A 288358-nucleotide genomic window follows, 5' to 3' on the forward strand; every position below is an offset into this window, starting at 1 on the left:
TCTAGATCCAGTCATCTCTCACCTGTTCACGAGCCGCCTCTCTGGCCTTCACACCTGCTCCTTATCAGCTAATCACCCTGCTGACCTGCTGACTGCCTGCTCAGCTGCACGTCATCATCTAATCAAGCTTCCTCTCTGTAAAGCACTCACTCTACAGACTCGTGTAGGAGCTTGCGTCATTAACTTGCATGTCTTTCTTAAAGTCATTATTTCACTCTCCTTTGAAAACGTGGTGAAACATATTTGTCTTTGTAGAGTCTGTGCTGGTAGTTTCCAATAAGATGAACGAGATCTAGGTAAAGGAAAAGTCTTCCCTCTAACTCAAACAGGCAGGACAAACGATAGGAAGAGGTATTCATTGCCAAGACTGCACTATATGTTCTCCACAGTCTTTCATACTGTTCAACGTGCTGGATGATGTGGTTAAAAAAGTTAAAAGTTTTAAAAGCCAAGCCATAACTTGCAATCAATTATATACTTTAGTGTGCAATCGAAGTTCTAAAGATTTTGCCAATGGAAGGACCCTGAATGAACAGAATCACAGATCCCAAGCCCTGAATCTCCACTTGTCCTGCCTATTTTTCTTTGTGGGGGGGGTAATATGACTGTTAAGGACTGTTAAGTTGCTCTGTGAGCGATGTCTGTACAGCACAAACTTTACATGGATTAAGAAGCTTATTTCTAAATTTTCAAACTTCATATTACTTTTGTCATTGGTGATTTTAATTACATTTTGTGATTAAATTGGTATTTTAGCCAGCTGGTGCCATCTATTTATTGATATTTAAGAGTTGTATGTATTCATGCTTACAAACCGAGCAAGAACCACAATTGCATCTAAAATCCATCCCAAATAATATAATCAGCTCAAGCAAAGCTCAAGTCATTGTCAATATTAAAATGTAAAGTTATAAAACTGATGCATAAACGTGTTTACATCATGTATTTGTATAGTTGTTGTCAACAGCAAGAGAATTACAGCAGACAGTGAAATAGATTTTGCCTACAGGTACAGAATTTGTACACTGGAAACTAATGTCCCATAACAGCTTAATGAAAATATTATCACTGCACACAATTAAGTGTCAAAACATGTCACAAGGCTGTCACAAACCTGCTATTTCAGCTAAAGTTAGCGCCGGTATAAACACAATGACAATGACAATATAATAACAAAAACCCCCACACACACAGTGAGATGATCGCTTTAGCCCTGCCGTGTTTTATTATCAAAGAATCTCAAGACAATAAACCAGAGATTCAGGCCTGGAGCCCAAGGGACTGAGTGTACGCGCGGTAGCGATAAGTGGCTTCGCATGTGCACTGGTCGGGGTGTACGTGCTTCCTTGCATGCATGATCACATTAGAGCACCAGATCCTCCTGTCAGGTTTTAATTAGCAGGCCTCACAGCTGCTGGCAGTTGGTCAGGCAGGAGAAAACATCAAGCGATAAGCAGGTTAGCGCTGAATGAAGCGCCGTTCAGGCCTGAGAGCCTGAGCCAACACAGACTCTGGTTCGTGCAACAGCTGCAGGCGAAGAAAAGCACACAAAGACAAGTCCTTTTATAACATCATATATCTTTCTGTTTTCCAACTCTCCCTCTGTAACAGCAAGCTGGTCAGTTTAGCTTATTTTAGTTGGCTATAGTTGGTCGCCACTGCCTTGCATCACTCTTTGTTAGTAGAAAGGAATTGTGAGTTATACACCCTTACAATATTTTGCTTGCCACAGCGTTAGCGAGTGTGAATGAATTAATTCAATTCAATTTATTTTTGTACAGCCCAAAATCACAAATTAGAAATTTGCCTCAGAGGGCTTAACAATATGTACACATTTGACATCCTCTTTTCCCGGGACCCTCACATCGGAACAGGAAAAACTCCCCAAAAAACCCCTTTAACAGGAGGAAAGAGGAAGAAACCTGTGGGAGAGCAATTAGCTGTCGTTACCCACTCAAGACAGTATTTTTGCTAAGTTACAGTTAAGCAACCAAAACGTCAGTGAAAGGCCCCGTTTTTTTGTTACGTTGCATTCCGTTTACACATTCGCAATTCATAAACTGTTACATACAAAACCTTTTTGAGGAAAATTCTGATTTGAGACGACACTTTCTTTCAACTTTTGCTTACTTAAATACAGATCCAACTGTAGGTCCCTAACTCATTTACTGGTAGATTGATTTAAACTACAATCAAAAAGTTCACACATAGAGTTCCTCCCTGTGCATTTCTTTGACCGATTTGCGTGGGCTAAATGTTTAATGCAGGAACAGATGGATGTGGGGTTTTGCGGGCACATTGACAAGCCTCTCTTAAGGCCTATATCTGTAGGAAATAGGAGTCGATAAATGGTAAATAAAATAATTAGCACTTCCAGGAAATGAACTTAAAAAGCTTTTCTCCCATCTGTTAGGTACACACGTTGGCTCTAAACGCGATCACTTAATTGTGTAGAATTAGCTATCTTTGTCATCAAACTACAGTGAAGTTCAGAACAAAATGTCCAGTGATGATGCCGTTAATGTGCAGTGTAATGACTGCTGCTAAATGTGTGTGTTGTCTGACTAGATGAGACGCACATGAGCTTCACCACTCAAAGTAGTCCATTTAACTCATGCAAAGGAGGGCATATTATACGCAGAATACATTTGTAACTCCAGCGGAATGTTTTTGGCTAAATTCTAGCTGCTGGCCCCCTCCCACAGTCCTCCTAAATACTCCTGTTCGTTTTAGATGAGGGAAAGGAATTCACACAAGCACAGCGGTCGCAGTGGATTTGTCACTTTCTTCTATACTCCTGTGTTTTCGCTGCATAATTCAAGCATACTGAGGCTGATATCGAGCAATATCAGATACACAGCAGTAGCATATATCAGACAGTAATGAGGATATATGTATTCATACCTTTTTTATATTTGCATGACTCTTTCTCAGGAGAAATTTAACTAGAAATGTCACTTCAATCTTTTTCTCAAAGGATAAATGAATCAGCAACGCAGGATGTTTTGAAAGACTAACCCATTTTGGGCCTGCATGGAAAAACTCCCGGAGTACCACTTTGAAGCGGCTGTGTAAAAGCGTTGGTGAATTATTAACCCGAGCACTTTTCTGCCTTTTTATTCTATTTGTGTGCCTTTTACTAAGCAGCAAAGCAGGCAGACAGAATTTACCGCCAGTAAATATTTAGGCATGTTTTCCATCTCCCTGTCTGTTAAAATTAGATTTGCAGAAGATTAGTTCTTAAGCAAGCTTATTTACTGTATGGTGTGTCATGGTCCCAAATGTGTTGCCCTTAAATAGGCATGGAGTTAGACTGCGAGTGTGAATACAGCTGCAGTAAACAGCGGAGGTCAATCGAAACAAATACGCACAGTTGAAGCCTAAACACAATCATTGTTGATGAAAACAAAATTAGAAGATTTTGAAAGTTTAACACTAAGATTGAAATGTCTGTAATAGCTGTTTTGCAAACATTCATTTTGAAAGCGTTTAATTCTTGATTTTAACATGTCTTGCCAGGACTCAGATATTGTCTTTCAGCTTTGCATTCTGGGATGTCTGGCACTGATGAAAAGATGAAAAGATCCTCAAAACAATGAAAACTGATCTTTGGAGTAACTGCCCGACCAGTCAGCTGCTACACGTGGGTTTTTTTGGTCAGATATCAAGTCGGGTAAAACAGAAGTTACAATAAAAAAGAGGTATCACCATAGAGCGTTTTTGATTTGAGTTGTGTTGTAATATGATATCAAACTGTCTTCTGGTGATCATTTGATATAAATTCTGATGTGGGAATCATATGTCATCTGCAGACATTACATAATCGCCACCGGAGATTGGAGAAGCCGCCCTATGAATCCCGATTATAGATGATTGTGTTTTCTTTATGGGACAGTCTGAGTTGTGTCAACATCATGAAAAACATGTTTTCACATCCTTGAAAAAAAAAAAAAAACTGTCTCCTGATCTCGACATAACAAGTGGGATAATTATCTTGTAATCACGAGAAGTATAACTTGAGGTGGAGATCAAAAAATCTTAAAATATAATTAACAACCTCTTATTTAGTCAAAAGTATGACAATTCAGCTCATTCATTAGAAATGGCATTTTCACAACCCTAAAATTACTTTTGATCAGCGTGTATTGCTAGTTCACTTCGAATACCTCACAGTGAACAATGAGCTTCCCTGATGATTGCCTATAAACCTGCTGTTTAGATTTGCATTTCGGTAAATCACATCGGAGAACATTAGCCATGTCCCGGGCATTGGTCGTTTACTCAAACTGTTGAACCAAAATGAAACAAGACTAACGACACGCGAAGTTCTTATCATCCATCAGATCATTTTATGTGAGACATAAATTGGACGACATCATTGAAGATATATATTTACATGCAGTATCTAGTTTTCTATCATCACAGTATACGTTTTGATAAAACATCTTTAGTATGCAAGGCCACCAAAATATTTCAATGAAAGTGATCACACTATTTAGTACACTGCACAAATTACAGTCAAAAACATCTGAACAAAACCATTTGACTTACAGGGGAACTCTTATAAATCGATCAAATGAGTCACAATTCAACAACAGAAAATCAGTATTGCAATGTTAAAATACACACTAGAAGTGGTTAAAGCCAACATTTGCACATTGCAGGGATCTTGTCAAAAGGTTGTTTGAAGGTGTTGGAGGTAGATGTAGATTGTTTTCTGTGGTGAAAGTTGCAGTGAAACTATTGGCAAACACTTTCACATTATCTGTATTAATATCATACATTGAATCAGTTACTATGTAGTCTTTGGGATTTGTACAAACACTTGACAGCTGATGGTGAAAGCAGAAATGACAAATGGTGGCGTCCTTGTCTCCTACAAAATCAATGCTCCCATACAATTAAGTCACAGTTTTTTTTGACAGTCACAGTTTTAAACAGTTTCAACCACATGTTTTACGTTGTAAATTGAAACAAAACCATCAACGTTACAAAAATATTAGGTTAGGTTTAATAAAAAATATTATGCTTTGGCTTAAAATAAGTATGAATTAGTAAAAAAGCAACAAAGTACTTGGTTAGGTTTAAGCAACAAAAGTGCTTGGAGGAAGCTCCTGTTGGAGCCTCTTTCCATCAAGGTGTAAATCATCTCCTGAGCGTCGTTGAAGCAAGTAGGGAAGGCGTTCCACCTGGTTTCATCTCTGGTTTAAATTTGCCTTAAGGACTTTATAGAATGAGAGGAAAGGCTGGGTTAAGATAAGATAAAACAAAAAGTGTTTCCGTTTCAGGAGCACAGAGTTGCACATGCACAAAGCACATGCCTTGAAAAAGACGGTAGAAGTTATTGTTCTCGGTAAAGCAGCAGTAAGGACACAAATAATACATTTCAAAAGTAAAAGTAATGATGTTTTGTGGAAGAAAACATCATAAAATTACCATTTAACCAGTGTCAAATCTGAAAAACATTGTCATATGGCAAATGACAAGCTTGGGTGGGAAGCAGAACAGAATGCCCTTTCATATCCATTTTATTTTCATTAAGAGTAAACCCAAATGACTGAACTGAGTCGTGCGACATATTTCCTGAGTGCCTGAGTGGTTGTTAATAGGCCTGTAGTCGTGTTGTCAGTGAGCATATTCATAGCTTCACAGTCGCACTCAGCTTCAAGTACTCGCTTCATTGAAGGAGACTGTGCAGTTGCATTAATAAGGTTTGCAATAGGGTTAGGGTTGATAAAGTTTGCAATAATGCCTTTGAAGTGTGTTTCAGGCTTTGAAACAATGTCGACGTGTTCTGAGTTTTACACCTTTTTACATTTGCCTTTTTAGGCATTTCAGTCGAGAGTCATTTCTGACTTCATAAGCCGTTACATTTTTAAGGATGCATGTTCCTCATACAGTGCCGATCACGCTCACTGATTGACATTTTATATCACCGGTGTGCTTTCATACGCTTGAGATGAAAACCAGGAGCATCTGCCTCAACGTGTTGCTGGTAGAGCTGCTTGGCTCTGCTCGCCAGCTTTGGAGGGTTCAGACTTCTTGTCGTCTTTCCAGGCGACCCAGAAGTCCATGTTCTCCTCGCTGAACGTTGACTTCAGGAAGTTGTTGAAGAACGTACGACCCGCAAACAAAGACAGAAAAAAATATGTTTCATTGTATTATCAAATGCACCTTTCAGACTCATGAGTGCACATATTGGCAATGCTGGTTAATGCTGTAATATATTGATGCTCCTTTTAACAGTATTAAGGCCCATAATGTGTCCCAGCCGATCAAAATGACCTAAATCTGGCATACTTGGTTGCTAGGCTTGTGAAGAATGATGCAGCAGAATCGTTCACCAGTCCAAGTTCTGCAACCAACTCTTGACAACAGCTAGCCAAAATGGCGCAATATTGACTATTGAAAGCCATATTATATTAAAAGAGTGAGTAAATTCTTAACAAACTCATTTTGAGACATTGGTACATTTACACAAGATAACTTAAAAATAAATTAAGCTGAATTGAAGGCAGCGTGTTCCTGGGCCAAACTTAGCGATGCATGAGAAGTGGGAGAAGAAAATAAGTACTTAAAAATTAGCAAAGCAACTTGAAGGCAGCGCAATTCCACAATTTTACAACAACATCCTTGCACTAATAATTACATCCTGTCTTTTTAAGATACACAAGACAAGAAGTGTTCTCCAAATCACAGAACACATAGACCTCAGGCCTTTTGTAGAAGTCACTTTTTTTTTTTAATTGATCAACTTCTTTTAGCACTATTGCTTCAAAATCACACATGACTAAGAGATCAAATGGAGGAGACCACTGAGGCTATAGTGAGAGCTGACGGATGAAGGAGGACATGATACTGTTGGAGGGATGAGGTCATGGAACGGAGCAGGTCAGGACTCAGCTGCTTCCCGAAAGGCCATTGCTCCCCTCTTGTGTCCACGCACACACACACACACACACACACACACACACACACACACACACACACACACACACACACACACACACCTACACACACACACACACACACAGTGTAATTCTCAGTGGACTTATGCACACACACAGACACATACACGCTACACTGGTCAGCATGCCCTGAGGTGCCATTGAGTAGTGTCTTGAGACACGTAGCAGAAAACCAGGGCCCAATCCCAGTGTCCCCCCTAAGGCCTTAAACCTTGAACCCTCACGGATTTACTGACGTCACCTGGTAAATGGTTGAAATGGTGTGAATACGAATGGCACAGCAATTTGCTTCAACATATCACGTTACCATGACAACGTCCAAAAATAGTACGTGCAATTGTGGGTATTTATTTAAACTTTTGACTTTCTGGCTCTTTCCTCACGAGATGAGGTCATTTCGAATAATCTATTTACTCGTTTTTGTCAAAACAGCTTCAATAAATCTGTGTACCGGTAATCTCTGCTTCCATTTCTCTGATGTCATGTGTTTTTATGTTCCATCTTCAATACTTCATGTTTCTGAGTAAACATTATTTGCCAGGCTAAAGAACACATGTGCCGTCCTTTTTGTTTACATCTCCATGCTCCACTGGTAACCCTGTGTTTAACGTCACATTGCTATGAATTGTGGGTAATTCCCTTGGGCAAAAGTCTGCCAAAAGGTGAAGTTACAGAAAGTGTTCATAGAGGGCTCAAAATGTCTGCGAGAGAGCCCTCAAACACTTGATGATTTGACGGTGGGACAGAACTAAACCCTCTGAGTGTGGAGATTGGGATTGGGCACAGAGAATGAGAATCCATCGGAGACCGCATGTGTGTGCGTGTGTGCATATTTGTGTTTTAATTTGCGTGTTTGTGTGTCCCAGCCAAGTCTCTCTAACTTTCCTTCAACATCATGATCTACACTGGTCACAAACCAACACACATGAAAGATTAGGCATAACTTTTGAGAAAACAAATACTGGCCACCATGAGAATGATCATATGTTAAGTTTTAATTGTTTTTTTTCAGCACACAGGTTTTGCTGGATAACTAATGAGTCGAGCACCTTCCTGGCGGTTGTCGTCAGTATTATTAGTATCTGACAATCTTTCGGCCTGGCTTTGGATTCAAACACAATCTCATTCGGACTTGTTCCTAGTTCAGGTTAAACAAGTTTAGTTGTGAAACAATATTGTAATACTCACTTTGACTGCTCATCATGTGGCTGAAAGACTTCCTCCACTTCTTCACCTCAGCTGGACACAGACAAAGAGGGTTCTGTAAATAAGGCTGGACACACTTTCTGAGTGGGGAGTTTTAAAGGGAAACTGTGAAGCATGCATGCAACTATTTCTATGTAAACAACACAGGAAATTTCACAAATTGTGTTCAGGATATGTGTCATCTGGATTTTATATTTTGTATCCAAAGTACAATGTGTTCCCACTGGGAATTTTGTAGAAAACCATTTATATTGTTTGTACTCTGTAAGTAAGGTCTAATAAGGTAATTGTTGCAAAAGGTAGAGAAACAACCCTGCTGGCTTCCTGTCATCCCACCAAAACAAATACAAAACCCAACAAGACAGCTTTGTAAAGAGGCCATGCTTTCGTTCTAAATGAGCTCATCAGATCCCCAACTGCACTAATTCACTGATTAATAACTAAACTAATCACACGAGCATGCGTCACCTGACATTTACACAAGAAAACCTACCATACGATAATATCCCCTCTACAGGCTTTACAGCATGTATTTGTGTTGTGAATGGAAGGATACTGATGCTGAGCAACGACAGGGAAACTACATATTGATTACCTATAAATGTCTCTCAATGGGTTGCATGTTGCCGCAAAGGAAAGGTCGGTGTCGTGTTCATCATAAGCAATAATTATCAATTGATAACTGAAGAGATCCAGATCGAATTGCAATTCATGAATTTGTTTCAATGGAACATGTACTTTCCTCAGGAGACATGAATGCAGTTTAGTTTAATCATAATCCTCGTGAGAGAGTTTAAAATATCCTCCTGAACTCCTGGAAGAGCAGCTTGATGTGGCATCCAAAGAAAACAAACAAATACTTTAAACATCCACAAAATAAACAAGAGAGAAGCAGTCTTTCAATTGTTTCTGACCTGCTGCTTGAGGATCATGCTTCTGGATTAAGAATATCAAAAAAACCCGTTTATGTTTGATGTCTTTGGCACTGTGGAGGAGATGAGAGGATAGTGAGTAAAATGCATTTCATTGAACAGTGGTTTGTAATTAATTTACTAGTTTAAAATATGTGTTTTAATGTAAATAAACCGGTGAGGCTCCTAAAGGGTCAGCATATGCACAGTTTCAGGTATTTAAAAGCATTTGATCTTTTATTTTATTTGAGCAGAAACACGATATATATTCTATCCACCTGTTGCCCAAACTAAATTGGTCTTACCTTTGCAAGCATGTTGTAGGACGTGTTGCAAGTCCTCAACACATGGTGGGACGTTACAGATCCAAAGTCAGTGCTGCAGCTGTGAATGCCGACGGCACCACCAGGGAGGCAACAGTGTGATTGCGAGCAGTGAAGTTTTCAGTATTACTGGTGTATCCACCCCCTGCTGTTGTTCTTTTGCGCTAGAGTGCTCACTGACACGAAACTGACCAATCAGACAGAGCGAGAACTGAGAGGAAGGCGAAGTTTTTACAACAAATGGGATTGTATGTAACCAAAACACATACAAACACATGTGTTTCAGCTTAGTCAAACTGAACACAATTTAAATCCAGGCATGAATAATGTTGGTACGAGTCTGTAATTGTTAATACATTCAAGGAGGGATTTGTGGAAAAGTTTTCCATTTAGTTTTTATTGGTGGACCCATTTTCCCTCAACATACATCAGTGAGAGTTCATAAACCAACCTGCTCAAAACCCTCTGTGTTCCAATGTCATACTAAGGTCCAAGATATCCTCTCTTGTTGAAAATATCTTACCATTTCCGACCAGGTTTAACAATCAACTTGGTCAAAGAGAGATGAAGACAGCAATAAGCATGAAGACAGCAATTAATGAATAGGATCTGGCACAGCCGTTGAAAAATAAGACCTATTGTATCTGCTGCTGAGCCACAGTCAGAGGTAATCCAAAAGTCGAGCAACACAGATCAACAAAGTCCAGTCGTCTGGAAGTCTCTGGCATCTCCTCATACTTAATCTACATCACAATGTGATCAAGTGACCTGTTTTGGACTTTGACTGCTTGAAAAGGGATTGCGGTCCTTCCATGAATGCAAAACCCAGCTCAACAGCACATTGATGTGAAAGTGGTCTTCAAGGGAGGCCTGACTGTGGTTATTACGGTAATTGTTGGTTGTAGATATTAACAGCATACATCACCTTTCAAAAAAAAGTTGTTTATTAAAGAGGGCATTAACACAGAAAGGTCTGTGTTCAGGAGTCAGACTTTTATTTCAAAGTTTTGTGTGCTTTCACCCTGTAACTGCAATTCACTTCTAACCTGACATGGTTTTTAACTACTATATTTTGGGTTAAAGGTGCCATGTGGAGTTTCAAAAAGTTGTGTTTACATTCAGCGTTACACAACAAAACTCATTGTGTGAATCCTTGAGGTCTATCAAAGGTGTCGAGTGCATTTCTTTCCTCAGAACACATTTGGAAAGTTGATTTTTAAAGTATTTTAATTCAAGCGTTGTTTCCATCCACGTTTTCTAGCGTGCGTTGTTTTTCCTCCCGACCTTTGCAGCATATTTTGGCATGTCACCAATGCAGACCCCACATAGACTGCAAAGAAAATGCTGCAGGGCCCAGATCAAGGCAAGAGCCTCCTTCTCAACAACAAAGTAATTTAACTGATGCCGTGGTTGAATTTCTTAGAAAAAAAACTGACTGCTCATCTTCCTGCATCAACACGGCTCCCGCTCCTACATGGCTAGCATCCACCTGCAACACAAAAGGATGGGGAGCAGCCAGCACTGGTGCTGAACACGAAAGAGACTTAACATTAACAAAAGCCTCCTGGCACTCTGTTGACGACACAAATTGAGCCTTTGCCTTCAGCAAGTCAGTAAGCGGTGCCACAACAGAAGAAAAGTTCTTACAGAAGCAACGGTAATACCCTACCATCCCAAGGAATCGCAGGAGCTCTTTTTTAGTGGCAGGCCTTGGAAACTGCTCAACTGCCAAGACTTTGGCATGCACAGGAGCCACATGCCCCTGTCTGACCACCCGACCAAGGTAAGTCACCGTTGCACCTGAAAAACAGAGTATATGATCAAACACAAGTTTTGAGAGTATAGTATCAATACAACTTAGAAATCGACACAACTATAAAAAAATACTTTTGGATGGACAAAAACAACCTTTTTATTTGTGTTTTTCATGTTTGTAGTGTCACTAGAGGCCTTCTGGCAACGATTACAGCCGAATGCAAAATCAATGCATCGGAAAATAGACTTCAATAAATACTGATATGAATCATCATATGAATCATAATTGTAACATTCCCTGACGAACAATGTTCAGATCTGAAAATCCTCATGTGGGTCGTTTTGGAAAGGCATCTTGATTTATTGTTTAGGTTCTGGACTTTTTGTACAAAGTTAAGATGCTCCTGCAAGTCGAAAGTGCTATAAAACAGTATCGCCACAAATCACATTGCTACCCCAGATGTACTGTAGGCCTACTGGTCCACAGTTTGCACCTGTAGCAGCTTTATGCACAGCAAAACCTTCAGGAGAATAAACTAAAGACCATCTCGTACGTATGCAACTCTATCGCAGACACAAAATCTGTCGACGGACATATAAGCACCTGGCAAAGTACCGTACCTTCCGGACTATATAATATATCTCCGTACATATTTTCATGCTTCATACAGACATACTTACAGACTAAGGTCTCTCAAGGCTACCAAACGGAAGAAGTAAAACGAAGCAGCGTGTCTTCTCATTAGAATCTAAACGCAACGAGGCAACAACGGTTGTTGTAGCTCTGAATAGCATTTACGGCTAACTGGCTTGGCCGCTTAATAGGGCTGATGACGCCGCTGGTCACGGCGCTCGCTGATCGCTCCAATAACAGCTGATTCCTCCACAGACTTTTACAGTGCAGTAAAAGTCTGTGGAGGAATCAGCTGTTATTGGAGCGATTATGGAGCGACGTGTGTGTGTGTGTGTGTGTGTGTGTGTGTATATATACATATATATATTTACTTTTTTCTCTTGGATATATATATCTATATATTATCGCTAAAATGTTTATACCTACATCCGTTCTACTTTTTTTGCTGCCCTTTTTATTCTTTATACATATATTTTCTTGTTATTGTAAATTTGTGTTTGTACATTGAGAGCGGAGTGGAAACCGGAGACAAATTCCATGTATGAGTAAGCACACATGGCCAATAAAGCTGATTCTGATTCTGATTAGCGAGTGCCGTGACCAGCGGCGTCATCAGCAGCGTCAGTTGCTGCTAGCGCAACAGCTGCTTGCTGTTGCGCTAGCAGCAATGCTTGGAATTAGTTATCCATGTTGAAATTAATTACTGGTCGCCCTGCCTGTTTGTTTTTTTCCGGGTACGGGTCACGTGATAGTGAGTGTGACGAATCGGGGACGGAGACGTCATGGCTGGTAATGACCAATCCAGTAGCGAGCACGGGTGTGGGCTCGTGTTTTCTAACACACATCCGTATCCGACTTTGGCGAAAAATCCATACATTAGCCGCATCATTGTTGTGAAGTCAAACTAAAGAAATAATTAATGAACTCATGTTGGAAACCGGAAAGGAACCTTTCGGCAGTCCGAGTTGCCGCACGGACTATAAATGAGGTGGCACACAACATCAATAAGGAAGGAAGGAAGTGAAGCGAAGCCGCAAACTGAAGCAATGCTTAGCGCAAAAACATCCAACCCCGTGCAAACAGACCTACAAACGCCAGAGAGGCAGCCGGTAAGACACCAAGCCCATCAGGAGACCCAGCGGACAATTGAAAGTAAATGTTTGTGCAGGCGATAGCCGCTAGTGTTAGCCACGGGGCCGAACCGGCAGTGCGGTCGTTAACCCTATGAATGCCAGTGTGTGTCATGTTTGGGTCTCATTCATAATTTAATGATGTCATGATTGTTTAGTGAGCTTATATGTAGCAGAGAAATTAGTTAAAATGATTATGATATTATATTATTGTGGTGGCATTATTTAAATTAAGTAAATGTAAAATATTTAAAATCTGAAGTTAACTTAATGAAATCCCTAAATGCATTAATAATAACAGTTGGGGAATTTATGTCGCACTTTGTTTAATTTAAGAGGGAAAAGGAAATAATTGTTAAAAATGTATATTTTCCAGAACATTGTAAAAACAACCCTTTTCTTGTTTATTGGTTCAAAAGGTTTTTCACCTACCTGCTTGTTTGCAAACTACTTGCTTACTTGCAAAGTACCGACTTACCTGAAACCTTGAAATCACAAAATAAAAGAAGATAAGAGGAAAAGAAAAGTGTGGTTATTGAGTGAAGTCCAGCAACTCTGGGTAGATGTCCAACTCCTTCAAGTGGAGATTGCACAAAGAAGGGGAGAACTTGACAGTGAAAAACCGCCAGTACCATAAAGCTGGCCAGGAAAAAGTACAGGAGCTTAAAGCTGGAACAGCAGGAGCAAAAAACCTGGAATCCTGGAAAGGAAAAAGAGTGGAGGATAAAGCACCATAAGCAACAGTAAAGGCGCCATTGGAAACACCACTTGTCAAATTCACAATTAAAGGACCTTAAAAATAAAAGTAAACATGGCTAATCAAGAAGCTGGAAAATCAGTTGAACAATTGAAACTTGAAAGAACTACAGCCAAAAGAGTGTTTTCCCGTCTGGTCAACAGTATAACCCGGTCACATACGGACATGTCTGAAGAAGAGCTCAGAGACAGTTTCAACAAACTCAAGGCACTAGGAGAGAACGTCATGGAGGCAAATGATGAGCTGGAAGCTGGCTTTATTGCAGATCTCGAAGCAGAGCTGGAAACGGATGAAGTCATGTTAACGGAGCAGGCAAAAGCCGACCTGGAAAAAACTACAAATGAGTGCCAAGAGAAGCTGAAGGAGGTCAAGAGGTTGCTCCAGAAGACGCTTTGGGTCAATTTTGGAAGTAGGGAAATGTCTATAGCACTACAAGCAGCAGAGGCAGCATGCGAACGCGTCGCTGCTGTGCAACCAAACATTAACCAGGAAGCGTATCAATTCATGCTGGACCAACTGAAAGGGTTGGTAGGAACAGCAAAGGACATGCATGGCCGATGGAAGCAGTGGGCCCCACCAGAGGCTCAGGGGGAGCTTCAGAGGCATGTGAGAGAGCTCGAACTTCACGTCCCCTTGATGGTCTCCAGAAAGGCTGACTTCATACAAGCAACCATAAAGGAGGATACTGATAGACAAGCCCAGGTGAGAGCTACATCTAATTATCGGATACCAACCATCAAGCTAAAGCCAACAGCCCTCCCCAAGTTTGGTGGCATCAAACGTGATTTTCACAGGTGGAAGAAGGACTGGGAAGCGCTGCAGAGTCAGGGAGAGCCAACAGGCTCAAAAGAAGTGAAAAAGGTCCAGCTACTAGACAGCCTGGAGGATAAGATCACACGAGAACTTCGGCTCACGGCTTACAACACATCTGATGACATCTTCCGTGTGCTAGAGAACCGCTACGGCAACCAAACATCCATTGCCATAGAAATAGTGGAGGAGATACAGAAGATGCCAGCTGTCAAAAGTCACCAGCCACGGAAAATCGTCGACTTAATTAAAACTGTGGAAAAAGCACTTCAAGATTTGAGTGACCTTGGAGACACAGGTGCTATAAAAAATCCCCTTGTGACTAAGTCCATTGAAAGTAAACTCCCGGAGACACTCAAGAAGGAATGGCTTGTGTATGCAGCTGACAGGAGGAATGATGTGACTTCAAGAGGTCGGTTCGACGGTCTCTTGGCATTCCTCAAAGACCAGGAGAGCATATATGAACAGCTTGAGCAACTGATGGAGGAAGAGCCAAACAAGAGAGAAACCAAGGTGGAGCCAAGATATGCCAGAACCAAGTCAACCAAATCAAGCAACGACCAGGAAGGGTGTGTGGTCTGCAGTGATGTAAAACACAAGTGGAAGATCTATTTTTGCAGACAGTTCCGAGCGCTGAAACTAGCAGAGAAGAGAGCTGCAGTAAAAAGGTTGGGAGCATGTAAAAGATGTTTGGAGGTTCATGGCGATGGCTCACAGTGCAAACCTGGATTCCTGTGCAGAAACCAGGACTGCAAGGATGCAGATACTCCTGAGCATCACTTCTATCTGTGCCCCAACGCTGAGGCAAAGAAAAGCAGCGATGGTCAGAAGAGAAGCAGCGATGGTCAGAAGAGGAGCAGGTTCGGTCCGGAAGGGGATAAAGGCAGGAGGAAGTACACAGAGGAGCAGGAGGGCTTCTTCGGGAAACTCTCACCTGAATTGGCAAACCAATGCCGAAATGTGTTTTCCAATACTGCATCCAGGGCTTTCAATACTGTCAAAGACCAACCAAGCCTTTTAGGGGAAAGCGGACTTCAAGAGCTGCCAGTACTGATGATGCTTGTCGAGGTCACAGCAAACGCTGGGCAGAAAATTGGAACATTAATCGATTTGGCTTCTGACACCAATTACATAACCCACAAGACTGCAAGCAGGCTAAACCTCAGAAATGAAGAAGTCGCACTTGTCGTCCATGGAGTTGGGGGCATGGAGGTTCGTGTAGAGACGAAACGATACCTCCTCAGGATCAGAGTGAAGACACCAAAAGGCACTCTCAGAGCCCACCAATTGGTGTGTTATGGACTGGACAGCATTGCAGAGATACACAAACATGTGGAACCAAAGGAGCTCCAGAGATTCTTCCCAGATACACCGCTGGATGAACTCCGGAGACCTAAAGAAATAAGTCTGCTCATTAGCCACAAAGAAGGTCAACTAGCGCCACAGAGGATCAGAGCTGTTGGAGACCTTGTGCTGTGGGACGGTCCACTGGGGAAAACAGTGGGAGGAACGCATCCTGAACTCTTTGAAGAACTCACCGTGTCAGCTCACATGTCGAAGACACACTTTGCGAGGTCGATGAGAGCAGCGGCTGCAAGATATGAGGAACAACTCACCAGCATGGTCCCAGAGGGTCCGCTGGCAAATAATCAAGGCACCATCCAGCTCTGTGAATCAAGCACTTCAGCCATCAACCAGGACTTTTTAAAGTGGTGGAGATGGGACAGCATCGGCGCAGGATGTGAGCCAAAGTGTGGAGGCTGCCGCTGTGGGAACTGTCAGCCGGGTGGCAAGGAAATGACTCTTGCCGAGGAGCGAGAACTCCAAGTGGTGAAAGAGGGTCTCACCTACGTCACAGGAGACGCCCACAGCAAAGAACCACACTGGCATACCAGATATCCATGGGTAGGGAACCCAGACTCCCTGCCGAACAATAAAAGGACTGTGGAGGCCACATTCCTCAGGACGGAAAAGCAACTGGCCAAAGAACCTGAATGGAAAGTTGCCTATACTGCTCAAGTCCATGACATGATAGATCGGAAAGCTGCAACCAAGTTATCCAGAGACACAGTGATCAACTGGCATGGGCCAGTATGGTATGTGAGTCACCTCATTGCTCCAAACCCCCACTCTGTCACAACCCCTGTGAGACTTGTTTGGAACAGTAGTCAAAAGTTCAGAGGTGTGAGCCTGAACGACCTACTGATGAAAGGCCCGGATGTCCTCAACCAGATTCGTGCAGTGCTCCTGAGATTCAGGGGTGGAGTGCATGCTGCTCTGGGGGACATAAAGAAGATGTATAACTCAGTCTGGCTGGAAGAAGAGGAGATGCACCTGCATAGATTCCTTTGGCGTGATTCAGAGGACGAAGAGCTGGGGGAATATGCAATCACCAGGGTAAACATCGGTGACAAGCCAGCAGGATGCATCGCACAGCTTGCAATGCGTGAAACTGCCAACCTCCCACCTTTCACTCACCTCAAAGAGGAACGGCAGGTTATTCAAGAAGACAGCTACGTTGATGACATTCTCACGTCCCACAATGACTTAGACCAGCTGAAAACCATCACGGCGAATGTGCAACAGATTCTGAAAGCTGGCGGGTTCGAGCTCAAACCTTGGGTTTATTCTGAGCAAAGTGGGAGGAAAGAGTGCAGTGACAAGCTGGAAAAGGCTGCGGAAAAGACCATGGTCTTACCAAACCAGATGCGAGAGGAGGATAATAAAGCACTCGGCCTTGGCTACATGGTAGAAGAGGACAAACTCCATGTCATGGTGGGAATAAACTTCTCAAAGAGAAAGAAAAAGATGAGACTCAGCCAAAACCTTCTGCAGGAGCAGATAAGAGCCCAAACACCCAACCCCCTGACTCGGCGAGCACTGCTGAGCCAAGTGTCAGGGCTGTATGATCCAGTCGGCCTGGTAACTCCCATCAAGCAGAAGGGAGCTATCCTGGTACGTAGGGCATTCCAGGAAGCAAAGGGTGGAAGTGCACCTGTAAAGGACTCATGGGATACTGCGCTCTCAGATGCACTCAGGGAGGACGCAATAAAGCTCTTTGAGGAGTACGGCCAACTTGCCAAAGTCAAGTTCACCAGAGCACTGACTCCCCCAAGCTTTACTGATGGTCCCCTGGCGATCACATTCTCTGACGGTAGCGAGCATACTTATGGAGCAGTGATGTACCTCCGATGGAGTTCAGACCAGGGCCCGGTCATCCGGCTGGTGGAGTCCAAAGCAAAACTTACTCCTTTGGATCAAGGAGGGGATGCTGTCAAAGCAGAAATGTGTGGAGCAGTGTTTGCCTCACGGCTGAAAAAGTACTTTGAACTGCACAGCCGAATCCAGATTCAGAGGTGGTACCATTTTGTTGATAGCCAGACCATCCTTGGTGCAATACAACGGGAAAGCTATGGCTATCAAACATTCTTCGCAAATAGGATCGGGGAGATTCAAAGCAACACAAGGGTCCAGGATTGGTGGTGGATTCCTGGCCCACAAGACATTGCCGACATTATAACAAGGGGAGCCAGCCATCAAGATCTCGATGAGGACTCAGAGTGGCAAAAAGGTCCAAAGTTTCTAAGCTTGCCAGTGGAGGAGTGGCCAATCACATCAGCCAAAGAACTCGCAGCCACTGCCAGGGAGAACGTCACAAAACTTCAAAAAAAGGCATATGCTGCTGCACTGACCAGAGCTCAGGCTAAGAAGCAGCAAGTGGAACACAAACTGAAACAGGAGGCACAAACAGAGCAACGGAGGCTACCTGCAGGGTCTGCAATCCAAACGCTGGTGGATGTCAGGAGATACAGCACTCTGAGCCGTCTGGTAAAGACAGTTGCATGGATCTGGAGAGCAGCTAAACAGTTTGGCAAAGGAAGCCAAGCTGTGGAGAGTCCAAAGTGGGAGGCAATCTCCTCCACAGGAGTCATCTCTGTAAGGGAACGAGAGGATGCCCTGAGAGACATTTTTCTTGCAGCGCAAGAAAACACAACCTTCCCTGGCACTACGTTAGACAGGCTTGTGGTCCACAAAGACAAAGACACTGGGCTACTGGTCTGTGGAGGCCGAATACAAAGCTTCAAGGAAGCTCAAGTTAGCATCCCCCTCTTACCCTATGACGCCTGGGTGTCCAAGCTGATAGCTCGAGAGGCCCACAATGAAGGTCATGAGGGAGTAGCTGGAACCCTCCTAAAAATGAGGAGGAAGGCATGGGTCATTAAAGGGAGGAGGATCGCACAAAAAGTTGTTGATGGTTGCATGGTCTGCAGGAGAGGAAAAGCAAAGACGTGTCAACAAGTAATGGCTGACTTGCCGCCAGAAAGGACTGAACCTGCTGCGCCATTTGAGTTCACATCAGTTGACCTCTTTGGCCCTTACCAAGTTAAAGATGACGTCAAGAAAAGAGTGACACTTAAGGTCTGGGGAGTTGTCTTTTGCTGCATGGCAAGCAGAGCCATTCACACCGAGCTGGCAAACACCCTGTCAACTGAAAGCTTCCTAATGGCTTATCAAAGGTTCACGGCAATCAGAGGTCATCCAAGAAAGATGTGGTCGGACCCAGGCACCAATTTTATTGGAGCAAAACCAGTCCTGGAGGAGCTCTACAGGGTTTTGGACCTAGACAAAGCAAACCTTGAAGAGACCGCAGCAAGGAATGGAACTGAGTGGCAGTGGAAAATCCATCCAGCCGATTCTCCACACAGGAATGGTGCTGCAGAAGCTGCTGTGCGAATTGTAAAGAGGGCATTCCAGAATCTTGGGAATGAGGCTTCACTAAGCTACAGTGAGTTCCAGACAACTCTTTACATCGCAGCCAACCTAGCAAATGAGCGTCCAATTGACGCAAGAGTACAGAGCAAAGAGGACTGCATTCAGTATGTCACACCCAACACTCTCCTACTGGGCCGGGCCTCTCAAAGTGGGGACTTGAAAACCTTTGACTTTCACAACTACCCGTACAAAAGACTGAGAGCTATGCAGTCGGAGGTGACCAAGTTCGGGAGGAGCTGGAGCCAACTCGCTGGTCCAAACTTATTTGTCCGAAGCAAATGGCATACTGAACAAAGAAATGTTGCCATTGGAGATGTTGTGTGGCTGTGTGACCAGAATGCGCTACGAGGGCAGTTCAAGCTTGGCAGAGTCATCGGCACGACCCCAGATGATAAAGGCGTTGTAAGGGACGTCAATGTAAGAGTTTTCCCGAGCTACTGTGTCCCTGTCACGAGAGCTCTGAAAGGCAAGTCAATTCCCAAAATCAGGAGGGAAAAGATCCAAGCCACCGTCCTTCACAGGGACGTCAGGCGGCTCGTTGTCCTATTACCTGCAGAGGAACAGGCAGAAAGTCAAACGCAGCAGGGAAAGGAGAACCAAGTTTGCCTTTGAAGCTTTGAAGCTGTCGATCTTCACACCGTTTCCAGGCGAAGATCGAGTGGGAGGTGTGAAGTCAAACTAAAGAAATAATTAATGAACTCATGTTGGAAACCGGAAAGGAACCTTTCGGCAGTCCGAGTTGCCGCACGGACTATAAATGAGGTGGCACACAACATCAATAAGGAAGGAAGGAAGTGAAGCGAAGCCGCAAACTGAAGCAATGCTTAGCGCAAAAACATCCAACCCCGTGCAAACAGACCTACAAACGCCAGAGAGGCAGCCGGTAAGACACCAAGCCCATCAGGAGACCCAGCGGACAATTGAAAGTAAATGTTTGTGCAGGCGATAGCCGCTAGTGTTAGCCACGGGGCCGAACCGGCAGTGCGGTCGTTAACCCTATGAATGCCAGTGTGTGTCATGTTTGGGTCTCATTCATAATTTAATGATGTCATGATTGTTTAGTGAGCTTATATGTAGCAGAGAAATTAGTTAAAATGATTATGATATTATATTATTGTGGTGGCATTATTTAAATTAAGTAAATGTAAAATATTTAAAATCTGAAGTTAACTTAATGAAATCCCTAAATGCATTAATAATAACAGTTGGGGAATTTATGTCGCACTTTGTTTAATTTAAGAGGGAAAAGGAAATAATTGTTAAAAATGTATATTTTCCAGAACATTGTAAAAACAACCCTTTTCTTGTTTATTGGTTCAAAAGGTTTTTCACCTACCTGCTTGTTTGCAAACTACTTGCTTACTTGCAAAGTACCGACTTACCTGAAACCTTGAAATCACAAAATAAAAGAAGATAAGAGGAAAAGAAAAGTGTGGTTATTGAGTGAAGTCCAGCAACTCTGGGTAGATGTCCAACTCCTTCAAGTGGAGATTGCACAAAGAAGGGGAGAACTTGACAATTGTAAAAGCCACAGTCTCAAAGCGTGTGAAAAAAAGTAGCGGCTTATATGCCGGAATTTACGGTACTCAAAACCACCTAGTTCCCGATACAGTAGGTGTCTCCAGGACCACATTTTGCCATGATGACACACACAATACCCCCCTACAAAACCAGCATCGCTGTCACAGCTGCTAATTAAATATAACATTGACAATTCAATGTAATATTTAATTGAAACCTCAGATCATCCTCCCTTGTCACTTATTTACAAAGTAAGCGTTGTGGGACTGTGAGGCCTCTCAGAGAAAACGAGCTGTCCAGATTGCTTTAATCTGCTCATTCATCTTGACTTGCGAGGATAAACTGATTCAACATCTATCTGCAGCCTCACTCCCTGGTAATAAATAAATGAGATTAAGCTGCAGCCAAGTAGATGTAAATTCAAAGTCTGGTGGAAAACCTTCTGTTAAATGCATGCATGAAAAGAAGCATCGCCTCCCTCTTTACTTCTTTCTGTCTCCCTGGGCCTCTATTACACATGACCTCATATCTGAATCCCAGAACAGTTTTTCCTTTTATCTGATGACTGAAAAAAAGCTTGAATTCTTTTCTGTAAGTGATTTAAGAGCAGCCGAAGCACACACGTACCTTTCTGCTTTGTAGCCAACATATGTAGGCAATCAAAACATGGAGCGCTGCCAAAGGTCTCCAGATAAGGAAGAATCAATTCAGTGTGGCCAATTTAAAAAAAGAAAAGACTACAATCAGAGTGGAGGTCATAATGGTGGTTTGGCAAATGGTCTGAATGACGTGCTGGCTCCCTATCGTCTGCTGAGAAGCATTTCTTGCAGATCACAGGACAAATGACTCACAGGGCCAATATGTGTGACGCACCAGACAAAAAGAAAAACAATTTCATTTCAGTTGGACTTTCACAGCATGACAGGGATATTTGATTCCGGTCAACGAGGGGTTGATGACGAATTTTGTCTCGCAATCTCCTGTTGATAAGCGGTGCTCGCCCAGACACCAGCATCTGATGAGAGCACCTGAGGCCAGGCTCTGTGTGCTCCTGGTACACTCACATCGCACCTGGGGAGTCAGCCCTATCTCTCAACAGGTCTTTTCCACCCCCCCAAAAGCACAAAAGCATTTCATAGTGCGCTGCAGCAGCTAGACACGGATATGCAGGCGTTGGGTAACACCTGTTAATGGATTAGTCGTTCACTAATTAGTCGTTCACTAATTGGAGGATCGGTAGTTAGATCCCAGGTCCTCCAGTCTGCATGTAGAAGGGGTCCTTGGGCACACTAACATCTGGCTTTTGTCTTCACTGGGAAAGGTTACAATCGGTATTCATTCCTCAATTCATCTATTGGCAATTGGAAAAGGAGTCTACAGCCTATTTTTGTGGGTTCATCCCGTAAAAAACAAAAACTGTGTAATGTAATCTTACAGCATATCATGACATGTTCACATGTGTGAACTAAAACAAAGTGACCCGATAAATCGTCAAACGGAAGAGACAATATAGGTCAGTTGCTCCCAAAATGACCCATATCTTTGCTCCAAAGTGGCATTTTGTGACCTTCTACCCCTATAGGTATGTTATGGTCAGGTTAAAGTCACGACACTTTTTTGTTTTTGTTTTGAAGATTGTAAACTCTATTATACTCTCATTACGTATGTGTAATTGAAAGTCAGCAATTTCACATTGTCATTTGACCCAGTGTTGGTGTAAAATAATTCATTTTTCGTTATCGTTTTCATTGTACTGACACTTCAGAATACACTTATTGTCACGGGAGTTCACAGATAGGACCCAAACGCAAGACCACAGGAGACAGAAGTGAATGTTAAACAGGTTTTATTTATAGACAGGTGGGTGCAGGTGTGGAGCCCGTGGTCCGACACCCGAGTGGCAGATCGACAGTGTGATGTCCCGTGGCTCGACACTGGAGAGTTGACAGATCGATGGTGTGAGTCCCGTGGCTCGACACTGGAGGGCTGGTGAGTTGACGGCGTGAAGTCCCGTGGCTCGATACTGGAGTCGACAGAGTGTAATCCGTAGACCACAACGAGAGCAGAGCGGCGGAGCGCATCCACAAACACAAGGAGGGCAGAGCCGTGGAGTGTAATCCACAGGGTTTCAGCGGGTTGAAGACGGTACGACCTGACACTCCCAGACTGCAGGACCAGAGTTTATATAGTGGCAGGCTACTCATTAAGGGGCCCTGAGTCTGGTGTGTCAGGCTGCAGGAGGTGATCAGCTTGAGTGTCCTCAGCCGTGCACGATTAAGGGTGCGGCCCTGGGAGGTGTCTGAAGGCAGAGGACAAACAGAGCACATGGCACACCACAACAGACAGGGGAATCCTGGATCCTGACACTTATTCTGTAGAATATGTAATGAAAATGAGCCTCCAATGTTAATGGTGCTTATGTAGATTTAGACTAGGGGTTTTCAGCATGCTATTTTTCCAAAGGGTCAAAAGGAGCCAAGGCAGCATCAGAGCGGTGGATATGGTCCCTCATAAACCATATCATGTGACGGGGAATAGGCTTCATAAAGTGGCTGACTCTCAATCAATTATCCCCCTCACCCCCACTCATCTCACAGCTCCTTAAAGGAGGGAGAGCAGAGCCCTCCACAAGCCGCCTCCATCATTCCCATCAATGAAGGGATGATTGCATATGACCATATGACCTTTCATATGGTCAAGAGCTTCATCTGTCATCATGAGAGACACTCAACGTGACGCTTGAATCTGTCAGGCAGGATGGGGAACTTAAAGGAGGGCAGCTAGCAGACCTGGTGTGAAATCGCTGGCTTGTTTGCTGTGCTCGTTTTCCACTTCACATGTGGGTCTGGTTTAATGCAGTGAGCAGCACTCAAAATATCCTGATTAATCCTTTAGGAGACGACACTCGGGGTATGGAGAGGACATGAACTTAATCTGAATCGAAATTATTCCCAGATCCATTCGCCTTAGTCCTCCCCTGTATGACTCACTGGTTTGGTGCCACAGAGCAGGATGCACTTCAACATCCCCCCTCTGCCTCAGGATGACACCTTTACCATGACAACATTGTCAGTACATCTTCACATCCCACACCTTTGTCCTCTTTTGGATGAGCAACAGGGAAATGTTTAAGGAAAAAAATAGGCTGTAATGGTCAGAGGAAGCATTTACCGAAACATATTCAGAGGAAATGTCCTTACTTTGTGTTAAATAAGTACCTAAAACTCTCACTCCAACTGCATCATATACCCTGACTTAGTAGATAAATGTATATTTGTACAATCTAATCTGCAATGTATACATGAGGGGAGCACAATTTAAGAAACACAGTATGCCCCTCTCAGATAACTTATCAACAAAAACTAAATCATGAAAATATTATGAGCTTTAGCAAGGCAAAATGTACTTGTGTAATAAACAATGACAAGATTAAGAGTCCCAACCACACAGAAGCACTGAGGATAAATCTGCAAAGTTATAGGATTCATCCTCTTGTTACCTTGAATAATTGAAAAACATGTTGTGTCAATCCATCCAACAGTTGCTGAGAACCAAAACAGTGGAGCAACCAAGTGATCAACATTTTTATTGCATTTTTAACTCTGCGTATACTCTGTGTGTGCACTAAATCTGGATTTCTCCAACAGTTCAGCTCAGCTCCTGAATTCCTCTGACTTTCTTCTTCTGTCTTTTCTTTTTTCTGTTTCTTCAGCCACCATGCAGTTACGTGGAGGTGATGGAACAAAAGGAGAGGATGTGTCGCGTTTTTGATTTCTTGTTTTAGCAGCTTTAGTTGTTCACACGCTACGCCAAGCATGTTGCTAACTCTAGCCTTGTCCGCCACCGTCTTATTACCCTCTCCTCTATGCATTGCCACCATATGTTTTGCTGCTAATATTGAAAATATGAATTACCAAAATAAGAGCTTGTCAGCCAACAGCCATTGTAGCCGTCTGCAGTACTGTACCATCAGTGGATGTTTGACTAATGAAGTTTAAATGTCTTTAGGTCAAGTTGTTTCCATCAGACTGTCTGGCACTGCATGCTAACAGTTTCTCTTTCAGTATGTCCTTTGCTCCATTCCTTGTTGATTAGGAGCAGCAAATGTAGACGTTTTCATGAAATGGCAACAGTTGTAAAATGTTTTTTTTAAGGCAGCAGAGATTCACTCATCTCATGCAGCCTCCTCCACCCAAACCTCTCCACATAAAGACCTGGACAACAGGTCTTTGTATGGTAACTTTGAGGAGTCTGGCATGACAGTATAAACACCGTCTGGCTCCAATAATAAAAGGCTGCTCACTCTGGGATTCCCGTAAAGTCTGCTTTCATTATGCGCCCTCAGCTGTGACAATCAGCATATCGAACACAAACAAAGAAGTCGACTTTTCCAGCGTCAGCTTAAATGACCCGTAGCAAAAAACGGAGGGAGTTTAAGTGCTCTGCAGAGTGTTTTGTCTCCTTGTCTAGTAGTCCCGAACACCTGGCTTAATAGGAGCCACTCTGACCCTGTGACTAACGATGTGACACTGATGGATACATGCACACAAGGCCACACTTTTCCTTTTTTGACTTGGTGCTAAATTTAAAATGTATGTCAACCCTAGTAAGGTCAATCTGCGGTTGTTTTACAGCTGTTTACAGCTCTGTCATCTTTAAAAAAGACAAACCAGATGATCAATAACATATTACTGCAACCTTCTTGTTAATGCAGAAATAGGTTGATTATTAAGAAAAAAACATCAGTAGAATTTAAAATAATGTTGAACTTGCTTCCCTGTTTTGTGATGTTTCTCATGTCCACTTAACCTGGTTTGCAAATCCTCTGCCTTCTTATTGACCACAGACGGGCCTGCACTTGACACCTACAATCTGTTTTTCAATGAGTTTAACAAAGCCTCACTTCAGCACCAAAATGACTCCTGAACACATGTACCCGGAATAGTGCTTTTCCACTTTTCATCAGCAATTGAAATGTCAAGATTACCACTCGAGGAAGCCAATTTAAAACGAGAACAATTCTTCCAGTCTCCCACATCAACCCTTGACTCTACTTTTTCCATGTGGAAAGATGTAGGCCAACAATATTTGAAAGACCACAACTCATTTCCTAGCTTTGATGATCTACATCAAAAAACAGAAACCAGAAAGTTTTTTTTCAGGTGCATCATTTTATACAGAAAATATTTCCCTCATTTCCTTCTCTTCCACCTCAACATGCTTGAGAAAATGTTTTAAACTTGGACCTCCATCAAAAGGGGCTAATCATAAGCTTAGAAAATCAAATCACATTGGGAGAAGGAACTATAGATAGAGGTGATTGTTGAGAAGGAGCTTTGAAATGGGTCAATTCCACCTCATCTTGTGCTAGCCTAGCACTCTTTCAAATATAAGGCTTTACATACTGAATTCACTTCAGCAAATCTAGTTGAGCTTTACCCAGGCTTAGATCCGCTCATGTTTTCGTCATGCTCTGCTCTTCAAAATGATTGGTCTTCGGCTTTCAACATTTCAGATGTAAATGTATGCAAATACCGTCTTTGTAGCACCAAATAATTTGCTCTTATCCTTTGAAGCTAAACAAAGTGATGTCATTGCATTCGCAACTCTTCTGGCGGTGGTCATTTATTTATTTGTTTATTTATTTATTCATTTCTGTTTCATGTCTGATGCTCTTGCCGATGAGTCCCCGTCGATGTAAATTAGTAAACTTGCTATGAACAGATGAGACAAAGATTTTTTTTATTTTCCGACACTTTTGTTTTTCTTGAAATCGTGAAACATGGAGGTACTTTTTGAATCCTGTATTTGTACCTATATCTCACAGTAATACAAATACTGGTCCCAGAACTACTGTTCTGTTGTTGATTTTTTTGTATCACACATGAAGATACTCCCACAAAAACAAGATGTGTAGGTGGTTTAAAAAACTGCCATGATGATAAAGTCATGATCGTATTAGTATTTTTGCTACATTTATTTGATTGCACAAATCAAGCTCTGCTCGTTAGAATCTCCAGTCAGCTTGACCTTACGGTTGATTATTACAGATTGACCACAGGCCCCTCCAGAGACGATCTTTAAGTCTGCTGGAGTAACTGTAAATGTTTCCGGGTGCCATCATTTTGCCGTTGTGCTGGAGAAGGGTCTGTATCATAACAAATGTCAGGGTGCCTTATGGCAGGACATAAAGGGGAACCTGTGCTTATTGGAATAATGTGCTCTTGGTAATGGTTTTCCTCCCCAATGGGATTTCTGCTCCCTGGATTGTGATTTGTGCTGTCACATGCTGGCCAGAATTATAATCCTGCAAGAATATTGTCTGAGGAAGGCAGTGTTGCTGAAAATGTAAAAGATTAAAGATGGACCTTATTTTAATCTCCACCAGCAGGGTAGTGCAATTGGTCAACTCTGTTCCGGTGGTACGTGGCTATCTCACTATCTCAATCATTCAAGAAATCCAGATGATAGTGTCAAACACGGTCTATATTCTATGTTCATTCAGTATATTAGGATCGTCAATATATGCTCCAGAAAATAGCCTTTTGAACAGTTATGTCAGCATAACTTTATAAAAGTTACTCTTCCAGTGTCAAAATGTATTCAGAATCATGCACGCACCAAAAACCAATTTGGTGCAATTTAGGACGGACAAACTGTCTTATATGTTTTAAGACAACAAGAAAATGTTGTCAACCCCAATGAATCATTCAAGCACTCCCTGGTCAGTCAGACACATGTACTTCTCTCTCCACACAAAATGTATTTAAAATCAGACTGGCTGTGCAACAGTTACATCATTCAAAGGCAATTCAATACAGAATCACATGGCAGAAACCTGCAGCTGCACCGCTTCAGAGGTGAAAGACGTAAACAAATCAATCATCGGTTAAAAGCACTAATGCAACAACTAAAAGACGATACTCGACAACAAAGAAAGTCATGCATTTGAAATGTACTTCATCAAAAGCAAACGGGTAGTCGTGATACAACACATAAATGACATAAGGAGTGCGTTCTGGAAGGTTGAATACTAAACGCTAAAGGATACATATTTGGCCACTAGGGGGCCATAAACAAGCTGACAGATTATCGCCCTATTAAATTGTTCTGGCTAATGTGTCAAGAAATATTTGCTTTTTACACACACACAAGATGCAGAGCAACATTTCGCATTCATTTGAACCCATATTTTGTCCGTACTTTGCACAGCAGCTTCACAGCAGCATTCTTGCGATATCACAAGGTTACGCAAGAATTGCGGAATCACAAGATCTCACAAAAATCCATCTTGTCAGGCTTCAAGTAATGTGTTGAAGAGAGCTAATGGACTACATCTGCACGCATGGGTCAAACAAACGCAGGACTTTTAACCATGAGGCCGGTGATCGTGTCCCAAAGTGTTGTTGAGTTATTTAGAAGTTACTTTTGTTATGTTTCTAATGTGTTTTCCAGTACTTACGTTACATTCTTTACTTTTTATTTAGTTTAGGTACTCAGGTACTTATTTTAAGCCCAACTAAAATGTCTTTCCTAAACCTCTCTAAGTGGTTTTGATGCAAAGACCAAACTGCGGCCGTTTCAAGCTAACGATGTGGCGTGAAATGCCCAAAATGCGTTGTGGAAAGCCTACAATGCGTTACCATGACAAGTGGAATCTCCTAAAATGTTGTGCTATTTATACGCCTTCCCATGAAATCAGGCTGCTGCACGACATGGCTGATTTAATTAAGAAAGACAATTGAGAACACCCATAATAGATTTGTGTGCTTGCGGTTTTGACCTACTGAGTACTCAGTGGACTGTGCTGTATGTCCTTGAGGGAGGACTGGCCCACTAGCACAGTGAACGCTTTATCCCAGAGAGTCGGCAGCACAGAGCAGCAATGGGAACCAACAGCAACTGTAATCTTCTGTACAGCTCAGTTTATTCAAGATAAACCCACCTAAACCCTATACTATCCATATCTTCTGTCTCTAACATTAGAAATGGTGGACAGATGTCTATTCACGTCTTTTGGTCAACACTAAATAGCATTCAATAGCATAGCCAAATGATTATTTTATCACACATTACCATGCTTAACACCAGTTTAGTCACTGGTGAAATCAGCCTATAGCCGTAGGTTGAACTGACTACAAATGAATGAAGCATTACCTCAATATTTTATTCAGTGAGTCATATGAATGTAGTGTACTCTGAAATGTCATAATATAGAAAATGCTGGACAGGGTTGTTCTTCGACCGTGTCCATTATTGTCTTTTAAATGGGTGACCTCATCATGTGTCATAGCGTTCATATCAGTGGTAGTAGGCATTGAGCTGATGTCAGTTTACTAGTATTTTAAATGTAAAATTGTGTGGCAGATTTGTATTGTAATACTAGCTTGCTGTGATTTATTGTGTTACAAATATTTTAGGTATGTGGTACATGACATGTTTTTACATTTTTTACTAAAAATGACTTACGAGTACAGTAAAACATCTTAATCTGATTCACATCTTCCTCTTACATTCACCAGAATGTTTCCTCATTTCGATTTTTGGACAAGTCAACAGATTTATTTTAAAGCAATTATTGTGCAAAAACCAAACTGGGCAGTAGAGGAGTGAAAGAAACAAAGAGGTTAATGGACTGATGTTGAACAGTGTGTGGATCCTTTTTACCTCTTTAATAGAAAACAGCAACCCATTGCAACATGCTCAATAAATATTAGAGGTGAGACTGAAAACAATATAGATCTGTGGTTTTTACGTACTCCCACAAGAACGAGAGCTGAAAGTTGGATGTTTCTCAGCAACGACTCTCCGACAAGAGCCCCCCTTGTTCCTCTTCTTCCCCCTGACTCATTATTTTTCTCCGGCACTGGTTGCAGCTGTCTAAGGTGAATCACTGCTGATAACTCAACTGATCGGGGGGTATCAGTGACCCGTCTCTCTTCTGAAGGCGTGAGGTCATGATGTTATCATACTAAGTACCTCTATGTGTGAGTTGTTGGTCAGATATTGCATTATGCTGTAGCACCACCTTGTGTCTTATGTAAGGGAGTGTACGCTCAAAGTAAATCCCTGAGAACTGACACAGTATTTCTCGGAACTGATTGGAAAACCTGGCTAATTTTCAACTTTGTTTTTATCCACTTGTTTTGTGTAAACTCAGCTTATTACGTTGAGTTTTAACATCCTCATGTTAGTAAGAATGCTTAGCATGTTGTGTTGACAGCATGCTAATGCTAAAAAAGGAATGTAGCAAAGGCCAACATTTGATTTTTACTTCAAAGTATGGAAAAAGCTTGAAAAATGCTGGATCCCACACTGACCATAATGCCTCGCAGTAGCATATTTGTTTAGCTCCTCCCTGACTGGTAAACACTGAATTGGACTTCAGTGAGATACTCAAGTGATGTCACTTGAGTTACTTTATCATACTTGACTTTAGTTCCAATAGGAGTTGAATGCACTAATTCCCACAGAAGAAAGTACACAACTGCCTTGAGTGGCTAGAACTCCCTGTGATTATGATATTTACATCTGCCTCTTCAACATCCTGATGTTAACTTCGCAGTGTGTTAGGACTTCTGCTATATAACATTATCCTCTAAGGCTGAAGGGAATTCAGTCACTACCTTTAGTGGTATTCTGTCAAGAAAGTCAAGTGGAGTTGTTTAACCTGTTGGATGCTTAATGAAAAATTAGGAAATCCCGAAACTCAGTCCTCTCGGGGAAAATGATTGTCTGTGGCATCAAACCTTCCAAAAATTGTCGAGATAAGTGTTAAGCAGCAACAGTTTTCAATATATAGACCTGATACAGAGAGCCAGGATTGACTGTCTCCACCAATCACTCTTGATATCAATAAGGTTTAATAACTAGAGAGAAAGGACCTTGTGCGAGTATAGGAGGCTGTTGTTTGTCAGCTGAGGACAATCTGCTTTCTGGAGATGCCTACTTTCATGATGACTATTCAAACAAACTTTGTTCATGTCCAAATTGAAGAAGTCCTGACGTGCAGAACAAAGATGCGGTGTGGCTGCTCTAGGTCTTATCAGAAGTTAGGAAATAAGAATGAGTCAACCAGAATAAAAATGATGCAAAGAGATTTTCACACAAGAGTCACACAGAGTTGCTTCTTTTATTTACAAGTATATCTTTTGGTGGCAGGTGTAGAATATTAGAATATAATTCTCAAGCAGATTTATTTTACTGTTAAATGTGAGCTTTAAAAGGTAAGAGAGCTGAGATCAAACCTAAAATGACCTTTGAAAGTGTAACAACAAAATGTGAAGCCTGAATTTTGCCTGCTGAATGTTCAGTGTCAACAATCCTCTTTCAGTTTAGAATTGATAATCCACAACATGTGTATTATGCAATGCATGTGACTTAAAATGCTGCGAAAGTGTTCCACAACAGTTAACTGGAGTAAAAGTATCATTAGGCCCACAAACTTAAAAATACTTTCAGAAAGAATATGACTATACTGGACTTACAATGTGTAGAAACAGTTTGACATTTTGGGACACAGGCTAAGAGTTATTTGCTTTCTTTTTTGATACTATTTTGTCTGTGAAATATGAAGCTACTGCCAGTTAGCTTAGCTTAGCAAAGACTGCAAACATGGGGAAACAGCTGGTCTGGCTCTGTCTAAAGGTAACAAAACTAATCTTTCAGCACCTCTGAAGCTGTGTTGTCACCATGGGGTTGACGGACATAGTGATTGTGCTAAGCTAAGCTAATTGTCTGATTGTGGTAGGACATTTTCAAAAAAATTAATTCAGAAACTGTAAATATATATGGATGTTTTTCCATCTGAATATTCAACTTTGACTTCCTTCTATTTAAAAAAAAAAGATTGTCACCGGACAAAAGTCCATGTTGTTGAAACTCCACAAAGCCCTGCCAGACACTTTCCCCAGAAATGACTCAACATGACTCTAACCTGAGTAGTAGTTGTGTGCATGCTTGTTTTTGTGTAATATGCTGATTTATCAGGTCCAGAACAAGATTTAGAAGGAACTCAAAATGTCCCGAACAAGAGAAAAGAAAACAAAGGTGTCACATTAGAAAACATCTGAAGCAGTTTTGCTGTAATGTTGCAGTGAACAGTTCATTCAACTGTTTACACCCTCATTGATTTTCTACTGTTTATCTTCTTCTTCAGAGCAGAGACAAAGTTTAGCCAAACTCAACAGTTTCTCAACTGCTGATGGGAAATAATGAGAACGATAATGTGTGTCTGTGTTCATACATGCGTGCAGAAACACAGGGTGCAGTACAGTGACGGTCTCCATTGACTGCGGATCAGGATCAGTCAAGAGGATGAGTAGGACTCTGCTGTGGCTGGTGGCTTCTGTGGCCTTGGCCTCCTTGACTTCTCTGGCTGATGGAGCTCCATTGTAAGTCGACCTGCCTTTCCTTTAAACACTGCCCCAGCGTTTGAATTCATTCACCCAAAACAGAGCTAAAATATGCAGTTTGTTCATCTGTTCATTTTCCTGATATTCACATTGGTTGAACTGTAATGGGAGCAAGAACGATACACAGTGACTGCAGAATATAATTATTACTCCGTATATTCCTCTCTCACCGCTGCTCTGCAGGAAGGTGATGTCTGCTCCCAACTTGTTGCGTGTAGATACAGCAGAAAATATCTTTGTGGAGTGTCAAGACTGCACTGGAGCAGACATCAATGTTGAAATCAGCGTGATGAACCATCCGACCAAAAACCAAAGGCTGGCAACTACATCTGTGACACTTAGTGCGGCAAATGACTTCCAGCAGCTTGGACAAATAACGGTAATTTAAATACCGTCACTGTATATGTCATTATGTTATTATATTGGCTTAATTTTCTAACATGGCCACACATAATCTATAAATGAATCCAGAAATGCACATGATGTCGACCACCCTACCCCTGCTACCGATGCACTACTGGTGTCTCTTCATACTGGTTTCAGATCCCAGCTGGAAACTTCAGGAAGGATGCCAGCATGAAGCAGTTTGTGTACCTGCAAGCTCAGTTTCCTCACCAACTGCTGGAGAAAGTGGTCTTAGTGTCCTTTCAGTCCGGGTACATCTTCATACAGACTGATAAGACCCTCTACACCCCCAACAGCAAAGGTGAGTTCAAATCAGTGCTCAAAACACACCTGCTTCTGTGAGAATATCTTTAAGTGTCATTGTTGAAGTGTCGTTCAAATTGAATGGTTGTATTAAATTACAGTGAAGTGAAAGAAGCCTTATTTTCAAAACGTTTTTAAGCTGTCACATGACCCAAAATAGATACACCGTTCAGCAAAATGAACCTCTTTCTCTCTCGGTCAGTTCATTACAGGATGTTTGCAGTGACGCCTCGTATGAAGCCAGTAGAGAGGGATGATGCAACCCAAACTGATGCTGATATTTCCATCGAGATTGTGGTATTGTGATTTATCGATGATAAGCACAGAATTGAAAGTGATATCATATAATAAGCCCTATCTGGGAGTACAAATAAATGTATATCTCCCTCTAGTGGTGGCTTTGCGCATTAAAGACAGCCTTTTTCCTTCAGTTGGAGACTGAAATAGCTGAAAAAAGTGTCAATATCATGCCGTCTATGGTCGATATAGACGTTGACGAGGATGGCGGATTGTAGACAAAAGACATACTTAAAATATTTCATGGATTTACTGAATTCATTTGAAACTTACCACGGCTCTCTGTTAATAGTTATTGAAAATTGTTCATTTTTAGACCCCTGAAGGCACCATTTTACCAGTTGATTCAGTCAATTTGAGATCAGGGATCCACTCTGGAGCTTTCCAACTTGCTGAAATTGTCAGGTTAGTAGTTTGTATTATTTTAATTACATTTTCCATTTTTATACATTTTGTTGTTAAGTGGTGTATTTACACTCTGGATACATATGGATAGCAGGTAAATTCATCTCAAAACATTAAAACGTCAAATCATTTAGGATTATGCAAAGTAGCCTATATTTTAACATGTTTATGTTGCGTTTTTTACAAATAATTTCCATGTTGCTAATTTAGTGTTTGGACAGCAACTAAATAGAAGTATGTAAGTCATACAGTGTATAAAGTGTGGAGACACACTGAATACTGAGACTTTTCATTTGAGCCAATTATGCCCAGCCGATGAATTAACGAACACTAGTTCAGCACAACTGGCTAGGAAAAGAGACATGAACTGGAGCAACGAGTTGTGTTGTGTAATGTAACTCAGTCTGCTAATGTTATAAGAGCCTGGCTGTGATAGTAATACATCTTCAACGTGTTGTTGGGAAGATTTTCACAGCTCATCTTCACTAAAGCAAGATCTAGATACTTCTGACCCAACCTGTATCTGTAGTATATAATTGAAAAATATGAATTTGACAAACCAACATTTTGGTCGATAAAATGTATTACATGACATAATTAAATGAGACAGCAGGCAAACAGCTAAGATAAACTAGACCTGCTAAAAGGTCAACTGGCAGAGTAGCAGCAGCTGCCATCTTTGCTTTTGAGTAGAACATCTGGTGTTACTCTGGAAATCAGGGTGTAGTAAATTTGAATGTAATAAAGCAAGAGTTTGACATTTTGGGAAATAGCTCATGTGCTTTTAGGCAGAGGGTTACTGAGATGGGAAGATTGTTACCACTGTTAGACACGAGAGTGGTGATGATCTTATTTAATAACTCTCCAATGAAATGTTAAACTCTTCCTTTAAACTCAAGATCAATTTTTCTTTAAAGATCTAAATATTGATTGTTGATGGATAGAAATACATTTAATCCCTATAAACTAAAACTAATCAGCCTAAAAAAGCATAAATAAAAGTAATACACCCTTTCTATCTCGTGCACAGGCAACCTGAAACTTGCAGGTCTGTTGTATAGCCCTACATCTCAATTTGTGTAGGATGTAAATATGTATATATAACTTCACGCAATCTGAAGTCTGTTCCTGTGTTACTTTCAGTCTCTAAATTATCAATTTAATTGTGTGTGCGTGTGTAGTCCAGGACTGTGGAAGGTGGTGACAAAGTTCAACAGCAACCCACAGCAGAGCTATTCTACAGAGTTCGAGGTCAAAGAATACGGCGAGTCCTTCATTACCTGCACAAATCTACAACATTCACACATTTTCTTGACCTGATTGGACACAAAATAAAATGTTTTCCATTTTGCAGTGCTGCCCAGTTTTGAGGTTAAACTGGCACCTATGAGTTCCTTCTTCTACGTGGACAGTGAAGAGCTCACCGTCGACATCAAAGCTGTGTATGTGAAGGTTTTTGTTTTGTGGCTTGAGATATCAGGTTTGATTGGTAGATTGATTGTCCAGAGTGTTGGCTGTTGTCCAGAGGTTGTGTTTTGGGGCTTTAGCTTCTTTTTTTTTTTGTCTGATTTGTGTTTGTTTGTTTTAGATTTCTCTGTTTTGCTTCATTGTGGGCTTTAACATGTCCCTGTCTTGTGAGTTCAGGGGTCTGTTTGGTCAAAAGGTGGATGGGACCGCCTATGTGGTATTTGGGGTTATGCAACACGGTCAAAAGAAAAGCTTCCCAAGTTCTCTTCAGAAAGTACAGGTGAGCACATTCTTACACTTTAGCTGTATTTTATTTATGTTTTGCAAGACTCTAAAACATGAAAAATGTCTATAATTTTCTTTCATTCATACATCTTCAGTTATTTTCGCGAAATTGTTACATTTCTATTTATATGTACAATTGCTACATCTTCATATATTATTTATTTAGGATGTTCAGACATAAACTGGCTTTTCACTGACTTTACCACTGTAGCTACTGTATTTGAATATGCATTTTTAAATGATGTCACATTAGGTTGAGAGAGGTAATGGAGTGGTCACACTGAAGAAAGAGCACATCACAATGACTTTCCCAAACATTGCTGAACTGGTGGGGACTTCCATATTTGTGGCCGTCAGTGTGATGACAGAGAGCGGTAAGAAAGAGAGACTGTGTGTGTGTGTGTGTGTGTGTGTGTGTGTGTGTGTGTGTGTGTGTGTGTGTGTGTGTGTGTGTGTGTGTGTGTGTGTGTGTGTGTGTGTGTGTGTGTGTGTGTGTGTGTGTGCGTGCGTGCGTGTGTGTGTGCCTTTTCAGTGTGTTTGATCAAAGTAACCAACTACCACCAGTATTAGAGTCTGAAAATCTCCAAACAATGAGAGAATAGAAAATAAAGATATCAAGATAACATTTTTGTATCCGTTAATCAAGATGAAAATCAGGAGATGTCAAATAAATAAAATCGAATACTCTTGTAATCAGTTTTTGTGTGAATGTGTTTGGTTTCTGTGGTATCTGTATCAACACACAGGTAGTGAAATGGTGGAGGCAGAGTTGAGAAGCATCCAGATTGTCCAATCACCTTACACCATCCACTTCAAGAAAACACCCAAATATTTCAAACCAGGAATGCCCTTCAATGTTGCGGTAAAGTACTTATTTACATTTACATGAATTGACAGCACATGTATGGCTTATGGCTTGGCACTTCGGGGCAACATGCACATTGTTTTTCTCTGACAGAGATGGTGATTTAATAATAATAATAATAATAATACATTTTATTTGTATAGCGCTTTAGAAGGCACTCAAATACACTTAACATGGTAGAAACAGAAACAGTAAAAGCAATTATAATAAGAACAAAAATGAGGGAGATGGGGGAGAATCGGGAGAGTGACCGGTCAGTTAGTGGGGGATTTACAGATACAGGGTTGGACATGGTGGTGCTGGAAGTGGCCAATTGGTTATAGATGGTATCAATTTTTGCTTTGTAGAATGACAGGAAGGAGTAGCATTGCTCTGCTGTGGCGGAGTGGGAGGGATTGTAGGTTTGAGGAGTTTGTTTATTGTGGAGAAGAGGACCTTGGGGTTGGCGGAACCAGAGTGGATGATGCCAGAGTAGTAGGTGGAGCGAGCAGAGTTGAGAGCCAGTTTGTATTGCTGTATGTGTTCCTTGTAAGCTCGGGTGTGAGGCCGGTTTTGTTGGAGGCCGGTTTTGTTGGAGAGTCGCTCTCGTCTGCGTTTCCGGGATTTCGTGAAGCGGAGTTCAGTGGTGAACCAGGGAGCAGTTCTGGTTCCATTTTATCAAATGGCTATATTTCTACTGAAATAAAAAACATTACGGACAACATTACAACACTGAAATACAGTCACTCTGAGAAAACACAGATGGCAGTATATCTTATTGTGCAAGTCGCATGCTGCGTCATGCTCTCTTCATAACTGTTATTGATTAGATCATTGTTTTGTCGTGGACTTTCATTATGATGTTAAAGCAGATTTTGACAAACAGAAAAAAGTCTATCAACCCATTGGGTCACCATGACCTAGAACTACAAACTAATCTAATAACATGAGTTTAACCTTTAAAATGATGTGTTTCAATGAGACATTTAGTCGATTTCTGATGTTCAGCTGTTTGTGTTTCTGATGGCAGGTTGAAGTTGTAAATCCTGACAGCAGTCCGGCTCGAGGCTTGAGTGTGGTGGTGAATCCAGGCCAAATGCAGGGCGTGACCGCAGCCAATGGCATCGCAAAGCTTTCCATCAATACAGCGGCAAGGAACCCAAGCTTTACAATCACTGTAAGTCTCTGAAATCTTTTACCACTTTTGAATTTCCGCTTTGAGTTGGCAAACTTGAAGAGGTGAAATCAAGCTGAGCAGCTCCCTGTTATTGTTCATCTGTTTGCACATTTACTGTACAGTATGTGAATGGTGAACTTCCTGTTGTCAGTGTAATGTCTGCTTGTCATTCTATTTAGCAGCCATGATAAGTTGAGATAGGAAAGACTTGGGACTCTTCAAGTATTCTTTATTGAACTGTGTGTATATGCTTCCCTGTGTGTGTGTGTGTGTGTGTGTGTGTGTGTGTGCGTGTGTGTGTGTGTGTGTGTGTGTGTGTGTGTGTGTGTGTGTGTCTTTATTTGCAGGCAATGACCAACGATCCTGCTATTAGCCCTGAAAGACAAGCATCAGCCTCCATGGTAGCTTTCCCATATACAACACCGAGCAATAACTATATCAACATAGGTGAGGGACATCCTGACATAACATCAGATGGTACAAAAAAAAAGGAGATAGCAGTGGAAAGTGTGCACCATGCACTACATCTTTTTGGGTGTTTTATCACATGTCACATTTGCAGGTGCGGATACCGCGGAGCTGAAATTAGGAGACAACCTGAAAATCGACCTCATGCTCAACCGGCAGGAAAGCCATGACACTGACATCACATACCTGGTGAGAGATGTGTTACACCTGTTCATGTGTGCATATATATTACTGTTTTGGTTGCGTCCCTCTTCGTGTGTAAAATATATATATATATACTCATGGCTGATAAGTGCTGATGTTCAAATCTGCGTGCCTAGATCTTGAGCAAAGGTCAGCTGGTGAACAATGGCCGTTACAGGACAAGAGGTCAAGTTGTGATTTCCCTGATAGTTCCTGTTACCAAAGAAATGCTGCCATCGTTCCGCATCATAGCCTACTACCATACCAACGGCAATGAAGTGGTATCAGACTCTGTTTGGGTGGATGTCAAGGACTCCTGCATGGGCTCGGTGAGACACGCAACACCGATGCAGAAGAGTTTAAGTGGGCAAAGAAAACACCCACACACAAGCTGAGGAAGTTATTTGTAAATTTCTCAGACATATTTTTTTAATGTATGAAACTGCTTAAGCAAATACAGAACTGCATGTCTCATTCACTGAGCTCCCCTTCACATTCAGCTGAGGCTTGAATCGTTAACAGCCACACCTTCCTATGAGCCCCGCAAGATGTTAGCTCTGAAGGTCACAGGAGATCCAGAAGCCACAGTGGGACTGTTGGCAGTTGACGAAGGCGTCTACGTCCAAAACAACAAGCACCTTCTCACCCAGAAAAAGGCAATTTCTTTATGTCATATTTATCTCTTAAAATATTTGAAAGGGGTTTCATTTTTTTTTTTAAAAGCGATGTATAAACGACAATTACACACATGTTAAATTTCACGTTTGTTTGCTTTTGGGTTCAGATAATATCCGGTGTGAATTTGTCCTGCAGCTAATTTACCTTGCATGAGTTCATGTGTACATATCAGATCCGTCATGTGAGTTTATAGATGTGTTTGTTTAACTTGCATACTGTAACCATACGTCGTGTGTGTGTGGGTGTGTGTGTGTGGGTGTGTGTGTGTGACTTCCGACCTGCTCAGGTGTGGGACATTGTAGAGAAGTACGACACAGGCTGCACACCAGGTGGAGGGAGAGACGGTATGCGTGTGTTTTACGATGCTGGGCTGATGTTTCAGTCCAACACGGGTTCTGAGACACCCTACAGAACAGGTGACACTACTTTACTCTCTCCTTCCCTGAACATTGGATCAATGAAATATCTCTGATTAGGAGAAGTGGGCACTGTAATGTCAGGAGAGGTCACTAGAGCAGGCTGGGGTGGGGTGGTGCAAGGGGAAAACAAAACAAACAAACAAAAAGCATCCAAGCGGAGATAATAGTTCACACATAGACCTTTACTCATCGCTCGTGTTTTTTAGGAGTCAGCATCTAGTGGACAGTAAAAACAGCATCTTAAATCAAATTGCAATATATTTCTTGCTAACCTTTTTCAGTATTTTGACATGTACGGTATTTCAGAGACACTGTTTCGTTGCTGTCTAGTTTTTTAATTCTTCAGGGCTGTAAGCAACACAAACAAAGAGCCACACATGGCACATGAAGCCAAAACTATCTGCCAAATACTACCTGACGTAAGTGAGATAATATGATTTTGGTTGGACAGACGCTTTGAGGCATTTCCATTTGAACTATTGTGACTGCCGCATTAGGTGATCATGGTCCCGCCCTTATTTTAGGGGTCTTAGAATATTGCCTTTACCATTTTATTATAATAAAGCATTTATACTTTTTAACATTTCAACAAATGGATGTGCAATTGTAGATCAAATTTTCTCACGGCCTCACCCTGTCCACGTTGCCAACCAGATTAATGACCTCACTTTGATTTAAAGAGTTTCACATCAATTATACCAAGCACAAATCAGGTTTACTTCCCACCTTTTAAAGTTAAAAACGTGTCTGTTTTTCCAGAATTGAAATGTCCGGACCCCAGTAGGAGGAAACGAGCCACTACTATCATGGACGTCACAACCAGCTTAAGTAAGAACCACGGCTCTAAACTACGGTACCCAATAAACACACCATCAGACATCTTCAGTCACTCAGCTCTCACGATGTTTGTCGTTGGACAGCTTGTCCCATTGACTTTCACTGTTCTTGGTAGACAGATAAAAGTGAGGTGAAACTGTTTTTACTTCATACTTTCTTCTCATCGATCTAATCTATGCTCCTACTTTTTCATACTGAAGGGAGAAGGAGCTGTCTTTTCTTGTCACTTTTCCCCCTCCCTGTCCCATTCAATTTTGGTAACATTTGTATTGACACTTTAGGTGAGGTGGATGACAACAGTTACATGGACAGCAATGAAATAATTTCTCGCATGCAATTCCCTGAGAGTTGGCTGTGGTTAAACATCAAACTGCCCGCTTGTCCTCGACAAACACCGAACTGGTGAGTCAACTGAAATATGCACAGACAAAATATACTGATAACTTCACACTGACACCACTGGAATTTAAAGCTACCCTTCACCTCTCAAAGTGTTAACCGTTTCCTATGTTTCAGTGACACCACATCATCGACGATAAATCGGTTTTTGCAAGACTCTATCACAACCTGGCAGTTCACTGCCATTAGTCTGTCACAAACTCACGGTGAGGATTCAGTGACTAAAACCTGTAAACCTCTCCCATCCTTTACACCGCTCTCTCTCTCTCTCCCTTTTTTCTCATTCATCTGTATTTATCCCTCTCATCTTAAAGGAATCTGTGTTGGCGAACCCTTAGAGGTAATTGCCCGGAAGAAATTCTTCATTGATCTTAAGCTGCCGTACTCTGCTGTTCGTGGAGAGCAGCTGGAAGTTAAGGCAATCCTCCACAACTACAACCCCGATTTTGCCACCGTAAGTCTGTGTTCCTCTGCTCTGGTGTTTCGTGCCAGAGCCAATGAGATCAAGATATTATTTCTCTTAGCGATTTCAAACAAAAGTGCAAAAACAACAGTAAATATTGGACTGACATACGAGTGGCACTCAAAGAAATAGAACGAATGAACTCGTCTTTGATGAATGGTGGTTGGTCCCCAGAACTGGGACAGTGTGCTTTTCCATTCTCAAGTTCAAATTGATCCCAAAGGAAACAATATAAAGCATTACATTTCTTCAAATTAGGGATGCATCATTGGTTGGTGACCTAAAATAAAACAGATTACTATGATCTCTATTATCCGCTCAATTGGGGTCTTCATCTTTGACAGTGACACAAACTTCATTCTCTTTCTCCATCGTCCTGTTTTCAAGGTGCGTGTGGATCTGATTGAGGAGGAGGATGTGTGCAGTGCAGCCTCTAAACGTGGAAAGTATCGTCAGGAGGTCGTAATTGGGGCCCAAACTACACGCTCTGTGCCATTCGTTGTTATTCCCATGAAAACAGGACAATACCGCATTGAGGTCAAAGCAGCTGTTAAAGATTCATCGCTCCAAGATGGAATCATCAAGATGCTGCGGGTGGTGGTAAGGCAAACATCGATCTTCCGTGTTAAAGTCAGCATAGGGAAACACACATCAGTTGCTTAACCTTGATGCATATGTGTACTGTATCAGCCTTTTCAAAATGAGAAGATTTTAACAGGCAAGCCATGTATTTTGTTACACACTAGCAGACTACTAAAATATCGTTGTGAGTTGTAATGTTTGTCCTAACTGTTGTTTTTCCAGCCTGAAGGTGTACTGGTTAAATCTTCTCAGATTATATATCTAGACCCCTCTAATCAAGGTGTAGGTGAGTTTACCCATACATAGCTATATTATATCGTCATTTGGTAATATTGTGTTTTTATCACTTGCGAATTGATCCCACTGTTTGTCCCTTCAGATGGTAAACAAGAAGTAACTCTCAACAGTGGAATTCCTAACAAAGATTTGGTTCGAGACACACCTACTAGCATACTTATCTCTGTGACAGGTGAGATGTTATGTCATATTTGGGCGCGTTATGATAGTGCTCGTAAAATGAACTGTTATAAATTGGCATTGTTCTAATGACTACCTCACTGGTTATGGGGGACCTTTGCATGTTTCTTTGTGTTGATTTGTAATGTTTAGTTATTTTCTGTTTGTGTATGTGACTGCAGGGAGAGAACAGGTTTATGCTCAGGTGGAGAACCCCGTTAGAGGAAACTCTATGGGTGGTCTGATCTACCAACCCTCAGGCCCTGGAGAAGCGAACATGATCCACATGACTCTACCTGTCATTGCAGCAACTTATTTGGACAAAACCAACCAGTGGGAAAGTGTGGGCTTAGAGAAACGTAACGAAGCCCTCCAACACATCAAGACTGGTATTGACACAGATACCAAGAATCTTATTGATGCCCCTCTGTGTAGGATTTTTAAGTTTCTGATGTTGCAGAAGTGGTATGAAAAATAAAAACAGTATGGCAGACAGCAATGCATGTTACCACTGCCCCAAGCAGAGACACAAAGTATTAGTGGTCTGAATGCAATGCATAGACTATATAAGTTGAACTACAAACAAAAACGTATGCCAGCAGAATCATTTAAAACAGTGATTCTCAACTGGTGGGTCGCGACCCAGTTTTGGACCCGTTTTCAGTGGGTCGCGGGCCTTTGCCTGGAAATAAAACAAAAAAAAATCCTGTGCTTTTATTTTGATGGGGATTTTTTATGCAGTGGAGTGCCATCTATTCACACTCCTTAACATGTGTGGGACGGGGACTGACGGGAACAATTTTTCTGCACAAGAGAGCTCCCTACTACTACGACTGCAGAGGACAGTTTCAGCTCGGGTTCAAACTGCACCATATCTTTTCATTAAATACATTTGAGAAGTTGAAAATGTTCCTTGATTTGGGTCGCGGCTTATCAATAAGGGGTGATGGTGGGTCCCACAGCCAGACCAGTTGAGAACCACTGCTTTAAAAGATGCAATTATAACAGGAGAAAAATGTAACGGGGCTCCTCAGACTGGTTGTGTGTCCTTGTTTGTGTCCAGGCTACCAGAACGAGCTTGCTTATCGTAAAGATGATGGGTCTTTTGCTATGTGGCCCACCCACCAAAGCAGCACCTGGTGAGGCTTTCAAATATCCAAGAACCCGTACAAATGTTTCCACTTCCTCCTTTAACCTAAATTCTGACTATGTGGCGATGGTGTATTTCCTGTGCAAATGAAGGAAACTAAACGTCTCCTCTCCTCTCTCAGGCTGACAGCCTATGTTGCCAAGGTGTTTGCCATGGCCAACAGTCTGGTGGCAGTGCAAAGCAAAGACATCTGTGACGCTATTAAGTATCTGATTGTCAACACGCAGCAACCTGACGGCTTTTTTAGAGAAGTTGGAAAGCTGTTCCTCGTAGAGATGATTGTGCGTGAACTGATTTCATTGTCGTCAATAACAAAATAACAAGATGGAAACAATTTGATGTCACTGGCTAAAGCCTCATATAAATCAATATGTTTGCGTCCGTACGTGTGTAGGGTGATGTTTGCGGCGCAGATTCAGATGCCTCCATGACGGCCTTCTGTGTCATTGCCATGCAGGAGTCACGAACACTGTGTGCTGCCACTGTTAATGTGAGTACCTCATCTCCATACGATGTTTTTTCTTTTCCCTCCACTGCTTTTATTTCAGAATTTTTTGATTCTACAGTAGTGATGGACAAACAACGCTTTCTGATGATGAAGCAACTCGTCATTTGCAAAGTCTTAGTTGCTGTCGTGACTCCTAATAGAGCTTTCCGTTCTTGCACATGCAGTTTACAGTAAGGACAGGGCAAGTTTACTATTCAAAATTCTTGGGCTCTTCATTTCACACAGAGGTTGACAAATTCAGTTTGCATTTCTAGCCACTGGCAGATTTGGTCAACAGTAAATGAATACCAAATTAAGCTAACATTAGCTCTGTGAGTTGGTTGAAGAGGGTATTGTAGTGCAATGTAGAGCTCGTTAGTCCTTGCATTATAAGTATGGTCAGGAAAAATGTCCAATCAGACTTGTTTCATTCTAATATACATACATACGTGTATGTATACATGTTTATATAAATTCTAATAACTTGGCTGCTTCGCTATATTTGTAACGTAAAGCTGTCTTCGGTAATGTTTGCTTGCATTGCTGGAGTTCCTCAACAACGATAAACGGCTGCACAAAACACCTTCAGTCGGGAAATACTACGTGTTATTTATTTCTTAGGCAATGAGAGTAATGTTTCTGGAGCTAGTGTTACAAAAAACAGTTTGAATACTGCTTCAGTAGGTGGAACGACCTGTTGAGTCTAGTTTCAGTTGCGAAACCAAAATAGCAATTGCTGGAAGGGGTTTATCGAATGGTCAATTGTGCTAAAATTACTCTTTCGAAGCATGTGACACATTCAAAATGGCGACATTTGCTGCCAACCCTTGGTTTGGCATTTCCATGGAGCATGAAATCCACACTCAAATAGTAACTGTAACTGTGGGCGCCTCAGACACAGGAGAGCGAGGTGGGACATTCCGGACTCGGCTAATGTCCCAGGATCAAATGTTACAACATTCCTGAACAGAATGGGATATTTTAAATGGATGGATGACTGTCATCCAACTGTTTTCCCCTCACTCTCCTTTCTCCTTCCTTTTCTTTCCCGTCCAGAGTCTACAAGGCAGTATAGACAAAGCAGTGGTCTCTCTGGAAAGCCGTCTGCCCAGCCTCACCAACCCATATGCTGTGGCCATGACGTCATATGCCCTGGCAAATGAAGACAAACTGAACCAGGAGATCCTCTTCAAGTTTGTTTCCCCAGGTGTCGTCACACAGCATGATTCTTAAACTGAGTTTCAGAAACAGATTCTATGTTGTTGTGTTTGGATATTACACGTGTACTATTCATTTCTACAATAGGTTTATCAGAGCCCGACCAACACAATGATAAATTGGGCAATATTATTGGGTAACTTTTGCTTTGTGCAAAACTATGATATGAGATATGTTTTTAAGTGATTTAGAAACTGTTTCCCATTTACATATTGTTCAGCTATATAGTGTCCTGCTCATTACATATTTTTGGAACAATTTTTGAACGACACATTTGTCTGTGTAAAAACCAAATATCAGATTTTTAAATTTTACGCAATATCAATAATCTGTATTTTTCTTAATAATCTGTTCTCAGTTGGGCTCTTATGTAGAAAGATAGAAAGATTAGTTGCTTTTTCTTTTTTTTTAATTGAGGACATTTTACTTTCTTCTTTTTAATTTTATTTCTATAACATGAAATATGTTAAGACGAGTGATTGGGGAATTATCAGTGTTCAAGGTATTGTAATAACAAGCTATTTGTGTGCATCTTCCTCAGACTTCTCTCACTGGCCGACACCTAGGGGACATGTTTACACTCTGGAGGCCACAGCTTATGCTCTTCTTGCTCTGGTCAAGGCCAAGGTGAGCACGTCCCACTTGTTTGGGTTTTACCAGGATGTCATGCTACAAAAAACATACAACTCAGTCATCCTCCATGTTGCCTCACTAAAAGGGTGGAGGGTTTGGAAACAAAAGTCAATGAAATGTGTGTCTCATTAATGCCAATGCCTTGAAATATTGGTTTCAAGTAGCTGCTGTTTGGTTGTGCCATAATAGGAAAAACTGATTTAGAAGCTCTATAGTAGACTTGGAAACTTTAGAAACTGGGAGGTTACAATCTAAAATACAACTGTACCAGAATCGGCACATCTCTCTGTTTTTAAATTAATAATTTTTTTTAATCAATATGCAACCACAGACCACAGGAAATGTCAACCATTTACTTTCCTTATGTTAATAAAGGCCTTTGAAGAAGCCAGGCCTGTTGTGAGATGGTTCAACAAGCAGCAGAAGGTGGGCGGAGGCTATGGATCGACCCAGGTAACACTGAGCTCTCTCTGCATCTTGATACCTCCATCCTACTTTATTGTTTATTTTTGTCTTGTTTTCTCACTCTTTTTCTCTCTAGGCTACCATAATAGTGTACCAGGCAATAGCAGAGTACTGGGCCAATGCTAAAAAAACAGAGTATGATCTGAATGTGAAGATCATGTTGTCGGGCAGGTCAAGGCCTTACATGTACAAGTTCAACAGGGACAACCACTACCTCACCAGAACAGCTCGAGTGAGAAGACACACAAACAAACTCTCTGTGACTCATTAATATCACCACCCCTGTTGTTTCCTGTAGGTTTATTCTGCTGATCTTTGACCGTGTGTCTGTGTTTGTGTGCATATTTAAATTCACACAGAGCAATGACATGAACCAGAATGTGACAGTGACTGCCACCGGCTCAGGAGACGCAACGTTGACAGTGAGCACAATATGTTTTCACATTCTGAGTTTTATCATCTGTTGATTGTTGATTTGTCGTTTTTGAATCTCAGACGAGACCAAATACATTTTTAACCTTGTGTGGACTTTGTTTTTAAGACACATTTTGCACATGCACTTTTATCGATGTGACAGATGGTGTCGCTGTATTACACTCTGCCAAAAGAAAAGGAGAGTGACTGTGAGAAGTTTAACATGTCTGTGCAGCTCCTCCCAGGTAATGTGGTGCGCTCCCTCTCCTTCTGTTTATCTGTTGTCACTATCAGTTTCTTTCTGCCAAGTTCCTTAACCTTATGAGAAACGAATAAACAAAATACTCAATTACTTTTGCTCCTGCAGAGAGCATGGATGAGGATGAGAAGATATACAAGCTGAGAATACAGGTTTTGTGAGTACAATAAAGATGTCTCACTGACCAGTGTTACAGTAACATGACTATATAAAGATCATTTTCTAACATAATTAACATTCTTTCTCTCCATCTCCTTTATGCCATCATTTGTCTATTCTTTGTGTAGGTATAAGGACAAGGACAGCAATGCATCCATGTCAATCTTGGATATTGGCTTGCTAACTGGCTTCACTGTTAACACAAATGACTTGGACCTAGTAAGAACTGACAGATACATGTATACCCACCTACAGTTCAGTCAAGTTGTGTTTATTAGGAGAAACAAGTAGTTTTATAAGGTTTAGAAAGTTGTCTGACTGTGTGTGTGTGTGTGTGTGTGTGTGTGTGTGTGTTTGTTTGTGTGTGTGTGTGTGTGTAGTTGTCCAAAGGACATGCTCGCACTATTGCGAAATATGAGATGCACACAGTCCTGTCAGAAAGAGGCTCACTCATCATCTACCTGGACAAGGTAAGACATCCCTGTTTCCTGCCTTTACAGTTTTTCTCTCTGCCTTGTTCTTTGTGTGTTATCGCCACCTTACCTTTGTCCACAGGTTTCTCACACACGACCCGAGGAGATCACCTTTAGGGTCCATCAGAAGCTGAAAGTGGGCGTCCTTCAACCGGCTCCTGTGTCTGTTTACGAATACTATGACCGTGAGTCTCAAAGTCACTTCGAAACACATGATGCTTCCATGTACTTTACTGTCAATAGACGTCAGAGTAGACAACACTGTGGATGAGCAGTCGATATTATATTTTCAAAGTATTTAATGTGAATGTTCTGATGTACTGCAGCTACCACAAACTCCTTTTCAAATATCTTTCTTCACCAGAAACACGTTGTGTGAAATTCTACCATCCAGAGAGGAAAGCTGGAAAGTTAATGCGTCTCTGTATAAATGATGAATGCACATGTGCTGAAGGTAAACAGGATGATGTCAAACTACTCTCTCTCTGTCTCAAACACACACACACACACACACACACACACTCATACAGCATGTTGAATGTTAGGCGGTGCGCATTGGCTCCCATGTTGAGCCCGGTGGGTGCGACTGGACTGAGCTGCATTCTCAATCATTCGACTTGGGTTTTTCATCGGATGATGCTAAAATTACAAAATTGTTTTATTTGCTGATATAGACGAAAGATAGCTGACAGAATCAAGAGAGAAAACATTTTTGACGAAAAATTGATTCAAATTGAATGACTTTTCGTCGACGAAAACATTTTGAGTTGTCGAAAACTATGAAGGATGAAAATGCCAAAAACAAATAAGCATTTTTATCTGAAGACTAAGAAAAATGCTGCATTCACATGCAATCAGGCAGACAGTAGACAACAAACCAGATATTATTTTAGTGGATGAGAGCAGGACAGTAAAATCAGGTAAGACCGGCAGAGAATACCGTCAACGGTAACGGCATTTGCGACAGAATTTACAATCGGATGTTGTGTAGCTCCCTCATGGAAGGACAAAGTTGTTTCCAATAGAAAATTAAGAGAAAGCTGCATTTCATAGTTACATGCATTACAAGGATAATTACATAAAATACTAGGCATGAAATACTTTTGTTAAATATATTTTATTCCATCACCACAGCAGCATATTCCGTATGACTGTTGGTTTGTGTGTCTAGTGCCGTCCTGAAGGCGTCCGTCTGCTTCTACGGTCTGCCTCATTCTATGTGAATGCTGAATAAGACTAAATATAAAATAGCTTCCAAAATGAACACTGGTTTACAGTAAATCACCAGATTGTAACATAATGATCAACGTTTTGCCAAGACAACAAGCACCTGTAGGATCAGAGCATCAGTCTAGCTAAATAATTACTTAAATTGTGATTTAGGTACAGCTTCACTCACCCATCAACTCTCCCTCTCACGTCCACGTTTATTCATTTTATAGGGTCATCAGTCGTGTTTTTACTTTGTGCATTTCCAGAGAACTGCAGTATGCAGAAGAAGAACAAAGTCAGCAATGATCAGCGCATGGCTACGGTCTGTGAGGCTGAATTGAACAAAAAAATGGATTTTGGTAAGTGAGCGTGACTGCGTTTATAAAGCACTTTCATACAAAAAAATGTTTGTTGGTGTGAGTAAGAGACTAGTATCAGTAACTCCGCTAACAATCTGCAACTTGTCTGTCCTAAGTGTACAAAGTGGGACTGGAAGAGTTTAGAGACGCTTTGTCCACTGATATTTACAAAGTGCGGGTACTGCAAGTCATCAAAGAAGGTGGGTATTTATAATTTTGGGACATGTGCATATTTGCTTTCTGTCAGAGAGTTGGATGAAAAGACTGGTACCACTCACATGTTTGTAGCAGCTGGCCAAATTAGCTTGCATCGTCAGGTAACAAGCAGACACTCCAGGAAGTTACTGGTTGGTATAGCCAAGAAATATTACAGTACAGTCTGGCTGTATCTAGCGGTAAGGTTGCAGATTGCAACTGTTAGAAAAATTCACTCGAGACTGGTGTAAAAATCATGAATCATTGGACATTTATTCTTTGCTAAGAAGGAGACAGGGTTGATTCACATACAGAATGTACATCAAGACCGCTCGAAGATCTGTCTCCGAGTCTCTGGTATTTATACTCAGTAAACAACATGCAGTGGGCTGGCACAAGGTAACACACACACATTTCGCGTTTCACACAGGCGTCTACGTATCTGGACACTTTTCTAGTACAAAGGTCACTTTCTATCGCAAATGAGCCCTGCGTAAGTATTGACGCTTTCTACATGTTTGTTATCATTCTTATTCAGGACAAACAGCTGAAGTGTTCTTTCGGCAATCAACTGCTTCTTAATAGACTAAACATTTGCTGAAGACCTAGTGTCAGTGAAAGTTCGCACTAGGACACAGGCCTTAAACACTACAGAGGAGATGAGCTTCTGTTAAATGTACAATATTCTTTAATCATTTAAACGCATACTAATTCGTCATTTCGATTTTTACCAACCGAAACTTTTCCCGTGTGTCAAGCGTGCAGGAGAAATACCGTGGCCGGCCTGAATGGCTCCATCTGGAGTGTTTGGTTTGTCCGTTCTGGGCTACTGTAGAAACATGGCAGTGCAACATAGTGGACGCAATGAAGAGGGCCTGCTCTCTATGTCGATATACTGTAAACGGTTCATTCGGAGGTAACAACAACACGATTCTTAGTTTCAGGTGATTATACTTTGAAGACAATATTCGAATTATTGCCAATAGATCGCTTTAACGGCTTCACACTGGCCCTTTTAATTAAAAAGGTAAATGGTCATTTTAACAATTCATTTTTTTGTATTGATTAAACAGAGTATATTAGGGGTGCTAGTAGGTGGCTTTTGTTAGATTTGTACAGAGCCAGGCTAACTGTTTCCAGTTTTTATGCTAAGCTAAGTTAGCCTGCTGTCGTCTGCACATTTGCTGTACAGTCATGAGAGTGGTATCAACAGAGGTATCAATCTAACTCTCTTCAAGAAATCCAATCAGCGCATGTCCAACTATTTCGTGAATATGTGACAATACATCACTAATGTGTTGTACTGCACCTTTAGCTCTGTGTTTAATAATCCTTACCTTTTCTATGTTCTCTTATATTTTGATTACAGGAAGCAAGGATGTGCGTCCTCTGAATGAACTGCGCACATTGCTCGGTTATCCGCACTGCAGGGAGCCGTTGGATCTGAGAACAGGCAAAAACTACCTTATCATGGGCACATCCAAAGATATTCACAGGGATGACCAAGACCAATCGTAAGCTTGTTCTTTGTGTGGTGTGTGTATTTAAACGTTTTTATTGCTTTCTATTACTAAATCAAGTTAGCCTTTCTTGTTTATGTGTTTCTGTTGCTATCGACAGAGTAAATTAACATGAAGAAGGAGGGAGGAGGCTTCTTCATGTTATGTTCCAGCGTATTGCAGATAGCTGTTCAGATTAAGAACCAATGCATTTTTCCCTTTGCTCTGCTCAGGTATCAGTATATGCTCGGAGAGAGAACCTGGATTGAGTATTGGCCCACAGATGCAGAGTGTCAAACTGACAAACACAGACCTACCTGTTTGGGCATGGAGAATATGGTCCAGCAGTACCGAGTCTTTGGATGTTGGGAATAAACTGAACTTAATACAATGTTCTTTTCAGATTGTTTTTATTTTGGATTTTCATCCTTAATATGTCAAACTTTCCCTGGTATGGGATATAAGGGCCTACAATATTGCACTGTATTGATTAAAAGTGAATGGTCTCAATAATTCTGTGTCTTCTTTACAGATGAAAGTGATTACTGTTATGTTGGTTATGGTAAATGCATGGTAAAAAAAACTTAAAGTAGAAGTTTAATAAAGTTTGATTTTGTTGAGCGAGCTTAGTGGGGTGATACATAGAAAGTTAAACAATACAGAATGAAAAGAACAGCTCATATAGATCAATTATTGACAACTGCAGCAGTAATAAACTGTCATTTTCACATACAATGGATATGACTATATTAATCACTGAACAGATGTATTTCTACTGAGACACAAGAAATATCCAACTGTTCAATTTCCCAAGAAGAAAACCTTCCCTTTCGTCTTCTGGTGCATAATTACATTATCTATTTGCATTTGCTGATCTAGTCACAGCCCTATTTGCTGTTTTTTAATTATGTGGTGATGGTTTTCTAGTGACCAAAAATGTTTGTTTTGAATACAACATTGTGGAAAATACACTTATCTGCTTTAATATATAAAGTTAGATTGATACTCGTCTCACATACTAAGTACCGTACTTCCCGGACTATAGAGAGCACCGGTATATAGGCCGCACCAGCTGATTTTAAAAGAAAAAAGAATGTGTACATAGATAAGCCGCACTGGTCTATAAGCCGCAGGTGTCCCTGTTAAACAGCAAGATGCTTTGAACAGTACTAAAGTTATCTTCTATGAACATCATAACATGTCGCTAGCTTCTAAGCTAATTTTAACATTACGGACAATGGGGAAATGCTAACCGCGATTAGCATTAGCGAATATATAATATATCTTTGTACATCTTTTCATGTATACATACTTGCATTACAGACTAAGGTCTCTTCAAAGGTCTCCTCTTCTCTGAGGCCTTCCTCATTACTCCCTCTGGTCCTTTTATCAGGACATTCTGGTCCTCTGAGATTATGTCCCTGCTCCTTTTTGTGGAGGAGTTACAGAAGGATGTTGAGGGAGTCGACTTCAGAGTTGTCCTCTATGAGAATCTTCTGACAACTTCAGGACTCAGACAAATAGCTCCATCTTGCTGGATGCCCTCACTGCTACAAATAAAAAAATCTAGTCACCAGATGCGACTGTTTCCAGATGGGTTTGTCAGTCTTGCTTCATACAGGGCTGAAATCCTAATCGGAGTCGCCGTCATCTTCTCTTTCCGGAGGATCCGAGGCCAGAAGTTGATGGAATGGGCTCTTTGGAACAACTCTCCTCGTCGTCCTCCTCCCTGCTCCTCTTTCGGGCTGGAAGTTGAGGGAGTCGGCTCTTCAGGACTGTCTTCTTCCTCGATGCCTCCTTGATGCTGAGGAAGGTCCTGATGTTGAGGAGGGTGATGATGATGAAGAGGGTGCTGACGCTGAGGAGGTTCCTGCTGGGGTCCTCTGAACGGTCGTGGGAAGAAGTTGTGCACCAACCGGATGAAGTCTGGAGGAGGATGTCCATCCCATCCCGGCCAAAGCTCTGGTGGTGGAACGTCTACCAGGCCAGGACGTCTGAAGACTTCACCGTTGTCTTCAAACTCAAACTCCTCCTCTTCTTCATCCAACCAATGACGATCTTCGTCTTCTTCCTCAGACCGCAGGCTCCCGTAACCAGAATCCTCTCCGTTGGTCCAGTCAGAAGACTCATGGCCACTCCAGTCATCACTATAATCTGTCCCTTCAGCCTCATCATCGTCGTCCTTGGTTCTTTCCAGCAAAGTGCTGTTGCACATAGCTACACATATACTAGTGAAGCATGGCATACAACATCTTGGCTGGATCACTGTATATGTACAGCTGATGCTCATGACTGTCTCGAGGATGTTGCAATCTTGTATGAGCTGGCTACAACAGATCACATGTCTCTATGATATTAAATGTTGGGAGTCTACCTGAGTTGACCAGTTATGATAACCATGAACAAGTTTTAAAGTAGATGGGTCGAAGATGATTTCTTGCATTACAAATCACTAACTGATAACAGACTCCGTAATATTGTGATATTCAATATCCTGTTAAATGTTCTGCACTTCAATTTTAAAATAAAAGTCCCATCTTCTGCCACCCTGACATTGGAGAACATTCAAATTGCTGGACAGAAGATTTAAAATGATCTCAATTGCTTTAAACTATAGGTCTTTGTAAAATTTGGTTTATTTGAAAGATTTCAATGGTAAAAAATTGATAGTGTTCTTAGTCTGTTCAAATAATACATATTATTTGAATGAACTGAAAATATATTCAAACTCAATAGCTTTTATTGAATGAAATGATATGATGTCTTGAATTGATAAAAAAATATTTTAAAAGGAAATAATGGAATTGGACACTAAAATATGATTGTCATTGACCCCTCCCCACACATGAATGTTTAAAATTGTATCATTATGTCGTGTGAGAAATGTGTATTCAGTGAAACTTTATATTTGATGCATGTTTAATGTATTTCCAGTTTGAGAATAATTGAAAAGCTTCAGCGTGTCGATTTGGGGCATGAACACCAACCCAGCTGTTCGTAAATACAACTTTATTGTGAAGGTTATGACCGGAAGCTCTCTCTCCGGCGCATGCAGCGCTGTCTGGACAGGATATGCGAGACTACCGTACATTCAATCTGGTTCTCCAGCTTTAAACCGCCTCCTTCTGTCTGTGTGGCCAACGGGTGAGAAACACCTACTTTATACATGTGTTTGGCTCCGAGTATCGGTACTTTTCTGCACTAGGCGGAAGAAGAGTAAAAACTGTTACGGTTAGCATAGCTAACATCAACTTTGGTTGATAACGTTAGCATTTCTGGATTTGCTTAGATCAACAACACAGTCCTGTAAATACTGCTCGCCTCCAATGAGAAGCAGGAGGAAGCAACCGTAGACTGACGGGTGAAGCAGCAAACAAGTTGGCCTTTGGATACCCGAAAAGTGAGGTAAGATTAAGTTAGCTATAGTAAGTTAGTGATTTGTTTTTTGAGTCTGTCTTGACCGCACGCTGCAACACACCAACCTGTAGACGCTGTCAGGGAGTTTTCAGTGCCACATTAACTTATCATTACGACTTTGCCTAATATTTACATGACCTGACTCACATGCAAACACTCATATTGTTTTTTTTTTATTGTGCTTTCGCTCTATTAAGTTTTTTTTTTGTGTGTGTGCATTGCTGTCTCTAGATGAACTGTCAGGGTGAGGCTGAGCACACAGCTCCATTGAGGGTGCTGGTGACAGGAGGATCCGGCTTGGTAGGCCGGGCCATACAGCATGTGGTCAAAGAGGGGGGCGCCAAGGAGGGGGAAGAATGGATATTCCTCTCCTCCAAAGATGCCAACCTCATGTGAGAGAACTCTTCCTCTAGCTACTACCATTATGCAAACACACACGTTTTGATGCTAATTGTGGCCTCTGTCCAGGAACATGGAGGAGACGAGAGCTGCGTTTGAGAAACATCGGCCAACCCACGTCATTCACCTGGCTGCTATGGTTGGGGGGCTTTTCAAGAACATGAAATACAACCTGGACTTTTGGGTATGAGGAAGTCGCGCTTCTGCTATCACTGCTGATAAGCTAGCGCAGGTGTTTGTTCGACATGGGTTGAAAGTGGAATTTGTCGTGTTATAAACTGCTATTCATGTACTTGATTTCAGATATTGTTTTTTGTTAAAACTGATGTGTCTGTCCCCTCCAGAGAAACAATATCTACATCAACGATAACGTGCTGCAGGCCGCACATGAAGTTGGCGTGGTCAAGGTTGTTTCCTGTCTGTCCACCTGCATCTTCCCCGATAAGACCACATACCCTATTGATGAGACCATGGTAAAAGACCCGTAGGTGTTCTCTTCGCTGGCGTCTGTAAATTTGTAAATGAAAAATAACTTGACTTTGTTTTCTTTGCACAAGATCCACAACGGTCCACCTCACGAATCGAACTTTGGCTATGCCTATGCAAAGAGAATGATTGATGTTCATAACAGGTGGGAACTGATGGGTTTGTGCTGTAACGTGTTTAGTAAATGCTGCATGAATAAGACTTGTCTGTAAAACTCTGTGTGTGTGTGTGTGGGTGGGTGTGTGTGTTTCACAGGGCGTATTTCCAGCAGGATGGGCGTTGCTATACAGCTGTGATTCCCACTAATGTCTTTGGTCCCCATGACAACTTCAGCATTGAAGATGGCCATGTGCTGCCAGGCCTCATCCACAAAGCGTACATCGCTCAAAGTAAGTCACATTCTCTCATATAATCAAATATTTCCCGATTGATAAAACACCTGAAAAACAACAACACCAAATACCTTGGTAGGGGCAACTGTGGCTGAGTGGCAGAGCATCGGCAGTCCAATCTCAGGCTCCCTTTAGTCCATGTCGACGTGTCCTTGGGCAAGACACTTGACCCCAAATTTCTCCCGCAGGCCATTCCGACGGTGTATGAATGATTAGAAGTTTAATTTAAGAAATTATCCAACCGAAAAAGCCAGCCCAGTGTTGCTTTTCCAATGAAAGTAGCTCGCAGCAAAAGTCTCTAAATGTAGTGAGAATGTTGCTAAGTCTGCAACACTGACAGCCACTCCCTCAAAATGATCATAATGAACGTTTACAAGCAACGTAGCTGTTGTTAGTTCTCACAGCTGTTCAGCTAGTAGCTTGTGGAAGACTCCTATGGTGCACGGGGACGGTGCAATCAGGTACAGTCGGGTAGCGCGTCCAATCATTTTAATCAGGGAAAAATAAAATGATTGGACAGGTTTATTATTGTCTTGCAACAGCCACATGTTTTAGATTTTCTGTTTTATTCAGAGCATTTGATTTATTGATTGCTGTCTGAATGTAAAAATAATTTGAATAAAGCAAATGTTTCAAAAATACATTACCTTTCATACACTGAATTATTTAGTTTTAGAAAGCTTATTAAGTTGCGTTGTTACCAGTTAGTTGAAAATCAATATTTAATATAAGATTAGTAACGGCACCGATGCCAATCCTGCACATTGGATGAGCAGGGTCCATATAAATGGTGCACTTGTTTTTGTGCATGATTAGAGGAGGGGAAGCCCCTGGTGGTCTGGGGCTCCGGCACTCCCAGAAGACAGTTCATCTACTCTTTGGACCTGGCTCGTCTCTTCCTCTGGGTCTTGAGAGAGTATCCAGAGGTCGATCCAATCATTCTCTCTGGTGAGTCCTCATACACGCCATGTCCACAGTGAAAGCTGAATTAAGTTCATAGTGCTGATGTCCATGTCGTGTCCACTGGTTCCAGTTGGAGAGGAGGATGAAGTGTCCATAAAGGAAGCAGCAGAAGCAGTTGTGCAAGCACTGGACTTTAAAGGAGGAGTGGTGGTATCCTTTTGATCATGCTAACTGATTTTTAGAGGTGTTTAACTTGGACCAGGTGGTTTACCATATATAGTCCACGTTCCAGACTTGCGGCGGTTCCAAGTTTTATTCAGAAGGTTATTTGAATAACTCAGTGGATCAGACTCCTGGCAAACAGAAAAGGTTCCATGTTTTTGGTGTGATGATCCCCGGTGTGAAAGAATGTGCTGGTGGTTTTTGATTGTTGTTGCACATCGAGTACAAAGTGCGAAGACTTACTATTTTTCTTTTTGCAGCGTTAAAATATCATGCATTTTGTAGTTAAGACTTGTGTATAATTGTTACTATAGTCCTTTATAATCAAAGCGGCTGTTTGAAACATTTCTATATCAGTTCCATGTACTTAACCTTTGACCTCTAGTTTGATACCAGTAAAGCAGACGGCCAGTTCAAAAAGACAGCCAGCAATGCAAAGTTGCACCGCTACCAGCCGGACTTCACCTTCACACCCTTCAAACAAGGTGAGACTGACTGTAAAGCACTTGGACATTACAGGAAGTATGTCTTGATTACATCTGCTGTCTTCACTGATTCTTTCTTTACAGCTTTAAAGGAAACCTGCAATTGGTTTGTTGCCAACTATGAATCAGCCCGGAAGTGAAAGCTATTGCAAACAAGTTGGTCTAAAGTCCGTGGACCGCTCTGCTGGAATAGAAGCGGTGGTTCATCTGCAAAGATAGTTACTGAATTAAGTCAGTTTGTGTCACTCAATGATTGATGCGATATCTCACTGAAACACCATCTTGTTTCTCTTTTGGGTATTATGAAGCACTGTGTAGGTCTTTCAATATTGTGTTCATTTGAATTGTTAACTAATTTAATTTTGTAATCCAGGTACTAGCAAAATTCTATATTTGCCACAATTGTTTATTATCAATCCTTTTCTGCAATTCAATCACTGAAGTACCATAGGAGTTTACATGATCCAGCTTTGATTTACTATTTTTACTCCGTATATTGCCACTGATCAAAATAAATGTTTCATACCAGCGTCTTGCCTGAATCTTTGAGGGCTGCGATATAATTTTTTAGGTTTTCATATTTTACAGGAAGACAAAATGTAAAACAGTGAATTCAGCTTTTGAGACTTTTGCTGTTTGAATAGACTTACAGACGGATTCATAAGCAAAGAAATAATTTATTAACTTAAAAATGAACAGCAGGCACAACTTACAATGACATCACAATAACAGTTGATTATAGTTTCTGCAGAGAAGACCCTCAACGTACACGTAGAGACTGTTTAAAAAAACATGGCAATAAAAATCGATTTAAAACTTCTGTAGTCTTAAAAAGTGTCACGCTCATTTGACAACATAGGACATGTGGACTCCTTCGTGGACTCTGCAGTACTCCTGTCCCAGCACGGCTCTCTTCTTACAGGCCTTCCCTGTTTTTGTGACCCCATTGCACAGCTGACGGCCAGATATAGAGCTGCGGCAGGGAAAATAGAGAAAGGAAAGTCGTGATCACTTAATAACAATGGTTAATTTAAAAAAGCTGCATCAAAAACATTTTTAATAACATGACGAAAGCTTTTAGGTGTGATCAGAACGTAACCTGTGGCTGAGCAGTGACGGGGTCGGACTCGCACTTCGTGAGTTTGTGAAATCACGAGAGCTGTTCACTGCATCAAAAATACCTCCAAGGTTTCTTGGGGGAGTATCAGCAACCAGAGCCTATAAAATAAAATCAAAGAGTGTGAGGGCTCCTTTTAAATAATTCATGAGGTACTGTAAATAGATCTTTGGTGTGACAATTGCTTACTGCTGAAAGAAATGGCAGCGGTCCAAGCCTGGGTGTGGAGTGGTTGGGTGTGCCAATAATCGGCATAACCCTGGACTCTGGCATTGGCTTCCTGTGAGGAGTCACTGCAGACATGCCAAAGTTACCTGTTCACAAAGACATGAGTGACTGAATCAACTGGGGTGTCACCTTTCAGCAATACTTTTCACAGAATACTTCACCCCCAAAATTAACATTTGCATATCAGTTACTCACCCCGCGTTACCTTGAATTTTGAGAGGAAAACTGTTTTTCTCACATTACTCATTATTTGTAAAATATTTCACTTTTAGGTACAGTACACATGTCAAACCTGATATGAAGCTGTCTTGATTCAAAAGGTCATCTTGCTCCATGAAGCAATAATTCTTATCTCTGAAAAAAAAGGAGAGAATACTTCAAATAAAACCAAGTACAAAAGACAAATAGCAGTACAGCACTTATCATTAAAAAAAACTAATTTAATTTGTGCAGTAATGCGGGACAATAGTAAGAATAAAACAATGGCAAGGTGTCGGAGCCACAATTGGTTGATAATGAATGTTTTTTAAAGCAAAAATGCCATAAACAAGTATTTTCTGCTTTTCATCAGTGTAAATTAAATATCTTTTGGACCATTCGGCTGACAAAAGACATTTTGAAGAAGTCACCGTGGGTTCTGGACACCAAACAAAGCATTTGACAAAATAGGTTTAATTCATGAGCTCTTTTGCAGCATAGACTGTTTATAATGAACTCTGCAGACTCACTTCTGCGGTGTAGAGGACAGTGGATACGAGACTGGCTGCTTCAGGGGCTCAACAATGTCATATTGGGCCAATGGCAGCGGGGAGGCGGGCTTTCCTCTGATCTGGAGGCATGCCCACAACTGACTCACAAACCAGTGACCTGCACATATGGAACAAACAAAACAACATTGGGACAGATACGTAACGAAGTTGAAGACTTTGTATTTGCCTTGTAAGCATCTTTAAGTTTGTACCCAGAGAGAGAATGAGCAGCAGCAGGCTGAGGCCGGTAAGATCCAGCGCCGGCTGCTGGTTGACCTCGGCCACTGCATTGAGAGGCACGGTGAGCAGCAGCACGGCTCGAGAGAAACTTGGACAATGCAGGAACGTCAGCAGGACTGCACACAGGACAAAGTAGCCTGTGTGTGAGACACACGTCCACATGGCTGCCAGGCTCAAACCTGAAATCACAACAAGCACAAGGGACATTTAATAAGAAATAAAATCGTCACCAAATTTAAGTAGTTTTAGGACATCTCAAACAAACGTGGTCACTGCACTGTGGGTGTGACGTCTCACCTGCCCAGCCAAGGTAGCCCTGGATCATGCGGAGCCGCTCCTCAATGCGGCTCTGCATGTTATCCAGGAAGTGCAGCGTGGCTCCGAGGGTGCTGTTCATGCGCTCCAGTTTGTTCATCAGGTCAGTGTAGTACTGAGAGGTCTGGTCCTGGTACTGCAGAAACTCAGACAGACTGTGGTCTGATCAGCCACAGGCACAGGGGAAAGAAATGCATATTCAAGACGACACTTATTTCAACAGCAAGTTTTAATTGTGTGACGAATTTAGATTTGATTACCAATTTTTTGGTGGATGTCCTGAGCTTGGTGTCTGACATCTGCGAGGTCTTTAACAATGGCCTTGTGGCTGTCCTGCACCTCCGAGCCTTGGATCTGCAGGTGTTCACTCACATTCTCTAAGAGCGGCGAGGAAGGTAGGCAGAAGGGAATAAATATCCATTTAATACTACAGGATGTGACATTAGAAGATATTCTGTTTGAAGGGGGAGAATAAACCTTTCAAAAACCCATTCTGAACATGAAACTGTCATAGAGTCTCCTTGTAAATAAATGAGGATGTTTAGCAGCTTGAGACATCAAATCAATCTCTTATTTCTGATTGTAGAACATGTAAACAAGAGGACGAAGTATTTAGTGACCACGTAGACATTTTCTTAGACACATTAGCTGTTCGAGGCTAATGTGATGCTAATACAACATTGTATGGAGTGCAAAATAACTGGTAATTGATGCATTTCATTAGTTTTACTCAGGCACGTGTGGGCTCTATATGTTTCGTAGATTACTAAGTTGTACTGTAGGGACCTAATGTTGCTCTTTAACTGGTAATACTTAGTTTCTTCCTGGCATGGGAGACACAATAATGAATATGACAGCAAATAACAACAGCTCCAGTTTTCTATTGTTATTGTACGAGCAGTTCAATCATTCATTACGTTTGAAAATAATTACATTTGTATCCATCAAATCAATAATAATTTTAAAAAGGTGTGCTCTTCATGTGCTTTCAAATAGTAAGAGTGCAACCACAGCAATGTAAAGCACATATGCAGGTGCACATTTTGGTATGTCGACACTTCATACAGTCAGAACTGTGCTTGTCAAAAGTAACTGTGCTGAATATACCTAATGCTAAAGATTTCTCAGTGTGAAATACATGCGAGCGCTCACCCACTCTCTTTGTGATGCCCTGAATGAGCTGGGCCACCAGTTCCTGTCCAGAGGCGATCAGGGCTTTTTCCTGGCCCAGGCGCTCCAGGTTGTCCCTCAGTGAATTCTCCATTTGCCCCTGGCCCTCGAACAGTTTCCCCTGTTGGGCCTGCAGAGCACTGTGGCCGTCCAACAGCTTGTCCAAGGAGGCGGCAGTCAGTTCCTTCAGCTCCAGCTGGCCCTCCTGTTAGAAAACAGGATTTGTTTTTTTTTAAGCATAATCAAACTGGCATCCTATGCACATAAAGATGACAAAGCAAAACTAATAATAAATGGAAATCTACCTTCAGTTCCGTCATTGCATCCAGTTGGCTAGTGGCCGTGGAGATGAGAGCGTTCACAGTTTGCTCCGCTCTGCGCCGGAAGAGCTGCTGCCGCGTGGCGTAACAAACGGAGCGCGCCCTGTTGCTCACTATGTGGTAAGCATTCCATGTGTCCGAGTCCATGTCTGCTGTACACTCTCTTATGGTCTGAAACATCACAATGAGATAGCGCCACAAAGACCCACGGCACATTGTTTTGATTTTAAAATACAAGAATTAACTTTATTTCTTACCATTTGCTCCGTACATGGGTAGGTCCGGCGCCCCTCAGTCGCGGCCTGGCAGTTAAACAGTACGACCCCAAGCTTCGACAGCTGCTCCTCCGGGAGGCTTTCACAGCTCGCCTTCAGCTGGGCAACCACCTACAACGAGCGCAGCGCTTTATTACAATGTCAAGGTAAAAAAAAAAAAAAACAGTGGAGGTGTACTAAAGTGACAGAGCTGTGAGCACTGCCACCATTGGATGAAGACGTCCAAACACCTTTACAGCAGTGTTTCTCAAATTTTCTGGACTGCAATTTCATTTTTTAGTCCCAAAACATCTTGTGAGGGCTCTCAGGTTGTCAGGGTGATTGGGAGTTTTTAGCTAAAATTGTGATGAGAATTTTCCACTATTTTTGGACTTTTTGATCAAGGAATTCATTGTTAGATTCACCACTGAATAAAAACAACAGGTTAGTTGCATAAGTGACTAAGTGGGTTCTCAGCGAAAGACTGAGAACTGTAAATTCCTCGTTTACCCTGTAATGACAGCTGTCTAATGGGCTGAGCGCCATCAGCTTTGACTCAGCCAAAAACCTCTCATCTGCAGTGGGCATCTCAAACCAGGCATCCTTTGCAAGAAGTGTTTGGACTTCTGCTGCTGGTGTAGGAGGCAGTGCTGCTGGTGTAGGAGGCGGTGCTGCTGGTGCCTCCATTCCTCTCAGCCACTCAAACAACCCGTTGACTGCAGGACAGGCCAGCGTGCAGATCAGCAGGAAGTACAGGCGGTGGATCAGGAGATGGCCCATGTCTGGAGCATAACACAATAAGAACCCATCATCAATTCATCCCTTAAATATTTTAATAGCAAGAGATTTACAACATTAAAACCGAACAAAAGAAAAATCATTCACGTGTAGTCCTGGATTCATTTATAGCTTGGTTCAGATGTCTTTTATAATGTCCAATTTCCCCCCATTTTCTTAAAGGTGAGCTTGTAGTCTCAAGATATCCATCAGTTTTTTCATTACGGAAATGTATTCAATAATTAGTGCATCTGTTCATGGGCTACGGGAGCTATTTCACCTAATTCCTCATATTAGCTTTTTAACTATTCATATTTAGTTAACAAAATATTGCATGCTTCTTATTACTCTCTCTTGAGAGAAATTAGAGATGAAGTGCCTGCCAAACAACTCAGTGGAACTTTTTAGGATTTGTTGAATTTTGTTCTTGAATTTGTTCTACTTAACTCTTTAGGCTATGTACGATGGATTTCTCAATAAGGTTATTTACTAACTTTTCAGAAAAGTCTCTACAACATATAAAACACCCGACATGAAGTAGGGTGTTTCCTACTGATAAAGGCAGGGCAAGGCAAGGCAGGCCGGTGCAGAGGACTCGGAGCTGGAGTGATGTGATCCACTATCTTGTCTCTGTAAAAAGTCCGTCAGAACGCTGCAGCTCGAGTCCTCACTAAGACCAGGAGGGTGGATCACATCACTCCAGGTCTGAGGTCTTTGCACTGGCTTCCTTTCTAACAAAGAATTGACTTTAAAATCCTGCTGTTGGTTTACAAAGCACTGAATGGTTTAGGGCCAAAATACATCTCTGATCTGTTGCTACCTTATGAACCATCCCGACCCCTCAGGTCGTCTGGGACCGGTCTACTTTCTGTTCCCAGAGTCAGAACTAAACATGGAGAAGCAGCGTTCACTTTTTCTGCTCCACATATCTGGAACAAAGTCCCAGAAAGCTGCAGGTCTGCTGAGACCCTCAGCTCATTGAAATCAAGATTGAAGAAGTTTGTTTGCTGCTGCCTTTAATTGAACCACATTCAATTCATATATTAATCAATTTCCTGCATTTCACTACTGTATTTTATTTCTTACAGTGTTTTTTTAATAACTGTTTTTATTGTTTCAATGAATGTTCTTAAATCTCCTTTTATTTTGCCTTGTGTTTTGATGCTGTTAAGTGAAGCACTTTAAATTACCTTGTTGTTGAAATGTGCTATACAAATAAACTTGCTTTGCATCGTGCAAGTGCCTGATTTACTTGTATCACTATCTGACATCTAATTAAGATAACTTTATTAAATTCAGACTTAACTTCTGGGAGAGGTTGTAATGTCTTTAAAATGTCCATATTTTAAGAAGATCGCCAGATGGCGACAACAACAGGGCCAATATGTTTGAAAGATTATTTGACAATGTATATGCAGCATTGCTATTATATACGTTAAATGGATGCACGGGGTATTTTGAGTCCATGCACAGTGAGTATAACTGCATGCATGCTGACAATAATCAAGACTTTCATTCAGAAGTCTGAATGAAGACCACACCGAGGCTTTGCCCGGGCATGTCTGCCCTGCTGCACTGGCGCTCCAATACCACCTGCTATGTGGAACACTACAACATAATTTACGCATGAAGAAAATACAAAGTTACATTACTAATGATGAATAGACAATTTTAAATCAACATTTCCGTCTGTTTTAACCACCTCGGGGAGCCCATCACGATGCCTTCTTCTGATAAGGTAACCCATTAAAAACACGAGTAAAATAATTATAAATAAACTACCTTGCTTTTCTATGCACGCTGGATTAAATGCGCATTTTAAACATTGCTAAATCATGTACCTGTTCTGAAATTGTGCAGGTCCTTGTGGCTGCTGTCTCCCTCTCACAGCTGTTCAAAATGACATCTGATTGTTTTGTGGTCCAATACTTCACCGCCCCATGAATGTATAAGGACAGGGACACAGCCAATGGGATTAGTCGCATTGTTTTGGGGTGGGCGGACATGGGGTGTGTTAGATTTACACCACGGTTGAAACGGAGTGTTCGTGTGCGGATTAATGTGTGTGTTGTTTGGTTGAAAACGTACAAAGCACCGCCCACCTGGTGCAGCAGCACAGGCGTATAAAACCAACCCACCGATAGTTCACTTTATACAACTGGTTGGTTTGCTGGATGCGCCGGGTGTTTACAACCTGAGAGACAGTTACATTAAACTACAATTAGATTTTTGCTAAACGTTGGACGTCAGCCATTCTGAAAAAAACATCAGGTGAATAAATACCCTACCGACAATGTTAGCCGGTGTTATTCACAACACCGCCTGACATCGTGTGTATGTCACTCCGTGATATTTTATAGTTGTCCAGTCAACAAGTAACACGTGCATTGTATTTCTCATCTAATCTGTGCTGGATTATTTTGTTGCTAGCAAAATGCAGCATCAGGGCTGGTTTTCTGCTGTCGTGGTTTTTTTAAACACAGGACTTTAACATGTTATCGACTCGCCTTTTACGCTAAATACTGCTAACATTGATGCTAGCAGCAGCACCGCTCTGCCCCTGTCACGACATGCTAGCACCTCATTAGCATCCCCGCTGTGTGGATATTTTACTACTGTTGGGCTAACGTTTGATAGCCGTCGAGCTAGCCGGGGCTACGTTGCCACAACAATGGACGACTCTGGCATCAAGAAGCAGAACTGGGACGTGAAGGAGACTGAGTTATTCCTGGAGATCCTCAAGGAGCTGGACATGAAGAAATGCTTGGATGGGAGGAAAGTGAGGAATAACAAGCTGTTCAAGGTGGCACACCGGAGAATGACCGCGGCCGGTTACCACAGATCCGTGGACCAATTGAAGTTTCGCTGGAAACTTCTCAAAAGTGCGTATTACAAGTGTAAAAGAGAGCCCGACTCTCCGGCACCGACCAAAATACAGGGCTGGTGGCGTTATGAAAAGACGATGATAGCCATCATGGAGTCCAGACACCCCTTGGTCGGAGCCGGAGTTAACTCTGACAGGAACGATGAAGTGACGGAGGACTCGGACGGAGACGCGTCGATGCTGCACTGGCCGCAGCCCTGCCCGGACAATTCCACCCGGAACCTGGGTTTAATTGTAGGGGTGATGCCGTGGATGCGACGTCGTTTTGTCATTAGATCATAACCGTGATTTCATTTCTTCCATGTGTTGTCTAGAGATGCATGCATTCATTACCCAACCGTGAACATGTCTCTGGGTTGTTCTGATACACAGGCATGTACTCGGTACGCCTATTTAAAACTAACGCAGTCAAATAGAAGAGTCCTGCATGAAATCCTACATGGAGGACTGTTATACCGTGTTAGACAGGTGTGGATTCAACTTCATGGTCTTTATGTGTCTGAGGGGATGTTGATTGTATTTTGCTACAGTGAGAGATGTTACTAATAGTCTGTCTACTCTATTTATATCAATAGGAGTAGAATAAATTATCTATAACACAGTTTTTGATCCATTATTTAAACAGGTGATTATTTAAACAGGTGATCTAATGAAAACAAATGCAAATAGTTTAGATATATAATTTACATTGGTTCTACATTAAAGTAAACCTTCACAGGTGCCACTCAAAATGCTTGAATATATAGATTAGAGAAGATAGAATTAAATTCCTACAACCTCCAAAATGATGGTTTTCTTAGAAGTGGAAAATGGTGAGAGATGCCCATCACAAGTTCTCAGAGTGGCCTCAACAAACAGTCAAACACCCCCAAAGATATGCAATTCACAGTCATAAAAAAACTGAGGAAAATAGCAACTCTTCACATTTGACGAGTGAGCACACATGCTTGGGATGTCGCCGTAACGAAATGATCCGACTGTCAAAATAGTTCATGATACATATTTTCTGTCGGTTAACATGAGCCGTTCTCTGCATACTGTAGCTGTGTTTTAAATAATGTGAGTACTTCCGGCTTTTAGCAGCAACATGCTTTCTGAAATCATCAGGTTACAAGAGCGAGAGACAAATCTGATTTACCGGTACAAGTAAACTTGCCGCCTTCTCTGCTGCAGTAACCGGCTTTCTCATCCCTGTAAGATCTGATCTGGATTAAAGATGCAGTTGCATGACAAAAAGACCCAGGACATGTTATGTAGCTGTTGGGGGGGGAAATCTAATGACTGACCAAATGTCAACCAAGATTTTATGTTTCCTGATTTCTCCTCTGGCCTTATGATGGGACACAAGAGTCACAAAAGGTTATATGGCACACTGTTACTGTTAACAAGCTAGACTGTGCACACTGTTAACAGTTTGTCTCAGTAGTCTGTCAAATTATCCCTTAAACATGTCAATATATTTAATAAACATATAACTGATTTTAAAGAAAATATACCCGTTTAAGGCATTGCTTTTAGTTAAGAAGATATTTTTATCATAGATGATGGATTTACTTTATCGCTGCACATTTGTTCTTCACTACAAATTCATCTGCTGATGTCTCATTGTTTTGTCAATAACCTATCGGACAAATGTCATAACTTCCATCTTGCCGTGGTAATGTCTTCAAAATGCTTGTTTGATTTGACAAACAGTCCAAAACCCAAAGATGGCTGTCGACGAATTGACTAATATTTGCAGATTCAATTTTCTTATTGTATAGTGTGTGTGTGTGTGTGTGTGTGTGTGATACCATTCTCACTGTCATGATGTTCTAGGTCATCCTGTGATTTGCATACCCATAGTTTTTTGGTAATAGTGAAATGATGATGCTGTTAATGTTTCCACTCAAATCTGATCTCTCCTTTTCTTCAGATCAAAATGGACCCTGAGGTGGACTCACAGCCGAACATTGGTTTCATTGGTGCAGGGAACATGGCCTTCGGCATCGCAAAGGGCATCTTGTCTGGTGAGTCGATGGAGAGAGAGGAAGTCGTTGAAACGGAGCAGAGAGGTTCTAAATAAAGCAGATAACGGTCTCTTGTGTGTTCCCATTGTAGGAGATGTTCCTCCTGTAAACCTCAAAGTGAGCGCACCATCCTCCAGGAACCTGGGCCGCTTTCAGGTACTTTTTCCCTGCTTTACTTCTGTCAGTGTCGGTAGGATGGGTTGGTTTGCAGGACGGTGAGCAGTCGTAGTTAGGATCATGGTGACTGTTTGTAAGATCAGGTTACTCGTTAATGGATGTTCGACCTGCAAACCAATTTATTGTTCTGCTGATCTTCTTCTGTTCTGCTGCTCAGTCCTGCGGGTGTCAAGTTTTTATTTATATATTTATTTTTAATGTGCATATAATACAGTAATTCCAGGGTACAAATGAATACCTCCTGTGCAGGAATTAGCAATTCATGTTCTCAAATTAGAAACGTGTGTGCACAAGTTAAAAGAACGTAATATTCTGTCATCAAATAGATTTACATTTACAGGGTGTCAAGTTTAAGCAACATTACGCTTAGGTGGCAAAACAAAAGTGTGTCCAGATAGGTCTGTCTTAAAACATACCTTTTATTAAGTTGATACAAATTAGGAGTGAATCGAACAATTATGCTTATCATTGATTTATCTGCTTGTTTATTTTGTGAAAGATTACTGTTATAATTTATGTCATGACATGGTGATGTTTACAAATGGCCAAAAACCAAAGATGTTCAGTTCACTATCATCACAACCCATCTCAATTCCCAAGAGTACAATGTGACATTTTACATTAGCTTGTCCATAATCAAAATATATATATAAGATTGATAATGAAAACAGAGAGAAGCAGCAAGTCTTAACTGTGGCGACGCGAGAACCAGATAATGTTTTTGCTCGTAAAATGAAACTCTGTTATCGAAATAGCTTCCAATTGATTTTCTGTCAACTTAACGTTTATTTGACTAAACATGTAGGCTCTCACACAAATGCTATTTGGATGAACTAACTTTCGTGTTTTGCACTGCGTCACACAGCGGCATAGCTGCCACGCTCCAGTCATAGCTGACCAGTATCGCTGAAACAAGCATAACTGTATGTGAAAGAAAATAAAAATGTTAAGTGGTCAAGCACTGTAATGTATATTATGAATAAATATTTAATAGAAAGATTCAATTCAGTTTATTCTTCCTGACCCGTGGACATGGATTGACTTTGTGTACGTGTGTCTACATGCTGGTGGACATGTGGGTCAGTAACATCCCTTCCATTGGCTTTCAGGAGCTCGGGATTGCCGTCACTCACTCCAACATAGAGTTGGTCTGTGGGTCAGACGTGGTTTTTGTAGCAGTCAAACCTCACCTGGTTCCACCCGTTCTCAATGAGATTTCCCTCCACCTCACTCACCGACACATTATTGTGTCTGTAGCGGCAGGAGTAACACTGGCAACGTTGGAGGAGGTGAGAGCCCGCGTGTAATGGTTTTTCAAACAAAAATGGGGGTTTTCATGGTGGTCTCGAGATGAGTTATTTATATATATATTTCTTTTCTCTCTTTCAATTCCAAGCTCCTGCCGAAGAATTCAGCTGTCATCAGGCTTATGCCAAATCTCCCGTGTTTGGTTCAGGAAGGAGCTATCCTGTTTTCTCGGGGATCCCATGCAAGGCCAGAGGACGGAGCTCTGCTTCACTCTTTGGTGCACCGCTGTGGTTTGGTGGAGGAGGGACCCGAGGCCTGGATCGACATCCACACCGGACTCAGCGGGAGCGGAGTCGCTTTTGTGAGTGCCCCAGGATTGTATGGTTTGTTTAGAAGGAAGTATTTGTAATTGCTTGATGACTTTTATTTTTTTATTTTTTTAATAAGACTACCTCATAGCAAAGAAGTTAATGTTGATTGATGATTAGGTTCAAGCCTGTCATTTAATTAAGTTAAAATGAAAGAAAACAGTGAAACCTGTAATTCGTCTAACCTTTTCTTAAAACATGCTGTACTGTTTTAGATTTCTGTTTTCCTACCTTCATTCTTCAAACTGTTTTGAACTCATTTCACTACAACATGAAAGTCAACTTGTAGATAATACATAACCACAATGAATCTCAGGTCTGCTTTTATTGTCAATGTACATCAAAGGTCCGTTTCCGACACAATGCAACCACTGTACTCTGAGACCCATGACTTCCAATCACTTGTGCCGCGCCACCACAGCTTTTTGCTACATTGGATGCTGCACGCTGTGATGTGCGGTGAGCACAGCTCAAACCCTGTTGTGTCTTGAGCAGCTCTCTTCCACCAGGGAATTACACTTATGTAACGCTGTATTGTTGTCCAGGTGGAAACCGCTTAAACACGCTGTACAGTGCCAGAAATAAGCTTATATGATATTGAGTAAATGGTTTACTCTGCAGTAATGCACGTCATCAACACTTGCGTGTGTGTTTTATTTGATTGTGATGCGTGGGATCCCTCTATGCAGGTGTATCTGTTTGCTGAAGCGCTGGCAGAAGGAGCTGTTAAAATGGGAATGCCGAGTGCTCTGGCACACAGCATCGCATCCCAAACTGTTCTGGTCAGTTCTACCGTGCTTTTGTTTCACTCTAGCATCTTTAATATTTTTTTTAAGAATACTATGTTTCATGTGTGCCAGAGCACAGTATTTTGAATACACCAGGATTAAATCTAGTCTCTGTTCCATCTGTCTGCAGGGTGCTGGGAGATTGTTACGCGAGTCTGGGAAGCATCCAGCGCAGCTCCGCGCTGAGGTCTGCACCCCGGGTGGAACGACCATCTACGGGCTTCACACGCTGGAACAGGGCGGTGTGAGAGCAGCCACCATGAGCGCTGTGCAATCTGCCACCGAGAGAGCCAGGGAGCTCGGCCAAACGTCGGCAGCAGGATCCAGGAAATGACAGCTGCTGTTTGCCTTTTTCACAACTACTCAATGGACTTAATTCAAGCCTTAAAACACGCTGACTTTTTTGGTTCAAGGTCCCCATGAACACAGAGACCAAGCAGGACTGGTCACGTTTTCCTTCACTTTCCCCACTTTATTCTCCTTCTTTTCATGTCTTTGAGCAGAGGGATTTATTGTGAACAAAAAGGAAATGTTGGCTCAATCTTTGACACTGACAAGTAAATTATTTGAACATGACCTTGTGGGTTTCTTTTGAGAGAATTGGCTACTTTCACATGTGCATCAATAATCCAATATCTAATGCTGGTAAGGTGGGACCAGAACTAGATTTCTGCTGTGGATGATATGGTAATCACAATTAGATGAACTGTACCACATTTATTGACAGCCATGTTGTCCTGTGAGTTTGAATACAGATGCTGTCCCAGGCGTAGTTCACATCTAGTTGCTTGCTTTGTGTATAACACAGTGTTGAGATAAATAGGCATGATGCATGATTCCAACTGTGTTCAATGGGTTTCCATAAAGCGTCCTGTGAATCAGCTCCCATCGTGTGGTGCCTTAGTCTGAGTTAAGTTGAGGTCTTGCAATCGGAAAGCGGCGGACCTGTGCGATGAATGTATCTGGAACCCGTTTGATGGTGGATTAAGTCATTTTTCAAGCAAAAAGAACACGCGCTTGCGGTCTCGTGCTTCTCAATGGTTTTGCTTTTCTGCTATTCTCAGTTTTATATCATGAATTTGATATTTTGGGGTTTGGCATTGTTTGTTGTAGAAAAGCAATTTCCCCCTCTTATACACAGTCTGTGATTTCACTTTGGGCTTCAAGAAACTTTAACTGACCAAACAATTAAAATGATTTATCCAGAAAATGATTGGCATATTACCTGATGAGAATAACCCTGCATCTCACCACAAATACCGTTGCAGTTGTTGTGGAGCTTTTATTTATATATCATGATCATCATCGACCATCGTGAACTTCCGCAGATAGAAATCTGAAAACCACGTGACTTATAATGAAATCTCTAAAACTGCTGCTAAATCTGCTATAACTTCACTGGCTTTTACAGTATTCTATAGAGAACAGTCACACTCTACTTTCTGTTTCAAGAGAATAAATGATGGGCTGAAAGCAGTGTACTGTACTGCAATACTGTACTTAACTTAAGTACAATTTGAATGTACTTTTTTTTTCTCCGATTTTAAGGTTTGATGTAGCTTTAAACTTCTACCCTATGTTTTAGAAGCCAGTGTTGTACTTTTTGACCGCTACATTTATTTGACCACATTAGTTAGTAGTTACTTTGCTTATTCAGATTATCACTACAAAATGCAACTAATAAGTTATGATAAATTATTATTTATTAACATTTAAGTGATATACACAATAATGCATCACTATTTGTAATGATATAATATAAATTACTGAACACTTGTGTATTTTAACTTTAAAAAAAATAGTTAAAAGTACTTCTTCCACCGCTGACTTCAAGTCTTTCTTGCCACTGCACTACCAGGTTTAAGATTTGGTAAATGAGTACACACATGACAAGGCTGGTCATACTAGGACAAAGGTTGAAAATACACAAATTGGTCCTTTAAACTAAATTTAGATTTTATTTCTGTCTTAATTATGTAAAATGCTCCACTGTAGTAGCAGTAATAATAGTTAATATTATTCTGATCATTGAGTGTCAATGCATGGGCTGTAACATCCCATACAGGAAACATTAATGATTCATAACTCCCCCATGCTCTAAGATCACACAGTCATTGCTGCTCCTTGCTTCCTCCTCCTCCTCGTTCTCACTCACTGGCTGCAGAAACACGCGTTTTATCCGCCGGCCTGGTCCCACACCGACAAGACAAAAACACAGCCGTAAGTAACGTTAACGCTGGCTGACAGTCGGTGATTCAGTCTGGGGATTAATGTTGCGACTCATTTACGAGACATTTTGGGAAATTAATGAATATTCGGCGGTGTCCAGTCAGCAAGGGACTCTGCGTGTGTTAGCCGAAGGCTAGCAAGCGGCTAGCTGAACGGGACAGCTCGCGCGTGCTAACGCCGACCAGAACGGCTGGCACGCCAGCTGGACGCCTGCTTCAGTGGCCGCTGTCATAAACTGACATTTCACACGAACGTTTTAATGAATAAGGAGTGCGTTAGTGTCGCATTTTAAAGCGTTGCTTTGGTGTCCTCTTAAAGCTAGCCGCCTATTGACAGTGTTGCATCGTAGCTAGGACCTCGCACGAGATGAGAGGTGGCTAGCTGACGTTCCTGTTGAGGTTAGCAGGGCGCACCTCTGGGTGATGCTAGCTCTGTTCAGGCTTCTGACAGCTTCTCTAACTGTTAAGCATCTTGCAAGACAGGTTTTTCTTGATGAGTTAAATCTATAGTGAAAGTGTGTTGTTCTCAGGTGTACAGTCTTTTAAGCAGGACCTGTTTTCTAATTGAATCGAAGCTGTTTTGATCAGTTTTTGGGCCACCCTTCCTGGCCATCTGACCCTGCAATTGACCTCATTGTAAAGCAGGTAAACGCATGCATCAATTGTTTAAAACACTGGAGTAAAGTAAGTGCTATTTGAGAGCTTCAGCGGTTATTTGAGTTGACTTCCCCACAATGATTATAATATGTGGTTATGCACTGATGTGAACATTTAAAGGGTAAAGCTCAGGCTTGAAATATTTTACTGTAGTTATTATCATCGATGTCTTCATTCACCCTATGTCAACGTATTGTCTGTGTATTCAAAGCCTGATCTGTGTCCTGGAGCTGCATTGCAGTCAATAAACTATTTAAAACACGTCGCTGAGCGACACCGTTGCACCGGGGGACATGCTCCTTCATTTAGGTTAACACTCGTTTATTTTGAGTAATTCCCACATTCACCGTCCTGCTGCTAGATAGAGCACCAAATGCTGCTTTAAAAAGCTCCACCGTTCAAGGGACATATGCTAAAAACTATATTGATCAGCTATTATAGGAAGTTAAATATGAAGACGAGAGTGTATATTTGTTCTGCCTTTTATTAAAGATCTCAGTAGAATCAAATGTCAAAGTAGGAGAAAGCTGGCTTCAGGGAGGGTAAAGCTTTTGGGAGGCATCCAAATTGTTGCTTGAAGTTATTGCTTAATATTAGAGTCTTGGATTTACACGAGTGCGTATTTTCCATATTCATCGTCATCCAGGACTGAAGGGGCAGTAGCCCTTCAATATTGTTAAGAAGGCCGAGTTTCATGTTGAGGTATTTATTTAAAGAACTCTTTTAACACGTAGCTTCTTTCCCCTCATCTTGCATTCAGAATTTGACAAGTGAGTATTGCTGAAACCGTTGACCTGGTTTGAGTTTTGTTTCATCCATAGTTGAACCTTTTTTGTTTTTGAAGTTCCGTAGTTTTGCAAGGTGGTGATTGTTCAATTTCTGTTTCAATTGCTTGCGGTTAACTGGATGAAAAGAACGCGTTGAGCATTTGACGCTGAATACTAGTTTACGCTCAACACCTTTATCCAGGGAGGTGAGTTGAGAGCTTGGATAATATGTTCTATTAAACATTAAAGGAATACTATATATATATATATATATATATATATATATATATATATATATATATATATATATATATGGTGATTTGAAGGGTGACGTATTCCTTTAAGCAGGAAATGCCTTTACAAAATATTGCCAAAATCCATTCCAGTGGTGTGTTAGTGTTCATCAGTATTACACATGTTGAATCATTAAGGGAATGCATTTCCTGTTTTGTAACATTGTAAAAAAAAACTGCATTGGCTTGCACAATGTGTGATTTGAACCTCAGTACCTACGGAATGAATTAGTTGGTTTGCATGGACATGTTGTGTGTCTGTCACAGATCCATCAGTGGAGTGGGATTTATGTCATCTCTTTTAATTCAATGACTCGTTAATATTTTTTTCCCTTGAGACTTATGACGCACTTTTTTGCATGCTCCCATGTCACTGTGTCAAGATTTGTCAAGTGTCTCCAAATGAAGTGTTGGTTAGACATGAGACCTATGTTAGTTTAATGATGCTGCATTATCTGCATTACTACACAGGGACATCCATTGAATATGCATTTGGTAAATGCCCTTGTAGGATGAGAATAATAATGACGCATGGACGAGTGTTGCACTGCAGAAAGCTACCGTATCACTTAAAAAGCACAAAAGCTTAAAACAAAGATGATAAATTCAATTTCCCGTCTGGTGACATATAGCTTCATAGCTGTGCCTCCTTTTTTCATATGTATTGTAGTAGCAATTAATGTCACAAATGTACTTGAACGCGATCGCCCCAAGTCATGTCTTAATAAGCAATGTTGGGGTTTTACAGTGATTTGTTGACAAAAGTAAATTACTTCCGGAAATGATCGCGTGGCAGGAAAAACTACAACTCAGACAAGCGTTTTGTATTTTTGGCGACAGTTTGCCAACTTCACACCCACCTGGCATTTAGACTGAGTTTACACCATGCGAGAATAGCAGTCCCAGTTGGGGTAGAACCTATTTAGCATCTGCTGTGCATGACTTTGTGGATGATTCTGACTCTTGACAAATCACAAACGAGTAGCTTCCATTCACTAAATATTTTTATTTCATCTGCATGGGTTTCTTCCAGTTTCCTGCATGCTCCTTGCTTTTCTCTGGGATAGACTTGTAGACTCTATTTCGTACACCTCTATGAAGAAGAAAAAGGGTGATTGGCACTAATTCATCTGTAGCGCTGGAGTCTATCAAATCAATCCCGTCGTGTATTCCTGCGTCTCTCTAACTAATCCAAAAGTCTGTACTTTGTGATTCTCTTTATTTCCCCCGCAACGGATCAAAGATGATGTCTAAGAAGACCCCCCAGTGCTCTGCACTGGATCAGTCGGAGGTCGATCAGCCTCCCAGTCATTGTCAGGTGGACCGACCTGCAAACGCAGCGCCGGGGTGCAGGAACAAGGCTGAATGCGGTCAAAGGAATGGAGAGGCCGCACCTTCGTCCCCAGAGAGCAGCAGCTTGAACGGAGACGGAAAGCGCGGCGGGAAAAGCCGCCGCCGCAAGAAACGTTCATCCAATCCCGGGAGTTGCCCCGATGGGAAGGTTGACGTAAAGACCAAGACTGAAGAGAAGCCAGACAAAAGGACCAGCCATCCACCGCCCGAACCCCCTGCTGAGCTGATTGGCCTGCAGTCCGAGCGTGCTAATGTTTGGCTCGAGCGCAGCATCTACGAGCGAGCCGAGAGCCTCTACCAGTGCTGGTTGGCGAGCTCTTCCAACGGGACCACCAAGTCGAACCGGTCACCTTCCGCCCCGGGTAAAAACTCTCAATCTACCGTGGCTCCATCTTCCTCAGGACCGGCGTGCCACCACGTCGTCCAGGCCGCGTGGGTGAACAAGACGAGCGACGACCAGGCAGAACAACACCGTGTCGAAGAATACGTCCAGCCGCCGATTCCGAACTCTCTTGACCTCCCACCCCCGTCTGACTGCTCCATTGCATCCAGAACTCCCGATGAAGGGTATCAGTCTCTAGCCCCGACGCCCGCAACACCCGTCATCCAACAAGCATCCGTCACGCCGACCATTCGTCAGTCGATCAACGGGCTGCCCCGCATCCCAGTGGAGCTGCTGAGAGACGTGTGGCTGGAGAAGCCGCTGTACGACCGCGCCGAAGCCGCCTTCTACCAGAATCTGTACGGTAACAATTCCTCCAAGCGGTCCGGCTGCACCTCCGCTTCCAGAAGTACCGACCACCCTCAAAGCCTTGTAGAGGAGGAGGAGGGGGAGGAAGACGAGGAACTGGCGGTGGAGGAAAAATGGGCGGTACCACAGGGTAAAGCGGACGTCTTCCATGCTCTGCTTCCTATTCAGGAGGAAGAGGAGCCGTCCGAGGTCCCAGAGAAGGACGAAATGTCGGGGGCGGGAGTCTGCTACTTCGTTCACCCAGACAGCGAGCGGGTGTGGCTGGACAAGTGGCGGTACGATGCTGCAGAGAGCCGCTTCCATGGTTGCAATGAGAGTGAAGCTCTGGTGGGGAATAAGGGTCGGAGGCCAGAAGCAGCATCAGCTGCCTCCACCGCCCCACTGAGGGACAAGTATGACCAAAGCGGGAGAATGGAGTCGCTCCAGATGTTTCTTTCTTATCTCTCATTTTTGTTTTGTTTATGTCATCATGGTTTTTACCTTTTTCTTTTGTGAATGTGTGAATGTTTTTTCTTTCGGCTTCTTGTTATTTCATTCATCCTTTTATTCCTTTTTGTCCGTTTGAAATCGTTCTGTATGTTGTTTGTATGAACCATTGTTGCCTTTTGCCAACTTAACTTCATCCAAAGTTTCTTTTGTACAGTTGTGTTGGGGTGGTTTGTTTGTGGGACGTGCAGATAAAAGACCACTTACAATAAGCCATAATTTAATACTTTACAGCTATTAAATCATTGAGAGTTTAGAGCTCACATCAGGTGATTTTAATTCTAATAATAATAATAATTAGTATTACTTGCTCTCTCCTCTGTAGCACCATGAGTTCTGTGGACTTTCTGGCCCAGGAGAAGATCTGGTTTGACAAACCTCGCTATGACGAGGCAGAGCGGCGCTTCTACGAGCGGCCGGACGGCTCCTCACAGCCATCGCAGGTACCCACGCTGTCTGAGAGGTTCATTGTTAGTGTTTGTTCTTTATTTCTACATCTTCCACCAGGACCAACAATATTCTCAATCAATCTAGAATGAATTATTGTGTATTGATTTCAATATATCTGGTCAAACTATGACTCTGCCCTAATCTGCAGACATTTTTCAAAACTATTACTTTAGTTTGGCTTGTTTTTGTTATTGTTGTACACCAAATTACATTAGCTGACATGTCTCTATGCACAGAAAGAGTTGTTTAATTTGCCAGATCAGCAGTTGTATTTTAGATTTGTATTGAACAATAACTGGCAGTGTACCAGATGGTACCAGTGTATCAATACGGCAATTGAGTATTGAAACCGTGACAATATTCAATATCGATATTTCGATACATGTGACCACATTTAAATAATGGAGCTGAAGACTCATTTCACATTTAGTTTTTATAAAGTAAAATATGAATCAAAGTTGACTTCTATTCATTTTCTTTAAGGACATCGGGGCTAACACCATTCTGCAAGACATCGCCCGAGCCAGAGAGAACATCCAGAAGTCTCTAGCAGGAGTGAGTACATGTGCTGCATCGGCCTCTTATCTCACATTCTCCACTTTCACCCAGACATGGTGCATGTAGCCTGAGCAGTCATGGTCCCACTTGACCTATAAAGAACATTACTTTAACATCTCCAGGGTAACAGGACACATGTAAAGATACGGTTTCCTTCATTTCACGAACAGTGACGACGATTTGATTTGTGTTCCTGTATTTATTTCTCTCTCATGGCCACGAGCCAGACAAGCTGCACCTCACCTTTACATGGAGACTGTATCTATATATTTGTGCTGTAAAAGGATTTAATCTGCCACTACTCAATGTTCACTGAACATTACCATCGGCGCAACCTGCCTAGAAAACCTGCAGTTGCATTAACATTCTTCCGCTTGTGTCACTATTCGATGAAACATGGAAAAAGATCAACTTGAATAAAAAGGCACACTCTTTTTTTTTTTGATTGCTCAGCAATAGTGTGCTTTGCTGATAAACATAAGCAAGTGAGTTGAGATGTTGGTGTTATCCTTCGTAACCTCTCAGCTCTACAGTGTTTCCTTGGTTGCTTTCTGTTTTACACTCATCACAGCACTTCACCTAAGTAGCCATTGTACTTTATTACCCTCCCCCCCTCCCCAGCTGAAGACTACACTGTGTAACAGAGGGTCTGGTCAACCTTCCCTGAGCCAAATGTCCCAGCCTGTAAGTGCCGCCACGCCTCGTGTGTCCCTGGAAGCCCCTCTGTTGCAAATCGCTTTGACATCCAAGCTCCAGTTTGAGTTTGTGAGACCTTCAGTCGGCTTTTAGATGATAGTTTTGTGTGGTACATGTGGCTGCATATCACGTCTATGTCAGCCTCCATCGACAGCTCCTGTGTTTCTGCTGAGATGGACACCTTGTGTTTTTTTGCGTGTTCGCATATGCGGCCTGCTTAATAGTCCTGGGTGTGATGAAAGGACTACCATTTCAGTTTGACCATCAGATGTCGCTCTCACAGAGCTGTGCTGATTCCTTTCTTTCTTTTGTGTCTTTACTGTGCAGAGCATCAGCAGTGCAGCTGATCAAGGAGAGATCATCTGTCGCATCAAGAGCTTGGAGCTGGAGAACCACAGCTTATACAAAGGTTGGTCAGTTGACGTTATAGGATTTTATATATATATACTTATAAATGAATGTTTCAGCGCCGGGTCTTTCATCGGCTATCTTGTTTTTCATCTTGAATATGTTATGATTTAAATGAAAAATACATCATGTTTGTAGAGTGTTATGTACATTTAAAAAAAAACAGGAAGGCGTACAAAATATAAACATTTTTGTATATGTTTTTTATTAATACATAACGCTGTACAACTTCTCTCCTGGTGTATTTTTTTCATGTAAGACTCCATATTGACTGTTTGTGTGCCGTTTCTTTAGTGGTGGATGACTTGAGGGCGGCACTTTCCAAACTGGATTGTCGAGTGTCCGTTCTGGAGAAAGCTCCTGCAGTTGCAACGCCTGCTACCGCTCCGTCAGCGCCCTACACCAATGTGAGTTCATACATCTTGTGCTTTCAGTTTTAGTTCACCTCCAGGATATCTCTGAGGAGCATGTGATCATGCTCACTCTGTTCAGGGCACCACTGTCCAGCAGAAGACCAGCGCCCCGGTTAAAGACGAGGAAGAGGACGACGATATCGACTTGTTTGGTAGCGATGAAGATGATGAAGAGGCAGAGCAACTCAAAGAGCAGAGGTTGAAAGAGTACGCAGAGAAGAAGGCCAAGAAGCCTGGCATCATCGCCAAGTCTTCCATCTTATTGGACGTCAAACCTGTAAGTCCGCTCACTCAACGGATTTATTCAGAATTCAATGTCTCCGACAGGAGCTTAGAGTTATAGATAAAAACCACGATAATATAGGCATACCTTTCAGAATCTGCTTTATTGGCCAAGAATGTGGAAACATACAGGGAACCTGATTCTGTTTTAAATTGCTCTCAATGCACTTTCACACAATCCCAAGAACATAAGACAACACAGATTGGTAAAAAAAAAAACAGATGCATGTATAAATGCATGTACAATGTCTCTAGACACTATCATTTTTCTTGAGGTTTGATACCGACTCTGTGCCCCCTTTTTACCTTGTTTCATCACCTCCCCTGCCTTTCTTCAGTGGGATGATGAAACTGACATGGTGAAGCTGGAGGAGTGTGTCCGCTCGGTGGTGGCTGACGGCCTGTTGTGGGGCATGTCCAAACTGGTTCCTGTGGGTTACGGCATCAAGAAGCTCCAGATCGCATGTGTGGTGGAGGACGACAAGGTGGGAACGGATATGTTGGAGGAAGAAATCACCAAGTTTGAAGACTATGTAAGTACTCGACAATTACAGTTATTCAAATTATTAAGTCACTCTGTCCATAATAACTTGGCAACTGCACATTAGTGAATCTGCTTTTCAGGCACTGTCAGGACATTGCTGCCATCTTGTAATGAAAATGAGGCTGGGTCAAAAGCTGAACGATTGTAGTTCACTCAAGTTTTTCCCCTTTTGCTCCGTTTCAGATCCAGAGTGTTGACGTTGCAGCTTTCAACAAGATCTGATTCCACTGCATCTCTTTCTGTCTTTCGTCATGCCTCGCTTCTCTGCTGATAACGGTTAATAACATTAATAAAAACAAACTCTTGCACTGAAGCTATCGTCTCATTGTTTAGTTTCTTGTCCCGAGTTTTAAAAGATCAATTCCCACAAATGACACAAACTTGCCTCTAGTGGGCACATACAGTTTAATATGTAAAGTTTTTTGTCAAAGCGTGCTTCCACCTCAATACACTGAACACTAAAAAAAGAAATCAACATCTTACAAAACAAGGACCAAGTAACTCTCGAACAGGGGTCGGCAACCTTTACTATCCAAAGAGCCATTTTGTTCTATTGTCCACCAAATATAATTCGTCTGGAGCCGCAAAAGCTATTTGATATCACAGCTTATAAAGTTGTATATATAGTTATATTATATATACAAAAACTATAGTTTGTTGTATTTTTGAAATTATGGAACAAGAATAAAGACAATTGACATGGTATTGCTATTTTACCTGTTAGAAGAATATCAAACTCTTATGAAGAGGAGAGTTTGCTGCAGCAGTTGAGAAATCATCTCCAGCGTGACACTTTTCAGAAAATGCTGTGCGTTTGTTCTGGAAGTGACATTCAACATTACATTTCTTGCACATATCCAGTGGTGTATAAAGTACTCAAAAGCCATACTTGAGTAAAAGTAAAGATACCTTACTGGAAAACTACTCAAGTAAAAGTAAAAAGTCACCTATTAGAATACTACTTGAGTAAAAGTCTTAAAGTATCTGATATTTATTGTACTTAAGTACAAAAGTATTTAAGTATCAAATGTAATTTTCTGATATTAAATGTACATCATAACCTGTTCATTGAAAGCAAAAGCACAAGTAAATGCTGTTAATAAAAAAGCATAGGGTCAGAATTTTGAGAATTATGAAGTTTATTCTTTTAAGTGCTGTGGCACCATGACCAAGGACATGGAGCTGTGTTGAACATAATTGGGTTGGCTGTGATCCATCCAGGAGCAACAATGTTCAACATAATATATTGTACATAAGTATACTTTTGCATCTTCTATGAACTTATCATCATAATTCTCCGAAAAGCAATATGACACTATGAAGGAGTTGTAACAGTGCGTTTATAAGTCTGCTCATTAGACTAGAGCAGCCCCCCCCCCTTAATAAAAAAAAGCAACAGAGCCCATTTACAGCCGCATAAAAATCAGACCAATGATAGAACAGTTTGCTCGCTCGTGGCGTTAGTTTACAATATTTAGTCCGCTGTTAAATGTTGCAGTGTGAACACAAACCGAACAAAGGGGAAACTGCAACATTGTATCATATTAATCCCTGAATCAGAACAAAGCAAATGAACTGAAGGTGTGAAAACGCCCTGAAACACTGCAACAAAGTTTCAATAACTTTCAGTTACACAAGGCGTCACTTTTAAAGAGCAATCAGGATGGCGAGCACACATGCACAGACTCAGATTATCACATTTAACTTACAATTAATGACCGACTAATGTAGCCAGGATGTCTTCGGACACTTCATCATATTTCCTCTTTTTTTTCCCAGTCTGATGCTCACCCTCGTTTCCTCTTTTTTCACCTTGACTCTGCGATGTGCTCCCGATTTGTCGGTGCTATCCCTTCCTCCTTTTTGGTGTCATCCGACTCCCGTTTGACTCCCGTTTGACTCCCGTTTGACTCCCTTTCGACTCCCTTTCGACTCCCGTTCGTAGAGGCCAATGATGGTAGCAGTCGCCCAATTGCAGATTCAGCTTGAGCAAAACCTTTGTCTATTGTGTTCAATCAGGCCCATAGGAGTTTACAAGGCAGGCGTCGTTTCTCACAACACTGACCTGATGCATCAAGTGGATATTTTTTGCTGAACATAATATTATGCATTGGCCTCTACATCCTCTAGTCTAATGAGCATACTTATAAACGCACTGTTACAACTCCTTCATAGTGTCATATTGCTTTTCGGAGAATTATGATGATAAGTTCATAGTAGATGCAAAAGTATAATATTGGAGTGATTTAGTCGCGCCAGCAGGAGAATGAACAAATAAGAGTCCGTCCATTCTTTGTTAAAAGCTCTGTTTTCGAGGTCCACCTTTCTCTTCTTTTTTTTAAACTTTTTTCAGCACTATGACTTTTTTTTTACATATTTAAACATACTTTTTGAAAATTCTATACTATGAATTTTGTTTACATTATAAAAGTCAATACCATGACTTTTATGACTTTTTTCGACATGCTATACTTTGACTTTTTTACGATATTTTTCGAAAGTCTATATTATGACTTTCTTACCATCTTTTTCGAAATACTCCATGACTTTTTCGACATACTATACTATGACTTTTTTGACATTGTTCCATCTTTTTTGACATGTTATACTATGATATTTTTCAGCATAAATTGTATGCCTTTTTTTACTTTTGTCGACATATACTATGACTTCTTTCGACATAGCATAAAAAAACCCGACCTCCCACAAACGTTCGGGCAAAGTTTGAAAACTACGAAACAATTCACTCGTGCAATATCAATGAAACTGTTAAATATCGATATTTCCTTTGTGCAATGATGTAGATTCAACGGTTAGTTATATTGTGCTTTTTAACAGTTTAATAATCTATCATAGGTCTAGCTTGTTTTGTTTTTTGCTGATAGTTCTTGTTATTGAGAATGAGAATTTGTTCATTGACAGTTTGCTATATTTACTGTTCATTTTTTTTACTTATACATGTTCGAAGTAAATACATACATATGAAAGGAAACTTAAGGATTGCCACTGTCTATTCATATTCATCAACATTAATCCCAATACTTTATGCAGAACTTTAGGCGGAATTATCTACTTTCCTTTCTTGAAGGAAGGTCCAGTATTTCCTATGCTGAAGGAGCTAATAAATGAAGCATTGAAGCACCTTTTCTTAGCATTTAGAGAATTCGAAGAGCTCTTATCGTGGCGGCCACTTAGATACTTCCAGGTCATTCCTAAGCAAAAAGGACTATTGGACCGCATCCTGGGTCATGCAGTCACTTTCTTGAAGATGTAATGATATCAGCTGCCCACGAGATGGAGCTGATTAGCTGAGTATGATTGACTATGGCTAGGTCGCAAATGTTTTCTTAGTATTATAGAGAAAGGTATGTGTGTAGGTTATAGTAAACAAAGATTTACAATCAAGGAACGTGCTGTATATTGTAATAAATAAAAGGACAGTATGTGGTGAGTACTGACAGTGAGAGCCACACACACACTGAACACCACTTTTTCCATACAATCCCAGGAAGAAAATGATCTAAATGACTCAGTTGTCAAGAGGAAAATGCTCACTATACTGCTGTGTGGTTGGCAATGTTTTGGGCCAACTAAAAAAGATGTGTGTGCGAGAGGCTGTGTGAGGCTGTGCTTGAGCGGAATGCTAACACTCAAGATGGCAACGTTTCGAGGGCATGTTAAACATCTTAGTTTAGCAGCTGAGCATTCTTACATTTGGACTAAACACATAGCACAGCTTAGACTATGGAAATGTCACTAGTTTTGCAGGCATTTAGTCATAAATCAAACAATGGACAATTTTGACCTGATAATGGTATTCATAATGATATTAATATTACTCCTGAGGGGAACGTGGATGTCTGTAAGAACATTTTCATTTTTCATCCAATGCAACAGATATCTGTCTGGACCCAAGCAGTGGACCGACCAACTGATATTGCCATCCGTAAAGTCACCGCACTAGCACACGTCACACAAAAAACAGCAAAAAAAACAGCAAAAAGTGCATATTGACATGTTTATGTAACAAACTCAAATTTGATACAGCTGCAACCACTTAGGCGAATGCATGCACACATGCACGCACGTGGAAAGCATGGATCTCCATGGAAAGCATGAGTAATGAAAAGGGGCGTGACTAACCCACACCAAGGAAAGAGGAAGTCTTCGCTGAGATCAGTGATGCCTTCCTCAAGTGTGTCCCACAAATACATTGGCAGGCCCCAGGTTAGCGTCGGGCCACTTGTGGAGCATCTGTGCAACCTCTAAGTGAGCCGTGTCACACTGCGCGTCAGTTTGTTTCAGTTGATTTGACGCCTGGTGTGATTCATAAAGCAGTTGACCTTTTCCAATGACGAGCAGAGAAGTCAAAACAACAGGTCAGCTCTGCGTTCTGCAGCATTTAACATCTGATTTCCTCCATGTGGTAAAACACAAAGTGCACTCCGTTCTCTTAAAGCTGCCCCAGCGGTGAGTGACTTAATTAGCTGACTGTGCTGCTTTTGTTGTTGTTTATTTTTGTGAGGCACTCAGGCACTTGTAACTCAGTTCCTCAGGGAACCCGGGCTAATGGAAATTAAAAAAGAAATTACATTTATTCCCCCCCCCGTGGAAATCTGATTCCGAAAAAAGACGTTCATTTGCTTTGGAAACATGTAAAATAATCATACTGAACTGACACGTTTCTGTTTGTCTTCCCCGAAGAAAAAACAAGCTTTAAGTAGTTTAAAACATTTAATGGCCTGTTAAAATAACAGTTTTTGCAGTAAAGCCCCTGTGGCCTGTTTCATTGCACAGAGAGATGTAATGTTGCCTCAGTTAACAGCCTGTCTGTCTGATTGTCTGTCTGTCTGCACATCCCACCACTCCCATCCTGTTTGGAGGGCTTTCTTTTGACAGCCTCCTCCCATAAAGGAGGCCCCGTCTGGGCTTTGAGAGGCTGCAATAGGCCCGTGTATGACAGATGGATGGATGAGGTAAGGACAGAGGAGGCTGTAAATTAGATGTACAGAGCATACCCTTTTTCCTGAAGACTGACACTGTGTCTTGGTCAGCCATGCATGAACAAAAAAACAAAAGTCAAAGTCAAGCAGGAACACTTGGGCTGTGAGAGACGGGAGCAATTACTGTCTGAGAGATAGAGGGAGGCAGACAGGACGAGAGGAGGAGGAAGACGGAGAAAAAAGAAACCAGAGGGACTCCTGACACTTCCACTGGATCTGAGCCAGAGGCAAACAAAAGGCAGCAACACACAAACATAACATGTAAGCATTAATAGGAAAACAAAACCATTAAAAAGATTATTGGTGGCCTCGATGCCATGCCTGCTGCGGGTTTAATTATAGTTTTTCTTCAGACTTCATGTACACTATAGCCTTAAAAGAAGATCGGGTGATTCTATGGAGGTGATGGAGGTTTTCTATAAAAAATAATAATAGACAAGGTAGATGCAGAGAACATTTCCATCTTCTAGTCTTATTTTCTGAATCCAGACATCAAATGTTCCATTTCTACATAGTCATTTGTTAAATTATTGTGTGTCTCGCTTGCATCAACAAATTACAAAAGATTACAAATACTGATTTAGAATGGTGCTTCTGCTTTACGATCTTAATAAACTCCTGCCAACCGATCAAAGGCAGGTATTTATTTTGTATTATTATGGCAGATACACTGCTTTGTGCTGTTTTGTCGCTTATTCCCCCGGTTTTGTTTATAGTTGGTACAAATTGAATTGCTTTCCCAGGCTTTGGTAGAACACGTGATTGTTGTTGTCAGCTATCAGCAGCAGCTTCAATGATTGGATTGTGCTTGTAGTGTGTGGATGAGGCTGGATTGAGGTGCTAGATTGGCTCTCGGGGTTGTCACACACACACACACACTAACACAGGGCCGCAATCTTTCCCCATGACGATCAATAAACCCGATAGGAACTTCAGGCAGCAAACTCTTGAGGGTCAAGAGTGCTGCCCGTATATATGAGAGTGAGAGAGAGAGAGAGAGAGCGAGAGAGAGAGAGAGCGAGAGAGCGAGAGAGCGAGAGAGCGAGAGAGCGAGAGAGAGAGAGAGAGGGAGACTGGGAGGGCGACAAACATGGATGTGTGTATGTGTGGTAGAAATATCATAGAATAGAAATATAACTGTTACGTAGCAAACAGAACTAGCTCACTGACACAACTAACACGAACGTCAGTTAGGTAGCTCGAAGGGAGTAAAATATGTAAAATGGTGGCCATATATGGCCTGACTGTTGATTAAACTTCATAATGATGCAAACTAAAGGATAATTACAAAATGTAAGGCTGAAAACATTAGTTTGCTTAATTGGATGGTTCCTTCTAAATCTAGGCAACATAAATGCTATAACTCTGAAACACACAGATTTATCCATGCATTCATGAATAAATAAAGGAACGTTTTGGCTTTGTTTACACACAGTAATAATTACAGTTACCCAACAACAGTCATAACTTAGACATGCTTGATGGGACAGTTCACCCCAAAAATACATATAATTCCTCTCACCTTTAGTGCTCTTTGTCAATCTAGACTGTTTTGGTGCGAGTTGCCTAATTTTGGAGATATCGACTGTATATATTCCAAAACTAGAAAACTCACCAAAACAATCTTAATTGATGAGCAGCACCGCAGGTCAGGGAGCAACCTGAAGTAAACTCACATCTGGTGAGCAGACTCCTTCGCTCTGTCTGGGTGGCAGACAGCATGTTGGAGGGGGGGGGGGGGGGGGGAGAGAGAGAGAGAGAGCTTGCTGTCTCATAACATAATACAAGTATTAAATATACATTGCGAGCTTGCTGTCTCATAACATAATACAAGTATTAAATATACATTGCATAGATAAACTCAGACAGAGCCTCACACTCAATATGGCGGCTATTTCTCACAGCCACAAAGAACATTTTCCCCCTGCTCTGAAAACAGCTCATCGAAGAGCTAATGTTGCTTTCAGATCACTCTCTGCTTGGTACTCGTATAAATATCACTATGACATCAACAACAACACGTCTTGGAGCATGAAGAAGAATGTACTTACGCCTTACAAAGTATCTTACAGAGCCAGTCCAAGTGTTTTCGGGGCCTTAAGTTCCACACTGGATCTTGTTTGGAGGACAAGGTGCAGGTCCTCTTTCAGGATTTGTTAAACCAGGTAAAAGGTGTTCAGCACGGCGTCATACTGGGACAAATGTACATCTAAAAAATGCATATGAAAAACTATGAAAAAAATAGGATATTAAAAATGTTAGAATACACACAGACTTCTTTACAGAACTCACAGATCAATATCGTTTATAAAGTCTGTGCTCATTGAACTCTACAGATTGTACACATGAAGTTCAGTTTACTCGTCATGATCAGTACTACTCGGCCAGAAAACATATCTTTTAGGTTTCTGAAGAGACTTTTCCAAAGTTTGAGTCAATAACCCCGATGACGTCATAGTGATGTCATCGGGGTTATGTTGGTTTTGACTTGAAAACAGAACTTTTGTGTTTTGTGGTACGAACTGGAGTTTGAAAGTCTTGAGCATTGACTTGTCAGGAAGGGTCTAATGAAAGATGCTGTTGAGGTGCATGATGGGAAATGAAGGATCCAGTGTCCCTGGAGCTTGACTCACGCTAGGGACTAAAAGTCAGGACATTTCGGCACCCGATGCTTTGATTTTGATCCTCCTTTTTGTATTTTATAAATCTGTCTCTCAACCTTGTGGACGTCATTACTAAATCTCTGGAGTATCCCTTTAAACCTCTTGTCTGCTGCAGAATCTTTGGCTAAATTTGGGTAAGTGTGACTTTCAGTTCTGGGGAACTTCTCACAAATAAGCCAAATTCTTTAAACAATGTTAGGCTGCACAAACTTCATCCAGCCTTCTAACTGTGCCCCAAACTTGGTGATTTAGTATGCAAAGAAGCCTAGATTCCTTTGTAAAGAATGAATAAATGCATCATGTTTGAATTATTTAACAGTGACAAGACCTGTGTGTCTTTGCTGATTGGCTGTTTACACCACTGATGTGGAAGTAGGGTAAATAAAACAGCCTCATCATGCAGTCGTCTACATTCTTGGATTCTTCCTCCATCTTATTCCTGACGGGCTTCGGCTCATCTCGACACACCAACAAACACGAGGCCGGCGACACGCAGATTTCCATGAATAAGGCCCAACGCAGATGAATTAAACATCAGAGCAGCTTCCACTCTTGAATCCCAGCCACCGCCGTCTCTCTGCGTTTGGTTCTCTAAAAACAGACGATCTATCAAACAGAGGCAGGACACACAAGGGCCCATCTGTACTGAAGACTCACACAGACTCCGATGGCAAAATAACTGTCAAGGACATCAGCTTCGTCAAAACAGGAAGTGTACTGGTGGGGCTGAGTGGGAGTCTGGCTGCTGTCGTCGCAGGAACGAGACGAAGGAAACGCATGAAAAACAGGATATGCCCGGAATAAATGGAGAGAGGCTTTTTCTACGCAGAGCAAAAATAAAAAAAGTGACATTCATCTTTAAAAAGACACACAAACACACACCACGAAACAAATCATGATTAGGTCTATTTTTTTTTTGTTTAAAATGATTACAGTCATTACAGGAGTTATTACATCCCCACTTTAAAAACAGATACATTAGGAAGATAAAACAAAAAACAAATATTCATTCACTTTGATTTCTGTAGCATATTTGCATCATGGATAAATAGTTAAAGATTTAATTTGCAGCACTTTTAGAGTATAGATCGATAGAAAGTCCCGGGTTTGCCTTCCGTCTGTGCCTTTGTGTGCAGTGCTTAACTTCCTTCATTCATCACAATCGCTGAAATGATGTCGACTGGCTTCACAAAGACAAACACACAAGATTCAACATAGAAAGCTGGACCGTTTTTTCTTTTTCTTTTATCAAATTAACCGAGGCAACTAAATAACACAGCTTGCCATAACTACATTCTATGACTGAATATCAAAATAAATCACTTTCCTTCATTTGTTAGAGCAAGACCCAATTTGCATATTCACAGAGATTGTAAAAAAAAAAAAAGAGCAATAGAATATTTCCATAAAATGTACACCACTGTTCCTTCATCAGAAAATACAATACAAATCGACTTTAGTGGTTCTTAAAATATGCACGAGAACTGAATAGAGCTGCTCCGATTGTCTCAAAAATGCATTTAGCTTCTTGTCTTTACACTTTGCTGAAAGGGAAGAAACAAAGCATTTCAGACAGTCCGACGCCCTCTGAGCAACCCTTCATCTCATCTTATTGCTTTTACCGTCGGACTAAATATACGCAGCTGTCGTCAGGCGGGAAGTATGCGCGTTTGGTTTTGGTCGGTTCGGTCAAAACCTCTCCGATACCTGGATCCTCCAGGTGTGTAGCAATCATCTGAATAACCACAGTAAAATATATATCGAAGATTCAAAAGAGATAAAAACACGCTTTAAGGCCATGAAAAGAGATTTCGTGTGATGGGGATCCACCGTGAACCGAACATTTCTTTTCAATGAGAGAATCCTGTATTTGTGTTTCTCACTGCTTTAAAGTGGACTCAGTTGAAACAAAGGTGATGTCATGTATTTCCATGCACCAATCAGGAATTAGCAATATTGCGAGCACCGTCAATCAAATGTGATCAAACCAGAGCGTTTGAGCATCAAACTCTCACTAAATAACACTTTTATTTTTTACTTTGATTGTTGTCATTAATTAATATTTAATGGTGTGAAATTATTTGAAACCAGGTGTTCAAGTAATTTTAATTTGTACTGAGACATCAAAAAGATTTTAAAAAACAATATGGGTGATTAGTTACGTTTTGGTGATTATCAGTATCAGATCATTTAGTTTAGGTCTCTACTTTTGGTTGCTTCACTGCATTTATTTGAATAAGATCATTAAACTCGTTCCCCCTGAAGGGACAGATCGCCCAAACCTCTAAATATTCCCACTGAGGTCTTATCCAGCAAAGTGAATTGTTTTGGAGATATCCACCGCTGAAACATCTGCCACCCCAACACAGTGGAGATATGACGTTTGAAAAATTCAACAGCAGCGTGCGTTTCCACAAACAGGCACTCTGTGCATTCCAACGTCCTGACTGCATCTAAATCAAATTAAACTCTTTTAAAGTTGAAGATAGAAACGCAGTAAAAGGTTTGAGGATTGCTCGACACAGCAGTTAAGGAAAATCTTTTTTTTTGTAATGTGGTTTGTCCTGTGGGTGCCAGCTGTTTTGCTTCTGCTTTAAAAGTAAATGGGGACATTTGCAGTATGTAAGAAAGAGACAGGAGACAGACAGAGAGACAAAGCTTCCTTTCTCTAGCAGTGCAGCTCCACATTCCTCTCATTCTGCCGGGCACGACCTGACCGCAGCTACAGCCGGCCCTGTGTCTGTCTCGGTGTCTTCTGGGAAATTTATTGCCCTTTTTTTGAAGTCAGGAAATCCCTGCAAGGACACAGCGGTCACTTATAGAGGCCACTTGAGGATATCTTTTAGAAAATCGGGTTATTTTTAGGGTCTGGATTCGGCATCTGCAAGCTTGCTTTCCATACGTGTCAGACGCTCAGATAATAGTGTAACTTTGATCGTGCTCAAACAACCATTGCAGCCTGATCCTTCGGTGACACAGTGATGAAGTTGCAGCATATGGACTGAATCAAAAGCAGGTTATTTCCCCGTTAGTGTCAGCTCACCTTTGAGCAGCTGAACACATCTGACTGAGTCAGGAGAGTCTAGAGATCTTAAACAAGATGTGAATTGCTATTAAATTGTTTAAAATGCTTCAACTTTTGGTTTTTAACTTTTTCCTTAGTAGAAGAAGTGAAAATAAAATCTTCTGTATGAATTATTGCTTATTTCTTTCCCCACACAGTAACAATAAGACAAAAACAAACACTTTCTGACTGAGCTGCTAATTCATGTCTTTGGTCTGTCACTTAATGATGTGCTTGAATAAAATACACCGCCTTCATCTCTCTCTGTTGACAGCTCATTATCTCCTCTGTCTTCTGCTCAAAAACAACGTTTCACCAGCCCGCCCTCCACATGCCGCCCGTCCGCTCATCCGTCCTTTCATCCCGACTCGCTGTCAGTTTTTTTTTCGGGGGTGTAATAAGAGTCTACTTTAAGTTCAGCCAGACAAAGGAAGACTGGAAGCCATTCTCATCTTGGACCAGCGATACACACATGTAAATAACCTCAGTCTGGTTGCTCGGTTTTGTTTAATATTTGCCGAATTAAAGATTTAAGATGAGAGAATTTTTAACGGTTGCAAACGTACACTACCTGGGGTCAACAGGTCAAGTTTCAATAGTGGTGATTATGATGTATTTTCGCAAAAGAAATACTCAGTTTCTTGCTGCCAGAGCTTTAAAGGGTCCCTTTAAGGGTCACAGTCCATGCCAAAGGCCTTGTGCAGCATGAGACAAGATCTAAAACTCCAAAAAGGGGTCAGAAGTGATGTAATATGAATGAAGCTACGGGTCAAAAGGCTTCCAGTCCTGACAAACTCTGCGGGATATTTTGTGATGACTGAACTGAAAGCGAACTCCCCCCAAAAAAACAGTCCATCTCTAACACGTCCGCATTCCTTCAGCCTCTCCCGCTCGTTTCCACACTGGAAACACGATTACACTGATGAAAATGATGCTCAGACTTAGTGTTCTAATGATATCAAATGCAAATTACATTTCTATATGACACATGTTAGTTGCGGTTTGTAATTGGTTTCATTGTAGCAGCTTTTGTATGGACTACAAAGTGACAATCATGAAACAAATATCCCTTTAAATGGCAACAAAGTGTCTGGAAATCAATGGCATGATAATATAATAATGCTGATAAATAATAGAACAACCCATACATCTTTTTTTTAAAGATAGTTCTAACGTTTAACTTTTTCAGGAAGAAGGAAGAATGAAGTTGTTTTTTTATGATCGCCAGTTATTCGTTAACGGGATTTTACATTTTCAGCCCATTTAAAGGGATATTTCATCACATTGATTACATTCATTATTGCATTATCTGGTATTATTGCATTGTTAAAGCAGACATGACACGTTATAAAACCTTGGAAGAGCTAAAACATGATAAATAAGACTATGATGATACAATTCTATTCCTTAATAGTCATGTGTTCTATGGTTGAAATGTAAATATTTGAATTCTCACTGCACCGTAAGGAACCCTTACCTCCAACACGTTTTCTCTCTGTTGCTACTCCTTCATTATCTGGTGCTGGTCAGCTCTGTGTTCCTATCATCAGGGAGAAGCTGGTAGTGTCTCTCAGCTATGTTGGAGGGCCACATTGTACACGACATTCAAACCCATGCACACATCTAAAAAGATGCAAAAAAGTCAAATTAAAAAAAGCAACACATCCGGCCCCTGCCCGGATTCCCGGAAGCCCGTGTTCCCCTTTCTTAAAGCATACCCTGGAGCAGGGAGAGTTAAGTATTTCAAAGTGGCAGGGAATGTTTGATCCACAGTACGTATCATCAGTCTGTTTGAGTCACCCCTTGAGCCGCTCACGTTGGAATTAAGAGCAAAACATTCAAACCTTTTGAGACATACTGGACTGGTATCTGACTCGGGTTGTGCTCGTTACTCAAACGACAGCAGGTCCGGGTGGGACTCTGAATCATCAGTGCTCCTTCCGGTGCCTTTACTGCAGGGGGCTCCGTTCCCCAGCGGGAAATCCTCGCCCACGCTGATGCGGCAGGAAGTTTTCCCCGAGCAGGGTGTGGAGGCCAGTCGGGAGTCCGGCCCGGATGCCTTCTGCCAGACGTCGCAGGGCTTAGCTCTGGGCTCCGGGGGGGGATCTTTGTTGATGAGGTCTGGCACAGAGTGCTGCAGCTGGGGCTGATGCTCCTCTTCGCCTCCCACAGTGCTCCCGTTTTCCACTACATCTTCTTCTTCACCTACCACTTCAACGACTTTGCCGTTGCTTCCTTTCGTCGCCCAACAATCAGCAACAACTTTCTTCTCTGCTGGGCCTGGAGGCAACGTGAGCTCCTCCGATCCCTCGTCCTCCTTCTCGCCCCGCTGCCGCTCCTCGCTGTTCTTCAGCTCCTCCTCGGCGATGAGGGGAGCCTTGTCGGGAGAAGAAAGGAAGGAGGATGACTCAGCAGGGTCCGGAGAGGAGACCACGGGGTCAGAGGAGATCATCATGTCCTGTGTGGTCTTCAGCGCCCGAGGGAGGCGCTTCTTCCCCGATGGGGGTGGAGGGTCCAGCCGGGGGAAGGAGTCAAAGGCGGAGATGTGACTGGAGGAGGAGAGGATAAATTGGGAGGTGGAGAGTGATGGGGAAAGGAGGAGAAAGCGAGAGACATAGAGGCAATTAGTTAAACGGAGGTCAGAAGTAAGTACTGTCCCACCAAAAGTTCTGGTACTGGTACACATGCTGCGTTTAAGTGTTATGAGGTCTTATTAACCTTGTTCTGTTTTCAAAAATGTACCACCATCTGTTTTCTACATTTGGACAGAGCACCTTGGAGAACTCCTGAACCCGACCAGCAACTCCTCCGTGGAGGAGGCAGAGTTTGAAGTCTCGGGGGGAAGACTCCAATTATCTGGGGTATCACACTGCTCAGCCTTCCTGGAAAAGTTCATTCGAGGATGCTGGAAAGGACGTTTCGACCGATTTTCAAAGAAATCGGACTTTTCAAAAACTCAGACCCAGGAGAGCTCTTTACCCTCGCAGGGCTGGTCGAGGCTTCATGGAGGTTTGCCTATCCTACATGTTTTTTAAAGATTTGGAGAAGGCAGGAGCCCTGTGTGGAGGGTACCAGGGTCGTTGCAACTAGCCATCATGTCCATGTACAACCAAAGTGAGAGCTATGTCGGTATACTTGGAACAAAGGCAAACACGTCCCCAGTGGGTGTTGGCCTCCGGCAGATTTAGATAAGCGGAAGATAATGGATGGATATATGATCGTTCATCGGAGCTGACGGGGATGCACTCAAAGACAATTGATTTCAATGAGCACTGCTGTGCAGTCTGAGAATGTGAAGAACACAGAAAGTCAGCTCTCAGCTCCATGTGTTTGAACAATAGGCTGGTGTGTGTGTGTGTGTGTGTGTGTGCGCGTGTGTGTGTGTGTGTGTGTGTGTGTAGTAGGGGGTCTATCTCCCTTTCTCAGGCCATTAGATACTAAAATCCGCGACAAAATGATGGTGTTACTGCAATAAATCAATGATTTCCGCAATTCTTACCTCAAATACTAAATGAGAAATACCACGGAAACTACGTCTTGGGCAGTCAAAATCTGGATATATTTTTAGTCCGTCACTATGGATGTATTTTCTCTAAAATGCTGCTTTGGGCTGGGTATGTTTACCTCAGTTCCCGGGTCACTGTCATCACTAAGATGGTATTTTCAATCATGCTGGATTGGTGCACGTTCTTATACGAACAACACAGACTTCACCGTCTGTTGTGCCGTTAACTGGGAGAAGTTACGGGGCAGTGGGATGGAGCATCAGCTGCTCGTCTTGTGCAACGTTAAAAACATCCGAAGAGGACTTTAAGTATAAGTTTAATAACACTTCATGGATTTTATTGTAAGGCATCTCAACTTCAACGTCTATGTAATTTGAACATCTGTATTAATCTTTGTATACTGCTTAGTCTTGAAACCTTTATCCTCTTTTCCAGTACGACGATTGATATCTAATGGGGGAGGATCTTTACGGGTACGTTTTGGCTTCTAACCTCTCTCATATTGATTTTTCCTGAATTCCATGCATCCAAATCTCTGATAATGTCATTAACCATCAGATACTGGAATCAATTCAAAGATAAGTGATAGATGAGGTCATGCGCCTTTCATTTTCAGTTGATTCAAAAAAAAAAGAAGAAAAAAAAAAAAAAGAGTCCACTGCATCGCTTGCATCCAGGTTTCAACAGTCAGTCCGTCATGAGCTAAACTATCTCTCAGCTCCACTCGTCCGAACCAGTAAAATAATCCTCACGCATCATCACCGGTAAATGAAACTTAATCTATTCACATTGCTGGAAATGACTTCTGCTTGATCGATCTTCAGGAGAGAGAAACGGATCAATGCTTTCTGGAACAAATCCCCAAATACAAACACACAGAAACAACCTGGAATGTATGTGTGCGCATGTAAGCAGGTCACGAATACACAATTCATAAAAAGGCATTTACGTTTTGACTGTACAAGAAGCTGAAAAGTTTCAGACATCTCACAGGAAATGTGTCATGATTAATTCAAACCACATTTCACAGGGAAAATCTTAAATCATTCATCTTTTCTGCAAGCTATAATATACAGTGATAGACACTTCTCTCAGCACAGGTAATTCTATATTTTTGCCCACAATAAGATAATGTCTACCAGTGGTTATATCATTCAATTGAACAAGTGAAAAGTTCTGTGAATTTTACATATTCACCCTAAAAATAAATACATACGCTACAAAAGTGCTACAAAATGATACATTTCATCAGTGAGGTCTCTGAGGCACAAGTTTGCAAATTCATTTAAGATGATCTTAGGTTCAGGTTTAGGGTTGAGATTAAGTTTAGAAGAGGATGAATTCTAACGGATCACGTACTTTCTTCACAACGCGCACATACAGAGGAGATGTGTGTGTGTGTACCTGTTTGCAGTGGTCTGGTTGAGTTGGTCCATACAGCTCCACACCGCATCAACGTTCTTGTTGACCTCAGTGACCCCGATGTCTCCGAGGTGACTGGGCTCCTTTCTTCTTAACAAGTCGTTGACCTCAATGAAAAATACAGAAAGACAGAAATCTACTTCACTGATGCAACACTAAATACATTCAAATTAACATTACAACCCAAATATCAAGAGGAGAAGAGGAGAACTGCTGCTTGTGCTGTGCTCACCTTTGCGCCGACAGCCTTGCCCAGATTAATGGCGTTTTTAAGCCTCTGTTGGCCACCAGAGGAAGGAGAGTCGACAGAGCCGGAGCTCAGGTTGTGATTGGCTGACGCTGGGGAGCGCCAGGCTGAGGGCTGGCCCGACCTAGAGGTCTGAGGACTCTGCTGCTGGGCAATGGAGTTCTCAAACATGCTTTGATCAACTGTGAAAAAAGGAGAGAAACCGGAGAAAGGAAGGATTACGTAAACACAGAACAGGACTTGACAGAAAATGTGCTTCTGCTTTTAACGGCACATGTTGAAAAGCTGCTGACGCTGAAGCATTGGACAACACAAATGGGATGTTTGCTTTGAGAATGAGATGCAAACAATCAGATCTTGAAGGAAAGTGAAAGGAATACTCCACTGAAAATACAGCCGCTGTCCTCCACAAATGAACCAATCTACAAACCTTTAAAGGCCCCATCAGCCTAAAGGGGAGTGAGTATTTGATATGTTTTAGTGGAGTATTCCTTTAAGTGACCGCGTCATGTCCCTCTGGCTCATCATCACATCATGTTTCATTTAATGAGAATGCATACAATGAATTTGGGGCCAGAGGCAGTGCAGTAATATTGCATGTCATAATCACAGAATAATATATACAACAAAACGTAAGGAATTTGCAATGACACATGCACATACATAGAAACACCACCAATGGAAATAAAGCGGAAGGTGACCAAAATGCAGGATCAGAAACAGTCAAACATAAAAGGGGAGCTCAGGTGAATCCACTTAAGATAGAAGATCTTACCTCTTGGAGAGAAAATGTTTCTCGGAAGGCATTAAATGAGACAGAAGTATCAGATTTCAGATCATTTCACCTCTAAAGTTGCAAATTATTGAGCTTAAAATGCAGCTGATCCATGTCTTCCTAGAAGAAGACAAGTCGTATCTGAAAGGTACATTTGTCTTGGCCAGATTAATGTAGAGGAAAATATGGCCCATTGTAATCAGATCAAACGAGGTTGAAGCAGCCGACCTTAACTTCACTTTGCACATACAAGCATTTCACTTGCTGTACCAATCAAGAGATCTACAAAAGCATATTAGCCAGAGGCCAGAGGAAATGATATGTTATGGATCAATGTGATACAGAGGGCATTTAGAGTAACTTCAAGGAGGGAGGGAGGGGGAGAGAGGGAGAGAGAGCTGTACATTTATTCTACAGGCCGCAACATGCAGGCACTTATTAATGGAAGTCATCAAATCGATTGCTACAACAGAGAGGTGCAAAGTGAAACAGCAGTTGATCTTGCAATGAATGTAATTATATCGTAGATTGTGTGTCTTTGTGTTGTTTTGCTATCTTATAATATAAAGAATATTGCGTTTGCATCCCCACTGTGTCACTGCAGCTTCTTCTTTTTTTCACACAGTACTGATGCATGTATGAAGACGGCCTCTGTGCTATTACTCTTCTGTGAAATTGCACTGCATTACAAAATGTAAAGGACTGCATTGGACGTGGGTAAGATGAGATATGATCCAGTTAGTCCATTTAGAAAAATACATCCAGGAGTTTGAAGCAAAAACCGCTAACTGACAGTAAGCAACCTAGATATCTTGGAGAGCCCCCATTTTGATGACTCCTTATTGAAATGACCCATTCTGGAAAAATCTGAAATAACCTCATAGAGTTAATGTGACTGACTTTTCTTTGAGGTGGCTAGCATGCTAGCTGTTAGCTCGCCAGCTACAGTAGTTTAACAACTAGCCTTGCAAGCACTCTTCACATCCCCACTTCTAGAATCACATATTTTGCTGCATCACTTTCTGGTCGCTGTGGTGTCTTCTTAATGTTTTGCCTTTTTGCTATATGTTATTATTTTATTAAACCCAATACTATGTGCTATGAAAATAAATACTGTATTTACATTTGGCTGCGAATTGATTCTCTTACCTGTCAGCTAGCACAGCTATTAGCTCGTATTAGCATTGCTAGCCACATGTCTCTGCAGTTTCTGTTGGTTAAAAGTTGGCGTCTCACATGCGTCATTATAATGCGCAAAATGGTTTGACACTTCTCTTCTGTTAGCAAGTTATGTTTTCAGTGATGAAACTTAAAATGTTCAATCGGCTGGTTTTAATTGGATTATTTCAGTTTTTGAGCTAACAGTTTAGCTAACGGAACTCATTGAGCGGACAGTAGACGTAAAAACCTTATTGTCCATTTGTTACTGTGACTCAAGAGGCACCTAATTTACACGTTAGGGCTTCATTCAAGGTGTACTGACTGTACACCGAGGTCATCGACTGATCTCAGGATCAATGGCTTCACATTGCACAGGCTATGAAACATCCTCATTCAGCACACAAGGCCACATGTTCCTCCACTTTAAATCCTAATGTAAAGGTAATGGATGGACATTGTAACGTAGGACATAGGAGAGGGTATTATGAAGGACACCTGAAGGGGAAGATGTGTATGTAACATGCCTAACAATGTGGTGTTGGAAACTCTTCTATAGTTCTAAACATTTACTGTTTGGCTGCTTTTTCTCTTAACAGGTCATCTGGCATCCCATGCTGCTGGAAAGATGAAATTAGCGATTTGGAAATGAGCCCAGGTGTCTCAGTCTGGCTCATTTACACACATCACTATTTATGACCACTTCTCTGCTGGATGGTCTCTTAGCCAGCTTTCAAGCTCTTTCCTCTCAAGGCGTCAGTATACTCGAAACGAATGCAGATATGGTGTTTTCTCAAAGTCTGTAGAGTAAAGTGCTGCGTGCAAATTGCAGAATACCCACAGTGACTGGAGGTCAGTTCGTCCCCACCAAAGTGAGTTGCAGTGAAGGAGGGGACGTTGGACAATGGACAACACCACTGATATTGAAGTTGCAGCGAATTACACAGGAGGAAGATGATGATACGGCAGTGGTACCACTGGCTTTTTGCCTTCATTTGATAATGATGGGAGAGATACAGGTGTGAGGTGGGTGCAACAACTCCTGCCTGCTTCTCCAAGCTGCAAGTGTGTCGACCATCATCTTCCTCTAGGTAATACACTGACTATGTATAAGTACCTCATACTACCTCACTTCAAAACAACCAAACTATCCCTTTCATCGTTGTCCTCCCAATTAGTGGAGATGGCCCTCTGTGCAGCAGCCCCATTGTGAGTTAGGATTGCGAAACAGGTGGCTTTTCTTGCCTACTGAAGCATTAAAGTGAAAATAATTGTTACATCTCCCGCACTGCCACTTAAGCAGAGGAAATTTTCCAATGAAGACTGTTCTAAATCAAGCAATGACGTGCGTAATTTAGCACGGTCTGTCACACATTCAGTTTTAAACGCAGCAATCACTGTGAATTAAATTAAGCATTCACCTGATGAAAGGTTTTTAAAACCACTAAAACAGCCCGGTGTCCAAGTTTCATTGTATATACCGAAGATACACACCGTCTGAGTGTGCAGTAAGTTTGAAAAACACTTAGAAAATACCAACATGCATATTGAAATCAGTCAATTAGACTTTTGACTGTGGAAGAGCAGATCGTACAACAAGAAAACAAGTGTTAATAATGTAAATAAATAACAATAAAAACATGTTAAATAAAAGCTCTTGCATAAGAACTGCCGGTATTCGTATACACTGGAGGGGTTTTCAGTGTCTGACACTGAGCCCTGTTTTTTAAATCTACAGGTTCACATTTTGGCAAATTGGCATCATTGAAAGTATGCCAAATTAGCTTTCAGTACTTCCTATATGACATGGATGACAGCTATCACTGGATTATTTTGAAACTGAATACAACTTATAAAAACCTGATGATTGTCAAGTTCAGGAGATAAAAGAAGCGCCATTTTGATATGATTCCTAAGTGGGTTCATTGATGTTCATCGACATTGGAAATAATGATATCCTCGAGATTTCAGCACTGACTTATAATTGAGAATTAGCATCTTAAGTACCTTAATTGGGGCCAAATCAGTGGACCAAACTACAATAACTGCCTTCCTGTTGTTTTTCAGAACACCAGCATGCACCTGTCCCTTTCATGGAACACAGTATCTTTGTACAATTCAAAAAACCCCGCACAGCTTTGAGACAGAAGTTTAGATTTCGGTGCCATGGGCATCATTTCCTGAACAAAAGAATCCTTTAATCAGAGTGAACGTAAAGGCCAAAGAGACGATCACTCCAGAGAACGTCTGCACCCTGTTTCCTTACTTCTGCAAGACTGTGGAACAGCAGATTACAGTATGCGTTTTAGTGTCTGTTATTTTGTGTGTTCGGTTATCTTTTAATTACAAACACGCCAGAAGTGTTTTGCAATAATTGTCATTCATCCTTCACTCCGCCTTTCTTCTGGAGCTTCTGTGGATTAACTGCATTCGCCAGAGTCGGCAAGGCTGTTTTTTAGTGTGTAATCCCTCCAAACTCTCACATTTCCTGTTCAATTCCAGTAATCTCATCCCATGTAATCAGTCACCCTGCAGAATAAGCAGTGCAGAGAAACATAAGCAGTGAAAAGAGTGATTTTAGGGGCACAAAACAAAATGGTTTACAAAGCTAAAGAAGAGGGCTCTCACTCCCACTCATGTACCAGCAGCGGTCGGGCACGCTGAATCAACTGAGATGATAACGCAACCTTCTGCAACACGAACTAGATTGCAAAATCTACCCCCAGAAGGAACATCGATATTAATCCGACAGCACAATTATAATTTGATCTGTTCTGTTACTGCGTTTGAACTTGTGTGCTCTAAAATATGAAGAAACAAAATTGGGTGTAAATGAGACTTTTTTTTGTTGTTTTCTCGATGTGCTTTTTCTTTGTCATGGACAAAACCGGGACTGGGTAAAGCAAGTCTTAAAAGGCATAGTTAAGGGGTCGTCTCTGCAAGAGGTGAACCAGCAGAGCAGCTGACCTTTACGAAGTAGAACAAAATGTATACCCTGCTCGAACACCAATGCCTCTCTGTCATCAACAGCTGCAGCTACAATGTGTATGTTTTTCACTCCAGGGTCATTTTCTCTCTGCTAATAAAGAATAATGAGGACTCGCACGGTAATTGGCCAAATAAGCTCCAAACGCCCTCTCTGTCTGTGACTTCGACTCGGCTCTGCCAGGCAGCCAACGCGAGGTTGTAATTAGCTTGGCTCGGCTTTGGCGTCGCCCATCAAAGTGTCAAACTCTTAGCTTTGTTCTTAGCCGAGGGTAACCCACTTCTGCCACTGAGACGGAGCTAACGCACACTGAGCCCTGCACGTCTACAAACACACTCAGACTTCTTCAGAAGTCAGAAATCTGTAATATCGTCGATGCAAAGGTCTGGAGCTCTTAAAACGGTGAGCAACCTTTGTCCTTTGAATTGAGATCGTTTTGTCAACTACAGTTTCCGAGGTGAATAATGAAGTGTTGAGTCAACATGGATGACGAGACCATGTATGTGTATATGGGGACACATGTGAAAGATAATTATTGTAATAATGGTGTTCTGGTTTGCAAAAGACGGCTGCATCAGAGACGCCAAAGGCAGAATATGTGAGAGACAAGTGCCGGGCAGAGAGGATGAGTGACCTTAAACACACTCACTCGAACACACAAAGATTTTGTTACCCAGGTTCATTATAACATGAATGATTAAAGTGGTTGGGCTCTGGTAGGGGGCTTCCTCAGACTGATGAGGGACCGTATGCAGGACCGGATTAATGGAAGAAGTTTCTGATTTAGTAGACTGAACTCTGACTGACACGCTGCCGGTCACATCATCACTTTGTGCCGGCTCTTAGTCATTTTCTACTTGGGAAGTGGGCCCCGTCTCGATTTCGCCTCCAATTTTATGGAGGATCAGATGTAACATTCATGACTTTCTGAACACAGGAAACTCTTAATATTGAAGATCAGTGTGAAAAAACGTTTTTCTAAGGATGGGTTACACCAACAATTTTTAAACCTGATTAAATCATAGTTTACCTCATTTAAATCATGTTGCAGCAAATTAGAAAACTATTTTAAAATGGAGAGATTTAATTTAGACCTCTCTTTAAACAAACATTAAGTCCTGATTTAAAATGATGCCTGCATTAGTGTGTGTTTTCCCTCCTATCTGCTTGGATAGTAGAAAAAGTAAAAATCTAACAAATCTAATAAATCTAACAAACATAGATCGAACACATCTTGAAATGAAGATGCCATCTGATGTATTTATCTCCTGCATGATTGTCAATGTGCAGTTGTTTCAGTTGTATTGTCTTCAGTTCTCTGTCTCCATCTTATCTACAGCATGCTTTCCAGACTAATTCCCCCCCCCCCCGGACATCATTACAGTTTTATCTAATCTTAGTCGCCAAATTCGCTTTTTCCTCCTGCACTTAGTGGCGCATCAGGAGGAACCGACAGCACAGGAGGAAACTACGAGCTCTGCAGATGACTCAGGCTCCATCTAGAAAGCTGACCTGTCTCTGCCTCTTGTGTCACAGCCGACCTGCCCTCCTCTATTTAAAACAGGCGCTACCTCAACGTAAACACGGCCGGGCAGCAAACGTCGAATTCCATCTGCAAAAACATCAGCCAGCATCTGTCTTGTCGTGACAGGCTGAGCCTCCGCAGTCTCACGGGGAGACAGAAGTTCCATTAACAAAACGGATTTGTCTCCTTCTCTTCTTCTATTTTTTCCTCCTCTACCTCAAGTAACCTTTCCACAAACTACACCTCTGTTGTTATTGGCAGGAGCAGTGTTTAGACTACATGGCACCAAAACTGTCAAAGCCTCCATGATAATACCAATGAAGCTCTGCTATAGAATTTAGACCATGCAACGAATGATCCCACATAATCTCCTCTGAATCCAATACTGATTACATTCTTGGAAATAGGATGAGGTGAGTCAACCTGCCCTGACTGTTCAGTAGAAGAGCAATTACTGCGGCAGCCTTTTGCCTTCAAATCATCTCGAGGGCACCTCAGATCGTCAGCCAGAGAGGCTGCAGGGTTTGACACACAGATCTCTGCCACGAAACAATTTTCTTTCTTCGGTACTGTGTGTATTTGGTGTTAAATGTGTTGCATTTTGGTCCAGGCACATTGCTTTTCTTAGCAGAACAGCATCAATCCAGCCTGCAGTGCGTCATCCTCTACTCACTGCGGCCTCATCAGACAGACCACAATGCATTGCAGCCACAGCACACGCCATGTACTAATGAAAGGGAGCGCACGTTGTTTTTTTCTCAGCTGGGAATGCCTGCTCTCTTATACTTATACACTCTCCACATGCCTGTGAAAACCCCACAACCACATGGCATGAGTTCACTCCACTTGCTGGAACACGTTCACACACATTCTGGGAAACTACTGACCAAACTAGAAGCAGTAAATAACGAAACCGTATCAGAAAATAATGAAATACATCAAACGTCATAACTGAGCTAAAACAACATGATCTAAAACTCCGGTTACGCTCAGCCAGGAAAACAGGGCAGAGCACAAGGAGACAGCAAACGACATGCTGCACGGTTGTAACCAGACATGTTCGGGTGCCTCGAGTCTCCTCCCTGTCGAAGTCATCGGATCAATAATTCATTCAGCCATTTGCCAAATCGCTGTCTGTCTGACCCCAAGGTTCCCTCGAGTGTGAGCGTCTGAGACTCACATGTTGCCATAAATGAGGCTGCAGGAAAACATTGCGTCTCTCTCCGCCTTTCTCTTTTCTGATTCTCTTTGTGTCTGCGTGGTTTTGTAGTAGTACAGTGATCCTTGTAAGGATGTTTGTAAAAAAAAAAAGAAAAAAAAAAAAAGAAGTGAAATCATGCTGCCAACACCGGGTTTTCCAGAGGGTGAATTCAGGATTTTAGGATTAGAATTTTATTAGGGTTTATTAGGGTTTTATCTTCGGGTTCTCCGGCTTCGTCCAACAGGTTCATTCTAAATTGCCCGAAGATGTGAATGTGAGCGTGAATGGTTGTCTGTCTCTATAAGTCAGCCCTGTGATTGTCCGGCTACCCGTCCAGGGTGTCAGCTGGGATTGACCCTGTGAAGGATTAGCGGTTACAGATAACGGATCGATGGAAACGTTCAATTCTTTACGTGTTCAACACTGTCAATCGGAGTTTGTTCCTAACGAGACAGAGTAAACACATGGAGCTTCAACGTGTCTCTTTAAGCACTTCAAGCACTCGGCAAGTTTAAATATTACTGACTAAGAGCTAAAAGTAATCAAAGGATCAAAGGCATCTCTAGTCTTTCTCCTTCAGTTGTTGTTCTCTTTCAGGTTGATGCTGACATTCACCTCCATTTAAAATGAAACGCTTGTATGTTGTCAACTTTCTTTTGTCAGCTCATTTATGCAGAAACACAAAGGAAGCTGCGTAAAAAGAGGAGAAACGGGACAAGACAGGCAGCAGACAGACAGACGTGGCTGAGACGGGATTCAAGACCACTTGGCTCTTTTAGACCTTCACATCTGGAGCTCCACATGTTCCAGATCACGTGCAATGCCGAGCCGCCCGCTCAGCACGGCCTCTAGCACTGCACCACGGGAACATCAAAGCAGAAATCTAGTCAGAGCACGAGGGCAGCTTTTCTCAAGTCCCCGCTGCCTCCAAATGTGCATGCATATTTGTGCGAATGTTGAGGCAAACGCAAGAAAAGCGCCTCCAAGAAAAAGGTCTTATCTAAGTCTGCAGTGGCAGCCAAAGGGTTAGAGATGTGAGCGGAAGGTCGCCAGTTCAAATCCGATGATCTGATAGTAGAATGCGGTCAGGGATTGTGACTGTAACGCTTTAGAGGGCAGCAACCAGTAAACAACAGCAGACTGTGTTTACGCTGGAGAGACACAAAGTGCACATGGGTTGAAACTAAGAATTACTTTCATAAAGGATTCATCTGTTAATTAAACTATTGTTGATATGAGTCTATGACATGTCAAAAAGCTTGAAAAATGCTTTAAACTACTTCATAATCCATCAAGTTGAGGGCCTCAAATGCTTATTTTGTTCAAAACCACAATATATTCAATCTACAATGACATATAACAGAAAACCCAGCAAATGTTTTGGCATTTTTGCTTGATAAATGACATAAACAATGATTTGATCATCAAAATTGTACATTTTCTCTCCATCTTAATTCATCAGCTAATTGTTTCAGCCCTAGAATTACGCTGAAAGCTGACAAATGCAAGTTGGGTAAGGGATGCTGTAGATGCTGAAGCACACACTAATATAAACGCTCTAAGATTGTTCTCTTCTCAGGGTGAATCTGGGCTGTTTGATGGACTCCTGTTTGACTCTGATCGTTAATGCCGAGGTGAGAGGATTAATAGCTCGGCTTTTTAAAGTCCTTTATTCCCTCCGCTCTCCTGGCGCAGACACGCTCATTAATTTCACCACTGCCACGGTGTGTTTGTGAGTGTTCGTTTATACGTGACCCACCACCTCCTCACGTCTCTGTCAGCACGACTTCGCATCAACAAAACAAGCTCAGGCTACTCCTCACCAGCACAAGGGCACACTTAGTTAATACGTCGCCCTGGATGTGTGGTACACGTCGGGTCAAACTCGGGGGGGTTGTTGGCTGCTCTCGGAGGCATAATGTCGTCGAAAACAGCACTATGTGGACACAGCCTCTCACTGGCAATACTTTTCCGAACACAGCTTGGTCACCAGGCGGTGGTGGGGGCATTGCAGCTGTTTTTAAGATTCATCTTCGCAGCCTTCGCTCTTTTAGCCCCAAACCTTTTGGATTCAGCTTCCCCAAACACATTTACTTTATGGACTGTCTTTATAGTCTGTTTTATAGATCTCCATCCCTGTTTTATGTTTAGGTTCGTTTTAGTTGAGTCTGTCCCTCACTGTTTTATAGTGCAATATATTTTTACTGTATTCATTTTTATATCAATAAGGCTTTATGTACTTACTTACTTCAGCCCTTTGTATCTGAAATTAAAAGATAAGTATGAGGTTTCATATATGTAGCGTGAGACGAAAACATTTTGCCATACCGGTTATATCATGGTAGCTAACCCGTTAAAATCTCTGTGGGAATGTTGGAAATCAATTAGCAGGACTGTTTTACAGCAATATTGGATTTTTGGATGTATGGTTATTGTATGCATTAACAATATATCTGTTGATTTTCCAGAACATGTATTATGTATTAATATGTGACGAACTAAAGTTTTGACTTGTACACGACGGAAGCTTTTTGGTGTTCAGCAGTGAAACACAACATCAGTTGGATTGAGGTCATGTGACTGACCCGATCAGTGAAGAAACAAACGCGTTCCGCCCTTAAAAACGTCATGGTTCCCGTGTTTGTGTTCAGCATGACGTTTTTGAAAAAGGCACCAAGTCGCAATCTGTTCACCCAAACTCCTTAAAGACTGAAACCCGACATAACCAAGTATGTGTAGGTGTGTCAGACAACAGCTGGCTGAGTCCACGCTTGCGCAAGCGTGTCCCTGCAGGTGACAGACTGAGCTTGTAAAGAAGTGTATTGATTTGCGACGCTCCCAAGCTGTCGCAGTTGTTAACCCCAGTTTCAACAACACACGCCCGAGACGGGGAAATCGATGCGAGTCACCAAAAGCCTGCTCTGCTTGCAGGGACCGGTTGGCATACGTGGCTCTCAGATGGCAACGACAAGCCCCATCAGACAATTACTTCATGCTGAGAGGAGGGAGGAGGCCGCAGTGTGTGACAGAGACAAACTGAGACACAGATAAAGACTGAGATCGGACCGGACTGGCAATTCAGCGGTTTCTTTTCTTGTTCCATGATTGAGTTCAATAACGCTCAAAACTAACAATGAAAGAGTGTGAAACATTGTAGGATTTACATCAGACACGTCTTCAAAGTCGTCCTATCCAGTAGAAATAGATACTTATCCTTCTTGCAGTGTTCACAGAAAACTACAGGAACGTGTTGTCGAAGCTACAGAGGCCATCTTGCTCGCTGCTACCCTGAAGCCAGAGGGTCTGTTATGGGTGCGAGAAGCCCATTATGGTGACTCTGAAGTAAGGTAGATGATCACAACTGACCTCACTCTCACATATGCATAACCATAAATACACACACACACACACACACACGCGCTACAATTCAACTGTATCCTATACATTCATTAGAGGCTGAATCAATAACGAGTTAAAGATGCAGGAATGAGTTCAAACATTCTAACTTTACTGAACCTGCCACACAAATAACTTTCAAAAGAAACCAATCTCCCCCTCTGCTTCTGAGTGTGATCTCGCAACAAACCACTGAATACGGGGTCTTCACACCGTTACAGACCTCCAGAATGATAAAAGGCACAGGGTTATTGTTCTTGTTTTAGTTGTTTTTTTGCAACCACACAGCATGAATCCGCTAATGGATGAATCAGCAACAAGAGACCCGTTTACAGTACGGCTGGCATTTTGGAGAGGCCTGAGGAAGAGCTGGGCTCTCGAGATGACAGGAGAATGAGGTCAAACACATGTGAGAGAAACATAGATGATATGAAAGGGAAGCATTCACACCAAAGGCTGCAATAGAGACGCGTGTCAAGAGCAGGCTGGGAACAGAAGAGAGGTTTAGCATTAAGAGATGCTAAGTTCACGGAAATACCACGAGGGTAGGAGGAAGAAACAGAAAACAGAGTTTGTACTCTTTGATTTATTTCTATACTTATGATCATGTCCAAAACAGGAACTGAAATATTAGGAAAATACAGTCAAGTCTTCACAGTTTCAAGGACCACTTCAGGGTTCGGACTAAACGCAGTTGCACCCACTGGTTCGAACCCAATGTTCGATGCAAAATGCACACAAATTGTGGACAAAAATGTAACATTGGACCAACGGGACAACAAGTCCAAGAAAACAAAAATAGTAAACTTTGATGTCGGGATGTGAGTTTCACCAATTTGGCAGCACATTTAAGGCAGGATTTTAAATGTTAGAATTGTTTTTTAGGGTGCCGATGGGTGATGGGTGATGACTCGGGAAATACAACGAAATAAATGTAAATTGACGAATTATGCTATTGCCATAATGTCATTACTTTGCCCCCAATCTCATGTCTCGTAAATGAATTTGGTTTTAATTGGTTAAAAACTTGTCCAACAACAAACTCAAAGGTTTTTATTCTGCATGAAATTACATTTTCGTTGTGCGAGAAGAAGTATGAACAAAAGCATCTGTTCAATGTCCACTGAAGAATGCCCAATCTAAAAGGCTGGCAAGTAACTCAAAAAAGTACTTTCAGGTATTATCGCTTGTATATTAACTGCGTGGTTCCGCATGAATGACGGAAATTATTGGTGACTTGATGTGGAAATCCCTTTAAGTTCAGTCTGAAGCATTTAAGTTTCAACAAAATCTAATTTGACAGGTCGCTAAAAATGCATCAAACGCCTCATTGAAATATTTGTTCTGTGTTTACTTTGTGTTTGGTTCTGTGTGTTCTGTGTGTCACATTTGCGGGACGAGGGCACAAGAAGGAGGCCTGAAGTAATTACAAATAGAAAAACGTACTGATAGACACGCCCTCGTCTCCAGGCTTCCAGGCAACCTCTCGCTGCATCAGTCAAACATGTGATTGGGCCTGGTAGTAAAGTCATTTCTTACCTGATAATTGAATGCGTTCTTTGATTAAAAGCGATTATTGACTCATGAGATGGGGGTCACCTTTTTGAAATCATTGTGTGAAGATGTCTTTAACTGGTGATTCATAGCAACACGTCTCAATGTGTTTGCTGTCAATTTCAAGGGCGGTTTCATTACGTTTCAAATTGATTGCACCGGTTGCTGAAATGTGATTGAAATGGTATTTTTAGAATTCTGTTGCTGGTTGGAGATGAAATATCTGTTTATTAATATTATTTGAGCAGTGAGCTCATTTGTTGATTTATTTTTGCCCTGATGGTGTCAAACGGAGGGGGTGGAGCGTCAGAGTTGTACGTGTTAAAGTCATCGTTATAATCGCCAGATTATAAAAAGACAGAATAGAAAACGAAACAAGAGAAGCAAAACGGTAGATGATGAGACAAGAGAAGAGGATGTTAAACAAAGAGAACATCCTTCATACTGCGTTTCCTGTCGTCCGGGTCAAATGTCAGAGGAACTGACAAACTCTTGACGGGTGGCGACAGAAAGAGAGAAAGCTCAGAGTGTAGTGGTTGTAAATATGGGTTGGGGGAGTTTATGAGTGTGGTTGAGATGATTTCTGGCAGATGATTCAATATAAAGGAAAAGAAAACACCCCAAGTGAAAAACGTAATGACGGGGCACCCTAGTGGACTGTAAGGCGTCGACCATGAACCACGACGTTGGTTGTCAATCTCCATCCGTCTCTCCCCTCATTCCCTGTAATAAAGGCCATGTGAAGAACGGACATACGCATATTGAAGCTATTTATGGAGCTTTTTGGAGGCATTTCCACTCCGTTTGACGGTGGCTGCTGGTTTATTCATGGGGCATCATTGTGCGTTGTGTAGTCTTGATAGAACCACTGACTCCGCCACGCTCGACAGAGACCGATTAAGTAAAGTTGAAACTAATTTCCAAAAAAAAACTTTCAGAGAAATAACATCTCTGATTGAATCTCCGTTATCCTTCAACACAAACGTGTTCGGAAAGCGAGCGACTTAACTGGGAGTCAGTTTACTGGACGCTCACACAATTGGATTGATCCTATCAGCACTAAAGCTCTTTGCCACAGATAGTGAGCCCGCTGGGAACTGGCCTGATTCCCCTTTAGATCTCTGCAGCATCTGCCGTTGCCAAATACCGGCCGGTGCTAACCCTGCACTGGTTCGACAGGAGTGCTCTGATAATCTGGGGCTACGGTACGCAGAAATAAAACGCTGTGGCTCTTCCTGGTGAAACAAAATGAACACTTTAATACTGCGTTGTGCTTGGAGGCCCATGCACGGAGCTGGGTTTGAACAAATGAGACCTGTCATCCGTGAGCTGCTGTTCTGGCACGGGGGGGGAAGAGTTTTTGTTTACGGGAGGAATAAAAGAAACAAACGGCATTCCTCGAGGTCCGACTAATCCTGGCTTTACATAAATGAAAAAGCTGAGGGGGGGGACAAGTGAAGAGAGTGCAAACATGCTCTGACTACCAAGTCAACAAACTGTGAGGAGACCAAAAGGAGTCAAGGACGGAGCAGTTCAACACTTCTGTGGGATTGGCAGAGAAAACAACGTTTGTACATACGGTACAGATACAGATTTTTTGTCGAAAAATAGTCTTTGAATCACAATAATTAGTATGAGCTCAAGAAAAAGGACTTCCCGCCCTCTCCAAACATAGAGACAGTCATAAAGTTCTTTCCTGGATTCAGCTGAAGTGTTCATCAGTCTCTCCGGTCCCCAAACCCTGTCGTCTTGTTCCTGCCGGCTCGGCCGACAGCTACGCTCCCGATCCTGACAAAGTGAGAGCTTGCCCCCTGAACTGACCTCCAACTTCTGGTCCAATTCCACGACAAAGACTAGGCGAACTCACAAATTCAATCCGTCGAATGAAAGGAGGAAAGACTCTGACGATAAACTCCCTGATTTTGTTACGGATCTCTCAAACTGCAAATTCAGCAGCAGAGAGCTGGGAGGAGACTTTGGGAGCGTACGGATTTCAGGTCTGTGTGCGTAATAAAGAGAGAAGGCGAAAAGGAAACAAGATCGTAAAGAATAGGTGTGCATGCACATAGATTAGCGATTAGATTCACACATGTATCACAGGTGTGACCGGTAGGGGATACTTACGTTGATACTGATATTCCTCAAGTGTGTTCCGACTGAATTATAATCTTACTTTTGACTGCAAAAATAAGCTATGTATTTGATAGCAGCAAACAGAGAGTAACTGCGACACTTACGGGCATAACTGACGACATGCACTGACCCTGAGTCAGCTCGTACAGATGTTAAGCCTCACCAGCGACCCCAGTTGTTGCTACTGCCCCGTACATTCACGAGGCTCCTCTCAGCTTCAGGTTTAGGACTTTTTGTCTCTTAACTCGACCTGGAGCCCTGATCCACGACCGCCTGACAGCCCCGACACTGAATACAACATAGTAATAATTGTAAATAAATCATTTGATGAATAAAATATATGTGTTTTTGTATGTGTAGCATGTCAAAACAGAAACAAAGGGGGGGAGGGCAGTGTTCTTATAGCAACTTATCCAGTGTAATAAGTGAACAAATAAATAAATGCCGCTAATAGCGTTTGGCTACTTAGTGGCAGCACTGAACGCATAGCGCCCCAGTCAGTGAGCAAGGGAGAAGATCTGCAGCCAACCCACTTCTATCAAACTAAACCAAGTAGCTGAGATTCTCCAACCCTAAAGACGCACGAGTGGCTCCTGTGTTCAGGATCTCTACGTTAGCCAACCACATTCAGTTTGACCAGATCAGCGCTACTCGAGTTCCCGCCTACATATGCTTTCATCTATTTTGAGTCTTTCCTTTCTCTTGTATGCAATCGCAACTATATTACACCAATATGTTGGCGTAAGCGTTGTATATATAACTGCCTGACAGAGGTTAGTTCGCTACGTGGTTATTCCTACAGGGTAGTTTGTGTGAATGGACAGAAACAGGCCGTTGATTCTTCCGGGGAGCAGGTTAGTGCGCTATACCGCTATTTCATCTCCCAGACAGTCAGGAGCTCCCTGTCTGTTGAGAACATTAAGCAGCCTCAGCGTCTCCTCGTCCCTCCCCCAGCCAAAGATCTCCATCCCCTCCTCCTCATCGTCCTCCCCATCGTCCTCATTGTCATCGCTGTCGTCCGTGTTCGACTCGTACTCCGAGGCGATGCCCGACTCGCGAAACCTCTCGGCAAAGTCCAGGCAGCCCAGAGATTTGAGGTCGTGGGACAACAACTTCACCTCAGACACCTCTTGGCCTTCGCTCTCGGGCCTGTCGGCCTTGTGCAGCGGGGGAGGCGAGGGGAGTTGAGGAGGCGGAGGCCCCGGGAGGAAACGGAAACAGTCCAGTTTGAGAAGACACTTGTCCCTACCTAGGGGGCTTCTCAGAGTCCCATTGGAAGACGAGAAGAAGGCGTTGCCGGTCCCGTCGGTGGAGCCCAGCGCGGGCAGGTTGAGGGCGGACACATCAGGTTTGGGTGTCGTGGGGTCGCAGATGACTGGAGGTACCGTAGACCGGAAGGTGATCTCCAACAGACTGTCCTGAGATCCCACTGCAGAGAGGAGATGAGATAGAAAAGTGATGAATGAGCAAAGGGAGGGCGAGCCAAGGAATAAAGGACGCATCATATTTCATACGACATTCAAAAGTTCCACTTTGCCTCGATTTACATTCATCTGCCGTCACCCCTCCTGCTGGATCATGACAGAAGAATAATGTACGCGATACAGATATCTGCGAATTGTGGTGGAAACCGGTCCCTAAAAACCCAAACAAAATCAAACACTCAGTTACCAATAAATCAGTTGTGTATTGGGTAAGCAAGAAAAAAAGAAAACATGTTTCAAAGCATTTCATCATCGTCAGGGCTGCTCACTGAAACACGTTTTGTTTCCTTCTTTATGGAAACAGAGAACAGACCTGCAGCTCAACAACTGAGAGAAGGACACATTAAAGGAATACTTCTAATACGAACCCTTAATAAGCATTAAAGATTAAAAGAAGTGTGTAGTTGGCTCCTTCATGTCAGTTTGGATTCACAGCAGTGATCTCAAAAAGCAGCAACAGCATCGACACAAATATCCACAGAAGCTTCTGGAACCGCCCCTTAGGTATAATCTGTTTCCTCTCTGTTGTGCGACGTAAATCTAAAGTCTGCGGCTCTGTTTTATCAGACACACACGGAGCGTGAAAGGCGATGTTCAGGTCGAACAGTGAGTGAGCGAGAAAAACTAATTAAAAGATGCAGTACAAAGCAAGTGGGGATTCAACGGAAAGCAGCCCTGTGTTATAACAGCTCAGGGGGCAGAGTTTGTCGGGTGCGTGTTGTTTTAAGTACCGGTGAGAAAATCAAATATGATCCAGGAAGTCATGCTGGAGTAACAGATTCATGTGTTTCATGGCTTATCAGATGCCGATAAGATAGCGGATTGCCTCTCGCAGGAAGGAAGGGAGGCCCGGGAACCAGAACCAGCACTGCGCGGAGCAGACTGTCGGACCCTGCTGTAATATCATTCGTGCCGTGTCTTTGGTGAAATTTGCATATAATGACCGTAATATTATATATTGTATTCATGTTTTCAATGGATCTCTTCCTGCTCACCTGTCTCTTTACTGTGCTGGATCAAAATGAGATCAGAACAGCTAAAAGAGATGGAAGGGATGAGATGTTGCAGCAAGCGTGCACTCGTCGCTATAAACTCCAGCATGCAGTATGTACTGTATGTGCGTAAGTCTCTTACTGGAGTTTGGTCCAGACATCTTGAGCTCGAGCTCCTGAATCTGTTTCACCAGCAGGGAGATGTGCTGCAGCAGGTCTTTGTTCTGCAGCAGCAGCTGGTGGACTCGGGCCTGGGCCTCCAGCCGCGCCGTGGCCTCCGCACTCAGCTGGTCCTTCAACAGGTGGACCTGCACAGGAGGAGGCGAGTCGAGATGGACCGATAAGAAGAGGAGGGAGGAAGGAGATAGGAACAGATGCTCAGTGCGGTGTACACAAAACATTTCCCCCAGGTCAATACTGACTGAATCAGCACTACAAACTCTTATCTGGATTCCACAGACGCACCACACACTGCTCCACTTGAAGGCTCAAACTGTGTTGACCCGTCAAATATAATTTGCTTTGTCAGTGAAATCAGGAGTGAGTGCTTCAAATATTTGAGCAAAGAAAACACCAACCAACGCACTGAAAAAGGCTTCTGTTGAGCTGATATTTTTCATCAAAAAGGTGCTGTATGGTGAGCAGCACGATGATATTTGGACACTTATAAGTCATCGTTCTGAGTCGCCACTTCCTGGTGTGTTGCATAATAAGAATTGTACATTTTGAGTCCGCTTTAAAAGGTTGTTAAATTCTTTGAACAAATTCTTCCCCAAAGCAGATTCAATCCTTTCTAAATATAAGGTGCTGAGTCATTCAGCCACATTCAGCCTCTCAGGCCGTGAGAAAGAAGAAGTAAAGAATCTGCTTCTAGATTAGAGGCGATGACTTCGGAGACAATAACAACCATTGTCTGACCAAAAGGGCTGAATTTTAGCACACATGAAAAAAAGCGATGCCTTGATGTTGCTGCTAAGAAGAAGAAGCATCTATCAGATATGGGAGAAACACACGGGGCTGAAGTTCGATAATCCATAGCTGGACACGTTCCATGTGAAGCAGCGAGTCGAAGCAGTTTAAAGATAGATAGATATGTACTTTATTCATCCCCAGGGGGACATTTGTAAAAGTAAAGTACGATCCTGACCAGCTGAGGAGCGACATCTAGACATAGAAACTCGTAAACTTCCTGGTTTGACCATGTGTGCACTTTGAAAAGTGCTGAATATTTATCTGTTTTGATAGTTAATGAATTATCAAGTATTCGGCAGGTCACTAGGAAGACGATATGTGTCTAATTATTCTCAAGTGTTAAGCATATTCATCACAACCATTCATTTGTTTCACAGCTCTTGTATTTTCAACTGTGAAGCTGTTTTTTAAAATGTGTTTACGAAGTGTCTTTTTGTCACACGCCCGTCTTTCATGCATCAATAAAATCAAGATTTAACTTTTAACAAGTGAAAAATTGTGGTGGGCATTTTTCATTATTTTCCGATAATTTATAGAAAGAATTTGCAGTCAATTAATCAAGAAAATAATCAGCTAACTAACTGATAATTAAAGTGATCTTTAGTTGTGGCTGTCTAGTGTTTAATCTCGGCCTATGTACACGGAGATAAAAGCAAACACACTCTCGACTGTCTCCGATGTAATGAAAAAGACACGATTGATATATTTGAGATCTTTGTTATTTCTGTGGCTTTATATCTTTGAACGTAGTCCAGCAGGACTTCAAAATGTCGCCGGTGTAACAGGCGAAGAGGCGCTGAAGGAGAGAATGTCAAAAATGTTTTCTTATTTCTCTAATGGCTTCTCGTCAGTAAACCATTTCTACTCTGTTGTGAACACATAAATAGCCTAATCAGAGTGCGTCAGCGGTGGCCCATAAAATATCTCGGAAGGCAGCTGGTGTGAACGGCCGACAAGAGCAGTATCGTATTTGCAGAGCGCCGTGAATCACCGGGCCCCGTGTGGAGGTAAAAGTAATTTAAACTTGTAATGACTCCCCGGTTTCTCATTTCAGCTTGATGTGGTAACCGGGGCAGCGTGGATAGCTTGGCTCTTGACGTCAGCGGGGACACACGTCAAGGGCAAAAAACTGCAAGACAAACTGGAATAGAGATTTGAAACGCTGCAGAAAATGCCCCAGAAAGTCCTTCAGTGTTTCATGAGCCGTCTGAAAACCTATTACAAACGCTGAGATGAGGTTGTGACTCCAGATGTTTTACTTTGTCTTTAACTAATAGACTGTGTTGTTGTTCCAGTTTGTATAGAGTAATGGAGCACGATGTTGTCTTGTTGAGCACATGCATTGCTGAGCCTGTTGGGTGATTCTGCGTTCAGCACCTGATTTTGTAGCATAATGATCTCTATGATATTGCTACTAACATTAATACACACACACACACACGGCAAGTTGTATTTAAAAAAATATATATTTTTAGCCACCCTTCTTTTCAATAACAGTAATAAGGCTTCCATTCATGGATTCTGTCACTTTCTTGATCTGTTGACGATCAACCACAGCCTCCCAGACACTGTTCAGAGACGTGGACTGTTTCCCTTCATCTTCAACCCGAAAAGTTCCAACTAGACTCGCTGGTGTTATTAAAGATGAGCTAGTTGGACCTTTGCGGGTTGAAGATGGACTCAAAATCAACTCCCGAACCTATGGCCAGTTTTTGGAAGACACTTTCTTTAAGCAGTGGTTCAGGAAAAAGTCAGCATCTTTCAAGAAGACCATGTTTTTTATGCAGGACAATGCTCCATCGCATGCTTCAAAGTACTCCACCACGTAGCTATAGCCAGTAAAGGCCTTAAAGATGAAAGAATAATGACATGGCCCCCTTCCTCACCTGACCTAAACCCTGTTGAGAACTCGTGGACCCTCACGGGAGATTTACGGTGAAGGAAAAGTCCTCCTCTCAGTGTCTGGGAGGCTGTGGTTGATCGTCAACAGATCAAGAAAGTGACAGAATGAATGGAAGGCTTATTACTGTTATTGAAAAGAAGGCTATTGGTCACTGATTTTTTTGTTGTTGTTGAAATGTCAGAAATGTTTATTTGTAAATTTTGAGTTGTTTGTTTATAAGTGAGATGGGAGAATTTTGGTTTTTCATTTAGTTGCATAATAATTGTGCACACAGATATTCTTCTAAGAAAACCCAAACCTCACTTTTACTTTCTTAAATATTCAGATTTGAGGTTGATTAACATGTTGGGTTGACTGAGAGCTCTGTAGTTGTTCAATAAGAAAATTAATCCTCAAAAATACAACTTGCCTAATAATTGTGCAGGCAGTGTATAGACAAAAAAGAAAATCACGTCTTCAAATGGACCCTTTTTGGTTGTGGCATGTATGCATTTCATTCTCACATGATTCTGATTTACATTCGATTATTAGTGTCTAAAATCCACAGCCTCTGTCCCGAGGCCTCCATCTCACATCCGCTCCTCAGACAGAAAAACAAGTCGACGCTCATCTACTTCCATTATCCTTGCACTCGCCAACACATAGCGGTGATTTCAGATTGTGCCGCGGCCAAGCTGCCTCTGCAGAACTCATTTGTAAAGACCGACGCCCTGATGCTGACTTTGCCGGTGTGATTTACAGCTGACAGGACCCCATCTTGAGCGAAGGAAGAGTGCAGCTTGACGTTGACAGTATGCTGCCCTGCTGACACCTCTAACGGAGCACCAGCCTCTCCCACACGGTTCACACTGAGGTCTTGGTGTCACATTTGTTCTGATGCTGTCCATGTTTGAACGTCTCTCACTGAGCTGCAATGGCTGGTGAACGGACTCTGAACGATCTCACGCATAAACAGTAGTGAACAAAGCAAGACAAGCAAAAAGAAAGGGGGAAGAAAAAACTTTTCTTTGACAAAGTCAGACCTCGGCTTTGTCCTGTGAATATCTGATCAAAAAGAGAACGACGTCTCGTTGGGATGCGGCCACACGAGGTTACATTTGGTTTCATGGTGCAGATACAGACCCAGTTTTTCTGAGGAAACAAGAGGCTGGTCCAAAAGATGAAATATAAAAAATGGAATGAAAAATTGATAAGATGAGAAATGATAAGCCGTAAATTATTAACTGTGTTTTCTCTCCGTTTCCTTTGGTCCGGTAGTACGCCTGTTCATCCGGCCATGTGCGTCTCCAGCTCATTGCCTTTTTATGGCTCCACCTGATCACTTCATTCATAAATGAATACAATATTTAATAAGCATTTTCATTAGGCTCGTCTTTCGGAGAAGCCTTGATCCTGAACTGACTCTAGTTTAACAGTTTGAGCCATAAATCAAATGACAACATACATAGTTTGTCCAGAATTACACAGAGACGTGTTGTCTGATCTGATGCTCGGACCACTTTGTGAAGGTTAGAGGAGCTTTGTTTTCATGTTTAACGACCATGGTTGTGGTTAAAACTAAATCAGTTTTATTTATACCCTATTATGTATTTTTGTTCGTATTAATTTGTCCTTGTTATATGTATTATTGTCTTGTTAAATGTACATTATATTATTCAGAATTGTTGCTCTTTGAAGGGCTTTAAAACTCTTACTTTGAAAATTGTTATTCTCCCTCATACACTAGAATTTTTTTGGGGACCACGAACAAAGTTAAACAAACGTCTGTGGTGGTCTGCAAAAGTAAAACAAAGAGTAGAAGAAATCGTCAGACCCAAAGAAAATTCTACATACTAAATTACACACTGCACAGGATAATCAAGGTGGCTCTGGGATACTGGACATGCTGCATGACCACCGTCCATTATGCGTCACAACATATATTTATTACCAAGACTATTTGTCCTGCACCACTAAGTTCATTGGTGTGTGGAAATGTGGCCCTGTGATGCTGCTGTAACTCTCGTTTCCACATTATCTGATTCCATGTCTATGGATGTGTGCGTCCGTGCTGCAACAGATTGGTATAAAGGCCAACACAATGAACACAAGGAAAGAATGAACACAGTAAACCTGCATGTCAGACACATTCCTTTTAAAACTTAAAAGAGAGTAGATCTAAAACTTCCTGCTGAAAGTAGAACCCAGACAAAGAGCCAATTAAAAAGGTGTTCCCCCTTGTGTTCCCCTGTGGTGGTCCCTTGGTAGTAAACCGACTGCTACCCAATGCTTCAAAATCGTGAAATTGATGGAGTTTCAAGCAAGTGAAGTGACTCCTTCAAGCTCTAATTAGGAAGCAGCATCTCTCTTCTTTTTAGTGCTTTCTTTGTTCAAAACAGAACAGAACAGCGCCCGAGGACAATTTTCATCGTCCCGACTCCTCCTCTCGCAACGGTTTGATATTCTCTCTTCCGAAAATGGAAAAACACGTCTCTGTTTAACTGACTTCAACATACAGTTGCATACAAAAGATATTTCGTACACAGTTCTTGCAGTTGGCTCCCTGTGATTCAACCAACATCCAGTGGATTCTCGCTCTCACTGTGTGTTTGCTGGTTAGGGTTTAGAATAAGTGCCACACAGACTAGACAGTCCTCTGCAGAACCACTGTGGCAAAGAGCATGTGGCACTACATACAGCGATACGACCTCGAGATTTAACTCCTCATCTAAAAATGCAGATGTCATGAAAACAAACGGATGATAAATGAAATGATAGTTTCCCGTCCAGACGAGATTGAAAATAATTGTCTCTCCCACTGGCAGTATAAAGGGATTAGCACCGTTGGTTGTGCGTCGTGGCTCCACGGTATTGGTTGGCGAGGATGTACTCTTCACGCAGGATTACCATCATCGCATTCCCTGCCCACGCCGGGCCTCTTTGATTTGGAAGTGTTTGAAACCCCTCCAATGCTTGTTGGTCTTTATTTATCATTTTTGGAGGGGGAAAAAAAACCGGAAAGATCATTTTGGTGGTGCAACGATAAGGAAAGCATTAGAAATGCACTTGCACTTCTGTGCATAAGACAGCGAGAGTGTGATTGATGAAGTGAGAGAGAACCAGAAAAGTCCAAGTGACAGTGTGGGAGGACGGAAGGTAGATGTCTTTGAGCGAAGATATAAGATGTGGAAGGAGAAATGAGAGACAGACCAATGAATAAAAAGAGAGGGAAGGAAGGTGGAGGTGGCAGGAGAAAATAACAGGTTCAAAATAACTGATGGAAAAGGAGACGGGAGGAAGCAGAGGTGTGGAACAAACAAAAGCAGGAGAAGGAAGTCAGGAACGAAAGGGAGGAAATGCAGTGAGGAAGGACTGAAGGAAAGATCAGTAGGAAAGCTGGATACAGACACAGGGATGGAGAGAGGGGGTTACATTTCATTCAGCAGTGACAGATCGGCCATGTGTTCCCTCATTTTCCTGACTTCATTAAACATCTCCACTTCCACTCTTCCACGAGTGAGCCGTGATTAGCGTCGGCCAGCTCGCTGATTTACCTCCATTTACTGTGACCTCTGCTCAGACTCTGCAGCAGGGTTCAAAATCAAGAACATTTTCCCAGTAAGTCTCCTGGTCGGGGCCACAGAGGCACACTGAATGAATGAATAATCCCCTCTTTGAAGTCATTTCTTCCATATTAAGCTGGGACGACAAAAAAACGCTGCCGTACTGCAACATTGCTTTGAAAGTCAGCTGCTTTCAAAGAAAGCTGAAGGGAAATAAGGCTGCAATTAAAGATTGCTGTCATCATCGATTAATCTGCTGATTCTACTCATGATTAATCTGTTATTCGTTTAGTCTGTAACACATCCGTAAACAGTGAAATATGCAAATCAGACGTTCCAATATTTGATTTGCCGATATGAAAAAAAAAGAAAAAAGATATTCAATGTGCAAATTGAATATAAAACAGATAAAAGATTCTCACATTAGGGAAGACGGAACCAATGAATGTTTATTGTGTTTGTTTGGAGATGATTGATCAATTCTTACAGTAGTTGCAGATTCATTTTCGATCAATCTTAATTGTTTCAGCTCAGAAGAAAAAAAACGAAAATCAATATGACGAGGAACGTAACAAATACAGACGCAGGAGTCGCTGAATGGTACGATGGGTTTAATTTAGAAGACCGGTGTTCTACATTATATATAGTATCTGCAGTACATTATATTATACTATATTTACTGCGTCATTTTGCCACTGAAAACAAAAACAACGCGACATAAGAGACATTTCAGAAATGACTATTGCTGAAAGGAGGCTGGGGGGGGGCAGGCGTTCTGACACTAAGTCGGACACTTTTTCGATCCTGTGAAATATTTACTTGAAGGGAGAAACGTGAAAACAGAACAACGGCATTTTATAGTCTGGTGTGAAACTGAGGCAACGACACCAGGGAAAGCTGTTTCTGTTTTGAGCGGAAAACAAAGTCTTCATCGTCACACAAAAAACTACAAATGTGCGCACACGCATTTCACCAGTGTGACAGCCAAGTAATGCCTCTCTTCCTCGATGTCTTCACCCACAATGTGCATTTGGCACTCTGAATCCAGAAAAGCTTTTCACAAATAAAATGTATAATTACTATTACAAATATTATTATTATTTGTGCAGAACTCATCTCTTTACTGTCTTCTGTTAGACCTTCAGCGGTGGAGTAAGCCCTCCTCCCTCTCGTTAGAAGGAAGTTTGGTTTGGTTTAGTAACAGTTTCTTTCTTGCTGCTAATAAACAGCTGGTCTTTAAGAACTGCCGGTTCAAGTCTGGACTCTAAACTTCTCAGATTATTTTCATTTGAATACATGTTAGAAGACAGAAGAGGTAGAACGAAAAAAGCAAAGATTCCTATAACGTCATTTATCTTTCGACCTATTACGTTCATCTTATGACCCCCAGGTTGGGAACCAGTGATTGGCTAAAAGATGTCAATTGTCTTATTTATTACTCAAATAGCCATTCTAAGAGCAACCATTACATACTGTAACTAGATGACAGACAAGGCAACAGCAGCACATGGTTTAAGTCCCACTAGACAATCAGCCTTAAATGAAGCAAACAGGGGAATGAAAGGAAACTGATGTAGATGCTGAGTGGTTACAGTTACAGCGCCTCAGTCAAATCAGGACACCTTGGGACACCTTGCTGAATGGCAAGAGAGTCATGGTCACGTATTGGGTGGCTCATACTCATTTGAAATATTCCACATGAGGTCAAATATTTCCTTTCACGTGCCAAATTTTTTAAAATCTTTTTCTTTCTTTTTTTTTTTAAGCGTCTACGCCAGAGTCTGTGCGAGCGGGAAGTGACCTCTGGCTCCATCGAGGTATAATTAATGGCATTCGTGTCTGGGCACAGACAATCCGAATGCGTCAGTCGTAGCAGCAGTCTGTCCGTTGTTCAGGTCGTGACAAGTGACCAGCTATGCTCGGTGTGAAAAGGCAGTTGAATGACGAGGACCCCCCCCCGTATCCGTCTCTGGGAGCTATACGAGACGGCAGCATTTAACCGTCTGAGACACTTCTGGGTCAGGACTCAGGAGTGTGTTTGTGCGAGTGTGCATGCGTGAGGAAGACGGTGTGTCGAGTTGTGAAAATGCAGTTTCAAGTCTCGAGGCCTTTTGCAAGCAGACTGACAAACTCCATGCACCGTATATGTGTGTGTGTGTTTTGATCCAGCACATAAGCCTGAAGCCATCGCTGTCACTACCGTAGTTACTTCTCCCACTGCAGCCACTCGAGCTGTGTGATTGATGTCTGACGCTGTGTGCACTCGACTCGAAGTTCTCTTTTAAAACCCAGATTGGACAGGCGTTGATCTCCACTCTCTCAATGATCCTGGAGTGTTTCCAACTGAGCACACGTTTCTCTTCCTCAGGCAGTGTGGTCAGCAAGGGCTGGTTTCCATATTTAATACAAGATTTCATTTCATTTTTTTTGCCAAGTTGCTTCCCAGCGTGAAACGATGGTTTGTAACAAAATTTGCATAGAATTTAGGATACTCCAAGTTAAAAACCGGACACACTAAAGCACCAAAAGATCTGAGTCCTTGGATGATGACTAAACTGTACTGTAATGTTTCGCCCTTTTCTTTTTGACGTACAACATAATGGCAAAAATTTAGCCTTTTGCTATTTTTATTTGCATATTTTGTGTTAACGTAATCCAAAGGTAACAGAAGTGAATCAATTACTACATGGTACATTGGATTAGGTTACTGACTATTTTTACAAGCTACTAAGTAATTGTATTGGAATACATTTTATTAAAATCAACCCTGTACCCTGTATAAGTGGGTATAGACAAAAGACGATTAGATTGAGCTCAATATAAACCCTGACCTTAAAATTGGCCGGCACAGTTTCTGCAAATGTGTGCCAGCATGTACTGTGTTCACGTTAACATCGGTTTGTGGAATTAGACTGCTAATAAATTGGGGTTAGTTGACACCCTGAGAAAGGCAAATGGGCCAATACATAGTGGTGAATTTTCCTTACTTATTGAAGACCTTTTGTTTCTAACCAATAAAATAAACTACAACTCACCCAGAAGAAGGCAGAGCCTAAAATGCCTGTATCTAAGTGGGTTGTTGCTCTATTCAATACAATGCAACAATCAAGTATAAGAGCGAGTGTGTTACTTATTTGTACCATTTCTCTGTTGCCTCAACTATTTGTTAAGTCTTTATTTACATCCTCCAAGCTTCATGATGAAATTACACCTCCGTCTCCCTAAAGTGCACATCATGAGATGCATTTTTTTATCTTTATATGTTAGATATACTGCATGTCCTCATCTTGTACTATCATTTGGATGCTGCTATGCAATACTAAAATGGAAAAGAACAAGTTTCGGTGAGAGTGATGAAGTGACTCCATAAAAACTTTTTTATGTACAAGTAGTAGGCAAAAACAGTAAGTGGGAGATGTACCTGTGCTACGGCCACTTGTGTCTGCTGTTGTTGCTGCTGGAGCTGCTGTTGGAGCAGCTGGATCTGGTGGTGGACAGACAGGGGGGCACCTGCTGGCAGCGTGCTTGATGCAGGGAGCAGCATCCTGGGGCTGGCCAACAGCAGAGAGACCTCCTCTGAAGCCTGAAACCAGGGAGAGGACGGAGAGAGAGAGATGAAGTCAATATTTAGTGACTGAGAGCTACTCAAATATTTAACATATAGCCGAAAAGGACCATCAAGTAAAACACTGAATAGTTTAGCAGAAGCTTATTCTGAAAGATTATTGCACAACAATGTGTAGTGATAAAAAATGAATCCAATATTTCATTTTTACTTCACTTCATTTTCTAGATATATTTTAGAAACTCTTCACTGACAAGTGCCTGATTTTAAGTAAGTTAACTAAAACAATACAAACTACTATCATCAGTTTTCAAAACTTGAATTCCCAAAAAGTTTCAAGATTGAGGATGAAAATACACAGGGGGAAAAAAAGAGAAAAGGACTGACGAATGACTAAGTAAATATAATCCGGACATGCAACAGCATCAATATAATGCCTTAGAGAACAAGTCATCATCAAAACAAGAATCTGAATTTAAAATGTAGAGCTGCTGATTAGTTGCCCCAGCGTGGTATGAGCAGTGCTGAGAATGTCCATGAGGAGCACTGAGACGCTTCACTCCAGCAATAATGAGCTCTGGGACTCCGATCTCCTCCATCCAGCGCTATCAAGCATCCTAATTGTTTCAAGGCTGTCAAGTGAGCAGTCACATGCTGAGCTCCCTACATCATTCAACCAGTTCAAAATATTGTTGTGCAGATCAGGTGCCTCAAACACACTCCAGCTAAAACAAAGCATCAGCATCTTTTTGGGGTATTTGAGGGTCATTGTGAAATCCAATCTAGCAACAACTGGAAGTGGGGAAGAACCACCGCGTTGCTCCGAAGTGGACAGTCCGATGATTGCGATTGTTCAGTGGATATAAAAATACAATTAGAGCGCCGAAAGAAGGTTGAAAAAAAGAAAAAGTAAACTGCTAAGAACCTTGGATACATCATGCTAACATCCTATGTTGGGAAGCCAGTGAGGGATCACAACAATGAATTGCTGCTCGTATGAGCCAATGCCTTCGAGCATGTGACTGGCTAAATGGAGAGGCCATCTTCTATATGAAATGCTCAACATATTGACAGAGATAAACTACTGCCAGTTACATCCAGTCTTGGAGAGATGGATGTGTTCAAACCTTTTCAACATCTGGCTGGAATGAGTCTCAAACCTCTGTCCGGGGTGGTTTTGGGCAACGGGATTTCAAACTCTTTGATGTTTATCCGAAGCGTTTACACCTGGCTTTTTGCTATCAAAGTGTTTTGATGTTGAATAGCAGAAACAATTAAACATATACTTGACAAGCCACGTGACACGTGAAGCAGAGGAAACGCGCATGGCTTGCTTTGGATGTGATCGGCTTTACAACTTAAGTTGTCTGCTTGTGTCACCTCTCCTTCCTCAGATGCACAGCAACTGCCGGAAGTCGAGCGTTTTTCGCAAACAGTTTCATGGCTGCCAAGGTTGAGCAATTAGGTTGCTGACAGAATCCAAGCTTTGTCACACCACTAATGGGCGAACACAAGGTGCTTCAAAGTGACTGGAGTCACGACGCCCAAATGATGGCCAGCAAACAAGTCGACACCTGATTGAATTGAACCTTAACCTGCCTTGAGGGATCCATGCCAAAACAGGCCATCTGTCGAACCTTCTGGTGACACACACACTGATGCCTGCACACACACACACACGCGTACCACGAGAGGAACGCGACTGATCTTTTAGGTTAATGAGAGGTAATTATCCAAGTTGACAAGTGGTTTGGTGCCATCACATAATTAATAGCAAGGCAGAAGGTTGTGTGTGTTTGCGATCGACGTAATTAGTCGGATTTGTCAGATCATATAAAGTGCTGCACACATTATTCACTTTTTTTTTTTTCTCATAGAAGCCACTTGCAGCACCTGAAGCGACACTCAGCCTGCTGAGTAAAGGATGTAAAACAAGAAAACAGCGAGTGTCGTCGGGCAAACGGGGCACAATGGGGTGAGCGGAAGACGATTCAGCCGTCAAACTAACAGAGAGGAAAAAATAATGACATGTTTGGCTTTCAAGCAATTATATCGAAAATTAAAAAGAAGACAGACTTAAACAGACTGTCAGTAGCAGCAGAAGAAGATACAACGCAGGTGGAAAATAAATCCCATTCTAAAGTACATTTGAGCAGTCATCCACACCGTTATCCCCCAACAAAAACTGTATATTTCACTTAAAACTGATTTATTTTCATATAACATGTCATCTGTAATGTTAGCATCCCCTTAAGCCAATCACTGTCAGTTAAAGAAATAAAATGGTCCCAAACAGCTATGAAGATTGGATGTCAAATTATCATCAGGAACTACATAATACCTGGAGTGCCTCCTTACAAAAAGACAGACGACTGAGCTAGACGGTCGCGGACGAGTCACATGAAAGAAATGCCTGTGATGAGATCAATCATTGCTCAACGTTGGTTAACCTGCAGATTGATTTATGGGACAGATGACTGGGTGAATTAAGTTCGATGATGGATGGGATGACATGTGACACTGATCCACAGTGAACAATATTCATTCTGAGAGACGAGCATCGAATCTATTACCAAAGCTTATGTACGAGTGCAAACATGCACACACACTCTCTCACAAACACACACTTTCCAACACGCAGAAAGCAGTTTGTTGAGCGAAGACTTGCATATTCAAACACTGTTTTAGCCTCGAAACTTGTTTACCGCAGTCAAAGCCAATTACGGAAGACAGCGGCATCGAATAATCAAGCTGAGTGGGGCAGTCAGAGGGGATGGAGGAAAAAAACCGGCCAACCACCGAAATTCCCCACGATGACTACTTGAGTCTGGCCTGCCGGAGGGAAACGCTCGCTATTACCATCTAATTCCCACACATGCACTTGCTAATGCAGGCTCTTAGTAGGCAGCTGGAGTCTTCCTTTATCGCTCAGCCTCTTGTTATACTCATTGAGGGACAGAAAGAGGCGAGGAAGAAGCCAGGGAAGACGAAAAAAAGGGGTTTAAAAGAGAAAGGTAAAAGTGAGACAGAAGATAGATGACATGGGAAGGAAGTCTCTATTTCTCAGTCTCCAGCTGTGATTGTACAAGCTGCTTTCTATCTGTCAAACAGACACACAGACAGAAAGACAGACACACACAGGCACTAAAACACCAAAAGGTTAGACGGGGTCTGGCTTCTTTCACTGCTGACAGCCTCAGCTACAGATTTATAACTTTGTCAAGGGCTCTCAAGAATAAAGAGATCACTCTATTGTGGCTCTGCATGCAATATTAGACCATACTGTCAACTGCAACAGTCAGTATATCGTAGTGAAAGCAGTGGAGGCTCTTGTGAATATGTTTGCATTCAGTTTTGACACAGCCCTCATCATTAATGGTGTTGAACGTGGGAGAAAGTCAGATGTGCAGGGAGAGCTTTCCAGAGTTATTGCAGGGATTTTCTAACCCAGTAAGGATGCTCACACGCATTTAAATAAAACCACCTTACTAAAAGAAGCAATCATCAATATTTTGATTTTAACAATGGATCAGATGAGTACTTGTATTTAAGAGAAGATGCCTGTATATGCCTGTTTAAAGTCCCACTTCAGTGGATTTACACTTTTCCAGATTATATTTTGTCAGTCCGAGACAACAGGCCTGAATCTGTGGAGCTGCATCTGAAAAGCTTAGTTGGCAATATTTTCTACTTGAGCAAACTGGAGGAGCTGTGCTCCTTAAACAAAGAATACGTCCGGTCTCTTGAGGGCACTACTAGTGGTAACCTCCAGGTCAATGCCGGTACTTTCAGAAATGCCTTAATATGACTTTCGATCTTTGTGTCGTCATTTGGGGGGATTAATGGAAGGAATAGCAAAAACAAATGCAGAATACAAACTACTTGATCAACATGTCTTTTGAACTGTGAAACAAAAGAAGAAACTTATTTTTCCGAATGTTGTGGGGTGGATCTTTACACAATTCAAACAGTGGTATTCTTGCAATGTGCTGCTGACAGTCGGGGTAAGCTAGCATATTGAGGTTTAATAAGCATTGATCCAGGACCAGATACCACGTGTCACGATGCGGCCTGAAACGACAGAACCTGGACATTTCAGTCACAGATCTGCTCATAAAATGTGGAAATACAAACTCATCGGAGAGCAGGATACCTTCTACGCAGGCTGGGAAAAAAAATGATTTCAGGGGGCTGTAAAGTAACAAAACACACTGTACTCTGACAGAGAGAGGTCTTCTCTGTACAACATGATAGAAATGTCTGGGGTGCTGCTGTTGGTGGCCGTAAGCTACACAGCTGCAACACTAGTTATTCATATGATTTCATTTATACATCATCGGGTGAGCGAGACATTTGTTCTGCGCCTTCTTCAATTTGACACTCTTTGTATTGACTGTAATGGGAAAGACCTTTTGGAATTGGATACAATTCGGTTTGTGTTACTTTACAGTCTTCTGACATCATTTTTTGCTGAGAAGATATCCTACTTTTTGTTTGTTTTTACAATATTTTCCACCTAGCAAGTTTTATGAATGGATTTCTGACTGAAAAGAGTATACAGTCCTTCTCCTCCATCATTTTTTAACATAGACTTTGATTAGAGATAACCTGCTGACATTGTTCATTCAAAAATGTGCAAACCCACATTTGTGATTGTCTAATAATTGGTCAGATCTTATTTGCATGCCTTGTAGTTTGTAACTCTGTCGTCAAGGGTCTTAAACTCTACATGTTGCGTTACCTTTAACGGCTGCGATGTATCACAGCGTGGAACAGCTGTTTTAAGGACGTGTAGAACTCTGAGTTTCAGTCGAGGAAAATGGAGTTGCACATGATTGCATGAATCTTCCACGAGAAACTGCACTGAATGCATTCCGGGCAAAAGATATTCAATGTCAGCACAAACTGTGGGATAATGGAGAGAAAAGTCAAGCGATGGAGGCGTCGAGTGAGAAAGAGAGAGAGAGAGGAGAGAGAGGGGAGAAACAACGCACAACGTGGAAGTAAAAGTGAGTCCGATTTTTTTTGGGAGCCGGTGAATCACCCTTTTAAATCAGCCCCATGAAACATTTGGGTTGACATTCATTAAAAACAATGGCCAGGATGATTCGAACATACCATAACATCACCAGATATGCATGTGTGACAGCAGACGACGATGCGGAATGCTTCAATTCTTAAATGCTACAGTCTGTGCAATGACATGGTCTTTTTTGGGCTACTGGCCTTGTGACTCCTCGTTGGTTGGCAGCCGTAAGTTTTTTTCACAACTTTACAAGTCCACACATACACACACACAGACACTTGCTAAGAAATCAAATCATCAGACTGCAGGGCTATCAAGAGAAGTGACCCCAGCAGGGAAAAACTTGGACCTCGGCTCTCCAACATATAGATACAGTTTACAGACAGTGAGAAGTTGAAGGGATGCATTTTTATTGCCTGCTAGTGTGTAAAGAGTATTGAAAAGATAAGTCTCTGTCCTGCAAGGTTGCTGAGGAGACAACCAGAGGGGGAAAAGTGTGTGTGTGTGTGTGTGTGTGTGTGTGTGTGTGTGTGTGTGTGTGTGTGTGTGTGTGTGTGTGTGTGTGTGTGTGTGTGTGTGTGTGTGTGTGTGTGTGTCTGAGGCAAACAGGTTGTGAGTTAAGGCTGGGGGAAAAGTGGATGTCAGTGTTAGCTGTGGAATAGAGAATAGAGGGAGACTCTAGACGAGGGGTTCACAACCTTTTTAGATGTGAGAACCGGCAATCGAGACTTTGTTGACATTGTTTTACAATATATAAATATAACACCATGAAAACTATTTTCTATCTGATATGGGTTTTCCACATTGTTCTCCCTCATTCGATTCTATGAATATGCAAATGGTTTTGACAAAAGAGGTCGTCTCCTTGCCTCCAGTGTATGTGCACTGGAGCAGATTGTAAATTCTCCCATGCTTAATTTCTTAGTGGTAACTTTCTTAGCACCGCTGCAATTGAATACTAAAAACAAGCACCAGGAATCAGTCTTTCACTTCTCTTTCAGTGACTTGTTCCTAAAATATTCAGGTGAAGGTTGAAAATCTGCATGTGAACTTCAGTATTCACGAAGAGAGGCTGTGTGACTCACTGACACCCCTCTGCACAGATATTATACTCAATATGACTTCAAAGGACACCTGAGATGTCGGCTCTCTTTTTTTAAGCAGAGAAAATCAGCTTTTCTGATTTAAATTGCTTTACTCATTTTACTGTATCTCAATGATACTGTGGTCTCGGAATGCCGCTAATCTGATTTAAAGGCAGAAATAGACTAAAGAAATTAAACATGCTCTAATTTCATGATAATCTCATAATTTTAAAGAAGTTTCCTGGAAATAACAATGACATTTTTCTACGAATTATAGGGAAAATATAGCTGAATTTAAAACAAAGTCAATTGTATTTAATTATTAATTGTAAACCTCTCCATGGATTTGTTGCATCTTATATTTGTATGAAGACAAATTTCACATTCATGCATTTCATCTGATCTGCTCTTTAAATTACTCTCACACTCAATTTGAATGAAATTATTGGAAAGTGATTAATTTGGTGATTATGGATTATAAAATGGAGGGAAAAAACAACAACATTGTTTCTTTTAAATGAGCTCTGTGACTTTTTAACAGTCACTTCAAACAGAGGACCCCTGACCCCTGACCCCTTGTCCTGTATCCGGCAGGCCTGCTCGGTAATCCGTCCATGTAAGGTTACGATGGTGTAAAACAATTGAGGCACACTAATGACGGGAAAGAAAAAGAGAGAGAGAGCGAGAGTGCTGGCAGTGGAGTACTGCCTGCAGCACTACACTCATGGAGTGTTTACACCTGCCTGACAGCAACTGAAAGTAAGCCAGAGGCAAAACCTCTATCTGAGTGTTTGTAGTACAGCCTCACTTTAATGCATACATGCCCATGTGAACACACTAATTCCCCTTCTCCCTCTGTCTAATTCACACACACAAAAAAAGGCATTTACTAAAAACAAAAACATGTGCAGCCTCTTGAAATGTTGTCGCCAAACTGTGACTTTTCGTCTTTCCAATCTGTATTGTAGTTACGCTCTGATCTCTTCACTCCTCTGATAAAGGAGGCAAGCCGGCCCTTTAAAAATCAACATCCTGACTCAACCCCACGGACACAAAGCCCAAGGTAGGACCGACATGTGCTCACGGAGTCCTGCGGGATCGTTTGAACGCGGGGCGCCAAGGGATTTGTCAGTCTAACGGGAGCTGACAGGAAAAGAATGAACTTTAACACTCAACAGGCTGCTTTCCCTTTCATCAGCTTCCAGGGAAGCCCTGTAGTGAATCAAATCCCTCCGCTCCGGAAAATACACACAGGGTTTTGTAATAAAAAATGCATAGACTATGGGCACTAACGTAAAGGCACGCACATCTAAATCAATGTAACCTTCCCCCACGGCAGAGTCCCCATTTAATCTGCAACGCTGTCAAGAGTGACACATGTGTCAGATTAAAACATACTGAGAAGAATAGATACAGTTCATGACCGTGCAAAAGTAGCTACACAAACTGTAACACACACACACACACACACACACTTCCTCCGATGACCTGAGAATTGAGGTCATTGCTGAGAGCTCGTTGTTTCAGTGATTTCACGCCGTGTTGCTTTCAATCAGGGGCGGTAATAAAAAAGGTCATATAACTCTAACGTTAATGCGATCCAGGGAATGTTAAGCAGCTGAATAGCTTTGGTTTTTGTAACTCTCGAGTTCGGACCCAACATGTCTCTCAGCGTCTTGCTGTGGTGAGTCTCCATGTGGTGACCTGACATGTTCCACTGAGCTCGGAGCCTAAGTTGACATACGTAACCGTCTCATTTTGGTCCTGATGAAATCTTGAAAAGAAAACTCTGGAGTGCTGGCTGCAGTAACCGCCTGCCTGTTAATTATTCACCATTAACAGAGATTGCCTCGGGAACAACCCAATTACCCCAAATTAACTACAGATCAGAGCTTTTCCTGCAAAAGGGAATATTTGACACGATTAGCGGAAGGTGAAGGAGAACACAAAAAACTAAAAACTTCCTTTCAATCAGTTTTGGTGCATCTGACAAACAAAGAGTTGGAAAAGGCAACTCTGTAACTGGCAAACGTGGCAGAAACACACCATAACATTGCATTGTTTGTGCTGGCAGATGTGTCCACAGCCGAGTTGGATATGATTATTCATGTGTTTTCTCTCCTATCATCATGGCCAAAGCAATTCTATTTCCACCTGGTGGTCCTAAATGTTGCTGCCAAGCTTTTGATCAAGTCCTCCAAAAGGTCTCCCATGACTCCCCTTTGGATTTCTACAAGCCGGCTTCACATCAAATTTACAATCCAGTTCAGGATTCTAGTGATCGCCTTCAGAGCCGTGCGTGGTCAGGCACCTGCCTTCGTCAAAGAGCTACTGCAGCCCCTTCCCCAGCAGCAGGTCTCGGAGGTCCTCTGCTCAGGGGTCGTTGTAAATGAGACTGTTGTTTTGAAGTTGTAGCTCCTAGCTTGGGATCTCCTCCCATTGGACTTGAGATCTGTGGACACCATGGACAATTTTTAAAAAAGCAACTCAAGACCCATTTGTTTCGACGAGCTTTTGTTTGTCCATTTCGTGTCTGCTATGTCTTTCGCTGGATGTCTGAGTTCCATCTTCGTTGTTTGGTATCTACTTGATATTTTGTCTTTGTTGTGGACCATTGATTGAAACTTTGACCCCCAAAATGGCAGATTTTCAGGCCACAGCTTCTCTCTCATGATGAATCTTGGTGTATTGGCTTTTCTCTGGTAAGAAAGCCGCTGCCTTTTTGAGGAGCCCATCCGTCAAGACATGTGTTATTTCTCATATTAACTATCTATATTTGTTTCTGTTAATCTATGAAGTTTGGTAACACGGTACAAATTAAAATTAAATATAGACCAACTTCAATAAAACTTGCAGCGTAGATCAAAAATGTCGTCTCATCTTCTGACCTATTTTCTACAAAATATGTTCATATACTGCCGATCCTCTTTTCCTAATACTTTGTAGAAGAAATGTAATTGCAGGACTTTGATGCCAGAGAACAAAGATCAAACATTCGTACATCTGCACACATGGCCAAGAGCTGTGGAAAGTGGCCGTCATTATCAAATTGTCTCTTTCAGAAAGGTAAAGAAATGGTTAGATTCCGCTGTCACAAAGGGGTTTTCAGACACTCAAAGACAGTTGTTTGACTGTTAGACGACTAACGCACTGTGTGAAGGTTAGGGAAAGATTGTGGATTTGGTTAAATCTTTCAAAAGCCAGTGTCTTGACTCATGCTTCAACTTTTCTAATATTTAACCAAGCCCAGGATCTTTACCTACATCACAACGTTAATCTCATTCATATAGCAGAAAATAATGAATCACGGTGACGGTGGATGTTGATCGTCTAGCATCTTGAAATTGTGAAATCAATCAACAATGCGGCTGAAAATACAATGCTGTCAGGAACAAAACAACACGAAGGGCCAGTCCAGGTCCTCCCTCTGTCCTTGTCCGCTACTAGTACGAGTAAAAGTAATACAAAAGAACAACATAATAAATATAATTATTATACATTGTTGCCAAGTTGATGCAGAGCCCAAGGTCTCAAGGCAAGGAGTCGTGTAAAGAACACAACGCTACACCGTCTCTCCGCGCCGTGTCGTCCTCCCACTGCTGCCTCGATCCAAAACACAATTACACCCCTGGCCTGCATACTGCTGTAAATCCCAGTAAACAACAGCTACTACGCGGCTTCGCCGGCCAAGCCAGACAGCCACGCTCACAAACCTCCAGAGAGGATGGACAGCGGTTCTCTGGTTGCAGATGAACTCCTGTTGGTAACATTCCACAGGCCAGAGAGCAGTCTGACTGAGCTGAATCAAATCTCTAACACTATTAGGCCGCACAAACGCGAACGCGTGAACCAGACTGACTGGCGTAGTAGTCTCGGCGCTCAACGCACTGCTGACAGCTTCTGATTAGAAAACAAAAGTAGTGGGAGCTATTTCTATACTCGGACGTAAACACAGACTTGGTGTTAACTGGATTTGACTGGTGGTTGATACAGGCACGTATATTTAAATCAAAGTGAAAGACCTCAAGGTAATCTTGTAAATAAGAAAGCCTCAAAACATCGAAAGTAGCAAACGTGAAAGCTTGTGTAAACCTTGGATATCCTCTGTTCCACTCAGGGGTCAGCCTGACCTGGAGCTGCAGCGCAGATATTTGATTTCCTGCCAGGTTTACGAGCCTTAACGTGAACTGACTCTAGATGTTGATGCACACGCACATTTTCATAGCCGTCCTTGTGGACCTCCCTTTCCTTTCTTTTTTTACACTCTTGTTCGGTGATGTTGACAGAAAGATGTGCTGCAGGAAAGTCAGCCTCAACACATTTAAATAACACTTAAATCAATTGAATTTAACACATTGCCAGTCAATCCCCTTAACCACCGACAGTATATGTCTTATTTTCACGAACTAAGTCAACATTACTTTTCAAAAAGAATATCCTGATTTGCTAATAAAGACCAAAAGATTATGAATTATTCTCTTTTAAAATATGCATTTTGAAACATGTTATACAAAAACTATAATATTTCTATTGTGTTAAGCTCTTTTGGCAGTTACCAATCATAATCACACCGCCAAACTAGTGGAAAGGATTTTAATCTACGAGCTAGGAAAGCTGGGACGAGAATTGCACATTCCACTGTACAGTTAAATTATATTCCAGCAAATGCACAAAATCCAAACGATGCTGATAAATTTGACGGACTAATGCACTTCTTTTGTGCAATTGATGGAGTAATCCAATGCTGAAGTTATTGGCAAAACTAAAATATCTCAAACCATTTCTAAAGGGATTTTGTACACTTCAGATTTCAGTTGACATTAATATTTAACCAGACACAGACACTGTTGATGTTTTCTTCGCGTGTAGTGCTTTCTAGACATTGTTAACAGCCACTGCACTGCCATGTTGGTGCCACGCATGGAGTTCAATCACGAGGAGATTTGAAAGAATCCTCTGTTGGGCAGAGGTAAAAACAACAACAACACACATGCATTAACACGGCATGAGTTACCTTGCTCTCTGCGTGGTTCAGATCAGGGGACTTGGCTGTCGCGTCCAGATCAGTCACCCCTCTATTGGGGTTCAACTCCTCTGCTGCAGACACGTGGCTCGCGTCATCCGCGTCGATGTCCGTCTCCTCGGTGACGGTCGGCGTCTTCTCGGTGCCGGTTAGCTCCCGAGCTGAGCGGAGGAAAGTACACACACATACAGGTGGATGAGCACGCACGCCTGCATACACACATGTAGGCATGAGTTATGGCCACACGCACACATGGGTGGACACACATGAAGACACTCCAGTCAGAAACATTATCCACAGAATCACAGCATGCTCTATGCATGATTATATGCTAAAATAACAGTGTACATACAGTATGTTCTAACTGTTTGGAGGTATGCATCTTAACAAAGAGCGATAGTACAATGCAAATACAAACAACACAATGCTGCAAAACACTTGCGTTTCCTGGCAGTTTCAATTTGGTGTTTTTAAACATAGCGCTCATATCCTGTGAATACATTTTTAAATGGGACAAATTGGACCGGAATGGATACAGACCGTGTTTGTGCTGAAGCAGTCAACATTCACAATGGAGATCAACAATATTGCCCGTGTACGAGACAAAATCAATGCAGACTGCAACAAAAGAGTTGATGAGGATTTATTTGAATTTTTGCAACTTGGCCAAAGGCAACCATCCAATTCAGTGGCGTAAAACACACGGTCGGAAAATGCAACTATTTTTCAGCAGATCAATACATTGAATCACTTGAGAATTAGCCTCTCTTTGGTCTATTAATACAGTTATCCTACATATTCCAATAAAGTCAACACAAAAAAAAGCCTAATATCTGGCAAAAGCTCCCGTGTTGAAGCTCCTCAGAGTCTTAAGACTGTCTTTGCCTTCAGCTGTCGGAATCTTGTTGAATATTTGACATTTCGTTTTTGATATGCCTCACCAGGCAATTCACCAGAAAACAACTTTAACGCTGGTTGTCACAGTTGGAACACTTCTTCTCCGACTACAAAGCCGGAGGTTTTGTATCATCAAAGTCAATTGTAAAACATGGGAATTGTAGGTGCCAGTGGTCTAGTGATCATGCTTTATATTAGTTGTTGACAACGGCCTCCCTACATAGAATTGCATTTGTTTCCTGACAACATCACTGTACTAGAAATATAAGATTGCACTTGGAGCCGCTGGGACCATGCTCAGTTACGTGGCAAAGCTATTTCTAGCTGGAATAGATTGCAGTTACTAACATTCACTGAAGGCTACCTCTCACACAGCCTCCTACAGCAAGTTGCATTAAAAATGCCATGATTTTAAAAGCATAGAAACTACTCAAAAGACGAGTGGGCAATGGTGCCCACTCGAGCATTTTTTTTCAAATCTCAGCTGATTTGAAAAAACGAGGAAGACCACAGACAAGACAACAGATTTAACCGACTTCGGATCTCACGGGAACGTACGTCTTCAAACATGACTTCAGAAACAAAGTTTTAAAAGTTTGCTGTCGTGAAAACTCAAAGCCAATGCTAATGTTACCTGTTGACATCTCAATCACAATGCTTCTCAAACGTAACCGGACCAGTGCTCAGTCGGGGATGAAAGAGGGGGTATTGCAGAATGTTCAAACTGCGTCATGTCCGCTTGATATGCAAACTTCATTGCAGATTCACTCACACCAGATCTGATCGAGTATTGAATGGACATTTCTGCCTTCATCGGCTACTTCTTTCCTCCACTTGTCCTCTTTTCCTTCCCGTCTTTCCTTTTCATCGCCATTCCCGCTGCAGGCTTCTCTTCATCCTCGCCTTCAACTACTCACCTCTACTGTCCATCCTTCATCAATTCCTCTCCTAACTCGTATACTCTCCTTCTTCCTTTCTTTGCAGCCTGCTATTGGTGCTGTCCTCCCCCTCCACTGAAACCGCATGCTTGATAACCTGCTGCCAGCACTACCCGTACCTCTTTCTCCATTACCGCTGCTCTTCCTCCACCTTTCTACCCAGCTGTCAGCACTGTGCTGTCCTGCCTTGCCTCCTGCCCTCTGTTGCTGATATGTCTTCCTCCATTAATGTGTCATATGCTATTGCTCTCGTTTCAGGAGCATCACCTGATTGGCCTTTATTTAAAAGTTGATATTGGAGTTAAGACAGGAAAGATGGGAAGAGAGAGGGGAATGACGTAGGGGTTATGTGGTATACTGGTAGACCAGTGTATTGTTTTTTATACTTGTATGCTAATATGCGGTTCTGACTAGTCCTTTCCGATGTATGGATGACTAAATAAGCTAAAACAATAGTATAATACAATTTACTGGCATTTAGAAAATGACTTCAACAAGTGGGCTGCATTGGAAACATTTGGGCAGCATGTCTCACTTCTAAGGAAAAGCAAGTCTAAAAATCGAATTGAATGAGTCTAAATAACCCGATCATAGGACTTAATAAAGTTGTTGTGAAATGTTCCTGTAAAGCGTGGCAGGTCTTTATTCACTGTCACAATTATTTAAAAAAACAGCCTGTGTATACATTCAGTTTGTCTTTAATAGCTAGCATAGCATAGACGTGCTAATGCTCGTAAATGTTGTCCACAGGTTTTTACGTATTAATAACGTTCTAGAAACGTATATCTATATTTATCACTAGTACACGTGCCGCAGGTACAACATTTTACTGTGACTAGCTTGGAATCCACAAAACCAGCCTGAAAAAGAGGAACAGGAACAACAAATCTGAAACAATTACATGAGAACATACGGAGCACAGCTGGTTGGTTGTCGGAGCCTGGTGGTAGCTGGCCGTTGCTATGCTACGGTTGGCCAGTCTGCATTCGGTTAATGGTCAATTCACTTCTACATTTAATCCTTTCATGCTCTCTCATCCTCAATGATCCCAAGCTCCCTTTTCCATCTCTTCTTCTTCTTCGTCCCCTCCACTATCCCTGCTCTCCTCCAGCTTTCCGTTTCTCTAATCCGCTATCTCACACTCTTCTATCCCCTCTCCTTTCATTGCCGTGATAATTAGGTCTCCGGATAAGCCCATTGGCTGTGCGTGACGCTCTTGTGTTGCTTAACACACCATGACAGCGAGTGAGTGAGTGTGTGTGCATAGGCCCGAGTTTGTATGCGCGTGGGGTCCTTCCATTATGGGTGGATGTACAGTTAAGAGTGTGTGGGTGATCTCTGGTCTCATCAGCATGTGAAAGAGAGCTCGTCTCTGGAGGGCTTGAGGGGGATGTGGAGATAACGTACCCCGGCCCGGCGCTGGCGGAGCAGGGCGGGGGGGGGGGGGGGGGCCAGCGCTGGCTGCTGTAATGAGTGGAACGAGAGTGTGAAAGAGCTCCGATCGTGGAGTCTTCCTACCGCTGAATCCCCATGTCTGTCCTCTCAGACGGCTCTCAGGGCCACGTGTCCCTGGGCTGCAGTGAGGACCATCCTGTCCAGGCACGAGGCAGCGGATAAAAGCAGCTCAGCCCACCAGTGTTGCTGTGTGGTGCCGTCTTTCTTTGGGTTGACTCATCCGTGACATTCATTCCAGCATCGCCCTCTCCTGCTCGCCAACTCGGGCACAACTCAGGCAGGAACGAGTCTGTGTATATGTGTGTGTGTGTGTGTGTGTGTGTGTGTGTGTGTGTGTGTGTGTGTGTGTGTCTGTGTGTGTAGTGCGTGTACAGTTCAGTCTGTTTGTGCTATCAGAAAATGTGAGAAGTGTGTAGCTGTTTGTGTCAAGACTTCAGCTTTAGTATTATTTTTGGACTTTGTAATAAATTTCCACCAAGGCCTTGAAGGCGAGGTTGCATATTTCTTCCGTTTTATTCCATGAGCTTAAAAATACCATTCCTTCCTGGTTTGTCCTCCTAAAGTGGTGAGTTTTGCTCGGCATTACTACTGGGCGAAGTCAGTCTTCACATTGGAGTGAATGGATCCTGGCTTCACCTTCCTGTGACTCCATCTTCCTTTCTGTTCCAAACCAAAAAAGCTACAACCCTCTCTCAAAATCTTTAAAAGGAACACTAAGGCTTGCTACAGCTTTGGTTGCATTTCTGTAGCTTCGGCCATCAGTTCTATCGGTAATGACAACATGACTCAACAAAACAATTGCTGAGATCTTGAAACTTGGTGACACTGCTAAAAAGAAGTTCTATGGGGCAATACGTTCGAGCGGTCAGACAATCAACCGGTGGTTTTCTGTCAGGCCACCATTTCTTTTGGACTATTTGTACATTGATGATACAAAATATAACATGTTTATTAAACATGAGCCTTCCGGGAAAAAGGCCATACATTTAATGAGACGGCTGTTGTCATCTAGTAACTATATCGATCACGGGACGGGATTGGTCAAGATCTGTGTAATTCAGTTGAGCAGCCACCAGTAATTGATTGATCACATTGTGCGTTAGCGTCACGCTAATTGATCAGAGCAGCATTGCAATGCTGGGAACCTTCAGAAAAACCTTCTGAATTGTTAAAAGTTACAAAAACGATGGGGAATTACTCAGAAATTATTTTTGTGACGATGCTATTCTTGCTGAATCTTTTCTCTTTAGGATAACAGTAGAAGAAGAACTGTCCCAGCCAGTGGTGGTCAGCTGGCAGTAAGAATGATTCGCTAGGGAGCATAAGCTTGGACACCGCTGTCAGCTATGCGTCTCCTCTTAGTCACTTCATTGTTTTGGTAATAACACGAAGACACACTCACATTTTTTTCAGCTTCAACCCAATAAAACCACCACTTCTTCCCTTAGCACAGTGAAAACCAGACGGTGTACCTGCCTGCGTATTTTCTCAACGTATGTTTGGTTGTGTTTTGTGTACGAAAATGTAAGCGGAAAAAAATCTCAGGATATTGAACAACTCCTCGAGGGCGGAGCAAGAGCCGGTGAGAACGTGATGCCGACTGTGTAGCGGGTGAATCGCACTCTGCGTGTGTTGGTGTACCTGTGACAGAGGAGTCGTCGCCGATCTTTTCGCCGTCCTCCTGTCCGTCTGCGCTCTGGTGCGTGTGCAGCAGACTCAGTTTATGACAAACCTCGAACGCCTGGCCGACCGTCCGAACAATACGCATGGCCTGACTCTGGGTGGGTGAGAAAGAGAAAGAGAAGACAAACATACCAATGCAGTTGTAATTCTCAGGACACAACCATTTGGTTCAAACCCCTTCAAACATTGTATTCAGAATGTCTGTTTTTCCCTTGGAGACAGCTTCTGTACACATGGGGCTTTGTTTTATTTGTGATCTTGTGACCCAGTTCTGCCAAACAAACCAGACACAGAAAACCTCCCACTACCAGGGAATTCTTCCAGGAAATATTAAAGTCCAGATGGTTTCCACTCTTGTCAGATGCAGACTGTAAGTAAGTCGCCCCCAGACACGGGTTGTTTTTTTTAACAACAGACAGTTTAAAACCATCTACATAGGTTACAGAGTCCAACAACTGATGATATTACACAATTAATTATCAGGTAGAGGAGGTTGTGTGTATCCAAACTCAGTGTAACTTCTATTTCTGACTGGATTCTTCTTGCTTTGTCCTCGGGTGCAAAGAGCTGGATGCGTCTGCTTATCTCTTATCTGCCCAGCTCTGAAAAGGCAGGTCAAGTGAAAACAACGTAGGTGACTTCTGTCTGCTGTTAGCACCCCCTCTCGTCTGGCTCGTCGCAGTAGAGAGTGTGTAGAGGCAGAAAATATTCCATTTTAAAGCACTGAGGCCTAGCCTCCAAACACCACTCTTCCTCAGCTGAATGAGCAGAACAGATGTAGTCTGGCCCGAAAAGCCAGAACAAAATCAAGACCCTGCCACGGGACATCCGATCCTTCCTTGTCCTGGTTAAAACCTCTGAACAGTATGCGACCCCCAGTCTTAGTGTCAGATGAGAAATATAATGTATTCGGCACATCTGGGTGTTACATTAAAAGCTTAAACTGGTTTTGGCAAACTGTGATGTTCTGGGCCTTGGCTTCAGTCCTCAGACGTTTTTGTCCATTAAAGCTAATGCAGAGCATCAAAAGGTGCAACCTGGAACTTTACATCCTAAACCCTCGTTAGCTTCTAACTTGTGGCCCTCTGACATCTGTCTTCTCTCTCTTCCAATTTTCTGGCAACTAGTTTTAATATCCTGAAACCGATAAGACATGTCGCTCTACCGGCAGTGAGGAAAAGATGAGATAAATGATAGCCACTTGCCTTCAACAGCAGACTGCTGAAAAGCAAGACATCAAACTAACGGAGTCAGTATAAAAAAGACACAAAAAAACTGTGTTTGACCTTCCTGTTGAGCGGTTAGAGATGCCCACATGCAAATATACTTTTTATAACCTTTACTCTCTCCTGTCTTGTTCTTTTCCTCCTCAGACCCACTGTTCGGTTGGCGGTGCTGTTCTTTCCCTCCATTAATCACCTCCATCTCATCCCCTGTGTGTTTTCAACCCACGCTGGTCCTCAGCGTGACAGTTAACACGTGTTTTCCTTTGAAGACATTTCCAGAGGCCGTCAAACAGGGGATGATGACATATGCTGGTGTTATTCCGCACACCAAACGGCTCGAGCTCCCCTGACTCACCCGCCGCTCCCTGTTTGGGAAATACACAAGCTAACACAATAACCTCAAAGCAGACCGCCTCACGTCTCTCAAGTGGATCAAGGAAATGTATTGACTCGCAACAATCTCTTCAACTGCATCCATCTTGTCCAAGCTTTTTCAGGTTTTGGCACACAAAGGTGTCATAATCCCACCAACAAAACCGAATTGGCTTCATATATTTTGAAACGAGGAAAACACTCGTCATTGAGAACAAACCAGATTTAGGCTATGATTTAGAGGTCTGGAACTAAAGCCAACTTCAAACTAAGAACATCACTGAGTTAATACACTACACAGAGGAAGCGGGAAAGCTTCAAAAATAGGTTCGATTTAAATATTTAAAATTGAAGTTTGTATAGCTCGGAAAATCTCTTTTCATCAGGCACTTTGGGTCCAAAACTGCAGCTGGCAGCTTCACCGTCGTCTTTAATCTTGGGTGCGGTAAGCAGCAGAGAGTCGGTGGATCTGAGGCACTACAGACGTCGGGGACATAACTCTGGAGAATATCAACTACACGGTCGAGTGGGAGTCTATATTTATACAACCAGGATCTTAAAAATCGATCCTAGAACTACCAGGACGCCAGTGCAGGAACCGAAGGACGGCAGTGAGCTCAGTTCTTTGTTCCGGTTGCACTCCGCCAGCAGCGCTCTGTGGGCTCAAGCTGTTTCATGACTTTTTGGGGTACACTGGAAAGCAATGTACAGTAGTTAAGCCTAATTGTAATAAAACCCGACACACGCCGTTTCACCTCGAGAAAGAAATATTGTGACCTTAACGACGGTCTTTAAATTACAGAGGGCCGCTCTGAGTTCTTTGTGCTACTGAACACGAGACCAGAGTGACAACAGAAAGATGTCTTACCTGTGATGAAATGTGTTCACACACTGAAAAAGACAAATGTTCATGCTCCTATGACAATTCTCACCTCTTGAGATTAACCACTGTCTTATCCGAGTTGCAAAAGCAGAAAAGGTGCAACTTTGTTTAAACGTCGCAAAACTTTTAAGACCGCCTTCAGACCGACAAAAACCCCGCAGTCCTCCTGATGGCACTACTTGTATCTCGACATTATATGCCCACAACCAATTCTCCAACGTATCTCCAATTTTGGCAGCTGACAAGACCGCTCAGAGATTTGTCACTCAAATGCAAAGCCTGCACATCCTGCTCGAAAAGACATGAGCAGTTCTTCAGTTGGACATCTGTAACCATCTCTGTCTAGAACTCTTCCTCTATGTCTCTATCGCTCTCCCCCATCACTTCTCCTCTCTGTCAATTTGACTGAGTAAATGTAGCCTCTATGTACCTCTCTCTATGTCTCTCTCTTCTCTATATATCACGCTGCCAGTGAGCTGGATCCCTGCAGCAGAAAAGTCTCTCTTGGCGACCATAGGACAGGGAACTAGACAAAAGACCGATGCATTATTTATCCCGGATTACCCACAGAGGTTCAGCGGTGCTTTCGCTGTCTCTCTGGCAGTCTTTGGCACAAGCAAAGATCACGGACAAAAGGGAATATAATGCAATCTAGGAAAAAGCAGGGTAAACAATGAGAGGATGGCATGGGAGTCACTTGTGATTGAAGCCTTTCTTAACTCTTTCCTCTCTGTGGATGAGCTCATCTCTTTTCTTCCCGTGTGTACAAATAAACCACACCCCTAAGAAAACCGCATACTCCCATCACTCTGTGTATCGGTATTTGCAGTGCAGAATAGAAGAGATTAACTCTGACGTATTCTGCTTCCTCTTATTAGCCTTACCTGGACTTACCTGGACTTCCTGGCCACCGGCTAAGTACTCTAATCATCGGGGCACAGCCCGGCCTGACGTTCATCAAACACATCGATTGCCTCGAGGAAATTAGCGGGACAGCCGGGAGCAATAACCCAGACGGACGTTATCGGGGCCAGAGTGAGAACTATATCACGGCGCGGGTTTGAGAGCGACTGAGAACGTGTACGAGTGTGAGAGCATGAAGTAAGTGGAGTGTGAGGGAATGAAGTCATGATGCCTCATTTACTCTTCAGGACCATTAGCTGGCTTTCCAGGCTGTGCACAAAGCAAGGGCTCATCACTCACTCACACACACACACACACACACACACACACACACACACACACACACAGGAGCTATGCTAGAGATGAGTATCAAACCTTTCTTCCTTTTTTATATCAAATGGAAATGTGTCTCTAGCGTTGAGTATCAAAAACTGTTAAGTATCAAAAGTATTAAATGATTGATCAGATTCTTGTTTACTTTGCTTTCTTTGATTAGATACTTCAAAACTTTATGAATTTTGGACTTGTTAAAAGTTCTTCAACAGCTACAGCATAAGATGCGGGTCTACTGAACATACGTTGGGGCCATATTCATATACACGTTAATACCCGGTTGTGACTGTTACCACAGACTAAAGGCTGGGGTCTGATGACATACGCTTTACTGCTAAACAACAGAATTACACGGAATCTGTTGAATAATAACCAGATTTGATTTCTACTCTTTTTTCTTTCTCCTTTTCAGAATTTGTATGAATGACATTTCCACTCATTGCATCCATCGCCAGGCTGAGCCTTTTCTTTATGGATGTGCTACTGTATGTTTGATCCGTCCAAACCGTTCCTTTACTCAGACAAACACAGGCTTAGAAAATGACCGAGGACGGTTATCGTCTATTGTTCTCACAGGAAGGGATCAGGTGTAGCCCCCAGTTCTTTCGGCTGGATGAGGACGCAGCCTGCAACGGTGGTGTCCTGCAGCAGCCCTGCATGCCAGACTGGACCTGCCCCTCTCCTCCTCAGACGAGATATGGTAGACGAAACAAACCAAAACCGATTTGCCTGCAAACAAGCTGTTGTAAATAGAGCCACGGCAAGAGTTTAAGACAGACAGAGAGTGTGTGGGACAGAACTGGTGAGTGGACTTCCTGTGGAGACGAAACTGTATCTCGTTTCATTAAAAAAATACACATTGACCAATAAACCAGGACACCATATAGACCTCCGTCTGTGTTTACATCTCAGCACTGACTTGATCTCATGGTCAATATATCAAGCCACCTGAAGAGAAGCGGTCTGACGCAAACGCACAATGCGCCGACACTATGGACGCTATGACTCGTTCCACTGTGGTTTATTTCTGCCTCCGACGTAAAAGTACTGCAGCCTTGACAGAGAGGTAAAGAAAAAAACCCGGAGAGAGTGAGAGACTAAAAGTTCTAGACGGAGGGATCATTTCACTGAAATATGGATATTCAATAAAAAGCTGAACGGCTATTAAATCCAATTATCGAAAACCAAGCTGTGTCAAGAGTGGCGCAAGTTCTTATCATTCATACACCTGCAAATAGCCATATGTCATCTTATATTAGCACTCCTCAATGTCAATGATGAAACAATTGATCCTCGGTGAAATTCGGGAGCTTTATCGAGGCCAGCTATCTTTAAACACTGCCCATTGAAGATATAAATCCACCAGCCTTTTGTGCTTAAAACTATTTTTTAGAGGACAACACTACTTTGGAAAAAGGTTTTAATAAGTGATCGGTCTTGTGTGTGTGTGTGTGGCGATTGCGTGCATACATCTCTGCTAGCGATGAGCAATATGATCTCAACTTTATACCACAGCAATTTTTGGGGGGGTTTTGCGGTGAAGGTTGTATATCACGGCATTACTAAATTAAAAGGTATTGTCCACTCAAAACATGATTCCACCATTTGTTTCACTCTATTGGCAATGTAAGGGAGAATATCCGAAGAACAAATTATATTCTGAAACATTTCAGTTTTTTTGTATTTGTCAAGGTATTACAAAAAAGTGTGTTTTGCGACGCTTTGCAGCCTGTTGGTGGCACACATCCCCGGTTGTCGATTGGCTCACTTTTTTTGTTTTTTGTGCTGTATAGTTTGCAAACCCCTTACAGCTTACAGAGCTACCAGTACACACACACACACTGCTGTACCTCGTCGCCACTCGGCCGCTGCAGCGCCGGCAGACAGCTTGGTTTAATTTTTTTTTTTTGAAATATGTTTGACGATGCCTCACGGGGGGGGGGGGGGGTGTTTAGCCAATTGTGGGTTGTATTCATTCAATCCCACGATACAGCAGTGGCCGTTGCAGACACACCTGGTAGATGTCTGCTCTCTCCCGAGTGCTCGAGTTAATATTGCAGCTCACTCTGTGCTTTCCAATGTAATTACCTTTGAGCGAAGTAAGTAAAAAATTCACGAGGCAGTGCATCATTATTTAGGCTTTCCAATCACCCTCGAAGATAGAATGTGTCATCCGTGTCCAAGGCCGAACATGTAGAAGCCATTAGCCGTCACTGAATGACAGCATGTGGTTGGAGAGGGGACACAATCACAACTCTCTCTCTCCATCTCATCAACCCGCTGTGGACAACAGATGAGTCGTTATCCATCATAAACATCAGATGGGTAAATAAATAAGGACCTAAATTCTTCTTTTTTTCACCACTATTTGTTGTTGACATTAAGTGCCTTGCTCAAGGACGACTCAATAATCACAGAGTCAGGCCACATCAGATCTCTAACCTGATAACTCAAGCTGTTAGTCTCCATTCAGAGGTGAGAGCTCAGTAACGGGCCCGCTGTCTTTCTTACCTTCTTCTTGGACTTGAAGACATTGCAGCGGAAGACGTTACTCTGTCCGTCTCTGGCGATGTAGCTGAATATCTTCAGATCCTGCGAGTCATGCGATACATAGAATATTCTGAAAGACAGAATGAAATAGGTCAGAAATAAAAATAAATTAAAAAAAGTTGATATGATGCAAAACAAAATCTGAGCCTGGCTGCGTGTCTAAATGTGTCTTAAGACGCCAAACAGGCACTCAGCCCGTTTCTCTGGGGTTTCAATGTGACAAAAATAAACACTGTTTTAAGTTTGTTTTAATCCGAAGGCATGAGACCAAACTCTGTCTCAAAAAGGAGGAAAGTTGTGATCACGGGGGAAGTGCTATTTAAATCAAATGAACTGCCTTCCAGACTTCCTCCATTGTTTCTATGAGACTTTGAAGCAGGAAGTTCAGAGACACACATTGAAAGTAAACTTCAAATTCAAAGTAAAAAAATGAAAAAAGAACTCAAGTGACAACAGTGAGACAGAGGAGGGAATATGATCACAACAAAAAGATCCTGTGTGAAAGCGGGAACTAAGTTTGAGACAATAACAGAGTTGTCCTGGCGGGGAGAGGCTGTGTGCAGCCTCAGTCAAGAGCTACACAATATCCTGCAGAGCAGGAGTATAGGACGGAATACTTTTGGGAGCAAATGCACCAGGACAAGAGATAAGACGCGATAACCTGCAGGGGAGAGAACATTGCAGGTGTTAAGCTCCCCAACGGATCCAATTTATGATGAGAAAAGAACACTTCTGGAGAGATAAAGCACTGCAGATGACAATATGGTGACAGGACTGTTACAAAGAAGCTGGAAAATGTCGTGTTCAGTCTAAACGAGACGGATGCTGAAACAAGACACGGGTGGTTTTTGTTTCATTTAGCGAAAAAACACATGAATTAATGCACAGGTAATAGAACTTTCATGAATGATCGATAGAGGACAGGGATCTATTTGTATCTGGTTGTTTGTATATTTGTTGATACGTGTTATATATCGTCTTGCCTGGGACATGTTCACTGGCAGTATGTTGTTCCACAAAAGGAGTTGAAATGTTGTTTTCTGAAGCGTATTGCTTCCACATCAGACCTCAGGGTTCACGCCCCCTGTTGTGCTTCCAAGCTGATGATGGAAGTAGCAAAGCAGTGAGCCTTCTTATTGTATTGGTTTGTTTTTAAATGCGCTCTATGAATAAACTAAACTTGAGCCATCTGGCTTCCTTCTCAGCTCTGTTGAAAGTTGCACACGCGCACTGGCAGGAAAATGGCGTTTAAGGCCAAGTGAGCATTTCAATTATTCTACAAACAGGAGTCTAGTTGGGCGGCATTATCATGATGTTGGCTTCATTTAGTTAATAGCTTCCTAATTGGGACCAATTAGTGCCATATTAAGGGGCCTGGAGGTATATTTGGGGTATTTTATCACAGCGAGACATTGGACAACCAACAGAGAGCAAATGTCATCCGTCAAAATGAGTCTCTGGATGTTTTTCTGTGCATGTTGGTTTTGTACGTGCAGGAAATCCGGGGTCTCAGCCGTACAGCGATGCATTGCTCACCACAGCTAATGAGCGGCTCTCGACCGAACAAGATCTGGATCCTGTTGCGACATCACAGTTTACAGAGCACTTTCTGGGAAACACGGCAACATTATGCTCGAGGGGTTACAGGGAGGTGAGGTGGCTGCAGCTCAATTAGAGTGGCTGAACCATTTCTGTCAACAAACAGCGTGCTAACTGGGTCTTTATTATCAAGTCGTGTCATCTGCTGGAAATGAACTGACCGCTCCCTTCCGGCTGCACTTTGCGAAAACCTTTAAGTTGTCTCCCCTTTCAACCATTCAGATTTCGTTCTTTGAAATCCAAAGCAGGGGGAAAAGGTCTTATGTTCTGCCAATTGTTGCCTGCAGAGAACTGACTCTTATTCCAAACATGTAGGCAATGATAAAAAATAAAAAAAAACAACATTCCATGCTGCCAGACAAGTGAAGCTCAGCCAAGAGAGCGTGAAAGTGAGCTTAGCCGACTGGCTTAGCTGACAAATCCCCAAGCGGCGCGGAGATGACGGCCCAGATACATCTCCATCAACCGTCTCTTAAGGGGAGCAAGCTGCCAAACATCCAGGTGAAGATGCGTCGGATGGATCAGATCTCAGAAATAGAGAGGCGGGCTCGACATGAAAGTCGGTTAAAGGCCAAATGAATCAGTCAAGTACTGCCAACGGAAACGCTTCTCATCTTCAGTTTTAGGGGGGGGGGTTGTTTTTCCTGTTTATAAAAGGTGCAATCCACAACAGTTTCTCATGAATGAATGCCACTCTTCTTCTCTCTGTCACTGAGTGAATTAAGCCGGTAGAGATGCAACTTGGTGCTGGGTCTCTGGCAACGGAAACAATACGGTCGTGCAATAAATCCTCCTTAATGTGATATGGCCAGTTGTGTTAAAGACTTAATTATGTCTCCTCCACTGGATTCAACAGTATGAGCTGCAAGAAAAGGTGGGTTTTGATGTGTCAATTATATTTATGGTGTGTTAAAACCCTAGTATTCAATTACCCTAAACCTAATGCTGCTCATTAATGCAGTTTGTGAGAATGCCTAGGTTCGAGTGACAGCATTAGTGTCAATCAGCAGCACGGTGTAGAAGTTACAGAAGCCTTTACAATGTTTTAATGCCAGCATTCTCTGTCCATTAGGTCAGTTGGTGGAAGTGTTTCGATATAGAGTACAGAGCCAGGATGTGCCCGCTCTGCAAGGTCAGTTTAAATTCTACTTTGCAAACTTTTTAATGGGGTGCAAAATGGGTTTTTTTAATTGTTTTTTCACGCTGGGGAGCAAATCTTAACTGAATTACTCAGCTTATTGTCGTTGTCGCTGACTGTGTGAGCCGGCTCAGTGAATTAACATTGCCAGGTGCACTGTATTTAAAATGTTTTATAAGATGCCACGATTGTCCTCTATGTCAGGTCTGAACATGATCTACACCTAATCAGACTTCTCAGTTTCTTTAACGCTCATGTTGCTCCTCAGTTAAATGTGTCTCGGCTCATAACCGCAACAGGCTTTAGACTTACACTAGAGAATCCCTTTAAACAAAAGCACATTTAAAGAGGTTATATAAAGCCTTTTGACCGTGTCACACTAAAAACCACTCGGGTCTGCAGAAGGAGAAACATTATTCTGCTTTACAGTAAACAAAGAGTTTCTGCGATAGCGCCGACCTTAAATCTTTTCCTTCAATTTGGCAGCTCCGAGGTAAACCGGACTCAATAACGCAGCATACTGATCAGGCATTATGTTGATTAAAAGTGGATCTAAAGGGCAGGGTGAAAAGGTAGAGTTTCATCATCGCAAAAGCTGTTGTGTCAGCTCAACCTCCGCGTGCCCACGTAAAGAAAAGCCTGGAATTATACAGCACGGCCGGACAAAACAGATTTAATCATCGAGCAGCCGGGCAATCTCCTCCTGCACTTCTTAGTCAAGGTGAGAAGTTGGAGGCTCAGTCTCATTTCTATTCTTTGATGCATTATTTACAAAGGGGGGGGGTGTATATGAACATATTTTGGGGTCTTTTATGAGAAGTGAAGTCACTAAATCAATATCTCCAGCCCTGCAATAAACCGAGCGAATGGATCGACACTCAGACTTTCTCCCAAACAAACATAAACCGCAAAATAAATCAAGATGGCTTTGATATTTATATGGTATAGTGCCTCGGGGGGGTATGAGCATGTGTGGATTTGTTCAAAAGAGTCTGGACTTTAGAGCTGAACTTTTAGATTGTTTATAATCCACAATAGGTTTAGTTCTACATCCAGTCATTCCACCGCTTGCACGTCTGTACCGTTACGAAAAAAAAATCCCACATAGTCACTTCTATTCAATGGATGAAAAACATCGGGAGAACAGCGCCTGAGCTCGTACATACTGCATGACACACACAATCCCCAAACATTGAAATAAGAAAGCAACACATTGTGCATCGACAGCATCTTGCGAGGTGACTGAATGGATGGAATGTGTGATGGCAGTTCTTTTCATCAACTGAAGAGTCTCCGGAGAACGACAGAAAGAGGAGACGGATGAGAGGGAGAAAGAAAACCAAGAAAACTAACTAACTAATCAAACATCATTTGAATCGCCAGAGATGAAAGTGAAAAGAAAAAAGACCAAGTGAGGGAAAAAGAGCTCGAAAGCTCAAGCACAGCTCATACATATGAGATTACAGACGGAGGGAGAGATGGAGAAAATATTCCAATTCCCCACCACAGACAGTTCAAAGGACTGAGATCTCATGTGTTCCAACCACAGCAAACAGAACAGAGAGATCTTGGATACGGAGGCATACGACCTACATTATTATCTGTATTTGAATGTGGATTCATCATATCTTTTTAATAATCTGCCAAGACATAAAAGCAACTCTGTCAAATGTTCAAAGGATGTGACGGAAGAACCAAATAAGACGAGAAGATGAATTCAAAAGAGTCAGAGAGACTGCAGCAGTCCTTTTTAGTCCCCGTCAGCTTTTAGTGGCACGACCAAGTGAAGACATCTGAAGAGTCTCCTTCGTAATGAAGTTGAACTGCTGCAGTGACGTTTTCTCATTAACTTTGCTCCCGTCTTCACCACACCTTAGCAACAAACTAGCAACACTCCTCCACATCCTTTAGCTCTCCGAACCCAAACGTCCCTCCCTCTTTCTGTCCTGTTTTACTTTCCACTCCTCCTGCCCTCCCACTCTCTTTTCAAAATCAGTGTTATTCTCCAACATGCGTTGCACAGGGGAGGCCAGTGGCCCCGTTGATGAATTAAGAAGCCCTTATCTTTGCTCTGACACAATAAAGAAAACAATGTTGGGATGTATGACGGACGTAATAATTAGAGATTAAAAGGAAGATAGTGTGGTACCACTGAGAGCTCCAGAAGAGCTACAAATGGAACTTGTAGTGACATTTGTTTTCTTTTCCAACATAGAGGATCAAGTTTCAATCTCAACCTTTAAGCCATGAGAGATGCGTTAAGGGCTCAGAACAATGGAGATTTAGTACGGTACGATTCTGAGACGACTTGAGCTGACGCCATCTGTTGAGGAGGATCGTGTGCGATTGGATCAGGAGCTCCAGAACAGATACTAATCAGTTTTTGACATTTTATTATTGGGAGTAAGTTCTAATAAACCTTTACATCTATTCAGAGACAGTTTAGTAGAACTTCTGCCTTCTGATTATGTTCCACATTCTCGGCACACTCACCTTCCCCGAGGCACAAAACAACCCCAGACCTTCTCTTTGCTTTGTGGACGGTAAGCTGGACTTGTTTTTCACCTACGGCCAGTAGTGAGGCTGTGTGGGTAAATAAGAGCAACATTCCCGAGTAGACAGGTAAAGGTACTATTACTTCCAGTACAAGAAAAATACTTAACAATAGCTGTTAAAATGCAGTTTGTGGCTGCAATAAATCCCAAAACTAAGTGCTTCTGCAACCTTCTACACTTTCAGCTTGAGAGTAGGAGTACAGTACGTGTGACAAATACTCTCAACTCAGTGGTCCATTTAGTAGGGTTTTTCCTGAGCTTTCAACCATATCAAGTCAATGCTCACTCACAAATAAATAAAAGATTAATCTTGCAGCCGACGAAGGAAGAACCTCTGGTGTCTGGGCGCTTCAAAGCTGTGGAAAAGAAATATGCTCTCACTAACCAACTCCTTTTTAAAGTTCATGGTATCTTTCAGTGAAAAATATGTAAGAATTGAAAACAGTGCAGTATGAATTCAATATAGATGTATCTATAAGGTGGAGAATCATTTTTGTAATAATGAGAAAGAGGCAGGTTCGACTCAGGGCCACAACAAGGCCTTACTGTCAAATATATGAAAAGGGGGGCTGGTGAAAAGACTTGCGACACCTTCCCAGACATGTCGGCTTCATTTGGAATTGAGAGGATAATAAATCCAACCACCGTGGCAGTGTTTTTCTCCAGTTTGTGCTGCACAGCTAACTGTTAAAGGTCATCTTCAGACACATGTTGCTGCCGCTTTCCTCTATTCAGGCAACTCATTCAGTGTTACAGTTCCAAATGGACGACCAATGTTACTAAGCTGGTGAGTGGGTCGAGTGATTTGTGTCCACAAGCGTCTTTTTTCATAGAATTTGGCTGGCAAAAAAACTATTTTTAGGACCCACTGGTTCTAAAACATTTAAAAACAAATTGTCCGTCTTTGTAAAATCCTCAGACATGGTGCGTTAATCGGTGAACTATTTGTGAAAGTTGTGTCTGATAAGCTTTATATCTTGTTATTATCAGGCTATCAGAAAGACACCTCTGAAACTAAATAGGGTTCGTAAAAGAACATATAGAAACAAGGATGTCAAAACAGCTGTCCGAGAGAAATAAATAACGAATAGAAGTTCTGTCTTGTTTCTTGATTAATAAGGATGAAGAAATCTAAAGACCTTAATTATCACGGGATTTAAAGGAATTGTGAAAGTTAATCAGGTGTTTCTCCAGGTCAGTGAAAGCAGGAGTCGGTGGAATAATACAGGACCCCAAACCAGCTGCAGAGGCACAACCTGGTGCTGTGCAGATGTTTTATTTGAAAGGAGTCTTTTTTTAACTTCTCCTTTATGAATCACGCTGGGGGGGAGGAGAAGGAGTCTGGCTGAGCAGCTGTGCGGGGGGGGGGGAGACTGTCAATGATTAAGTCTGGCTCATGTTGTTTTCCCTCAGTATGTGTTGGACGGAGCCCAGCACTGTAATAACACAGAGAACCACAGGGTCCCCTCTGGCTGTGGGAAGAGACCCGACCGGCTGTGCAAAACGATTTTCCTGGACATCACAGGAACTGTTAGGAGCCTGCAACTGGTTTTCCAGATAACACATCTTTGTAATCTGGATGAAAGGTTTCAGTTGGAACAATATTAAGATCCTGAGGACTAAAAGACATTTGAAAGGTGTGTTTAGCTGTTATTTACAGCTAATTGGTTTGCTTTCACTCAGGCTGTGTTGGGAAACTGCTCCCTCTTTACCATTCAGTGGGCGATCTCACAACACTGGTTCTTCCATTTGTTCCCATGCTAGATAGTAGCTTGGAAAATAGCGATATGGGGCACTGAATCTGGAGAGTTTAACTGCTTATTACAGGGAGGGAAATGAAAGGTCCTTTTCTGCCATTACGGTGGAGTTGAAGAAGAAGCTTCAGAGACAGTTATCTCAAAACCTGGGCACATAAAAACACGACTGCATTACCTTTTCTTTTGTAATTTGAGTCAAACGACCCTTTAAAAGTTACTATATTTTGGGAAAGTGTCTGTCCGAGGGGAAATTGTTCTTTCAATTTCCTCTTCCTTCTTTGAGTTTGTCTCCGTTGAGGAAGCGAGCAAACTATCAAATTTGACTGGACAGTCCATGAGCTCAGAGCACAGAGGAGTAGGATGCTGCTGAGACAGAGATTGTATAGGACTGAATGAGGTTGTGAGGAACTGCACAGGCTTTCATGTGTGCGCTTTGCTGTATGTGTGCACAATGAGTGTGCAGCATGTAGAGCCAGCCACGCGCAAACGGAAACATCAAAGCAAAATGTGGTTCGCTACATATCAAAGCTTTGCTTTCCATATCGCATGATCGGGGTGTTTCTACAGCACGCAAACACGAGATTGACTTTAATTGTGTGGGTGGGAGATCCTCACTGGAGAGGTTGGAAGTGAGAACGGACTGTTGGGCGGAAGTCAGCGAGGGCGGCCTTCTTCTCAGAGGATGACAGAAATTACCACGGTAGAAGACCGGAGAAGTGTTAACCCGAGACAGATACACACACACACTCTCTCACTACTTTCCAATCTCTCGCTGACACACACACACACACACCCACGGAGGAACGCTGCAAGACACTAGGACACACTCTTCGGGAGTCGTGTGAAACTCTTTTTGTTGAGTCATGTTAGTGTGACCAATAAACCGACATTCTGAGTGAGCGAGGGAAGATGTAACATCCGAGACTCGTTCCTGTTACAGTTACAGCTTCAATGTTGCTGTATATTTGAGACATAATACCAAAAAACATCTTTCAAAGTTTCAAAAGTCTGATAGCAATACCTGCAGATGTACCACAGTGTGCAGGACATTGTACAACTGAAAAAGAAACGTCAGTGTCAGGATTAAAGGATGCAATACAGACTCCACAAACCTATCTTTGGCAGTTCTCCAGTACTTATCAGCTGTCGCCCTGTCAATATGACAAAATCTATTTCTAACCATATCTGTACAATAAATATTTACCTGATTTTACCACAAGTATCTATAATAATTCACATCTAATTATAATGCCTATAAATAAAGTAAATTAGAAACACCATCATTTCTCGAACTAAACACAGCAACACATATTTTCACTTCCCCCTGCCTGCCCGCTTCCTGTAGTTGGTATTTCCCGGAACTATAAATGGGTGCTCGAGCCCCCGGGGAGGTATTGTGCCCGAACACCCTGGGAAGAGGAAACAGACAGAGGTAAGTTGTTGCATTATATTTAGGACCAGCTCTGTGTCCTAGCTGTGCACATGGCTCCCAGCATCCACCATCCAACAACAAATACATTCAATAACTTGTGTTCTCCTTGACTCCATCTCACACACTATCCGTGGTCTAAGTGACGGCGGTGTGTCGTTGCAGTCAATAATGTAAAAAAACGATTGAGCGCATGTCCATATATGGCACGATAAGTCAATAACGTAAATATGATGAAGTCCATTCACCATACCATGAGTAAATCTAGTAATTATTGTGACAGGCCTAATCAGCTGACACACCTGTAAACACTGATATGATATCTGCAACAAACGAATACTGGCGGATTTATATCGGCGTATAGCTAAAATATTTCAATAACATGCACCCGTACGCAAGGGTCTGCTGTGGCCAGATGAAAACTGTCATTTCGGTAGATGAGACAAGACTCCCAGAAGACTTAAAACGAAGAGTCCTTGCTGAAAAATTAGGTTTGAGAATATCTGTGTACTCGAATCACGAACATCCAACAAATCAGACCCGTCAGTTTTATCAGTTTGCACCAATGTATCATCAAGCGTAAAAGATATTACAGATGTATTTGCAGAAAGTTGTATTCGAGACGTCTAACCTTCATCATCTGCCGCTGACATTACCAACAATCTTGCATCCGCCATCTGTTTATCTCGGGAGTGAGTTATGAAATACCGACTCGGGGAGGAATTTTCAAAAGGTTCAGCAGATTCACTCACCGGGTGGCTGAGTTATGTGTCCATTTACACACACAAAAAATAACCGTGAGGACCCTGTGATTTATTATTCCTTTGAGTAAAAGTGGACTAAGTGAATTCTAGAAATCCAACTGAATTATTGTCAGTTTATACCGAACATTAATTTCAGAGAGGGACATTTTTTTTTTATAGCTTTTTTAGCTTTGTCCTTCTCTGGTGAGCCTGCCAACACTGACAGATTATGCAGACACTAAACAGATGTGTCTATAAAAAATTACTTTCGCCGTAACTCTCGATAGCTGGCAGAAGAAGAGATATTACAATATGTCTGACATTATTGATAAAACCATCTATAACCATAAGGAATAACTATATACTATGACCTTTACATTTGGCAAACCTGTTTTGGGGATCTGGACTGAGGTAAACTACCCCTTCTCTTACCCTAAAAACATCTGGAATAAGCGACATTATGTTGGTGCTCCCGCCTTTTTTTTCTGCACATATTTGCAGGAAAAAATGATTTTGAGACATGCAGTACATAATACGTGCAGCATGTTAGGTGTATTATGCAGAATTTAGATATTTAATCCTCTGGACACGGCTGTGGTGTTGTTTCACCCCTTCAAGGTCTTTTCCCTCTCAGCCCTGCAGCTCAGAATTGGTGGGTGGCCTCAAGTCATAATAGTGTGTGTGTGTGTGTGTGTGTGTGTGTGTGTGTGTGTGTGTGTGTGTGTGTGTGTGTGTGTGTGTGTGTGTGTGTTCTTGATCCAGGGGATTCTGGTACACTCCTTACTGAGTTGGTCTGCTGCTTTTGCCCCGAGGCTGCGCGTCTCTGTCAGTTGGAATGTTAAATACACACACACACACATTGCATCGACACTTGTAAATATTAAGAGAAACCCGCTACAGCAAAAGGGGCTGAAAGTCCTCCCCCCTGGCTGAAACTGTCCACCTACCGTCAACGTCCTCTGCTGTTGATGTGACGCTCATGACAAAGTGTTTACAGTAACACCGTTCTGCAGCAGCCAGCATGCTGTCAGCAATTATTTGTCATCGTTTGTTTGTGGTTTACGGCCAAGCGAGCGTTGCGTTCATTCGCTTGCATGCAGACACGAGGGAAAGCTCATGACTCGTAACTGAAGTGTTCATTTATTTCAAATTAGAATATTAGTGGCAGTGCTTTCATCACTGAACTAGCATTACGACGTGTTGACAGTGTGATTCCTACGGTGTATTGACTTGACGATGACTGAATGGGAGATTTGAAAGGCATGGCCCGATGCAGTCGATATGTGTTTTTTACTGGACTGGTGGCGTGAATGGAATCCTCGTGTGCATGCAGGAGGAGAATGACATAAAACAACAGGAGGGAGGGGGGGGGGTGACAGGGACCTTTTTAAAGAAAGGCCCAACATTTATCCTTCAGCAATGACATGAGACATTCTGAGAATGCTGTTGTTCCATTAAAGGACATTGTAATCGGACGGCGTTGTGGCTCAATTCATTACACGTGTATCTGGTCTCTCCGGTCACTCGTACCGACTCACAGGCCCCGGTAGTTCAGTTTGTATCCAAATGGCGAAACATTTCACCTGACTGCAAGATCATTTCACCTGACTGCAAGATCATTTCACCTGACTGCAAGATCATTTCACCTGACTGCAAGATCATTTCACCTGACTGCAAGATCATTTCACCTGACTGCGCGGGAGACAACTCATCGTGGAATATTCATTTCGTGTGATGAAAGAAAAACGAATGGATGTCGAGACCCGATTTAAGCATCCATTGCATATATTGGAGCACCCGATGACTCGTGACCACCCACTATTTTCTGTGGAAAAATGAGAAGCAGATGGAACGAGCAGCCAGGGAGACATTGTGATTCACATGTCGCCTCTTTATCAGGTTACGCTCCAATTTCTAGCTGCAGCATCCCTGTTTTTCTCTGTCTGGAAGTTGGAAAAACCACCGTAACGCCAGACGGCAGCGTTCTTCTTGTCACCGACATAATGACGAAGAGACGCTCAATTCAGACTGCATCCAGCAAACAAACAGTGAAGCCGAATAGTTTAAAAAGAGAGCTGTGTTTTGATTGGTCGTCATTAATGTTGGGGGAAGACGCACTACTTTGCAGCGTGACTTCATGGCCATTTGAGAGCCGCCACAGTTCTCTTCAGTCGCGGTATTCAGAGCTACAGCTGCCACAGACCTGACTTCTCTGATGGTGATTTTTTGACATTGTTGGAGCAGGAGGTGGTGACAGTAGAAATGTTCTCGGAGCTGAAATGCTGTATTATGTATGCATTGCTTATTTATGTCTGTGTGGCTTGTTTTGTGGGGCGCTACATAAATAAAACATTCAAGTGTGTGTGTGAAACACAGCTTTAGACCCTTCAGAGGGTATTTTGTTGACCGTGTCTTCGCATGATAAGCAACATCGGATTTGTGGTTAAGATCCGGGGGGAATAAATGACGCTGGTGGAAGTGTCCTGCGACATGTTTAAATGCGTCACTGCGATTGACAGCGCCGCTGGCGTTGCATACGAGGTGGTGGACGGCCTCGGCGGCAGTGAGCCAGCAGCTAAAGCTACAAAGCAGCTGAAGATGAAAAAGGGAGTGCACAAGAAATGCAAAGCATCTCAGCTAAATCCTCCCAAATGATTTAGACACGCGGCGTCCAGTCGCTGTGAATATGAAGAAAAAACAACAACACAGGAGCATTTATTAAAACACTTTGATGTGCGTTTTGTCTCCCTGCATTCGAAAAAAAGGCAAGATTTGAATATGCATCCCTTTATCTTACGGAGCGCATTCATTCGAACGTATCACCAAAATGATTACATTCAGGCCGTGTGTTCTCATGCGGGGGTTTTTCCAGTGGCCGAGGGAAGCCTCTTCTAATTTGCACTTTAGTGATTTGAGGCTGACACACACCTCTCCTTTCCAACTAGACAGACGGTGCACCGGGTCACTTCTCAAATAAAATGCCCATACATGGTGCTCAAGCTGAGCGGTATAAACTTCACTCCTCGCATATTAATTACAAATTAACTTCCAGTGCAACATGACTTTGAAAGAAGCCAGGGACAGAGACACAACCTAACTCCTTGGTTACGAAGTGACCTGTGGGAAGTACACCGCTGAAACGTAACATATATTCATATAAGAACGTAGGCCGAGTGTTAATTGAATTCGATCAGTGGAGTCCACCAAAGGATACACTGAGTGATTACAGAACAAGGTCAAGAGACTGACTGCTATACTCTGGTGTGACTCAGGGTTCTTCACCGCCGTTCACAGCAGAGGTGAGAGCTGAAGTAACAGCTGTTTCTGGAGAAGTGAAGCCAATGCGGGAGGGTCTTAAGAATTAGCATTCTCTCTACTGGCCAGCAGGGGGCGACTTCTCTGGTTGCAGAAAGAAGGAAACTCTCTCAATGTACTTATGGCAGGTGGGTGCTGTGTTTAGACACGCTGAACATATCCTTTAAATGACATGCATTGTTAGCATGTTCATTGATAAAGATTACACATATCTAAATGCGGCAGACGACCAAAACGGTGGCCTTCTTTTCTCTCTGGTTCACAACGCCTGTAGAATTTGGCAGCAGGGCCAACACGACACTTCGCTAATGGAAAGCAGGTCACAGTCGGGTCGGAGTCAAACTCTCCTTAATGTTTAAGACTCTACCCCTGGTGCGCTCTTACTTCACAGACTTCATCACAGCTTTAAGCAGAGCAGATGAGTTAAGTGAGTTTGGCCCCCTCTGTTGATATTGCCGGATTTCCTCCTCCTCCTCCTCCTCCTCCTCCTCCTCCTCCTCCTCCTCCTCCTCCTCCTCCTCCTCCTCCTCCTCCTCCTCCTCCTCCTCCTCCTCCTCCTCCTCCTCCTCCTCCTCCTCCTCCTCCTCCTCCTCCTCCTCCTCCTCCTCCTCCTCCTCCTCCTCCTCCTCCTCCTCCTCCTCCTCCTCCTCCTCCTCCTCCTCCTCCTCCTCCTCCTCCTCCTCCTGGCCCACAGTGTGAGCAGTGTGGCCAAAAAGCTTTGGCTTTCCCAATGCAGACGTTTATGCTCCTACTGTGTGAGTTGGAGTTACACAACATTTCTGAATCTTACAGCGTGTGCGCCCAGCTTTATGTGAGGTATAAATCCTTACTCGTCAGGTGGAAGGATTAGAGGCTCCATTTCACACAGCGGAGGCCAAATATTGAATGAGTGAGACGACTGTTTGGACTACCGTCAGATGAACAGAAAAGATGAGATGAGTCATCGGGATCCGTCAAGATCAGCTCGGCAGACGGTGGGGACTGATTGATGGCGCTTACCCATCATAGTCTGCTAGACAGAGACACTGTGTGTGTGTGTGTGTGTGTGTGTGTGTGTGTGTGTGTGTGTGTGTGTGTGTGTGTGTGTGTGTGTGTGTGTGTGTGTGCGCGTGTTAAAATCAAAGGATTAAGCCCCTGCGGCAATTGGACTGAATGAATTGGACCTTATGGTCACAATCCTGTGAGGTGGAACAGAGGAATGTCACTCCAGATCTCTCTATCATACTGTTCCCCTCTCTCTCACACACACACACACACACACACACACACACTCACTCTCATGCTTGTAATTCTGTCCCTGAGGCCGCATCTATTGATGACATTTACTCTGATCTGCATAAATCATTCATTCTGATCTTACATTTAATCCAGAAGGTCTCTGACTAGTGAAGCCTGATATTCCGTGAGTAGTATTCCACTTTTTCCTTCTCGCTATCCATTTTCCATTTTAGCCAGCCACAGTTAAAATGTGTTAAACGGGTTCACAGAGAGCAATAGCGACCATATTAAGGATACGAGTCATTTGAATGATAAACCTTTATGGTGTTTTCAATGGTTGAACTAATGAAAAGGTGAGGCGATAATATAATTATAATATAATAGGTATTAAAACTGAAAGTGTCGATATTGTGACTGCTACAATAACTCGTTTTCAACATAATTGCTTCGCTCATTTAGTCCATGCATTTTCAAAATGGGCTTTATTGCAGCCTCTGCTAAATTGCCTTTTCTCAAAATGCACTCACAGTGACGGAGACAAAAGATTCTCATTTCCTGAGTCACCGCGGTGCATTTAAGCGGTCAAGTTTGGATTAAAATGCGCTTGAAGCGGGCCCAATGACCCACAAGGACGGAAGCCGTTGGAATGGGGGAATTCAAAACAAAAATAAATGAACATTTTAAATGAAGCTAGAGAAAACTGTGGCCAGCTTACCTGTAAATGGGATCCTGCATCACCATCATCTTGCTCTCATCCCACGTCCACTCCTTCTTCTGTGGAAACAAAAGCAAAGCTGTGGGTTCACACCGGGGTTAAGCTTCTTAATATATTAAGCTGCGGACTGAAGGAACGGCGCAGATGACATAACAACTCCGTCCTTGGGACATTCATTTATATTTGTCCACTTCCCTTTTGTCTGTCCATTTGTTTACAGCTACCTTTCTACTTTAATGTCACAATCAAAATGTCAGAAACAAGAGCACACAGGAATTATTCATATTGATTTCTATCTCCGCAGAGCTTTGCTGACTCAATCAGTCAATCACACACAGCTCCGGTCTTCCATTTCATCCGACGCACTCGGAGGTGTACTAATTAGATTGCCGACGCTCACACTTGACATTTCAGCTTTTCTGGCGAGGGACCCAAACGAGACGAGGAACCAGGTGGAGGCAACACATCCTTCCATCCAACCGTCCTTTCATTCCAGCCCGCCGGCTGACATTGAGCCTTTTCGACGATGCCGATAATAGCAACATCAGCCAATACGACGCAGAAGGGACCGTCACTGAAATCACTTCCTTGGTTTGTTTCTTCAGGTCCGATAACAGAAATAATCGTATGCGGTCATAGCAATATTCCACATATTGTCCAATTCGTGTACCATCCCAGACTGGTCTCATCCAAAATAATGCGCCAAAATTTGTAAGTATCCCACAAAATAGTTTTGTATGTTATCCACGCAATCTTGAACGAGGACGTATAAAGACAGCTAAATCACACACGGGCCGAAGTAGTTGTGTTGCCTAAACCTAACTAAGTTTCCTGTGAATTTATTTTGAAATGACCACATGCACGTTATGAGCGGGAAATGACACGTGTCGCTGTCTTTCGTCGGAAAAACGCACGTAAAAGGAGGAGTAACTTTTCGTGGGATATCATCCCAACCGTAGAATGAGGATACGTTGCAGCACCTTAGAGGACCGGTGAGACAACTCAAGTAAGCCTCCTCTTAATGAGACACGAATGTGGATCTGCGACGTACATCTGCCTGTATTTACAAGTCACGGTCAACACATCCGCCTTTGTTACTTACATGCAATAGAGACATCCTTAATATCCACATTGTCATGACTGTGTGGGAAGACCGCACCTTCTTCAACAGATGTCTCCCTTCAAGCTGACGCACTAAAAGTTTCATTATTTAGACTGTGAAGTCTAATAGATGCTCATTTCTTCAATAAATTTCAATGCATTACATTTGACAGTTTTTTTTTAGTGGCAACTTTCTAGCCGCCGCAGCTTTGCACTGAATTTAGATTCATTATTATCTCAGTCTGGACTAATGAATTGAGATGAAAAACCGGGATGCGTGCCTGGTGAGGAGAACGGACGGTACTACTAAGTGACTCCCGTTTGTTTGCATCCGGCTGTCAGACTCTCTGTGATTCTCGGCAGGTGATGTCCACTCCGGTCCGTCTCTGTGGATTACAGTCACCACGCCGGGAAACACAGACCCACTTGTCTCCAGGTCTCAACACTCCCACCATCGTGTCCTTAATGTTTTCTCTTGGCTCGTCCCTTCACTTTCCTTCTACATCTTCCCCCGTATATACAATTCCTCTCAGGCTCTTTGTCCGCCCTCACAATGTCTCCATTCTCACCTCTGTCTGCCGTCTGAAAGAGGACCGATCACCACCACCAGAAAGAAAAGGTCTGGAATGGTTCTTTAATTTGTCCGTGTTAGCACTTAATCCCCCACAGTAGGATTGTTTAGGTCTGCATGTGCAAAACACTTGAGTGATAACTTCCAAGGCTGTCATCTTTATGCATGATTTAAAAATATGTCCGACTATCAACAGAAGCTTCAGCGAAAAAGGAGAGCGTTCCAACACGCAGGGAGCAGGAAATTGAAAGCCCGCTCACTCATTCATCTTTTCCATCAGCCTCATATCTGCGGCGCAGCGAATGAGCTGCATGGCGTGGGACGAAGCAAACAAAGTAGAATCCATACACGGTTCACAAGGCTCCAGCAGCTTCATCTGCCGTTACTCTGGATAATGTATGCAGACCAGTGCGCAGAGTTTCACATTGTTCTTCTTGTCAGCATACCCGTCTATGGGATCAATGCATCCTGTTAAAACACATACAATGTACCCAAGGACAAGATCCTCGAATAGAAGACAGAAAGGAGAGTTCAAATAAAAAGGTCACTCACTTTTTTCTTTTTCCTCAAGCCGACTCTCACGCCGTCGACAGACACCACGATGTTGACTTTTTTCTTCTTGATGTTTTTCACCTTGAACTCGTACTGCAGAGAGAGGAAAGACAGAAGAGAGATGTTTTAATATTGGGCACCGTGAACGACACCGTTACAGCCTCTCAAATAGTCAAAGAGGGGTAAGTCAGCAGGAAAAAACATGATATAAAGCTTAAGGAAAGTATTATAATACGACTACAAGAAATGTTCATTTACGCATTTGCTCACTGTTTAAAACAGAGCTTCGTGTTGAACAAAGCATTTGCATCCTTGATTTGGAGTTAAAGCCATGACACCATTGCACCAACAGATGAACGGGGACAATGTGATCTTTTCTTTTCTGTTCTGATTGAATAGATTGAAAACATGAAAACGCGGACGACCTTCAATATCACCTGTGGTTACAGCTGACAAAAATGCCCATTTCACTGTCATATAACACCATCGTAACATTCTCTCAAAAGCCTGGAGGGGAAAAAGGCAATAATTAACTTATTCTTTTAGTTCTCCATTATCTTATTAGTATAGGTTTTGCTAGTTAGTCTATCTCTAGATTTTGCTGTTTAATGTCTTTATTCTGGATCCGTCTCATATTCATTTGTGGGTTCTTGTCAGCCCATGCAGGCCATGGGGTTCCTCAACCTTCTAATACCTACAGCATTTCCCGCTATGACCGTCAGACAAAACATATTCGACCATCACATATAGCAGCTTTCTGCACTTAGTGTAGTCTGCAATTCAAAAAGTACTGAGGTTCAATAGAACGGGAAGTGCCATGGAGAGATCATTTAAAGTTTGCTTTGACGGCGCTTAACCCCAGCCAAGTGTGTGAGTGCTGCTGCTCTGTGGCCAGCTGTAGAGAGAGGAAAACTCCACAGAAACATTTTATACACAGACTGAGCGAATCGAACATTTTTCACACTTTTGCCATCTTAAAAATCGCAATAATACAGCAGGCGTACACCAATGCGACGTGTCACACTGATGAACTGATAGCAGCCCCACCGAAGTCGGCGGCCACGGTCCGTTTACACATCGCTGACCAGACTGAGACGGATTCCTCCGCCTCCTCTAATGGAGCTGTGAGCGCTGTCAAACAACAGAGCCGCAGCAGCGATATGGATTATAATATCGCCGCTGCATCTATTGTTATAACATGAGGATGTGAATGCGTGTTAATAAAAACACTTGTACCACAATCTGCCGTTGGCATTCGTTTTTACATAACTGGCAATTTATTCAGTCTGACTTTTCCCTGAATGCAGCATCTTTACAGGGTTGGTGAGGGTGTGTTTAATGTGCACAGATAACGGTTTAGGTCGTTTAGAATAATCCCTAATGTCTCTCCTAGATGAGCATCCTAAATTTGCACCGAAAATGCTCTTAAATTTGTCAGTTTATCAAAATATTAGTCATTTCAGCTGCAGCCTCAATCATCAAAAAAGTTTCTTAAACAGGTGAAGACAAAGCTGGCAACAGTGTGCCCTGTCGCTCAGGATCTCCTGGACTGTGATCGACCCGTAGCTAAGTCCCACTGCTTGTAGTCAAGATCTCAAAAAGTAGTGTTAAGTCACTAATGATATCTATTTTTTGTGTGAACATGTCTTTAGTTCCTGTGTTTTGCTGCTCTGGGTAACAGGACTTGGTTTGGAGACGGACCACTTCAGTTTGCCAAACAGTGACCGCGTATTCGCGTACAGGTACACAAAGTGAAATGAAATGAAAACTGAAGTCCGAGAATAGGCTCATCCATCATGCAAATAAGTCGTGCGTCACATTCGCAGCCACTATGTCCTGATAAACGGGTCGTTGTTTCCTAAAGGTCCTTTTCCTCCCGTTTCCAGTATAATCCATCATTTTGGCAACAAAAAGCAACGACACAATAGCGTCCTCAGCCAGCGGTGCCATTTACACCCGCACAAATATCAGCCAGAAGCCAGGCAAGCACAATGAAAGCCTGCATTTCTGTTGATGGCCGTTCATTGACGGAGGCTGAATGTAAGGGGAGTTAAATAAAAGATTCAAATAAACACACACACACACACAGTTCACCGCTGAGGTCAACTAACTGCAGTCAATGTGAGTGTTCAATGATCTCAGCAGGGCAGCAGAGAGTGTGCTCGGTGAGGTAACCGGCTGTAAGACAGGCTATTTATTTAGCTCATTGGCAACGACTTTTCTGAGATGATTATGGTCTCGTTGTCCAACAGACGGTCTGCCGGTGTGGTGTCCAGCTCTGCTAAGTCAAGCAGGCATTATATGCTGAAATCTATCGCTCTGCAATAGATTCATCGGGTCATGATCAAGGGTGCTTCGATCGATCGGCCAACGATTGTTATCGGTTCGATATTTTTCTTCTAAATAGTTTTATCGGTGGTTTCTACAAAGGCCTATCAAGAAAGCCGATCGGATGACTCATCGATTGTGAATTGAAACGTTTTCAATACTCGTTTGCCTGCTTTCTCGCCAGCTCTTTAACACACAAACGAAAATTGACAGAATCCATCTCAATGACATGCCTCCTCTAGGGAGAGGAAAGGGTAAAAGGAGAGCTGCAAAGAATTAAAGACGGAAAAAAAGGAAGACGCAATAATTTTGTTTAATTAACAGCTCAGATCATGAAGCTCATAATTACACAAACTGAAAGGCAAGGTCTCCTAAATGTGCAAACGGTGGTGTTGTCATTAGGTGGTTGATGAAGACAAATGCATGTGGCTTTAACCTTCACAGAGCCACTGAAGGTACTTTTCATACGACACCAAGGAAAACTGGAGTTCTTAAATGCTACTTTACGCTCTGTTGAATCACCTTTGTGCACCAGGATGTAACAACATTAGAATTAAGGTGTGCAAGGATCGGTGATTTACTGACCTGTACATAGAAAATGTGCAGGTGCGTACAAGGTGAAACTCAAACACATCTTCTTTAGCTATGACTTTGTTGGATATGTTCACATGGTCGCAAAATAAATGTCAACGTTTTCCTGAGGATGCTCTTGTGGTCAGTGGCAAATGTGGATTTGTGTGATTTAATATTATACAGCTGTAAGACGTCTGAGGGTGAAGGTCCAGGTCACTATCAGAATTAAAGAAAACCACCACAGACAGAAAAAAAAAAAGAGATTACTGGAGTCACTGAGCACTTCCACCAAATAGCCTGAGAACAGATAAATTACTACCATTTAACCAAATACTGGTCAAATATGTGCCTAAAATATTTGCATTACTCACTAGCAAAAAAACACTAAAAAAAACAATGGTATTGAGTGTCTGGTCAAATTTGAACATTCACTAGCCATATGGCAGATGGACAATAAAAGTCAATTTTGCACCATATACAAGTTGCTGCTCTCCACCTACTCTCATCTCATCATCATGTAGCTAAATAGAGCAGGTTGTATCTGAAATGGAATTACATTAAATATTACACAAATATATAAAAAAGAAAAATACTTGCAGATATAATATATTTCTAGCATTCAATTAAAAATAAAAAGTGTGAACTCAACAAATCAAGTATGAACAAGCCTGACATCTTTCCATGATTTGAAAATATGCTACCTCTTGTCCAACACACATGTTCTGAAACGTATGACTGCAGATCATGAAACCTAAGAGATGTGGGTGAGCTTGTACAATTCCACTTCAAACTAACAGGGGGGAATAAAACACTTACAGGGTGTTTCTACCCCAAAAGCAACAGTCAGTACCCCAAGTCAGTCCCCAGAGACACACTACGCTGTCTTTCTCCCCTCCTTTCACCACCGCACACTTCTCTCTTACTTTCCAACCACAACGCTTTCATCACTTTCTCTCCTACACGCCACCCCCTTTATTTCTTGTTTTACTTTTAACCATCCATCTTACTCTTATTATTTTACTGCTGGTCATTAGAGTGGATCTGTGTATGTTCATTCCCAATCTGTTACCGCTGTCATTTTTCTTACTGTCATTCCCACAGCCATATTGATAGAGCACCGGGGAGTTTGTTCACCACTCTCTCTCACTTTATCATATTCTTTCTCCTCTATTGCACTCATTTGCTCCACACAGCGTCTCCCCCTCTCTTATATTTTCTTTCCACAACACCCCCCCACCCAGCCCCCCATTTTCTCCACAAACTGGCGGCTGATTCAATATCGAGCAACGTTGTTTATGAAAAGGCATTTAATTTTTCAGAACCATCTTGTGTTTCGGATGCTACAGGGTCCATCATGTTTCATCAATCTCAGCGACGCAGCACAGTCTTTGAACCAAAGCCAAAATGTCCAATTGAATATATTTCAGTATATGCAGCAACCACACACACTTACTAAAGTACAAATTGACTACTATATACTTTATACGAAAACTATATACTTCATAAAACTCCTCAGGAAAACCAATTTAAAAAATACATTATATTCTCTTTTGAGCAGGCCCTTGCAGACAAAGTACGAGTCCAGTTACTACAAGTCTAACACAATCTCCAAAGCTCCAGAACAGCTAGTGGTCCTTGAGATTGTTTTCATAACTGCTATTTCCAAGGTAGAGACTGAACTTCCAGTAACAAAAGTATACGTCCATGTTAGAGGCATAGACTCTAGATAAGAAGTGCACATAATAACCGTGACGTCCCCCATTGACTGCCGCTTTGAAGCCTTGAGTTTGGCAATTTGGGCCGTCGCCATCTTTGTTTTTGACCATTGCCACCTTGGCTTATTGGCTTTTTTTCTGGCTTTTCTTCTTTTAAAAAAAAAAATCATACTTTCTTGAAGAAGACTTGAAACTAGCAGTTGAGACCATAAAACTTGTGTTTCTACTTTTTTTTTACTGATAGGGATAAGTAGGGTAATTTTCTCACAGACGTCTATACAATCTGATTTCTTATTGCAACCAAAAGAGTTGCCCCCTAGTGGCTATTAGAAAAAAATGCAATTTCAGGCACTTTTCAGATCCGGAGGTTGCCGCCTTGTTAGAGGTGCTGTTTTTATATCGACAAAGCTACCACTAGTTCTTTATGATCAAGTCTTCAGATCTGTTTTGCAGACCGGATTAGCCTCAATCACACTTTTCATGTATCAAAATATTGAGTCTGATGTGTCATTTTTGAGGTATATAATATATATGGCCAAAAACATGTGGACCCCTCGAACTGTTTTAACATGACAATAGCCCCGTGCAGTTGGCCTTCATAGGAGCTCGAAATCAACCTTGTCCATTGAGATAAAACTGAGCAAACAACAGTGGACAAACTCACTCATGCTTTTATGGCTGAATGGGAGAAAATGTCTTGAGCCAATTTATGGAGGAAAGCTTTCACAGAAGAGTACAGGATGTAATATCGGCCCATTATTTCTTAAATGAAATGTTCAATTACACTTTTTTCCTTTGTCTTCTTGACAACATAGTGAACATCCAGCATACAGTAGCTTAGTTGGAGGGAAAAAAGAACAGATGGCTTAATTGTGTGCCTTTGAGGATGTGATGCAAACAGTAGTTTAAATGTGAACAGGGAGCCGGTGCTGGAGGCCTCTCATATGCGAGTTGTCGGTTGCTTTATTTTGCATCAACACCTGTTCACAAAATTTATGTGCACATTTTTCTGCACAAAAACATCAGTCAACCACAAACACTTTTTTTCTTTGCCAAGGAGAGAAACTGGTTTGGGCGCGCATGCATAACTATTACATAAAAAGCAACGTTTAGGACTGCATCCATTTAAGAAGGCATTTCAACATCTGGACCGTCTCCAATGTAAAAAAAAAAAAAAAGAAAGGAAAGAAAATGTTTAGTTTTGATAAATGAGACTTTCGAAGGCTGTTGGCACAGTTGTCCTGGTGTGTCCTATAGGAGAGAAGGGGAATCTATTTCTTCTGTTGACTGTCACACCGGCAATACATAGTTAAGGACCTTCTCCTTTGACACTTTTTCACCGTCTTCCCCCCATCTCACTTCCTAGATTCTGCCTCCCATCTGACCGATCTCTTTTCTTTCTCTCCATCCGCTCCCGTTGGAGGTCATGCATCTTTACTCATGTTGGATGGGTTCGAGATAAGCTTCAAAAGACAACAGATGCTTATCGTAACATCTAAAGAATCACATCAAGGATCCCCCTCTGTGTCGCTTCAGTGTGTGCGAGATTCAGGTCAGCCCGATCAATACCCGTCTGAAAGCAGTAATGTAACTCGTTAGCTCATTTTCAGTTAGTGGACTTTGTGGAATAAATCAAAACACTCATGCTTGTGGGAAGCCGAACTGAAGACGTAACATCTCCCAGACAAATGAATGATGAGGGATTCCAGAAGCCGCTACGGTCATTTAAGGTAATTTCAGCCTTTCCATCTGTCTTTCTCACTAGCTTTTTACCTTTTCACCATCAGTTTTCCTCTACCTTCAGTCGTACGAGGGGGAGGAGGGAGGAGATGAGTGACGGAGGCTTTTCTTTGCTCTTATTGAACCAGTTCAGAGCAGAAATCCTCCTCTTCCCCAAAAGGATACAGAACACTAACTCAATTCGGAGGCAGCTGGTGTATCGACAAATCACTTCTATTTCCAGGGCCCTGCTGGATAAAACCTGAAGCGATCAATGGCCCTCATTGGTTAGAGAGATTACAGCTATCTTTCGTTCAGAATGGATTTTATTTGATGATGAACACGTCGATTATGTCGAAACGAGACCATCATTTTTATTGCGCTCTTGTGTTTCATGGGGGGCAGAGCAGGCTGGGAACGTTGTATTTGTTTTATAGGAAATGATTTCTGGAACTGAACTTATTCTTCACTACAATCACAGCCAATTGATGCCCCGACCCCCGACTTTACTGCTGCTTTCAAAACAATGAACCTTTGATTTCAGACGAACCAAAGGGACTTGAACATGCGAGTTAGTTAACAACTGTGTGTCTCTCTACCAATGGCCCCTTTTAAAGTGACAACCCTGTAAAAGAGTTTAAATATCACACTAAAAGGCACGAGGTTAAAGCTATATGTCGAATGCAAGAAGTCAGCATCCTCATCAGTTTATCGTCCATGACAAGACAAGGAAATGTATCCAAAATCGCCGGTTGCTGGGCTGACGGTGGCCAGTTGGAAAATTTTTACATATCGCCCACAGTCCCATGCACACTGCTTCGGCCTGAAGGAACCTGAAACCGTGGTGGCCTTAGTTTTTCTGTCATCTCATACATCAATAAAACCTTGGAACTGGGACAGTTTGCCCATACCTATTCACAAAGTGAAGTGCAAAGTAAATATTTCTGCCATATTACATTAGAGACAACTGTCAACGGGAATAGCTGAAGCCGACGTTGCATTGCAACAAAAAACAAAGTACAAACAAACTTTATTATGTGCCAAACATCATTTTTGCATCAATACCAAAGAGATTCTAATTGGAGGATGAGGTGACACTTGAGTACCCACATCAGTGTCAACGCTATCTGTTGAGTGAGCACAGCAGGATGAAAAGCCTGAAGGGCCAGAAAATGGGTTATGGAAACGAGTTTCCTTTCCCTCCAGTCATTTGCCTCAAACACAGTGTAATATCAAGAGGAATAGAAAATAGATTCTGTTTGTCTGTCTGTTAGATTTAATTTATTGTCGGTGCTATTTTATGTCTGTAAATATGTCAAATCTAAAATCAGCATCATTTCTCTTTGAACTATTCTGAAGGGCTATTCCCAAAACAACAACAAAAAAGGCTTTGCCAGCAAACGTGTTGGCTTCCTAGTCTGTGGGGACCAGATATAACTAAACTAAAGCATGAATTTCAAAAAGTTATTAAAAGTTATGAGAGAGAGTAAAGAAAACTGCTTACGGTTCATTGACTTTATTGCTGCTGAAGAGGCAGGTTGTAATTTCAAATAACAATCTATGTAAACCAGACAGCACTGAGCCAAATTGGAGGGAATATACGCTGCAATTAGGTCTGACAGTCATGATTTAAACTGTCCCTTTATCTAAACTAACCTTTCGTATAAAGACTCCCCTGTCAGTGAACGTCTGGCCCGAGGAGAGACACTCCCATTACCATGTCAAAAGCTGCTAGTCAGTTGAAATTCCTAAATGGCACATGCCAAATGACTGTGTGTGTGTGTGTGTGTGTGTGTGTGTGTGTGTGTGTGTGTGTGTGTGTGTGTGTGTGTGTGTTATTTATTCATGTCTGCAGTATGGAAAGGAGGTTTGATTCTTTCACAATGCAGCTAATAAAGGCCTTTCATTCCAGCATTGGCACCATTTATTACTCAAACACTGGTGGACCCAGGGCACCGTCTACAGTCTGAATATTATGTTATTATGTTGTGAAAAATTTGCATTTTCACTGCCAGTATCGGATTTATTGTGTTGGAAAAAAAAGATTGAAAAAAAAATTACATTTGTAAAAAGAAAAAGGGTTTTGTAAGTAGCCATTTACCAAAAGTGTTATTAAAAAAAACTTTATCCAAGAGGTAAATGTGGATTCAGTTCTATAGCAAAGAAGAAGCAATGAAGAAACCATTTTCTAGTTTGCATCTTTATCTTACTAGGTTTAAGTTTTAGGAAGGACTGGGGTCATGGATAGAGGAAACCAGGATGTGACCGGCAGTTACTGGCCACAAGAGGTTGCTTCTCAGGGAAACATAAACATGGTCATTTTCTAGGTCATGTTTGAGCGAATGGCCAGTGTTGTTGTCTTTCTGGTGAGGAAAGCCTCCGGGTAAAACAATGTTTTAGAAGCTGGCAGAGTCCGTCTGGACCTGGGTATGTTAGTTCAGGAACTCATGGCATCCTGTATAGGCAGCGTGTCCCCCGTTGCAAACATTTCCTCCATATCACAGCACTGCACCACTCACTGGAAACCTCAACAAAAATAGGCCAGCCAAGAGCCGGACCATTTTCACATCTCCAGAATGCCGGAGATCAAAGCCCAAAACAAACTCAAACCAACACTTGCAGAGTCTTCAATTTACCAGTGCTAGCACTGCAGCTTTTATCTCCTCTCCTCAGAATTTACACACGTGTAGAGGCGAACAATAGCAAACAGGGGGCGAAAAAAAAGACAACCAATTACAGGAGGATCCTCCGCTGTTGACGAGGTGGTCTTGGGCTGGAATTAAATTGCCGCGTCGGGGCCGAGCAGTTACTGGCTGCCACGATAAAACCCTTCAGAAGACACAGTAAAGGATTATCGGCTGGTACGGCTTTAATTGGCGGTTTTAATTAAGTCGCCAGCGATAGATCTGAGAGGCGCTAAAGGAGGACACCCTGAACACATCAAATACACCTCAGCGTGAAATAGCGGTTCAAGAGGAGACTGCGGCGGCTTTCATTAGCGGAGACCACATTTAATAAATCACTCAAAGTAGATCACATAAAAAGGTGTCATGTACCTCCTCTACAATATTATTAACAAATGGTAAGATGTGTTTCACAAGGGCAATTAGCTTCGGATTAGGGAGAATGTCTTTGCTTTTGAGGAAGCCTCCACTTTTGCTGACAAAAGCTAAACATACACGACAATCTCAAGTATTACAAGGGAAGTATTAGTTGGGGATTATGAACAGTGGCGCCTGCCAACATGGGAGGACTGAAGAGTACCCAGAGGCAGATTAATTTGCAGCTTAATGAGAAGATTATACAGCGTAATAGTCCAGTAGGTAAATAAAGCGTTCAAACCTGTAAGGGGACTTCAACACATGACTATATAATCACAATTGTCTGTTTGAAAGGTACAGTGCCTCGAGGTGGTGGAGCACCTTTTCTGCATTGTGTGGAGCTGCAGCCTGAACACCATTTCTTTTTTTTTTTCTTACTGAAAGTGAGGACAATGTACACAGTCTCCTGAGTCAATATGTCCAGGTAGGGTATGTTTACAGCTTCCAGCTCTGGTGTGGATGTCTCTGGATCAGCTTGGCACATTCGGATTCAGGGATTTTCACACTTGCTGTCTGTGATATCTTCTAGTCATTACACACAAATTCAGGGATTAAAGGTACTCGCACACCTATACATTCTTGGCGGTCACGCCGGTGTTGATGGATGGTTAGGGTCATAATATCCTGTAAAATAATTCTACTATAACACTGAACATGCTTTTATTTATTTGTTTGAAAAGGGGACACACTGCACTGCACTTATTGTAAGACGCTTTGGACAACAGCGTCTGCCAAAACACTTTAACACAATTTAACGTAATTAAATGTAAAAGTGAATTAGCATTATGAAGTAGGTCTCCTGCTGCTGCATCCTCAGAAGTCCCTGCTGCTGAAATGAACCCACAGATGATGCTGTGTCACTAGGGTCGGCACTTGGACATTGACTCCCACCCGTTTGTTTGCTTCTTGCTTACAAGATACACGCACGAACGACCAAAGATGTATAGCTTGAAAACCAGAATGGGCCAGAATCACCTACAAAACTGGGACTTTAGATAACCTGCAGTTATGGATGCCAAAATGCATTGCAACTGCACCGCTGCAGTCAATGGTACAGCAGGCAACTAATCAGAATAGAACCATAACAATCGGTAACAGTCAGGCTGTGCCGAATTGGTTTACAATTCGGCACACAAATGTCCAAACCAAGGTTGTGACAAAGCGTTACATCTCTGAAAACACCAGTGAACTATTTATTCAGAAGTTCTCCTCCACACCAGCCCTCTCTTGCCTCTCAGTCAATGAGCTTGTAGATGGCTTCAATTTTAAAGTTAAAAATATTATTGATGCCATTGCACCCACTAAAGTGAAGGTTGTCTCGGGTAAGCAAAGATCTCCTTGGAGAAATGCTACGCTGGTCAAAATAGAGAAACGAGAGTGTCGGAAAGCTGAGCGCAGGTGGCGAAAAACTAATCTCCAGGTTCACTGTGACATCTATAAAGAGAGACTTCGCAATTATAATTTGGAACTTAGAAATGCAAGGCAGTCATTCTTCTCTGACATCATAACCAAAAACAAGAACAATACACGCACCTTATTTGCTACCGTCGACAGGCTAACAAACCCTCCAGTGTCGGTAGCTGCTGAACTCCAATCCACCTGGGCATGCAATCGATTTGCCTCCTTTTTTACTGACAAAATTCAGAAAATTAGACAAGCAGTCAGTGCCTCCACATCAACCACAGGATATGTGTTGTCCCGATCTAACATCCATTCAAATATCATGACACAATTTCATTCAATCGACCGTAGAAGCCTAGAAGACATCATACAACATCTGAAGTCATCCTCCTGCTGCTTGGATATTCTACCAACACACTCTTTCAAAAATATTTCAAACTGCATGACCACTGATCTTTTACAAATTGTAAACACATCCCTTCTCTCAGGTGTCTTCCCACAAGCCCTAAAAACTGCAGTTATTAAACCATTCCTAAAGAAAGCTAGTTTAGACTCTGCAACGATGAAAAAAGGGCCGAGAATACTTTGTGTCTGTAGCTGATTACATATCAGAGCTGACTAAAATGACATGTGGTGTTCCCCAAGGTTCAATACTGGGGCCTCCTCTGTTCAACATCTACATGCTTCTACTAGCTCAGATTATGGAAAACAACAAAGTGTGTTATCATAATTATGCAGACGACACACAAATCTACATAACTATGTCACCAGGGGACTATAATCCCATACAAGGGCTGGGTAACTGCATTGAACAAATCAACAACTGGATGTGCCAGAATTTTCTTCAATTAAACAAAGATAAAACAGAAGTAATTGTTTTTGGTACCAAGGACGAACAATTGAAAATCACCACTCAGCTTCAGTCACTGATGTTAAAACCCACAAACCAAGCCAGAAATCTAGGTGTAGTTATGGATTCAGACCTCAACCTGAACAGCCATATCAAGACAATTACAAAATCAGCCTACTACCACCTGAAGAATATATCAAGGATTAGAGGACTTATGTCTCAACAGGATTTGGAAAAACTTGTCCATGCATTTATCTTCAGCAGACTGGACTACTGTAACGGTGTGTTTACAGGTCTCTGTAAAAAATCCGTCAGAAAGCTGCAGCTGATTCAGAACGCTGCAGCTCGAGTCCTCACTAAGACCAGGAGGGTGGACCACATCACTCCAGTTCTGAGGTCTTTGCACTGGCTTCCTGTCCAACAAAGAATTGACTTTAAAATCCTGCTGTTGGTTTACAAAGCACTGAATGGTTTGGGACCAAAATACATCTCCGATCTGCTACTACCTTATGAACCATCCCGACCCCTCAGGTCGTCTGGGACCGGTCTACTTTCTGTTCCCAGAGTCAGAACTAAACATGAAGAAGCAGCGTTCAGTTTTTCTGCTCCACATATCTGGAACAAAGTCCCAGAAAGCTGCAGGTCTGCTGAGACCCTCAGCTCATTTAAATCAAGATTGAAGACCTTTCTGTTTGCTGCTGCCTTTAATTGAACCACGTTCAATTAATATATTAATCAATTTCCTGCATTTCTGCATTTTACTACTGCATTTTATTTCTTACACTGTTTTTTAATTGTTTTTGAAATCTCCTTTTCTTTTGCCTTGTGTTTTGATGCTTTTAATGGTTTCATGTGAAGCACTTTGAATTACCTTGTTGTTGAAATGTGCTATACAAATAAACTTGCCTTGCCTTGCCTTACAAAACTCATATGTTGCAACTGATGGATCCCAACCATCTCGAGGATATTCAGCCAAATGATGTGTACACATGTTCCTCCAGAGACATTGTAAAAGTTGTATTTGTATTGCTCTTCCGCTGCTACGCTGAGCGTGCAGAGACAGGAAGGGAAAATTGAAGTATGTATTGTTTGTCCTGGCAAAGACCAGTCGCTCATTATTGGCCATTGGGGTCGTTTCGGATGTGACACACTGGCTATTATTCCCCTCCAGACCCGCAAGTCTGAAAATGTGAAAATGCCTGTTATGTAACACATTCCTCGCCACTAGAGTCTTTCAGCTTTGCGGTATCATCTGCTGTAATTCACCAGCAGTGCTGTAGCTTAACTGGATAGAGCCGAGGCGCTTTCAGGGTTTAAAGTTTTCCTCCCACTGGGGCCATTCATACTTGAAATGGCATTCAAATCAGGTTAATGTAAGGCACTCTGGATGAGCGCCTACACCAAGTGGTTATACATCCACAATTACGAACCAAAGCATGAACGCCCCTCTAGCTCCACTCTTTTCAAAATGTCTCTCTTTGCCCTCCACTTTCTTCTTGCAGGGAAAGAGCTTTCTTCCTTTCTTCCCCATCACCCACAGTTAACAAAGACTGCAGTGGCTGGGCCACACGGGCCAGTACCGCTGGTCTGTCCATGAAGGCGAAACATTTACTGTGGGCATCAGACTGATGACCGCAGCGTTCCTGTTCCCTTCAGAGTCGGAGGAAATGGTCTTTTTTATTGTCTTGGACGGCCAGCGCTGCCATAAGCTCACTTATCAGACAAAGAACATACCGGTACACCCCTGCAGAAAAACACAAAACTCTGGGACATGTACACACAATCATCTGGGGGGGGGGGGGGGGCGGGGGCAATTGCGTACCCATACACACAACTGGCAAGAACGTAGGGGTTTTCACAGACAAATGTCCCCGCTCGCAGAAAAAAAAAAGTAATAACAGCCAAAAGACGGGATACACTTTTCCCAGCAGGTGGTCCTCTTCCATTTAGATTATTCCAGCCAACAGCCAAACACAACCTGACAAGGGGGGTGGGGGGGTGCTGCTGTGGTATCTGGTACAGTACCAGCTGTTTCCTCTGCACGGTTACAGATAATTCACTAGACAGTCAGAGGGCTATCTTATCTCATGGCATTGCTGATATAAGGAGCAGCCTGTACTGGCCTTCATCTGCACAGTAAGTATGGAGGACCAGTGTGATTACCGGGGTTGTGGCGAGCTATTGCCAGAGGCTCCATGTACAGCCATCTTATCAGCTGCACCGCTGATTCCCCAGCAGGGGAGACGAGAGGAAAGAACAGCTCCAGGTCAGCGGGGGGGGGGGGGGGGGGGGGGGGGAATTCTTTGGTTCCGTCACCGTCGAATATGAAAACAAATACAATCTGAACTAGGGCAGACACTGAGGATTGTTTTCACCAGCGATTCATCTGTTGATTGTTTTCCATAACTTCATAACGACACCTACCGAGTGCTCGTTTTGTCTGACCAACAGTCTGGGAGTGAAGATGGTTAATTCACACTGGTATGAAACAAATGAGAAAAGCAGCCAATCAGAAGCTAGTGGTTGGCCTTTTGGCTTGACAATTGACTTGATTACATTTTCGATCATTCAACCACTCAAGTAAACGAGCAATTGTTTCTTCAACTGGTGTTTTTTTGGAGGTATTCATTTACATGTAAAAGCTGCACCAACAGCTATTTTCAAATTTAACAATGGGTCATGTGTCTTTGTGTAAGTGGTCACTTGTAGCAACAAACTCACGGAGAATTATCAGCTGACTTCTTTCAGCTCTACAGAGTTTCAGCTTCTTTCAGGTGATTGATTCGGTCATACCTAAACTTCAATGTTTGGATTTAGTCTCACTGCTCTCAACAACCTTTCCAGCTGCATCACACATCCGAGTAAAAGCCTTAATAAAAGCACCATAACGGCAGACAGACACGCGAGCGACTCGCTGGAGAACATAGTTTTGTGACACTTCCTGCTTGTAGGCAAGTTCTCCTTGGATGCGTTGTTTAAATAGCACGGCTGGCAACGCAGTTCTTCCTCTGTCTCTTCGACACAAACTGTAAACAGAAAACGCCCCGTGTCAGACGAACATCCCCAAACAAAGATGAACCAGGTACTCGGTTTAGTATAGAGTCTATTCCATCAGAACACAATCAGCCAGAGGCAGACACCGGTGGTTCAAAACTGCACCAGGTCATACGCCTAAACTCTCTTGAACTCCATCTATTTCCCGATGCTGTAAACTTTAGTCTAACTGCCATTATTTCTACCATTAGCAGATTATGGTCAGACAATTTCTACACATTCGAAAATGTTATTTTCTTTTCTTTTTCACCCCAAATCTATCGCCAACAATTCAGAGGAGTGCTCTCAAAATGCTTTCAAACCTGACCTTTTGTCGTACTCCAATTCACTTCCAAGCCCAATTTCATCTGGGAAGCAGCTTTAACTGTACTCAAAGCTTTAAAAACATTCTGTAAAAATAACGAGAACCTTTTCACCTGTCAAGCTCATCATTCGTGACTCACCTCCTGGCCATATTTTGTCCTTTAAAAAAAAAAAATGTATTGGGTTTATTTCCGCAATTTCTTTTTTCAGAGCAATTTCTGTGCGCACTTAATCTAATAATAATACATTTTATTTATATAGCGCTTTAAAGGGCACTCAAAGACACTTTACAGCAGGGGTCTCAAACTCATTTTCACTCCGGGCCACATCAGCATCATGGTTTCCCTCAAAGGGCCGGTTGTAAATGTAAGACTGTGTAAATGTAACTACTCCTAACATATTGGTAAATAACTGTCTGCATTTGATTGTTGTTTATTCAAGTGTAAAAATATTGTACATGCAGTTATATAAATGTAAACATATATTTAAGCACATTTCTGTTGTTATAACTTAAATCCTTTTAATTTAGGGTTAAGAAACCCACATCACTCTATCAAAGATCAAACTTTTAAAGAAAATAGCAAAGACAAATATCAAACACAAGTTATTACAATAACTTTGTTCAAAGCTTAAAATCCTTTCAAGGGTGCGTTTGCACAATCCCACATGAAGTATTTCATGTGTTTTTAAAGCCACGTTTGAAGTAGTCTTCAATGTACTCACAATACATTTCCATTTCAAATGTACAGTAACCAGCCAAAGAGCTGCTTCTGTGTTTAAGTATCTCATCATTATGTCTTTCTATCATAGTTTTGACTTTCTATCTCGGAATTATGACTTTCTATCATAGTTTTGACTTTCTATCTCGGAATTATGACTTTCTATCATAGTTATGACTTTCTATCTCATAATTTCGACGATGGGGATATTTTTATAATCAAGTCTAACTTTTTAAAAAAAAGAGGAAAAAAAAGATTTTTTTTTTTTTTTTGTGCTGGCGGATTCGCGGCCCACATAAAATGACGTGGCGGGCCGGACTCGGCCCGCGGGCCGGGAGTTTGAGACCCCTGCTTTACATGGTGCAAAAAGAAACAATAAAAGCATTTATAATAAGAACAAAACAGATGACATTGTAACAGTTAGGAATAACACAAAGAAAAAGAAAAAAACATACATAACTGACTTTACAGGTTAAAAGCAGATTTAAATAGGTGAGTTTTAAGTGCAGTTTTGAAAATGTCGAGTGACGGAGAATGTCTGAGTTGTTGGGGGAGGGAGTTCCAGAGGGAGGGGGCAGCAATGGAGAAGGCCCCCCGTCGATGTTTGCCCCGATAAAAAAAAACTAAAAAAAGGCCGTGATGAAGGGAGTTATGTCAAAGCGCCTCTGTGCCGATTAAAAATTCCGTCAATGCTGAAACATTATTATTCAATTGCTCTACAGAGAGTGGAGTAATCTAATTTCCACTTATTCCAAAGGGATTCTGGGTTTAAAACGTGTCTCCTTGTCTCCCATTTCATCACAGATATTCAAATAAATCCCTTCACATCTGGTGACGCCGACGAACAGCAGAGGGAGACCGATGTGGTTAGATTTGGGGGGGGTCAGCTTGTGGTGGAGCAGTTGGCTTACGAGCAAGTTTGCAGAGGTGAACTCATCTATCCGGTTTGTCCAAGCAGACGGTTGATTGCCCTGCAAACAACGCCTTTATTTGCAGGAAATTAAATAAATGTTTGTATCGCCCCCTTCCTCTGCACCACAAGCTTGTACGGGGAGGTATCAGGTTGTGCAAAAAACAGATGGCATTGGGGGGGGGGGGGGGGGGGTGGGGGGCTTATTGTGCACATGCTCAGGGGAGAGACTTTCAAAAGATAAACGTTTAAGAACAAAAATAAAAAGAAAGGCACCTCCATTCCAGTGTTCTGTCCCTATAGACTCGGACTAATTGCAAATCCTGCCAGTCTTACAATGGCTGTTGTGGACGCTTTGATGTTGGGGTCTGAATGCTCAACAGACCACAGGAAAAAGCGTCAGAGGGAAGCTGAGGCCGAGGCTGACTGGCAGCTTGCTTTGCTGCCGATATTTGTTTCAACCTCCGGGGAGTACTCACTGGTTCCCTCAAGCCGCATAATCCTCTTCTTCACTGTCCTATCTCAGTATATTCAGATGACTTATTTTTCGCCAGAATATTTGACAAATACACAGCTTTTATCACAGTCGTCAAGTGACCATGAAGCTGCAACTATCACAAATGCCCATTGCATGTTTCAAGACCAGAGGTGCCTTCCCACTGCTTATTTTAATACTTAAGTTTACAAAACCCTTTTGGTTTACCGTCATCGTCTTGCAGAGACGCGACATTTTTGAAAACCGGCTTTACTTGAGTAGCTGAACCCCACAAACAGTATGCATTTTACACAATTGAAAATAACTGTCAGCTAAAATCTTGTATCTTGCGGCACCATTTATTTCCTTATCATTTGAATTGCGTGTTTTTTATGCAAATGACCACTATAGAGGCTGACTTATTTTTCAGGACGATGGTGAATAAAGTTAGTCTGGAGCCTTGTCTGTATGTACTCCCCGAACAATTTCTTAGGAATCCATAAGGGACTTACGAAAAACTTGGATCGATTATCAGTATTTCTATCCCTGGCTACATCTTTGCATGCTTGTGTCTGGTACTCTTTTTAACCTTGCCACCTCCCCCATTCTCCCATCCAAAATGTCTGTGTGCTGATACGAGTGGGCAGCTATGACACACACACACACACACACACACACACACACAAACAAACAAACGCTCTGACACACCGCCAAAGTCAGACAGCGCTCTTGAGCTTATATATGGGGGGGCATAAAACAGGGCTGGCGGGCTTACGCACCGATACATTCTTTGCTTTGCAGCGTGAAGTTACTGTAATTGGAGTGCCTTCCAAAAAGTCTCCGCTTCTCCTGGAAGAATGGTATCAAAGCTGACAGCGTTCACTGGATTTGTCTTTGCCGAGCTCACGGGCCGAAATACAGCCAAAATACCCCAGCAGAACAGGTGCATGATTTTCACATATGCTATAAAGTATCTGCAAGATGTGTAAAGAAGAATGCTGATCATCCTTCCGTGGTAGTTTCTTCCTGTGATCTCGCTTCATGTCCTAAAATTCATCCAAACTTTAACGGACGTTTCAAAGGAAGACTTATATTTTCTCACTTTTCACCTATAAACCAGCTTTCATGTGAAAAGATTTAAAGCTACATGAAACCACACGATGCTCATATCCGGCTTATCTAGTCAATTCATTGAAGACAGTAATATTTATCCACATTCACATTACTGACCAAACACCAGTGTTACTGCTGATCCAAACCAATGCTTCTGAAACTGAAACAGGCACCGGAGACAACACTCTGGTGGGTCCCACATGACAGGACCGCTAATATGACTTAACGAGCGTGCGTCGGGACAACTTTCTTCGCGGACTCGCAGCTCAGAACTTGTTTGTTCAGCAGCTCATTAGATGCACAAAACGGGCATGCGTGAGTTTCTTCACCTTCTTCACTTCTTTCAACTCTGGACTACTAAAAAAAACTAAATACGATTTAAAATACCAATTATAAACCTGTGACAAATAGGACTGCACTGTGACTGGGGTCTCAACCTTGGCTCCACACAGTCTCCTCCTAATTGTTGAGACGGAGGACATAATGATTGTTCCCATGTTCACTTGTATTTAACAAGCTCATGGACGAATTATGCAAAAGTGGGCTTTTTGCATTGTATTTCATGTCCTCACCAGTGCCTGTGGAACACACTCTTACAGAGAGGAATTTAATGAGGAGAAACTTTGGGGGAGGGGGGGGTCGCCTGTTAGTCATCCAAAACCTTGAGGAAACAAATACAAATGAAGGTAACATTGGAGCACTTCCGTGTTTCATCAAATTCATTGATATTCATCCATTTTTTAATCCTTTCTCATGCATTGTTGTAGCCGTATTCATGCAGAGCATAATTAGACACATTTTCTGATGACATAATGTGCTTTCATCATAAAATACAGAATTCAGAAAAATATTTAACAGAATCTGAAATACAAATTAAACGGATTTCATAAGACCCTACGCTTTGAAAGCTTTTAAAACATCTGCAAAACAGCAAATTATTTTTGAATTATCACATAATTCCATCATAGAAGGCTCGTACTTATTTCATATTTTTAACTTTAACGGCAGCCCAAATCCAAACACTTTGCCGAGTGGCTGATATCATTTTTTCGGGGTATGTGCGCGTGTCTCCGTCTCAGCTTCCCTCTCTCCTCGAATACACATCTATCCTCCCACAGCTCCAGCTGTCACCCTTAAACGACTTAGAATGGTAACTATGGTAACTATGGCCACCATGCTGTACTTTTACGGTCACCCCCCTCATAATCATCATGGTGCCATTGTGGATGTTGTTGATAAAATTAGCATATATACAGTTTTAATCAGCAATTAGCTCATATACAGCTTAATCAGCAGCTAGTTTATATGCAGCTTTAAGTAGCAACTAGCTTATATACAGTTTATTCAACAGCTAGCTTATATACAGCTTAATCAGCAACTAGCTTATATATACAGTTTAATTAATCACTAGTATATTTGTAGTTTTAATAACCATTATCTTATGCAGCACTATTAACCACTTATACAGTGCTCACAACACAGCAAGGCCAGAGAGAAGCAGGTGAGAGGTTACTTATTTAACTGCGTCACAAAAGAACAGGCAGCCATCTTTAGAGAAGATAAGGAAGACACAATAGACAGTGAGATTCAAGCGAGGGCCAACGCCCAGCTGAGCCCGGCTTTCTCCACACACTCTTTCCCAGGTCCTCTCGCCTCAAAATCTCACTCACACTGACGGAAACCAACGCCTATTGGGAGGGGCCAAAGGTGAATGGACATTCACGGCCTCCACCCAGGTGTCATAACGTACAAACGTGCCACGCCTGCATCTTTGACTTTGGCCAATGTGTAGCAAGGGGCGGACCCCATATATTAAGGATGATGCTGATGTGTTGAAGCGTGTCTAATGGTGAATCTCTGCGAGTGAAACTATTAGTGTCCCGTGCACGTATTACTGCAGGGCTGAATAACTTTGTTCGATAAATAAACCTATTGCTTTTGATTTAAACTATACGCCTCTGAGAGCTTCTGTTTCATTCTTAAACCTGCTCTAAGTGTGAAAAACAGCTACAGCACATTTTTTCACAACAATGTTGAGATTTCGAGACCTCTCCCAATCTCCTGATCCTGATTTGCATAATGTGAAGAATGGCGCCGCTGAGCGGGGGGGGGGGGGGGGGGGGGGACAACTGGCTGGGTTTCATGCGCGACTGAAAAATGATCAGCAGATGTGAAGCTCGGTAATTGAAATAAGATGGAAAGATGGAAACATGGCGACTGGAAAGGTGTGTGTGTGTGTGTGTGTGTGTGTGTGTGTGTGTGTGTGTGTGTGTGTGTGTGTGTGTGTGTGTTTGCTCCCAGGAGTTTCTTCCATCTCCTCCTGACTACCAGCATTGACAGATATACTCCTTTTTTTATCTTCCTCTCTACTGCCGGCGTGTGTGTTTGCCCTGGATAACCTAAAAGAAGTTGTCGCTGTCCGCTGCCAGCTTCACGTCCACTGTCTGACAGGGCACTGTTATTGGCAGCCGGAGCCAACGGGAATGCTTTGAGCTTGTAAGGAACAATGTACACCAAGTCCGATGTTTCCAATCTCGAAGCTGAGATTGGAGAGGTTAGCCTTTTGTGGCCTAAGGGGCACATGTTTTCCATTTATCCTTCATTCAATCAGGTACTGTCGTTGTGATTGGTATTGCTCTGTGAAAAAAAGGCCCACCAATGCTGCTGAAAAACCTCAGAGGGGGAAACACTAAATGTACGCACATTAATTGCGAGGAAACAATTCAGAACAAAACAATCTTCTCAAATCTCCCCTTGGGGCCAACGATTTATATATATATACGATTTTATTGTACTCGGCCATCTCTCTTGGTGTGTATCTGTTTGCCATTGCTGGTGTGAGGTCACCCAACACCCAGTAGGTTTTACTGTGTATTATCGGTACAGAAAACTAAGATCTGAAAACACAGCGGTGCAGAGTATTCTGCAGGTATCAAAAGCAAAATGACGACCTTTTCGGTGCAACCTAAAACAAACTTCACAGTAATAATAAAACCAAAGCTGAAAACACTTTCCTAAAATCAAAAGTAAGACTTTTTTTTTTTAATATATATATATATATATATAAAAAAAGTCTATTTTATATATATATAGTCTAAGTATATAAAGTCTAAGTTTATATATAAATAAATAAATAAGGGACAATATATTGAAAAGAGACAGAAAAAGACTATCAAACAAAGAAAACGTTTTGTTGTATTAAAGCGATCATTCGGTAGATCAGCGAGCAGTTGGCGAAAGTGTGACCTGATTTTTGTATTACGGTAGAAGGTTATTGGTCAATCAACTTTAAAGGTTTTTTCCTTTTTGGGGGCATGGACGGCCACCAAACATACTGTGCATTCATGACTGCATCCAGACTATTATATCTTGCTTCCACTGCCAACTAGTGGTGACAACAAGTTTCAACCTTCTTGATGTAAGGAGTAGTTCAGACTTATACCTTTCAACCCGTAGAGGTCAACCATTCCCTCCAAACAAACTATGGTGACGGAGATTTCCGTCGCTTGAGGGCGTGACTGTGCACCCCACAATTTGTGTAAATGAAGAACGGTCTTTTCTTTTTGGGCGGAGTGAACATTCACTGAATGTCAATTCCGTGATTAGTTTTCGGGATGTGCTGGTCACAGCAGGCAAACTGACAGATGGAGTAACTACCATCCTGGACATAAAAAGTGATACGGCTTCAAACGTGCTGCCAAATGTCTATCATCAGCCAAAGCACGTTCAGCCCGAGAATGCCAAGTCGATACTTATGGAAAACAATCCTCTCATACAGTCTCCATAAGAAGAAACTTCTCAGTAGAGTGTCCGCACACTTGACAATCACTGAGGACACAGCTCTTTATTCCTTTTTTTTCACTCCAGCTGGCTTTGAACAACAGAAGTATAACTTCCCAGGGCTTTTTCCCCCATGTATAAACGCCATCCTACACATTTGAATAACCTATGAGAGGACCTTTGAAACAACCTGTCTTTAACACCCATGTGGAAAGCCCTACTCACTCACCTTACTTTTCCCATTAGTTCGCTGCAGTCATCTTCATCATTAAGCTACCTATGGTATGCAGAGCACCGCCCGATCCCAGACGAGGTTCCCTGTCAAGCTACTGATTTATGAAGCCGGTTAATACCCCAACCTGTGCAGAACATTATGGCCATCCCATTCTGGAGAGCACATTATTCCTGATAGGACTGTCTGGCTTGCCCTGATGAGAATTGTTCTGATAGATAGACTCGGGCCTGTAGTTTTGGCAATAAGACCGGCTGGGGGGGGGGGGGGGGGGGAGACAACTTTGTCTCAGGTAACAGTTCAAAGAACAGTTCAAAACAAATGAGCTCTAAGCGGTGCGATAGAGAGCGACTCGTTAAGTCATAAATGGGTGTAATAGCAGTCCAAGTAGTTTCCAATCTGGCTTTAGGCACCAATTCCTCTCCCGCATGAGGAGAATGTCTGCCAGGTCGGATGCTGAGAGGCAACTAAATCTATCAGACTACTGCAGAGTAGGGGTGGGAATCACCAGAGATCCCGCGATACGATATTATCACGATACGATATTATCACGATACGATATTATCACGGTACTGCGATATCACGATACTGCGATATCACGATATATTGCAATTTATTACTTTTTTCAACTTCAAATTATGTCCCCAAAGGAAAACTGTCAACATGTTTTATTGAATAAGATAAAGTTTTCAGTCTGTTCATCTCACTTCAATCATTTGTATTGCAGCAGAATAGGATTGTCAAGCAGACAGACTGACCAACAATGTCATAAATGTTGCATGAACCTGACAAACTGAACTGTTTGTATCACTACATAGTCCAACTTAACTAAATGCAAATGTGTGGACTCAGTATATGAACTATAACTTATATAAGTAGGATATTAGTTATATAACTCAGTATAACTTGCGATGCGTGGACGTCGAGGGCAGAGAGACAGGTATGCGCTGCACTCTCCCCATGAGCCGGCTGCTGTTGGCAGGTTTAACCCCGTTGTGAGGCCAGATGTCTCTTTGTTTTGACCAACTTCCTACTAATCACACTGACCCGGGACCTTTGCTGACCTCACCAGAAAATAATTTTTCTACGTACTAACACAGCTGTCAATGATTGACAGCTGTGTTAGTACGTAGAGCAGGAATGTGGGGACGATTTATTTAACTTTACCTTTCTGTAACTGCGATCGTCTGTTTCAAACATAAACTGTATAAAGATATTTATATACAGCAGCAAACTGTGTATGAAGGTAAGGTTAGCCAGCGCTGCTAGACTGTTCTTTGTGTTCATATCAGTGTCCGCTGACACACAGATGACATGTCAGACATTAAGGTTAGTTGTGTGTTCTTTCTTGCCAAAAAGGTTACGGTGGCGCAGACGTAGCAGCTAGGTTTCAAATGTTTAGGACTAATAGCTGGTCTTGCACCGACCGAGACAGCTGTAAAATTCAAATCATGCAGCGGCATCTTCGGGTCACTTCAGGTTAATGAAGGCTTAATTATGCCTTTCCATTTGTTTGTATGCATGCACTAATGGCAGTCGAAGGAGTTGTATTTTCACAGGCTCAGCTAAAGGGAGCCCACAGTTCCGGGTGTTTAAATCTGAATAACTACAATGAATCGCAATGTCTACTACAACGCTACTTACACATTCGTCATCATGGGCAGATGAAAGTCATTTTACAATAGGCTGTGTGAGAGTGAATGGTGTTCAAATGGAAACACCAACCAGGGACCAGTCGCAATCTAAGACCAGGTCTACGTCGTTGGTACTCCTTAGTTATAATAATAGTTCTAATACCTAGTTATAATACGATACTAATCGTGTCATTACCAAGAGAAAGTTGGACCGAGGAAAACCACAAACACTTGAACTGTTTTCCCCTTCTAGTTAAATACACCGTTGGCTCTGGGGCTAATAACAGGTTATGATCCACGCAGCAGATCTACAATCCTACAATACGTAATGAGCCGAGCTGAACGCACTCATACAGAGCACTTGTTTTTCAGGTTGTATGAGGGCCTGATGACATTTCAATGCAAATTCCATCTCAAGTACAAACAGATAGCTTGGAGAATCTCTTCAGATACACAGTCTTCCACAGCTGGCCATTGAGTAGTTCGGGCAGTTGAAGGTTATACGTCTCATTTCAGGAAACTACCATGACTTGAGAAAACAAAATGTGTAGCTCCTCTCACTTTTTCCCCGCAGAGATTTCTGCTTGCCAGTGATTTGAACCAGGAACCCATCAGTGTTGAAACACTTGCGTTTTTCCTTCTACAGTTGGCCTGAGTTAATATTCTCCTTCATCAAAATTAGCAATGCAAATAGATCCACGCGTTCAATTTATTACCCGTGGTGTGATAAACACAAGAGACGAAACAGATATGGGAAGAAAAAGAAAAAGTTTAATTTAAAAACTTCTTAATTCTTTCAGCATCAGTGGTGATATCTACTTTAATTAGCATGATCAGGAGCTGTATCAAGTACTCGCAAAAGGGTGGGGGGGGTGTAAATTATGTGCGAGACAATTTTCTCATTTCTCCTGCCTTAACTATACGTGTAATATCTGTTGTGAAATAATGACAGAGGAGAGGAGATGGATGGAGAATGTGAAACAAATGAAAGAAACAGAAGATTAGAGATTGTTTTCATGAAGTGAAAAGGGAATGTACGTATATATTGGAGTGAGGGTGGAGGGGGGGGGAGATATAGCTGACAACTAATTATGATATCTTACAAAGTACTTACAGGCCACTTAACGGAGCCCCTCTATAATCTGTCTCTGAAATGAATAAGCCTTCATCCAGGGATACATGTTATACTCTTGTCCTTGAGGTTTGGACAAGCCGTCTGTGTCACTGTCATCAGCACGAGGCCGGCGAGACTCATCCATCCTAATAAAGTGTTCAAGTGGCTGATAGCATCCCGCTGCTGATCAGCTCCGCATGGCACCCGCCTGGGGACCGGGACAGCCCAGGCGGGACACTTCGTTTCATTTCGCCAATCGGATGTCGTTTAGCCTCATGCTGCGCTAACGCTGGGCTGAAATGAGTGAGGAAATCAAACAAGAAACATCCCTAGATTAGAGACCGGTACATGAAAAAAACCAGGGGACAAAATCTCCTTTATTGCGCATGAGCATAGTTATAACCTACAGAATCTGGCAATGTCATTGCTCACATGTTTTGAATGTGATGTGAGCATACCCCGGTAGAAGCATGTTTTTTCTGCCGAGTAAAATGAGTCCTCAGCTGGCACAATGTCGGGCCGGTAACAAAAGAAGAAGAGAACACACAAAACTTCCCTTCAAACCAATATCACTTCCCTCGTCAGCCTGGAAAGAGGAACACGACATGGACAAATTATTTTATAACAATACTGGAAACCTAACGGAAACACGGCCTTGTGACTTGAACAAACTTGAAGAGAGTATCAGAGCTGCTCGGTTGAAAGCCCCCCGAGAGTTCTGGAGCATCCAGAGCTGTGTAATTAATTCCTGTGCTGGATTACCGTTTTCCGCCGTGGTCATGAGCTAGACGGCACAATTCAACACCTTAGTTCTACACCGTGTGAATGCTAACACGCTATAGCCGTGGTAAAAATGATAATTTGCATCTAATCTCCAGTATTATGGTATATGTTTTATAACATAGAAGAAATCCTGTCAGTGTGCAATGTGTGCTTTGCATGTTAAACGTATTACCAGGTCGTTCAAATCAGTACAGCACTAGACCAAAAACACGAGTCCCATCCGGGCAAACCTACAGCAGCATTAACAGCATTGTTTCTTTCAATAGCCCTCAACAAAGGCTGTGCTTAGTAAGACTCCTCAGTGCCAGCGCAATATAACTATTTTCATTAAGACTGTATTCTAATTCTGCCTGAAAAAACACATGGAAACAATAAACACATGTGAATCAATGATAGCTAGCTCAATGTCAAACGAAATACTGCATGAACTCACTCCGCCACGCCTCATAATTAATGCAGCGAGCACCTTGGACCTTAATGTGTTGCTGCCTCCTCTTGCCTCGCACCAGACCTCATCAATCATTTCAAAGCAACCCTGTGTGATGAAAATGTTGAATTCACATCATGTTGTTTACCGGCAAAGCAGAGTGCCGAAAAAAAAAGGGCTGGAGAGCTAATAAATTACAAATGAGGAAGGTTAACGCCCACCCTGCACCTGAATGAAAACTCGAGCTGATCCCAATTCGTGATTTCAGTCTTTGGTTGTCACCGATGAGCGAAAGGATGCAGGTGAATGATTATGCGAATAAACCAAACCATCGCGGCTCGCTGCGTCGGGCAATTTATCATCTTCAGGGGGGGTGGTGGAGGGGGGCCGCATCCCAACCCCCCTTAATAGCACATGATCAATGTTTAATAGCATGGCTAAAGACATATAGCAAGATAAGACCTTTACCATGATCGCACTCCTCCTGTGTCCTTATACATTAGCTAAAACTATAAAGTTAAGATAGAGAAAGCCACGGACAGAGGTGGAATGTCGACGGAAGGATTTTTGCATTAAACTCAATATTCCTACTGTGGTTTAGAGGGTGTGTCAGAATCTCACTCTTGTTTCTGGAGGCTGACTCTGGCCCTTTTCCGGTTAAGCAGGAGGCGGATTGTGCCGTCGACTGGGAGTCTAACACCGCCTGTTATCAAGTAGAAAATAGTGCTGTGAATCTTAGCCGTCCCTTGGGGGTGCCCTGACATCAGCTCCCCCGCCTCGACCCCTTTTCACAAAGATTATTCGGGGGAAGAATATAAATGGCATTGTTGGGTTTCAAACGGGAACAAGATATGCAGCATGTTTCAAACCGCCACCTGTTTCTTCATGGGAAATTCCACCATAGGTGCCGGCGCACTTCAAAGCCCTCGATAGTGGGGCTTATGAATATTTTAGTAACGGGCTACAATGTTAAGCTCTGAGGATGCGCTATCAAACTTCAACACCTAGGAGCTCCTAATGAACGCACCGCCGCTGAATTAACGGCGACAGCGTGGTGCAAATCGAGCAATTGCGTGTGACTGATAGAACTATAAACTCCAACGGGAGATTTTATGGCTTTTCATTTTGTATGATCGAAGTAAATATCCCCATATTGGTGATTATGCTTCGGAGCCTTTTCATGAATCTTGACTTCTTTCTTCTAATGAAACCTATTCTTATGAAGTGATATTGAGTACAACTTGAAGACAACAAACATGTGAGCTATGCTGTGTTATCGTTATGTTTTATTACATGACCTACGAAAATAGTTGCACTGTGTAGAATCACCGTTCGATTTCACTCTCCCCAGTCATGGCTGGAATGTGTTACGGTTATTTATTCTGACGTTTACGATCTATTACAGAGACCAATCATCGACCCAGCCATCTGTTAATGCATAGATCTGGAGCTGAAATTATTCGTGGACTGTAACCGTGTCTGTGCAAAGTCAATTTAGGAGTCGTAGATGAACGGCTACCGTCAGAGGAGATTATAGAAAGGCATAACAAGGGCAAGTGTCCAATGAGGAAGAAAGGTGGGCTGAGATGGTGGTGTTTATCCCCAACAAAGTACATTATTCATTGGAATAACTCCTTCCATCTCAAAAACTGAATTTTAAATTGTGTTGTCAAATTCAGTCCATCTACCCAAAGCAAGGATAAAAAATGTGAGCACAGAAATGCCTGCGGATATTCCAGCAATCTGGTAGTAAACCAGCCATTTTGCCTGTGCAAGTGCCACATTAGATTCTGGTGAAAATTCAGCTTCATTTACAAAAACAAAAACATTTAAACCTACTGCCTTTATTTTGTTTACATGTCTTTGGGATGTGGTTGACACTCGTTACATTAATTATTCATATTCTTAAAAGGATATCAAAAATTAAAAACACGACTCCATGTTTTATGCTGAAGCACATGAACTCTAAATCAGGTTTATCATTATCATAAATTGTTAATGGTTTCCAACATTAAAAATTGTGATTAAAAAGGGCAAAGCTTTGATTCAGAATTCCCAAACGAGTCAATTTTTCACAGCGCACAATTGGTGCTGATGTTGTTGATATAGTACCTGAGGAAAACGGGCTGTCAGCATAAAACACGACCCTAGCCATCACTCGCCTTTCTTTGCAGATTTTCTTTCTATTTTGTATTCTAAATAGATGCAACTGTTAATATATCAATAACCCTGCAGTGTCAGCTGTTTGCAAACAGCATCTCAATAGCTGCTAATTTCCGCTTTTGGAAATGTGCATTAGTGTACCAAAGCAAAATCTGACTGAAGGCTTTCACATTGGTCCACAATGCAGCCATTGTATTAAAAACTGCCCTGAGATATCCATCAGTCAGCACTTTTCACTTCTCACAACCCTGCAAGTCTACCGTAAAACTAAAAGTCAGTTCTCCACACTGCCAGTGACACTAAACCAATAAGTCAGCCGGCTTGCTAATCAGTCCCCTCGTACAATTAGTCAGTTTAACGTTAAACAATTGGCTTTCCGTGTCAGTTAGGGCTCCGGCATTGAGACACCGCACCCAGAACACAATTAGGATCCAGCAAATTAGATAGAGCTCGACAAGGAATCCACACCGATTAGGTGGTGATGCAACATTAATTCAACTCTGAATCTTTGATTGTAGGAGAAGAAGACAACACTGGACATTGGTTTTTAAGTGTGCATCACCCTGCACATGCAAGAAGAAATAACCCAAAGAACGAGACGGCAGGAAATGCTCTTCACGAGTGGTTCGCCCATTGACTAAAAAGAACTTTCAGCTGAGTGCGATCCCAAGCAATCAGTGTGCAAATCTACTCGCCAGTTAATCAACTGAACCAGCCTCGCTGCTTTCCAACCAGTCAAGAGTTCACTCACAGATCAGCTGATCTGAAATGTGCGCCGGGAGATAATCCCTCATTGGGACTAATTATCCTAAGTCTCTGGTGAGATGGCAAATTATCCCCGCTCCGAGGAGCAGCGAGGATCAGACTGAAGCCACGAAACGGCATTCCAGCGGCTCCTTTTCTTTAATTAGAACAAGAGAGATTGAAGCACTGCAGGAAACCGAAAGGTATTTAATCTTCTGTTTTAACCCTGTCTCAAATTCCTACCGACTACCATGGTTGACAAACTCAGGTCAACCGTTCAGAGAGGGAATGTACAGTATATTGACATGAGCAAGCTGCCGTATGTCATGGAAAAAAAGAGTTGCTCATGTTTTGCAGTGCAGTCAGGCACCTCACACTGACCAGACTGTCAACACTGAGGCCAGAGATATTGTTCTCCCGTTTCCCCTCCATGAAATCTCCTTCCTGAACACACAAACACAGTAAATCACTGGCCAACTATATTAAATCCATCCCAGAATTCAGCAGAGAAGGGAGGGTGAGTGGAAATGTTGACATTACACACATCCTGCGCATTATAAAAAGCGAGTCGACCTGCTCTACTGTACCCACAACAGACCCAACCCTCAACACACACACACACACACACACACACAGGATATTGTTATGTGTACAGTAGTACCTGCCATGCATGCTGGTGTCTTCTCATCGTCCCGTGCGAGTATGACTTTTTCGACATCTTGTTTTCTGCTGCGTAAATACCACATAACATAGGTGCATTGATCCCTGTTGATCTATGGTAATACTCTGACATCTTGCTATGCTGGCTTTGGTTTCCCATCGGTTTGCATGGGACTGGTCTCTGGGGAAACACGACACTAAAGTGTGTGCCAAAATGGAACAATGCCTGTTTGGTTTTTGTTCAATGCTGACCGAGAGAGAGTTTTTGACACGAAAGTGGAGTTCTTAAGCGAGGTAAAAGAACAGCGTACAGTACACATAACCCTTATCAACCTCTCATTCATTATTGCTTGGGATTCTGCACTGCCAGCGTAAGCCCTGTGTTTTCTGTCCAAGTATATTAACCCAAATTAACATACAAATTTCACTGAGCCAAGACAGACCGGCATGAACTTCACTAAACGATTTAGAGACAACACAGCAGCCTGGCTGCATGAACAGAACGCTAGCCGAACCACCATGAAGAGGAGGAGCTTTTAATTGGACTGTCAGGAGTCCTCGTACTACAAGATCCTTCTCTTCACCAAAAACAGAGCGAGGAGGCGGTGGATAGAGGAGAGCGCAGGTGTGCACAAATCAAATGTTAGCAACTGGGCTCAACCCAAAGCCGGCTGGCCAGCACCGCTCTAATCCAGAAATGGCTGTTGATATAGCCGACAGCATTGTGAATAAATCACTTTCGGAATTGTTGGAGCAGACATCCAGCAGAGAGAGAAAAACAAGCCAAGAGTCTGAAAGTTTCAGTCGTTTTGAATTCCCATTAAAATAACATGCAGGACCGATTTTGCGGCTGACAAACAGAAAAATGTTTGGAGACCTTTCACGACTTTTTTGCCTGTTTTAATCCTCCGCATGCCGTCTTCCCTATTAGGGTCGAGCATGATCAGCCACTGGGCTGAGGGAATAAATAAATAACTTTACTGCCCATTACGACACCATCCCTCCCACACTCAACCAAGCAACTCAAATTCACTTCATCTTTTTTTGGACATATGTGTCTAGTCCGCACTTTAAACAAGCAGCCTTGATCAGTGAAAGGCTGCTTGTCCTGGTCTGGTCCGGTCTCGGTCTCGACTTGGGCTCAAACCCTCAAAGTCTTGCTCTTTTCTCATTTCCGATGAATTCTGGTCTTGGTCATTATGAATTCAGACGGTCTTGACTCTAACATTGGGCTGAATGTAATGCAAGCCAAACACCTCTATAAAGGAGCTAGAGAGAGGAGAGCGTGGCTGGGGGAGATGAAAGTGTTTCATCCCTTACCTCTACCCTGAGTTAGTGTTTCTCCCCTCTTTGAGCCTGTACTGGTGTCTTTCATCTTTTCTACCTCCAGCACCGGGAGTGATGGATGAGGATGACATTGATGGATGGCATCCTCGCGACTTTAACCCCCCCTCCTCCAACACTGAACTGGAATCAATTAAGTGGTGTGCTCTCCTCTGAGTTGGAAGTGAGACAATCAGCTAGATATACATCATTTCATAGCGGGGTGTCAGTAGGGGTGGGGGGGGGGGGGGAACAGACGGTGAGAACACAGCTATACAGAGGTGAGTAGGTGGGCCCATAAATAGATTGATATCAAACCAGTCGGTCACTGTCGTCCATTATTACAATGGAGATAGTGCTGCCAGGGACGATTCTTTTTATTATCGCTGAATCTGACCGTTTCTGTCCCCTTTTCCCTGATTTCCCCGATTAGTTTATTTGATGCAATGTCAAAAAAAACAAAACAGTAAAAGGGGCTGGAAACCTTTCCCTGAGCCTAAAGTGAGGACTTCAGATGTCCAAAATCCAAAGATATTAAAATTGCAGTGATATAAAAAGGAGAAAATCTGCAAATCTTCACATTGTAGGAGCTTGCGCCAGCAAAAGTTTGGCTTTTTTAATTTGATAAATGATTTAAGCCCTTGATCGGTTATTAAAATTATTCAATCAATGGTGTGGTTTGTTTACTTAAGTATTCAGTGGAGAACTGGGTAATAAATAAACTAATTATATTCACAGATCCTGAATCGATTCCTCCCAATGGGTGCATCAATACTTGATCATATCTCTGTTAAAATTATTATACAGTGCATGTCCTGTGGTTTTAATGTGCTTTTCATGAATAGAAAAAAAATAGTTTTGTAAACAAACATTCAAAATGCCAAAGAAGTTGATTGCATGATTACATCTTAGTGCTGATACATGTCGTTATCAATTTAATTTGATTACAGCGTCAATCATAAACGAAACTGTTTTGCGCCATCATACATCAGATGTTTTTAAACCATGTAATTATCTCAATATGTTAAATGTAAAAGCTGTTGGTCTGTATTCACTTTGTTGACCGTTTTTGCCAATTAACTGTGAAATAGACAGAAAAAAAGGCAAAAACAGAAAAGAGAGCGAAAATGTTCAAGGGATGGAGAAATACGGTGAGACCGAAACGAGCACTAGAGCTTGAGAGAGGGAGCGGAAAACAAATGAGAAAAAAGACGGAAAGAAATAATAAGGGAATGAATAATGTGAGTGGGCTCGGAACCGTTTATCCACACGGTGGGAAAGCACGGCTGACAGCAGCAGCCTGCATCTTTAATGAAAGTGTCTGTGGAGGGGCAAGGGTTTCATTAAAACCATATTGGAGGGCAACATCATTTCATCATTCCGACCCACACACACACACACACACACACACACTGGAGAACTAACCATCTCTGGAATCCCCCCAATCGTCCCATTTCCTTGGCTTTCTTTCATCTGTGCTGATCTAAAAGCCAGAGGAATCATTGAAGCAATGCTAGGCGGATGTGCTCTGATACGCTCTCCTTGGCTTGTTCAATATGACAGCCCGTGTGATGGTAGTTACGCCCGGAGGAAACCTTCGCAGGAACAGCACGTGAAGAATATACAAGGCAGCCGTACCAAATGTAATGTTATTGTGCTATTGTGTAAATGTAGTGTTATTGTGGGGGGGGCTTAATACAAGCAAGTTTAGGGGAGGTGTTTAGGTGGGCTCCTCCCGGCAGCATTCAGACACAGCAGAGGGAAGCAGATATGGACAGGAGGGCCGACTGTAGGATTGAGACGCGGCCACAGAGAGGAGACGGGATGGTTGCCAGCGGCGAGATAACGGCGAGGTTCCGGAGCTGATCGATGAGGACAGCTCCAAGGTCAGCCTGGGAGCGTGCGTACTATCATCAGGCTGTGTCAGCGAGCGTTTTCTTTCATACGCGTCCATGTCTGCGAGTGTACGCCAATGAATGACCGGCACCGATCTGTAAGCACGTATTGTATGCAAACTAGGCCTTTTGTATGTTCCTCTGGCATCTTTCCACCAGGGTCCCATTGGTATGAAGCAGCAGAACTGCCTCAACTCGAGTGGGGGCTTCAACTAAAAATATATTTACAACAGGTTACCAAGAGCAACTCAAGAACAACACCCAGACCAAAGTCTGACCATGAAATGAGTCCAAATACATGCAGTACAATTCAAGTGGCAGTCTTCGGTGAATTAGCAACATCAGACATTTACAATTAAAGATGATATTTAACAGATTAATCTAATCTCTCAATGTAGGTAAGAAATGATGCAACATAGGTAGTAAACAGTGCTCATTATTTTCTATTGTGACTTTCCTTCAGATATTGGTATTCATGAAAGTAAAAGCTCCGTTCATGAAGGAGAAAACAAACGATCAATACTTCTTTGAAGTTAAATGGGTTCTTTCTTAATATCTGTGACTAGATCACCATTGAAACAAACAGTCAACAGGAGAGTAGGAGACACATTTTGATGATGGCAGCAAATCTTGAATGAAAATACGCTGCTTTTCTATTTTCCTATCCCTGTAAACCAAAGTCTTTTGATTTGGGACTGTCGTTCAGATAAACCAGCGTTGTGATCTTATCTCCTTGGGGTCCAGTAAGTTGTGGAAACAAGTTAGTGAATCCATGCCCAACGTGTCATGGGGAAGTCTTGCAAACTAATGAGTGCACCTTAAGTTAACAGGGAGCCAAGCACATGCTCTCTGTGTGGTGGGAGGGGAAGAGTCACTCTCGCTAGCTGAGCTATGAAAACCATGCCAAGTATGCGGGGAAGGAACAATGATCGACACTACGCTGGGGGGGGTAGAGGAGGCAGAGGAGCATAATGCAGAGTAAAGGAAGGGCAAGATGAAGATACGGAGGAGGAGGAATGAAAAGGGAGGAAGAACTAAAAGGAGAATGAAGAGGAGAGGGACAGGAACAAGAAGCAAAGCCAGAGGAATACAAAAGGGGAGGAGTGAGGGTGAAAAGAGGGAGGAGGTGGACAGAGATGGAGTAGGGTGAAAAGAGGAGGTAGAAAAGATAATGTAAAGGAAGCAGAGGAGAAGAAAGGACAGCTGAAAGGTAGCAGGCCGGCAGTAGGAGAGGAAGATACCGTAAATCTAGGGGGGCAAGGGAAGTGCAAGATAAGAAGGGAGAATGAGAGGATGCTGAAGAGGAGGAGGTAGAGGAGAAAAATTAGCCAGAGGGAGAACTTTGTTCCTGTAAATCAGTTGATGTCTTCATTTCCTACCTGCTCCTGAAGGCGTTCATAATAAGACCACTTCCAACTGTAAAGTGGATGCTGTGCAGATCGTACAGAGTCGGATGAAAAGTGGAGGGGAGTAGACCTGGGAGGGGCACCGAGGCTGAAAAAGCTGGATGTCGCAGCAATCGCATGTGTGTGTGCGCGTGGTGAGCAGTTTGTCGTGCTGTAGAACTGTTGCTTGAGGCGTCTCTATCTGACCGCTTGTTTTCCTTCAATCTTGCCTTCTTAGACTGTAGCTACAGGAATGGGCAAACGTGTGCAGACGGGTGCAAGAGTGACAATCAGACAGCTATCCAGGCGGCAGTTAGACGCCAGACACCAGACCAGAGGAGCCTGCGGTGTCCCTGCTGAGGTGTGAGGGTGCAGACACCGCAGGGGGGGAAACCATGTCAAAGTTGCGAACCACTCCACATCAACCTCCAAATCTCCGAGATCACCACCGTCTCGCCGCCTGGCTCAGGGCACAACCTAGACTCATTCCCCAATTTACTGCTGACATTTACAGGAGGGAGAGTCGACTGCTGCAGAAAAGGGGACGAAAGAGATAATGGGCGAGATGAAGAGGAAAAAAAAGATAAAGCTGTGGTAGAGGGAGACTGGTCAGGAGACAAGTTTATTGATGCTTCATTTACAGTCCTGAGCTTCACTGGGGAAACAAGGCAGGATGGGTTTTCAGACTACACACACACACATTCTTGAAAGAGTAAAAAAAGGGGGGGGTAGCCTTATAATCAGACTGAATTGCCACTTTGTTTGTCTGGCATTTCAGTGCCATTTTAAGTCAACCCTGTGGCTGTGTTGGCCAGCGTACCTACGTAACAGCATACATGTTATTATAGCGATATGGGGCCCGAGCCTGAAGGTAAATTTACAGGTTAATCTACTTAAGAATGTGATGTCTGGAGAACATTGCAGTTCATGGCTAGTGCCGTAAACACATACGCCTCCAGGAACCCCAGCTACCCAAATTCACTAAGTGTCTGACGAAGACCAAATACATGCTAAAAAATGCATCTTAAACATTACATTTGATTGACAGTTTCTCAACTCCGACATCTGATTGTTAGACTGTGAGCATTTACTAATATCATGGCTGCTTTTGGGTCCAACCAGTTTTCATACCAACTTTGCCTTTCACATCCGCTGGCATGCAAGGTGGCCTCCTGAGGTATCCAATCGTTATGTAAGCCTACTTGTGCCTTTAGCTGGAAGCGATTTCCATCACACATCAAGCAATAAGCAGCAGATTCACGGGGAGGACAAATAATAGGAAGCTCGTAATAAAAGGAGTGCCGGTTCCCCCTTTGGGGACTCGCACTCTCCCAGGCCTGTGAACGTGCCGTCTCTGAATAGACAGCTGGACCTCATCGACCCATTGACTCTCTGGGAGACAATAAAGCTAGTTAAGCATTAGCTGCCTTTTGAATACACTCGGCTTCTCTTACGCGCTTCACTGGCAGCCAGTCGGTACGGGAGAAAGTGGCAACCGTGTAGCTAAACGTGACGCTGAGCATGTGCCCGGATAACACATTAACATGAGCTATAAGAGAGTATCCATCATGCTCAGCTGGTGCACCGATCCAATCGCCTCCGGTGCAGAAAACCTGAATGTTGAGTAGGAGCAGGAGCAAAGGGAGGACGGGTAACGAGCCGTGCATGGGTCATTATTACCGGTAGATCACTTTTTGACCTTTCAACCTTAAGTGAGGAAAAATAAAAAAGCCTCTGAACAATATCTCTGAGCTCAGGGCCGAAAAAGAGAAAAAAGGGCTTGAAGAGCACAAAGAGATGTTTGAAAATGTTCTCCAAAGATATCCATACATATTTATACATTTAAAAAAAAAAAAAAAAGGAAATTTATTTTAACCAACTCCAAAACAGCAGGGGAGGACAAACATCAAATCTGAGGGCATATCCCTCTATCGCCATTTCCTGAGTGCCTCGAGATGAGTTTTATTTGCTGAGAAACGTATTTCCATATTGCGCTGAGGTGCTGGACGAGCCGGATGCCGGAGACTGCAGGGTTTTCAACAATCGTCATCCAAAACTGAAAAATGCGGTAACAATAACCTTTATAGGCCAGCAGATGCTCCTGCTCTCTAGTTTCTACTGGGAGGTGCATTGCAAGACCGTTTAAAAAAAAAGACATTTTAAAACTGAATGAGTCCGCAGTGACTGAGCAGAGGGTAAATGCAACACACCTGCTACCAAATGAGAGAAAAACCAAGGCCTAGAAACCCAAAAACTAAATCTGATTATCATCTAAATTCTTGAATTTGTCAATGAATACTTACATCAGTAGCCCACGTCTGCTCAGCAATTTCCTAAGTGAAAACCTGCTTTTTGTTACAAATGTCTTGTGTTTATAAGTCGTAACAGGAAGCTGACATCAAAGATCTGCACAGCACTCACGCGCTACTTTTTTTTTTTTTTAGTAACCAGTCCAACAAGCCGGATTAATCTTCCCACACCGCTGGATGGGGCTCGGTGAACGGGATTTAATTTAGCGAATGAATAACCTCTTTAGTTTTCAGTGATGGGCAACTTCATTCAAAAGTGTCATCCACTTGAAAAAATAGCAGAGAGCCACATGATCCACGGACAGAGAAAATAAAATGATACAAAGTGGTCAATTGAAAAAGCTCTCCAACAGTTTAGTGAGCTTCACGCGCCTCCGAACTGAAGACGCCTCGTCTCACGGTTTGTAATGCGATTGGGCGGACACAGACGGAAGCAGCAGAGAGCGTTTCCTCTGACCCGACATGACGGTGCCGGTTAGTCCCCGGTGATTCGGCCTCGTCCGTTACTCAGATGTGCTGAACACGGAGCTGCTGTGGCGAGCGAGGACCGCATACAAAGGCATGTACGGAGAACGGCAGCCAAGTCGCCGAGGTTCTTGAGAAACCGGGATTGGCTGCGTACCCAGTTTGGTTTTTAGCTACATACAGTATACCGTGGCCATGGATGTTTCACATCCATTCTAGGTTCTTCAAAGACGCTTTTCTTTTCGGCTTCTATATCCTGTTTGCGTCCGTCAAACTGCGGCAGGTTAATTGCAGCTGCCCCTGATTAAAAAGGGATATATGCGAGACTATTAGTCACTGGTTCTAGATTTTTTTAAAAAACCTTGTGAGGGCCTATAAATAAATAACAGATGCCATTATGAATTCCAGACAAAGCCATTAGTCATGATGGAAAATATGCCGAGGCGGGTCATAAATAAATACAGCCGCCATTACATTATGAGTGTATCATGAATGTGTGTCTTTTTTTTCCGGGCACACAGTAGATAGAGCACAATATGTAACGTCTAACAACCATGTAATCCCTTCACTGAGTCGTCTAGTTTAGCTTTTCACAGGTAATAGTGTCGTCTCACCGCAATCATTACCACATGTTCATGTTAATGTGAAACTGTATAGATCCGTACAATGCGGGCACAGGTTGGCAACAATTTAATTCTTGTCATGATGAAGAAGCCTCTGTATAAGTACTTCATAACACATGCTGCTGAAACAATAAAATCGATCAATTACCAAAAAAATGAGGTGCTGAAAATTATGAATTTTATAAAGTACGTAATTACGTAGTTCATTGGATTATCCAAAAACAGTATCAGTTAGTTATTTTATCTATGAACTGTTTGAATTTCCAGATGAGTCACCATGTTCCAGATGTATGTAAATATTGTAATGAGACCATTTTCACTCATGAAACGCGTAGATACGAGAGACTGAACTCCAGATTAATGAACTTCCACAGCAGTGGCCGGACACACAAAGGTCCTGGTCCACGATGTTCAGCGTGGCAGCTGGAGGGATGTACAAAGCATTTCTATCCCCCACAAACACTCAAGCACCGCCGCCACCGCTCTGCTCTTTCTCCTCAGACACATCTCTAATCTTCTCATCCCATGCTGCTCAATCTTCCTTCAGTCAGTGAACCCAGCAAAGGCAGATTAATGAGAAAGGAATCATTTTAATTCGCTGTAAAGGTCTCCTCTCCTTTTAACCAGATAAGCTGCTACCAGACTCTGCCAGACAATGAGAATACATTGAATTCATGAGGACATCATACAGTGTGTCCATCTCAGTGTTGGAGTAAGATGTTCTCTCCATCTGAAGCTCATTCAACCCACATCGGATGGTTTGTAAATCCTTCTGTAGACGAAATCAGAGCAACGGCAGAACTGGAGCTGAAATAACGAGTCCGTCAAACGATTCGTTTGCAGAAGGTAAAACGAATCGACGACTTTGTTCATTAGATCAACATCAATGTCATTTATTGTGCAGAAACGCCACACATCGCCGGCTTCAGCCTCAATCAAGTTTTGCATTTTCAACATTACTCTGACAGACTTCACTGTTCGATGATGAAACAACAAACAAGGTTATCAATTACAGAAATAAGCCGGAGTTGCAGTCCTATACAAGAAAACTCTCGAGGAACTAGTAAATAAAAACTTTTTTAGCAATACTTTTTTTCTGCTGCCAGGGGGAGTTTCACAGAGTAAAGCTTAAAATTGTTGTTCCATCTGTGATAAACTAGTCAGGGACAAGTAATTAGTCACTCCAGAACAACATGCAAAACACCAACAGAGTGTGTTTGTGCGTGTGTGTGTGTGTGTGTGTGTGTGTGTGTGTGTGTGTGTGTGTGTGTGTGTGTGTGTGTGTGTACGAACTACACCAGATCCTGTAGCGCTGCACGTATATCGTAGGTGGCTGGTTCCTGCTTTGCCATGTCATTACTTTGTTATCAGCTACTGGCTCACAGGTGAGTCACGCACACGTGGAACAATGACACCACACATGAACCGCTTACTGGTACCCAGCATAGCGCTGACTGACTGTGCAGGGGGGGGGGGGGGATCATTTTACCAAACCTTCTTTCAGAAACTCCACAGGGCATCAAACGTGACGTTAAAGTGCAAAGTGGGAACTAGTCGAGTCGGTCTTTGCTTCAATGTCCCTGAAGAATCTTGAGAATGGAAAGCCAAGATGCAGCCAGAAGGGCTGTCAGGGTTGACTTTGCCAAAAGTGAAGGCATCTTTAAAAACAAACCTTCTGTGGCTACAGCCGCTGACGGGCAAAATGTTTATAGACTAAATGAACGAACATCTTTTCTGAATCATAAAGCTGATACCCATTTCTTGTCGCGACTAATAAGTGAGTTGAGGCGTAGAAAGGCCGTTTAAATCATTCTGTTCATCATCGCAGATTTGTTTAAAAAGTATGTTAAAAAATAAATAAATTTTAAAAAAGCAGTTATGTTTCCCTATGAATAATCAACAGTGCCATTGTTTTCCTGCTCATTCGAATAAAAGCCTCTGATCTGTTCCCTTACCGTGCTTTGTCAGCAAGCACTTTCTGGAGCTACTTCACAGTAATAAAAACATCCAGCAGTTCAGGGTTAAACCCCCAACTCACATAGGACCGCATAGAGGAAGTCTGAAACTGTAACGATTGAATCGTGGCGACACCGCAGAGTACTGGAGCGATTTTGATGTGCTTAGTCGTAGTCATAATGCCACCGAAATGGCTAGTTTTGTGCTTCAAATTCAAGTATTGAAAACAAGTGAAGCCAATGTGGAAGAAGCTTCAACTTGCATTTTTTTAAATGGCTATTTATATTATACAATCACAAGATACCTCAAAGGTGGTTCCTGCTTTTAAGATGTAAAACAGCTACTATTCTTGTCAAACAAGTCAATCAATGTGCATTTGCCGTAACAAGTCTATCCACCTCGTTTAGGTTTGATTTTCCCATAAATCAACACTCAGTTAAGGTTGCACTGGCTGACTTACTACCCAAGTCCAATAAATGCTTTGAGCGCTATACTCTTATCGTCCCATGCTTTCCAGTGTGACCTCTCTTCCTAGTGAGATACCTGTGGTTCCCTTCCATGGGTGTTGGGCCAGTGTCAAACCATTTCACACGGGAGGAGCCAAACCACAGCCTGTTTTCCTGCCAACAACAACAGCAGCAGCTGCCATGGCAGCACACTGGGAGGTCCACTTTATAGGAACTGGTCCCTCCTCTGAAAAAAGGGGCAATAAGAACATTTTGCACCGTGTGCTGAACTGTTAAGACTCGCGCATCGGAGAGCGGGCGTCCTCCTGGAATTAACTTCAACACGTAACAATACGCAGATGCAGACTGCACTCAGACCTGCCACTGGCGTTGTTGCTAATTTACGTTCAGTTAAAAAAAAAAAAGTGTTCTTTCAAATGATTACGCAATAAAATACAAACAATGCGCGTGCTCGCGTTGCCCGTGTAGCTGTGTGTGCGTGAGGTTTTGAAGGTATCGTCGATTAATCCACCGCACGTCCACCAGCTCGTCATCATAATCCTCAAATACCGCTACACCACCGGCACAACCTACCGGTACGTTAGGTTGCTAAGCCAACTGCTGCCAAGCTGACAGACACACTGATTAAGATTAAGTCTACTTTCTGGAGCCCAAAAGGCTGTAAATCTTAGGTTTACACAGCAGAAAGAGAGAGAGAGAAAGAGAGAGAGAGAGAGGGGAGGGAGATCACACTCCAGTGCATTGCTTCAAAGGGTAATTCACAACAGTGATGGAGCACATGGGGGGACCGAACCTCGTGCCAGACCAGCCAAAGCCCGGGACAGTACAAAGTGTGCACGTTTTTAAATGCCACGGTGCTTTCATAACTAAGCACTCACACCGTCCATGTCTGAATGATAACGCTGTAGTTGATGCGTACAAGCATCTGTTTCACAACACTTTACGACTCATTTTTGGGTGATTTCTTGTGCCACTCTCCGGGGCTTCAGTGGTTAAGGGGCAACGCATCAATGCATGCACTTAGCATGCAATAATGTATTCCATAATTCAGCTGTCTCTATCAGGGCTAGTGGGCACAATTACCCCCCAGAGCAACGCTTACACTTTTACAATGATGGGGTTCTCTTGGAACCAAACCACAAGCACTTCAGTCATATTTAACCACACAACTTAATCAGAAGGACAGTAAACCAATTCAAAAAGTTTACTCTTTCCTGCTAAAAGTTGCTGTAAAGTCAACCACACATATGCCGAATACAGCCGTGCACCACGGTTCATTTTGAAACACCCATGTTGTGTTCTACCAAACGTGCAAATTAGGTGATAAGTGAGGATGTCGGGAAGGATTGCCAGATTTTCAGACGGTTCCACTCACCCGAATCCTTCTCATCGCGGCCACGATCTCCACTCGGCTGCTCGGCCGCGTCACGTCCAGACTGCCGATGTACTGTTGGTCAGGGAAGGTGAAATGCGACAGGTACGAGATGTTAACCAAGCAACAGTTGCCATTCACTTGATTTGTTTTTTAAACGTTTCCACTTGAGGTGATCTTTGTTTTTAACTCTGCGCAACTTAAACCTCTCTGCTAACATGGTTACAGCTTACTGAACGTAAAACGAAAGTCAAAGAGTGTAATACCGTCAGAGTAGTAACGTTAACTGCTACAGTGTTGGCTGTTTACGCAGGTTGGCTAACGAGGACGACACGCGGAAAACACAGTGTGTTACGTTACATTTGAGTACGACTCGAAGCCGTCTTTCTGTGCTTCGGTTTCTCGTGAATTCACCTTTGCCTCGAAGTTGATCCCATGCTGGAACGCTTCCTCGTTGTGCAACGGGATCCTCAAATCATGCCCATCATCGACGAGGTTGTACTTGGTTTTTGCAGGCATTTTCAAAGTATTCACCGCTCCACGCTACCGCAAGGAACCAAGACAACATCCACTGGAGAACGAGCCGGGTCGGTTTAACCGGGGAGTAATCCAAGAAAAGAAAAAAAAACACACACACACACAATTTCCAAATCCGGGTTAGTGCGTGTTCTCCATCGCAGCGACCCGTCCCAGCATTGCGACGCTCCCACACCGCTCTCAACAGCGGCCAAGTCACGGCAACCATACGCCCCCAGCGCGCTCCGGTGCACCCCTGCTGATGTTCACCTGAACAGCTTTAACAAAGCACACACGCAGGTCGAGAAGAAGCAGCGACGTGCGGGGACAGATGTGTTTCCCGACTTTTTCCTGTGGCGAGTGTGGAAGTTGGTTTGGGTTCTGCGTCCTGCCCCTGGACTCCCCCCCCCCCCCCCCCCCCTCCCCTCGTGATTGGAGGAGTCCGGGTATCCCACCTGTTTCCATTGGAACAGAGGCGCACCGTGGCTCCTCTGGAGGAGGGGCTCAAAGGCTGGTACCTGCCCCCTCTCTTCAACTCCGACCCTCCACACACACACAAGCACGCGCAAATACACACTGGACGCACACGAACGCTCACACTCTCATGGGAAGAACCTGAATGCCACTCACACAAACAAAGGAGCGCCGACTGTAGCCTATAAACACATCTATAGTCTGTAAACTTTGGCATTGTTATTGACAGACGTAATGGATTAACTTGCAATGTTTTTTTATATGCACATTAGGAATATACTATAAAATACCCTGTTGGCCAATGCATGACCATCACTTCTATTTGACTGGCAGGTGTATCATCACCTGTAAGAAAATGTTCAAAGATACATGGCTGGAAGATGAAGTGGTAATTTACACCCTATAGGAATTAAACTCTCAATATGGCTTTACAGATGGGTTGTGTTCACAAACCTCGGCCTCTGTATGAAATACAAAGAGCAAGGGCACCAACTAGTGGCCATATCTTCTGGCACTGAGAGAGAAATTGGGATTTCTTTCTTTCAATTGCTCTGTCTCTGCCAAATACATTTTACGAACTGAATTGTTCAATAAAAATAATGTTTCTGTGAATGACTCGTCACTCGTAACATATCGAAAAAAAGTGGATAAAATATTCCACAAAGGCAGAATCTTACCTTTTTAAGGTACTTCAAAGCAGAAATATTGTCATTCCCATTGTGTGAGCCAATTGTACAAAAAAAACCTGAATAAAAAACTTCTTCTCTTTTTGAATTCAGTTTTATTGTTTCATCATTCGTGAACATGCTGCTTTAATCGTCAAACATGCAGGACAAACTGAAAGGACTGAAGGTCATTTTAAAAAGCTGTCAGATAAAAATCAAGGACATATATTCAATACAAGACTTCTACACACATTTCTATGAATAACTCGTGGCGCATGGTCCTCAAGCATGCAGTCACTAACACGGCCACCCAATATCATGCAGTTTATTGTAGCGGTATGCGAGATGAGCCGTGGCCAGACACAGAGATGCACGTACACTCACTTACTGACACATGCACACACACTCTGTCACACACACACGACTGCTCTCATTAAAAACACGGATTCATGATTGCATCAGTAGGAATCAGAACATGTTTAAGACGCTGAACAATGTTACGAATAAACATTGTCCGCCTAAACACAATGCAAGACGTGTACAATGATAATATGATCATTTGTGTTGTTGGGCATCCTCCCACACATTCTGCTCAAGCATGTGGAATATAAAAGCCTCTCCAGTAGGCGTTCCATAAGGCCCGGTGATATGTGGTCAGCAGACGCAGTAGTGCTGTGTTTGTGTTTAATGCGGCCGTCATGTTGTATGATGCACACGCCATCTGTGTCACCCTTGGAGTAAAGATGCATGTAGCGCTCCCCTAAAGGCGATCACGGAAGGGGAGGAAAAGGGGAAGTGGGGCAGCAGTAATTCACATTCTCACCACCTCTTTGGAAATATATAAAGTACTGCTGCTTATGGAGTCCTGAGGGGTTTTTACGGTGGCAGGATGATGATTTAATGGATGTTATGGGGTTCAAAACTGGCATCCGGCTACCAAAATGGAAGAATATCTCCATAATGACTGTTGTATCGCGGTATTTTTCTTTAAAAGTCCCCGAGATCAGGACCACCTCGCCCTCATGACAGCACAACATCTCGATGGCAGACAAGACCAGCTGCTGTCCCTGCGTGAGGAATTGTGTAAGAAATAAAATGCAGTAGTAAAATGCAGAAATGCAGGAAATTGATTATTATATTAATTGAATGTGGTTCAATTAAAGGCAGCAGCAAAACAGAAAAGTCTTCAATCTTGATTTAAATGAGCTGAGGGTCTCAGCAGACCTGCAGCTTTCTGGGACTTAAGGCTCTTTTAAAAGGATAGAGAGCAACCTCATCCCCAACAGGACTTCAAATGCATGCTGATCTGTTGATTGGGGCTTTAGGCTTTCGAGGCATATGCTCCCTACATGAAGTAGCTTTTGGAGATCAGTGCACAAAAAAACATCACGGTTCCACTTAAAAGCCAAAAGGCAACATGATCCCACAGCAACACAGCAAAATAGAACTCCTATACCAGAGACTCTTTCCACAGAGAACGGACACAATGGGTGAGCACATGAGAGCACACTCACAAAAGACCTTATTTCTACACGATGCCAGTAATTCTACACAAGACATGTTTTACATGTTGCAGGCTTGAGACAAGTCAGATGTAATGATGCATTTGCCCTCAGGGGAGGCTGTTGGTGAAATTATATTTGCTTGAGGTGTCCTGTATTACACCATTGGACATTGGTGACCTGTTTATGGTGTACTGCGCCTCTGGCCCAATGCATGCTGGGATAGGCTCCACAGCAAATTGTTTAGAAAATGAATGGATGTTTGCAGTTGTAATGCTCACGTTCACAGGTGTCAAATTTAGGCCTAAGTATTAATTGGTACCATTCAAAGTGGATTTTTTTTTTATCTTACCAAGTATTCTGATGGCATCTGCTTTTGTTTTTGACAAGAAAGAATAATACTGCTAGCCAAAGTCATCAAATGTAATAGAATATAAATGCTATAACCCCATTTGTTAGGCCTCGAGAAATCCCACAGTTGGGTTTGCTGGGAAACAATGTAAACATGAACCCAGGAAAGAGAATGAACATTTTCACTTTGTTTCGGGTGGCTGACCTGAGCTCTGCGATGATCACTACCTACGGTAGATATCACATTTATAACCAAGAGTGACTTTTGTGAGGCCTGGCAGACTTGTGCTAACGCTAGCACAGGATGTCTGTGGACAGACAATCCCAACGGACGCTCAATAGATCACTCGGTGTGGAGAGCAGATATCCTCATCGATTCTGTGTCATCACTGATGGCTGTAGAGTCGAGCAACTGTCATTTTCACACATACGAAATGTAGTGCATTGCATTGAGGGATATTTTTTTGGGGCACTATATTTCAGATATTTCACATCTAAAAACTGAACTTTTCAAAAAGAAATCGCCCTCTTGAGTGGATTAATCCCAACACGTTGGCCTCATGTTTCAGTGTGAAACGAAGCATTCGTTTTCTTTCTTGGTGCCAACTCCAGTCAGCGCTGGGTCAGTGTGTCAGCAGGAGCCCTGGAGCTCGGATCCTCTCTCTCTCTCTCTCTCTCTCTCTCTCTCTCTCTCTCTCTCTCTCTCTCTCTCTCTCTCTCTCTCTCTCTCTCTCGCATCTATCTCAGCCTATAGCAACAGCAAGTGCACACATATGCACACACACACACACACACACACGGACACACACAGAGCCCTTACACATCTTGAGGGCCTCTTAAGCTGAATTAATAATGGTGATTTCAAAGAATGTGGGGCAACGCGAGGAGTAGATCCACTTATCCTGGGAGAGTTAGTGAGTGAAGAAGACAGACAAAGAGGGAACAAATGATGACAGCAATACTTTTCTACAGTAATTGTGCTCGGAGCTGTGTCACAACATGGGATATTAACGGTTTGGGGTAGATTACTACGGATGTAATCTGCCTCTGATACACAAAGCAAAGACTTATGGAGCCCACCGAATCTGTAAACGGGGCATTTATTTGAATGCCTTCTTTTGGATGGCTTCAATTTTTTGGGGAAAAGAAGATCCCTACATCGAGATGTTTGGTTAAATTAGGCTTGCAATGAATCCAGAGGGTTCAGTGAGAACTTTTTCCAAACAACCAGCCCCTACCAGACTCATCTCATCGCTTTGGTTTGTCAATGCTTTGCTTGTGACGCCCGTGCCAAACAGTTTGGAACACTTTCACTTCATCGAACTCATGTGGCATGGCCCTATAGAGTAAAACTGTCTTTAGTAGGATACGGAAGAATGCGAGAAATACACATATCATTTGTTCAGGTTGGTTTAAAGTCTTGAAATCTAGCACGGACATACTTTTGGCAAGTATCAAACAGTGCAACTTCAGCATTTTTAGATCACCTCATAAACAATCAAAGGATTTATGGAAAATTAGGATTTTTTTACACCGCACAAGTGTGCATATATTTGACATTCATCTCGTTATGAGTTCATAGATAGCAAACACTTGATTGGGCTCCTTCTGAGACATAGCCATATTGTTATTTTGAAAAACACTTCCACCAAAGGAAATTCAAAAATGCAGATGCTGCACAAATGGTCCAAAAGTGTGTCAACTGCTAAGCCTACAGCCTACATGCTACTGCGGTTCTGTGAGGCCGTACATACATATAGGCACAAATGTTCACAATAACAAGGCTCAGATCCTCATTTATATCAGGTAATGTTTACTACGGTCATCATCCTCTGAGTTTAGCATGTTGGCACGCTGACGTTTCCTAATGAGCAGTAAACACAAAGTACAGCTGAGAGGGCTGACATTACGTTTTTGTGGGAATTTGGTAATAAACCAAAAAACAAGTTATACGATAGATGGAAAATCACTGCTTATTACTTTTTCATCCTGAGGTGGAAATGAATGTCTCTTATATATCATGGCAAAAATAGATGTTGAGACATTTCCCTTCAAACCACACATGTGATCCTCATGGTGGCACTAGATAAAAAGTCAGGGAATGCACAAAATATTAGGAATGGATTCAATATGTTGGGATATTTCAATCTGGAGAAGAAGTCAATATGCCCATAATGTTGAACAACCTGCTTAGCAGTTCAAATATGACACAGTTCACTGTGCAGGTTGGACAGTGCAGTGCACAAACCATAATATGAGGCAGTCTGCAAGCAGTTCAGTGAAAGTCAAATAATGTCTCTTGAACTCTCTCATCAAAGGTTATATGGCCTTAGTGTGGAAACGAGCTGTGTGCACTTCATTACATTTTGTTCCGACTCCAGTTATTTCATTTAAATGATCTTCAGAGGTGAAAGTATCCAGTATTTATTATGAGTCAAACTGTTTCATAAGCCTCGACCATGGACAAGATATATCAGGAAGGGAACGCAACTCTGTCTGCTTTCTGCACCGTGACTGTTAACGATCATAAAAGATATCGCAGGTCGACATGTTTACATCGTGACTCTCTGTTGCAGGTTGACGGAGTAGAGTCGAGAAGTGAACTTCTCTCACCAAAATAATCTATTTGTGTGAATTTTCTTTGCAAATTCACACAAGATCTAGAAATATATGCATGTATATATGCTGTATATTAATTCAGTTTCCTTGAACAGCATGAGGCGAGACTGCACAATGTGTTATTTGAATGAATTCACTCAATTTCATAATTTAACCTCTAACTCTGAGTATTGCACATTGTGCATTACTTTATTTAGACCAGAAAACACAATTGAAGTAGGACTGATGACCTATATATCTTCTCATATGAAGTCTTATCATTTTACCTATACATGCCATACATGCCATATGGTTATTTAATACAAAATATTTATTTGCACATTAGAAACAGATGAAATTGGCCACATATAGGCCTTTAATTGATCACATTCAGAGAACAAAGTCAAGAGTACAAAACAACACTATGAGCTGCTGCTTCTTTGAGTTTCTTGGAGCGCTCCGTGTTGTGTGACTGTAAAAATGGTGCCACTTCGTTGCTTGGCAGCCAGAGGACTCTTTTATGAATGAGCAAATGAATGTGTATTCAGCCAGCTTCTCATGGAGACTGAGGTCCAATAGGTTTCTTCTTCTTCTTCCTGAGCTGTTTCACACTCTCTCATAGTCGATATACCGAGCACATTGTGTGCTTCGCCCTTAACGGGCCCATGAATCTGTCGCCACAAATCACAGCAATGCTCTCCTGTTGTGAGCCTATTGACTCAGTCCGGTGTCTAACACGCTGCAGTAAACCGATCAAGGGGCAAGAGGTGTGATTCATTTTCAGTAATGGCCCAGAGGAAAAGTCTCTACAGGTGCAACGAGATGTCTGTGCGCGCGCACACACACACACACACACACACACACACACACACAGTGATCAATTGAGACACATGCACAACAACTACAGCACACAACACTGAAACTTGTTGCTGTTGTTCCCTTTTTTCTTGTTTCTTGTATGTCGGACAAGTGGAAAACTAGAAAGTATTGCAACTTTAAGTATTCTAGCTAGCTTTAGATCAACACCCTGTGTCAGCAATTACAAAGCCTTTTTTCTTTAAGTAAACTGAAGACTTTAAGGGCCTTGGGAATTTCTCTCTTGTTTCCATTTCCTGGCTAAAAAAAAAAGCATGTTTGTCTTTTAATATATCTTAAAATTCTTTCTACTATATATTCATGATCATTTTGTTCTCTGGCACGCCCGCTGCGTGCCAGCCTAACGGACGGACAGAAAATCACACAGAAAGTCAGAGATGGACAGAATGTCAGAGAGAATGTTGGACAGAAAGTCAGACAGAAAATCACAGAAACAGACCGTTACGTTCCCCTTTTTGGCATCTAAGGGATGCGGGGAGTAACGGTTCCCGGGGAAAGAGAGACTGAGCAATGATGACGGTTTAACAAAAGAGTATTTATTGTGAAAAGGCCAGCTGCCTGCACGGCAGCAGAAAAAACTACTTTCTTAGCACACATCATCACATCATCACATGTTTTTGTGTCATTAAATGAATGACAAAATAAACAGGATGTACCTTCACGACGTGCACAGGAGTAGCTGTGAAGTTTGACTTGAGAGTCAACAGAGGCCGATACCTCACACTCTCCATACCCCTGATGGACGCAAACATATGAAACTAAACATAGAAAACCAAACTGATAGGTCAACTTCGATAACATATGCAAATGTTAAAGAAAAACAAAACACCAATTGTGTTGATCTTTGAAGAGTAAAGATACCACACTGTGGTCCTTACCGGAACGGCACCAGTGTCTCTGACTTCACATTGTTTCCATGGTTTCCTGCTGGTGATGTGGCATCTGGTCTCCATGACATCAATGGTCAGTTTGTAGAATGACCCACAACATGTATATTATCAAGCAAAATGTTTGACGACAGTGACAGTAGTGAGGTCGGTGACAAGTGCAGTGAATCAACACAAATTTGTGGTGTCATTTATTTATTTAGCCAAGCACATACAACATACAAACACAGAAAACGCTCATGTGTGCCTGCTGAATTGTACAGTTGTATATATGACCAATTTCCCACCAAAAATAAAAAGGTTAATGTGAATGTTGTGTTTTTTTTAATGCACTCAGCCTTTATTAGAAGGTTGAAGTGAACAGAGACAGGGACGTTTGTGTTCATATTTAACCATGAAGGTATGTAACATTGTCCATCAATGTGTCTGAAGCAAAAGTGTTGCTGTAAATATTTTCCTGTCTTCACTTCGGTCTGTGTTTATGTGTTTTAAGATCCATTCAGTTCCCAAATGACATTCATGGGCCACCTTATGCAGCTGGCTTGAACGTGGGGTCCTCAGCGAAGACTTGCTCCACCAGGGTGTCTCCCGCCGCTGCAGGGGTACAGTTGGCTGAGGCCGTCGTGGGGAAGGCCTGGATGACGGGTTCCATCTGTCCGGGGATCTGGGGGTCTGGCTTGAGGGGAAGAGTGACTCCCACATCAGGTTCACCAACGGGGATTTCAGGGAAGGAAGGCAGGGTCACGGGACTTTCCATGTGGGGCAGAAACCTCACCTTGCCCTCTGGGTGGTCGTGGGCTGTGGCCTCGTGGATGTGATCGTGGTGATGGTGGTGGTGCTCGTGTTGGTGCAGGTGAGCGTGCTTGTGGTCGTGGTCTAGGGCCAGCTCGTGGTCGTGCTCGTGGGTGTGCACGCTGTCGCCGTGCTTGTAGTCGTGGTGGTGGTTGGTCAGGCTCGCGCTGTGGTTGTGTGCCTGAGCGTGGTGAGTGTGCACGTGGTCGTGGCCATGCCCGTGGTCGTGGGAGTGCTCGTGAGCGTGGCTGTGGCCGCTGCCCACCTCGTGGTCGTGTGTGTGGTGGTGGTCGGTGGTGTTATCGTGCTGCTGGGCATCGTGATGAGCGTGGCTCTTGGTGTGGTCGTGGGCGTGGTCGTGTGTGTGCACTCCGTCGGCAGCGTGCACGACGTCATGGTCGGTGCTGTGTGCGTGTGTGTCCTGGTGGCTGTGGTCGGTCTCTCCGCCCAACAGGTGGTGTTTCTTCTCTGCCTGAGCGGCCTGGAGAACACATAAAGATACAATTTGTGATGTGTCGTAGCCCAAAATATGGGAGAATTTAATTTGTAGAATTTAGGATACGTGTCACCCCTCAATACATCAAATTAACTGTTTAAGAATAACGCAAGGCTGTCTTTAAGTCTTTTGGGGCAAGTTGTGAAGGAGACTTCCACTTAATTATGACTGGGATCCTGTTTTTGTATGCCTGGCCGTTGTGTGTCTGCATGATAACTATTTTATCACAACAAATACTGCTGAGATCATCACTTTATTGAAGAAGTCAGGCAGTGCGAGACAACCTGTCTGATCGTTTTTCTGCCTAATCTCAGCAATTACTTCTGTGACCACGATTTTATGATAGAAATGATCGGCAAAACTATGAAAGTAAGACATCAGTTACCGTTAACAGAAGAACAAAAAGAATAATCAAATGTGTGCTTTTTCCTTTTTACGACAGAGAGTAGTCAATAGAATAAGTAGATCAATGTGAGACTGTGTGTTTTACCATGGCTGAGCTTACCTCTGGCTCATAGATTTCACAGTCTACACTGGTTTCAGCCTCATCACTGGGAGAGTAGTAGAGGGACGCCTTACAGAAGCCCTTGTGCTGAGGAGAGAAGAACAAGAAAGAGCAAGTCAGAGAGGAGCGAGCGCCTGTGGCTTCAGTTGAATAGTTAAATAAACAAACTGTATTCTCCTTTGCTATAATAAACCCCGGCAACTAGGAGAAAGAGGAGCATGCTTCGGGAGGTTAAGGCACTAAAAACTCAAACTGATTTATTACACTTAACACTGGAAAGCCAGAATGAAAACTGGATCTTAATCTCATTGTTTCTTTCGAAAACGTGAGAGTACAAGCACAAATACCGTTTACACGTTGTAAGTATCTTTTCAACGAGCAAAAGGAATCCCGGAAGTTAAAATTAACAACCCATTTGATCGAGATGAATGTTAAAATGTGAAATAACAATTGGTCTTGACTCACATTGAACTCGCAGCTCATGACTTCACACTTATCAGTCGCTGCTGAGCTGTTGGTGCAGGTGGTCTCGTGGATGGTGTACTCTACATTGTAATACATCGACATGGCCATCTGGACACACACACACACACACACACACAGAAAAAAAAGACATTTTATTTTCGGAATAGGCATATAAATATGAGATCAGGAGTTGGTGAAGTAGCTGTTGAGTGAGCTCGAGAGCCTCTGACCAATGGAAGAGCAGGAGGTTACCGAGTGAGCGATTAAACACAGAGAAAGTGTTTTGTTTGCAGGAGTGGTTTCTCTGGAGTGGACGATTTCATGCAACGTTTGTGGAGGAAACTTTTTCAAATTTTGAATCAACAACTGACATGAATCCAGGTCACAGGGCTAAACTATTTTGGAACGTGTGGAAACATACCCCAGCGGTAGCGCGGTTGACTTTGAGCAGAGCAAAACGATTGGCCAATCCGCTCTCACTGTTGAACTTCTCCAGCGAGAGAGTCAGAACCTTTTGGACCTCAGCGTTATCCAGGCCGATGAGAGACGGACAGTCGGGACAAATCCTGTTCACCCTGGCTCCAGGAACTGACCAGAGAGAAAGATCACAAAATATCACAAGATGAGAGAAATATGGTACACATGTAAGTCACAAGTCTAGCTAAACTAAATTAAAAAAGTGGAACTATCACCAAATTGGCAGGATTTTCTAAATTTTCATTTTCAAAATATACAAGTGGCCCTAGATGACGTCTTTAGATGACTTATTTCGGCATTTTCTTTTTCTTACCTGGTCTGACAACACAGTCGTATTTGTAGAGACGCACCACTCTGTGCACCTTACTGATGAAGATGGCCACTTTGCACTGTCCATATACCTGCAAAGACCAAAACAACAAGAAGCACATACCATATTTCAAAGACTTGACTTACATTTGTTTTTTCATTGTATCATTGTACCTAAAGAAGTCTTACGTGTTCTTCTTCTGCTAATTTAGAAACTATACTCTGTATGGAGCTGGATATTAAAGCGGTGAGACATGTTGATTTAAGACTTGACGAAATAAATCCTGCAACAGTACACCCTGTGTGCATGAATGTGGACTTTGGCTTAAACCCCGTTCGGGAGTGTGTGCGTGAGTTTCCTAACCGGTGTGTCCGAGGTGGGTCGAGCCTCGCAGGCCTTCCAGTCCATCTTGCTGAGAACACTGCAGTTGGTCTCCACAACATCCAGAGTCAGGTAGAAAACCAAGCCAGTCTCTCCCTGTGATGCACACAAACACATACGTACATAACACATTGTGAGAATATCCTGGTATCAATTATCAACAATGGGTCGCTGTGTGATGGCTCAAATGACTGATGATAAATGAAGCCCTAAAAAAGCTTTCACAATCAGGTTCTAGCATTTTAAATGACAACCGTTACCCAACCAATAGTCCTTGGTGACACATTATTAGTCTTTGGCTTAAGTATCTGGTGTCTCAATAGTTATTTCCCTTATAATTAACCTTATTTCCCTTATAATGTCACCTGAGTCCTTTATTGAGGACTAGAGGTCATCAGACTTAGGGATGACCTGTCATGAGCTCCTGCAGACTGAATCCTGATTTCATAATTGTCTTCTTAAACATTGCAACCACTGCCAAGGACAAGGGCAGACTGCTGCGTGTCATTCGCTCTGCAGAGAAGGTGATTGGCCTCAATCTGCCTTGCCTCTAGGACCTCTGGCAGCAGGCTGCGGTCCACCAGGACCAAAGCTTCATGCCACACGAACAGTTTAGATAAACGCAAGGTCAGCTGTTTTCGATGGTTTACGCTGCGTCTTCATATCTCGACAAATACATGTAAAGTGCTTTGACAGATGTGGCTTTTACCCCTGATTGGAAAAAAACAAGTAGCCTGATACTCAAAACCTTTCTTTTAACGTCAACCGTTCATTCTTCATTTGGACTCACATGTTTTGTCATGTGCACGTTGGACAGACGGTGCAGGGCGAAGACGTAGCCCTCCAGCCGGTCCTGGTTGATCTTGGTGAGAGCAAGTCCTGCAGCTCCGATCGCCGACGCGTCTCCACACGACCCCTGCTCCATGGCCTCCTGTACCAACGGTGCACCGCGGACGTGCACGCACCCCAACGCCAACAACAGCGACAACAGCATGTAGTGCTTCATGGTTAAGGCCCGGGACAACTCTGTCTGTCTCTCAAAGTGGGAGAGATACCCATAGAGGAATGGATTGACCTTTTATATCCTGCTACTGTTTGGCACATCCCAACCCCTCTCTCTCTCTGACACACACACACACACACACACACACACTCACTGCCCTTCCCGTCATTTCAGGTAAACATAACCATTGACCCCAACCCCCTCCCAAAAACACAAGGTCCTTTCAGGGAATGCTGCATTGGTTGACCTGTCTGCCAACCAATCAGCTACTGTGAGGAGTTGCACAGTGGAGCTTATCAGTTGGGAGATTATCGGCCCTGCAGTCATACTCTCTTCTCTGTGATCAATAGGGACAGTGAGTGGGCTGCAACTCACTTGATCCACTCTCGGCTCCGAGTCCTTGTTCAGGAAAGCAGCATTTACAACATGCAAAGAAACAGTGGTTGCAATCTAAAAGCTAGATAATCACACTGAGTGTTGAGAAGTCCACTCAAGCTGCTTATTCAAAAGCTACTGTTGTTTTCTCTACCAGCTGACCAAAGCAGTATCAGGTCACTAATGTCATCGTGAAATGCATTGACACTTCTGGGGCATAGACGTCTTGATTACATCACCCTGACCCCAGCCCTGCCATTTAGTGGCACCTTGGAGGAGGCATCAGTTAAAGTGCAGCTGCAGACTGTAGTCACAATGGGAGCCCTTAATTCACAGCTATAAACGCCGATATGTTTGTTCAAGCAGCGATCTGAAGTAATGCATTGATCAAAGGTAAGGGTGTAAGTCTGTAGCTGGGTGTATGACACGCTCAGTGGCCTAGGTTTGTATCTAATGTCACCCTTGACCTAGTTATTTGACAAGAATCTTTCCTTCCTTCCTTAACTAAGCACTTTCAAATGTTAAGAACAATAACAGTTTAGTTTTAAGCATTTTTCTTACGGTTTACGGAGGATGGGGATACAATGCGATATATAAGCAGAGCACATTCATTTACGCATATTACGCTTCAGCATCGTCCTGAACTTTGACCCCCAAGTCATTGAAACATTTGAGCTTCGTGCTGACAAAATAAACAATCCATGGAATCACCAGGCTAAAAATCGATATTTCTTGTGCAGCTGCTGTGTTGCAACTCACATCAGCTGCGCTTGCATAAGACACAGAATCGTTGGGACAACGACCGCATATTCAGTCCGTGTCGATCTAGATTAAGTGTTTGAAATGAATGCCAAAGCATAGATCATCCAGCAGGACAAGTTAAGGTTTAGCAACTACAACAAGTGAAACTTGGAAGGATTCCAAACCAGAACACAACATGTCGATGGACACTCTTGTAGTTTCTGGTACAACATGCTGCTTTGTTTCAGAGATAAACAAGTTTGACACACTTCCAATTCAAGTTGCAAGTGGGACTACAACTCAAAACATTTGAGCTCATGCAAGATAATGCTGCGTGTCAAAATTTGTTATTTTGTTGTTGGTTTAATTTCCAAATTGTGAAGCACAAATGTGCAGGTAAAAATGAGGACTGCAGTCATGAGTTCAGAGATGAACCCGAGTGAGTGGATGTGAATGTTGACATACTATATCTATTCCAAAGTCCACCAACTGCAATGAACCAACAGGGACTGCAACGTGTAATGGAGGGCCTCGTCCTTAAAGGCAAAGAGAGAAAGATAGAGCTGTTTATACAACAATGTGAGCTCACATGAGCCAGTGTCTCTGTCACTGTTCTTCTCAATTTAATGCTGCTCATTTCCCCCTTTTTAGGCTGTCCTAACATGTCCTTGGAGGCATATGAGGGGTAGAAGGATTGATTGAAAAGAAAAACTCCAGGAGATGGAGACACAAATGGAGGAGGCCTTCAGCATACAGTTTAGTTCGTACACTACATACAGACTTTGTTTTTTTGAGAAGTACACTGGCTTCAGTTGTTGTTTTGAGTAGAACTGGTTGAAAGTGGTGAGAGGTATTTTATTTGCATTCAAACATGATAGATGTAGCATATAAGCAATGCCACTTTATGAACTTAACATCTCTTATATAACATATTAAAGTTAGCTGTCATCCAACACAATACAAAAAACAACATTGATGCTGAATATTGCACATGTTGTGTTTAGTTGGTCTGAATGAATTCATGTATGGAGATCCCTCACTATAGCTTAGATATGAAACATATTCGGCTCACGTGTGTTCAGCCTGTCTTATTGCATTTACACAGAAACATTAAGGGTTAAAGATGGAACAAAAAATCAACATGAAATGAACATTTATTCATTTATTCATCAAATATTTGATTTTGTCATTGAAGCCGTTTTGACAAAAACGAGTAAATAGATGATATGAAGTTAGATCTCATCTTGTGAGGAAAGAGCCTGGAAGACGTTTAAATCAGGGAGTACAAAGTATAAAATAAATACACACAATATACATCATATTTTTTGTCGTTTTCATGGTAACGTGATATGTTACAGCAAAGTGCTGTCCCGTTCCTATTTACACCATCTCAAGCCCTCACAGTCTCTCACACTCAACCACTTACCAGGTGACGTCAGTGAGTCCTTGAGGGTTCAGGGTTTGAGGCTTAAGGGGGGGGGGGACACTGGGATTGGGCCCCACACCGGATCAGAAGTGGCTCATCCAGCTGACGGCCCTCGAATCGGCACCTGCAACAAATAACGAAACACAACAGGGGGGAGGGGGGGGGGGGGGGTCATCACACAGGCAGTATACAGTTTTGATTCGTCAATTGTCAAACATTACAATGCTGTCTGCCCACAAAGACGAAGAGCCTGGACGCAAACCATGACAATAAGTCATGCTTTTATATGCAGGATAGTTTTGATGGACCCCACCGGCCTACAGGAGGAGGAGGAGGAGGAGGAGGGGGAGGAGGATGAGGGAGAGGACGAGGTGTGGGATGGGGACACCTGGGGACCGTGGGATGAGCCTTGACGCTGACTCTTCTGATGATGAACTAGGGGAACCTCTTCCAGACATGCCCCCTTCATGCTAATCCCTTGTTGGGAAACCAAACAACACGATTTGTTTTTCATGCAATATAAAAGTGTTATTTTTACCCATTCTAATATGGTGTATGTTATTATCTGCATACTCTGTCCCTAAACTGGGTCTTGAATTGCATTAATTGGGTTCGACTGGAAAGCTGACTGCTGTTGATTTTGTGCATCCAGTGAGCCACATTGTGTTGTTCATGTGTGATGATGTTATTCCCCATACAACCATTTAATTGTATCGAGATTATTTTTTTAAAACGTGACGTCACTTTATGAAATGCCCTTTTGTGACCTCTAGGATGATCACTACTTAATGAAACTGTATTGACAATAAAGGGGTTTCAGAACAGAGCCGGAATCTCCATGTGAAAAGGTTTAGATACCAAATCACAGCACGAGTTCTTTTATGTTCCTCAAGGTTTGGTGTCTTAATGTTGTATTTTGGAGAGGAAAAAAAATGGTTGAATGTTTATTTGAATTCATTCATTTTGTATTGAAACAGCTTCACACACAGTGATGTTGTGGATGTAATTTACATTTTATGAATTGATAAAAGCACACCGTTAAAAAAAGTGGGTTTTTTTCGTCTGCTTTGATCTTGATAAAGAGTTCACATTCATTATATATTGAAGAGTGAATTTGCAACACATCTTCAGAAACATTATGAGCTTCAGATGTAAGTCATATTAATCTTGCAACCATTCAGAAAAGCATGAACAAACTTGTTAACACTTGGAAACGTTTTTTCTAAGCTGTTCTAATGTTGTTGAAATTGAATACTGGTGAATTATAAATATTTCACAACAAACCTGACACAGTCTGAACTTTGTAACTTGAAGATGTAATTTCAATGTAGACCCACGTGGGGTCGCTGTTCTGTTTGGTTCGTGGAGCCATGCATCGTCTGGTGAGTGAAAGAGCGACGACCAGGAAGACGAAGTGAAGTGACGTACTTCCTGTCCGTACAGCGCTAAAAAAAGATTGATTATCATATATATTATCGGTTTGTCTACCGAGATTCACCACAATACAACTGTGGTGAATGAAATTGTGTTTCAAGAAGCTTTCCCAGTTCCTCTGGATAATCCAGACCTCACTGTGAACCCATTTCATTAGAACTACCGTCAAATCAACATTTCCTTTAAAAAACTCTGACTGCCTCCATTTGAACAATGTAGTCACTTTAAAACCCCAAAGTCTTTTGCTTTATTTCAATGAAGTTCACTCCAGTTTTACAACTCTTTGATTCAACCAAAAACCTTCAAACTCAAACAGCTACGTATATCTATGACTTCAATCTAAAGGCAGACAAAACTAAATCTATTCAATTCAATTAAATATCCCAGAAAACAAAGCCTTCATTTCAAAGATTTTACTAGTTATTTCTTTTTTATTTCAATTTGTACAATATCTTCATATGCTGGTTCTACTGAGGAGACGAGAACCTGCCGAGGAAGAGGATGGACTTGGTCTTATTGTGCCTGATGAAGAAGAGGAAGGGGTGGTCCGCTGTGAAGTGCTCCTCCCTAAGCATACAGAATGACACCATGCCTGCTGTGGCCGCAGCCGCCTCCGTCCCCTCCTCGTTCACCTCCACAAAGGCCTTGTGGGCCACTGTGGACAGGAAGAGTCCTCCTTCGGCGTTCATGCCCGACAGATCGGCCTTCGCCCCACAGAACACGTCCCGCATGCCGAGTTTGGCCAGAGGCTCGTTCAGCTCGTAGTCTTCCTCCAGCTTGAACTTGGGCAGGTGAACGAGGACTTCTGACTGGACGTCCATGTTTCGCCTGTCGGTCCATTCGTCCAGCTTCTGCCGTGTTAGCTCATTCTCCAGCTGGAACAAAACACACACACACACACAGTAGATTTAATTTCTAGCTCATATTTGTATTAAAGCGACAGCAGGCCTCGTTACCATAGGTAATTGCTTCTAGGTCAGGTACCTTCAACAGAGGGTCAGAGCCGTCCGCGGACTCTTCAGGCAGCAGGATGAACATGCTGAGCTCATCATCCACGTACGGCAGCTCCAGGATCTGCAGGCCGAGCTCAGGAACGTAGTTGAAAGGCAGCTTCTTCATCTGGTGCATCATCTGGACCGGCTTGGCCTCATTCTGACGCACAGGAAACAGTAAATCGAGGTGATCGGATCTCCTTTGGCTCAAGTTCAACTGTTTCACGTTATTCAAACTTCATGCCTCTACGTCAGCAAGCTTCACCTGGTTGACTTTAAAGGGCATCTCTTTGGTGTTTTTCTCATCAAAGCGGTTCATCCAGTTTCCCTTGAAGTAGATGGCATTAACCAGAGCCAATCTCGTCGCAGGAGTGACTGTTCCTGCCTTCAGAAGGTCTTTAATCTTATCTGAAAGGAAATACAGAGGCAAAGCAAGCATTGAACACTGATTCACAGGGGACGCTAGGGGTGAACCAGACTTTGGTTGGAGCGCTTTATCTCACAGTCGAACTGGCGGAAAAATGTGGGCGGTGCTAAATGTCTGGTTTTATACAGAATTGCATGGTTTCTCTCAATAAATCATGATATATATGTAGCCTATTTTGGTATAAATATGAGTCCATTAATAATACTGTTAAATAGCAATCTGAAAATAACTTGTGTGGGTTCAATCAACCTCCTGAGTGTGTATGAATAAATCACCATGTAGAGTAAGTTGCACTATCCACATTTGTGTGACCATCAGAAATGCTAAATAACAACCACATAAGGCTGCCGTTTCAAAATGAAAGAATATATTTATTAAATCGGAGTAAGACCGTAGCACTATCAGAGCGCAAAATATATATTTGAATTTATGAATGACTTTGTAAAATCAGCAGAGGGATGCTCGTTGTTGGTATTGGAATACTTAAGTGTCCATTATGAAGAAGAATGACTCACTTTCTGTCTGCTGCTCCACCCAGCTGTTGATCTCCGCTCTGCATGCCTCTGGAGCCCCCATGAAATCAACAGCCTTCAGGTCTGCCTGGTAGTGCTTCTGTGTGGCTTCCAGGAATTGCTGCAGTGAGGAGATGGCATCTCGTGAATTCGGTCACATAAAGCTGTACATTCAACATACAGTACCGGAGTCTTCTGTGGTTGACGTGTAAACTGAAAACTCACCGGGAGGAAGTTGGCGGTGTTTTCTCCGTAAAGACGGTTGGCTAGTTTCAGGACGTATGACGCAGATGGCGAGTTGATGTCAGCGTTCAGTGTCTGGAAGTCTGCGTGGACGCCATCACCACTGCTGAATGAGAGGGCCTGCGGGAAAGTTTGGAACAGCATATACTTTAGACTAGGATTTTATAAAGTGTGTTTGAAAGTGAAAAGTGAGGACATTGCACTGCTCTTGAACTATACTACTGTAACCGCTTGTTGAGACCTAAAGTCATTCATCAAAAAAAAAAGATAAAGAAGAACAAAGCTCTGAGGATTTACTGTACTTCCAAAAGCAAACAGGTTTCATCAACTGAAACCAGATTGTCAACTACCTCTTTTTACAACCACCTGCTTCCATGCAAACAATATGTGGCTTGTTTCAAGGGAGCTTTTTGAGCTCAAGGTTCAGGTCTCATTAGACTTCGGCTGTCTGAAGACACACCCTTCATCCTGTGTCTAAACCTGGGCAAACAGCCTGAACTTCATAACTCGCAAAATGGTTTATGGAAACAGGGCCGGCATGACTGCGGTTCACAATGTTTATGACATTTATTGGCATGTAATAGAGAGACAGTGTGCTGACCTTTGCCATCTGAGCAGCAGTGTCTCCTTTAGCCCCCAGGTACACCATAGCCAGGGCTGAGCTGATGCTCAGCGGGGAGACGAAGATGTTCCCGGTGGGACTTGCTTGGCTCAGAGTGCGGAGCAGCTCTAAGGCAAAATGTGTGTTTGAGCTGCTGATGGTGGCCATGACTGAAGTTGTACGATTTTCCTGTAATGAGCAAATTACATTCAGATAGTGATTCAGTGTAATTTTGTAAAATACATTTCAGATTTTAATGTCAACATATTTCATAGTTTATGGTTCGCAGTTGGTGTTTATAGGAAACAAACATGGATCCTATATACACAATACAGTATATGTTAGGAAAGATAACCTCTACATTTCATACCTTAAAAGTTAAAACATCACAGTAAAAATAAATGTGAATTCAATTTAAGGGCTAATTGCATGTTTTCTGTTGCTGTTTCTGTTACTGTCACGTGCAACTTGAAGGTACTGAGTGTAGATACAAAACGCCGAGTTCAGGAGCCAAAAAGAGATAGAATTTAATAAGATATCCCACAGAGGGAAAACACAGGAACAGACGTGTCAAGAAAACATGAGGCTCGAATGAAGGGCAAGGTACAGACACGCCTTAAATACACTTGAGGCAATTACACAGGTGAACCCACTTAAGGTGAGCCAAGTCCAATCAGTCCACAAAACCTAATTAAGGCGCACTCTGCCACCATCTGCTGGATGTCCTGGGGTCCTACGGCGCAGTCCTGACAGTTACTTTATTGTCAACAGTCAAATGTGCAAAATGCCTTGATTTATTTAAATAAAGCCAAAAAATAATCTGCAATCTTTTGTAAGGTAAGGTGTTTTGTTTTTCCTTTTGTCTTCTTCTTCACAGCCTGTGAAAACCTCATGGGCTATAAGTTACATGAATATAGATTCCAAAAAGACAAATTATTCAAATGAACTGTCACAGAAAGCTTTATTCTCCCTTTTGTTCATTCACTGGTGTTGATATTTTACCCACAATCTGTAATCATTTTTAATAATCTGTTTGCCCATGCAGACGATTGATATTGTGGACACTGCAACGTCACATTCACCACCACGGTTTAACATTTGTGTGACAATAAAATAATATCATGCTACTTTTCAAACCATTTTGCACGTATTTATACACAAACTTTATGTCAAATGTTGTATATTCCCACATGTATTATTGTGACTAGTCTCATAGTTTTGCCTGGAGCGAGTAAAGATGCGTTCAGATACCCGGAAATAAAGCCGCACACATCCCTCTCTAACAGCTGGTAATACACACGCAGCCTACCGCAGAATGCATGTGAGGAATCAGCATTATAGCCATACGACAAAGTGCGTTGTGTGCGTGTGTGTGTGTGTGTGTGTGTGTGTCTATTAGCTACGTTGTTACATTACCTGACGGTCCTCCCGCAACGACTGAAGCACGCTCTGCTCGCACGCACTCAATGTGTGAGGAAGAGAGAGCAACACGGAGCACGCGACAGTCAGAGAAAAGCCCCTCCAAGTATAGAAAGCACAACGCGCAGGCGCGGTCGCTGAACCCAGAGGTCCAACGCTTCTCATTTATACAGAACACAAACAGTGTTTGTCACCGTCGTCTGTGGGCGGGACGCGTGACTGAGCGATAAGTCACTGACTGGTTACGAATGCGTCCCATTACACTGAGGAAGGGAAGAAAAATGAACCAATACAGTGCTGTGAAACTCGTTTGCACAACGTTAAGCCGTGGGTTATAACGTAAGAAATTATTCGATTTTTATCATTTGCTATACAGCAAATATACTGAATATATATATATATACACATATATATATACATATGTATATACACACATATATACGTATATATATATATATATATATATATATATATATATATATATATATATACATATATATATATATATACATATATATATATATATATATATATATATATACATATATATATTGTGGCATCACAAGGGGACAGGTTGTGGAGGGGCGCTCCATCCTCACCCAGGATCAGGGCCCACAACCCAAGATGGCCGCCGGGCTAGAGACTACAGCTCCCAGACTGCCTCATCATGCACCCAGCTGCAGGTGCTTAAGGCCCCTACTTGAGGCAGGGCTGGGAAACGGAATTAAGGGGAGAGCACCATGGCAGAGGAGGGGGGCCCGGAGTAGGATAGAGGACGCATACCTGGAGGAACCGAGACCAAGGACTTTGCAGGGTGGGAGTACTTTGTTGGATGAAGAAACCACTTTCTCCTCCGGGACACTTTAGGTTTATTCATGGTCTTTTTTTGTTTGAGGTGTGATTTTTGGAGTTAAAGGAACTGCCAGTGAGATGGGCCAATAAAACCTTTATTTTTGTTTATACGGTAAAACGGTTGTTTTGTTGAAGGGTACATGTAACACGGCCTCTGCCATGGAGAAGCAGAGGTTGCTCTTTTGAAACGTTTCGTGTCTCACAAGGTGTGTCTGTATGATTTACTGTGTCGAGATTATACCTTGTCACAAAGGCTTACAGTATAGCCTTGACAACCACTGAAATATGATCAACTGTTTCATGACAACCCTTGGACTCCTTCATGACAACCTGATGAACTAGGGGAACCTCTTCCAGACATGCCCCCTTCATGCTAATCCCTTGTTGGGAAACCAAACAACACGATTTGTTTTTCATGCAATATAAAAGTGTTATTTTTACCCATTCTAATATGGTGTATGTTATTATCTGCATACTCTGTCCCTAAACTGGGTCTTGAATTGCATTAATTGGGTTCGACTGGAAAGCTGACTGCTGTTGATTTTGTGCATCCAGTGATGTTGTTCATGTGTGATGATGTTATTCCCCATAGAACCATTTAATTGTATCGAGATTATTTTTTTTAAACTTGACGTCACTTTATGAAATGCCCTTTTGTGACCTCTAGGATGATCACTACTTAATGAAACTGTATTGACAATAAAGGGGTTTCAGAACAGAGCCGGAATCTCCATGTGAAAAGGTTTAGATACCAAATCACAGCACGAGTTCTTTTATGTTCCTCAAGGTTTGGTGTCTTAATGTTGTATTTTGGAGAGGAAAAAAAATGGTTAAATGTTTATTTGAATTCATTCATTTTGTATTGAAACAACTTCACACACAGTGATGTTGTGGATGTAATTTACATTTTATGAATTGATAAAAGCACACTGTTAAAAAAAGTGGGTTTTTTTCGTCAGCTTTGATCTTGATAAAGAGTTCACATTCATTATATATTGAAGAGTGAATTTACAACACATCTTCAGAAACATTATGAGCTTCAGATGAAAGTCATATTAATCTTGCAACCATTCAGAAAAGCATGAACAAACTTTTTAACACTTGGAAACGTTTTTTCTAAGCTGTTCTAATGTTGTTGAAATTGAATACTGGTGAATTATAAATATTTCACAACAAACCTGACACAGTCTGAACTTTGTAACTTGAAGATGTAATTTCAATGTAGACCCACGTGGGGTCGCTGTTCTGTTTGGTTCGTGGAGCCATGCATCGTCTGGTGAGTGAAAGAGCGACGACCAGGAAGACGAAGTGAAGTGACGTACTTCCTGTCCGTACAGCGCTAAAGAAAGATTGATTATCATATATATTATCGGTTTGTCTACCGAGATTCACCACAATACAACTGTGGTGAATGAAATTGTGTTTCAAGAAGCTTTCCCAGTTCCTCTGGATAATCCAGACCTCACTGTGAACCCATTTCATTAGAACTACCGTCAAATCAACATTCCTTTAAAAAACTCTGACTGCCTCCATTTGAACAATGTAGTCACTTTAAAACCCCAAAGTCTTTTGCTTTATTTCAATGAAGTTCACTCCAGTTTTACAACTCTTTGATTCAACCAAAAACCTTCAAACTCAAACAGCTACGTATATCTATGACTTCAGTCTAAAGGCAGACAAAACTAAATCTATTCAATTCAATTAAATATCCCAGAAAACAAAGCCTTCATTTCAAAGATTTTGCTAGTTATTTCTTTTTTATTTCAATTTGTACAATATCTTCATATGCTGGTTCTACTGAGGAGACGAGAACCTGCCGAGGAAGAGGATGGACTTGGTCTTATTGTGCCTGATGAAGAAGAGGAAGGGGTGGTCCGCTGTGAAGTGCTCCTCCCTAAGCATACAGTTTGACACCATGCCTGCTGTGGCCGCAGCCGCCTCCGTCCCCTCCTCGTTCACCTCCACAAAGGCCTTGTGGGCCACTGTGGACAGGAAGAGTCCTCCTTCGGCGTTCATGCCCGACAGATCGGCCTTCGCCCCACAGAACACGTCCCGCATGCCGAGTTTGGCCAGAGGCTCGTTCAGCTCGTAGTCTTCCTCCAGCTTGAACTTGGGCAGGTGAACGAGGACTTCTGACTGGACGTCCATGTTTCGCCTGTCGGTCCATTCGTCCAGCTTCTGCCGTGTTAGCTCATTCTCCAGCTGGAACAAAACACACACACACACAGTAGATTTAATTTCTAGCTCATATTTTTATTAAAGCGACAGCAGGCCTCGTTACCATAGGTAATTGCTTCTAGGTCAGGTACCTTCAACAGAGGGTCAGAGCCGTCCGCGGACTCTTCAGGCAGCAGGATGAACATGCTGAGCTCATCATCCACGTACGGCAGCTCCAGGATCTGCAGGCCGAGCTCAGGAACGTAGTTGAAAGGCAGCTTCTTCATCTGGTGCATCATCTGGACCGGCTTGGCCTCATTCTGACGCACAGGAAACAGTAAATCGAGGTGATCGGATCTCCTTTGGCTCAAGTTCAACTGTTTCACGTATTCAAACGTCATGCCTCTACGTCAGCAAGCTTCACCTGGTTGACTTTAAAGGGCATCTCTTTGGTGTTTTTCTCATCAAAGCGGTTCATCCAGTTTCCCTTGAAGTAGATGGCATTAACCAGAGACAATCTCGTCGCAGGAGTGACTGTTCCTGCCTTCAGAAGGTCTTTAATCTTATCTGAAAGGAAATACAGAGGCAAAGCAAGCATTGAACACTGATTCACAGGGGACGCTAGGGGTGAACCAGACTTTGGTTGGAGCGCTTTATCTCACAGTCGAACTGGCGGAAAAATGTGGGCGGTGCTAAATGTCTGGTTTTATACAGAATTGCTTGGTTTCTCTCAATAAATCATGATATATATGTAGCCTATTTTGGTATAAATATGCGTCCATTAATAATACTGTTAAATAGCAATCTGAAAATAACTTGTGTGGGTTCAATCAACCTCCTGAGTGTGTATGAATAAATCACCATGTAGAGTAAGTTGCACTATCCACATTTGTGTGACCATCAGAAATGCTAAATAACAACCAGATAAGGCTGCCGTTTCAAAATGAAAGAATATATTTATTAAATCGGAGTAAGACCGTAGCACTATCAGAGCGCAAAATATATATTTGAATTTATGAATGACTTTGTAAAATCAGCAGAGGGATGCTCGTTGTTGGTATTGGAATACTTAAGTGTCCATTATGAAGAAGAATGACTCACTTTCTGTCTGCTGCTCCACCCAGCTGTTGATCTCCGCTCTGCATGCCTCTGGAGCCCCCATGAAATCAACAGCCTTCAGGTCTGCCTGGTAGTGCTTCTGTGTGGCTTCCAGGAATTGCTGCAGTGAGGAGATGGCATCTCGTGAACTCGGTCACATAAAGCTGTACATTCAACATACAGTGTCGGAGTCTTCTGTGGTTGACGTGTAAACTGAAAACTCACCGGGAGGAAGTTGGCGGTATTTTCTCCGTAAAGACGGTTGGCTAGTTTCAGGACGTATGACGCAGATGGCGAGTTGATGTCAGCGTTCAGTGTCTGGAAGTCTGCGTGGACGCCATCACCACTGCTGAATGAGAGGGCCTGCGGGAAAGTTTGGAACAGCATATACTTTAGACTAAGATTTTATAAAGTGTGTTTGAAAGTGAAAAGTGAGGACATTGCACTGCTCTTGAACTATACGACTGTAACCGCTTGTTGAGACCTAAAGTCATTCATCAAAAAAAAAAAGATAAAGAAGAACAAAGCTCTGAGGATTTACTGTACTTCCAAAAGCAAACAGGTTTCATGAACTGAAACCAGATTGTCAACTACCTCTTTTTACAACCACCTGCTTCCATGCAAACAATATGTGGCTTGTTTCAAGGGAGCTTTTTGAGCTCAAGGTTCAGGTCTCATTAGACTTCGGCTGTCTGAAGACACACCCTTCATCCTGTGTCTAAACCTGGGCAAACAGCCTGAACTTCATAACTCGCAAAATGGTTTATGGAAACAGGGCCGGCATGACTGCGGTTCACAATGTTTATGACATTTATTGGCATGTAACAGAGAGACAGTGTGCTGACCTTTGCCATCTGAGCAGCAGTGTCTCCTTTAGCCCCCAGGTACACCATAGCCAGGGCTGAGCTGATGCTCAGCGGGGAGACGAAGATGTTCCCGGTGGGACTTGCTTGGCTCAGAGTGCGGAGCAGCTCTAAGGCAAAATGTGTGTTTGAGCTGCTGATGGTGGCCATGACTGAAGTTGTACGATTTTCCTGTAATGAGCAAATTACATTCAGATAGTTATTCAGTGTCATTTTGTAAAATACATTTCAGATTTTAATGTCAACATATTTCATAGTTTATGGTTCGCAGTTGGTGTTTATAGGAAACAAACATGGATCCTATATACAATACAGTATATGTTAGGAAAGATAACCTCTACATTTCATACCTTAAAAGTTAAAACATCACAGTAAAAATAAATGTGAATTCAATTTAAGGGCTAATTGCATGTTTTCTGTTGCTGTTTCTGTTACTTTATTGTCAACAGTCAAATGTGCAAAATGCCTTGATTTATTTAAATAAAGCCAAAAAAGAATCTGCAATCTTTTGTAAGGTAAGGTGTTTTGTTTTTCCTTTTGTCTTCTTCTTCACAGCCTGTGAAAACCTCATAGGCTAGAAGTTACATGAATATAGATTCCAAAAAGACAAATTATTCAAATGAACTGTCACAGAAAGCTTTATTCTCCCTTTTGTTCATTCACTGGTGTTGATATTTTACCCACAATCTGTAATCATTTTTAATTATCTGTTTGCCCATGCAGACGATTGATATTGTGGACACTGCAACGTCACATTCACCACCACGGTTTAACATTTGTGTGAGAATAAAATAATATTATGCTACTTTTCAAACCATTTTGCACGTATTTATACACAAACTTTATGTCAAATGTTGTATATTCCCACATGTATTATTGTGATAGTCTCATAGTTTTGCCTGCAGCGAGTAAAGATGCGTTCAGATACCCGGAAATAAAGCCGCACACATCCCTCTCTAACAGCTGATAAACACGCAGCCTACCGCAGAATGCATGTGAGGAATCAGCATTATAGCCATACGACAAAGTGCGTTGTGTGCGTGTGTGTGCGTGTGTGTGTGTGTATATTAGCTACGTTGTTACATTACCTGACGGTCCTCCCGCAACGACTGAAGCACGCTCTGCTCGCACGCACTCAATGTGTGAGGAAGAGAGAGCAACACGGAGCACGCGACAGTCAGAGAAAAGCCCCAAGTATAGAAAGCACAAAGCGCAGGCGCGGTCGCTGAACCCAGAGGTCCAACGCTTCTCATTTATACAGAACACAAACAGTGTTTGTCACCGTCGTCTGTGGGCGGGACGCGTGACTGAGCGATAAGTCACTGACTGGTTACGAATGCGTCCCATTACACTGAGGAAGGGAAGAAAAATGAACCAATACAGTGCTGTGAAACTCGTTTGCACAACGTTAAGCGGTGGGTTATAACGTAAGAAATGATTCGATTTTTATCATTTGCTATACAGCAAATATACTGAATATATATATACACATATATATATATACATATGTATATACACACATATATACGTATATATATATATATATATATATATATATATATATATATATATATATATATATATATATATATATATATATACATATATATATTGTGGCATCACAAGGGGACAGGTTGTGGAGGGGCGCTCCATCCTCACCCAGGATCAGGGCCCACAACCCAAGATGGCCGCCGGGCTAGAGACTACAGCTCCCAGACTGCCTCATCATGCACCCAGCTGCAGGTGCTTAAGGCCCCTACTTGAGGCAGGGCTGGGAAACGGAATAAAGGGGAGAGCACCACGGCAGAGGAGGGGGGCCCGGAGTAGGATAGAGGACGCATACCTGGAGGAACCGAGACCAAGGACTTTGCAGGGTGGGAGTACTTTGTTGGATGAAGAAACCACTTTCTCCTCCGGGACACTTTAGGTTTATTCATGGTCTTTTTTTGTTTGAGGTGTGATTTTTGGAGTGAAAGGAACTGCCAGTGAGATGGGCCAATAAAACCTTTATTTTTGTTTATACGGTAAAACGGTTGTTTTGTTGAAGGGTACATGTAGAAGCAGAGGTTGCTCTTTTGAAACGTTTCGTGTCTCACAAGGTGTGTCTGTATGATTTACTGTGTCGAGATTATACCTTGTCACAAAGGCTTACAGTATAGCCTTGACAACCACTGAAATATGATCAACTGTTTCATGACAACCCTTGGACTCCTGACCTCTGTTACATAACCACCATACTACCTGTCCCACTGGAGAAGCCTGCCTCCCCTACTCAGTGCATTTATGTGCCTCAGAAGAATTTAGTTGGCTCTGTTCAGTATACTCTGTTTCTCACAGAATGTGGAACATTGACAGTAAAAAAAGAGCTGAATCATAAGAAATGAACAGAGGAAGGAGACGTCTAATTTGTATAACCGATTACTAAAGAGGAAAATGCAAAGCTGACTGACACTGAAATGGAACACTTATCTTTTGGTCATGATATACAAATGAGTATGTTCATGTCGCTTGCTTTTGTGCACAATTTGAGGGCTCTAGTGGCTGCAGGGGCCCAACATCAGCATGAAAAAGGACCAAAGGCAACCAATGCACATGCAAACAGAGAGTACTTAACATCTGTCTTCCACTAGAGGGAGCCAGAGGGATGTGTTGTCCCGCGGATGAAAGATGTAGTGACAACTGAGGAGAAACATATTGGCGGGACGAAAGGAGAATATAAATAATGCACTCATTCTATTATCTCGTCTTTTTTATTGTATGAACCTTTATTTTCTGGTCAAAAAGGTTCATTAATCCCTTGCAATTGGAGTCAAATGAACATGGTTATCATAATTCACTGTTTTGGATATTAGTTAACATTTAATAAACTATTATTTTATTCATTATAAATTACAATAACATGATGCTTTTTTTAAATGCTCGTAAGTCTTGATGCTCTATGCAAACGGCTCTTTGTGACTGAATGAGGTATCTTATCTGCATGTAGAAATGTGTTTTTTAAGATTTTTGGGGGACCTGCACTACAGTCCTAGCCTGTCATCCCCTGACTCCCCGCTGAGTGTGAGATGGGTGGGGGACTCACATGCCAGAGGGGAGCCCCTCCCTCCGGGGAGGTGTTTTGTTCCTGCAGTTGACGTCGGCCTTTCCATCAGCAGCAGCAGCATATTTTGTCCTGTCAACGTGGTCTGTCATCAGAGGGCCTCAGGAAGGCATGTCATTAGGGAGGGGGACACAGAACATGGAAACTGGGTTAGCCTTCAGGAAGTTGAGGGCAATGTCCGACCTCACGTATAAAAAGGACGTGCAGCTAACGCAGAGCTCCCACACTATTTGAACCAAATGACAATGTGAAAGCGATAGTACTCCCCATCACTAGCAAAGCAGCGGGTTGCTCCTTTAAATGGACAAACACACAAACAGTAAACAATAAGACCTCTTTGTGGTCGGGTTTTTCTTTCTGTAATAATAGTTTCAGTGTTGCGATTGGTTCCAATGTTGTACTGTGATTAATATGAACTGTGCCTTTAACTGACCTAGAATTCCAATGGTGGCACACATCTCTGTTCAATAAGTTACGCTTGGCAGGAGAGAGGGCATGTTGGCAGAGTGTATGACTCTCTGTAAATCTCATCATTGTTATTCTGACTTACTTAGGAGTGTGAGATGAAAGCGTAGCAGCTTGCCAACAGCAGGTGGGGGCTGAGGTGTGTGTGTGTGTTTCAATTTCACATTGTTTAACTTACTTTCCCTTTGTCCTTCAGCACGCCCATCAAGGACACTCTAATGCCCCAGAGCAGCAGTTAACAGTTATTAACTCTAGAGGACCATGGCTCGAATGGCACATATTACAAAACGAATAAAGGCCTGCATCCCCTAAAGCCCGCTCGCTGAGCTGCGGCAGCCATGACACAGGAGGCCTAAGCCGCAAAAACAGAAGACTGTACAAGTTGGTCTGAGGTGGTGAAAGTATAAACAGATGCGATGAGCTGTTTGACCCACGACAATGTTGGATGTAGGTGTAAAAGCCAATGTCAAACAGCTTACTGGTACTAAACATGAATTTATGGGACATAAAATATAACTCGATCCCAACCCTAAGCGGTACCTGGTAGTCTGAGTTCATGGACAAAGACAGAGGATACAGAGTTTGTCTGGTCTCCAACTCTGGCCGTACGTATACCTTTTAAAGCTGAATATAAGTAAGATTGATATGGTCGCAGTTCAGCGAAAGGACAACAGGGCATGGACGCAAATGCAGATAGATACGGGGAGCAGAAGGATGAATGACAGTGATTTTAATCAAGAAAACCTACATGCCAGGTGAGTATCCAAGCAACCAGAAACCAGGGCAAAACAACACGACACAGGATCAGGTAGATCAGACATGTGCACGAGGGACATGAACATAGCAGGGAACATAGCAGACAAACTAACGACCAGCAGACAAAAGACAGGACTATAAATACACAAGAAACTAATCAGACAACAAGACACAGGTGGGCAGACACGAGAATAGCCGTGGTAGCCGTATTCCCCTGCCTCTATGTTTGTTTCTTAAAGAAAGCAAGTAAGATCAACTTCTTTAAATGAATTGTGTCTGCCATGAGGCTTAACGTATCAAAAACAATCTGAAAGACACACACCCTTCACATATTATCACCACGTAAAGTTGTTATGGCTAATATTCATCAAACACGGAGCAAAATGATCCTTCATTTGGAGTTGTGTTGTGTTTACACGATGAATGGCAGTTACGGTCGCAGGGCTCACTCATGGCCGGTTAATACGTCCAAGTCTGCTTTCAAGAAAATGTGTGCGGGTGCGTCATGACATATCACCAGATACTACCTAAGCTGCATCATCAAAACACTGACCTCAGCATGATGCATCCCTCCAGAGTTAGTTTCGCCCCTTAGATGCAATTAAATAAGGTGTCACATACGTGATACAGATTCTGGAGCGATTCAGCTGCTCAGTTTGAACCAGACGAGAGTGAATACTGTGTACCGGCTCTTTCTGTGTTTGCTCAGATTTCTCCAGCTATTTAGCTAAAAGCACTTATCCCTACATCAAAGAACCTGCTTGGAATTACATGCTCTGATTTGCAGAATTGGATCTGTTGTTGTTGCTGGAGAATATACACCTAAGACGGTAACTTGTGCCATCAGCAGTCAGTGCTACAGTTGGGAAATACCCGCAGAGGATCATTCAGCCAAAGCACAAACTGGTCTAAGAATACTGTGAACACTTGTGCATGTGTGCAGTATGTGTCTATGGTTCGGTGAGGCAGTGGTTTGACGTTAGCAAGCAGTGATGCAGACCATGAGAGCAAGACATAATGAGGAGACCAGATGTGCTTTGTTTGTGGTCCAACCGACTGGTTTGATTGGTGTAAAGTGACTTAAGGGGGGTGAATTTAGACGATAAGAGTATAAGCTGTGAGAAGTAATACATTGGATTTTGTTGAATGTTGCAGTGTGCTCATTAAAACACTTCCCCCTCGGGTGGCAACTCCAATTCAGCGTCTCTTCTCGTCATTTTGCCACAACACGTAAAACACACTTCATTCAAACTCAAAGAAAAGCATCGATGTATGCAGCCAATGAGCTCAAAGTGCTTGCATAAGACACGTCATCGAAATCTTGCCAAAAACTGAATGAAACTCACCAAGCTGTCTGCGGCTGGGTGTCGGTGATGTACTCAGCAGTGTGTGTGTACTGGTGGTTCTGTGAAGCAACCATTCTACCACTCTAGTACCACACATGTGGCCTCATTATTGAGCTTTTTCCAACATGGAGGAACAAATCCATCATTGCTTGTCTGTAGCCGGGCAGCAGAACTATAAATGTGCTGCAGATTTCTAGACATGCGATCATGCCAGTGTACTGTGCTACTGACCATTCACGTGCAGTCAGTGCCGGAAACTCTCTGCCGCCACCATACCAGACAGTTTACGCAGCATATAGCCTGGAAATACCTCGCAGTAAATGCGGCTCTTAAAATAAAGCTTCGCAACTTCCTGTCTGGAGTAACTGTGTGATATGGCTCTGTCAAACAATGTGCGATCGCAGGATTTGTTTGTTTTATGAGTTTTGTTTTCGCTAGTTTTATTGTGACAGTGTTAGTTTATAACAATGATGAACAAGTATTTTTTATTTAAGTGTGCAAAACAATTGGATAAATCCTCCCAAATTTCTTTACACAAAACTGAAAAGATATAAAAATAAGGGCAGCGTTGAGATAGCTGTCATTCTACAAATGCTGTAAACATAGTTTTCAACTGAATTTACCTCGATCCAAAGTCAATTTTAAATGTAAGAGTAATGTTGATACATTTTCTTGAGAAAGAAAACACATAATATCTATTTAAGTTTATTAGAGGGAGATGTTTTGTGGCTGTGTGATAAAAGCAGGCATGCAGGTGCTTGAACGACCCAGTTTAAACCAGACTGTGTGTGTGTGTGGGGGGGGGGGGGGGGGAGGGGGGCAGGTGGTGGTCAGGTCAACCAGCAGCCAGCTGTCTGTTTAACTGCGTTGTCATTTGCTTGTTTAAAAAAAAAAAATCTATTTACAGATAAAGACTTCACCTTCATTGTGAAGTGTGTTGCTTTTCAGGTATGAACAGCAGAGTGTCTGGCACACTTCATCTTATCTCACAGTGAAACATGGAGCTGTTCATGGAAGCTGTAGCTGTTGCTGCAACTCGTCTTTTTCGTTGGCATACACAATACTCTGTGCTGCCATATTTCCTGTGCCAAACGTTGTCCCAACATAATCTAATTATGTGTGAGCTAAATATAGCACAAGTGGAATACAAACATTTGGCCCCGGGGCGACACTTTTGCACCGACGTAAAGCTCTGTTAAGCCCCTACAGCCACGGGCACCGGTGTCACCAATTAGCACAGAGGGAGAAGGTAGAGGGGACAGGAAGGCGACAGAGGGGCTGAAGTAGGATTCAGTGTCAGGACCGAAGACTAAAGACTGAGCTCACTAATGGGAAGGTCAGGAGAACAACAAACAATGGAATAAACACGGCAGATGATAATGAGGCAATCCCGTGAAAGGCCGGCGCATCGGAGGAACTCGTGTCTCATTCCAAAATGTTATTTGGTGGCGGTGAATTTTGACTTACTAATCCATAATTGACTAGAATGTTTCAATGAGACTTTGGTTTCACTGTACATGCTGTTATTTTAGCTTGCCCCTCCACCCTGGTTAAGCAGATCAAAGACGGATTAAAGCTGCTATCATCAAGATATCTTTATCAACGACGGCTCAAATGACTCGGTTATGTCATAGTGATGAACCCGCAGATAATTATCCCCCGACTCTGCTTCTTTTAACTCAAGGTGTCTGTTTTCCGGCCTGCAACTTAACTGTTTTGGTTCACTGTAACCCAGGGGTGGGCAACTATTTTCCCCAAAGGGGCCACATGAGAAACAGGGACTGTTGTGGAGGGCCGGAGCAAGAGGCTGAACTCAATCCTGCTCAATATTATTCCACCTCTTTATAAAAAACAGTAAATTGTATGGTTTTGATAAGCTGTGTACATGTGTCTAGCATCTTGAGTTACTAGTTATTTGCACATTATAATTTGTCAAACCCTTCCTAACTACCCAAAGTGAACAACAGTGTATAAAGGATTTAAAATAAGTTCCACCTGAAACATCTGCAGCAGGAATAACGATCCAAAACAATATACATATTTAATATCCTTATATAATAGTAAAACACTGGCAGGTTGACTGACATGTTCTTGCAAAATGACTACTTGTATCACGATTATTTGTAGTCCAATTACCTCATTTTCCTCATTAACTGTATTTCAGTTCAGTGCGAGAAATCGAGTCTGTGTTGGGGGCCAAAAAAATCAGTTGAACAAACAACACCACAAACAAGGAGGATACTCTTTTCCAACCCTACTCTGTATCTTTGCTCCTTCCCCTGTCTTCCCCCTGCTGTACTTATCTTCCTCTCAGTATATCATCCCTACTCTTGAGGAGACACATGGCACTCTGGGCATGCCACTCATTCCATTATAACAAGCCACATTCCCTGGAACACTTCCTCCACTCTGCTTGTGGTCCCTGCGTCCCAGAGCGGACCCCCTCCTCCTCCTCCTCCTCCTATACACCCTCTCTTTCCCTCACCCTCCCCCTCCCCTGCTTATCCCTGGGCGTCTGTGGCTCCCAGTGCAGAGAGCCACAAGCAGCCGGAGATTCCCAATGAGCTGTCTCTCCCGATCTGTCCGTCTGTCACACTGGATCAATTTGCCCCAGCTGGCTGGTGTGTGTAGGAAGAGAGCATCCGGCGGCAGGATCTAAAAAACACAAAACGGTGGAGGAAGAGAGGGAACCTGGAGAGTCTGACTCCATCACACCCATGAGAGACATGGGAGGAAAGGAGAAGAAGATTTTGGTGATTGCGAATGTGCCCAACTACCAAGGGTGAGTCTTCTGTTGCAACTATATGATCAATATTTTCACCATCGCCAATTGATTGAAATAGATATTTCTGACCTTCCTACACTGGCTATCCTCAGAAATGTAAAGCAGTCTTAAACTTCCATAATGACCATGTTTTGAATTCTAACACCTTCTCTTCCTGTGGTATCAGTTACGCACAGAGCAAGCTCACACTTTTCCTGTTACCAGGCATACTGATTTATTTAGCGCACATTTACCCTGGCCTCGGCTTGAAATAACATTTGAAAAAATACTTTTTTAAACTACTAGTAAAATAATATTTTAAATATGTTGAATTTAAAGACACAATCCCAAAAAAAAAGAATTTTCTTTTGGGGCGGAGGATATTTTTGCCTTTATTTGACAGAGTTTAGTGAAGAAATGGGGGAAAGAGAAAAGGGGATATGACAGTAAAAGGCCCAAAGGCCGGAAATAAACTCGGTACGTTGCAGTCATGTGGCGTACGCTGTAACCACTCAGCTACCAACCCTAAATTATAAGGCGCTCCTTGGTATTATCATTTTCAAACTCTTCAAACAAGACCTCCTATATCACACTTTGAGGGTTGTGTTATTACATGCATGTGCAACAGCTCAACAAACTGGGCAAGAACAACAACCTATTCTTCCCAATAAACAAAATAAGTGAGCAAACACTCTAATTCAGCCCACCGCTGGTTCTTACATGATTTTGGTGCAAAGCAGAATGCAACTCTATATCTGCTGTGGACTAAAATAAGGTCTCTGCTTTGTTCTTGGCAAAATGGAAAAGCACATTGGGTGAAAGCTCTACAGTTACACTCTTCTGCGTAGATTGCAGAGTTGTTGTCAGTGTGACGGATTGGAAGGTCTGGTGGCACCGAATATGACCGTTAGGACACAAGAGTGTGTATTTCGGTACATGCTGTACAGCTTGTGTCTGTGAAAGTAGTGTGTTTGTGTGCACAAGATCCAGTGTGATGACCTTCCAGAGTTGGTACATTTTCTGAGAAGCCCGTAGGGAGTCACTGTACTCATCTTGTCTATGTGTTTATTCTGTGTACATCTGCCACTTGCAGCAGGATTTTAAGATCACCCGAGTTCCTGAGCAATTTGTCCACGTCCTAAGAGGACACCCTCAGTCCAACTATTTGCATTGGACACTCCGGAGAGCTACGGCAGTGATACTTTGATCATGACTTGGCTCCGGCCGCGGTGAAAGCCGCAGCGAGCTGGCAGGCGGTAAAGGAGGGAATGTCGAGTTTAGACGGGGGAAAATAAACCTGTTGATCACTTGATGTTAGGGTGTCGCTGTCAACACGTTTCATGTGATGCCTATTCATTTAAGAAGTGCCTGTGGTCACTTGAGCATCCCCACTCACGAAGGAGTGCAGACTGGGAAATTTGTTCAGAAATTTCCTTTTTTTCTGGCCAACGAAGTTGCAGTTGAACAGTGTTTCCTTTAGCAGAGGGAACTTGGAGATATACACTCGAGGCCTCTTTAGAAGTCTTTTGACTTGTGTGTTTGTAATATTTTACTGACTTTTGGTTTCTATATTTAAGATTTTCGCTTACTTTGACTGAGTCGAGACCAAAGACAAATTCGCTTGGATGATATTGTTCTGTTGGTCTATTCTCTTCTCCATACACGCACTCAGAGACACCTCCCTCACATTCCTATGGTTTACAGGCTTTGATGGCTGTTTCCATGTGACTGCTAAACCAGGACAACAGAGGCCCCTGAGAGAGAGATAGCACCCTGGGATGAAGGCCGTCCACTCAAGGCCGCCCCTCCCACTCAGGCCGTCTAGGACTTGACTCTCCGTCCTGGCCTGATACCTAAAAAAGACCCCTAATCTGCCCCGCTGATTCTGTACCATGCTCACATTTAACAACCAATCCCGAGCAGACTTAGGCCATTAAGTATATATATATGGATGGATGCATACATGAACACAACACAAGCAAACATGCATGCAGCAGACTCCGTGTCTCCCCTCGACACTGCTACATGAAATGTTGACTGGGCGGAACTAGCTCGCCCTGAGTCATTGTCAAGTCTGGCTTGTTATTCCACACCAGGTCAGATCAGGGCTGGCAGGCCTGTTGTTGTGCCAGATCAAAATAAATACTCAGTATAAATAAATAAAGATGAATCTTTTTTATTTTTTTTTTTTTTTTAATACATTTTTTATTGAAAGACACGAGACAATATTAAGACAATACATAGACATAACAAAGATGAATCTTATTCACATTTCATTACCACAGACAAGAAGTAAGACAGTTGCATCAGTTATAATGGGAGCAGGCATTGTTCTTGTGGGGCCTGAGTCTATTTTAACGGCAATAGTTTTCTGATTACACTCTTTACGACCCCGGTACCATGTTGTGTCCTTTACAAGGCATAACGAGTGACACAGGAGTGTTGTAAGGCAAGGCAAGTTTAATTGTATAGCACATTTCAACAACAAGGTAATTCAAAGTGCTTCACATAAAACCATTAAAAGCATCAAAACATAAGGCAAAAGAAAAGGAGATTTAAAAACAATTAAGAACATTCATTAAAGCATTAAAACAGTGTAAGAAATAAAATACAGTTGTTAAATGCAGAAATGCAGGAAATTGATTAATATATTAATTGAACGTGGTTCAATTAAAGGCAGCAGCAAACAGAAAGGTCTTCAATCTTGATTTAAATGAGCTGAGGGTCTCAGCAGACCTGCAGCTTTCTGGGACTTTGTTCCAGATATGTGGAGCAGAAAAACTGAACGCTGCTTCTCCATGTTTAGTTCTGACTCTGGGAACAGAAAGTAGACCGGTCCCAGACGACCTGAGGGGTCGGGATGGTTCATAAGGTAGCAGCAGATCAGAGATGTATTTTGGCCCTAAACCATTCAGTGCTTTGTAAACCAACAGTAGGATTTTAAAGTCAATTCTTTGTTGGACAGGAAGCCAGTGCAAAGACATCAGAACTGGAGTGATGTGGTCCACCCTCCTGGTCTTAGTGAGGACTCGAGCTGCAGCGTTCTGAATCAGCTGCAGCTTTCTGACAGAGACCTGTAAACACACCGTTACAGTAGTCCAGTCTGCTGAAGATAAATGCATGGACAAGTTTTTCCAAATCCTGTTGAGACATAAGTCCTCTAATCCTTGATATATTCTTCAGGTGATAGTAGGCTGATTTTGTAATTGTCTTGATATGGCTGTTCAGGTTTTAACATCAGTGACTGAAGCTGAGCGGTGATTTTCAATTGTTCGTCCTTGGTACCAAAAACAATTACTTCTGTTTTACCTTTGTTTAATTGAAGAAAATTCTGGCACATCCAGTTGTTGATTTGTTCAATGCAGTTACCCAGCCCTTGTATGGGATTATAGTACCCTGGTGACATAGTTATGTAGATTTGTGTGTCGTCTGCATAATTATGACAACACACTTTGTTGTTTTCCATAATCTGAGCTAGTGGAAGCATGTAGATGTTGAACAGAAGAGGCCCCAGTATTGAACCTTGGGGAACACCACATGTCATTTTAGTCAGCTCTGATGTGTAATCAGCTACAGACACAAAGTATTCTCGGCCCTTCAAGTAGGATTCAAACCAGTTAAGTGCTGTGCCAGAGAGTCCCACCCAGATTTTTTGTCTTTCTAGGAGTATGGCATGGTCGACCGTGTCGAATGCAGCACTGAGATCTAGTAAGACTAAGACTGAACTTCTGCCATTGTCTATGTTTAAGTGGATGTCGTTGAAAACCTGAACAAGAGCAGTTTCAGTGCTGTGGTGCTGTCGAAAGCCTGACTGGAAAACATCAAAGCAATTATTTACGGTCAAGAAGTTGGTCAGCTGTTGGAAAATGGGCTGTTACTCAAAACTGGGAGGTTTAATATTGGCCTATAATTTTTCATCGTTGCGGAGTCTAAACTAACCTTGTAGTGTCACATGTTGCTATACCATCTTTTACAGTGCCTCTCTTTTTAACGCTCTCCTGTGTCCCCAGCTTGTGCAATTAGCCTGTTACAATAAGCTATGCACAGACTTTGACACAGCATTTGGCCACAGACCTGAACATGGAGAAATAATTTAACAGTGCCAAAAACATTGTGACGCTGTCCCCTCCGATTAGCATGACTGTCATAATCAGCACTTGCTGTGCATGTGGTTTTAATCCCCCATTGACAACCAGTATCAATAGATCTTGGAATATATATAGATGCTTCCTCTCATAATTTTGCTATTGTGGCACATTTGGCACAAATGCTTCTTTTTTTTCTGCGGCTTTTTACTCATCGAAACATACACTGGTGGACTTACTCAGTCTTCTTGGGCCTCCATGATTCATTGCTACTTTAAGAGTTATGAGACGCATGTGGGGCTTCCGATCAGTTACATGGAGGGATTATGATGGAGAAGACAGATAGGAACCCCCCTGCCGTTTTATAGAGGGGGGATTACCAAAGGACTCCAAGCAAAGTAAACATACAGAAAACTACAGCATCGCTTGGACAGTGGCGCTCTGGCTACTGGCACGCATGATCAAATAAAAACACAATACCCTTATGTAACTGCAATGAGTCAAAGTGAGCACAATGGAAAGCAATCTATTCAGCTTTAATTCCCGTCCGACAACAAGCATCGTGACAGCTCCTGCCTCCTAATGTGTTTTCACCGGTGGCTGTTATCCATTTCTGGTGATCGCATGCTCCCTGACCCTCGGGCCCATGCGGCGGAGCACCCAAAATAAAGCCCTTTAAAGTGAGTGATCTGTAGGGTCACGCAGTCCCTCAGGAGCATCAGGCCTCCATTGGTCTTCCATTAGTCATCTCAGCTCCAGCTGACACCGTCACAACAGGCATGAGTTCTTGAAAGACCTTCCTCAAAACACTACATTTAAAAGAACAGGCTGGCTGGTGGTCAGGTTGGACACCTGTTGTGTCCCACAGTGAGTGGTGGAGGGAGTACTCAACTATTTTACCAAGTAAAAGCAGTAATACATAGATGTAGAAATACTACAAATAAAACACCTGCATTCAAATGTATTAGAAAACTACAGATCACATGTATTACCAGTAAAATGTACTTAAATATATATCATAGTGATTATAAACATGTGCCTGGAACATGTATCGTAGTTCATTCAGAAAAACTGAGACTGTTACAGCAGGAACGTACTTTTCATAGTCTCTGAGAAATTTTAGAAATACAGTTTACATTTTTCTGTAGTAATATTCAATAAGAAATCTTATTCTGCAAAATGAGTCTACTTCATTTGCATGTAGTGAATTTAATAGTGGAATAAGTACCGTTGTAATGTAGTGAAGTCTGGTCACTTTGGCACAAACAACTACCGGTAAATCTGAGCAACATGTGAAGAATGTAATTAATGAGAGCTTTGCTAAGATGTGTAATGTGGTCTGATGGGTGCATTAGGCCTCTCGTGGTAATGAGTCTGCGCAAATAATCATGTTAGACACTCGTAACTTGCCTTGTGAAGAAACAAATGCTTCCATTTTTCACAACTTTTCCACACAACTTCACATTACATTTGCGGACTTTATTCAGACATTTGTTTTTACTTTATTCTAGAATTCCCATATTATGAAACAACCTTCATCTTGTACCTCGAGCCGTGCACCTTCTAATTAACAATGTTGATCTGCACAGTTGGTGCGTCTGCATCCCAAACCCATTCCCCCTGTCCGTGGGAAAGTGAATTAATAAGTCAGAAAAAGATCAACTATAGACTGTGTAAATAAATCACCAAATGTGAAAAGTCCATGATAAATAACAGTGACAGGTGTTTCGGTTTTAGCACTGGAGTTGAAATCCTATCCTGAGATGCTGAAGAACAGCCCTGGCTGGAACACACAGTGGGATTCATGCGCTGTGCTGACACTACAGACACTCTGACCTCTGTAATTGTCACGCAAAAAGGCAGGATGTTTCCACTTGGAGGTATAAATATCCCCAGTGATCTTCCATGACTCCCGGCGGCTCAACAGGTAGAGAGAAGCAGAAAGCCAGCTGTCGCCAGCAGGCATCAGGGTGGATTTCTCTGCCACATCATCAGTCATCCCACTTGGATCAGAGATACCGCTGCCCACTGGAGGGCTGGCTCGAAGCAGATGGTGTGCGCTGCAATTTCAACAGTGCAGCTTAGAGTTGGCCAATTAGATTAGGCAAGAGATTTTGCTATATTGTGTATAACAATGCAGCAATCTCTTTAATTGCAATGGTTGCATTAGGCTAGTGAAAGCAACTGCTTTATGGCAATCCTTTCGGATTTAGAGGAGCTTTTTGCGTCAATGTGATGCAGTACATTGATTTTTCAGGTAATTCACTGTCAAAATCATCCTTATCTGTTTAGTTTATCTATAGATTGTTTCCTAATTGTCTCTATTAAATAGGGCTCTGATAAAATATTACTTTCATTCTTTTTTTTCTGTTATTTGATCATCAATTATTCCGCAAATTAGTTCCTCTGTCAATAATAAGGTTAAAATAAAAGATCAGAAAATAGTGACAAATGCCTCTGTTTCCTAAAGTTGAAGGTCTTCAAGTTGCTTCTTTTGTCCAACGGTCCAAAACACAAATATATAAAGTATACTCTTCAAGCATGAAAAGCAAAAGGGGCTGGAAGTAAGTAATGTTGAGAACTTTTGCATAAATGAGCGTCGACTCAATTTCAGCTCAAATTGTGATAATAAAAAATGTACACACATACCTTTATAGAAAATGTAAGTAGCAGCCCAAATCCAAAATATTTGCCTGATTAATGATTCACATTTGACAATCTGTCACCGGCTCTTTTTATGGATGTTTTGTGTCAGAGATAACATTAAAACTTCCGTCAAAATGAATTTTCTGTTGATTAACTGATCGCTTCGACCAGTCGTTTTAGTACTAGATATGATTCATGTTGAAGAGCTGTTGTGTTAGATTCATGGTCAATGTAGTGATATATTTCAGAGAAAAGACGTTCATAAACAGCTTGTTGTAATTTCAGGTCAGACAAGATTCTGTGTAATGAGTCTGTTTCTGGCACGACGAATGGCAAACTCCATTCATCTGCCGTGCCGCCCCCGATACCCATGTCCCCCATCGTTGAAAAGATGGATGGGCTGAAGGCCATCCGCAACCGCAGCAACAGCCTCCGTCTGGGCCGACTGGCCTTCTACCGACACCTGGAGAAGGTGGAGACCATGCGCTGCTTCTGGGAGCTCAAGCATGTGGAGCTGGAGGGAGGACACCAGCAGGTAACATGCACTGCCTTCAAGTACGCGTTGATTCCGATAAATCTGTGATTCCTAGAAACGTGGATAGCTCTCCATTTACTCCCCGAGTACTTCTGCTCAAAGACACGAGGACACATTCTTACAAACTGATCCACCTGACCTGAACATTAACTCTGCCACCCCACGGCCATATTTAACTGCATCGCCTTGTCCAAATCTTGGATTGCTCATTTGTCAAAGAAATAAGCAATAAAACGTTTATAAGATTTGTAAAAGAGAAATTGGCTCAAACAGCAAAATCCAGTATGATTCTCTAAATCCTGTGTTAACTACATATCAATTAATGAGCAATTGAATTGGGTGGTTGCTTTTTCTGCTCCTTCATACAGCTGGTATTTATGGGAGTGAGATTACATGACTCAATTTTGAGTGAATATTGCGCCCCCTGGTGGCAAAGCTGCCATGTGTTCAACCTGAGCCACAATCAGTCGGAAGAAGGGAACTGAAATAAACCACCGCACACTATTCCGTCTCTCTCTGCACCTGTTTGCAGACACAACATGCCCCGACAGGTGGAATACAACAAGCTCACTAGAGGGAGCTGCAGAGCTACATGAAAATGTTTTTAGAAAGGTAATAGTGACACTGAGGCTGACATTACCGATGTGCTGCCAATCAACTCAGGTCACATCAGGTCACATGGATGTCTGGATTCAAACACCTGCATGTGATTGACATTGAGGAAGGCAAAAGACTAAACATGTCTATCGATTTAATATACAGTACATACACAGTGATGTAACAGTGTAAAGTTAAATGTATTTTTGCCAATCTTTCTTCTGTACTAGTTGCAGGTGGTGTATTTTGTTTTACTCGTTGTTGGATCGCTCCCTTTAAAAAAAAAAAAAAGACATTTGTACAAGTCATTGTCATATTTTCTACAGTTCAGAAGTTTATCAAAATAAGCTGAAGTAATATGAGAACCTGTGAACTATTGCAGCCTTTATGTATGGTTCTGTTTGGTCTGACAGCAGCTACTGTAAGAGTGGAGGAAAGAGTTTTTATGTTATGTTGGGGATTTGGTTCATCGATCACCACTTTACTGACGCTTTCCAGCTTTTCTGTTGTCCATCCCTCCCTCGTAGTTTAACACGGCGTTCCACACAGGACGAGCAGGCGGCTCAGCCACCAGATCCACCGGCTCCATTAACAAACGCTGTCACTCCTGGCCCTGCTCTGTGCAGGGGTTCTCCTCAGATTCCCTCTTGCGAATATATTATATAATATCCCCCCCCCCTCCCACACACACACACACACACACCTGTTGCTGCTTGTTACATCAAGCTTGTTTTTTGCCTGCTGCAGATTCTGTACACTATATTGGTGGCGTGTACTGAACATAGATAAGAGGAGCGACAGTGTTTTTCATAGTTATTATCAGAATTTAGTTATTCATTTTTATTTCCCTCTCTATCTTCGTCAAAGTGTAATTTTTTACTATACACACCCAACATTTCACAGAATGGACAAACCAAGCGCCACACAGGTGTCTGCAATGACGCATGCGCGCGCCAAGTGCTGTGTCTGAAGTTAAAGGACACCGCAGGGGTCTCACTAACATGCCAGCATGTGATTTCTGCGTACGGCAACGACAACCTGAACCCAACACCACCTGTCCCGTTCTCGTCTCGGAGACGGCATGTTCTCTCCTTTTAGGTCCCGGGGTGGGAGGAAGCCGGGTGAATGGTTGGCTCAGTGGGCAGGTGGCTCACGCGGCAACGACTCCCTGTTCTTGTTCTGTAGCGAGCAAGATACTGAGTATCCAATGCACAGCCACAGGAGCCTGACTCTTTGTCAATCAACGGCCGCCGAGTCGCCCCATGTCGACAACTTGTTGCACCTGAGAGCTGATTCGCCCACAAGGGTGAGATAGGAAACGCAGCCTGTGCAGGGCAGGGACAGCAGGGGCAGGAATAGGGAAGGTTTCCATCATGGAGAACGTCCTGAAGGATAAAGATATTTGGATATTAGGGAGTGTGTGTCTGGTGGCCACTTTCCTGTGGGGACGGCTGTGGAAATTATTCTCCGCCAAGAGGAGGAGAAGGACCACAGACGTACAGGTAAACACAGCGAGAGGAGGTGTCGGTGTGCGCCTGTGCCACATGTCAACAGGAGAATGTTGGGAACATGCCAGGAAGTTCGTTCAGCAGAGTGGTTAGAAATGATGCAAAGCGAACCCCCTGTACCCTGCTTCATGTCGAGGATTGAGGCTGAGCCCGACAAGCTGCGTGAACCGGAAATGAAGTAACGGAAGTCTTCACGTTATCGGCGCTACTAACGCTGCCTTAATGCCAAAGCAATTCAAACCAGATAGTTTCTCTTTGATGTCATGTTCACAGTTGTGACCGCAGCTGTTGCTTTTCTGCCTTCACCGGGGAGGTTGTGTTTTTGTGTTTGTCTGTCTGCAGATTGTTTGTCTGAAAAAAACAACAACCTGTTCACACATTCAAATGAAATTTGGCAGAAAGTCAGGCCAAGGAACGACGGGCTAGGACTAATCTAATGATCACCCAAACTACATGTCAACACACACACACACACATTCACACACTGATGGCAAAACGGAAATCAAACCGCCGGTCTTCTGATTAGAGAACGACCCGCTCCTCCCCTGAGCCTCAGAGGCTCATGGATGTTGATCCAGCGTTCTTAACATTACAACTATTGGCACTTTTTTGCACACTTTCAGTGTTTTGAAATATTACACAGAATTTAAAACAAAGTGGTGGTTGAACGAACGTCAGTTCAGGCCTTGTACTTAAACGTGGGCTTGTCAAAGCCCACGTTTCTGTGACTCTCTGTGGGTTCAGAGAGTGAGATCAGATTGAGCTCTTCTGTACATGCTCTGTTGTTTGTGTCCATGCAACACAGAAGATTATGATTCAACTTTACTGAACTACTTGATACTGAAATAACACTTTTAAAGTAACATCTCTTTAATCAAATAAAGGGTTTGCATAACATCAAACCGTCGCTGGTGCAGTGTAGCATTACCAGTCATCCTCCTCATCCAGATCACAGTATATATTATATTTAAGTGGGACATGTTATGTTTTATTTTTTCACATACCAGTATTACAGCACTGTATTTGTAGTTTTGTGTAATTTATGTGCGTCCGGCTGTGCGTGGGATGGTGACGTGAACAAGCGTTTGGTCTTCAAACAACAATCAACATCGGCAACAAAATGAAAGACGAGAGGTTCACTGCTGTGCATGTCTGATCGGAGGAGCGTACAGTACACAAACCAACGGTTGTGTGCGATGCTTGTACAGTTTAAAGTGTGGCTTGTGTTAATGCGCGCGAGCATGACTAACGTGACAAGGGCTTCTCCTGTCCCAGATTCTCACACTCGCATGACTCGGACGAAATTAGCACACAAACAGAGGAGGGCTGGGGGAACCGAGCCAGCGATGTGATGGATTAAAGACGTGAAAAAGACAAAGACGGCCACGTAGAAGTGACTGTGCGTATTGGTGTTCTCTTCATTAGCGCTTGCGATTAACATTTCAAAAATACAGCATCTCAAGTCTTTAATTTGAAGTGTTTTCTGCTGAAACTGAATGTTTGGGCAGGACATGATTAAGTAAAGAGGAGTATTGACGCAAAACAGACTGGAATTTCCTGATTTGATCAAATAATTTGAGAAAAGAAAAGTGTTTCTGTGCAAAAAAAGCATAAAAGTTTCCAATGATTCCTGTTAGCAAACTCATTTTTATTAATTTATATTACACTCAGGACTAGGTCATATTTCCCCCGCTGTTCTTTAATGTAAATATTTAAACATTTATTTATCCACTACCTACTGGTGTTTGATGAAATGACCCCTGAAGACACCCTGGACTAAAACTTAAGTCTATTTTTTTGTACGATTTAAAAAAAAAAAAAAAGTAAACATTCTCACTCCGTTAGATTACATTGTCAAATATATTTCATGTGTGTGACGAGAATGTTAAAGGACACATCTTACTCCTCAGTGTAGGACAGTCTTCCCAATAGTTACAGCTTTTCTGCTTGAAATACATGAAGCCTATACTGTATTTTTACAGTTTTCTTTGTGGCTGGCCCTGACTATAATTATGTACAATGTTTGTGTGTTTTTAACCTGGGAATATTTAGACTCAATCATGAGGTATTCAGTTTAACAGTGCCTTAATGTACATTGACCAGTTACGCGCAATGACTCTCTGCATTATGTGAATTGACAGAAAAGAGGCTTGCAGTGAGTTTTATTTTTCCAACACGTTGAACGGGAACCTATATTTCATTTTGACTTTTAATCCTCCGTGGTTCTTCCCGTGTTTCTCTCTGGTATGAGGACTCCGGGGGAATGTGCCGTTTTCATCTGTACTCCTCTGGCCTCTCGGGTGGTGTCCACTTTCAGCCGTTTGCATAACCTGCCAAGTGCTGATACATCATGGCGGGGCCCAATACACACACTCAGTGCACACAAGTGCAAGTGCTTGCTGGCCATTGCCCTTGGTGAGTTGCAGACATTTAATTCTTAGGTTAGATTAATATGAAATATTTGAAACGAAAACCAAATGCTTCTGACTTTGAGTATTTTCTTAATGTTGAAAAGGTTACAGTGTCCCATGTGTGAAGATCAAGCGAGGTTCAAAAACAGGCAAGTCTCAGATCCCAGGTTTCACAGAACAGAATACTGCCGCGACTGCCTCTTTGACAACATGGCAGAGAAATCATGGAAATATCTGCTGGGCTGACGGGGAAAATGGGAACAGGTGGGCAGGGACGGTCACGTGACATGGGACCGGAGAGAAAGGGCTTATTGCATCCCAAGTCTCTTAATTGCATCCACGTTTCCCTCACTTGCGTCCTGAAAAGGTTTTAAGGAGAAATGAGACGTCCTGTCCTCTGAAGCGTCGCGTGAAGCGATGGATGTAGCTACAGTACGAGTTACATTCAAGTTGAATCAATACCTCTAAAAATCATTTTTGCAAAGCTGTCAGTGCACGTTTGCTAAAGTGTGAATTTGGTGGCGTTAACAAATGATAATATAAAGAGCCTCGGTGTTTGCGGTCCATGCAAGTTGCTTTTCTGTCTCGTTACTTGGAGAGTGCAGATGTAGTGACTGAGAGCAGGAGGACATAAAGCTGAATAGAATTGTAGGACAGACATAAAGACGCATCGTTGGGTGTTTATGACAGCGCAAACATTGACTATTTGTGTGAATACATGTTTGTGTTGGGGGTTAGTAGGTCAGGGTTCAAGATAACCAGAGAACAGCTGGGCGTGACACTCAAATTGTGTTGGAAGAGGACTCGTGGGTCGGTGGCTCTCTTCTGCCACCCTGTGGTATCGAGACAGAAATGCACCTTCCTTATAATTACAACACCATGAAGCCTGCTGATGATTTAGTTCATTTACTCTTTAATCTTCCATGCAAACATAGACATGAAAGTATACATATATATCATGAAACCTCCCAAGAAACATCATGTTGGACTTATTCAAATCAAAGTTAAGTTCGTATGCACTCCAAACAGTGCAATAAATGCATGCAACTTGTATATCATGCAACAGTAGCGTTGCACATATTGACCAAAATTTCCATGCAATTTATTTTTAGACAAACAACGATTACAGAAATACATTCATGTATAATTCCGGTAATATACTTTTGTAATTCTTTAATTTATCAATTTCTTCACTTCTTTATCTGATTGTCATTGATTTTCACTCTCTTGTTCATGTACATGTATCTCAACATGTATCTTCAATTTGTCTATTTTTGGTTTCATTTGGTTTTCCATGTAGAAGTATGCAAGTATGCATGTATGCATTTGTTCAGCAGTGTAGTCTGATTTCACAAAACGGGCTGCATGTGAAGATTTCAAACGCTAAACGGTAGCACAATAAGGCGACCGTGTGACACATCTTGAAGTTATAGCACTGAGTATTAAACTCTGTAACTGTCTCTAACCACCACATTGTTGAAGTCCCGTTAATAGCTTCCGCATCAACACTTTCTTTGGGCCTGTTTGCCTCGTTGAAGCAAATGCTTAGATGTCGTTTTTTTCAAGTTGCAACTTTACGCCACCAGTTTGTGTTGACGCTGTGACACTGAGAGACAGCGGGAGATATAAGATCCTCTGCCTAAATTCTCCACTAAGCCCTGCTGATTTCTTGCGTGGATGTGTTTGCGTGTGTGTTTGGGGGGGGGGGGGGAGGGGGGGGGGGGTTGACAGTCATTACACGAGGTCAGAGGTCACCATTTATCCTGAATCCCCTTTCAAAAACCGGTCTCGCCACGCCCAGTTGCCTTCACATTATATAACGCTGACAGCGAGCACTCACGATAACCGGGGGAAGTGGTTAGTGTGCATGCATTTAGAGTCTGTGCACATACGTGTGGTGCTTATGTAACATATTTACAGGCCGAATCGCCCTCCCCAGCACAAACACACACAGCCTGTATACACACGCTTCGCTGACGTCACACTGCACCTCTTTTCCATGACGGGAATCTTTTCGTGTCCGTCCACGGCCTCAAGAGAGGGAGCTGGACGAATGTTATCGCCGCAGCGGAACTGTGAAAGTACAGACTGTCATCGGCCAGGGGTGACACAAGTACATTTGTCAGATAGAAAAGCAGCAGGTGGAGCTACGGAGATAATACGCAGCCTTCTTTCCATTGTGACGTACGCGCCAGGCATTCGTTATCAAAGAAATTATAGGGCGTGAAACGAGACATTTTAAATAACCTCCTCAACCCTGCAAAAACCTTCCATTGTTTCCATTCATAACGCTGCATATTGCATTGTCAAGCACTGTTAAAAACCAAGTTCTCGTCATGACCTGACCTGAACATGACCTCAACAAGACATGTTGAATATTTCCACTTCATGTCACAGTGCAGCTATAAAAACATGGCGTTAGAATATTTGGACAGACGTCACAAGTAGCTTAGATATTGTACATTACAGGATACACCTCTTTCACAGCAGACATTCCGGCTTGTCATGGCATACAGGTTTTTTGTGAGTGAACGTACATAATTAAAGATTTGAATTTGACTGCTTGCTCTGTTGATATTTTCCAGCCGCAGCAGCGTCACTGGTGTTGTCCTTCACAGGCGGTGTTGTGTACTTTACCAGGTGTTTATATTTCCGGCTGTCTCTGGACAGATACTGTCAGTGGGATAGCGTCACAAACGTGTTGGATGCAGAAACTATGTACGAGCTACACGGGTGTGTCGGAAGCAGGGGGGTAGGAAGTGGGGAAGGAGCCATTGCCCCCCCCCCCCCCCCCCCCCCCACGTTACAATCCTGGCCCAATTAGGCGTCACAGCTGATGTGATCCCATCAAAAAATGGTCCCTAGTGTGCAGTTTCGGAAGCGTTAGTGAAAACAAAATCAAGCCAACGCACTGTTTGATTTCTACGAAAGACAAAATGGAAGCGCAAGTTTTTTTCTGCAAAGCTTGTGCCGTAAAAAGTACAAACCGTAGAGATATCGAAGTACACAAGTACTTAAGCACCTAACTCGAGTAATACTTACTTTCCACTTCTGCCTTCACTTCAGCTTTTGCTTGCCAAACCACAGTATTGTTTTGAATGTGGACAGCAGCCATGAGCACGCGTTTGTCTACGGTCTATGTGGCTCTGAGCTAAAGCTTGTTGCATTCATGTTGTCCGGTCCATCGAGCTGCAACGACACTGGATTACTGGACGGTCTGTGGCACTAGAATAAGCATGATGTATTGTCCGTGTCTTTCTGCTGAGTAACTCTATATGTGTGGGCAGAGTGGCGAGGCCGCGTCACTCTCATTCCTAAACATGTGCTCCTACACCACGCTGGCTCTCATCTTACCATGTGACCTTTTCTGCAAAATACTATTAATTCTCAGCAACAACACATGTGCAAGTCCGTTTACTCTCCCACTACCCTCTCTGCATCAACAGCTCTTCGGTGTCAGTGGCATCACCTGTTTCCTGTTTTCTTCCGTTGTCTTGTCCCTCACGTTGCACGGACTACATTGGGAACGTTGCAGGCTTCTTCAAATTAACCTGAAATCAACTTTTCCTCTTTGCAAAAAATGTTGAAGTGAAAACTGTATTTTTCAGATGAATTGAGCGACCTTTTTTTCTTTCCACAAAAATGTATTTAAATACAACATTTGGCGCCTTGATAGCCGAGCGGTCACAGCGCATGCCGTACTGCAACGTCAGAGGTTCGATTCCAGCCTTGGGATGTTTGCTACATGTCATACATCTCTCTTCCTCCCCCCCATTTCTACACCCTTCTTTGTGAAATAAAGGGGACATTTTTTTTTTCAGGTGATTTGGTAACTTGGTAGCAAGTATACATCGTACAGTTGTGCATGAAAAATGCGATAGTATCCCAAGAAGAATTACTAGAATGCATTTTTCCAGCATGCGTAACAAGACATAAGTAGTCTTAATTAACTTCACTTGACCTTGGGAATTTTGGGGCCTTGCACACGCTTGCACCTGTCACCCCACTTCCTGTTATGTAACGATGTAAAAACCATAAACTCCCATATAGAATCTGAAAATAAGATCCATGTTTTGCACAATATACTGTATACTCATACTACTACACCTGCTTACACTTTGCACCGGTCCTCAATCATAAGATCCGGGGCTCTTCTGTTCTTTTTTTAAATTTATTTTTATTGGCTGTAGATTTTATTTGTTTGTCTTACTTCTTACGGTGTCACATTTCAGTCCCAGATTCTTGGGATTCTGACACCTGACTGAAGGGCTTTTGAAGTGTCTCAAATGTCACATAGCGATCCTCTCCAGCATCTCCCCTCTAACCCACATCAATCCCCAACTGCACACCAGAGCCCTCAGCTCGTATCACTGGCCACTTACAGTCCTTGACGTCCGCGGATTTGGAGTACAGCCATTTGCTATTCTTAAAACTCAGTGGCGCAGTGTTGAGGGAGAGATCTCTGTTCTCCCTCCACTTCTTTTCCTTCTGCCGGTAGCTTCGTCCGGTATTATGTTTTTTGTTGCCGCTTCCATCGAGCCCGCGTGAAAAGTCAACCGACTTGATTCGTGAGTGAAACGGTGTTTGTGAGGAGGCCTGCTTTGAATCAGTCATGAGCTCCAGCCTGGTCAACTCTTTAGCCAAAGTCTATGATCCAAATCCTCTTCATGGCCAGAAGACAGGCGGAAGGAAGCTCTCACTTAATGGATCAGACAAGTCCCAAGCCTCCTCGCCATCGCCGTGCTCCCCTCACGATGCCGCCCTGCGCTGCGTGGAGAGCCGAATGGACTCACTGAGCTCTCAGATGGAGCGCTTGCTCAGCATGCAGCAGAGCGTCTTGGTCCGGCTAGATGGCCTGTCCCTGGACGTCAGGGGCATAGGTCGGGATCTGGCATCGATGCGCGAAGAGGACCACGGGGGGAGACGCGGGTCCGGGGTTCATGCGGCGTGCAGAGAGCTGCATGGGACCGTTGAGAGGGCCAGCGAGCAGATGGAGAGTCAGGGACGCAGGCTGGACGGGGTGGAGAGGCTTGTGGAGGGCACCCAGCAGGTGATCTGCTTTATTGGGGAGGTAGTGAAGAGCTCCAGGCTAGTGGAGCTGCTGTTCAAACAGCCCGGAAAGAAGGCGAACAAGAAGGTGAGAGATTTAACAACGTCACAAGCGAGGCTTTCCAGCAAGAAGTGGCCACAAAATGCAGGGTTTTTTTCATCTGGTGGTCTGTTCTCATCTCCGACACAGAGTACTTTGAGGAAGGTGCAGCGCCATGTTCTCATAGTGGTTCTGTTACTGTGTGCTGTGTCGACATAGTGAGAGGCCTAATTGCATTGTGATCATAGCGACGGATGCATTAAGTGCTGTTCGAAACGTTGCAAATCCTCTTGATGGGATATGTGACAATGTTTGCAACGACATAATAAATAGCTGGCTCTAAAACCTGAAGATTTTGCCGGTAAAATACATCAAGTAAATCTGTAAACAAGGCTTTTAGAGTCCTTCTTTCTTCCTCATTGTTCTGATATGACTACATACACATCGTATTATTAGCTCTGCTGTACTTCAACATGTCACTCTCTGTAATGTTAAGTGATTTTCCCTCGTGCAGTGATTGTCATTTGCCTCCGAGGTGTAAATGGTTCAGACTGGTTATCTTATCCAAACGTTGTGTCTTTATCAGCACAGCAGTGGATTGGACTGCAGCTGCACAGGCTCAGTCTAGCCTGGCCGGTTCCGAAGCCACAGTCTGCATCACACTGTGCATGTTTGTTATCCTGCATCTCTTGGAGCAATATTGAGAATGTGCCGAGCGCCGTTGCGTAGCTTTTTACTGCCTTGTCTTTGTAAGATATCCATGTATGTTTGCGTGTGAGTTGGAATATCTCGCGTGCTTGAATTCGGCTGATTCAGAAGCTGTGTTTTAGGAATGTGGCTAAGCAAACAGATTTATGACTTATTAAATAACAGAGAAACCCCAGCAGGGATCACCTGAACCTCTTTTAAAGTAAAGTGTCATGCATGGACACTGCACTTATTTCATGTCCTTTAATCACTGTAAAGTAGATGTGGGAAAGAGTCAATGTAACGGTTTCCTGTGCTGTGCGGCATGTCGTCTGCTACAGATGACATGTGACCTCTCCTCTTTCTCCTGGAGGAGGTATCCGTTCCTCACGACATTATGCTTGAGTTACGGGGTCAACCGCAGCAGCGCGAACAAACACTTTAGCTTGCTGTCTGACTAATGTGCAAATGACAACACACACACACATATATATGTATATATATATATATATATATATATATATATATGACTACGCTGTTCCAGACAGAAATCAGACTCAAAAATTACTTTTTGAGAAAGAGAAAAGGAATTTGTTGCAAATATAGGAGTTCGGATTTTTAAACCTGTCTCAAGTTTTGTCTGATGCTTGATCTTCGTTTCTTCTTTCTGCAACCAGGCAAAGGATGACAAGGATAAAGCCAAACTGAGCCTGAAGGGCTCGAAGGCCCAGAAGAAGAGGAGACCTGCCGACTCGACAGGTATAGGCTCAAACAGGGAATGACACCCAACCTCCAATCACCGGAGTTGATAGAGAGACGCACACAGCATCTTTATCCTTTGACGATCTGCTGGAATAGATATGGACTGTAGCCCGACCAATACTGGATTTTTTAAGCCAATTTAGACACTGACATTTGGAAGTTTAATAATATATCAGCAGATTTTTTCCATTTGGCATTTTTAACTATTTTTAACTGTTGCGTAAAATACATACCAGTATATACCACGAGTGAATTATATCCATGCCATTTTCAAAACACAGTGAAAACAACAGCTTTGGAAGTTTTAATGCAATGGCAGTAAAACGTCCATACTGAGTGCCAAACATCGCTTTTGGGATATTTGCTTTGTTTTCCCCATGTCAGACACTTGCGTGCAGAATGAGCCCGTGCTGCAGGAGCAGGTGGAAAAGCTCAACAGGCAGAACACTGAGCATTCCCACGGAAGGGCCGAGGCTGACAGTCAGAAGGGGGAGGACAGGGGAAGTGGGGGAAGAAGACAGGAGTCGGCGGAGCTGATCCTGGACGGACCTCACACCTCTGCCGCCCAGTCAGAGGATGGGAAGAAGGCAACCGAGGAGACAGAGGAGGAAGAGGAGGAGGGTGTCTTTGATGACTCCGAGTCAGAGGAAGAGGAGGAAAAAGCGGACGAAGGGGCTGGAAAAGTGGAGGAGGACGGGAAGACAAAGCATATAGGGGAGGCAGAAGAGTCGTCAAAATCGGAAAAGGCCCCAAGCATCATCGCAGATATCTACCAGACCGCTGTGCTACCACAGGAGAGGTAGTTCTCACCGATCACAGTTTTATGCTCCTGTCTTAGAATAGAACTCTGGACACGATAACTTTGTCAATATTGTGTTTATCTTTATTTCTTTATCGTTCTTATCTATCACAGAAGTCAGACAAATTCTTTGGGGGAGGGAGAAGAAAAATGACATTAAATGAAGTAAAAAATGCAGGTGCTCAATGTTTTTCTTTTCTTTCCACGTGTAGCTCTGAGGAAGTCGGCGATGTGGCCACTTGCAGCAAACGTCGTGTCACAGAAGAGGACCTGGTGAAGGACGACCTCAAAAAAAGCAGAGTGGAAGACAGTGAAGGGGAAAGTGCTGACGGGCAGGTGGTCGACGGGGACGAGCCCCGGCCTTCCAAATCTGACGATGTAAAGACAGAGGCGGACGAGGAGGGTGAGGAGGGGGAGTCAGCAGTGAAGGAATTCATCATTGGTAAGACATTATGTTTTTTAAGAGAAAGCACTGTGGGCATATCCTTGGTTTTGTAGGGAATGCATGTTTTTTTTTTTTTTTAGAAGTTGTTATCATGTGTAACTTTCAATTTAGTTGGGAATCAGGTGTGTAACTATTTTTGCCAAATTAAGGATTAGTTGATTTGTGAACAACTTTTATTTTGAAGTTTAGACCTTGGCTTTACTTGGTCATATCCTGTTGTGTATATGGTTTTCTGTAACCGTACACAGGTTTTTTGTTAGAAGATAGACACAGATGCCTTACTGGCTTCAGAAATTATATATATATATAATAATAATTCAATTCAATTCAACATGAACTTTGTTTAAAGGTGTCTGCTTTCTTTGTTTCAATGCACATTATTCATAACACTTACATTCAAATACAAGGTAAATAGTCACAAAAACATGTCTTGAAATGATGAAATAGTCCAACCATATGCCTGCAGTTCAGACACAAACTCAGATTGTATGCATTAACGATAACTCCTGGCCTCAGTATTTTCAAAATCCTGACTCTGGACCTGTTTGAAATGAATCCATTTTGTGTCGTATTCATGTGCTGCGAGCTCTCCACACAGGCCCGACTTGGTTGTTAGTCAGTGACATTTAACTTTCCGTTTCCCAGACTTTGAAACAGCTCCGATGTCATTACACCACGGCTGCTCGAGCGTCACTAACATGTCAGTCGGCACAGCTGGCAGAGCAGATAATCAGACATTAGCATGCTGCTATTTCGATCCACTTTGTTTCTGGGGTCCGAGGCCTCTTCCTCCGGTTTCATACACTCTGTTTTTCAGCAAGGGAAAATTCTTCGTTTCATTCTGTCTTCCTTTGCGTTTTCTTCAGAGTCAAGCCCTCCGCCGTTGGCACCTTTCGGCCACCGCATCGTGACTCCCAAACCCCATCAGATAGCCACCTATTACACCATCCACAGAGACGAGGTCCTGGGAGGGTGAGTAGCCTACCTCATTTTTTTCAGCCAGAGACATTTCAACACATCGGCCCTCTCCGATGAAATAACAGAGGATCTCCCAGCCTGTAAAGGGACGCCTAATAGTTTTTTCAAAGACATTTTTATTGCCCCTCTAAAGAGCATTTGATTTTGAGCCTCAGAGGGGCTCTTGTGAAATAGCGGGCCTCTCTGATGTAATAGACGAGTGCTAAATCCTGCCTCTCAAGCTGGAGATTACCCCTCTGCACGCAAGCACGTTGTTCAAATGACTGACATAATGGCACAGCATATAGCCTTCATCACTGTATGACTGAGGGAGCCATTATGATGATTCATAATTATTTTCATAATCATTTCTCTTAATGAATTGATCATTGTTCCCAGAATACAAGTTGCTAAAGAGTCTTAAAATTGGGTGTTTTGTCCCAACTAACAATCCAAAATCCAATTTACTGTGACATAAAACAGAGAATGTTATTTGTTGAATCAGCAATTATTTTAAACCATGATACATTCCTTAAATTATTACGAAATCCTTTTTTCAAAAAATTTTAAAAATCAAAATAGTTATTTCTGTCCATTGTGTAATCCTTTCAGCAGAATACGTATTTTGTGAATAACAAATCCAATTTCTAGGATGGTTCTTCTTCTACTCTGCCGCTCGTATCTATGTGCTTGACTCATCTATGTGCTTTGCTTGTCTTTCATCAGGGGACGTTTTGGACAAGTCCACAAGTGCAAAGAGAACTCGACTGGTTTAATGTTGGCTGCCAAGATCATCAAAGCCAGGAGCCAGAAAGAGAAGGTGCAGTAACGATCGGCCGATGAATGCTGAATATGTAGCAGAATGTGTATGTTTAACGATGAACATGGGGATGCATGTTTTAAAAATAGATACAGCTCAACAGCCCAGAGGGCATGTGGCAGTTTTTTTCAGCCTTATTGTGTCTTTCTTGCTCGTAGTCATCCGAAAGTGACGTGAGAGAGGTCAGATGTCGAACTGTAGCTCTCACATTATCATCTGAGCTATTCAAATGGCTCCGATGAACTGGTCCAAGTGCTACATTTAGAAACAATGCGCTGCTAGATTTTTGCTAAACAAATCTGTAATTGAGTCTACTTTAGCTGGTAGCTACACTAAATTAATAGCAGTAGCTTTGCTGTGGGGAGCATTTACTTTGAAGCAGCTGCAAGGAATCAGTTGATGTTAACAGTAGCTCACACAACAATGGACTTCATTACAAGTCTGGCTCGAGAGAGGAGAGTCGATGAGAAAGCAGCGAGAGGTCCATCTCTTTTTTATAAAGGTGATAACAGGGAAGTAAAATAAAACGCCAAACAACAGGGACTCCTATTTTACACTGGAGGTGCAAAGGATGGCGATACAGCTCATTTCAGGGCTTCACATACGATCTTCTTCTGTGGTTTTCCAGCACATTATGTGCGTACCCCATACTGCACTGCAGGTTTCTCATTGACTCGTATTTGTTTCATGCCTTTTGTCTGCTTGTCTCTCAGGACGTGGTGAGGAATGAGATCCAGGTGATGAACCAGCTGAACCACGCCAACCTCATCCAGCTGTACGCCGTCTTTGAGTCGCGCCACGACATCATCCTGGTCATGGAATAGTAAGTCGGGGGGGGGCACGTGCGTTCGTCTGGGTGCAGAGTATTTGTTCTCATTCGTCAATACAACAAACTTACAAGCTCTGGCTTCTGTAGTGTGGAGGGAGGGGAGCTGTTTGACCGCATCATTGATGAGAACTACAACCTGACGGAGCTGGACACGGTGCTGTTTATACGCCAGATCTGTGAAGGGCTGCAGTACATGCATAAGATGTACATCCTACATCTTGACCTCAAGGTAAACCCACTTCAACTTTGAATCTCGTCTTCTCACAATCAGCACTATCCCTCCGATTTTTCACATTTTACTGTAATTTTGTTTTCCAATACCAGCTTTCTTTTTCCTAATTGTCAAGGCTGCTCTTCAGGACATTCTGCAACTACTTTAATGCCCATTTATGTATCTATTGTTTGATTATGAAGAGTAACATGCACTGGTGTGATGTTTTAATGGTCTTACATACCAGTGGAGGAAAAATCCACTCAGAACTTTGTATTACTGCCACTTGGTCACCTTGGATGCATCATTGTTCTTTCCTCCCCCATAATCCTCCTATCTTGTTCCTTTGCAGCCTGAGAACATTCTCTGTGTCAGCAGAGCTACTAACAAGATAAAAATCATTGACTTTGGCCTGGCCAGGAGGTACAACATGACATCTATTTACATTTGACATCGTCGTTAACTCTCATCTTTCATAACAGGACCTTCTGAGCCCCAGATATGCCTCTTATGTTTCTGCTTGTCCTCTGACAGGTACAAACCCAGGGAGAAGCTCAGGGTCAACTTTGGAACACCTGAATTTTTAGCCCCTGAAGTCATCAACTATGAGTTTGTTTCATTCCCCACTGACATGTGGAGCCTTGGCGTCATCACTTACATGCTGTGAGTTGTGGATGCTCATTCACATATACATATACATAGACTCACAGTAGCATCCCTGAACTCTCTATCCTCTTGGTCCAGGCTCAGTGGCTTGTCTCCGTTTCTGGGGGACGATGACAACGAGACATTGAACAACATCCTGGCCTGTCAGTGGAACTTTGAGGAGGAGGAGTTTACGGACATCTCCGACGAGGCCAAAGACTTCATCACCCTTCTGCTGGTGAAGAGCAAGAGCTGGAGGATGAGCGCCGCAGAGTCCCTTCGGCACCCCTGGCTGTCAGACCGGAGTCTGCACTATCGACTAAATCAGAAGGTAACGTGAAGACAGAGCTCTCATGATTACTGCTGCTATCTTTCCCCGTCCACAGCAAAAGACAGCTGGCCAATCAGAGCTCTTGCTGCTCCTCTGTGGGGGATTTTTAGGTGGCACAGAGCTTTTATAAGCTGTGTCTGAGTTACAGCAATCATGAAACTTTGAAGATGTACATCAAACATGATGTGAGTTATATAAGTTGTGTTAGTGAAGACACCAGGCTTGACCTGTGGAAACATGTGTGGCAAAGCACAGCGACAGAAATTGTAAATAATTAAAAGTTTAAAAAGCACGAATAGACAAAGAAACAAACCAGTGTTCAAACAGTTCATTGCTCCAATGCACTAATTCAGCGGATCCTCTCTCATTTTAGAAAAGCAAGTGCAACTCCACGCATGCCCCTTCTCCAGAGAGCCAGACAGGTAAGACGTGTTTCCTGCTAGTTCGTGATTCATTTCTGAATCTAAAGCATTGTTTCTTCCCCATCCGTCTACTTACGAACTTAAAACCTGAAATCTGCCTTTTCTTCTTTCCCTTTTTAGAAACACTGTGAGGCCCTCAGCATGCCTTTTGACAATGTAGGGCCCTGGAGCTCAACACTGGACCAATGCTGCTGTACCTGTACGGCTACAGGATAACTACTCTCGCATCCTCGCGTTAGCTTAGCTTCGCAGCTTGTAGTTCTGACCTGAATAGTGTGAGGCCCGCAGGAGAAGAAACAGACTTTTGGAACGCTGCCGTCAAGTCACGAATCATCTGCTAGCATGCTTACTAGCATGCTAACCGCAGAGGACAAACCTTCCTCCTGAACCAGCGTGGACTCGCTCGCTCTACGCCGGTGTATCGCAGCGGTGAATCCAAAATATTCGAGACTAAAGACCTGATTTATTTGCCACTTCCACAACTTCCACATGTAGTGAAAAGGCAAAAACTGAAAATCAGCGGTTTAGCATCACACAGACGCTGTTATTCTCCCCCTGATAGTGAGCAGTTTGTCATGTTGTCCTGGTTTGTTGCATGCTTGACACTTTTTGTCCTATTTCTACAAGATTTAGCAAACATTGAGCAAAATATAGAGCGAAAGCTATTATTCAATTAATATATTTTTGTGAATACAGATTATTTTTTTTCTTTCTTTTAATTCAATTTTTCTTTTAATTGTTATTTTAAGTCTTATAAAATGAAATTCTTTCTTGAGCATAGAGTTTAAAAAACAACAAACATTTAGAACTTGGTTGCAGTTGAAGTCACAGCACAATCTATTTTGTACAGTGTGTAATACTCTCATTCCCCTGAAAAGTGAGGATATCTCAATGACTGAATACTTCCTGTTTCGAGCCATATTCATCCCACGTTTCTGGTCCATTTTCACTGTAGACCGGATTGCCTTCCGTATGCGTTCATGCCACTAGCTCGCCTTCGCTTCGGCAGTTTGCAGTAGCCCCCTCACCTTCCATGAAGGCTTAACGAACAACAGAACACTACCTATGAATGACTCCCGATTACGACTGAAGTGGATTCTGATGTTCATTTATCTACTGGTTCAACACCAGACTGTACTTGAAGTGCAAAGCTTTTATATTCAAGATGGGATTTCTTTCAGGGGAGACAAACAGGATCTGCAGCGTACTGCAACGACAGAGCGGCGATGACTGATTTACTATGCCGTTCTCTCTAAGAGACGGGGAGTTGGATGAATGTTTATCACTCAGTTGTTGGCTGCTCCAATTAGAAATGGAACAGCTTTGTGATCTTGAACACTTGTTTATTTGAATTCATGATACCTTTTTTCCAAGTTTTCCTGTGTAATGATGACATAATTCAATGTAGAATATGAACAAGCAAATAAATAGAGCACACTAAAAAGCATATGCAGTGTTTCTTACAGTCTATATCTTTGGAACTAAAACTTGAATATCAAAACTGTGTGACCATTTGCATGAAAGTTGTAGTCAGTAGGCAATAAACACGACTTCCTGAATGAGTACGTTGCGTCCAGAATAATGCTGAAAATGAAAAAATTGGCATTAAATGAAAGCGTAACGTGAAAATACTAAAGCACGTGTCCTTTTTTTTCAACTGCAGAGGCTTTCAGCTGTAATCTGGAAGAGCAGTTTAAAACAGATTCCATAATTGTCCTGGCCTATACTGAATCCTGACACTGTCATTTAATCTGACAGTTGTAAAGGAAGACATTATTTATTTACATGTAATGATGTGACTCGACTCATCATGAGGTCTTTAGTTTGAATCGACTTCTGGAGGTTTCACCGTCGCTTCAAACCTCATTTATTTATCGTTCTGCTGTGTGTTCACATGCATAATTTACTACACGTACATGATAAATGAGTATTATGAGACATACATCACTGTCTTCCACACTTTATTTTACATTCAGTGTCCCCAGGTCACAAGGCTTTACAGAGACTGTTCTCAACATAAACACCAACAGTATGAGTTGTTTGTTCAAATGTCTAAAATGTTAATATTTACCTGTTAAGGATCATCCAGTGTCCTGCCAACAGTCAGCATTGCTTGTGTTGTTCCCTAATCTTTCTTTTTGTTGAAACTCAACCAAACCTAAGCCACAGTTGTGTCATATCAGACAACTGGCATGAGAATATTTTTTATCACTGACTATTGTTAACCATTTACTTAGTTAATTAGTTAGTTGGTAGTTTTTGACATGTGTCATCCTTACGATAACGGCTCAGATCAGAAAATAATCAGAACGATTATTTTGGAGGACTTTCTTATAGTCCAAAGCAAGTTGTTTTAAAAAATTATTAAAACAAGTTCATCAAAGTGGCAGAGAAAAACTGTGGCAAATAACTTCATATTCAACTGTTGTATGGACATTTTCTCAACATTTTTAACATTTTGAAATCAATCAGTATTCCCTCAATTCAATCAATATTCAATCAACATTTACAAATCATTCAAAAACAGGAAAACATTTAGTCAGTAACTGTCTCTGACTAGAGCGGTGTGCCCTTTGGGTAGTTTACGCCTCTCCTCCACCCAGACATCTTTTTGTCTGGGGGACCTTATCCTCATCGGCCCTCATCCTCTTATCTGGGACAACCTCCTCCTCTGTGTTCAGGAGTATAGTTCTAAAATAAAAAAGACAAATGTTTGATTGTTCCCCAAATTCAAGACCCAATAAATATATCAATTCCATCAAATACCTCTCATGGCAAATCTCAGTTTTGTGCAGCAGTGACGTCGGTGGGCCTGTTTGCCCTCCGGTCACTGTTGCTTCTACAGCCAGGATTTCATTGGCCAGGGCGTTGTCCGCATGGGCTTCTGTGTGGATCGGAAATAAAATAGTTTGACTCTCTTGAATCTTAAAGCAATAGTTAAATAGACAGTTTAGCAAATAGGCGTTTTTTGTGCTTTCTTGACCCGAGTCAGATGAGGAGATCGATTCTACTCTCATTTGTTAACATGGGAGTCAATTACCTTATCTTAGCATGAAGAAGTGCTTTTATTGCTTTCATCTGACCCACAGTAAGAAAGCAAATAAAAGTATTTCCCCTAACGTCAAATGATTCTTCTAAAGTATCTAGAAAGGGATATATTTCAAAGACCTGCTGACACCCTGAATCGTCACCGTCACCCCTATGTCCGTTCTTAGCTGGACTGTTTTGAGCAATGCTTGCGGTGCTAAGTCCAGAGGGGCAGCTCTGGACAGGCTGGTTTCTGGGGGTCTGCAGTGCTGTCGGAAGCCAGCTGAGCCACATCTTTAAAAAAAATATATATATATTATGTTATATTTATAACGAGATATGCATTTTTATTAGGAAGACAGATGAAGATCAAATACAGTAACATACAGTAAGGCCTACAGTGAAACAGTGAGGCTTTTAATATTAGCAATGCAAGCAACAATTGCTTGCATTGCTACAAGTGTATTTTAGCAGATATGATTTATGAATTTATATTAATAAGCCTGAATATACAATCCAACCACTGTTCATGTTACTAATGTGACATTTTTTCAACGTATTCATCTGGTTGTAAAAGCAGGTAACCCTTTGCAGAAAATAAATAACTGAATTCGTTTTTATCCAGCAGTTACAGAGAAATGTTCACAATGCGTTTGTTGGTCCAGGCTTCTCACTTCTCACTTTGCTGATTGATAAATCCATCCATCCATCATATCAACTCGTGAACACATATGAGTGATGAATCACCCTGATTTATATCAATAGGTAAGCGTGTGGGCAAACAGGCGTGTGCTAGTGTATAGAAGGAGGGAGGGGAAGGACGGCACGAAGGTGTTGGTCTGATATAACAAAATCAGTTTCATCACCCGAGGCATCGACGATGAGGAGGAAAACGAGAAGAGACGAAAGTTAAGCAACATGAAGAGTCTCTCTCTCTAACACACACACACACACACAAACTGGGTGTCAGCTTCCATTAGCCTGTAGGGCCATGAGTTATAATAACATAATTCAGAAAAACACAACAAAAACAAATACACACAAGAAGCACTCAAAAAAAACAACCAATCAGTAAACAGCACTCAAATGAAAAAAAAATGATGAAAAACAGATTTAACAGAATATGAGGACATCTCTCATCACCTGACACTCCCAACTTTAAATAAATTGTTTTTGTCAAAATACCAGACTGCTGTCCCAAAATGATCCTGATTCATCATGTAATGGGGTTCTGGGTGTCACGGGAGTTCAGGACAGGACCCAATAGCAACCACAAGACAGGAATCAGGTACAGAACAGACTTTATTTTGGACAGTGGACTAGTTCGGGTACAGGCTGGGAGGTGTGCTGGGAGGTGTGCGCGTCCCCGCGCTCCACCGGGTTGCGTGGGTTCGGACCGAACCGCACAACGGAGGACCGGTCGAGGTGTCTGTCGGCAGTGTGGCCCCGTGAACCGACACCGGACAGCAGACAAGATCGACTGTGTGGTACCCTTGGGCCGACACAGGATGGCAGGCTTATGGGTGATCTCCACGGAAAGCAGGTCGGTAACCGAACACCACAACCTGGTAGAACCTGCAGGACCCAGGAATGCAAGACCAGGGTTGATATACTGGAGGTGATTAGTGGGATCAGGATCCGGTGTGTCAACCTGCGGGGTCCGCAGCTGTGCACCAATCAGGGGTGTGGCCATGGGAGGTGTCTGGAGGCAGAGGAAAAACACAGAACACATGGCACACAATAACAAACAGGGGAATGACAGAACACATGAGGAGAGGAGATCAGGGGAAACAGAGGTAACACACAACGGGTCAGACAGGGATCCTGACACTGGGAAGTGGAAGATAAGAGGAAATACCAACCAATATCCATGTAGTTAACATGAATAATTTCACAACCTCATCTCAATGCAACCTCCAAGATTTGTATATTTCTGTTGGAAGTTTCACACACATGCTTTTCGTTCTGTAATAATGGAATAAGGAGCGATATTGGGACACAAGGATATTCACCATTTGAGCACTTGGATATTACTGAACACGAGCAGATAGGCTCAATAAATCCTCCACTGGAAGAAACCATTCGTATTAGAAACGTTTCATCATGTTACTCAGATATTTTCCTCTTGCCATGTTGATCCAAAATTGAGGGTCTACAAGGCCTGCTCAGGCCCGTGATCGCACACCATCCTTGCTGATGTTCCATTCATATGCTAAAGGTTTTCTTGTAATATCTAGGCAAGGCAAGGCAAGGCAAGGCAAGTTCATTTGTATAGCACATTTCAACAACAAGGTAATTCAAAGTGCTTCACATAAAACCATTAAAAGCATCAAAACACAATCTTGATTTAAAGGAGCTGAGGGTCTCTGCAGACCTGCAGCTTTCTGGGACTTTGTTCCAGATATGTGGAGCAGAAAAACTGAACGCTGCTTCTCCATGTTTAGTTCTGACTCTGGGAACAGAAAGTAGACCGGTCCCAGACGACCTGAGGGGTCGGGATGGTTCATAAGGTAGCAGCAGATCAGAGATGTATTTTGGCCCTCAACCATTCAGTGTTTTGCAAACCAAATCTAAAAGTTGTTGTACATGTGATTGTACACGTGAGCACGGATTGCACAAAGAAAACAAGAACATTACTAATTGTTCTGTGACTTGCTAATGATCCATTAAATCTGACTCATGGACTCGAGGCACAGCGAGACACCTGCCTTCCAAACAATGAGAGAAGAAGCTGAGCCCCAGGCTGTAACATAGCTGAGTGTTGTTCTCTTTTGATCAGGGAGGGTGGATGATCAGACTGCTGTAATTCTCAGGGCCCCAGTCACTTATTTTTATATGATCATGTTTAGGCCTACTTTATACACGTTTTTTCACCAAAATTAAGACATGTGCAGGTTTTTTAAACACAGGGAAACCGGCTAAAAATAAGCATCAGACTCCTTTCCCATTGCCAGTAGAGGAGTAGGCCCTTCTATGTTTTTGGCACCGGAGGTTAGTTCGGTAGCTTTGAGGAGAGCGTATTGATTGTATTTTTTCTAATTTAACAAATTGTAATAACTGTCCAAATCCCTTTGGAGTTCATCCGTCATCTTTTTTTATCTTCAACATGCATCATATGTCAAATGTGTACATATTGTAAAGCCCTCTGAGGCAAATTTGTAATTTGTGATTTTGGTGCGATACAAAAATAAATTGAATTGAATTGAATCATATAGCATTGTACCAGAAAAGGGGCAAAAAAAATGAGCGTGTCCGCCTGGTTGTCACGTCTCTATCTCTGCCGAGCAGAGCTGGAGCCGACACATATCCGTGACTACTGACGAAAACTGGGTGTTAGTGGGTATTTTGTTCGGTGGGAAAGGGCCTTTAGACTGTAATGTAATCACACCTCCCATCACGCTGTGCACTCTGGGAAGTCCAGCGATGAGAGAGTGCTTTCACAGGCTACTGACACTCTCAGCTGGAGCAGATGTTTTCATACATGCTCGAATGTACAAGAATAATAAGAGATTAGGAGCTGCTCCGAGTGTTTGATCGTTCCTCTTGAGATAGCGTCTCAAGTGATGTGAAATGAATTCCTCTATCTGGGTCAATATATCAAGTTCTGTTCCAGGAATTGTGTTTGCTCTGGCATGCTGACAAGTCAGTCCTAACAACTCAAAACCCGATTTTCCTCTTAAATAAAAACACCCTTTCCCATACTTAATGAAAGTATCGTTAACAGCGTCGGTATTTATTACAGGGGCCCAAAGGTTAAAAGGCCCCTGGCCTTCACCTACAAAACAACACTCAAAGAGACACATACAAACTGGTAAGAGACTCAAAAGGACAGCTGCAAAGCGACTCACATTGACTATGAAGTGTTAAGAGATGAGATAAGGGCTTAAAAGCACAACTCGAGGCCTGGACAGCTAAATAAAACACTTTACTGCTGAATGTTCGGTACCCAAGTAGGCAGTCAGTACAGGCAAACAAATCCAAAACGTCTCAAGACTGTGAGGGCTTGAGATGGTGTGAATAGGAATGGGACAGCACTTTGCTGCAACATATTATCTTATATGACAATGAAATAAGATGTATAATTGAGGGTATTTATTTTATACTTTTTACACCCTGATTTGAAAGTCTCCCAGACTCTTTACTCACAAGATGAGAGGTCATTTCAAATAATAAAGCAACTACAAAGGACTCAAAATGACTAAAAAGAAATGCAGAACGACTACAAAAAGGAGCGAAATAGACATAAATAACTGCAAGAAGACACAAAATCATCAAAAGTGACACAAAACGACACAAACCCACAAAGAGATGCATGACAACTGCAGAGAGACACAAAATAACCACAAAAAGAAGCTAAACAACTTAAACGTCTGTGTCTTGCTCCTGTGTAGAGGTGGTGGGGCCTTTTTCATGTCTCTGCACAGGGGTCCTGGCACGGTTTAGGCTTTGCCCCTCTGTGTTCCTGTGTCTCTGTGTGTGTGTGTGTGTGTGTGTGTGTGTGTGTGTGTGTTTCCCCTGATTGCACTCATCCTACTCACCTGCCCAGTCCACCCAGCTGCCTTCAATCTTCTCATCACCCAACACATATATATACTCCCCTGCTTTGGTTGTCAGATCGTCTTTGCGCGTTCCCCTGTCTGTTCCAGCATTGCGTCTCCCTCGCGTCTGCGCCGCGCGCCAGCGTTTGGTCCTCGTGTTTGCTCCTGGTTTGTACCTTTGCTTTTTTTTGTGACTTTGCCTTTTTTTTTAAATTGTGTTTGGATGTTTTGCCCGCTCCCTGTTGGAGGCTCTTTAAGTTTTTATTCATGACGTTTTTGGGTGACAAGTAAAATACCTTATTTCCAACACTTCACCTCGTGTCTGTGTCTTAGCTGAACCTGAGAGAACGTGACGGGTCTATTGTTTTATAATCCAGCCACGTCTGACTTTGGTTCCTACCACTTACTCGCAGTTCGCGTGACTGATGTGGCCAAACCCAGGAAGCTTCAGCATAATAGCTGACAATGAGAACATCATTCTTTGTATTGTTTACACAATTGTCCATGTTTCAAGCAGACATAATTCGTATATGTTGAGAACTTTACTGAAATTAGAAATAAAGTTCTGTGGGTTTGAAGCATGCTTGTGCGCCAGTAAGAGAGGCGGAAGCATTTTCTGGAGGGTGAAATGAGTGTTTGTTCCTCTCGCAGTGATGCACGTCATAAAAGAACAATGTCCACAGAGTTCATTTATTATATTTGTACAGATCACTGACATGTCCGCCCCTGTTTGACTGTTTGTTCCCGCTGGACCTTTGCGCCAAAGAGGGTTTGTGCCACGTTTCCAGTTCTGATCATCTTTCCTGGTAGTCTTACCTTATTGTTTGCCTGCCTGCTTACTTGAAAGACTTGCTCTCCTTGTTAATACCTGGAAATCTGTTTCGCCTCGCCAGCTTGCACACCAGCCACCTTACAGTCCTAGGATTCCCTCTGCCAAGCCTTCTCCCCTGGGTGCATTTCCTCGCTCCCCAGCCAGGACTCCTGCCAGCCTCCAGCTCACCTTTCCCGTATTTCCCTTTTAATAGAAGTCTTGTTTTGCACCTACCGGTTCTGGTTCACCCTCAGATATGTGACAGATTATATTGGCACCAAAATATAATTAAAACTACACTGTACTAAAAGTACTCATTATGGAAGATGTCCCTTTGTGGAATAATAATGTTAAATGTCTCTGGGTTAGAATCATTGGTGCATTATGTGTTCATTACTTAAAGGTGGAGCTCATTTCAACTATACTTCATATACTGTTGGGTTCCATATTATTACAACATAATTGTATCAGTTCAAAAACATAGTACAGTAGCAGAACGTGGAAATACCATACAAAAACCTCAAAATCCTACTTAAGTACAGAACTTGAATGTACCTAAATATACATTCCACCACTACTAACAAAAATCCACACAAAACAACCTCCATCGATGATATAATAGGAGGCTGCCTTTCGCTCCCCTGTAGATGGCGCTGTCGCGAAGGACCGCCAGTCCTCTCGCCCTCCTTCCTTTTTAACGAGCCTGCTCTTCTGCGCCCACTTGTTCTCTTCCCATTGGCTGATCTCGCGACCGCTTCCTCATACGTAGGCTCCTTTGCAGTTTTTTGTAGCGGTGTGCCTTTTGGTTTACGGATGCTCGTCGGTCCTCACACGCTAAACACACTCGGCACGGACAGGTTTATTTTGTTTAATTGTCGGTCGTTGTGACAGCAGACTGTAAACATCCAGCCGAGAAGAGATGGCCATGAGCTCCGAGTCCGCTAACTGTAGCGCCGCGCTGAACGGGGAGCTGAAGAAGGGGAAGGTGGCCCTTATCACCGGCATCACTGGACAGGTAACGTCGACATTCATACAACCAAGCAACGTTTGACTTGTGCTGATCCCTTTTATTGAGTACACTGAAACCTTTGACCCGACAAAACCCCACTTTCACCTTGATAAACCGTGGAATTGCTGTGCAGCATAGTTGCAATCATACAAAGTGAGAAGAGTGCCAATGCAAGTGTGGACCATAAAAAGAAAGGGCAGTAGTAGCTACATGGATATTTATGACCAGTATGAATCGGAAGCTTAGGTAAGAGTGCATGGTTCAAACGGAATGCTCGGGATTATGTCCGGGATATTGCCCTTATTGTCCCATTATGTTCTGGCTAACAGGAAAGGGAAAATGTTTATTTTCCTTGTCATATCAGAAACCGTTTATTGCCATTGTATGTTGAACATACAAGGAATATGTTACAATATTACCTCTATTGTGTCAAAGACCTGCTCTCACATAAAGTAAGTTGTCAGGTTCGCCTACAACTGGCATCTGGACGAAATGCTTTATTGTAAACGGCAATTCATTTTTTCTTTTTTTCAAATATAATTAGATGAAGCCGTCTGCCAAGTCAAAGTCCAGAGTCCAAGAAGTAGGGAATACAATGGGCCACTGCAAGTTTAAAGGCACTTCCTCATTGGTTTCATTATTCAGAGCCCAAAGGTTGCCACATGAGTGTCATACAAGCACGCACAAAGTTTGTGTTTGCGTACAGGGTGCGGTTTCACACCTGCAAACAGACAGACCTGCCGGTTGTCAGGTGCACGGGAAATGTTTTATTTTTATGAAAATGTTTAGTTGCATGAGACAGATTTGTCTGACCAAAATGGTACTCTGGAACCTTGTTAAGTAGCACGAATGCCAACGCCTACTGTCACACCCACACACTTCCTCCATGCCAAATATTATCTTATCAGTGCTGAGCATACCACTTTAGGGATAGGTACCTACCACAGAACAATGGTAGCATACCACTTTAGGGATAGGTACCTGGGTGAATGACATGACATGCATATTTTTGTGTCGGAGTCCACTATTTCCTTTTAAAATAATTGTATCATTTCATTCTATAAAATGTATCCAGTTTTGATACATTTTCAGTACAATCAAATAATATATATTTTATGTTTTGGCATCTCAAACCCTGAAAATGTCAGGCGGTGCACCTGTCCTAGCAGATGAACAGACTAAGAAAACTATTAAAGGTATTTAAATGATAATAAATTCAAAATAAAATACTATGGCATGCTTTTATTGTTTAAAAGATTCAAATAAACCACATTTTTACAAATACCAATAGTTTTAAGCTGTTGCGACAATTTAAAAACTTTTGTCCAGCAATTTGAATGTTCTCAAATGTCAGGGTGGCACAGCTGTAAAGATGTGACTTTTATTATAAAATTAAAGTAGAAAACAGTAAACAGGTTATTGCATCAGCAAGAGGACCTCAACTGACCTTTTATAGCAGAGTGAAAATGTTTTTATCTCTTTTGAATATTGATAAAAACAGCTACTTTCAACTTATAGGTAGTGTTTCACTTTCCATGTCAGGGCGGTACAACCAGTGTAAAACTAGAAAAATGTTATTTTATCATAAATGTCTTTATTCTATTTAATTAAAGTATGTATGAAGTTGTTAGCAAGAACAAAAGCTAATGCTAGTGTCCTAGTAGATGCCTGTTTAATTTGAAATCAGTTGAAAATGTCAGGTGGTGCAACTGCAAAGAATGATATATTTAAAGCTCTAACATTATTTAAAAAACCAATTCAAAAGTTTAACAGTGTTAAGTTAATGATATTATACACTTTCAAACTTTTTTAAGATATTAATGAATATTGTTTAACTATTAAGGATGCCACTGTCAAGTAAAGCAAAATCAGCACGACGCAGGGAGCAGACAAGTCCTGTATGGAGTGTGTGCAAAACGCTGCCACAATGAGGTAGAAGCTGCGACACGCAGGCGGAAGCGACTGATTTTGCCTGTTCCAGTTATGTGCTAAACATGATTACTATGAAATATTTACTTATTTTACTTAAAAAGAGACTGTTGACTAAAAGCATGTTGTTGTATTTGAGAAACAAATGCAAATTGTCTGCATATTTCCTGTGATTACTAATATTGTCAGGTGGCACAGCTGATAAATGTCATGGTGGTGCGACCAGGTAAAATATTAATTTAAAGCAATAAATAATAGGTTAAAGTGAATTTGTTTTTGCTTAATATGATGTGAAGAACGATTGTATTGAATGTCTTCATTTGTATTTTTGTATTATTATGTTTCTCTGTTTAAATGTAAAGTCAAAAGTTAAATATACAAAATATGTGCCAAGAGAACGCAATTATGATAAATTATTGTGTGCATTAGGGCTGGGCGATAAATCGATTTAATCGATTAATTCGAATGTGTGCTTTAAGGCGATGTGTTTTATTGAAAATCGAGAAAATCGCCCCCACCCCTTTTTCCCGTAGTAGAGTGCGCGCGCATTGTTTACAAACTAAAACAATGGCGGCCAGCAGCTTCACTGCTGGCCGCCGCCGCCGCCACCTCACAACAACAACCCAGCATTTTGGAGACATTCACCAACTGTACTCCGCATGAGAAGAAGAGTGCCCGGTGGAAAGCCATCACGGATGCAGTCGCGATGTATATCGCAAAAGATATGGTGCCCATATACACCGTGGAAAAGCCGGGGTTTATTCACCTTCTCAAAGCTTTGGACCCCAGATACGTGCTACCAAGCCGTAAACATTTTTCTGACGTTGCCTTGCCTCGGCTGTACAATAGTACACGCCAAAGGATCTCTGCGGAGCTGGAGGGGATGTCATTCTACTCCGCAACAACTGACCTGTGGTCCAGCAGGTTGACCCAGACACCGATCCACTTGACTGGTGGAAGCGTCACCAACTTAACTTTCCAAGGATAAGTACTTTAGCAAAGAAATACCTCTCTGTGCCAGCTACAAGTGCCCCCTCTGAGAGGCTTTTCAGTGTGTGGGGGGGGGCATTGTTACATGCCACCGTGCATGCCTGAAGCCAGAGGTAGTAGACAGGCTTGTCTTCCTGGCAAAAAATATTTAGAAAAAACATGCACTACTGTTTAATACTGTTGGTTATGTTGTGAATGCACTTGATTTTGTTTACATGCACTTATTTACTGTGCAAAATATGTTATGTTGATGTTAGATCAGATGTTGCACTTTTGAAAATGTGAATGTTAAAGGGTCATATACATTTTATTTCATGCTGTGTTTGTATCAGTGTATTCAGTTAGAAAAGCTTACTGTAAAAAGTTACATTTGCACAGTTGTTTACAATGGAAGGCTACTATTTAATGCCATTTAATGTTATGTTTAATTTAATTTTATATTTAAATGATTCAGGCAAACAAAAGAGTGACCAAATACTTTTTGTATACTACAGGCACCTTTCTACAATGTTCAGGTTTTGTTTGCACTTTATTTTTATCAACCTACTTGGGAAAATCATCACAAAATAAAAGAAAAAATTGTTTTCAACAGCTTCTGTCATCTGCAAAAAATTTTGGGGGAAAAAAATCGATTTAAATCGTGAATCGGATTTTTTGTAAAAAAATCGGAGATTTTTTTTTTAGGCCATATCGCCCAGCCCTAGTGTGCATATATAAAACACAACCACAAAATACGATGTGTTAGACACAGTAGACACTAAGTCCGCTGTTAAATGTTGCAGTGTGAACACAAGCCGAACAAAGGGGCAACTGCAACATTGTATCATGTTAATCGCTGAATCAGAACAAAGCAAACGATACATTTGCAACAACAGTAGCATACAACTCTAGGGATGGGTACCTTCCACTGAACAACAGTAGCATACAACTCTAGGGATGGGTACCTTCCACTGAACAACAGTAGCATACCATCGGCCACTTTTCGATCTCGGCGCTACTGGTCTGAGGTTATCCTCATTTGTTCCGTTAAGCCGATCATTAAAGATTTCATGATTTTATTTGTTTTCTTCTCAACATGCAGTACATTGTGAGTTTTGTGATGTAATACAAATGTCCCTTTATTATTTGTCTTGAGAAAATGTATTAAACTGCAACAATTATGTATTGAATGTCTGTTTTATTTGTTGGGAATTAAATGCAAAAGTATTGGGTTGTATTACCCTTTGTAAATAAACGGTAACATTCTGGCATATTCTATAAAATCCCTGTAAAACCCTGTTATCCTGCACCACATAGCGTAATCCAGCATACGGTAAAACACCGTAAAATTAAATTACAGTAGATTCACTGTAAAACAACAGTAAATTATGGGCCCTGCTGCCAGTAAGTTATTTTACGGTGAAATCTTTTGTGTGGACATTAGCCGGTCATCTCAAAATGGCATTAATCGACCCAATTAATCGGCCGACTGAGTAATCGGTCTTCTACTTTTTATAATCCATTGCAAGAAATGTTGCCTTGTGGGATTTTTGTATAAGTTCCTTGATTTATTGGATATCTGTCAGGCAGTTCAATCTGACATTTTACCTCTAAATGCAGTTAAATTGACATGTCCTACACATCAATACATTTAATAAAATGAAAATACATCAACCCTTCCACATTTCTCCAGTAAAGAATGCTCCTCAGAAAGCGCAATGATCTGAAGAAGCTACATGACATAGTATTACGTTTAACCACCATGGCTGTTTCTCAAACAAGTGGCAGCAGCACGGACCTGCCAGAGACCATTTGCATCTGTGCATGTATGCTTTGTACCCGTGTGCACAAAAAAGAGCATTGTCATTTTCTTGGCGGTTATTTCCAAGTAAAATAGAGCCAACGAGCAGCAGGGACTGAGCAGAGACTTGGTGGGAATGTTTCATGGCTTGAGGTGAAAGTTGTCCGTCGACCCGGAACGCAACCCTGTCCTCCAAACTATCAAGAGTTCTTGGAAAGTCATTGTCGACCTTTTTTTGTCAAGTTGCACTTTCTACAGCTCCTACTCCCGTCAACCTCTTTGACAGCACACAAAGAATAACGGCGCTAATTCTTTTTTTTTTTTATATAGCGGTCGGTCACGCCGTTACCGTTGAATACCTGAGAGCCCGTGCAGGAGGCCAGCATCTGGATAGACCATCTCAGAAGTCACCAGCCCGGGGTGTCGGGGTCACGGTGATGCCGTAAATCGGCTGGCTAACTACTGTTCATATTTTTCAGGGCAGCATGCTGCTCAGTCTGAATACTTTTTGACTGCCGTCTCGCTGCGAGAGGGTGTGAGTTATAGGAGACCACCTGAGTGCCAAGGCACTGCTTGCGGAGCGACGCGGGGGCTCTGGCTGATAGAGCTGTTTTTTACGATCCGGGGTTATGGAGAGGACAGGTTCCAGCCTCTCGTTCCGACAGTAAAACTTTTTACTTTGGCTTTGAGGTTCACACGTCTTTCCGCAGCTCGTCTGCTTGGGAAAACAAAGAGGCACCGCGATACGACCTCTCGGGGCCGTTTGATGCTCATCCTACAGGCCTCTGTTCCTTCAAGCCTTTTGTTGGCGTTCGGTCACCCTTCTCTCATTTCCTCCCTCGCCTCCTTCACCCGACTCCTCCGTTAGCAGCACGGGATAGAATCTGAGCCGGGTGCCAGCAATAATAATCATAAAGCTTATAAGAATCCGCTCGCGCATCTCCTCCGTCGCTCATAACTGTTGCTGATGGCTCCTTCGAGGCTGATCCCTCAGCCGAATGAAAGTCTGGTAACTTGTAGGAAGAGGTGAGAGTTCAGCTGCAGCGAACACATGGATGTGGATTTTAAATCCAGCTTTAGATTTACATGTTGTACATTAAGCAAGTGAAGTCATATTAATACCAGGGTATTGAATTGTTTATTTATTTCAGCGGCATGCTTGAGTCGAGGGGAGCGATTCAGTGTTCCTACTTGTGTGTGTGTGTTGCGGTCTGTGATTACAGCGTCATTAAACCATATCAGGCCTAATTACACACCGGTCGCGTGCTTGGCAGCTTCTTGAGGCCTAATTACAGACAATCTTGGCAGCTTCTTGCGATCCAATGAAAGCACATTAACGTGACTCATTTGTAGTTTATGCACAATGACAGACGCATGAACGCCGTGTTTGCATGAATACATACATGCACGCATGCAGGCACACGGACAATGCTCTCTATATTTATTTTTTACGTATTTTTTATTGCTCTAATGTTAGGCAGCTGATCTAAGGTGTTAAAGGTCACAGAGCAGTTCTAGTAACACTCTTGGTACTGACCCCAGTGGTTCACTGATCCACCAGCAGGGGGTGCTAAACTCACAGTGCTGGGCTTTGTGCAAAGCCATCACAGCTTCCTTCTCTTCTTCTGAAGGGGTGATGGTAGCTGTGGTGATGGTCGTAATGTTTAAAGAGGTTATTGCTGTTTACGACATTACATTTGCACATACAGGTCAGTATGTGCAACGATGTTCAAATGGCAAAAAACAAATTCACAGCTTCATGCTTCTCAAATGTGAAAATTAGCAATTCTTTTTACTTTCCAATGATGGTAAAATAGTAAATGTTAGTTGGACAAAACAAGCTATTTGAATGTGTCAACTTTGGCTACACACAGCATACAGTCGCAGTATACAGTATCCATCGAAGTAAAAGAGACCCCATGACATCAGAGGATGAGTTTTGTCAACATTTTTGCAATACTTCCAGATATTTCATCATGACATTGTTAGTTCCATTCATTAGAATCAGGTGTCAGCTGATGCTCCTCCATCTTTGACGTCCCTGATATTGTTTAGAACTTTTCTCCTGGACTCTTCATATGAACCAAAGATGTGTTTGTTGCATTTGATATCGTCAACTGAAAAGTAACAAAACTTTCTGTCAGGTTTCTAATCTTTTTACTTTGATCAGGTAGTTCCCCGTGTGAATCATAACTTTGTTCTGGTCTCTTCTTGGGTAGAAAATTACATGAAAACATGTTTATTTGTTAAAGCACTGCACACACACACACACACACACTGGTGCCACCTCTCTGATATAACCACACTGTGATGATGATGATAATGTGAATGTTGATTGGAGCTAATGGTAGTATTCGGAGGAATGGGGGGGGGGGGGGTTCTGATGAGCGAACATTGTTAACATTTTTCAGACACATGGACCGATTTACTTCAACATCAACCCTTCTGTCCTCTCACCCTTTCCTGATGCTCTTCTCTGTTTACCTTCTTGCTCTTTGGTTTTTTTCAAGTTTTATGGAAAGTGGTTCATCGACTTTAGTTTGATAATGGGATATTATGTCGACAGAAACGTACAGAATATGGAAACAAGCTTGAATAGTATTTAGAATATATTGAAACGCACACAGAGCTATGCATCCAAAGAGCTGGACTTGCACGTTTCAGTCCTTGAAGTATCTTCAGAGTTTCTTTTGAGTCATTTAACACGACTAGTGGCTGGAATTATACATTATATATATACATTTAACTAAGAATTTTGAATCCGTAAAAATAGAAACTAAAGTCTGTTTAGCCTCAATTTTAAAATACTGAGTTCACCCCACTCTGTTGACTGTTAGTAAAAGATTTCACACCTGTACCTGTATGCAACAGCAGCTCTCTGCTACTGCAGACGATCCTCAACCTTCAGAGGAGGGAATCAGTAACTTTGATAACACCAGTATTGAAGTGTGAGACAGTTATTGTCTTGTACTTTAATTAACTTTCACCCCCCTGTTGCTGAGCCAGCCTGCTGCTTCAATTCAGTGCAGCTGTAGAGTGCAGAGATCATGTTGTGTCAAAGGCCAAAATCAGTCTTTGAGGGGTTTGTGGTGTGCCGTTGACCTGGCAGGTGAGCACACTGTTTGTGTGTGTGTGTGTGTGAGTGAGAGTGTCCAGTCCCCCCCCCCGCTCCCACTAAGCGCCCACCTCCCCATAACAGGAAACAGCGAGGTGAGGCCAGGGTTTATGGGCTAATACAGCCTCAAAGGAGCCTCTTGTTTTGAAACAGAGCTGCAGCTCTTCAGGCTTGTTTTCCATATTGGTCTGGCATGAAACGCTTTGACCCTGGCACAGGGGCAGGAAAACATGACACCGGCCGGAGCTTTGAACGCCGTGGGGACGGGCAATGGGCTGCCAGTGCCCCCCCCCCCCCCCCCCCTGCAGAGGGCTGGGCAGAAACAGGTTGAGAATCAGTGCCAATGACCGCACAACCTGGGAGCTCAACCTGCAGAGCTGAACATGATCTAAAAAAAAAACAGTTAACGTAGTACTAATGCATACATTTATATTCATAAAACAAGAAAAACCTATTTGCATTCAGTGAGTCTTTAGAGGAGAAGTGTGTGAATCTAAATTGAAAAGCCTAAAACTGCCACAGGTTTTGGCTTACACCTTTCAGGGTGTTCAAGCAGCAGCCACGAGGTCTGAGTCTAGATATGAGGAAAGTATGCACTACCCGATGACGTTTTAATCTCGTTATGGCAACATTATTTGCGATAAATAAACGGATATATAAAGTGTCGTCAGTTCTGCCAGAAAGGAGTGAAAACCATATAAAAAATAGGCGACATCATGCTTTGAATTTGAAGGCCCCACTGACCTGAAAGTTCCATCCGCAGTGGGTCAGGTTCTGTTGGAGCGGGCTGATTTCTTCATGTCAGACTTTGCCCACCTGTGCAGCTCTCTTCAGGAGCAGCCATGTCCCAGGTCACCCCCAGACCTGGAGAGGACGCACGGTGTGTGTGTGTGTGTGTGTGTGTGTGCGCACATATGTGAGGGGGATTGAGGGATGAATGCCATGATTGGTTCGGAATGTTCCAGAGTGTTTCAGAATGTGCGGTCGGAAAGTCTGAGCAGGAAAAAAAAAAAAAGACGAGGCGTAACATGGGTGAGGGGAACAAGACTTTATTGACGGGGCTCGCTCTCTCTCTCTCTTACACACACACACACACGCACACACACACACACATATTGGCCCAATGTCCGCCCAGAGCTGCTAGTTCATGTGGGTGTTACACCTAATGATCCTGGGAGATCCAGTATTCAGCTACGGTGTGGCGGTTTCAGGAGGGTGGTGGTCCAACACCACAGAACTTTCCACTGATGTGTCACAGAGTGAACAATACACAGGTTTACTTTCCAACAAATCACTGCAGCAGGCAATTCAGGAAGAATTGTATTTAAAGACCATTTAGAGGTTTTCCAGCGTGTTTCCTCTGAAAGGTTCTCTCTAAAACTTCCGGTATAACACGACGTCTGTTCTTGTTCATTATTTCATGAATGAAATAATATATACAAGTATTTAGTCATTCAGTAGAACACTTCTCTTTCATTGTCCATCTTGGACCCCCTCATGTTCTGTTGTCGCTCCTCTCTAATGTCAATCAATTATCAATTATTTGCATAAAAGGGTTTTGCCTTTTTCTAGAATCTTTTTTGCCGATTTATTTTCATTTGAAGCCCTATCCAACTGTTGTGTAATTTTACAATCAGCAGTTATTACATGTGTTCCTGTCCTGCATGTTTGTCAGTTTTTGGTTGCTCTGCATTATGGGCCATCAGGTTTGGTTCTCGTTGGCGTAGACAAAGACAAAGTTTGTGAATCATTTATACCTTGTGACATCTTGAAGTCGGTTTTCCCCAAGCTCTGTTTTTAGTGCTGCGATTCCGTCGGTACAAGAAAACCTATTTAGCATGTGTTAACACACTTGTGTGCCATTTACGGGTTTTAACTGGTGTTGTCTTCTGTCTTTTCCAGGATGGTTCCTACCTGGCTGAGTTACTGATCGGTAAAGGCTACACGGTGAGGGAGAAATCCAGCCTGCGGACTGAACTCAGACTCTCAGAAACCAACGCAGACAGTCGCGAATGCCAACGAACACAGACGCACGCAGAGCGACATTCCCTCGATAAGCTTCCTCCAGCCACAGCACTGTGTGTGTCGGGGCTTCGCACAACGGACCGACTCGAAACCTTACCCTGATAGGACCCTGTGTGTTGCTTCAAGCTTGTTAAACCCCCCCCCCCCCCACACACACCTTTTACCCCTGGGTCAAACCATTAACGGGGAAATAGTTATTACATGGTCATACGAGTGAGGTCACTAACTCTCACCTGCTGCGCAATGTGGTTTGTTATTTTAGGAGCAAAAAAAAGAGAAAAAAGTCCACATCCTGTCGGTGGATGCAGAGCTTAACAAGCTGTTGCTGCTACGTAAGGCTTCGTCGCCGCTTTGACACCCACGACAATGTGACGATGCATTCAGTTAAACACGCGTGCATACAAATACGCGTTGCACCAGTGCACGTTGTGTTTCCCTGACGGTAGCTGCTTGACTTCCTTTCTCCCCAACACACACACACCTTCATCCCAGACTGCCTCGTCAGCTTCGCCGCCCGACTCAGAGACAGCGGAGGGGGAAGAGCGCTCTGTCCGGGTTGGGGATGCTGCACGCGGAGGGGGTGTGAGGGGGGAGGGGGGTTGTGGCATTAAAGAGGAGCACACAGGCAGGCAGGAAGTGCACAGTGAATAAAGGAAGTGAGGTCGGGGCACAGCGTCCTCCCACGAATGGACTCCCCTCTGATCAGGTTCCGTTATCTTCCCCGAGCAGAGCTTCCGCACACATCCCGCTCAGAACACCAAGTCCAGATCACACATCACAGGCAGCTTTAAAAACACAATGAGACACGATGTTGTTACGTCGACTTTTGCGATACAGAATACGCCGCTAGTGCAAAGATCTTTCAAGGAAACGCAGGAGATCAAAGTAGGCCACTTTATCATGTTTGACATCACATTTCAAGACAAATACTGTGCGGTAAACCAATCAACTAAAGTAAATTTATGAAGTGCATAGAAAAACATGCATACAATACAGTAAGCATGACCAATGCTGAATACACTCGTCTTGAACAACTGAATTCATCTGGTGTAAACTGGATCTCCACCAGTGACTAACAATTCTACAGTGACAGGCTGTTTCCAATGATCGTATGTGTAGAATAGCTCTGGGATTTGTATCACATTTATTTTGCAATTTTCTGTTGATCTCGAGTCAGTCTGTGTAAATGTGTGCTTCACAGTAAAAGCTATGATCAGCAGTATTTTCTTCAGTTGGAGCTTTTATTGTGAAGGAGCTGCACAAAGTTTGCATTGACAACACACGAGCATAAAAACATTGTTTAAAGACGATATGAAAGTCATGGTATTTGTCAGTCGTAGTGTTGATGTTCAAACTGCAGTGGTCTAGATAATATTATTGTGAGACAGAATAAAATAGTGTTCTAAACCCCGCTTCCTTTTCTCACAGGTTCATGGTATTTTGCGTCGCTCCAGCTCCTTCAACACGGGTCGCATCGGGCATCTTTACAAGAACCCGCAGACACACACTGAAGGCCGTGAGTATCCTGTTTACACCACAGTCGGTAGTCACTTTAGGTGGTTCTGAACAAGCTGACGTATGTTCCAGTGTTAGTTTCTCTAGCCAGCCAGCCAGTCTGTTTTTGTCTTGTTCCGCTAATTGACGCATTCAAGCGATGCCGTCGTAAATAAACAGTTTGAAGTTTGACTTCAGTCCAACATTGTCTGCATACAGTTTGATACAACACGTTGTCCACTGCGCTTTACTAACCTGCCTAACACGCTTTTGCTTTAACGTGCCTGTGCCGCCAAAATTTGCGCTCCAGGATCTCAGTTCAGTGTGTGCCAGTGTTACGCCCCACTCACCTGAATCAACCACAGGAGACACTCGTTACAAAAATTTTATCCATGGGATTTATTTACACTAAAACAAACAAGACATAAAACTCCGAGGCTGAGAGGCAGCAAAACCAGTATTACCCACACCAGAGGCCTCAGTGGCACAGGAGCTTTGAAGCGCCTCGTTACCCGGCCAGGTGCACCTCGTTAAGCAATGCAGCTCACCTGGGCAGAGCCACAAGAGACGGACAAGAGACGACAGCACAGGGAACACATACAGCCGTAACAGCGAGTACTTTGCATTTAGGGCTTTGGTCCAAAAGGATGTTTCATACCAAACTGAAATCACTAGATAACAGATTTCACATTGACAGTCTGCCAACAGCTAAGCATGTCATGTGATGACCCCTCTTTCTGCTCTTCTCCACAGGCACACCAGGTTCTGGTTTTATTTATTTAAATTATTTTGCCTTAGTTTACCATTAGCTCTGCTTTGCCTATTGCCTTACACCCACCTCCTTCACTCATACACATCACACACCACTGACGTTACCAATTGGGGTCCTCTTGGAGTTTGATCTGGTACTGACCTGCTTCCCGTGAGAGCTTTGGGGTATGACACGTGCACAGTGTAACTGGAGCTGCAATGCTAGAGGGTTACAGCTTCTTGGGTTAAATTGTGGTTGCAGTCTAATAACTTTCTCTGCTACCCTCTACAGGAAAGGTTTATGTTGCCTTAGTTTACCATATTGCTTTGCCTTGCGCCTTACACGATCCACACCCTCCTAATTAATTGGGTGCAATTTGATTTGATCAAATGTAAATTGAACTTGATTTTCTTTTAATCTTTTTTTTAAATTACAATTGGTGCTGGTGTGTCGCCCTTTTGCTGTGGCCACTCGAGCCATGTCAGCGTTTACTTATCTCCAGAATCAGACGGCTGTCAGCTATTTCAGACCTGCCCGATGATTGAATATATGAAGGACCGATAAAAGTTTGAATGACGCATGTGTGTGTCCACCTCTTTGTTAGACATGAAGCTGCATTATGGCGATCTGACCGACAGCACGTGCCTGGTGAAAATCATCAACGAGGTGAAGCCTTCAGAGATCTACAACCTGGGCGCTCAGAGTCATGTCAAGGTACTGTGAACACATCCTCCAGCACTCTCATGGGTCTTTAGTCTCTGCAGCTCACCAATGAAGGCCACCTCTTTCTGATAAACAGTGTTCACTTGCTTCCCATTTCCTGGAATCACTGCACTGGACATGGGTTTGTTTTGAAGAGCCAGACAACGGAACAGAGCTGATAACGGTGAACAGGAGCAGTGAACGAGATTGTTCTGCGATTCCCGAAGTAAAACTGCTTTCTGTTTTGTGCCGTGAAGCACTTGCCCTGTCACAGGTGTGCAAGAATTGGAAATAATGGGCTCAAAAATACGAGTATAGCGTCTTCAACACACCACTATAAGTCTCTAACGCCTACTGTTCTTTTGCCCGTATTTGGTTTTCACTACAGCATTTAGTAAAAGTGAAAACCTTCTTGTCTGTTGAAGTCATTATTCGTCAAGTCAATTTGAAACGTTGTGCTTACCAGCCTCTCCCCAAATGTAGTCCCCTGTGTTTGAGTGGCAGTGTGTACATGTCAGCGCTGACGGTGTCAAAAACAGCAGACGGTGTCAAAAACAGACTCTCAGTTCTGGGAAGCGAGCCGCTCATGGACGCTGGAGCTGATGGGACAGGAAGTAATGTTTTCTTGGATGGGTCAGTCTGTGCCACAATGTCCCTTTTGTCTCAGATCCCAGGAGATCCCCCCCCCCCCCCCCCCACACACACACACACACACACACACACACCACCACGGGGATCTGACACACCGTCTCCAGGCAGCACTGATCCTCCTTCACTGGTTTGGGTGGGATACGGAGCCAAGAGCTTAGTCGGATCATAGATAATAAGGCCATTTGTAATGTGAACAGGAGACTCTGCTCTTCAATAGTAGTCCTTTCTTTCATGAATCCAACCACATTTGGATGACATCATTCAGTTGAAATGAGTTTATATTAGTTAGTTTGTTTCTGCTCTTTGATTCCCTGAGTCAAACAGGAAGAGCCAGGTCAGCCCGCTCTCTGCCATCTGGTGTAAGCTTTGCTGAATCGAAAACTAATTGAGGAAATCAACATGAGACATATTCATGATATATCCAATAATCGACAATTTTTATACAATTTATAAGAATAAAGGAGTTTTATTCGAGATGCTAAGTTTCCAACAGCTTTGTTCTCAGTCTGTGGAAAGGGTATTTGTCAGGATTAAGGATTAAGATGAGATGGGGAATTTCAGGTGCTGCAGCTGCACAAGGACAGAATTAAGTGCAGACGCACAGAAAAAGGTAAAAAAGAATATAAGACTAATAATTAGAAGTATATAAAATAAGAATAGAAGAAAATTGGAAACTACAAAAGAGCTGTTGGGCTCAAAATGACAGCGCAAGCAGTACGGTATAGTGTTGTACTTGAACTATTGTTGCATTACCGTCTTAAATAGCAATTAAATCAATTAACAAATGACTGAAAAAATCTTGACAGCTCACTTGTGACGATAGTTGTTTGCTGATGCTCTAATAGCATACAAGTGGCACTAAGAATGAAGAAAGGAAAGAAGGAAGACAGACAGAATGAAAAAGAAGAGAGTGGGAGGAGAACGATGACTCCTCTCTCCACATCCTTTGTGGTCAGAGGCCTTGACTCGCCTCCCACATGGTATATCATCCTCAGGCCACACACACACACACACACACACACACACACACTCACACTCTCGGAGTGACAGAAAACCCCTGTACCTGTACGAGGCTCCCCTGTGTTTATTTGTTTCCACACCAATAAACCTGGCTCCGGTTTCTCCTCACCACATGCTGCCCGCTCTGAACAGCTGAGCCGGCTGTGTTACTGGCAGCAGTGGTGTGGAGCAATTTCCAGTCCGTCCCACCACAGAGGAAAAGATCACTCACACACCGGCTCCTCTGCATCTCGCTCTCTTCCTTCCCGTCGGCCCGCTCCCACCGTCTCACAGGGAATCCCTTCTGAACGACTTGGGTTGAGGCAACTGGGTGTGTGTGTGTGTGAGTGTGTGTGTGTGTGTGTGTGGGTGCTGGTTTCCGCTGCAGAGAGTCATCACTGAGAACACAGTGAGGGTTATTTTCTAATGCTGCAGGGGCGGAGGTGGACGGGGGAATAGGGGGACGGACGCCGGAGGGCCAGAAAGGCAGCCAGCTGCAGCATCAAAAGACCAGCGCACCAACAAAAACAGAAGGGATATTATGTCTCTTCTCTGTGACTGCAACAGCAGTTTGATCTTTCTTTCCTAACATGTTATCATAAGGCACGGAGAAGATGGCCAGAAGACTTAGTAAAAAAATGAAAACGATTTCACCTCTGAGTTTCTGGTGGATTGTTTATAATAGCGCTGCGTCGCAGTAACTCCACTAGTAGGAGCAATGGGGTTGGATGGTACCCAATTGGCATCATCTGAACAACTTCACTGTTTTCAAACTTTGCAAAGAAAGAGAGGAAAAAGTCTAGAGCATCGGCTGTTCTTGTGGTGTTTTGAGCCATCGGCGGCAGGATAACTCGACGTGCTGGTGTTTAGCAGATGTTGTATTAAATAACAACCGCGTTCACCATTTCATTTTCGCGTGTGGTAGCATTTGCCGAGTAAATATCTGTCAATAAACCAAAGTATCTACTGGTGTCTGATGATCCCCAAAGTTTATTTGGATGCATCCTTGGATATGTGAACCAACCCATCTGAATGTGGTTGACACGTTTCATCTAAAATCCAAACTTTCAACCTTTTGGTGGCGCTACGGGGGAAAGTCAGGGGATCAATAAAGTCAGCAGGCTGAAATATCCACATCCGATCTTGTTGATTTCGACAGTGGGTGGAGCTTTTATCTTCCCGGAGCCTGTCCTCTCAGGCAGCGTGTGTGTGTGTGTGTGTGTGTGTCTAGTACCTACAACTAACCGTTTTCTTTAGCAGCAGAGTAGGAAGCACCAAGGTGTCCTAATAGAAAAGGTCTGTGTGTCCCAGTTTGCTCTGCAATGTTTACAAACCAGCAGCTCATGCAGAACTTCTTCTGTGTCTTGTTGCTTTTTCTGGTCAGGAACTTTTAGGAATGCAAGTTTGAGTGACAGTTTTGGAGTCAGTTGGGACTCATGTGGTGGTGCAGGCAATGTGTGTCGTCTGTGGGTTTCAATGACTAAAACCTTCATTTTGTGTCGGGGGGGTGGAATGTAATCTGCTTTTGGTTTATATAGCGTATTCTTAGCTTATTGCAGGTAGTGCTAAAATATGAGACGCCACAAACGTACATGAATCTGATATGTTTGCTGTTACTATATATAACAGGTTAACTGACCAAGAAGAAAAATAAACCAAATATCTTGGACGGTGCACACATTAAATATGCCTGAACAACGAACGTGATGTGGGGAAGTGCTCACAGGCTGCGCTCAGTAATCTGTTCTGCATCTGAGGGTCCAACACGAACCCCATTGTGTTCTCCCACTGAGGCGCTTCACAGGAAAGCCGCGAACAAAACCCCCTCAACGTCGCTCTCGCTCTCCCCCGGGCGAGTTCTCCCACCTGCAGCTGTCACAGCAAGACACACGGGGAGAACGGGGGGAATTATTACGACACGGGGGGGGGGGGGAGAAGGTGGAAAGAGTGTTGGGAGGTGAGGTTTCCACTCTATTGTTTTTGAAGTGCAGATTGCATCAGTGAGACCGACTTCCTGCATCTATATCCTTCATAATCCACATCCAAATTCCTCATCATCATCTTATTATCTTCTTACAGCTCTCTCTCCGCTACCCTTTGGTCTTTCCCCCCCATCTGGGCTCAGAAGCTCCCATGCCGGAGTCTCACACACACACACACACACACACACACACAGGATTTAACACGCCTGTTTCCCCACAAAGCGCTGCACTTTTAACTCTCTGTGTTGATGTGTTTACTGGCCTGGAGCGGCTGTTGTGCAGCCTGCCAGCAGTTTACTCTCATACTCTGGTGGTAATACCACTGCTTACTATAGTTTGCGGGCATGTTATGCAATCCTTGCGTCATCCAGTGTGTGTGTGTGTGTGTGTGTGTGTGATGTGGGAGACATGGTTTTGAACAGGACAGCGAGGACAGTTATGCAAATTGAAATTAGTTTCGCGAACAAAACCCCATCAGATTGCCTCGGAACCGCGTCGTCTCAGAGCTTAAAACAAGATGTTTATCCAGAAGGCTTTGTTGCACAGCTTAAAACAAATCTGGATTCTTTGAGAGAATAATTGAGAATTCCAATTCTTCGTTTTGCTGCTTTTTTTTTTTTTTTTTTGGCTAAAAACCTTTTTGATTGTCTTCAGAAGTTCCTTGATACAAACAAGATTTTTTTTCCCCAAGTTTTGGAGAAACCTGGTTTTCACAGGACGGCGTCGAACCCCTGAGTGAGTGATGAGCGGTCTCCTTACGGCCCGGCGGCCCGGTTTACTCACTCTGTGATTGGTGTTTACACTACTCCCGCCCAATCAGCCCTCGGTGGCACGCTTGCTGCGGTTGTTAGAACCTCGCTGGGATAAAGACTCGCCTGGAACCAAATTAGACGCATTCCCCTACCGAACTGTGTGTTTTCTGCCTCTCAGGACTCATTAGTTGCATGTGTGCGGTTTGCGTGTATTTTAAGGTGCCATGTTTTCCATTGTTGTAAAAAATTGCCTTTCAGGATCCTGCTGGGTTTTTGGCCATAAAGAGATGCGTTATAATCTCTGAGCGCACATTTTTCTCATGCGTCCCGCCTATTGAATGAGCAGAAAGCGGGGCCGTGGTGCGCTGGTGGCCTGGCAGTCAGCGGTGAGAATAGCGCCCGGAGCGGGCCGATCCCCGTTTTGAAAGGTTAGGCCTTCGTACGAGGCGGCCTGCCTGGCCTGGATCGAAAGTGAACTTTAGCTTAAGAATAGCCGGTTTGGTGCCAAGAGAAACAAGTCTGCACTTCAGAGTCGGGGAATGTTTTGTGGTTGTGCTTCGTGGGTCACAGTCGTTGCTCCACTCATGAGTCAATTCTTTTTTCCGTTTTTTAGCAAAGTTGTAACACATGGAAACATGCAGTTTGGGAAAGGAGGAGGAGGGGCTTTTTGAGGTTTGTTAAGTAAATGCACTGAGTCAATAAATAGTATCACGAAGCTAAATATGATTGCATCTAAGTCCGTATCTTAAATCAAATCCCAAATATTCCAGATGAACGGTTTTGTCCGTGTGACGCACAGAAGCCAAAGTAAACAGTGCGGCTGTAGTTTCACCTGTGAGTCATAGATGGCAGCAGTGAGCCGCTGTGTGACGACTCAGTCAGGACCGTGGAGTCAGGTATTCATCAGCAGGCAGGTCAGGGGAAGGAAAGGTACGTTCAGCAACTCTACTATCAGTCATCAATCAACAAAAACATCATCAATAGAAAAATGAACTCAAATACTCCAGCAATTATAATCTAAGCGCTTTAAAAATGTAATCATGAGTCAATCAACAGCTGTGTTGATAATAGATAAATTCGCAAAAAAACTAAATCTTCAGTGGTTCCAGCTTCTGAAATGTGAGAACTGCTTTTCTCTGTTTGATATCGTTGTGAATTTAAATGTAGAGGATGCAGC

The 288358-nt window shown here is 42.6% G+C and overlaps 11 protein-coding genes across 16 annotated transcripts in view; 6 read left to right on the forward strand and 5 right to left on the reverse strand.

Annotated features, from left to right (window-relative positions):
* Window positions 1-32104: 32104 nt before the first annotated feature.
* LOC306776456 (complement C3-like) lies at window positions 32105-50867 on the forward strand (the record flags this gene model as incomplete). Its single annotated transcript, XM_079267158.1, has 42 exons — window positions 32105-32181; window positions 32386-32581; window positions 32746-32908; window positions 33113-33207; window positions 33524-33612; window positions 34794-34876; window positions 34967-35054; window positions 35257-35359; window positions 35618-35738; window positions 36111-36226; window positions 37239-37385; window positions 37733-37832; window positions 37948-38042; window positions 38174-38365; window positions 38537-38692; window positions 39001-39130; window positions 39893-39961; window positions 40252-40372; window positions 40487-40575; window positions 40684-40823; window positions 41220-41432; window positions 41637-41700; window positions 41794-41883; window positions 42053-42259; window positions 42934-43009; window positions 43142-43301; window positions 43415-43510; window positions 44564-44714; window positions 45267-45352; window positions 45734-45811; window positions 45900-46055; window positions 46183-46245; window positions 46401-46482; window positions 46605-46653; window positions 46784-46874; window positions 47036-47125; window positions 47211-47313; window positions 47493-47582; window positions 48607-48699; window positions 48816-48899; window positions 50264-50408; window positions 50627-50867. 42 exons carry the CDS (start codon window positions 32105-32107, stop codon window positions 50766-50768), a joined length of 4779 nt encoding a protein of 1592 aa, XP_079123284.1. The 3' UTR covers window positions 50769-50867.
* Window positions 50868-53447: 2580 nt separating this feature from the next.
* Window positions 53448-57230, forward strand: LOC306775955 (GDP-L-fucose synthase-like). 3 transcript variants are annotated; one of them, XM_079266532.1, is made up of 11 exons: window positions 53448-53537; window positions 53683-53798; window positions 54008-54202; window positions 54279-54393; window positions 54554-54682; window positions 54767-54840; window positions 54951-55084; window positions 55904-56035; window positions 56121-56200; window positions 56598-56697; window positions 56782-57230. In XM_079266532.1, exons 3-11 carry the CDS (start codon window positions 54042-54044, stop codon window positions 56835-56837), a joined length of 981 nt encoding a protein of 326 aa, XP_079122658.1. In that variant the 5' UTR covers window positions 53448-53537; window positions 53683-53798; window positions 54008-54041; the 3' UTR covers window positions 56838-57230. The 3 variants fall into 3 exon arrangements, with proteins under 3 accessions (XP_079122658.1, XP_079122657.1, XP_079122659.1); XM_079266531.1 differs by having other exon boundaries at window positions 54042-54202; XM_079266533.1 differs by having other exon boundaries at window positions 53683-53793; window positions 54042-54202.
* Window positions 57231-57347: 117 nt separating this feature from the next.
* Window positions 57348-63801, reverse strand: bmb (brambleberry). Its single transcript, XM_079266530.1, has 13 exons — window positions 63709-63801; window positions 61601-61872; window positions 61094-61222; window positions 60822-61007; window positions 60499-60721; window positions 59607-59723; window positions 59329-59508; window positions 59004-59210; window positions 58771-58909; window positions 58335-58396; window positions 58004-58128; window positions 57797-57915; window positions 57348-57670 (listed from the first exon to the last, which is right to left on the reverse strand). Exons 2-13 carry the CDS (start codon window positions 61868-61870, stop codon window positions 57541-57543), a joined length of 1887 nt encoding a protein of 628 aa, XP_079122656.1. The 5' UTR covers window positions 61871-61872; window positions 63709-63801; the 3' UTR covers window positions 57348-57540.
* Window positions 63802-64182: 381 nt separating this feature from the next.
* pycr3 (pyrroline-5-carboxylate reductase 3) lies at window positions 64183-69917 on the forward strand. The gene is made up of 7 exons (XM_079267302.1): window positions 64183-64985; window positions 66667-66760; window positions 66852-66916; window positions 68047-68226; window positions 68334-68546; window positions 69243-69335; window positions 69472-69917. The coding sequence occupies exons 1-7, from the start codon at window positions 64539-64541 to the stop codon at window positions 69673-69675; spliced, it is 1296 nt and encodes a 431-aa protein (XP_079123428.1). The 5' UTR covers window positions 64183-64538; the 3' UTR covers window positions 69676-69917.
* Window positions 69918-71493: 1576 nt separating this feature from the next.
* On the forward strand, window positions 71494-79549 carry eef1db (eukaryotic translation elongation factor 1 delta b (guanine nucleotide exchange protein)). Of its 3 annotated transcripts, none has more exons than XM_079266889.1 (9): window positions 71494-71561; window positions 76202-76319; window positions 76810-76881; window positions 77506-77568; window positions 77908-77989; window positions 78283-78395; window positions 78481-78678; window positions 79022-79216; window positions 79411-79549. In XM_079266889.1, exons 2-9 carry the CDS (start codon window positions 76206-76208, stop codon window positions 79447-79449), a joined length of 876 nt encoding a protein of 291 aa, XP_079123015.1. In that variant the 5' UTR covers window positions 71494-71561; window positions 76202-76205; the 3' UTR covers window positions 79450-79549. The 3 variants fall into 3 exon arrangements, with proteins under 3 accessions (XP_079123015.1, XP_079123016.1, XP_079123017.1); XM_079266890.1 differs by having other exon boundaries at window positions 78496-78678; XM_079266891.1 differs by lacking the exon at window positions 77506-77568.
* An 8283-nt stretch (window positions 79550-87832) lies between these two features.
* On the reverse strand, window positions 87833-203497 carry LOC306775968 (carboxyl-terminal PDZ ligand of neuronal nitric oxide synthase protein-like; the record flags this gene model as incomplete). Its single annotated transcript, XM_079266557.1, has 13 exons — window positions 87833-92506; window positions 94868-94992; window positions 95118-95314; window positions 111110-111289; window positions 112479-112644; window positions 122175-122336; window positions 133444-133661; window positions 138384-138519; window positions 144654-144762; window positions 159162-159220; window positions 161386-161478; window positions 202982-203053; window positions 203393-203497. 13 exons carry the CDS (start codon window positions 203495-203497, stop codon window positions 91846-91848), a joined length of 2283 nt encoding a protein of 760 aa, XP_079122683.1. The 3' UTR covers window positions 87833-91845.
* A 7879-nt stretch (window positions 203498-211376) lies between these two features.
* fetub (fetuin B) lies at window positions 211377-215279 on the reverse strand (the record flags this gene model as incomplete). Its single annotated transcript, XM_079267717.1, has 7 exons — window positions 211377-212120; window positions 212641-212727; window positions 213106-213213; window positions 213527-213693; window positions 213896-213983; window positions 214256-214369; window positions 215064-215279. The coding sequence occupies 7 exons, from the start codon at window positions 215277-215279 to the stop codon at window positions 211377-211379; spliced, it is 1524 nt and encodes a 507-aa protein (XP_079123843.1).
* A 4404-nt stretch (window positions 215280-219683) lies between these two features.
* On the reverse strand, window positions 219684-223536 carry LOC306776872 (leukocyte elastase inhibitor-like). Its single transcript, XM_079267747.1, has 7 exons — window positions 223444-223536; window positions 222028-222216; window positions 221409-221546; window positions 221187-221304; window positions 220510-220652; window positions 220237-220404; window positions 219684-220127 (listed from the first exon to the last, which is right to left on the reverse strand). The coding sequence occupies exons 2-7, from the start codon at window positions 222193-222195 to the stop codon at window positions 219720-219722; spliced, it is 1143 nt and encodes a 380-aa protein (XP_079123873.1). The 5' UTR covers window positions 222196-222216; window positions 223444-223536; the 3' UTR covers window positions 219684-219719.
* Window positions 223537-226056: 2520 nt separating this feature from the next.
* LOC306775978 (leukocyte elastase inhibitor-like) lies at window positions 226057-229572 on the reverse strand. The gene is made up of 7 exons (XM_079266571.1): window positions 229505-229572; window positions 228399-228587; window positions 227779-227916; window positions 227557-227674; window positions 226880-227022; window positions 226608-226775; window positions 226057-226500 (listed from the first exon to the last, which is right to left on the reverse strand). Exons 2-7 carry the CDS (start codon window positions 228564-228566, stop codon window positions 226093-226095), a joined length of 1143 nt encoding a protein of 380 aa, XP_079122697.1. The 5' UTR covers window positions 228567-228587; window positions 229505-229572; the 3' UTR covers window positions 226057-226092.
* A 16316-nt stretch (window positions 229573-245888) lies between these two features.
* Window positions 245889-262195, forward strand: mylk4b (myosin light chain kinase family, member 4b). 2 transcript variants are annotated; one of them, XM_079266560.1, is made up of 13 exons: window positions 245889-246212; window positions 255083-255164; window positions 255552-255966; window positions 256179-256408; window positions 257278-257383; window positions 258095-258188; window positions 258902-259011; window positions 259105-259246; window positions 259581-259651; window positions 259763-259891; window positions 259973-260204; window positions 260578-260626; window positions 260747-262195. In XM_079266560.1, the coding sequence occupies exons 1-13, from the start codon at window positions 246084-246086 to the stop codon at window positions 260755-260757; spliced, it is 1800 nt and encodes a 599-aa protein (XP_079122686.1). In that variant the 5' UTR covers window positions 245889-246083; the 3' UTR covers window positions 260758-262195. The 2 variants fall into 2 exon arrangements, with proteins under 2 accessions (XP_079122686.1, XP_079122685.1); XM_079266559.1 differs by lacking the exon at window positions 245889-246212 and adding an exon at window positions 253140-253766.
* A 7593-nt stretch (window positions 262196-269788) lies between these two features.
* Window positions 269789-288358, forward strand: part of gmds (GDP-mannose 4,6-dehydratase) — a 129729-nt gene continuing 111159 nt past the window's right edge. Inside the window, exons 1-4 of the mRNA XM_079267794.1 lie at window positions 269789-270017; window positions 279728-279772; window positions 281279-281366; window positions 282700-282809. Of these exons, the coding sequence (XP_079123920.1) occupies window positions 269922-270017; window positions 279728-279772; window positions 281279-281366; window positions 282700-282809 (339 nt within the window). The 5' untranslated portion in view covers window positions 269789-269921. The remainder of the gene's footprint in view (window positions 270018-279727; window positions 279773-281278; window positions 281367-282699; window positions 282810-288358) is intronic.

This window comes from Melanostigma gelatinosum, assembly GCF_949748355.1.
Source record: "Melanostigma gelatinosum genome assembly, chromosome: 4".
Taxonomy (NCBI): Eukaryota; Metazoa; Chordata; class Actinopteri; order Perciformes; family Zoarcidae; genus Melanostigma; species Melanostigma gelatinosum.

Coding starts and splice junctions, on each gene's coding strand:
- LOC306775978 (XM_079266571.1), bottom strand. CDS start 228,566: ATGGCCACCATCAGCAGCTCAAACACACATTTTGCCTTAGAGCTGCTC. Junction 227,917..228,398: donor CTGCTGCTCAGATGGCAAAG/GTCAGCACACTG, acceptor ACTTTCCCGCAG/GCCCTCTCATTCAGCAGTGG. Junction 227,675..227,778: donor ATACCGCCAACTTCCTCCCG/GTGAGTTTTCAG, acceptor TCCTCACTGCAG/CAATTCCTGGAAGCCACACA.
- mylk4b (XM_079266559.1), top strand. CDS start 253,242: ATGAGCTCCAGCCTGGTCAACTCTTTAGCCAAAGTCTATGATCCAAAT. Junction 259,892..259,972: donor GGCGTCATCACTTACATGCT/GTGAGTTGTGGA, acceptor CTCTTGGTCCAG/GCTCAGTGGCTTGTCTCCGT. Junction 260,205..260,577: donor ACTATCGACTAAATCAGAAG/GTAACGTGAAGA, acceptor CTCTCATTTTAG/AAAAGCAAGTGCAACTCCAC.
- pycr3 (XM_079267302.1), top strand. CDS start 64,539: ATGGACGACTCTGGCATCAAGAAGCAGAACTGGGACGTGAAGGAGACT. Junction 66,761..66,851: donor CGCAAAGGGCATCTTGTCTG/GTGAGTCGATGG, acceptor TTCCCATTGTAG/GAGATGTTCCTCCTGTAAAC. Junction 68,227..68,333: donor CACTGGCAACGTTGGAGGAG/GTGAGAGCCCGC, acceptor TTCAATTCCAAG/CTCCTGCCGAAGAATTCAGC.
- LOC306775955 (XM_079266532.1), top strand. CDS start 54,042: ATGAACTGTCAGGGTGAGGCTGAGCACACAGCTCCATTGAGGGTGCTG. Junction 56,201..56,597: donor ACTTTAAAGGAGGAGTGGTG/GTATCCTTTTGA, acceptor TTTGACCTCTAG/TTTGATACCAGTAAAGCAGA. Junction 56,698..56,781: donor CTTCACACCCTTCAAACAAG/GTGAGACTGACT, acceptor CTTTCTTTACAG/CTTTAAAGGAAACCTGCAAT.
- bmb (XM_079266530.1), bottom strand. CDS start 61,870: ATGGGCCATCTCCTGATCCACCGCCTGTACTTCCTGCTGATCTGCACG. Junction 58,910..59,003: donor GCTGCTCATTCTCTCTCTGG/GTACAAACTTAA, acceptor CCATATGTGCAG/GTCACTGGTTTGTGAGTCAG. Junction 58,129..58,334: donor TCAAGACAGCTTCATATCAG/GTTTGACATGTG, acceptor CTTTGTGAACAG/GTAACTTTGGCATGTCTGCA.
- LOC306776872 (XM_079267747.1), bottom strand. CDS start 222,195: ATGGCCACCATCAGCAGCTCAAACACACATTTTGCCTTAGAGCTGCTC. Junction 221,547..222,027: donor CTGCTGCTCAGATGGCAAAG/GTCAGCACACTG, acceptor ACTTTCCCGCAG/GCCCTCTCATTCAGCAGTGG. Junction 220,405..220,509: donor TGCCCTTTAAAGTCAACCAG/GTGAAGCTTGCT, acceptor CCTGTGCGTCAG/AATGAGGCCAAGCCGGTCCA.
- eef1db (XM_079266889.1), top strand. CDS start 76,206: ATGAGTTCTGTGGACTTTCTGGCCCAGGAGAAGATCTGGTTTGACAAA. Junction 77,569..77,907: donor TGAGCCAAATGTCCCAGCCT/GTAAGTGCCGCC, acceptor TTTACTGTGCAG/AGCATCAGCAGTGCAGCTGA. Junction 78,679..79,021: donor TCTTATTGGACGTCAAACCT/GTAAGTCCGCTC, acceptor GCCTTTCTTCAG/TGGGATGATGAAACTGACAT.